We start from the raw sequence: 254,454 nt of genomic DNA on the forward strand, positions 1-254,454 counted from the left end.
CCTGCCACTCCCGTAGGAATTAAATGTACTTTAAACGTATGATTTCGTGTCTCATACCCTTTCGTGCACACCTCGTACGTAATAAATGAACCACCTTTGCAATTAGCATCGTTCACAGAGATAAAAGCGAACGCTTCATCATTTAATCATTTGGTACAATATTTCGCTGTTATCATCGACGAATTAAGAAACTTAGTTCGTTTAAACAACGATGTTCGGCATCATCGGTTTTCCGTTTTGTAAAATCGTAAATAACTAACCAGCGAATCACACGGCGCCAGAATTGCTCCCACCCGGAAGCGATTCTCCACCGGAAGTTGTCACGATATGAGCTTTTGGTGCTGACTTTGCGTTTTATAAACAATGCGTGAGGTTCGACATTATTTTGATCGCAAAAGAAACTGAAGAATCGGAGTGAATTTAAAAAACAAACACACAGGTACTTTCTTGTTCGTTCTTCAGTTTAAATGTTTCGCGTTGACCGTTCCCATAATGCGTTATGTGCATCACAAAGTAGGAAGGAGATCTCGGCCGGAACCTCGATTCCCGTGTTTGAGTCTTCAGTCTCCTGTTGCTTTAGTTTCTGCGGGTTGAACCATTGGTTTCTTTTGACCAGCTTCGAGTTTGGGTTTCCTTGATATTCCCTCTGATTGTTCCGTCCGATACTCCCACGTTTGTAGGGATGTGCACACACACACACACACACACACACACACACACACACACACACACACACACACACACACACACACACGTTTCCGTCCACTTTAATTGGACTTCTTCATTCGTACATAGTACGAGGCTGCGGGATGACATCATTGTCTGAGGGTGCGGCTGTGCCGCTGATGTAGTGCCCCCTGCTGGTTCGGACAGGAATTTGTAATTTCTTCAGGATGCCGGAGATGGCTCGCCCACTCTTCGCGAAGGACACCGTGGGATCTTGAACGTCCATGGACGGGACGCCCGTTTAACGTCCATCCGAGGGACGATTCGCACATTGATGAATCACGTTGCCTGTGAAACACCAGAATGACGGTTGGTAGCCGGTTCGGCATTCGAACGCATGACGCAAGTGTGCGGAACTCGAGGCTTCACAGTTCACGAGGTTGAAGTGAAACTCCTGATCAAACATTCCTTTCGGTCAAACCGTCAACCTGTGACGTGACGCAATGACCAATCTTTCTCTTGCTTCACTTTGTCGAAACATGATAGAGTCACTATTACAGTTTGGGAACATGATGTAGTCACTATTACTATTAGTATTACAGTTTGGGAACATGATGTAGTCACTATTACTATTACAGTTTGGGAACATGATGTAGTCACTATTACTATTACAGTTTGGGAACATGATGGAGTCAGTATTGCTATTACAGTTTGGGAACATGATGGAGTCAGTATTACTATAACAGTTTGGGAACATGATGGAGTCAGTATTACTATTACAGTTTGGGAACATGATGGAGTCACTATTACTATTACAGTTTGGGAACATGATGTAGTCACTATTACTATTACAGTTTGGGAACATGATGGAGTCAGTATTACTATTACAGTTTGGGAACATGATGGAGTCACTATTACTATTACAGTTTGGGAACATGATGGAGTCAGTATTACTATTACAGTTTGGGAACATGATGGAGTCACTATTACTATTACAGTTTGGGAACATGATGGAGTCACTATTACTATTACAGTTTGGGAACATGATGTAGTCACTATTACTATTACAGTTTGCGAACATGATGGAGTCAGTATTACTATTACAGTTTGGGAACATGATGGAGTCACTATTACTATTACAGTTTGGGAACATGATGGAGTCAGTATTACCATTACAGTTTGGGAACATGATGGAGTCACTATTACTATTACAGTTTGGGAACATGATGGAGTCAGTATTACTATTACAGTTTGGGAACATGATGGAGTCAGTATTACTATTACAGTTTGGGAACATGATGGAGTCAGTATTACTATTACAGTTTGGGAACATGATGGAGTCAGTATTACTATTACAGTTTGGGAACATGATGTAGTCACTATTACTATTACAGTTTGGGAACATGATGGAGTCAGTATTACTATTACAGTTTGGGAACATGATGTAGTCACTATTACTATTACAGTTTGGGAACATGATGGAGTCACTATTACAGTTTGGGAACATGATGGAGTCACTCTTACTATTACAGTTTGGGAACATGATGTAGTCACTATTACTATTACAGTTTGGAAACATGATGGAGTCACTATTACAGTTTGGGAACATGATGGAGTCACTCTTACTATTACAGTTTGGGAACATGATGTAGTCACTATTACAGTTTGGGAACATTATGGAGTCACTATTACTATTACAGTTTGGGAACATGATGGAGTCAGTATTACTATTACAGTTTGGGAACATGATGGAGTCAGTATTACTATTACAGTTTGGGAACATGATGGAGTCACTATTACTATTACAGTTTGGGAACATGATGTAGTCACTATTACTATTACAGTTTGGGAACATGATGTAGTCACTATTACTATTACAGTTTGGGAACATGATGTAGTCACTATTACTATTACAGTTTGGGAACATGATGTAGTCACTATTACTATTACAGTTTGGGAACATGATGTAGTCACTATTACTATTACAGTTTGGGAACATGATGTAGTCACTATTACTATTACAGTTTGGGAACATGATGTAGTCACTATTACTATTACAGTTTGGGAACATGATGTAGTCACTATTACTATTACAGTTTGGGAACATGATGGAGTCAGTATTACTATTACAGTTTGGGAACATGATGGAGTCACTATTACTATTACAGTTTGGGAACATGATGTAGTCACTATTACTATTACAGTTTGGGAACATGATGTAGTCAGTATTACTATTACAGTTTGGGAACATGATGTAGTCACTATTACTATTACAGTTTGGGAACATGATGTAGTCACTATTACTATTACAGTTTGGGAACATGATGTAGTCACTATTACTATTACAGTTTGGGAACATGATGTAGTCACTATTACTATTACAGTTTGGGAACATGATGTAGTCACTATTACTATTACAGTTTGGGAACATGATGTAGTCACTATTACTATTACAGTTTGGGAACATGATGTAGTCACTATTACTATTACAGTTTGGGAACATGATGTAGTCACTATTACTATTACAGTTTGGGAACATGATGTAGTCACTATTACTATTACAGTTTGGGAACATGATGGAGTCAGTATTACTATTACAGTTTGGGAACATGATGGAGTCAGTATTACTATTACAGTTTGGGAACATGATGGAGTCACTATTACTATTACAGTTTGGGAACATGATGGAGTCAGTATTACTATTACAGTTTGGGAACATGATGGAGTCACTATTACTATTACAGTTTGGGAACATGATGGAGTCACTATTACTATTACAGTTTGGGAACATGATGGAGTCACTATTACTATTACAGTTTGGGAACATGATGGAGTCAGTATTACTATTACAGTTTGGGAACATGATGTAGTCACTATTACTATTACAGTTTGGGAACATGATGGAGTCACTATTACTATTACAGTTTGGGAACATGATGGAGTCAGTATTCCTATTACAGTTTGGGAACATGATGTAGTCACTATTACTATTACAGTTTGGGAACATGATGGAGTCAGTATTACTATTACAGTTTGGGAACATGATGTAGTCACTATTACTATTACAGTTTGGGAACATGATGGAGTCACTATTACTATTACAGTTTGGGAACATGATGGAGTCACTATTACTATTACAGTTTGGGAACATGATGTAGTCACTATTACTATTACAGTTTGGGAACATGATATAGTCAGTATTACTATTACAGTTTGGGAACATGATGTAGTCATTATTACTATTACAGTTTGGGAACATGATGGAGTCACTATTACTATTACAGTTTGGGAACATGATGGAGTCAGTATTACTATTACAGTTTGGGAACATGATGGAGTCAGTATTACTATTACAGTTTGGGAACATGATGTAGTCACTATTACTATTACAGTTTGGGAACATGATGTAGTCAGTATTACTATTACAGTTTGGGAACATGATGGAGTCACTATTACTATTACAGTTTGGGAACATGATGTAGTCACCATTACTATTACAGTTTGGGAACATGATGTAGTCACTATTACTATTACAGTTTGGGAACATGATGTAGTCACTATTACTATTACAGTTTGGGAACATGATGGAGTCACTATTACGATTACAGTTTGGCAACATGATGTAGTCAGTATTACTATTACAGTTTGGGAACATGATGTAGTCACTATTACTATTACAGTTTGGGAACATGATGGAGTCAGTATTACTATTACAGTTTGGGAACATGATGTAGTCACTATTACTATTACAGTTTGGGAACATGATGGAGTCACTATTACTATAACAGTTTGGGAACATGATGTGGTCAGTATCACCATTACAGTTTGGGAACATGATGTAGTCACTGTTACTATAACAGTTTGGGAACATGATGGAGTCACTATTACTATAACAGTTTGGGAACATGATGTAGTCACTGTTACTATTACAGTTTCGGAACATGATGTAGTCACTGTTACTATTACAGTTTCGGAACATGATGTAGTCACTGTTACTATAACAGTTTGGGAACATGATGGAGTCACTATTACTATTACAGTTTGGGAACATGATGTAGTCAGTATTACTATTACAGTTTGGGAACATGATGTAGTCACTATTACTATTACAGTTTGGGAACATGATGTAGTCAGTATTACTATTACAGTTTGGGAACATGATGTAGTCACTATTACTATTACAGTTTGGGAACATGATGGAGTCAGTATAACTATTACAGTTTGGGAACATGATGGAGTCAGTATTACTATTACAGTTTGGGAACATGATGGAGTCAGTATTACTATTCCAGTTTGGGAACATGATGTAATCAGTATTACTATTACAGTTTGGGAACATGATGTAGTCACTATTACTATTACAGTTTGGGAACATGATGGAGTCACTATTACTATAACAGTTTGGGAACATGATGGAGTCACTATTACTATTACAGTTTGGGAACATGATGTAGTCAGTATTACTATTACAGTTTCGGAACATGATGTAGTCACTGTTACTATAACAGTTTGGGAACATGATGTAGTCAGTATTACTATTACAGTTTGGGAACATGATGTAGTCACTATTACTATTACAGTTTGGGAACATGATGGAGTCAGTATAACTATTACAGTTTGGGAACATGATGGAGTCAGTATTACCATTACTGTTTGGGAACATGATGTGCTCGGTATTACCATTACAGTTTGGGAACATAATGTGGTCAGTATTGCCATTACAGTTTGTGAACATGATGTAATCAGTATTACCATTACAGTTTGGGAACATGATGTGGTCAGTATTGCCATTACAGTTTGGGAACATGATGGAGTCAGTATTACCATTACTGTTTGGGAACATGATGTGCTCGGTATTACCATTACAGTTTGGGAACATAATGTGGTCAGTATTGCCATTACAGTTTGGGAACATGATGGAGTCAGTATTACCATTACAGTTTGGGAACATGATGTAGTCAGTATTACCATTACAGTTTGGGAACATGTAGTCAGTATTACCATTACAGTTTGGGAACATGATGGAGTCAGTATTACCATTACAGTTTGGGAACATGTAGTCAGTATTACCATTACAGTTTGGGAACATGATGTAGTCAGTATTACCATTACAGTTTTGGAACATGATGTAGTCAGTATTACCATTACAGTTTGGGAACATGTAGTCGGTATTACCTTTACAGTTTGGGAACATGTAGTTGGTATTACCATTACAGTTTGGGAACATGTAGTCAGTATTACCATTACAGTTTGGGAACATAATGTGGTCAGTATTGCCATTACAGTTTGGGAACATGACGGAGTCACTATTACTATTACAGTTTGGGAACATGATGTAGTCACTATTACTATTACCGTTTGGGAACATGATGGAGTCAGTATTACTATTGCAGTTTGGGAACATGATGGAGTCACTATTACTGTTACAGTTTGGGAACATGATGTAATCACTATTACCATTACAGTTTGGGAACATGATGGAGTCACTATTACTATTACAGTTTGGGAACATGATGTAATCAGTATTACCATTGCAGTTTGGGAACATGATGTAGTCACTATTACTATTACAGTTTGGGAACATGATGTAATCAGTATTACCATTACAGTTTGGGAGCATGATGTAATCAGTATTACCATTACAGTTTGGGAACATGTAGTCGGTATTACAATTACAGTTTGGGAACATGTAATCAGTATTACCATTACAGTTTGGGAGCATGATGTAATCAGTATTACCATTACAGTTTGGGAACATGATGTAATCAGTATTACCATTACAGTTTGGGAACATGATGTAGTCACTATTACTATTACAGTTTGGGAACATGATGTAATCAGTATTACCATTACAGTTTGGGAACATGATGTAGTCAGTATTACCATTACAGTTTGGGAGCATGATGTAATCAGTATTACCATTACAGTTTGGGAACATGTAATCAGTATTACCATTACAGTTTGGGAACATGATGTAATCAGTATTACCATTACAGTTTGGGAACATGTAATCAGTATTACCATTACAGTTTGGGAACATGATGTAATCAGTATTACAATTACAGTTTGGGAACATGTAATCAGTATTACCATTACAGTTTGGGAACATGATGTAATCAGTATTACCATTACAGTTTGGGAGCATGATGTAATCAGTATTACCATTACAGTTTGGGAACATGATGTCGGTATTACCATTACAGTTTGGGAACATGTAGTCGGTATTACCATTACAGTTTGGGAACATGATGTAATCAGTATTACCATTACAGTTTGGGAACATGTAGTCGGTATTACCATTACAGTTTGGGAACATGATGCAATCAGTATTACCATTACAGTTTGTGAACATGATGTAGTCAGTATTACCATTACAGTTTGGGAACATGATGTAGTCACTATTACTATTACAGTTTGGGAACATGATGTAATCAGTATTACCATTACAGTTTGGGAACATGATGTAGTCACTATTACCATTACAGTTTGGGAACATGATGGAGTCAGTATTACCATTACAGTTTGGGAACATGATGTAATCAGTATTACCATTACAGTTTGGGAACATGTAGTCGGTATTACCATTACAGTTTGGGAACATGATATGGTCAGTATTACCATTACAGTTTGGGAACATGATGTGGTCAGTATTACCATTACAGTTTGGGAACATGTAGTCGGTATTACCATTACAGTTTGGGAACATGATGCAATCAGTATTACCATTACAGTTTGTGAACATGATGTAGTCAGTATTACCATTACAGTTTGGGAACATGATATGGTCAGTATTACCATTACAGTTTGGGAACATGATGTGGTCAGTATTACCATTACAGTTTGGGAACATGTAGTCGGTATTACCATTACAGTTTGGGAACATGATGCAATCAGTATTACCATTACAGTTTGGGAACATGATATGGTCAGTATTACCATTACAGTTTCGGAACATGTAGTCGGTATTACCATGACAGTTTGGGAACATGATGTAGTCAGTATTACCATTACAGTTTGGGAACATGATATGGTCAGTATTACCATTACAGTTTCGGAACATGTAGTCGGTATTACCATTACAGTTTGGGAACATGATGTAGTCAGTATTACCATTACAGTTTGGGAACATGATGTAATCAGTATTACCATTACAGTTTGGGAACATGATGTAATCAGTATTACCATTACAGTTTGGGAACATGATGTAATCAGTATTACCATTACAGTTTGGGAACATGATGTCGGTATTACCATTACAGTTTGGGAACATGTAGTCGGTATTACCATTACAGTTTGGGAACATGTAGTCGGTATTACCATTACAGTTTGGGAACATGATGCAATCAGTATTACCATTACAGTTTGTGAACATGATGTAATCAGTATTACCATTACAGTTTGGGAACATGATGTAATCAGTATTACCATTACAGTTTGGGAACATGATGTAATCAGTATTACCATTACAGTTTGGGAACATGTAGTCGGTATTACCATTACAGTTTGGGAACATGATGCAATCAGTATTACCATTACAGTTTGTGAACATGATGTAGTCAGTATTACCATTACAGTTTGGGAACATGTAGTCGGTATTACCATTACAGTTTGGGAACATGATGCAATCAGTATTACCATTACAGTTTGTGAACATGATGTAATCAGTATTACCATTACAGTTTGGGAACATGATATGGTCAGTATTACCATTACAGTTTGGGAACATGATGTGGTCAGTATTACCATTGTAGTTTGGGAACATGATGTAATCAGTATTACCATTACAGTTTGGGAACATGATGTAATCAGTATTACCATTACAGTTTGGGAACATGATGTAATCAGTATTACCATTACAGTTTGGGAACATGATGGAGTCAGTATTAGCATTACAGTTTGGGAACATGATGGAGTCAGTATTACCATTACAGTTTGGGAACATGATGTAATCAGTATTACCATTACAGTTTGGGAACATGATGGAGTCAGTATTACCATTACAGTTTGGGAACATGATGGAGTCAGTATTACCATTACAGTTTGGGAACATGATATGGTCAGTATTACCATTACAGTTTGGGAACATGATGTGGTCAGTATTACCATTGTAGTTTGGGAACATGATGTAATCAGTATTACCATTACAGTTTGGGAACATGATGTAGTCAGTATTACCATTACAGTTTGGGAACATGATGTAATCAGTATTACCATTACAGTTTGGGAACATGATGTAGTCACTATTACCATTACAGTTTGGGAACATGATGGAGTCAGTATTACCATTACAGTTTGGGAACATGATGTAATCAGTATTACCATTACAGTTTGGGAACATGATGTAGTCACTATTACTATTACAGTTTGGGAACATGATGTAATCAGTATTACCATTACAGTTTGGGAACATGATGTAGTCACTATTACCATTACAGTTTGGGAACATGATGGAGTCAGTATTACCATTACAGTTTGGGAACATGATGTAATCAGTATTACCATTACAGTTTGGGAACATGATGTAGTCACTATTACCATTACAGTTTGGGAACATGATGTAATCAGTATTACCATTACAGTTTGGGAACATGATGTGGTCAGTATTACCATTACAGTTTGGGAACATGATGTGTAGTCAGTATTACCATTACAGTTTGGGAACATGATGTAATCAGTATTACCATTACAGTTTGGGAACATGATGTAATCAGTATTACCATTACAGTTTGGGAACATGATGTAATCAGTATTACCATTACAGTTTGGGAACATGATGTAGTCACTATTACCATTACAGTTTGGGAACATGATATGGTCAGTATTACCATTACAGTTTGGGAACATGATGGAGTCAGTATTACTATTACAGTTTGGGAACATGATGTAGTCAGTATTACCATTACAGTTTGGGAACATGATATGGTCAGTATTACTATTACAGTTTGGGAACATGATGTAGTCAGTATTACCATTACAGTTTCGGAACATGTAGTCGGTATTACCATTACAGTTTGGGAACATGATGCAATCAGTATTACCATTACAGTTTGTGAACATGATGTAATCAGTATTACCATTACAGTTTGGGAACATGATGCAATCAGTATTACCATTACAGTTTGTGAACATGATGTAATCAGTATTACCATTACAGTTTAGGAACATGTAGTCGGTATTACCATTACAGTTTGGGAACATGATGCAATCAGTATTACCATTACAGTTTGTGAACATGATGTAATCAGTATTACCATTACAGTTTGGGAACATGTAGTCGGTATTACCATTACAGTTTGGGAACATGATGTAGTCAGTATTACCATTACAGTTTGGGAACATGATGTAGTCAGTATTACCATTACAGTTTGTGAACATGATGTAATCAGTATTACCATTACAGTTTGGGAACATGTAGTCGGTATTACCATTACAGTTTGGGAACATGATGTAGTCAGTATTACCATTACAGTTTGGGAACATGATGTAGTCAGTATTACCATTACAGTTTGGGAACATGATGTAATCAGTATTACCATTACAGTTTGGGAACATGATGTAATCAGTATTACCATTACAGTTTGGGAACATGATGTAGTCAGTATTACCATTACAGTTTGGGAACATGATGTAGTCTCTATTACCATTACAGTTTGGGAACATGATGTAATCAGTATTACCATTACCGTTTGGGAACATGATGTAGTCAGTATTACCATTACAGTTTGGGAACATGATGTAGTCAGTATTACCATTACAGTTTGGGAACATGATGTAATCAGTATTACCATTACAGTTTCGGAACATGTAGTCGGTATTACCATTACAGTTTGGGAACATGATGTAGTCAGTATTACCATTACAGTTTGGGAACATGATGTAGTCTCTATTACCATTACAGTTTGGGAACATGATGTAATCAGTATTACCATTACCGTTTGGGAACATGATGTAGTCGGTATTACCATTACAGTTTGGGAACATGATGTAATCAGTATTACCATTACAGTTTGGGAACATGTAGTCGGTATTACCATTACAGTTTGGGAACATGATGTAATCAGTATTACCATTACAGTTTGTGAACATGATGTAATCAGTATTACCATTACAGTTTGGGAACATGATGTAATCAGTATTACCATGACAGTTTGGGAACATGATGTTGTCAGTATTACCATTACAGTTTGGGAACATGATGTAATCAGTATTACCATTACAGTTTGGGAACATGATGTGGTCAGTATTACCATTACAGTTTGGGAACATGATGTGGTCAGTATTACCATTGCAGTTTGGGTACATGATGTAATCAGTATTACCATTACAGTTTGGGAACATGATGTAATCAGTATTACCATTACAGTTTGGGAACATGATGTAGTCAGCATTACCATTACAGTTTGTTTGTTTTCTTCTTGTTTTTTTTTTGTATACAAGATCGAGGCTCGTGAAAGAGCGAACATTAATCACACAGAAAGACAAACCGACACATAACACATATAAAATGGGGAGCGGTAGACAAGATGCGGCGAGAGGGGGAGGAACACAAACACAACATCTGAGAGCAGGGACATCGAGAGATCTGTGGGAGGGAGAGGGCTTTGGGGGGGGGGAGGCATGGGAAGGGGGGGGTGGGAGAGGTATAAAACATATGGACACTGCCGGGACTTCCAGGAAAGAAGTTGGAATTTCAAACAAGGTGGATCTGGGGTGAATTAGTGGTGGTAGAAAAGATCAATCTTTTGGATGGGGAAAGATAAGAGATGGTGGTGAACAGCTGTTTTAAAGACCTGGAGGGAGGAGTGGGATTGAAGGGAGTGTGGGAGTTTGTTCCAGAGGCGGGAGAAAAGAGGAATGAAAGAGTGAAGGTGAGCAGAGAGCCGAGATTTCGGCAGTTTAACCATCAGAGGGTTGCTGGCAGATCTTGTGCGACCTGTAGGAATATTTGGGGGACAAAGCACAGAGAGACTGGAGGAGCAAGGCCAGAGAGGAGTCGGTAGAAGACAGAAAGACCACCTACCTGTCTGCGGTGCGTGAGTGAAAGGCCCTCGGAGATAGCTTCATCACGGGAGATTCCAATGATTCTGAAAGCTTTGGTTTCAACAGCGTGAAGCCGAGCGAGGTGTGAGGCAGGAACACCGGCCCATAGGGGCGAACAATATTCCATTGAGCTGCAGATGAAAGCCTTGTATGTGGTGAGGAGCTCAGGTGTGCCGAGGAAGGACTTCGCACGACGGAGGATGCCCAGTCGGCGACTGGCTTTGGAGGCCAGCTTGGAAATGTGGTTTTCCCAAGAAAGATCATGGCAGATAGTGAGACCCAAAAGCTTGAGCGACAGAACTTCTTGGAGAGGATTGTTGAGAAAGTAGATGGGAGGGTTGTCCAGTCGATCTTTTTGGAGAGACATAGTAAGAGTGTGAGATTTGTCAGGATTGAAAGACATTTTCCACTTGTTTGACCAGTCTGTGATTTTGTCCAGGTCTTCAGAGAGTGAGGAGGCTGCAGACTGCCGATCTGAGGGAAGAGGAATGGAGCGGCAGAGAGTGGAGTCATAAGCAAAGAGATAGAGAGGATTTTACAGAGAGTCGGAGACATCATTGATAAAGACCAGAAAAAGCATAGGGCCCAGAACACTGCCTTGGGGAACTCCAGCCTGAACAGGAAGGGGAGATGAGAGAAATCCATTCAGGGCCACACGTTGTCTACGACCAGAGAGGAAGTCCGCAAGCCATGCATGGAGATTTCCATGGATACCATAGGAGGAGAGTTTGGTGAGCAGAGCTGGGTGCCAGACCGTATCGAAGGCACGTGATATGTCAAGGGAGACGGCTCTGATTTCCTGTTTGGCATTGAGGACCTCCATCCATTGTTGAGACAGCAGAAGCAGCATGTCCAGAGTAGAATGACCTGGTATGAATCCAAATTGATGATCGGAGATCAAGCCATTGGAGAAGAGGAAGGATTTGATATCCGAAGCAATGATGGATTCCATGACTTTGCTGATAATTGGGAGCAGGCTGATTGGTCTGTAGTTGCAAGGATCTGTTTTTGCACCTTTTTTGTGTAAAGCGGTAATGTTAGCTGATATCCAGGATGCTGGCAGATGACCTTGAGCAAAAGAGAGGGTGAAAATAAAAGAGAGAGGGTGAGATAGAGCGGCAGAGCAGGATTTTAGGACACGTGGGCTGATGCCGTCTGGTCCATTTGCAGAATCAGAGTCGAGGTTTGACAAAAACTCCTCCACCTTGTCAGGAGAGAAGGACACAGAGTCCAGGAGCAGTTGGGTTCGACTGGGTAAGGTGGGAACAGAGAGAGATGGGTTTGGGACTAAAGATTTTGAGGCAAACACAGTTGAGGCATTCGGCTTTGTCATGTGCGGTGTCAACTGTGTCGCCATTTGAGGTAAGGGAGGGGATGGAGGGGGAACAAACACCAGAAACGGATTTGACCAGACGCCACCAGGATTTGGAGGAAGGAGACAGGTTTGAGAGTTCATTCTTGAGTGTGGAGAGATTGTGCTTCCTGGCACTCCTGAGGGTAGACACATACTTGTTCCGAGCGTGGTGGAAGGAACTGAGATTGCCTTCAGTTGGATTTGCCTTCCAAGAGGCAAAGGCAAGTTGTTTCAGGGCAACTGCCTCACCACAAGATTCAGTGTACCATGGACGGGAGGAAGAGTAAGACAACTGAAGACGAGATTGGATAAATCTGTGCATGAGAGAGAGCAGTTTGCTTTGTAAGAATTCCCAGGAAGAATTTATGTCAGAGGCAGTGGAGATGGGAGACCAGTCCAGATGATTGATGGCTGCTTGAAGACCGTGCCAGTCGGCCTGAGTGAAATGCCAGACTCGGCGACGCTGAGGAGGCTTTCTGAGAATGGCTAGAGAGATGTCCACTTCAACAAGCCCATGATCAGAAGAACCGATTGGGGCAGAAGAAGAGCTGCAGACATTAGCAGGGAAGTTTGTCATAACCAAGTCTAGAAGAGAAGATACTCCATTGGCTAAAATCCGGGTCGGGAAATTGACAGATTGTGTCAACATGTAGTTTTGGAACATGTAGTCACTATTACTATTACAGTTTGGGAACATGATATAGTCAGTATTACTATTACAGTTTGGGAACATGATGTAATCAGTATTACCATTACAGTTTGGGAACATGATGTGGTCAGTATCACCATTACAGTTTGGGAACATGATGTAATCAGTATTACCATTACAGTTTGGGAACATGTAGTCGGTATTACAATTACAGTTTGGGAACATGTAATCAGTATTACCATTACCGTTTGGGAACATGTAATCAGTATTACCATTACAGTTTGGGAAGATGATGTAATCAGTATTACCATTACCGTTTGGGAACATGATGTAATCAGTATTACCATTACAGTTTAGGAACATGATGTAATCAGTATTACCATTACAGTTTGGGAACATGATGTAGTCAGTATTACCATTACAGTTTGGGAACATGATGTGGTCAGTATCACCATTACAGTTTGGGAACATGATGTAGTCAGTATTACCATTACAGTTTGGGAACATGATGTAATCAGTATTACCATCACAGTTTGGGAACATGATGTAATCAGTATTACCATCACAGTTTGGGAACATGATGTAATCAGTATTACCATCACAGTTTGGGAACATGATGTAATCAGTATTACCATCACAGTTTGGGAACATGATGTAATCAGTATTACCATCACAGTTTGGGAACATGATGTGGTCAGTATCACCATTACAGTTTGGGAACATGATGTAGTCAGTATTACCATTACAGTTTGGGAACATGATGTAATCAGTATTACCATTACAGTTTGGGAACATGATGTGGTCAGTATCACCATTACAGTTTGGGAACATGATGTAGTCAGTATTACCATTACAGTTTGGGAACATGATGTAATCAGTATTACCATCACAGTTTGGGAACATGATGTAATCAGTATTACCATCACAGTTTGGGAACATGATGTAATCAGTATTACCATCACAGTTTGGGAACATGATGTAGTCAGTATTACCATTACAGTTTGGGAACATGATGTGGTCAGTATTACCATTACAGTTTGGGAACATGATGTAATCAGTATTACCATTACAGTTTGGGAACATGATGTCATCAGTATTACCATTACAGTTTGGGAACATGATGTGGTCAGTATTACCATTACAGTTTGGGAACATGATGTGGTCAGTATTACCATTACAGTTTGGGAACATGATGTAGTCAGTATTACCATTACAGTTTGGGAACATGATGTGGTCAGTATTACCATTACAGTTTGGGAACATGATGTAATCAGTATTACCATTACAGTTTGGGAACATGATGTGGTCAGTATTACCATTACAGTTTGGGAACATGATGTGGTCAGTATTACCATTACAGTTTGGGAACATGATGTAATCAGTATTACCATTACAGTTTGGGAACATGATGTGGTCAGTATTACCATTACAGTTTGGGAACATGATGTAATCAGTATTACCATTACAGTTTGGGAACATGATGTGGTCAGTATTACCATTACAGTTTGGGAACATGATGTCGTCAGTATTACCATTACAGTTTGGGAACATGATGTGGTCAGTATTACCATTACAGTTTGGGAACATGATGTCGTCAGTATTACCATTACCGTTTGGGAACATGATGTGGTCAGTATTACCATTACAGTTTGGGAACATGATGTCGTCAGTATTACCATTACCGTTTGGGAACATGATGTGGTCAGTATTACCATTACAGTTTGGGAACATGATGTAATCAGTATTACCATTACAGTTTGGGAACATGATGTGGTCAGTATTACCATTACAGTTTGGGAACATGATGTGGTCAGTATTACCATTACAGTTTGGGAACATGATGTAATCAGTATTACCATTACAGTTTGGGAACATGATGTGGTCAGTATTACCATTACAGTTTGGGAACATGATGTCGTCAGTATTACCATTACAGTTTGGGAACATGATGTGGTCAGTATTACCATTACAGTTTGGGAACATGATGTCGTCAGTATTACCATTACAGTTTGGGAACATGATGTCGTCAGTATTACCATTACCGTTTGGGAACATGATGTGGTCAGTATTACCATTACAGTTTGGGAACATGATGTAATCAGTATTACCATTACAGTTTGGGAACATGATGTGGTCAGTATTACCATTACAGTTTGGGAACATGATGTGGTCAGTATTACCATTACAGTTTGGGAACATGATGTCGTCAGTATTACCATTGTCGTCAGTATTACCATTACAGTTTGGGAACATGATGCAGTCAGTATTACCATTACAGTTTGGGAACATGATGTCGTCAGTATTACCATTACAGTTTGGGAACATGATGGAGTCACTATCATTATTACCATTACAGTTTGGGAACATGTTGGAGTCACTATCATTATTACCATCACAGTTTAGGAACATGATGGAGTCACTATCATTATTACCACTAGGGCATGCCCGTACTATATCTATATCTAAAATTATATCCCCCCCCTCTATTTACATGAAATGGTTTGGTCCAAAGCGAACGGCTTGCGAGTGGTGACAATCCCCCCCCTCTATTTACATGCAATGGTTTGGTCCAAAGCGAACGGCTTCCGGAGTTTGGTAAAGAAATCGCCATCGCGTGCACAAACGCGCAGGAAAGCGAATGAATCGCAAATTCGTTTTTATTAGTTTTAAAACTTTATTAAAACATAGTTTAACGCCAACATAGTTTGCAAACGTGAAATAAATGAATACGCTGTCAAATGTGCCATCCGAGGCAGAGTGTGTCCTCCACGTTCGGCACACGCGATCGTTCGCTGCTCTCTGATTGGTTGAATCGTTTTTTGGACATAGCTCGGTAAGTAATTGTCCGATTAATATGAAACCTTGAAAAGGCACATCCTCGGGTCCCCAGCAATATACCTGGCAAGTTTCAAGTATATCGGACCGGTAGTTGTCGAGAAACAGCGGTCACAGACAAACAAACAAACGTACAGACAGACAGACAGAGATTACTGGAATTATAGATAGATTACAGTTTGGGAACATGATGGAGTCACTATCATTATTACCATTACAGTTTGGGAACATGATGGAGTCACTATCATTATTACCATTACAGTTTAGGAACATGTTGGAGTCAGTATTAAGGGCCTGTCTGATTAAGGGCCAGAACCGATTGGCTCTCTGACCGTGACCGCGCTACCTTGACAAATCCGGGCAGCAGGGAATAATGGGGAGGATTTGCCCTCCCCAACTTGTGTTGGGAGGTACAACCACTGCAAAGAGGCGTCCCCGATAGTTGTCCTCCAGGTGTTGTTGTGTTGCCCCAGTCAGTTCTGGTGGAACAGACCAGCAAGACGGAGATGGCCAATCGATCTCCCAGGAGCGACCCAGAGATCCCTCACATCCAGGATGTTGTGCTCTTGCCTACGTGAAGCCAGGATATGTTTTATTGTGTGGAGAGGCCTGGCGGTGGTGGCAGGTGTCATAGAGTCTGTTTGTTCTGTAAAAGTTGTGGGTGATATCCGCAGCGAAGGTGTGAAAGGTGAACACAATCAGACCTGGGGAGTCGTTTCTCTGTGTCATCGATGGGTGGGGGTTTTGTACCCAAGATACTGCTTCGGCCCACCTTGTTTATTGCGTTTATGGTGATGTTGGTGTGAATGTGTTTCTTGTCGTTGCTGTTGTTTGGTGGGGGAATGTTATTTGATTTATTACATTATTTGATGCAATATTTATATAGATTGTGACTCTTAAAATCATCTTTTCTCCATTAAATTTGGAAAAATGGTTTTTCTTGTTAATTTGGTTGTCGACGCCTTGCCTGGACTCGCATATAAGCTGTCCAGCCTGGGTTCGAATCCTGATCCAGCTATAACCAGTCATCCCAGTGTTCACGGGCAGGGTGATCCATCGGTATGTGCCGCCTCTCGGGTGGACGTTAAACTGAGCTTCCTGTTGGTGGACATTCGATGGTGGACATTAAATGTCCCACAGTGTCCTTTATGAGAGGTAAGGGATGTATTAAAAGTAAGGGAGGTCAGGGAGGGAGGTAAGGGAGGCATTAAAAGAGAGGCTAAGTAGGGTAGAGGATGATGTGGTTGAGCTTGAACGTGGTTGGATGTCAATGAAAGATAGTCTGTTGGGAGCCGTTGGTGAGGTATGTGGATGGACAAAAGGACAACCGAGGCACTCGGAAACATGGTGGTGGGATGATGAAGTTGGAAAGAGGATTGACGAGAAGAGGAAGAAGTTCAAGGAGTGGCAGAAGGCGAAGGGTACGGGAGCAGAAAAAGCAGAGCATGAAAGTTATAAGGCTGCCAAGAAGGCTGCAAAGAAAGAGGTAGCAAAGGCGCAGGAGGCATGTAGGAAAATGTTCGGAGAACGCTTGGATTTGGAAGAGGGTCAGAGAGCGGTATTCAGGATTGCAAAGCAGATAGCGAAAGAGAGGTGTGATATGATGGGGGTGAGTTGCTTGAAGGATGAAGTGGGACAAATCATTGTGGACCCAGATGAAATTAAAGGAAGATGGAAAAGATATATGGAAATGCTGTTGAATACAGAGAATGAATGGGATGGCAACATCGAGAGTAACCCAGTTTTAGGACCGGCAGAGAAGATAACTGAGAAGGAAGTTGAGGAAGCGATAAAAGCAATGAAGAGTAGAAAAGCGGGAGGGCCGACGGGAGTTGTCGGAGATATGTTGAAGGCAGCAGGAAGTTGGGGTGTGAAGAGAATGACAGAGATCTGTAATCTGGTGGTGAAAGAAGGCCGCATTCCAGTGGATTGGGAACCGAGTACCCTCGTCCCTCTATACAAGGGGAGAGGTGACCCTCTGGAGTGTGGCTCGTACCGAGCGATAAAGTTATTGGAGCATGCAATGAAGGTATTGGAAAGGGTGATGGAGAGGAGGATAAGGAAGAAAGTGAAGATCGACAAAATGCAGTTTGGATTTATGCCAGGAAGAGGAACGACAGACGCGCTCTTTATTGTGAGGCAGTTGCAGGAGAAGTACATGGAGAAGAGGAAGAAGTTGTTTCTTGGGTTTGTTGATCTGGAGAAAGCATTCGATAGGGTTCCACGCAAAGTATTGACATGGGCATTGAGGAAGTTAGGAGTGGAGGAATGGTTGATCAGAGTAGTGATGGCAATGTACAAAAGAGTGCGCACAGCTGTAAGGACGAAGGACGGGAACAGTGGTGAGTTTGAGCTGAAGGTGGGAGTGCATCAGGGGTCGGTATTAAGTCCACTACTATTTGTAGCAGTGATGGAGGTGCTGGCTCAGAACGTAAAGGAGGGTTTACTGTGGGAGTTGTTGTATGCAGATGATCTGGTGTTGATTGCAGAAAGTATGGATGGACTGAAGGAAAAGATGAACAAGTGGAAGGAATGTATGGAGACAAAAGGTCTGAAGGTGAATATAGGAAAGACGAAGGTGATGGCAAGTGGTAAAGCATGTGGTGAGGTGGAAAGAACTGGGAAGTGGCCATGTGCTGTGTGCAGGAAGGGTGTCAGAGTGAACTCCATTCAATGTACAATGTGCGCTGAGTGGGTTTATCAAAAATGTAGTGGTCTGAGAGGGTCATTAACCAGTGTGGCAGCTACATTCAAATGTAAGGTGTGCACAGAGGGAGCTGCAGATGGAGGAAATGTTGAGTTGGATCTTGGAGACGGCGTGAAGCTGGAAGGTGTGAAAACATTTTGCTACCTCGGAGACATGCTGAATGGAGAAGGTGGATCACACACGGCAACGGTTGCTCGAGTGAGATGTGCATGGAAGTAGTTTCGGGAACTGAGTGGCGTGCTGATGAGGAGGGGAGTGTCGTTGAAGCTGAAGGGAAAGGTGTATGCTGCATGTGTGAGAAGTGTTATGATTTATGGGAGCGAGACATGGGTCATGAATGTAGAGCAGCAACGGAGGCTGGAAAGGGTGGAAATGCGAATGGTTCGGTGGATGTGCGGAGTATCGTTGAGAGAGAGGAAGACAAATGATGAATTGCGAAAGATGATGTGAATAGAGCCTGTGATTGATGCTGTGAAGAGGAACAGGTTGAGATGGTTTGGTCATGTGTTGAGGAAGGATGAAAGTGACTGGTTGAGAAGAGTGATGGAAATGAATGTAGAAGGAAGTAGAGGACGGGGAAGACCGAGAAAGACTTGGCTAAAGATGGTGGAAGAAGAAATGCGGGCAAGGGGGTTAACAAGGAGATGCAGAAAATAGGGCAAATGGAGAAGATTGTCATGGGGACCGCAAGGCTAACCCCCGCTCTGGCAGGGAAAATCGCCTTAAAATGCATGTTGTTGTTTTTTTTTTTTTTTTTGTCGTGTCCTTTATGAAGTCGGTGAGCTATCGGCGGCACCATGGCCAATTTACAAATCCCTACCCTAACCAGCAGAAGGCGTTGCATCAGTGGCACAGCTGTGCCCTCAGCCAATGATGTTGCCCTGTGCTGCATATGAGACAAGAAGATTCCCTTACTTCGTGTCACTGTTTCCCCACTGTCGGTTCTTTGCCTTTTTACCGTCCGTCATATTGCTCTTACCTGAGCCTCGATCTTTTATTTTTTTTTAATAAGAAAAAAATGGCAGTTGTCGTGGAATTCCTACTTGCTGCTGTGTTATTTATTGATGCAATTGTTGTGGAGATTATTTGCACCACTCTTTACTCCCCTGTACCTTGTACCCACAGAATGTGGCTGTTGCCGTTTGCGTTGGCATTATGCATCTGCACGCCAGGCCGGGCAGACAGCCTGGAAGCTGCGGTTCCCTGGCTTGGCCGAAAGATCCGTGGTCTCCGTGAGGAGATACGCAAGTTCGACGACTACCTGGTTATAGCCATGGATTGTTTGGGTGGGGAAGATGGGATCTGCCAATTCCGCTGCGCCTCTGGTCAGACTTGACTGCTGGTTCCTGAAATATCTTATGTAAAGGGTACTGGCAGCTGTTTTCTTGTCCTGCTAATCCCCAATACAACAACAACAACAACAACAACAGGCATTTTAAGGCCATTTTCCCTGCTGGAGCGGGGGTTAGCCTTGCGGTCCCCATGACAATCTTCTCCATTTTGCCCTATTTTCTGCATCTCTCCTTGTTAATCCCCTTGCCCGCATTTCTTCTTCCATCATCTTTAGCCAAGTCTTTCATAGTCTTCCCCGTCCTCTACTTCCTTCCACATTCATTTCCATCACTCTTCTCAACCAGTCACTTTCGTCCTTCCTCAACACATGACCAAACCATCTCAACCTGTTCCTCTTCACAGCATTAATCACAGGCTCTATTCCCATCATCTTTCGCAATTCATCATTTGTCTTCCTCTCTCTCAACGATACTCCGCACATCCACCGAACCATTAGCATTTCCACCCTTTCCAGCCTTCGTTGCTGCTCTACGTTCATTACCCATGTCTCGCTCCCATAAATCATAACACTTCTCACACATGCAGCATACATACACCTTGCTAATCCCCAATGGGCCTCATATATAAATGTTGTCACAGCGACCGAGTTTGTTCACCATCTCGAATGGCAAAAGGGAGTTGTTGAGTGAGCAAGGTGTGATTACGCGTATCTTGACATGAATATTTGGTTTTCATGCAGAAAGGGTCGATTCAGATCCATAAAGTATACCTAAGAATCGTGGTCAACTGGGAAATTCATGGCCCTCTCCCAACTGTCCAACCTGCTCTCCCTCAGTGTGATAACTACAGTTTAGTAGAAACACGAGGACCCGAGGAGAAGCATCACCATATTTGATTGTCGATTTCATCAAGAATTAAATAAAAACGAAGTCCCAATGTTATTTTTGTTTGCAATAAGATTATTTTAAACTACCTTTTACATCTGCTTTGTGTTTTGGGTTGCATTGTTGTTTGATCATTTAATTGTTGTGAGTAAGGTAATTTACATTCTCTTTTATATCCAAAGTCAAGGCTCATAGAAGAGCACAGTGATTACAGGGTAGTGAGGAACAGGCAGACAGAACAAGCAGTGGGATGAATGAATAAGAAACTTGAACAACACTAAGTGGAGCGCAAAACTCCGCCAGGCTGAACACTTTACGTTTTGGTACCACACTGGTAGTGATAGGCCGGATCTGGATTCAAACCTGAGCCAAAATCTAATCGGCTTGTTCTTGTCACCTACCCAACCCATCTGCCAAGTGTCGGCCGAATCCATCCAAATCTTTTTGAGACCGTGCTATACTGCATGTCGTTTTTGGGCCCATCTCTCAATGGTGAAGAAGAATGGTGGAATTTATATTTTAATTTTTTTAATCCGTTCATGTCATTTTGTGATAGTCACAATAGAACTATGTGACTTCTGACTTAACCAGCACTTCACAGCAGCATTGACATCATTGTCGGAAGAAAAATGATCCACAGAGAGGTGTTCCTTACGTTTAGGGAAGAGATGAAAATCTTATGGAGCCAAGTCCGGGCTGGCGATCCTTTGTGGTGGTACTCCATTGACCATCTCTTACTCCCAGGATCGTAACGGTGCACTCAACTCTCATCTCCAGTCAGTCAGTCATCCCAACTCTCATCTCCAGTCAGTCAGTCATCCCAACTCTCATCTCCAGTCAGTCAGTCATCCCAACTCTCATCTCCAGTCAGTCAGTCATCCCAACTCTCATCTCCAGTCAGTCAGTCATCCCAACTCTCATCTCCAGTCAGTCAGTCATCCCAACTCTCACCTCCAGTCAGTCAGTCATCCCACCTCTCACCTCCAGTCAGTCAGTCATCCCAACTCTCATCTCCAGTCAGTCAGTCATCCCAACTCTCATCTCCAGTCAGTCAGTCATCCCAACTCTCATCTCCAGTCAGTCAGTCATCCCAACTCTCATCTCCAGTCAGTCAGTCATCCCAACTCTCATCTCCAGTCAGTCAGTCATCCCAACTCTCATCTCATCAGTCAGTCATCCCAACTCTCATCTCCAGTCAGGCAGTCATCCCAACTCTCATCTCCAGTCAGTCAGTCATCCCAACTCTCATCTCCAGTCAGTCAGTCATCCCCACTCTCACCTTCAGTAAGTCAGTCATCCCAACTCATCTTCAGTAAGTCAGTCATCCGAACTCATCTTCAGTAAGTCAGTCATCCCAACTCATCTTCAGTAAGTCGGTCATCCCAACTCTCATCTCTAGTCAGTCGGTCTTCCCAACTCTCATCTCCAGTCAGTCAGTCATCCCAACTCTAATCTCCAGTCAGTCAGTCATCCCAACTCTCATCTCCAGTCAGTCAGTCATCCCAACTCTCAACTCCAGTCAGTCATCCCACCTCTCATCTCTAGTCAGTCGGTCTTCCCACCTCTCATCTCCAGTCAGTCATCCCAACTCTCATCTCCAGTCAGTCAGTCATCCCACCTCTCACCTCCAGTCAGTCAGTCATCCGAGCTCTCATCTGCGGCGCTTCACAGCACTGACATCTTGCTGCCTTCTGCCATCAATGCAGAGGTAGCACGCTTACCTCTAGGTTGTCCAGTTTGAGTTTTATTCCCAACCCCACTCTGTTGGATCGACGCTTTGCAGGCAAGGTGTTGCATCACAAAGACAGGGTGTCCCTTGGATGGACGTTAAGGCAGGTGTCTCATATGTTAAAGATCTCACCGTGTCCTTTGATCAAGAGTAGGCAGATTAAGAACCGTATCCTGAACAGACTACAAAAATTCTGACCCTAACTCACAGGGGGCACTGCATCAAACCTCACAAGCAAGATGCTACCAGCACCTACCGCACACATGAGACGATTTGTGATATTTTGTTTAATTATAAAAAAACAGTTTATAGTTTGGAGAATCCATAAACACTTTGCTCTTCCAGGAGCCTTGATCTTGAACAGGAAAAATAACTTTAAAACTTTACAAATGCCTTCTCTTGTTCCAAGGTGCCACCCCTCAAAGACGCTTTGGCTTTCGCCCACCACCTGTAAACGGTTGTGGATCTCCGGCATTCGGTCTCCACGTGAGTGTTCATGTTGACTGACAAACTGGCATCCCTGTTGTATCCGTTCTATCAGCCCGTCCGCCCGTGCAGCAGATGAGGTTTTCCAATTGCTCGTGTGCGTCTTTCTGTTTCTCTCGTGCATAACTTGTTTTTACTATTTGAGGTTTTGTCATCAAATTGTCAACAAACCTTTATGATGAGAATATGGAGAACAATAATTAATAAATGAATGTGGCCCTGAATGGGTTTCTCTCATCTCCTCTTCCTGTTCAGGCTTGAGTTCCCCAAGGCAGTGTTCTGGGCCCTGTGCTTGTTCTGGTCTTCATCAATGATCTCTCCGACTCTCTGGGAAATCCTCTCTATCTCTTTGCTGTTGACCACTCTCTGCCCCTCCATATCCCCAACCCTCAGATCGGCAGTCTGCAGCCTCCTCACTCTCTGCAGACCTGGACAATATCACAAACTGGTCAAACAAGTGGAACATGTCTTTCAATCCTGACAAATCTCAAACTCTCACGATGTCTCTCCGAAAAGACCGACTGGACAACCCTCCCATCTACTTTCTCAACAATCCTCTCCAATAAGTTCTGTCACTCAAGCTTTTGGGTCTCACTATCTGCCATGATCCTTCCTGGGAAAACCACATTTCCAAGCTGGCCTCCAAAGGCATTCGCCGACTGGGCATCCTCCGCCGTGCAAAGTCCTTTCTGGGCACATCTGAGCTCCTCACCACATACAAGGCTTTCATCCGCAGCTCAATGGAAGACTGCTCTCCCCTCTGGGCTGGTGCTCCTGCCTCACACCTAGCTCGGCTTCACACGGTTGAAACCAAAGCATTCGGAATCACTGGAATCTCCCGAGATGAAGCCGATTCTGAAGGCCTTTCTCTCTCTCACCGCAGGCAGGTAGGTGGTCCTTCTGTCTTCTACCGACTCCTCTCTGGCCTAGCTCCCCCTGCTCTGTCTGTGCTCTGTCCCCCAAATATTCCTGCAGGACACACAAGATCTACCCACAACCCTCTTCTGGTGAAACTGCCAAAATCAAGACTCTCTGCTCACCTTCACTCTTTTATCCCTCTTTTCTCCTGCCTCTGGAACAAACTCCCTCACTCCCTTCAATCCCTCTCCTCCCTCCAGGTCTTTAAAACAGCTGTTCACCACCATCTCTTATCTTCCCCCATCCAAAACCTTGATCTTTTCTACCCCCGCCAATTCACCCCAGATCCACTTTTTTGAAATATCGACTTCTTTCCTGGAAGTCCGAGCAGTGTCAGTGTTTTATACTCTCCCACTTCCCCCCCCCCCCCCCTTCCCATGCCTCCTCCCACCAAGCCCTCTCCCTCCCACAGATCTCCCGATGTCCCTGCTCTCCATCTTGTTCTCCCGCTCCCTTTATCATATGTTTTATGTGTCAGTTTTTATTTATTTATCAATGTTGCCTCTTACACGAGCCTCGATGTTGTATACAAAACAAAATAAAAAAATATTAAAAATGTACAATTAGAATGTGAGTACGTCTATAACGTACGTGCAATTAGAATGCGAGTACGTCTATAAAGTACGTGCAATTAGAATGTGTGTCCATAAAATATGTACAATTGGAATGTGAGCGTATATAAAATACGTACTTTAAAACCACACAAAACAAGTCTGGGTGAGGTTATGCAATTCTTGATTGCTCGTAGTTTTTGATGAAAACCTTCCCTACACACGACTTCATTTCAACGTCAACGTACATTCATAATGTGCATGCACACAACATGGTGCACCAATTTTTGCCTGCCATAATTATCAACATTTTTTTTTTTTTTTTACGAGTGGTCACTTTCCAAGGATTTCGAGAGATAGACGTCTCACATTATGTGTACCTGCAATGATCCCGATTTAGAAATCTTTCTCAGAAACCTTTGGCATTCTCAGTTTAACCCGAACGCCCTATGTTACCTCTTTCACATGTTTTGGCTAACGCATCTTCCTTTTCCCAGTTGGACGTTCGTATTCCGGCGATGACCCGCTGCTGCAACCATCACGATGCATGTTACGACTCGTGTGGAGTCAACAAAGCAAAATGCGATGCAGAATTCCTTCAGTGCCTGAACCACATTTGCTCTGACGTTCGCCAAGCCATTGGTCTGACTTCTTCACTGTCAGGTACTCGATTTGAGGCTAACTCCATCACCGACATATTAACACATTAAAAGCTTCGTTTCCTTTAAAGATTGAGCAAAACTTTCAAATCTATTGTATGAATCAAAATCCTGTTTGGTTTTGGCCGATACTTCTTCAGAATGGCAAAAAAATCCTTTTGTAAAATACTAGCCGAAAGCACCCGGCGTTACCCGAATTCTTTTTGAATTAATTTACTACTATAACTCAGCTTTTACTCGTGGCCGTAGAAGATTGACTACGATAATTCAGCTCAGCTTTTAATTGCGAAATGGGCCCAGTTTGGCCGAGGCGGCCTCGACCGGCCTATAACCTTCCTGGGACCCGTCCTGACATTTTTTTGTTTCAGAGGTTTCCTCCTATCTTTAACCGTTCAGGAGATTAGCGCATGCAAATAAACAAACAAACAACCAAACAAAAACGTTCTTTTATACATATAGAATAACAAGTTTTTTGGGGTTTTTTTGGAAACAGAATCGAGGCTCGTATGAGAGCTAACATATTGAATATGAAAACATGCACAGACACATAAAACATGCAATGAAGGGAAAGGGAGACAAGAGGGGGAGAGAGGGAAGCACACAAGCACAAGAACAGAACAGGGACGTCGGTAGATCTGTGGAAGTGGAAGGGCTGGGGGAGGAGGGTGGGGTACACGGTATAAAGCAAATGAACACTTCTAGGAATTTCAGGAAATAAATTGGGGATTTAAAGAGATGGATTTGGGGTGTTTTCATGGGGGTAGAAAAGATCAAGGTTTTGGATGGGGGAAGATAAGAAATGGTGGTGAACAGCTGTTTTAAAGACCTGGAGGGAGGAGAGGGATTGAAGAGAGTGTGGGAGTTTGTTCCAGAGGCGGGAGAAAAGAGGAGTGAAGGTGAGCAGAGAGTCTTGATTTTGGCAATTTCACCAGAAGAGGGTTGCAGGCAGATCTTGTGCGTCTTGTAGGAATATTTGGGGGCAGAGCACAGACAGAACAGGGGGAGCAAGGCCGGAGAGGAGTCGGTAGAAGACAAAGACCACCTATCTGCTTGTGTTGAGAGAGAGAAAGGCCCTCGGAGTGAGCTTCATCGCGGGAGATTCCAATGATTCTGAAAGCTTTGGTTTCTACAGCGTGAGGCCGAGCTAGGTGCGAGGCAGGAGCACCAGCCCAGAGGGGAGAACAGTATTCCATTGAGCTGCAGATGAAAGCCTTGTATGTGGTGAGGAGCTCAGGTGTGCCAAGGAAGGACTTCGCACGACGGAGGATGCCCAGCGGACTGGCTTTGGAGTCCAGCTTGGAAATGTGTTTTTCCCAGGAAAGATCATGGCAGATAGTGAGACCCAAAAGCTTGAGTGACAGAACCTCTTGGAGAGGATTGTTCAGCTTGTTCAATTGAGCTTGAATTAAGTTCAGCTTGATTCAATGCAATTGAGGATTGTTCAGTTTAACATGAAACTGAAATAAAACTGGAGGAATCCCGCCGTCGAGGCCATTATCTGCTTATTGCGTCCACCACGGACTAACGGACCAGAGCCTAGATCTACAGTAATCTATGTACCCCAAGTAAGACAACATGACCCTTCCTGCTGCTCCCATTGGGAGAGAGTGTACTTGCCCTAATAAATCCGCTATTCTGGTGCACGGCCTACGTTGCATCTCAAAACCATGCAGTCCTTCAGATCAGGATGTAAAGGTAGCTTGTTTATTTTCTCAGGTGACCTGTGAAGTGTGTTCGACATTATTGTGAAAGGTGTGTATAGAAATACTTTTACACCTCTTGTAAGCAAGATTGAAGGTTCTTGGCATTTACGGGTACAAAATGGAGAAATATTGAAAACTTGCGGATGTACCTGTCAGAGAGGTGATGGAATGGCATGGGGTTTAATACGACAGTACAGGAGGGCCATCGAGGAAACTATCCCGTGACTGTTGTACACCGCTCCTTTCCTATGCCATCTCCAGGCGCTGCATAACGTCATTGCCGGGTACCGAAGGGGCTCGGCAATGACGCACGCTGAAAGGGAGTACTCAGTTTTCACTCTGATTTCTTGTTTGTTTGTCCGGACGATATCTCAGCCATCCTTTGAGCTAGGAAGCTGAAATTTCAGCACAATAGTGAGCAAGTCCTTTGTCAACAACTGTATTTTTTGTTTTTTGATTAATCAATTAATTGATGAGTTACTTAATTATTATCGATTTATTATATTTATTACTTATACATTTCCTTTCTCATCTGGGCAATATCTCAGGCACCTTTTGACCTAGGAAGCTGATATTTGGACATGACGATGACCAAGTGATTTGGCTGTAACGGGTATTTTTGATTTATTGATTAATCAATTAATCGATCAATTTATTTATTGATTAATAAATTTATTTATTTATTTTTTTATTGACTTATTTCATTTATAAAAGTTACATCTTCGGATGAAGCACGAGTGGTTTAGTTATGCTATTAGCCAATTGATTAAGAAAATATTTTATGATAATCTTTTATTGATTTTAATTATGCAATTAATCGATCAATTATTGTACACCTCTCCCTCCCAATACAGTCTCGATGAGCTGCACGGCGGTATTCCCGGGCGCCAAAGGTGCCCTGGCAGTGCCGCACTGGAGGATATTTAATTATTTGGCATGGGGGTGGTGTAATTTGAATGTATCTGTGCTTGTTTTGTTTTCATCCACATTAACCGAAGAAAAAGGAGGCACAATAGGCTAGTGGCCAAATGAGGTTTTGGGTGGCATACCCCTACCCACGGTAGAACAAGTCACAACCTATTTTTTCTTGAAGAGGGATGTTTGGGGAGTTAGAAAATCATGGTTGTGAACCTGAGATCATTGCACAACATTTTGAAAATCACGTTTACATATGTACCACTGCAGACTGCAAAAATGGATTTAATCGCCACAGATTTTGGCTCATATTGGCTCATATATTTGTTAATACTGGTGCTACAAACACAAATTTGGTACCAAAATGTGCGGAATGATGACATATATATCTGTAAAAACCATTTGTGATGTAACAAAGGCTTTTGTGTGACCTACAGGCAAAAATAGTGGAATTTTACTCAACAAATCAGCTTCGGGTTTACCAATAAATATCAAGAAAAACATTAATTACTTCAAAAATATTGGACTTGCAGTCATACTTGTTACATCAACATAATCCAAGTTTATTTACCCTTTGAAAAATATATCTAATGATATAATTGTCACTGAAATGATATCGTTATAACTGAAATCATATGTCGCCCCACTGATGCTGACCGATAGAAATCCCGAAGCAGATATGCAACATGAAGAATTGACTTGAGATTCTGACACAATTGTGAAAGTGACTTTTATAGACATCATGTTGATATAAGCTATTTCACATATGACGATAATGAATTCATAACATGCACTGTAACTTATGTACATCTATTACATGAAGTAATACATGTAATACATTTAAAAGTTCAGTCACGCTCTTCATCAGTGCCGTCGTCAAAGACAACAGAATCATCAACATTTGGACAATCGTCTGCACTACACGAGCAGAATTCAGTGCAGGTCAGTCCTGCAGAGATACAATGACATGTTCTGCTCTGCCTACAGTCATCGTCGGTGCAGTAGAGATGCGTGAGATCTCGAACCTCCCTTGGGGTTGCATCCTTTTGGAACATGACAGGCTCAAGTTTGTTGTCTCTGACCTGCCATCCATTACCATCGGGGTTCCAAAGTACAGGCTTCGCTACATGGCTGTGGGTCCATATTGCCACCTGGTAATTTGCTCGCTTCAGATGTTGTTCGAAAGCATCGTCTGTTGGTGGGAAGAGAGATGCTGGTTTGTCACTTGTGCAGGCATAAACATAACGAAGTTGGTCGAGTGTGTGACTTGACTTTGAACCATACAACGACAGAGCATATTTTGTGGCAGTGCTGCCGACATTGGTTGTATCTCTGGTTTGGCCTAACCGTGACAGTGGTGCCAAGTGTGCAATGTTTTGCTTGAGTTTCGAATATGCAGTGCGTTTCCCGACTTTGAACAGCGAGGAGGTTGTGTCACAGCCACTTATAGCATGTGATGCTGGCAAGCAACTTGACGTATCCTGACCGATGTCGTCCGTTATTCTGTTGACAGGAATGAATCTCTGACGATTCGTTGTTTTTGTACAGTAACCTGCATTCATGTACACTTTGGTGTCCCCAAACATGCCTTTCCCACAGTAATAGATGAGTAGGACCAACACGTCAGTGTCATCACATCGTACAATGACCCTTGAGTGTGCTCTGGCGAGATGGATAGCATGTAGCAGGAGCCGTGTGTCAGCCTCCTCATGTGTGCTGAACAATTCAGGTAGTTCCCGGATGCCTCTATGATCCACAACTTTAACTAGCAGGCCATCGTTAAAGCCTCCTGCCAGTGTGACAGATTGGTTTTCCTCAAGCTGCAATTGGGCGGCTACTGTCAAGTAACTGCAGAGGAAATCGGCAAGCGCTTATTTGTTTGTGGTGTTCTTCAGGAACTTCCTGTAGTTTGGAACTGTGCGTTGTCCATCGATGACATATCTGGGTGTTGACTCTCCACCAGTGCGACGTTCTCTTTCCAGCTGCTTGATAGAGAGTGGTACATCATACCTGTCAAAAACCAATGTAACTGATGTCACACCTTGGTTACTAGCAAGCAGTGACTGAATCTTCTGCATTATGGTACGTCCGAGATCGTCAAATGTGTCAAACTGGGCTTCATCAAGTGCCTGAAGTAGTGCCATCCCATCAATGACATAAGCAGTATCATGTTGGTCAGAGGGTTCGAGCACCTGGACTTCCTCGCAATTAGCTTCTAACTTCTTTGCCAGATCCTCCTTGTTGGTTTTTCGCATTGTCCCATCATTGTTGAAGAGGGACGGTGGCACAGGAGCCAGTTCATGTGTCAGGACTTGTTCCAAACTGACATCGCGTTTCTTTGAGACAGCAAGCAGCCGCCGGAAAAGTACTTCTGAATCCACCATCAATTTATCTCGTTTGTTGGTTTTCATGGGTTTTGACATGTAAATACCCTCCGAGGCAGTTTGATCAACAGCCACAGACGTGAGGAAACGTCTCACCTCATCCTAGGACACACAGTGTCCTAATTAATGAAGCATGTCAATGAGATGCTTGCTTCCCAATTCATGATGCACCTGCAAGGCTAAACCAAGCGTTATTGTGGAGTACACTCGACGGCTCTGTGATATTATATTGTGACAAATGGCGATCGTCCTCAGGTTGTTCTTCATAACACCTTCATCACTACAGCTGGTTACATTCGTGTGTGATTTCTCACTGGTGCACCACTGAATAAAGTCGTAGAGTGTATTAGGAACGAATTCTGCACAGTGCTGAATATCTGTTTCCTCGACAGGTGCATACATATTTCCAACATGCTCGATATCAGCCATGTGCTTCCTCAGGATACCAGCTGCAGCATGCAAAGTATGTATTTCACTATCTATGGCTGATGGTACATCAGACGGGATGTCTTCATATTCTGGTTCATCAGTCATGCTCTGCAGAATCGTGGCTTTTCTCAGGGCATCACCTAAGGTCACAGAAGAAGAGCATATGATGTCAGTGTGGCCATCAAATGTTACACAGACTATTTGGTCACCATAATATTTAGTTAATCGCTCCTTCAACTTCCAAGTTTTATACTGTTCTGCATTCGTGGTACCCAGTGAAACCAAATATCCAACGTATTCATCTTTCAGGTGAACGAGGGGTGTCACTGTCTTAGTTTTGGAGAACACAGTTTGTTCCAGATAACATTTCAGATCATCAAAAGCTTCATCATGTAATGTGCCCATTGTTTCCTCTCCTGATTTACGAATTGCAGCAGTGATGTTCCGTTCTGAAATATAGTGTGAATAGCATAACCTGTGGTACTTGGCATCATAGGCGAACAAATCTGGAAAGGCAAGCATGCGCATGTGTATTTTATTGTCTTGTCTTTTGTCAGCTGCTGCCAGAACTTTTTCTCTGGTGGACTGTCCAGTTCCTGTAGATACCGGTGTAAGCTTGTTTCTGGAAGTGTTGGATTTTCCACAAATGAAGCAGTTAGTCCTGATGTCAGACCCAGCTGTTTCATTTCTGCTGATTCTTGTGTGTTCTGTTGCCGCAGACGCGCATGGTTGCTGGTCACTCTCACTGGGGTTGGATGTGGAGATATTTGACTTGCTGGTATACTTGGCCCGACACGATTTGTGGAATGATACTTTCAAATCAAGACTCAATATGTCTTGTTGCAAAGGCCAGATACTTTCATAAACGTCATCTTTTCTGATTTGACTTGCTTTGAAGATTGCACTCAAACCATTAAATGTTGGGTTCTTTACAACTTCTTGCTTTTTAGGGTTGAGGGGTTTAAAGCATATGATGCAGTGGTCAGTGTCAATTTTACGACGCTTCACAACAGGTGGTTCCAGATCCATAATTGCAGATCAATTGTCAGCACAAGCATCTGAAATGAAATAATTAAAGATAAGTATATATCAGTAGTTTTAGAAAAAGGCAATCAAGCTCAAAATTGATTTTCTGCAACTGGATTTAAAATCATTCTTGTTTGGTTAATGCATATACATGTATTATAAATTAATCAATGTCGGTTACTTTTAGGGTGGGTGACATATGGTTTCGGTAATAACTCTATTAATTCAACGGATTTATCTTTGAGTTATATTTCTAAAAAGGAGAATGATAGAGGGTTATTTTGATGTAATATGTAGTAATACAACTCAAATACTTATGAAGAAATTAATTGTTTAGTTGATATTTATTGGTAAACCCGAAGCTGATTTATTGCGCAAAATTCCACTATTTTTGCCTGTAGGTCACACAAAAGCCTTTGTTACATCACAAATGGTTTTTACACATATATATGTCATCATTCCGCACATTTTGGTACCAAATTTGTGTTTGTAGCACCAGTATTAACAAATATATGAGCCAATATGAGCCAATATCTGTGGCGATTAAATCCATTTTTGCAGTCTGCAGTGGTACATATGTAAACGTGATTTTCAAAATGTTGTGCAATGATCTCAGGTTCACAACCATGATTTTCTAACTCCCCAAACATCCCTCTTCAAGAAAAAATAGGTTGTGACTTGTTCTACCGTGGGTAGGGGTTTCTCACATTTTAGGCCACTTTTTTAATTTGGCCACTAGCCTACAAGTCTGACATGTTTTTGTTATTTTTTTTTTTTTTTTTTTTTTAGCATGCGAGTCGGGCGTGCAGTTGGTACGACAAGCTGTGCTACGCCTGGGGTGTAAACCCTACCTGGACAGCCAGCGCGCAGCATGCAGCTGTCCTGGAGAAGAAAGGGACGAGCTCTAGTACAATCGGCTTTTTCAGCAAAGGCTGCTCTATTTGCCAGTAGTCTTCACTTCATGATCACAACACAAATTATGCACAATTTAAAATGGACCATCAAGCACACAAATGCAAATTTTGTTTGTATTTATTTTCAATGCCAACAGACCGGCTCGGTTGACGATAGCTAAACGTCGCGAATGTGGAAGTGGAGGCGAAACATAAACAAGCTCCCACATCTTTTACAATCTTATCTTCATCACAAGATGGATCATCCTATGACGAATACTTTACTCCGGAGCAAATGTGCATCGTCGTATTCACAGGTCGTGGCCGCCTGGCCTAGTGGTGACTTTCACCGTGGCTTTCTGTTGGTGGCAAATCTGGCAGTACCTCCCCGGTCTCTGCGATTGTATCGCCCTGCAATGAAGGTTGTAAAAATCAGGCCTGACAAAAGCAGAAGTCAGAACCAGTGAAGACCGAGGGCAGAGGATAGTATCGATACTCACAGGTAGAAGTGCCCACCTCCGCGCCACAACTGCAAGTGGGTAATTCTGAAACGAAGTAAAATTTCCTCAAACAAAACTCGTATCATTTGATCTGAAAAGTCGAGAGAGTTTACGCAATCAGCAATTTGCACAGACTTGGTTGAACCTTTACTGTGACAGGCCACAAATGCAGGTTACAGAATGACTGGAAGAAAGACTGCATTGCACGTTGGTGCATCAAACCATTCCACGGAGGGATTCGAATCCATTGAACTCGGTCTCCCAATGTTTGTTGCATGCAAGTCATGTGATGGGAAATGTGAATGAAACACAAACTTCAAGGACCTTGTGGTAAAATATTCTTTTGATATTTCAGAAATGTGTCCTCTCAACGTAAATGCTTAAAGCAATATGTGATAATAAAAAAAAGACTTGGGCATTGAAAACGTTGATTAGGTGAATGTGAATAATGGTGGAATGATGGTGTTTTGGATTCCGACCCACAACCCACAACCCACAGCCCTCTCCCCCCCCCCCCCCCCCTTGAATAAAAACCTACATTATCAGATTTATGTCTGCTCACCTACATTTGTCTGCCAAAATCTAGGCTCTCTGCTCACCTTCACTCTTTCATTCCCCATTTCTCCCGCCTCTGGAACAAACTCCCCCACTCCCTTCAATCCCACTCCTCCCTCCAGGTCTTTAAAACAGCTGTTCACCACCATCTCTTATCTTCCCCCATCCAAAACCTTGATCTTTTCTACCCCCGCTAATTCACCCCAGATACACTTTTTTTGGGAAATTCCAACTTCTTTCCTGGAAGTCCTTGCAGTGTCCATATGTTTTATACCTCTCCCACCTCCCCCCAAGCCCTCCCTCTCCCACATTTCTCCCAAAGTCCCTGCTCTCAAATGTTGTTTGTGTCCTTCCCCCTCTCTCCCCATCTTGTCTGCCACTCCCCTTGTTTTTTGTGTTTTATGTGTCGGTTTGACTTTTTGTGTGATTGTTAGCTCTTTCACGAGCCTCGATCTTGTATACAAAAAAAAAAAAAAAAATGTCTGCACATCGGTGCTCACTGGTCGTTTTGTCTCGAGATTCGCTCGCATTTATTAAATCCCCTCTTTGTTGAAAAATAGTTGTGCTACAGATTCCGTTACCTCCGCCACCTGAGGCGGAGAGGTCGTTTTCACCCCCTGCCTGTTCGGCCGTGAGTAGGATATCTCAACACAAAAACTCGTGGACTGATTTGGAGTAAACTAGGTGGAGGGGTTGTGTGAGACAAGGACTAATCGATTTGATTTTGGTGAAGATCTCAATATGGATTCGGATATGAGAATTATTTCATAATTTAAAGTGATTCTTCACCATTGAGTGATTGGGCTAAAACGGATACATACCGGGATATTTCAAAAAGTTATGGACGGATTTGGACGACACTTTGTGGATGAGTTGGGTCGGTGACGAGAACAAGCCGATTAGATTGTGGTTTAGGTCCGAATCCGGATCCGGCCTATCAGTGGGATGCAAAACGTAAGCCGTTCAGCCCGGTGGAGGTACGCGCTCTACCGAGTACCGTTCTAGTTCGTAGTTAAGCTTCCGCTCAGTCTGGTAGTTGGGTGGTTTGCCTCCAATCTTGGCCAAATTATACCAAAGACTTAAATGGAACCTGTTGCTTCCTTGCTTGACACTCAGCATTAGAGGATAGAGTAAAGACTAACCCTGTGGGTCCATTGGGAGAAATGTATCTGTGGTGGTATTCCATTGACTATCTGTTAATCCCAGGGTCGTAATGGTGCACCCACCTCCATCTCCAGTCAGTAATACAAACTAATCTGTGGCACCTCAAGCTTAATATGGTATGAAATGACAGTGGGGTAATAGTGGAACATTAAGGAATGCTGGTCTCATCTTGTCCACCCCCGTGTCCTCCCCTAACCCTCAATCTTCTCCACATCCCTAATTCCTCCAAGTCTCCCTCTATTTTGTCCCTCAACCCGACCGATGATTTCCCAGTCTCTTGTTCTGTTACATCCTTATTCGTTCCATGTTCTAGTTCTAAAAAAAAAAAAAAAAGTGAAAAAAAAATTACCTCCATGAGCCTCGACATTGTATACAAAAAAAACAACCTCTATGACGGTGATTATATAAATAAATAACTCGCCTGAAGTGTATCATAACCATTTATAAACATCCGATTAATAAAATACCCCTCACCCTCACCATGGACTGGTATTTGACGAGGTAGAACAAGGTCCAGGTCGGCAACAAACCGAACATGACCACGTTCCCAATCATCCTACAGCTTCGGTAAGTCTGCAAAGCAGAAAAAGTTGGTAAATCTGAGAACTCGCAAATAAATTTGCACAAATATACAATCGCTCGTTGTACACTGGACGTACACACAGAAGGAAGAAGAAGAAGACCAAGGCCGCTCACGTAGAATCTCCAAGCGGTCTGCGGCGTCAGGAATCTTTGCCAGAACCGCGCCACGGGGCCGCGACTTCCTGGAACCTCGACCGGCTCTCTGGGACTCAACTCCTGGTCCCGAAGCCATTGGCGCCTCAAAGCGCGAATCTGCTTCGTCCGAAGCTGCTCGTCCGACGTCGCTGACATGCCTGTGGTAAATCTCGCGAGACGTCGTAGTCATATTTAAGGTTTTCATAATCTCGCGATATTTCCTATGTTGGTGAAGGTTATTTTGATTTCCTTATCTCAATTGTTTTTTTTTTTCAGTTAAAACGCGTCATTTTTGCAATTATATAATTATGTTTGAATACCACAACCTAATAAATTTAGGCAGTAACTGCAATTTAATCGAAATAAAAAGATGTCTGAAGGTGACCGACGAGTTATGGGAGAAACGGAACATTTATAAATGTTTTATATGATATTAAACTGTATTTGCTCCAAAATTCTTCATTTTGCACTCCATAGAAGGAGTGCTTCAAAAAAGGAGGGTGAAAGCAGCTCCCACATTTTTGCGTACGTAATAAACGTATGGCGTCGTGGGAAAGGTTTGACGTTCTGCCATTTTTGATGCAAACACGCTATTCGTGTTGTCACTTGTTGCTGTTATCGGTGGATATTTATCGATTTTGTTTTCTATAACCTTCAAACGTTTTCTGCATTTTAATGCCGACAAACTTTAGATTAGATATCGAGGACTGGTGTCAGTTTCGACTTATAGGGCATTTATTTATTACGTACACCGAAGAAGGACTGAATGGAGCAGGTGGGGTGTCGGGTTGCTCCGTACACCTTATGAACATGTTATGCACACAGAGGAGGAGGAGGCGTGAAAAGAAGGGAGGGAGGTGAGGTAGAACGAGGCGAATGAGAAAAGTAAATTGATGTGCAGAGAGAGGAGAAACATGAAAGGGATCTAAGAGACTAAGAGTGAAGAGACGAGAGAAGTGGAGGAGGGTGATCAGGATAAATGGGTAAGATGTGAAGGGGATGGAAAGAGGAGGAGAGAATGGGACATAAAGGGGAGGGGAGAAAGAGATGGAAAGGGGAGGAGAGAAAGTGATGGAAAGGGGAGGAGAGAAAGGGATAAAAAGGGAGGAGAGAAAGTGATGGAAAGGGGAGGAGAGAAAGTGATGGAAAGGGGAGGAGAGAAAGTGATGGAAAGGGGAGGAGAGAATGGGGTAGAAAGGGGAGGAGAGAAAGTGATGAAAAGGGGAGGAGAGAATGGGATAGAAAGGGGAGGAGAGAAAGTGATGGAATGGGGAGGAGAGAAAGGGATAGAAAGGGGAGGAATGAATGGGATAGAAAGGGGAGGAGAGAATGGGATAGAAAGGGGAGAGAAAGTGATGGAATGGGGAGGAGAGAAAGGGATAGAAAGTGGAGGTGAGAATGGGAAAGAAAGGGAAGGAGAGAATGGGATAGAAAGGCGAGGTGAGAATGGGATAGAAAGGGGAGGTTGAAGGAGCTGGGGCTCCCACGTCGATCGGAAGAATGGACGCGACAAAAAGCTGGAATTCATCCGAGTTGCTTTAATCAAACCAAACACTCAGGCACTCTCAAAAGCCCGTTTATCGGGCAGCAATATATATACATATTATCCCGGAGCGTTTGCCCAGGAAAGGCGAGAGGGGGCATGCCCGGGCGTCCCGACCGAGGCCTGGCAAGTTGAGCGCGGGCCTGCCCGGGCGTCCTGGACGAGCCCGGCATGGTGATCGCTCCGCGTCCTTGATAGGTGCAAGGCGATTGTGAAAACCCAGCGGTAGCCGCTACACACGTCCCCCCAGAATCGACTTGCACCGGCAGGGTCAATTTGAGGGGGGTCCTGATGACCCGGCCGAAGCGACCCCTGGCGGGTCGTGGGAGGGGGTCCGGTGTGGTGGTGGGCGGTCGAGTGGGGGGCACCATGGACGGGGGGCGGCCTCGCCGCGGCGGAAGGGCCACCGGTGGTGGGTGGTCGACGTCCACGTGCGCCGGCTTGAGGCGGTCCACCGCAATCCGGTCCGACCTGCCGCCGATGTCGATGACGAACGACTTGTCGTCCCATCGCAGCACCCGGAAGGGCCCGTCGTACGGCGGCCGGAGTGGCCCCCGATGTGCATCGTGACGCACAAAAACATACTCCGCTGTGCGAAGTGCTGGGGGGACGTAGGACTGGGGGTCACCGTGGTGGGATGTTGGCACGGGGGCAAACCGTCGGGCGGCCTCCTGGAGGTCCGAGCGCTGGTGAGCTGCGGACCAGGGACTGGTAGCGTCGGGCACGAATTCGCCCGGGACGCGTAGCGCCTGGCCATAGACAAGCTCGGCGGTGGATGCCTGGAGGTCCTCCTTGGGGGCCGTGCGGAGGCCCAAAAGGACCCACGGCAGCCGGTCGGCCCAACCGCCGTCTTGAAGGCCGGCCATGAGCGCGGCCTTCATGGAGCGGTGGAATCGCTCGCACAACCAGTTTGCTTGGGGGTGGTAGGCCGTAGTACGGTGGAGCTTGACCCCCAGGTTGCGGGCGACCGCGCCCCACAGCTCGGAGGTGAACTGTGGTCCGCGGTCTGACGAGATGTCCGCCGGTGCGCCGAAGCGGGCGACCCAGGTGGCGATGAAAGCCTGCGCCACGTCGGCGGTGGTGGTGGAGACGAGGGGAACGGCCTCCGGCCACCTGGTGGTCCTGTCCACCATGGTGAGCAGGTGTGTGAACCCCCGTGACGGGGGGAGGGGGCCCACCAGATCCACGTTGACGTGGTCGAAACGTTCGGGCATGGTGAAAGGTGCCAGCGGGGCCTGGGTGTGTCGGTGGACCTGGGCCCGTTGGCAGGCCGTGCAGGTGCTGGTCCAATCGCGGATGTCCCGACGAAGGCCGTGCCAGACGAATCGCGCCGACACCAGCTTCTGGGAAGCTTTCCGGCCCGGGTGGGAAAGGCCGTGGAGGGAGGCGAAGATGCGGCGTTGCCAGGTGACGGGCACGATGGGGCGAGGCTGGCCTTGGGAGACGTCGCAGAGCAGGACAGTGTCCGCGAAGGGGATGTCGGCCAGGTGGAGGCCCGTGTCCGCCGCCCGGAGGGCTTGCACCGTGGTGTCGGTGGTTTGGTCCGCCGCCATAAGCGCAAAGTCCACGCCCAGGTGGACCGCGTTCGCGCTGGCCCGGGAAAGACAGTCGGCCACGGCGTTGTTTTTGCCGGCGACGTGCCGGATGTCCGTGGTAAACTCCGACACGGCGGAGAGGTGGCGCTGTTGGCGGGCCGACCACGGCTCCGTGACCTTGGCCATGGCGTAAACCAACGGCTTGTGGTCGACGAACGCCGTGAAAGGTCGGCCCTCCAGGAGGTGGCGGAAATGGCGGACGGCCAGGTGTAGACCGAGGAGCTCCCGGTCAAACGTGCTGTATTTGAGCTCGTTCGGCCGGAGCTGCCGGCTGAAAAAAGCGAGTAGCTGCCAAACCCCGTTCACCCATTGCTCATGTACGGCGCCCACCGCGTAGACGGAGGCATCCGTGGTGAGGGCGATGGGAGCGTTGAGCACCGGGTGAGCGAGCAGTGTTGCGTCGGCGAGGGCCGCGGTGGCCGAACCGAGCGCTGCTACCACATGGTGGAAGCGGGTGTCGTCGGCCGTGATGCCTCGCAGGGCGAACAGGGAATCCGCCTGTGCGAACCAAACCGCCGCGTGAGCCTCCCAGAAGGTAGGCAGTTTAAGGGCGACTGCCGTGTCCATGTCGGTAGGTCACCAATGAAGGAGCTGGGGCTCCCACGTCGATCGGAAGAATGGACGCGACAAAAAGCTGGAATTCATCCGAGTTGCTTTAATCAAACCAAACACTCAGGCACTCTGAAAAGCCCGTTTATCGGGCAGCAATATATATACATATTATCCCGGAGCGTTTGCCCAGGAAAGGCGAGAGGGGGCGTGGCCCAGCGTCCTGGCTGCGGCCTGGCAAGTTGAGGGCGAGCCTGCCCGGGCGTCCTGGACGAGCCCGGCATGGTGATCGCTCCGCGTCCTTGATAGGTGCAAGGCGATTGTGAAAACCCAGCGGTAGCCGCTACAAGGTGAGATATAGATGGAAAGCGGAGGAGAGAATGAGATAGAAAGGGGAGGAGAGAATGGGATAGAAAGGGGAGGAGAGAAGGGGATAGAAAGGGGAGGAGAGAAAGAGATGGAAAGTGGAGGAGAGAAATAGATGGAAAGGGGAGGAGAGAATGGGATAGAAAGAGGTGAGGGGAGTGGGTTTAAGGAGTGAGGAGAGGATATTCAGGTTGGTATGTAAATGTACATGTGTACATGGAGGAGGGAGAGGAGAGAAGAATGAATGAATGAATGATCGTTTTACGGCCATTTTCCCCGCTGGAGCGGGGGTTAGCCTTGCGGGCCTCATGACAATCATGGTTCTGTGGTGCTGTGCACACACAACTCGTTTGCCAAAAAGGTAGGCCACAACGCGTGGTACAAACGAAAGCACTTTATTACAAGCTCGCACATCAGCACTGGGCGGGCTCGAAGGTCGAGCCCGCATATATGTCCCGAGGCCACGCCTTGCCCCCGGGCGTGGTCGATCGGCCGAAAGGCGGGGCATGTATCTCAGTTCCACGCCCGGACGCTCGCGCCACCCACTGGTGCGTGGAATTATTGATCATTGTGCCCGCCACACGTGCCCCCCCAGAATTCCCGCGCACCTGAAGGGTGGGTTTGCGGGGAAGCCGGATGACCCGGCCGAAACGCCCTCTGGCGATGCATGCAGGGCTGGGGGGTAGCGGGACGGTGGGGCTGGGGGGTGCCGGGGGCCTGACCGCTGGGGGGCGGCCTCGACGCGGAGGCAGAGCTGCTCGCAGGGGGTGGTCCAGATCGAGGTGGGCCGGCTTGAGGCGGTCCACGGAGATACGATCTGGAGCACCGCCGACGTCCACGGTGAAATGTTTGTCCCCGGTCTCCAGCACGTGGAAGGGCCCGTCATACGTGGGCCGCAGCGGTGCCCGGTGGGCGTTGTGCCAGACGAAAACGTACTCCGCCGTGCGAAGCTCCGGGGCGACGTGGGAGGACGGGCAACCGTGGTGTGCCGTCGGCACCGGGGCGAACCTCCTGGCGGTCTCCTGCAGGGTGGAGCGCTGTTGCGCCACGGACCAAGGAGCCGTGGAGTCGGGGATAAATTCGCCCGGCACCCGCAGCGGTTGTCCGAAGACCAGCTCCGCCGAGGACGCGCGCAGGTCGTCCTTGGGTGCCGTCCTGCGGCCCAGCAGGACCCAGGGGAGCCTGTCGGCCCAGCTGCCGTCGCGGAGACTGGCCCAGAGCGCGGCCTTCATTGAGCGATGAAAGCGCTCGCACAGGCCGTTGGCCTGGGGGTGGTAGGCCGTGGTGCGGTGCAGTTTGATGCTGAGCCCTTGCGCCACCGCTCCCCAGAGCTCCGAGGTGAACTGGGGGCCGCGGTCGGACGAGATGTCCGAGGGGGCACCGAACCGGGTAACCCACGTGGCGATGAAGGCTTGCGCGACGTCAGCCGCAGCCGTCGCCGCCAATGGCACGGCCTCCGGCCACCGGGTGGTGCAGTCCACCATGGTGAGGAGGTGGGTGAACCCCCGCGAGGGGGGCAGAGGTCCCACCAAGTCGACGTGGACGTGGTCGAACCGACGCTCTGGCACCGTAAACGGGGCCAACGGGGCCTGGGTGTGGCGGTGGACCTTTGCGCGCTGGCATGCGAGGCATGTCCTCGCCCAGTCGCGGACGTTCTTCCTGAGGCCATGCCAGACGAACTTCGCCGCGACGAGCTTCTGGGAGGCCTTCGTGCCCGGGTGGGACAGGCGGTGGATGGCGTCAAAAACCGGGCTGGCACGATGGGGCGAGGCCGGCCGAGGGAGACGTCGCACAAGAGGGCCGTGCCCGCGACGTCGAAAGGCACCTCAGTGACGCGGAGGCCCGTGACGGCGGTCCGCAAGGCCTGGACGTCAGGGTCGGCGGTCTGGTCCTCCGCCATCCGGGCATAGTCGATCCCAAGGTGGACCGCGTGTGTGACAGACCGGGAAAGGTAATCCGCCACCGGGTTGTCTTTACCCGCAACGTGACAGATGTCCGTCGTGTACTCGGACACGGCAGAGAGGTGACGTTGCTGCCGGGCCGACCATGGCTCGGCGACCTTGGCCATCGCGAACACAAGGGGCTTGTGATCGACGAAAGCCATGAACGGGCGGCCCTCGAGCAGATGGCGGAAGTGTCGGACCGCCAGGTGGAGCCCGAGCAGCTCGCTGTCGAAGGTGCTGTAGCGGCGTTCGTGCGGGCGAAGCTGCCAGCTAAAAAACGCCAGCGGCTGCCAAGCACCACTCACCCACTGCTCGTGCACCGCGCCCACCGCGTAGTCCGACGCATCGGTGGTGAGGGCGATCGGTGCATCGGGCGCCGTGTGCGCCAGCATGGTGGCGTTGGCCAGGGCCAGCTTTGCGCTCGCAAATGCCGCGGCCATCGGCTCTGTCCAGGCGATGTCACCTTTGCCCGGCTTGCCCCGGAGGGCCTCATGCAGGGGGCGGAGGAGCTGGGCGACGTGGGGCACGAAGCGGTGATAGAAATTCACCATGCCCAGGAATTCCTGGAGCCCCTTGATCGTGCGGGGGCGCGGGAAACTCTTGACCGCCTCCACCTTGGCCGGCAAAGGGATGGCCCTGTGCCTGGTGATGCGGTGCCCAAAGACGTCGATGGCGGTGACGCCGAAACGGCACTTCGTGGGGTTGATTTATCAGGCCGTGCTGGCCCAGGCGTTCGAAGAGCGTGCAGAGGTGGAGCAGGTGCTCCTCCCGGGACGCGCTCGCGACTAGGATGTCGTCCAGGTAGACGTAGATGAAAGGTAAGTCGCGCAAGACGCTGTCCATGAGCCGCTGGAACGCCTGGGCCGCATTTTTCAACCCAAAAGGCATCCGCAGGAACTCAAAGAGGCCGAAAGGGGTGGTGACGGCCGTCTTTGGTACATCGTCCGGTCGTACGGGGACCTGGTGGTAGCCCCGGATGAGGTCCACCTTGGAGAAAACGGTCGTGTTTGCCAACCGGGCGGAAAAGTCTTGAATATGCAGGACCGGGTAGCGGTCGGGGGTGGTGGCATCGTTGAGCCGGCGGTAGTCACCGCACGGCCGCCATCCGCCGCCAGGCTTGGGCACAATGTGCAGAGGAGAGGCCCATGCGCTGTTGGAGCGCCGTATGATGCCGAGCCGCTCCAGCGTGGCGAACTCCGCTTTCGCCACGCCGAGCTTCGTGGGGTCGAGGCGGCGCGCCCGGGCGTAGACCGGTGGGCCGAAGGTGGGGATATGGTGCTCCACCCCGTGTTTGACGGCCACCGCTGAAAAGGTGGGCCGCGTGAGTGCCAGGAAACTGGCGAGGAGGCGGGTAAACTCGTCTGCTGCCGGAAGCGTACAGACTAACCTCGCCGGGACGGAACCACTCAGCAAGCCGCTTGGCAAGCCACTCGGTGAGCCGCTCAGCGAGCTGCTCAGCGAACAAGCGAGCGAGCTGAAGGTTTCGGCCTGGACGAGACGTCGACACTTAACGTCCACCAACAGCCCATGCGCACAAAGGAAGTCCGCACCGAGCAGGGCCATTGGCACGCTGGCGGTGACGAATGACCATTGGAAGCGCTGCCCTCCGAACCGCAGTGAGAGGCAACGCTTCCCGAATGTGCGGATGGGTGTTCCGTTGGCGGCAAGCAAAGCGGGGCCCCGGCCCACGGCTTGCTTGTCGGACGCGGAGGCAGGGAGGACGCTTACCTGCGCTCCCGTGTCGCACAGAAAACGACGACCAGACGAGGTGTCTGTGATGAACAGGAGGCTGCCGGAATGGCCGACGCTCATGGCCGCAAGTGAGCGCCGGCCCGGTCGTTTCCCGACCCATCAAAAGAACACCGCGGCGGCACGTTCTAGCCTTGCGGCCGAACCTGGCATGATAGTAGCACCAGGTTTGCGGCGGTGGCGGCCGCGTCGGCCGTGCCGGCGGCGGTGGTGGTGGCGGCAGCGGTAGTGGGCGGGGCGTAGCAGCGGCCACGAGGGAAGCAGGGGGCACTGTAGCCTCCGCACCGGGATCCACTACGGCAGCACCGTACACCGACCGCGTGTCGCAGGCCACGAAAAACCTGTCGGCCTCTCCGGCCAGGGCGCGGGGTTCCGTTATTTTTGAACCGGCCAGCGCGAGGCGCACCTGTACAGGTAGCTGGCGGAGGAAAAGTGCTCGGAACAGGAAATCCGGGCGCTGGTCTCCAAGCAGGGACAGCATAAAATCCATCTGAACAGACGGTCGTGTGTTGCCGAGGGCGGGAAGGTCCAGGAGGCGGTCGGCGCGTTCGACCTCCGTGAACCCGAACGTGGCGAGGAGGAGACGTTTGAGCACCGCGTACTTGTGGTCGCCCGGCGGGCGCCGAGGGATGGACACGACGCGGGCGGCAGTGCCGGGCCTGAGGGCGGCGACCACGTGGTAGTACATGGTCTCGTCCGCCGTGATGCTTCGGAGTTGGAATTGAGCTTCGGCCTGCACAAACCAAACGTCGGCTTGCGCTTCCCAGAACTCCGGGAGTTTGATGGCGATGGTGTTGGTAGCCATGGCGCGTTCGGGTGTCAGCTACGGCTGAATCACGTCGGGGTCACCAGTGTGGTGCTGTGCACACACAACTCGTTTGCCAAAAAGGTAGGCCACAACGCGTGGTACAAACGAAAGCACTTTATTACAAGCTCGCACATCAGCACTGGGCGGGCTCGACCTTCGAGCCCGCATATATGTCCCGAGGCCACGCCTTGCCCCCGGGCGTGGTCGATCGGCCGAAAGGCGGGGCATGTATCTCAGTTCCACACCCGGACGCTCGCGCCACCCACTGGTGCGCGGAATTATTGATCATTGTTCCCGCCACAGTTCCCTGTTTGAGGCATTGTTTTTATGGCCAGATGCCCTTCCTGACGCCAACCCTTGGTCACGCTCTTACGATGCGCAGGGATACGGTGTACCTATTCTAAATCGGGGTACACACCATGATCATTCATCCCAGGAAGCTGGTACTCAATTTGCCGACCTCGGAAGGATGACAGGCTGAGTGAACCCGCCTGGCGTTAATTCAGCGATCGATCGGGATTCGAACCCAGGATCCTAGGATCCCAAGCCGGCACCCTAACCGCTAAGCCAACACCAGGGGAGAGAAGGAGGTGAGGAAAAGGTATGTATGGTAGGGTGTGTTTTGGTGGATACCGGTATGTACATACAAGGTTGTTGTTAGTATTCAACACGTGACTGCAGGTTTGTGTGAGTTATGTGCAGGATGCCGGCAATAACTCACCTACTCCTGATGAAAGACACCACAGCCTATTTCAGGTTTAACATCCATCCTATGGATAGTGCACACTTTGATACCTGCCCTGCGTACCAATCACCAGGATGGCAATTTATAGCTAGGCTGACATTGGAACCCTTACCCTGAAAAAAAAGAAAGAAAAAAAAAGATTAGAGGCAATGTAGGTACAAATGAAGTAAGGAGAGAAGGAGATGGTGGCGGGAGGAGTTCCGGTGATGTGTACATATTTTGTACAATGAGGAAGAGGGATGATTCAAGGGTTTTGTTTGTCCGAATACAATCTATTACTGATATTTCACTTAAATGTTGACTCTATAGTACGGTATTTAAGAAACTGTTATAATTTACTTCCAATTACGATGTAGTTTGTTATTAATTACTATGCAATTACTGTGCAATTACTATGTAATTACTATGCAATTAATAATTGTATAAAATATATGTAACCACTTAACAACTGTGGTGCCTTGGTTGGTCATTGTCATTGGTCTGTGAGAGGTGGCGTATAATTGTTCTTCTGTTTAATGTCATTTTGATCACACCAGAACCGCATGCCTTCAGAAGTCTAGTGCAGGAAATGAGCGAAGCTATAGTCACGTGCTTGTTGTGCGTCACCAAAGCTCCGCCCCTTTTGCACTGATGAAGGGAGTGCCATTTTGTTTGTTTGCCAAGCCAGTCATCTGTGCGGCGTATTTATGTCCTGGAGTATTAGGATCAATCATATTTAGAGTTAGGAGACAGAATCTTCCTAGAAATGGCATTCCTGACAACAGATGGAGAACTAGAGTGAGTGAAGCATCAGAGAAGCTCTGTAGGGTTAGATTGGCAAGTAAAAAGACAGTTTTGGTACCAGCTTGGTCGATGCAGGTAATAGAGGGATCTGCGTGACCATCTGGTGGAAACCAGTTCAGAGTGCTTGTGGAGGAAATTGGTGTTGCCATCCGTACCCACGTTAGAAACTGGTCTTCGATTGGGAAAATCATTAGTAACTGTAAGTTGTTGCGGTCAATTTCCGGTACAAGTTACAAATTTCAAGTACAAGACAGGGATGTTTACATAAAGGCCGGAACGCCTATAGAAATTATTTGACCTGCGAAGATGGAGACAGATGTTGACGTTGTGCTACTTGGATCAACTGAGGCCGTCATTGTGAACAGTTATGACGCAGACTCAAACGAAAGCGGTCAGCAGCTGTTTTTGAAAATGGATGTTGGTGCAGAGCTGTACGCTGATCAGCAGATTCTAACATCTTCTAACCAAACACAGTGACATATTCGCCAAAACAGAAAACGACATCAGTTTTTGTGATGCCATCGAACACAGAATCATTAGGGAAGATAACATTCCTGTAAGGATAACTCACAAATGCGTGCCACCACACCAATGGCAGGAGGTAAGTGACTATTTTATATCATCGCTGGATGCAGGTATAATCTGGGAGTCTTCTTGACTGGACACATCACCAGTGGTATTTGTACGCAAGGATGGGAAGCTCAGAATATGTTGCGACTATCGAACTTTGAAGGCCAAAACTCCAAAGGATGCTTATCCTCTACCAGGAATAGAGGAGACCTTTGCTGTCTTGAAAGGTGCAGCATAATTTTTGCAGTCTTGATTTGGCCCATGGTTTTAACCAAAGTCCGGCGAGATAAAAGGACATTGAAAAGACCACTTTTCGGGTTGGTGCAGGAGGCTTGTGCAAGTATATGCGTATGCCTCTTGAATTAACCGGAGCTTCAGGTACGTTCATGAGACTGATGGACAGGATCTTTGGAGATCAGAATTAGCCCAGTTTGACTTGAAAATTAGGCACTGGTCCAGAATATCTAACAGAAATACAGACTCTCTTCGTCGGAAGGTTGAGCACACACTGGCGACTCATAGACTCGAAGAGGCAACAACAGTCACCAGTGTCGAGCGGAAGGAATCGTCCTCTCCTCTACCAAGGGAGCTCTTAACCAAAATCCCTGAACTGGTGGAGGAAGTTTGGCTTGAGGACACGCTTGCAAGACTTCATGGAATATCTCCCGAGCCAGTGGTGTCAGCAAAGTTACCCATTGTTCCCACAACAGATTTTTTTTTTTTTTTTTTTTTTTTGGATACATGATCGAGGCCCGTGTAAGAGCTAACATTAATGACAAAAAAAAACAAAACAAAAAATAAACGGACACATAAGACGAAATAAAACGAGCGGGAGACAAGATAGGGAGAGAGGGGGAAGCACAAAAGTACAACATTTGAGAGCAGGGACATCGAGACATCTGTGGGAGGTAAATGGCTTGGGGGGTGCAGGCGTAGGAATGGAGGTGGGGAGGTAAAAAATGGGAGAGGTAAAAAAAAAACACATGGACTCTGCTAGGACTTACAGGAAAGAAGTCGGTATTTCAGAAAAGTGGATCTGGGGTGAATTAACAGGGGTAGAAAAGATCAAGGTTTTGGATGGGGGAAGATAAGAGATGGTGTTAAACAGCTGGTTTATAGACCTGGAGGGATGAGTGGGATTGAAGAGAGTGAGGGAGTTTGTTCCAGAGGTGGGAGAAAAGAGGAATGAAAGAGTGAAGGTGAGCAGAGAGTCTTGATTTTGGCAGTTTCACCAGAAGAGGGTTGCAGGCTGATCTTGTGCGACCTGTAGGAGTATTTGGGGGCACAGAGCACAGACAGGGCTGGGTGGGGGGGGGGGGGGGGTGGCTAGGCCAGAGAGGAGTCGGTAGAAGACAGAAAGACCACCAACCTGCCTGCGTTGAGTAAGTGAAAGGCCCTAGCAATCGGCTTCATCTCGGGAGATTCCAATGATTCTGAAAGCTTTGGTTTCAACAGCGTGAAGCCGAGCGAGGTGTGAGGCAGGAGCACCAGCCCAGAGGGGAGAGCAGTATTCCATTGAGCTGCGGATGAAAGCCTTGTATGTGGTGAGGAGCTCAGGTGTGCCAAGGAAGGACTTCGCACAACGGAGGATGCCCAGTCGGCGACTGGCTTTGGAGGCCAGCTTGGAAATGTGGTTTTCCCAAGAAAGATCATGGCAGATAGTGAGACCCAAAAGCTTGAGCGACAGAACTTCTTGGAGAGGATTGTTGAGAAAGTGGATGGGAGGGTTTTCCAGTCGGTCTTTTCGGAGAGACATTGTAAGAGTGTGAGATTTGTCAGGATTGAAAGACATGTTCCACTTGTAGGACCAGTCTGTGATTTTGTCCAGGTCTGCAGAGAGTGAGGAGTCTGCAGACTTCCGATCTGAGGGATGAGGAATGGAGCAGCAGAGAGTGGAGTCATCAGCAAAGCGATAGAGGGGATTTTCCAGAGAGTTGGAGAGATCATTGATACAACAACAACAACAACAACAGGCATTTTAGGGCCATTTTCCCTGCAAGAGAGGGGGCTAGCCTTGCGGTCCCCATGACAATCTTCTCCATTTTGCCCTATTTTCTGCATCTCTCCTTGTTAACCCCCTTGCCCACATTTCTTCTTCGACCATCTTTAGCCAAGTCTTTCTCGGTCTTCCCCGTCCTCTACTTCCTCTGACATTCATTTCCATCACTCTTCTCAACCAGTCACTTTCATCCTTCCTCAACACATGACCAAACCATCTCAAACTGTTTCTCTTCACAGCATTCATCACAGGCTCTATTCCCATCATCTTTCGCAATTCATTATTTGTCCTCCTCTCTCTTAACGATACTCCGCACATCCACCGAACCATTCGCATTTCCACCCTTTCCAGCCTTCGTTGCTGCTCTACGTTCATTACCCATGTCTCGCTCCCATAAATCATAACACTTCTCACACATGCAGCATACACCTTTCCCTTCAGCTTCAACGACACTCCCCTCCTCATCGGCACGCCACTCAGTTCCCGAAACTTCTTCCATGCACATCTCACTCCAGCAACCGTTGCCGAGTCTGATCCACCTTCTCCATTCAGCATGTCTCCTCGGTAACAAAATGTTTTCACACCTTCCAGCTTCACGCCGTCTCCAAGATCCAACTCAACATTTCCTCCATCTGCAGCTCCCTCTGTGCACACCTTACACTTGAATGTAGCTGCCACACTGGTTAATGACCCTCTCAAACCACTACATTTTTGATGAACCCACTCAGCGCACATTGTACATTGAATGGAATTCACTCCGACACCCTTCCTGCACACAGCACACTACCACTTCCCCAGTTCTATCCACCTCACCACATGCTTTACCACTTGCCATCATTTTCGTTTTTCCGAAATTCACCTTCAGACCTTTTGTCTCCATACATTCCTTCCACTTGTTCATCTTCTCCTTCAGTCCACCCATACTTTCTGCAATCAACACCAGATCATCTGCATACAACAACTCCCACGGTAAACCCTCCTTTACGTTCCGACCCAGCGCCTCCATCACAGCTACAAATAGTAGTGAACTTAGTACCGACCCCTGATGCACTCCCACCTTCACCTCAAATTCACACCTGTTCCAGTCCTTCGTCCTTACAGCTGTGCTCGCTCTTTTGTACATTGCCATCACTACTCTGATCATCTCTGATCAACCGGAGAGATCATTGATGAAGACCAGAAATAGCACAGGGCCCAGAACACTACCTTGGGGAACTCCAGCCAAAACAGGGAGGGGAGATGAGAGAAATCCATTCAGGGCCACACGTTGACTACGACCAGAAAGGAAGTCCGCAAGCCATGCGAGGAGATTTCCACGGATACCATAGGAGGAGAGTTTGGTGAGCAGAGCTGGGTGCCAGAGCGTATCGAAGGGACACGATATGGCAAGGGAGACAGCTCTAATTTCCTGTTTGGCATTGAGGACCTCCCTCCATTGTTGAGACTGCAGAAGCAACATATCCAGAGTAGAATGACCTGGTCTGAAGCCAAATTGATGATCGGAGATCAAGCCATTGGAGAAGAGGAAGGATTTGATATCCGAAGCAATGATGGATTCCATGACTTTGCTGATAATTGGGAGCAGGCTGATTGGTCTGTTGTTGAAAGGATCTGTTTTTGCACCTTTTTGTGTAAAGCGGTAATGTTTGCTGATTTCCAAGATGCTGGCAGATGACCTTGAGCAAAAGAGAGGGTGAAAAGAACAGAGAGAGGGTGAGATAGAGCGGAAGAGCAGGATTTTAGGACCTGTGGGCTGATGCCGTCTGGTCCAGTTGCGGAATCAGAGTCGAGGTTTGACAAAAACTTCTCCACCTTGTCAGGAGTGAAGGACACAGAGTCCAGGAGCAGTTGGGTTTGACTGGGTAAGGTGGGAACAGAGAGAGATGGGTTTGGGACACAAGATTTTGAGGCAAACACAGAGTTGAGGCATTCGGCTTTGTCACGTGCGGTGTCAATTGTGTAGCCATTTGAGGTAAGGGAGGGGGTGGAGGGGGAACAAACACCAGAAACGGATTTGACCAGATGCCACCAGGATTTGGAAGAACAAGACAGGTTTGAGAGTTCATTCTTGAGTGTGGAGAGATAGTGCTTCCTGGCACACCTGAGGGTAGACACACACTTGTTCCGAGCTTGGTGGAAGGAACTGAGATTGCCTTCAGTTGGATTTGCCTTCCAAGAGGCAAAGGCAAGTTGTGTCATGGCAACTGCCTCACCACAAGATTCAGTGTACCATGGACGGGAGGAAGGGTAAGACAACTGAAGACGAGATGGGATACATCTGTGCATGAGAGAGAGAGAGCAGTTTGCTTTGGAAGAATTCCCAGGAAGAATTGATGTCAGAGGCAGTGGAGATGGAAGACCATTCCAGATGATTGATGGCTGCTTGCAGACCGTGCCAGTCAGCTGAGTCAAATGCCAGACTCTTCGGCGCTGAGGAGGCTCTCTGAGAATGGCCAGAGAGATGTCTACTTTGACAAGCACATGATCAGAAGAACCGATTGGAGCAGAAGAAGAGCAGCAGACATTTGCAGGGAAGTTTGTCATAACCAAGTCTCGAAGAGAAGATACTCCATTGACTGAGATCCGGGTCGGGAAATTGACAGACTGTGTCAGTCCCAATGAGTCGCAGAAGTCCTTTGCTGAGTTTCCGTGGCTGGTGATAGAGGAACCCACACCCAGCCAGCAGGCATGGTGACAGTTATACTTGAAAAATCTTAGATTTTGCAAGTAACAAGAAGACGTCATGCAGACCACGATACTTGCAAAATCCACCCCCTGTTCCATCCCCCGATAAAAAGGTTACAGTTATTGATCCAGCAAATTGTCCATTTCATCAAGATCAAAATTGACGATCTTGATCAACGCTCGAATTATGTTATTCCCTAAAATAGAACATTGTAGCGGTTGCCGCTGAACATACACAATCGCCTTACACCTGCCGAGGACGCAACCACGGAGTGATCGCTGTGCCGGGCTCGCCCAGACCGCCCGGAGACGCTCAGTCTCGCCTTTCCCAGGCATGTCCAGGCACGTCCGGCCCATCCGGCGACACCCAGTCTCGCCGTTCCCGGGCATGTCCAGACTCACCCAGGTCTCCCGGACACGCCCAGTCGCACCTTTTAAGGGCAAACGCTCCGGCATGAGATATTCGAGTGCTTGTATATAATGCTGCCCGATAAACGGGCTTTTCAGAGTACCCGAGTTGATTTGATGCAATAAAGAAACTCGGACGAATTCCAGCTATTTGTCGCGTCCATTCTTTCGATTCGAGTTGGAGCACAGCTCCTTCATTGGTGACCTACCGACATGGACACGGCAGTTGCCCTCAAACTGCCTACCTTCTGGGAGGCTCACGCGGCGGTTTGGTTCGCCCAGGCGGACTCCCAGTTCGCTCTGCGAGGCATCACCGCCGACGACACCCGCTTCCATCACGTGGTAGCAGCACTCGGCTCAGACACCGCGGCCCGCACCCTCAGCCTCCTCCAGCACCCGCCAGCCGCTGACAAGTACGGCGCGATCAAGAAGCTCCTCCTCGACGCTTTCGCCCTCTCATCGGCGGAACGTGCACGGCGCCTGCTCGACCTGCCCGAGCTCGGCGACACGCGCCCCTCCGAGCGAATGGATTACATGCTCTCGTTGCTCGGGGAGCATGCCCCGGATTTTCTTTTTCAAGAGCTGTTCCTCCGTCAGCTGCCTAGCCAGGTACGCCTCGCCCTGGCAAGCACGCAGATCACGGATCCCCGCGCCCACGCCAGGGAAGCCGACAAAATCTCCTCGGCAGGCCAACGCATCGGGGCAGCGACCCGGAGCCCGCCGCCGTCCGAAGCAACGTCCATGGCGCCCGAGCACCCGGCACGGTCGGCGGCCGAACTGCCGGCGCAATTGGCGGCCGCTACGCCACGCCGACCGCCTCCAACACGACGACCGGGGCCTACACCTGACCAGGCGTGGTGTTACTACCATGCCAGTTTCGGACAAAAGGCCCGGACATGCCAACCCCCGTGCACTTTCGGCAAGTCGGGAAACGGCCGGGCTGGCGTTCATTACGAGCCATGAGCGCCGGCCACATGGGCAACTTACTTTTTATCAGGGACAAAGCGTCCGGACGGCGCTTCCTGTGTGACACCGGCGCCCAACTGAGCGTCATACCCGCCTCCGATCAGGACAGGCAGTCCGCGGTTTGCGGCCCCTCCTTGGTGGCGGCCAACGGATCGGCCATCCGCACCTTCGGCCCGCGCAACGTCACCCTCTGCTTTGGCAGCCAGCGCTTTCATTGGACTTTTGTGACCGCAAGCGTGCCCATGGCTCTGCTGGGCGCCGACTTCCTCTGCGCACACGGGCTGCTGGTTGACGTCAAACGGCGTCGCCTCATCAACGCCGAGACCTTCAGCTCCCTGGCATGCACGTTGAGCAGCTCCGCGCCGACCGAGCTAGCATGCGCCCTCCCGGCGGCGAACGAGTTTGCTCGCCTGCTCGCGGAGTTCCCGGCCCTCACGCGGCCGACGTTTTCGGCCGTCGCGGTACGACATGGTATCGAGCACCACATACCCACTACGGGCCCGCCGGTCTACGCCAGAGCCCGCCGCCTCGACCCAGCCAAGCTCGCCGTGGCCAAAGCCGAGTTTGATGCTTTGGAACACCTCGGCATCGTGCGGCGCTCCGATAGCGCGTGGGCTTCGCCACTACACATCGTACCGAAGCCGGGGGGCGGCTGGCGCCCATGTGGCGACTACCGCCGCCTTAACGACGTTACCACCCCCGACAGGTATCCGATCCCGTACATTCAAGACTTCTCCGCCCGTTTGGCAGGACGGGTCATTTTTTGAAGATCGATTTGATACGGGGATACCACCAGGTACCTGTCAGGCCGGCCGACGTCCCAAAAACGGCCGTCATCACGCCGTTCAGCTTATTCGAATTCCTTCGAATGCCATTTGGCCTCAAGAACGCGGCTCAGGCGTTCCAGCGCTTGATGGACGGCGTGCTGCGCGACCTGCCATTACTCTTCGTCTACCTGGATGACATCCTCGTCGCCAGCGCGTCCTGGGCCGAGCACCTCCTCCACCTCCGAACACTGTTCGGGCGCCTCAGCGAGCACGGCCTAATTGTCAACCCGGCCAAATGCCACTTCGGCACGACAGCCGTTGATTTTTTGGGCCACCACATCACCAGGAACGGGGCCGTGCCGCTGCCTACAAAGGTCGAGGCCATCACCGCGTTTCTGCGTCCCCGCTCCATCAAGGCCCTGCAGGAGTTCCACGGAATGGTGAATTTCTATCACCGCTTCGTGCCCCGTGCTGCTCAGCTCATGCGGCCCCTCTACGAAGCCCTCCAGGGCAAGCCGGCCAAACACGACGTCGTCTGGTCCGCAGCCATGGACGCGGCATTTACAAGCTCAAAGCGGGCCCTCGCCGACGCAACACTGCTCGCTCACCCGGTGCTCAACGCTCCCATCGCCCTCACCACGGATGCCTCCGACTACGCGGTGGGCGCCGTACATGAGCAATGGGTGAATGGGGTTTGGCAGCCACTCGCTTTTTTCAGCTGGCAACTCCGGCCGAACGAGCTCAAATATAGCACGTTTGACCGCGAGCTCCTCGGTCTACACCTGGCCGTTCGCCATTTCCGCCACCTCCTGGAGGGCCGACCCTTCACGGCTTTCGTCGAACACAAGCCGTTGGTTTACGCAATGGCCAAAGTCACAGAGCCGTGGTCGGCCCGCCAGCAGCGCCACCTCTCCGCCGTGTCGGAGTTTACCACGGACATCCGGCACGTCGCCGGCAAAGACAACGCCGTGGCCGACTGTCTTTCTCAGGCCAGCGCGAACGCGGTCCACCTCGGCGTGGACTTCGCGCTTATGGCGGCTGACCAGACCACCGACACCACGGTGCAAGCCCTCCGGGCGGCGGACACGGGCCTCCGCCTGGCCGACGTCCCCTTCGCGGACACTGTCCTGCTCTGCGACGTCTCCCAAGGCCAGCCTCGCCCCATCCTGCCCGTTACCTGGCAACGCCGCATCTTCGCCTCCCTCCACGGCCTTTCCGACCCAGGCCGGAAAGCTTCCCAGAAGCTGGTGTCGGCGCGATTCGTCTGGCACGGCCTTCGACGGGATGTCCGTGATTGGACCAGCACCTGCACGGCCTGCCAACAGGCCAAGGTCCACCGACACACCCAGGCCCCGCTGGCACCTTTCTCCGTGCCCGAACGGCGTTTCGACCACGTCAACGTGGACCTGGTGGGCCCCCTCCCCCCATCACGGGGTTTCACACACCTGCTCACCATGGTGGACAGGACCACCAGGTGGCCGGAGGCCGTTCCCCTCGTCTCCGACACCACCGCCGATGTGGCGCAGGCTTTCATCGCCACCTGGGTCGCCCGCTTCGGCGCACCGGCGGACATCTCGTCGGACCGCGGGCCGCAGTTCACCTCCGAGCTGTGGGGCGCGGTCGCCCGCAACCTGGGGGTCTGGCTCCACCGTACCACGGCCAACCACCCCCAAGCCAACGGGTTGTGCAAGCGGTTCCACCGTTCCATGAAGGCCGCGCTCATGGCCGGCCTTCAGGACGGCGGCTGGACCGACCGGCTACCGTGGGTCCTTTTGGGCCTCCGCACAGCCCCCAAGGAGGACCTCCGGGCGTCCACCGCCAAGCTGGTCTACGGCCAGCCGCTACGCGTCCCGGGCGAATTCGTGCCCGACGCTACCAGTCCCTGGTCCGCAGCTTGCCAGCGCTCGGACCTCCAGGAGACCGCCCGACAGTTTGCCCCCGTGCCAACGTCCCACCACGGTGACCCCCAGGCCTACGTCCCCCCAGCGCTTCGCACAGCGGAGTACGTTTTTGTGCGTCATGACGCACACCTGGGGCCACTTAGGCCGCCGTACGACGGACTCTTCCGGGTCCTGAGACGGGACGACAAGTCCTTCGTCATCGACGTCGGCGGCAGGTCGGACCAGATTTCGGTGGACCGCCTCAAGCCGGCGAACGTGGGACATCGACCAACCACCTCGGTTGGCCCTTCCTCCATGGCGAGGCCGCCCCCCGTCCACGGTGCCTCCCGCTCGACCACCCACCCCCACACCGGACCCCCCCCCCCCACGACCCTCCAGGGGTCGCTTCGGCCGGGTCATCAGGACCCCCCTTAAATTGACCCTGCCGGTGCAAGTCGATTCTGGGGGGGCGTGTGTAGCGGTTGCCGCTGAACATACACAATCGCCTTACACCTGCCGAGGACGCAACCACGGAGCGATCGCTGTGCCGGGCTCGCCCAGACCGCCCGGAGACGCTCAGTCTCGCCTTTCCCGGGCATGCCCGGACTCGCCTTTCCCGGGCTCGCCCGGCCCGTCCGGCGATACCACTGAACTATAACACTACGTGGAACGGACAGTCTGCGAACACACACACAAAAGGCCCATAGGCAGTGAGTTTTACATGAAGCCACGGGATCGCAATGCATTATGGGATTTAGTCACGCAAAAAGCGTATTGCTTTTGTATCGCTGTGATTGAACGACGTACACATCTTGCAAGATTTATATAGAGATTTCTTTCATAATTGCACATTTGTTCTTAGTTGTTTCACTTCGGTGACATGATACTAGAGTAAAACAGAATGCCATCCTGTTCTGCAATCAACTGCACGAATCGAGATGTTCGTGAAAATCGCGAGAAAGGGTTGACATTTCACAGGTAAGGAAACGCCAATTTTTTTCCATTTTTTTCCCTTGTCACCCTTTTGTCACTTACATGTAATCACTTTTTTTTTCAGGTTTCCACGATGCAACCCAGATCGGTTGAGGCAATGGCTGATAAACATGCGGAGGGACAGATGGATGCCAACAGCCAGGTCTGTGCTATGCTCCAAGCACTTCACAGCACAAAGCTTCCACACGTTTGGACTGCGTGTAAAGCTCCGTGATTCTGCTGTGCCAACAATATTTGACCTCCCTCGTCATCTCCAAAAGGTATGTTGTATTCACATCTGTACATTTAAATCCAAGTTGCTCTGAGTGTACACTGTTCTATTATTAATAATTATATCAAACTTAGACTAAGAAATACAGGTAGAGTACATTGTGACATGTACAGTATATATGTCACATGTGATTCCATCTTTGATATTGTGTGTCTTGATCAGGTTTTGAGGTACTAAGACAATCCTTCACATCAGAAATAATTGATGCAATTGGTGAGGTGTAAAACAAAATTAAATTTCATAATGAATTTTAGTAACACTTTGGAATAAAGCCATTGTTTAAGGGATGACAATTTTCACCAAAAGAGGCACCTGTCATTAGACGGCTGCAATAAAATAGTTTTAAAGAATTTATCTTTATATCTGATGACATTGTCTATTTGATTGTCTTAGTCTCTTAGACAACTAATGTATTGAAAGAGATCACATTTTGGGAACATTTATGTTACCTGCTAATGCACACTGGCAGAAATTCTGATTTTGTTTGTGTGCACACAAATGGGCAACCAATGTAAGACCTTCTGGTACTTTGTGATTAAAATACTAATTTATGAAATTTACTAGTTCCTATAGTGATTACAGCAATTTTAATTATTAGCTTCTGCAATGTACATCACTGTTTGCATGGAATTACCCTTTGAAATTTTGTTTTTTGTTTTTTGTTTCAGAAAGTGAACAACCGGAAATGCCCAGCAGTCCGCATTTCTACACCACCTTTAAGGGAACCAGATCTTCATTCTTGCCCATTGCCACAGCAAAATGCCCCTGTTGACCCGCTGGCTGAGCACAATTATGCTACAATGGACTCTCCGAGGAAATTGAAGCACAAGTTAGATAAGTCCATAGAGAGACTGGAAATATGTCAAAAGAAAATGAAAGTAGTGCATCAACGAACACGCCGTTTTAAGCGGAAGGTAGAGACCCTGAGAGGTGTCATCAATGAGCTACGGAATGAAAACCTGATTTCCACCAATTGCGCGGACTTGCTTGATGGCACCATTGATGGCATACCTAAAGATTTGATGACAAGAATCGTTGAATGCAAAAAGGGAAAGGGATCATCTGCTTATCCTGAGGAGCTGAAGTCCTTTGCACTCACACTACAATTCTACTCGGCAAAGGCTTATGAATATGTCAGAAAAACTTTTGACTTGAGCATACCCCACCCACGCCAACTTCGGAGATGGTACAGTAGGATTGATGGTGATCCAGGTTTCACGAAACAGGCATTCTCCTCACTAGCAGGAAAAGTGACCAGAAACAGAGAAACTGGAAAGGAGACTATCATCGCCTTGATGTTGGACGAGATGTCTATTCACAAGCATGTGGAATTTGCTGAAGGCAAATATCATGGCTATGTAGATGTTGGAAATGGTGCAACAGATGATGCCACCCCATTAGCTAAAGATGCCCTTGTTCTCATGGCAGTCTCAGTGAATGAATCTTGGAAAATACCATTAGCATATTTCCTCATAGATGGAATGACGGGAGCAGAAAGGGCAAATTTGGTTCTGGAATGTCTGTTGCGACTGAATAACATTGGTGTACGTGCTGTGTCATTAACGTGCGATGGGCCATCCTGCCATATTGCAATGATGAAGGTACTAGGAGCAAACGTGAACATCAATGGAATGGATCCTTCATTTCCACACCCAGCTGACCCTTCCGTGCGCGTATATGTGATACTTGACGTCTGCCATATGCTGAAACTACTTCGCAATTCATTTGCAGATGGTGGGATTTTTAGAACGCAGGATGGTCAAAGTGTGAAATGGACATACATTGAAGAGCTTCACAAACTTCAAGGATCTGAAGGACTCCGACTTGGGAACAAGGTAAAAAATGCCCACATTCAGTGGAGAACGCAGAAAATGAAAGTGAACCTGGCAGCACAAATATTCAGTGCCAGTGTTGCTGATGCTCTGCAATATTGCGAAGAAAAACTTCAACTTCCACAATTCCAGGGCTGCAGTGCAACTATAGAGTTTCTTCGGCATGTTGATTCAGCCTTCGATGCTTTAAACAGCAGAAATCCGTTTGGAAGGGGGCTGAAAGCACCATTGAAAGGGGACAACCATGCATCCATTCAACAACGATTGCATGATGCTGAAGTCTTCCTTCTCGGTCTCAAAGATGGATCTGGTAGGAAAATGTGTGAAGGACCAAGAAAGACTGGTTTTGTTGGCTTCGTTGTTAGCATCAGAAGCATTTTAAACATGTATCAAGAACTTGTCGCACCAACCGATGCCCCACTCAAATACCTACTAACGTATAAATTCTCTCAGGATCACATTGAATTGTTCTTTTCCGCCCTCAGAGCACGTGGAGGATTCAACAACAACCCCACTGCAAGACAGTTCAAAGCTGCATACAAACGCCTGTTGATGAGACATCACATAAAAAATGGCACTGGGAACTGTATTCTTCGTGATGACACAGCCATTCTTCACACTGAGAGCGTCAATGATGTCACAACTATGAACATTACTCGAAAGTATGATCTCATTCCCAGACAACCCAGCAAGACAGATCATGACTACAGTGACATGCCACATATTGAGCCCTTATCAGAATATAAGGATGCGGCTGTCAACTACATCAGTGGATACATTGTGAAATCTCTTAGGCTGCATATGGACTGTATGGAATGTGCCAATGCAATGTCATCTTCTGATGGCAATGCTCATGACTTTGTCACCATGAAAGATCGCGGGAGGCTGCAGAGGCCATCAGCTAGCGTAGTATCTGTATGTAGAGAAACAGAGAAATGTTTCCAGCGACTTCTAAGAATAACTCAAGGAAAGCTTCCTCAAGGCCGTGGAGTGACATCTGCTATCTCTTCCTCAGTTCTGGAGAACACAAGCCACATGAACTTATTTCCTCAGTTGCACCGTCACCAGTTTGATACTACAATTGACAACAACCACATTCACAGCCTGATCAAGAAAATTGCATCACGGTATGGACAGATCAAGCTCTACCACTTAGGAAGGGTAAAAACAGATGCTGCTACCGGGCCCAAAGTAAGGAAGCTCCTAGCCAAAACAATTTTGTTTCGTCATCAGTAGACATGGACTTTATATTATGTAGAAAATGATAATAAATTGGATTTTTTTTTTTATTAGCATACAACATCCAGATATTTCAAAGACATGTATGATCTTAATGATAGTGAAAATTATTGTCACTGGTAATTTTTTTAATAGTATGAAGCTTTGACACCTGACTGTGTACAGTAATTTGCCTTGTTATTTGTATAACTACAGTTGAAAGTTCTTGCCTCACTCTCATCAGCTCATTTCTGAAATGCAACATATTTGTTACTGTATACACTGTACAGAAAATGTTCATGTACCTATCATGGACATTTATGCATGTTTACTCACTATTATATCTATGTATGTGTACATGTATGAAGTATATGATGCAATTTAAGCGCTTTGTTGTGCTACACTTCCTTTAATTTTTTTTGACATGTTTATTGTAATTTGCTTTGTGTGTGAATTATGGACAGTATGCCACAAAATTACCTAAACTCGACCTTGATAGCCATGTTTTGCCTTGTATTTTGTGCAAGTACAGTGTACATTACAGTATTAGTCATGTGTGTAACATTGATAATCATGGATTCAATATTTTTAGTACGTTCTTGCGATGAAAATAATGGCAAAATTTATCTTGGAAAACTTACACCTACCCACAAAGGCTATGGGGGCATTCATTTTTCTGGGTGCATACGATAGGGGGCGCCATACATGTCGGTGGCTTCAGCGGATCACGGGCACCGTCCGTTCCACGTAGTGTTATAGTTCAGTGGGCGATACCCAGTCTCGCCGTTCCCGGGCATGTCCAGACTCGCCCAGGTCTCCCGGACACGCCCAGTCGCGCCTTTTAAGGGCAAACGCTCCGGCATGAGATATTCGAGTGCTTGTATATAATGCTGCCCGATAAACGGGCTTTTCAGAGTACCCGAGTTGATTTGATGCAATAAAGAAACTCGGACGAATTCCAGCTTTTTGTCGCGTCCATTCTTTCGATTCGAGTTGGGGCACAGCTCCTTCAACATAAACCATTATTTGTTGGCTCTATATGAGTTCAAAGAAAATATCGGGTGTGTTGAGGACTTAACCTTTGTTAATGGTTTCGATGGGAAAGGGAGAAATAGACGGATGTTTTGGGGTTATTTGGTGGGTTGTCCATAAGTTCCAATGCACTTTCCCCATTCACTTACATGTAAAATTAGGTATGTTTTGGAACCCCCATTCTCCCCCTACTAACGTTAAAGAACCCACGGTGTCCTTCGTGAAGAGTAGGTGAGCCATCGCCAGCACCCTGAACAAACTCCAAATTCCTGCCCCAACTACCGCCGCAAAGGCAATGGCAACCCACCCGGTAATACCAGTATAGATAGCCCTTGGCCATGAGGAAGCTGCTTTGGAGCGACAGACGATCTCTGTAGCAGAGATTGGAATATCAGAAACAGAATCGAAACCGCCCAGGATCTGATGTCGGGGCTACCTGTTTATATTACGAAGGTAAATACTGCAGGTTGGAATTGTTGTCAATGTTGACACTTCCCCTCCACCTTCCCTCCCTCTCCCCTGCAGTGTACTCCCGAACTTTTATCTTCTCTCCACACTCAAGTAAAACCGAGCACACTCGATCATGACACACACACACACACACACACACACACACACACACACACACACACACACACACACACACACACACACACACACACACACACGATCATGACACATCCTCCCAATGAGTGACGTGGCCTTTAATTTAATTTTGTCATTTATTTGTATATTTACGTCACGTGCCGACACCTATTGTTTCTTGTGGCCGATTAGATGTTTAACGAGATGGACTGAACGCAGAATTTCAATGATTTATTAGTAAAACATTTCGAGGTGTATATTACCCTAATATACGCTCGTGTGGTTTACTGACGTGACGTGTTCTTTCCAAATATGGAAGAAGTGCGGAGGTAAAGTGAATTAAACTTGTATCGGGAATTATTATCCGTGGCACTTGTTGGTATACAGTAAATATATGTACATATATGTATATTTTGATATTCGCGGATTAAGAACGATGTTATTCGAAGTGCGGCGATACCTGGATACCTGGGAACCAATTCGAATTGCAGGCACACCCACGGGGCTGGACGGGCTGTCAGGTAAGCTTTCCTCGCATGTTTCCCTTCAAAACACCTTTATTCGGATCCTCCAACATGCTTTGAGACCCCGGGTTGAGTAAGTGTTCGACTTTATCTTTAACGACCTTTAAAATGTCTATTATTGTTATTAGAGGGAAGAGTTTACTGGGTTTGAAAACTTTACCTTTATGATCCGATCCAATGCTGCGTTCTTTGGGTCGATTCATCATCATGTTTGGGGTTTTATTTTAAACTCTCATTGTGTGGAAAAGAAAGTTTATAACTCTTTGAAATATTTCACTTTTTCTTTTAAACGAAACTGTTTTCTTCATTCGGGAGATCAAAAGTGGTTTGTCGTGTTTGTGTGCGAGTGTCAAAAAGGAAGCGATGAACAATTCCTGGTTGTAAACAGAGTTAATTTTAACAATAAGTCATTTGGCATCATCCAATGATGACTCTTGGACACTTCAAAACAATGATATCCTGGAGGATATGACTGGCCCAGGTAGAGGAGGTTCTCTGGTGTATGTATCGGTTGGCAGAGCCTTGCAGGTATGTGTATGTATCGGCTGGCAGAGCCTTGCAGGTATGTGTATGTATCGGCTGGCAGGGCCCTGCAGGTGTGTGTATTGTTACGCTTGTGGGGGTAGAGGATACAATCGTACAGATAGGATTGTATAGGTGTAGCATGGACCGTGGACGCATAGGAGACATCTCGATGTATTAAGTAGGTAAACTGGAGCTTAAGGTTGTTTATGTCTTCACACGGGCAGGGGTGTGGGGGGGGGGGGGGGGGGGGTGGAGCGGTGTTATCAAGATAGGTGTTAAGTTAGTTTTTCCCCAGTTTGTGATTGCCTCCTGTGGCTTTTCCCTACGTTTTTTTTAACGACAACAACAACAATAACAACAACCTTCCATTAACCAACAATAACCAACATAACTGCCGACAGAAGCCAAACGTTTTCAATCAGCAAGTAAACCCCGCCCACCAACCGAGTAAGGGAATAGGCCATGCCCCGAAGTTCATCATTGGTCAAGCGAGGACGTGGGGTGTTTCGAGAGAGCTCAGCCGTTGGTTGGCGTGACGTCAGACTGCGAGAAGGTTCGAGCTTGGAGCGAAAAGAAGAAGAATCGCCGACTCGCACTCGCTCTCGGTGTGGCTTTTGTCCCTGGCGGTCGCTTTTTGGTCTCGTGTGCGCCTGTGAGGAGACTTTCCGGAGCTTTTGTGGAACTTTTGCGATTGTGAAGAGGAGCAATAAGGCGGTGGTTCGCGTGGCTCTTGGCGCTGCAGACGGAGAGAGACGGCAAAAAAAAAAGAAAAAAAGAAGGCCGTATTCACAGCTCGCTCAACGGTTCTGTGCACGTCGCCATTGTCGGCTCGGCGCCATATTGGGTGCTCAGGCGCGGGAAGAATTGGACTTCGCCAACCTGTACTGCCGACTTCATTCAACGATCTTGTTGAGCAAGCTGAGTGCCGGCCGACTAAAACTAAAAGAAACCATTTATTTTATTTTATCATTCCCCTGTTGTGTAATTGTGTCTGCGGCGTGTCAAATTAGGATTTAGTTTTACCTCACCTTTCATTTTCACCACTTTTTTATTGCATTTATTTTCATTAAACTCTTGTGTTGCATTTTATTGTGTCGCATTTCTCTGTTCGTGGGTCCGATAATAAACCTGTGTGGCTTCCCTCTGAGGTAAGCGCTTTGGTTCCTTCGCCCGCGCACGACGGACCAACCGCCATAATTTCAGCTATGCTCCTCGGAATTAAAGACCATTATGGCTTTTCGTCATCCAGGAGTGTTAACCGCAGGGTTGACTTGACAGTATGTGTCAGCTGGCAGGGCCCTGCAGGTGTGTGTATGTTTCGGCTGGCAAGGCCCTGCAGGTGTGTATATCGGCTGACAGGGCCGTGTGTGTGTGTGTGTGTGTGTGTGTGTGTGTTGTGTTGTGTTGTGTTGTGTTGTGTTGTGTTGTGTTGTGTTGTGTTGTGTTGTGTTGTGTTGTGTTGTGTTGTGTTGTGTTGTGTTGTGTTTTTTTTTGTTTGTTTGTTTTTTCATTTTTATTTATTTATTTTTGGTATACAAGATCGAGGATCGTGTAAGAGCTAACATTAACCAAAAAAGAACATAAACGGACACATCAAACGTATAATAAAGGCAGCGGGAGACAAGATGGGGAGAGAGAGGGAAGCATACAAGCACAACAACAGTAGAGAACAGGAACATCGGGAGATCTGTGGAAGGGAGAGGGCTGGGGGTGTGAGGGGGCTAGGTGTGTGAGGGGGATGGGGGTGGGGTACACAGTATAAAACAAATTGGCACTACTAGGAAATTCAGGAATGAAGTCAGAGATAGGAAGAGGTGGATCTGGGGTGTATTAACGGGGGTAGAGAAGATCAAGGTTTTGGATGGGGGAAGATAAGAGATGGTGGTGAACAGCTGTTTTAAAGACCTGGAGGGGGGAGTGGGATTGGAGAGAGTGAGGGAGTTTGTTCCAGAGGCGGGAGTAGAGAGGAATGAAGGAGTGAAGGTGAGCAGAGAGTCTTGATTTTGGCAGTTTCACCAGAAGAGGGTTGACAGCAGATCTTCTGTGTCGTGAAGGAATATTTGTGGGACAGAGCACAGACAGAGCTGGGAGAGCAAGGCCGGAGAGGAGTCGGTAGAAGACAGAAAGACCACCAACCTACCTGCGGTGAGTGAGTGAAAGGCCCTCGGAGTTAGCTTCATCGCGGGAGATTCCAATGATTCTGAATGCTTTGGTTTCAACAACGTGAAGACGAGTTAGGTGTGAGGCAGGAGCACCAGCCCAGAGGGGAGAGCAGTATTCCATTGAGCTGCGGATGAAAGCCTTGTATGTGGTGAGGAGCTCAGGTGTGCCAAGGAAGGACTTCGCACGACGGAGGATGCCGAGTCGCCGACTGGCTTTGGAGGCCAGCTTGGAAATGTGGTTTTCCCAAGAAAGATCATGGCAGATAGTGAGACCCAAAAGCTTGAGTGACAGAACTTCTTGGAGAGGATTGTTGTGTGTGTGTGTGTGTGTGTGTGTGTGTGTGTGTGTGTGTGTGTGTGTGTGTGTGTGTGTGTGTGTGTGTGTGTGTGTGTGTGTGTGTGTGTGTGTGTGTGTGTGTGTGTGTGCGTGCGCATCGTCTGGCAGGGCCCTGCATATTTACATGTCGAAGACTCACCAGGTGTAGAACATTTTGAAAGCCTACTCTTCATCTGCGTAACCCTGTGAATATTAAGTTCAAATTTAACATGAGGAAGTGATCTTTGGTTACGTTGTGGTCGTTTTACGTGTGCACTTCCCTTTATCGAAGTTAATGTGAGCATACGAGTGAGTGAGTATGAGTTAATGTGAGCAGTTTAACATGAGGAAGTGATCTTTGGTTACGTTGTGGTCGTATTACGTGTGCACTTCCCTTTATCGAAGTTAATGTGAGCATACGTCACAAACATCCATATCAATGTGGAGCAGAATCTGCATGAAAGCAGAATTGTAAGGTGGGGATTGGAGGACAACGGTATGTGAGATAAAAGGTCCCTGTGGCTTTTTCAATTTACCTGAACTGAAAGAAGAAATCCCCTGTGTTTGATTCTCATTAACATTTAACTTGAGTTCATTAAGGTGCTTGCAGGATGACAGGTGAGTCAACCCCACCTGGTAGTAATTCAACAGCCGACCGGGATTTGAACTCTGGGGCCTAGTATCCCAGGCCAGCCACCCCTAAACGTTAAGCCAACACCAAGTTTAGTGAATTATTTTAAATGGAAGGTACCACCAAGTACCTTCGTATTTCGGTTGGCAAGGCTCTGATCTGATTTTAGACCTCTGGGTGGTCTTCATCCAGACTGCGGATGCACCATATCACATTCCCATTGACTTGAGTATCATTCCAAGGAGGAGGGGACAACATGGGACTGCAGAAACAGATGTTGAGAACTACCGTTGTTGACATATAATTTCCAGTGCCCTCAAATTATTCACAGCCCTTGACTTTATTCACATTTTGTTGTTACTGTCTGAATTTAAAATGGATTAAAGTGAGATTATTTTTTTTGTCACTGATCTACACATAATACCTCATAATGTCAAAGTGGAATTATTTTTAGGAAACTTTTACAAAATAATTAAAAATGAAAAGCTGAAATGGCTTGTGTCAATAAGTATTCAACCCCTTTGCTATGACAATCCAAATTGAGCTCGAGCGCATCCAATTTCCTTTGATCATCCTGGACATTTCTCTACAACTTGGTTGGAGTCCACCTGTGGCCAATTCAATTGATTGGACATCTATCTATAATTCCAGTAATCTCTGTGTGAATGTCTGTGTGTCTGTGTGTTTGTCTGTGACCGCTGTTTCTCGACAACTACCGGTCCGATATACTTGAAACTTGCCAGGTATATTGCTGGGGACCCGAGGATGTGCCTTTTCAAGGTTTCATATTAATCGGACAAGTAGTTACCGAGCTATGTCCAAAAAACGATTCAACCAATCAGAGCAGCGAGCTATCACGTGTGCCGAACGTGCCGAACAGACTCTGCCTCGGACGGCACATTTGAGAGCGTATTCATTTATTTCACGTTGGCAAACTATGTTGCCGCTATGTTGGCGTTAAACTATGTTTTAAAACTAATTAAAACTAATTTGCGATTCTTTCGCTTTCCTGCGCGTTTGTGCACGCTATGGCGATTTCTTTACCAAACTCCGCAAGCCGTTCGCTTTGGACCAAACCATTTCATGTAAATAGAGGGGGGGGATTGTCACCGTACTCGCAAGCCGTTCGCTTTGGACCAAACCATTTCATGTAAATAGAGGGGGGGGATTGTCACCGTACTCGCAAGCCGTTCGCTTTGGACCAAACCATTTCATGTAAATAGAGGGGGGGGGGGATTGTCACCGTACTCGCAAGCCGTTCGCTTTAGCTTTGCGAATGGACCAAACCATTTCATGTAAATAGAGGGGGGGGATATAATTTTACATATATATATAGTACGGGCATGCCCTAGTGATTTAGAAAGAAAGAAACCTTTCTATATAAGGTACAATGGTTGACAGTGCATGTCAGAGCAGAAGCTCTCCCATGAAGTCCAAGGAAATGTCCGTACAATGCCGAGATATAATTGTGAGGAGGCATAGATCTGAGGGAAAGGTGTAAAACAATTTCTAGATTGTTGAAAGTTCCCAAGAGCAAAGTGAGCGCCATCATTAGGAAATGGAAAGAATATGGAACGAACCAGACTCTTTTGTCCGTGGTCTGATGAGACGAAAATGGAACACTTTGACCTGAATGCAGAGTGCTATGTCTGGTGGAAACTGAGTGGAAGGACCCAACTAACACCATCACTACCATGAAGCATGGTGGTGGCAGCATCATGATATGGGGATGCTTACCAGCAGCAGGGACTGGGATACTTTCAAGGATAGAGGGAACAATGAATGGAGCCAAAAACAGGCAAATCCTTGAGGAGAACCTGCTTCAGAGTGCAAAAGACCCTAGACTGCAGTGAAGATTTATGTTCCAACGGGACAATAACCCCAATCATACAGCCAAAGCAACACTGGAATGGCTTCAGAACAAGAACGTGAAACTCCTTGAGTGGCCCAGCCAAAACCCAGACTTGAATCCCGTTGAGAATCTGTAGAAAGATTTGAAGATTGCTGTTCTTCAAGCCCACAGAATCTTGTTTCTCACAGTCTGTGAGTCCTTTAGGTGCTTTTTTGCAAACTCCAAGCGGGCTTTCATGTGTCTTTCACTGAGGAGAGGCTTCCGTCTGGCCACTCGGCCATAAAGCCCAGATCGGTGGAGTGTTGCAGTGATGGTTGTCCTTCTGGAAGTTTCTCCCATCTCCACACAGGATCTCTGGAGCTCAACCAGAGTGACCATCGGGTTCTTGGTCACCTCTCTTACCAAGGCCCTTCTCCCCCGATTGCTCGGTTTGGCCGGCGGCCAGCTCTAGGAAGAGTCCTGGTTGTTCCAAACTTCTTCCATTTAAGAATTATGGAGGCCACTGTGCTCTTGGGAACCTTCAATGCAGCAGAAATTTTTTTGTAAGCTTCTCCAGATCTGTGCCTCGACACAATCCTGTCTCTGAGCTCTGCAGGCAGTTCCTTCGACCTCATGGCTTGGTTTTTGCTCTGATATGCATTGTCAGCTGTGAGACCTTATATAGACAGGTGTGTGTCTTTCCAAATCATGTCCAATCAATTGAATTTACCACAGGTGGACTCCAATCAAGGTGTAGAAACATCTCAAAGATGATGAAGAGAAATGGGAGGCACCTGAGCTAAATTTCAAGTGTTTTCGCAAAGGGTATGAATACTTATGTAAATGTGATATTTCAGTTTTTTCTTTTTAATAAATTTGCAAAACTTTTTAAAATCCTGTTTTCTCTTTGTCATTATGGGGTATTGAGTGCAGATTGATGAGGGAAAAAATGAATTTAAACGATTTCAGCATAAGGCTGCAACATAACAAAATGTGAAAAAAGTGAAGGGGTCTGAATACTTTCTGAATGCACTGTATGCGCTCTACTGAGTGCCTTCTGTTCTAGTTACTTTCTGCCATCAGAGTGGTATCGTCAGCATTCCTTAGATTGTTGCTAGATCTTCGTCCAATCCTGACTGCAGCTTGTACGTCATCCAAGTTTGATTTCCTCATGACGTACTCGCTGTAGCCTACAGATTTAATAAGTAAGATGATTTAATAAGTAAGCATGTGCTCTGTCTGACTCCTTTTCCAATTCCAAAGCATTCTCTCTCTATACGCTGTTCTTACGACAGCTTCTTATTTAGTGTACAGGCTTCTTATCGGATATATCCGGTGCTCTGACATCCCCATTTCTCTCATCATAATCCACATCAGTTCATTGTCAACACAAGTCTTCGATTTGCTCTAATCTATAAACTAGAGAGCCGCCTTCCTTTGATGTTCCCCTTGATTTTTTCCTTGATCCACTGATATATTAACCTATCATTGACTGGGTTGTATCCCCGTACTGACCCCGCCGTCTTCTTATTACATACAATTCACTGCCACTCCATTTATTTCCCAAGTTTCCTGACCAGAAAAGAACACCTTATAATCGTCAGATTGAAACTGCCCCAAACCAGTCCATTTGAGTTTACTTATCCCCAAAATGTCAGTTCTTGTCCTCTACATCTTCATTGACCTTGCATTCCATGTCCCAATTTTGAGAAGTTTAGTTTGACTTTCAGCTCTGGCGACTTGAGAGACTGGATTTCCTTGTGGGTTTGAACCAGTCCTGTCATCCCGGCCAATCCTACTCGTAAAAAGACTTTGATCATCCTCGGTAACCATTTTGATGCTTCCAAACTGGAGGTGGGCGGCGGTGGAGGGGACGCGTCATCCGGCATTCCAGCTTTATCTCTTAGATTACTGATCATGATTGATTTATTGGCATGTACGGAAGTGGTTGGGCAATGTCTATATGAGATGGGTGATGCTCGTCATTGCTCTCCATAAGAGAGTCCTCTGCCTAGCTGGCATCAAGCTCAAGCAGCCTTTACTGGCAATAGGTGCCAGCTGCCTGGATGGCCATCTGGAACCACCTGCTCCCATGGCTTCATGTATCGGGAAGCTAAACTGGAGTAGTACACCTTGCCCAAGGGTTGGCCATGGGTTAATGAATGCAAATGCCGCCTCCTTTAAAAAGGATTGTTGCCTTTCCCCGTTTAACCCTCAGTCTTTGGTTTAAAAACCTGAGCAGCAAGGCAGCGGTGGATTTGGATTCAGTTTCCTTCGAGGTGAGCTGTAAACCAAAGCCAATGAGCCCCGTCTGCCCAAATCAGCTGATTTTAAGGCACTATTGATTCACCTTTCATCTATGTAACTTTTTTTTTTTTTCCCGGTCATCTCGTCTTGATTATCGAAGGGATGAACTTATAAAATGGGTCATGATGTCTGGATGTCTGATCGATCATCTGTCTGCCAACTTTTTGCTATTTGTGCTCCTCCACCCTGTTATCACCCAGCTAATTGTTCTGAAACCTGACACATGGATACAACACGGTAACCCACACAAACACTCGGGCTTCAATTTTTATGATTTCGGTTTATGGGGGGCCTCCGGGGGGATTTGAAGGGGTGGGGGTACCCCCAAATCAGCAGAGGTCTTATCTACAACCTCAATTGCTGAATGTTTGCCCACTCAGGGCTATTTTTTTGGATACAAAAGTCGAGCCTTGTGGAAGAGTGAGAACACTGAACGGATCAGGATGCAACAGAACAAAAGGAATCGGTAGAAAGAGGGGGGGGGGGTGGTTGGGGGAGTAGAAAGTTTGGGTTTGGGGATGTGGGAAGGGGTCAATTATGATTTAAAAAAAGATCATGGCTTTGGGTGGGGGATCATCTGAGATGGTGGTGAACAACTTTCTTGAAGATCCGCAATGAAGAATGACATTGATGAGGTGTGGAAGTTGATTCCAAGGCTGGGAGAGAGAGGAACAAGTGGGTGGAGGCGAGCAGTTATTCTGGATCTTAGGAGATGTTTTGTATCCCGTGGAGCTGTAGGAGATTCACGAGATACAAAATTGCCTTGATCAACATCCTTGTGAACAGAGCTCGGAGGATTTGCTCACCTTGTAATCTACCTGCTGAAATGGACAAAATCATGAATTTACTCTGTGACGATGGTTATCCGTAGTTTATAATCAAGAGATATGTGCCCAAGTTTCTCAATGCGACAAAGGAACACAAGATCGGTCCTGACAAATGTCCGGTATATATCAGGATGCTGTAGGAGCTGTGCTCCAACGTAAATCGGAAGAATGGACGCGACAAAATGCTGGAATTCGTCCGAGTTTCTTTATTAACTCAAATCAACTCGGGTACTCTGAAAAGCCCGTTTATCGGGCAGCAATATATATACACATTATCCCGGAGCGTTTGCCCGGGAAAGGCGAGAGGGGGCGTGCCCGGGCGTCCTGGACGAGGCCTGGCAAGTCGAGAGCGGGCATGCCCGGGCGTGCCTGGGCGTCCCGGACGAGGCCTGGCAAGTCGAGAGCGGGCATGCTCGGGCGTCCTGGACGAGCCCGGCATGGTGATCGCTCCACGTCCTCGGTAGGTGCAAGGTGATTGTGTATACCCAGCGGTAGCCGCTACACACATCCCCCCAGAATCGACTTGCACCGGCAGGGTCAATTTAAGGGGGGTCCTGATGACCCGGCCGAAGCGACCCCTGGCGGGTCGGGGGGGGGGGGGTCCGGTGTGGTGGTGAGCGGTCGAGTGGGGGGCACCGTGGACGGGGGGCGGCCTCGCCACGGCGGAAGGGCCAACCGTGGCGTTGGTCGATGTCCACGTGCGCCGGCTTGAGGCGATCCACCACAATCCGGTCCGACCTGCCGCCGATGTCGATGACGAACGACTTGTCGTCCCGTCGCAGGACCCGGAAGGGCCCGTCGTACGGCGGCCGGAGTGGCCCCCGATGTGCGTCATGATGCACAAAAACGTACTCCGCTGTGCGAAGCGCTGGGGGGGACATAGGACGGGGGGTCACCGTGGTGGGACGTTGGCACGGGGGCAAACCGTCGGGCGGTCTCCTGGAGGTCCGAGCGCTGGTGAGCCGCGGACCAGGGACTGGTAGCGTCGGGCACGAATTTGCTCGGGACGCGTAGCGCCTGGCCGTAGACAAGCTCGGCGGTGGACGCCCGGAGGTCCTCCTTGGGGGCCATGCGGAGGCACAAAAGGACCCACGGCAGCCGGTCGGCCCAACCGCCGTCCTGAAGGCCGGCCATGAGCGCGGCCTTCATGGAGCGGTGGAATCGCTCGCACAACCCGTTGGCTTGGGGGTGGTAGGCCGTAGTACGGTGGAGCTTGACCCCCAGGTTGTGGGCGACCGCGCCCCACAGCTCGGAGGTGAACTGCGGTCCGCGGTCCGACGAGATGTCCGCCGGTGCGCCGAAGCGGGCGACCCAGGTGCGATGAAAGCCTGCGCACACGTCGGCGGTGGTGGTGGAGACGAGGGGAACGGCCTCCGGCCACCTGGTGGTCCTGTCCACCATGGTGAGCAGGTGTGTGAAACCCTGGTGATGGGGGGAGGGGGCCCCACCAGGTCCACGTTGATGTGGTCGAAACGTCGTTCTGGAGCACGGTGAAAGGTGCCAGCGGGGCCTGGGTGTGTCGGTGGACCTTGGCCTGTTGGCAGGCTGTGCAGGTGCTGGTCCAATCGCGGACGTCCCGTCGAAGGCCGTGCCAGACGAATCGCGCCGGACACCAGCTTCTGGGAAGCTTTCCGGCCCGGGTGGGAAAGGCCGTGGAGGGAGGCGAAGATGCGGCGTTGCCAGGTAACGGGCACGATGGGGCGAGGCTGGCCTTGGGAGATGTCGCAGAGCAGGACAGTGTCCGCGAAGGGGATGTCGGCCAGGCGGAGGCCCGTGTCCGACGCCCGGAGGGGCTTGCACCGTGGTGTCGGTGGTTTGGTCTGCCGCCATAAGCGCGAAGTCCACGCCGAGGTGGACCGCGTTCGCGCTGGCCCGAGAAAGACAGTCGGCCACACGGCGTTGTCTTTGCCGGCGACGTGCCGGATGTCCGTGGTAAACTCCGACACGGCGGAGAGGTGGCGCTGTTGGCGGGCCGACCACGGCTCCGTGACCTTGGCCATTGCGTAAACCAATGGCTTGTGGTCGACGAAACGCCGTGAAGGGTCGGCCCTCCAGGAGGTGGCGGAAATGGCGAACGGCCAGGTGTAGACCGAGGAGCTCACGGTCAAACGTGCTATATTTGAGCTCGTTCGGCCGGAGTTGCCGGCTGAAAAAAGGGAGTGGCTGACAAACCCCGTTCACCCATTGCTCATGTACGGCGCCCACCGCGTAGTCGGTGGTATCTGTGGTGAGGGCGATGGGAGCGTTGAGCACCGGGTGAGCGAGCAGTGTTGCGTCGGCGAGGGCCCCGCTTTGAGCTTTTAAAAGGCCGCGTTCATTGCTGCGGACTAGACGACGTCGTGCTTGGCCGGCTTGCCCCGGAGGGCTTCGTAGAGGGGCCGCATGAGTTGAGCAGCGCGGGGCACGAAGCGGTGATAGAAATTCACCATTCCCAGGAATTCCTGCAGGGCCTTTATGGAGCGGGGACGCGGAAACGTGGTGATGGCCTCGACCTTGGTTGGCAGCGGCACGGCCCCGTTCTTGGTGATGTGGTGGCCCAAAAAATCAACGCCCGTCGTGCCGAAGTGGCATTTGGCCGGGTTGACGATGAGGCCGTGCTCGCTGAGGCGCCCGATACAGTGTTCGGAGGTGGAGGAGGTGCTCGGGCCCGGGACGTGCTGGCGACGAGGATGTCGTCCAGGTAAACGAAGAGGAACGGCAGGTCGCGCAGCACGCCGTCCATCAAGCGCTGGAACGCCTGAGCCGCGTTATTGAGGCCAAAGGGCATTCACAGGAATTCGAATAAGCCGAACGGCGTGATGACGGCCGGTTTATGGGACGTCGGCCGACCTGACAGGTACCTGGTGGTATCCCCGTATTAAATCGATCTTTGAAAAAATGACCCGTCCTGCCAACGGGCGGAGAAGTCTTGGATGTGCGGGATCGGATACCTGTCGGGGGTGGTAGCGTCGTTAAGGCGGCGGTAGTCGCCACATGGGCGCCAGCCGCCCCCTGGTTTTGGGACGATGTGTAGTGGCGAAGCCCACGCGCTATCGGAGCGCCGCACGATGCCGAGGTGTTCCAAAGCGTCGAACTCGGCTTTGGACACGGCGAGCTTGGCTGGGTCGAGGCGGCGGGCTCTGGCGTAGACCGGCGGGCCCGTGGTTGGTATGTGGTGCTCGATCCCATGTCGTACTGCGACGGTCGAAAACGATCGGCCCCTTGAGGGCCGGGAACTCCGTGAGCAGGCGAGCAAACTCGTTCGCTGCCGGGAGGGCGCCTGCCAGCTCGGTCGGAGCGGAGCTGGTCAATGTGCATGCCAGGGAGCTGAACGTCTCGGCGTTGATGAGGCGACGCCGTTGGACGTCCACCAGCAGTCCGTGTGCGCAGAGGAAGTCGGCGCCTAGCAGAGCCATGGGCACGCTTGCGGTTACAAAAGTCCACTTAAAGCGTTGGCTGCCGAAGCAGAGGGTGACGTTGCATGGGCCGAAGGTGCGGATGGCCGATCCGTTGGCCGCAACCAAGGAGGGGCCGCAAACCGCGGACTGCCTGTCCTGGTCGGAGGCGGGTGTGACGCTCAGTTGGACGCCGGTGTCACACAGGAAGCGCTGTCCGGACGCTTTGTCCCTGATGAAAAGTAAGTTGCCCGTGTGGCCGGCGCTCATGGCTGGTAATGAACGCCGGCCCGGCCGTTTCCCGGCTTGCCGAAGGTGCACGGGGGTTGGCATGTCCGGGCCTTCTGTCCAAACCTGGCATGATAATAACACCACGCCTGGTCAGGTGGAGGCCCCGGTCGTCGTGCTGGAGGTGGTCGGCGGGGCGTAGCGGCCACCAATTGCGTCGGCAGTTCGGTCGTCGACCTTGCCGGGTGCTCGGGCGCCATGGGTGTTGCTTCGGACGGCGGTGGGCTCCAGGTCGCTGCTCCAATGCGTTGGCCTGCCGCGGAGATCTTGTCGGCTTCCCTGGCGAGGGCGCGGGGATCCGTGATCGTCGTGCTTGCCAGGGCGAGGCGTACCTGGCTGGGCAGCTGACGGAGGAAAAGCTCCCGGAACAGGAATGCCGGAGAGTGCTCGCCGAGCAGCGAAAGCATGTAGTCCATTCGCTCGGACGGGCGCGTGTCGCCGAGCTCGGGCAGGTCGAGCAGGCGCCGTGCGCGTTCCGCCGATGAGAGGGCGAAAGCGTCGAGGAGGAGCTTTTTAATCGCGTCGTATTTGTCAGCGGCTGGCGGGCTCTCGAGGAGGCTCAGGGCGCGGGCCGCGGTGGCGGAGCCGAGCGCTGCTACCACATGGTGGAAGCGGGTGTCGTCGGCCGTGATGCCTCGCAGGGCGAACAGGGAGTCCGCCTGGGCGAACCAAACCGCCGCGTGAGCCTCCCAGAAGGTAGGCAGTTTGAGGGTAACTGCCGTGTCCATGTCGGGTCACCAATGTAGGAGCTGTGCTCCAACGTAAATCGGAAGAATGGACGCGACAAAAAGCTGGAATTCGTCCGAGTTTCTTTATTAACTCAAATCGACTCGGGTACTCTGAAAAGCCCGTTTATCGGGCAGCAATATATATACACGTTATCCCGGAGCGTTTGCCCGGGAAAGGCGAGAGGGGGCGTGCCCGGGCGTCCTGGACGAGGCCTGGCAAGTCAAGAGCGGGCATGCCCGGGCGTCCTGGACGAGCCCGGCATGGTGATCGCTCCGCGTCCTCGGTAGGTTGCAAGGCGATTGTGTATACCCAGCGGTAGCCGCTACAATGCCATGGAAAGGACAATCGTCACGTAGTTTGAAGAACAAATCAAACACACGGTATCAAACACGTACCTGGCTGTGCAACCTCGAGTGATCTTCACCTGTCGCCGTCTGCTCACGTCGGTCAATAAGGATGTTCTGCCGACCTCACAAATCAGCAATGTTATCTATGAGTTTAAAGTGCCGATGTGAAGGTCGGCTGATCGTATCAAACAGCATGACCCCATGGTGATTCAAGTAAATAATTTGGGAGTCAGGCCACAACCAGTGCGAGCCTGTCGTAACGTTCAAGGACCGTCGACCATTTCTACTTCTTCCTCCTCTTCTTCTTCTTCTTCTTCTTCTGCCATTTCACGGAACTTGGATGCCAACCCCGATATGTGCAGAACAGTACAATGCAGATATGTTTAAGATATTGAACCGAGGTCGGAGTACGTTATATCTACGTATGTTAGAAGCAACCTTTATCCATTCCACGGACCCCACATTGTGTCGTCAAAAGGAATTTGGTACATTCTCTCTTTCTCTTTCAAAATGGAAATATGAAAGGCGTTGCTCCGACCCCTCTCCATGGTATGTATGCAAACGGTGAGTCATTGGCTTTGGGTGAACCCTATCCCCCCCTCCCTCCAAGTTGTTGGTGCAAATGGTGAGTCATCGTTGTCGATGTAAATTATACTCCGCTCCAGCCAAAGAAAGCCAGAGATAGTGATGACTAAGAGTCAACCAATGGGTGTTCAGATTACCATTTAGGTCGTGATTGATGAACCAATCAGTGTCGCTCTTACATAGACATGCTTATATATGCATGTTGTTTCATTCTCTTTTTTCTCTTGCTGTGATTTACCTTCAGAAGTACAGTACGAAAAGCTTCGGTTAATCATAGTGTGTGTGCGTGTGTATATATATATATATATACTATATATATATATCAGTCACTATGCGACCTTCATATCATCAGTGGAGAACCGCCAGCAAGGTGTCCCATACAGCTGCTGCTGCACCTTGCTGGGAGCGATAAGCACCGCCTGCCACGCGGTGACGTTATCTCTGGTATCCACTCATCATATGGAGTCGACCTGGTTGCGGTTGGGAGTTACTAATAATGGTATCTGTAATCTGGTTCTCCAACCTAATGAGCGGACAACATGACGTCATCGCCATGCACCTCCGCCTTGCCTGCAAAGTTCCAGAGGAACCATCTAGCAGTGCGTCATTACGGATTATAACGTCATGTTGTCCGCTCATTAGGTTGGAGAACCAGATTACAGATACCATTATATATATATATATATATATACAGTATATATATATATATATATATATATATACTATATATATATATATATATATATATATATATATATATATATATATATATATATATATATATATATATATATATATATATATAGACTTAAAATCCTGAAGACCTTTCCACATTTTAGACAGCTAAGACCCATTTACACCTCTTAAACCCATTTACACCTCTTAAACCCTTTCAACCCCACCCTTTAGACCTTGTAAGACCCCTTGGGCCCTTTTACAGTGTCTCACCATAAGCCCTTTCGACTGCTTGGACCCCTTGATCCCTAGAGCTGTGAGACCCTCTTCAAACACATTAGGTTCCTTTAACCCTTTAGGCTCTTTAGACCCTTATAGAGCTCTATAGGTGCTTTGAAACACTTGGACCCTGTAGTGTAGACCCTTTATATTTTTTACACAGACTATACTTTTTCAGCAAGTAATGCGCAGTCTCCACCCACCCAAAGGCTCGGTACTCTGCAAACTTGAACAAAATGTACATATTGGGTCACTGAATTGGTTCAGCAATAAGAAACCTCGAAGCACATCGTTTATTTGGATTTGGTGTCTTGTGATGCACGACATCTTTCTTGTTTATTCATTCATTTATTTTGTCAACAAAAATGTTCATACGTGGATTGAAGGGCAACACAGACAATTGCACATCGCATGTGAGTGGCATAACGGAGAGGGGCAAGAGCAGTTGGCGGTCGGTGATGGTAGAAACAAGTTTTGGAACCTCTAATTCTTCTGTACAGTATTCAAGTAGATTTAAACCCATGAACGTATGGGATGCCAGTCATGTGCCTCCAATGCAGGACCCATATCATCTACCACAAACATCGCAGGTATATACTGGTCCTTGTGGAGATGGACGTTAGCAGGTTATCCTCGTCTCCGCTGTCTCTCGATAGCGAGTCTTCCACATTCAAAGCGGTCCAGGGTTTGCGGAAAATGTTACGCCAAGCTGATCTGTTTGTGGCCTGATGTTCCCAGGTGACGACTAGGATGGCACAATACTCAAGTATAGCCTTGAGGACATCCTTATAGCGCTTTTTTTTTGTCCACATGTCTCACCATAAGGCCATATAAGAATAAGCATTTAAATCGACAATCTTCAACTGTACAACTCCATCTCCTTGATTTCTTCCTGCTTCGCTTTTTCACTTGTTGACCACCAATGGGGTATAGACCATACCCGAAATTACGTTTAAACCCCAATATTTTTGTCGACGGTTGTCCGAAGATGGACATCGGCCATTGCTTGGTTCGATGCCGCTATGACCTTTTGGATATATTTTGCCAAAAATGAGATCCAAAACTTTATTTGGAGCAATTCCTCGACTGTCAGAGGTTTTTGATATTCCTTATTGACGCAACAACTTCGTCCCTGCTGAGCAATTTGACATTTTACTACAGGAAGCGGAAAACCTCAACCTGATCAGCAGTCTTGCCAACCAGCTGTTGAAGCAGAGATATCATTTTTTGTGGTGAATGAAGTTGGAATATTCCCACATTGACATGGGTCGCCGCACCCTTTGGGCAATGGGCACCTGCCTTAAGTGAAGCTAATTCGACGCGAAATCATCTCGTAAGTCCGGACTACGTCTAAACATCTTGCGTCCACCAGGTATGTGCTTTTTTCTTCTTATTATTCTTCTCCTGCAATGTCTCAAGGTTCCTCTTGCATTTTACAATAATTAATATATGAAGGACAAACATGATTGCACTGAAAATTCATTTAAACTTTTGTTGAATCCCTTCGTAGTACTGTACTAGACCTTGTGTGGTGAAACGCTGTTTCAGTTGTCAAGTATACGGCATAGTTGTCATAAGACAAATAAATCAGTATCTTATTTTGGCGTAAGTCAATATTCATGCTACCTGTACAAAGGTGAGAGATTTTCTTAGCTGTTGTCCTGAACCGCACCCACCTCCCCCAATCCCACATTGGCTCTTGCATTGGCATTGGCATTGGCATCTTGCATTGGCATTGGCATTGGCATTGGCATTGGCGTTCCACATTGGAACATGCCGAAGAACCGCACCCACATTTCTTTTTTTCCCCCCCTTCTATACTCCCCTCACCACCGCCCTCATTGTGTTCTTTCATATACATTTTGTGGGTGCATGATCTTTATATGGTTTCTTCATGATTGTTGTAAAAGGGCTATGGGATGACACAATCTTGGGTCCTATTAATATTTGTAATGATAACTCATTTATTAACTCCGCCACCAAAGCTGGATGGAGGTTGTTTTCACCCCTGTCTGTTTGTCCGTTTGTTACTTGGCAATTTTTTTTCTTTTTTGGACAAGTATGTTGATCACTTTGGTTTGTTTGTTTGTTTGTGTGTGTGTGTGTGTGTGTGTGTGTGTGTGTGTGTGTGTGTGTGTGTGTGTGTGTGTGTGTGTGTGTGTGTGTGTGTGTGTGTGTGTGTGTGTGTGTGTGTGTGTGTGTGTGTGTTTGTCTGTCCGCTCACTTATACTTGACTTTAGGCCACAATTTTAAACCGATCTTCACCAAACTTCACCAAATGTTGGGAGTTCGTGGTCCGACAAAATCCTATATATTTTTGTTGTCAAAAGGTCAACATAGGCCAAAGGTCAACAACTTTTTCAAATATCTAAAATTCTCAATTTTCATCCAATCGACTTGAAATTTGAACAGGATTAACATGTCAGCGAACTGAATTCAACCACCAACTATTTTTGAGATCAGCATAGGTCACACGGTCAACCACTTTTTTCAAATTTCTAAAATCTTCAATTTTCATCCGATTGACTTGAAATTTGAATAGGATTTTCACATCAACTAACTGAATTCAACCACCAACTACTTTTGACATCAGCGTAGGCCAAAAGGTCAACATAGACCAAAGCTCAACAATTTCGAATTACTAAAATGTTCAATTTTCATCTGATTGACTTGAAAACGGAATAGGATTTGCATATCAGCTTACTGAAACCAGCCACCAACTATTTTTGAGGTCAACATAGGCCAAAAGGTCAACAAAGGCCAAATTTCTAAAATTGTCAATTTTCATTTGATTAACTTAAAGTTTGAAGACGATTTGCATATCCGGTCACTGAATTCAACCACGAATTATTTTTAAGGTCAAAAGTATGCTCCACTGAGAGCCATGCCACTTTGTTCTGTTTTGCCAAGTGTCACTCTATGAGTGATTTTTCAGCTGTTTGTTTGTTGTGAACAAAATATCTCAAAAAGTTGTGGACTGATTCTGACGAAATTTGGCAGGGATGTAGAGTATGTGACACCGAAGAAATGATTAGATTTTCGTGAAGATCAGGATTCTGATCCGACTACTATAATTTTTTAATTGATTCTTCACCATTGGGAGATGGGCCAAAAACGATACATAGCAGGATATCTCAAAAAGTTGTGGATGGATTTGGACGAAACTTGTTGAACAGGTTGGTTGTGTGTGACAAGGAAGAATTGATTCAATTTTGGTGAAGATCCGGCTCCGGATCCAGCTCGTAGAATTTTTAAGTGATTCTTCACCATTGAGTGATATGGCCACCCAGGCGGAGGTATATGCTCTCTACTGAGCGCCGTTGTAGTTTGTCAATGCGATGAAGAAGAAGAGGAAGAAGAGGAAATATTGAGCAATGACAGTAGTCTGATAGTTGAGGTCATTGGCTGGCTAGAATGGCCTACAGGTACATGTGCTCATTTCTGGGCTGCCGAGCCTGGGGTTGAATCTCCGTCCGAGCTATAAACTGCCACCCTGGTGTTTCGCAGGCAGGGTGAGGCATTAGTGTTTGCCATCCCTCCGATGGACGTTAAACATGTTGTCTCGTCTGGTAGCGTTACTTGGTGGCTGTAAGATCCCATGGTGTCCTTTCTAAAGAGAAGGTGAGTTGTCACTGGCATTTTGGCTAAATTCACAATTCCCGGCATCTTCACCCAACAGCAGTCCTGGTTAGCCGGTTGGAGGAAGACTTGGGCCAAATAGTTCACCTGCCGGCCCCGCAAGAAGCTGGGAATAATTGGGGATGTACAAGTAGTAATCGGTAGTAGTGAGTTCAGACATTTCTTTGGAACCTATAAACACCCATTGGAATGTTCTTTCGAAAGCTTCGAGCTCTGCCCAGCAAGCCGATGGGTCAGATGGAGGGACGGAGGAAAGTTTGACTCATTTGATGCCTACGTTCACTGGAAGGGTGAGCTCATGAAATTATTGGGATACTGTTGCACCATCAGTTATGAGTACCTTCTATTTTTGAAATGCTTCTGAACAGGTATATTGGGTCATCCAAAAAACCCTTGTCGCCCCACCTATGTAATGGACACGGCACCATTCACGAACTCTATTTCTGTCACATCATTCAAATCATCTTCATCCTCTTCAGTGCACTTTGTGCAGCAGTCGATTCGTTTTTTTGTGTCGATAGAAGTTTCTTGACCTCTTTTCGGAAGATGCACGTCCTCTTCCCCCAAAATTCCTTTTATCATTTTGGGGAGTCTGGGGACTCGTTACCCTCGCCAGAGGAGAGGCTATTGCATTTGAGTCCGTTTGTTTGTCTGTTTGTCTGTTTGTTTGTTTGTCCGCACAGAATAAATATGATTTTCTCTGCAACCGTTGGTACGATCGACAGGAAATTTTCACCATATGTGCAACTCCACCTGGAGAATTTTTTTAAATGATAATTATGACGTCATAGATCACGTGATTCGGCCGCCATCTTGGAAAAGCCGAAAAATTTTGCACCTCCATATCTCCGAAAGTGCCGAATAGAAAAAATTGAGACATGGCTCAATGTAAAGAACTCTCCATGGGGAATAAAATTTGTTAATGATGATGGCATAGGTGCCTCCATTATGACGTCATAATTCGACAAGTACAAAACTTCATCCGATCAAGATGAAATTTCTTGAGCATAATCTAGGAATAAATTAGTTTGGAAAACAAATAATGATGACGTCATCGGTCACGTGGTTCGGCTGCCATATTGGAAAAACAGAAAAACTTTGCACCTCCATATCTCCGAAAGTGCCGAATAGAAAAAATTGAGATATGGCTCATTGTAAAGAACTGTCCATGGGGAATAAAATATGTTAATGATGATGGCATAGGTGCCTCCATTATGACGTCATAATTCGACAAGTACAAAACTTCATTTGATCAAGATGAAATTTATTGAGCATAATCTAGGAATAAATTAGTTTAGAAAAAAAAAAAATGACGTCATCGGTCACGTGGTTCGGCCGCCATATTTGTTTTAACACAAAAGCCTTAAAAACCACAACTACATCCTGGCGAGGGTCTGCAATCTCTGATTGCTCTTTCTTGTTTTATCATTGTCATGGAGAGGATGTGTCGTTTAGAGCTTCTTCCACAATGCAGGTCTAGTGATCCCGCAACACTATATGGTAGTAATTTCCATTTACCGTGACACACTGAGACTGGAAAGTTTAGCAAATTTTCAGTGTTGTCATGAATCTAACGTAAAGCACCTTGAAGCTACCTTTTGGTGGTGCTGGGCCTTTTCTAGACATGGACAGGTGGGCCCTTTCCGCTCTGCTGAACATTCATTTCTGACTCATCTTGGTGGCACCAGATTTATTTATTGTCCAACAAGAAAGTGCAATCAGATTTTAACATGTTTGATTCTGTCTTCTGTTGGTTTACACCTGACAGAAGGCACTTGGAGGTGCATCTGTTATTTATTTATTTATTGCTCGCTCGTATTCCCGAAACGTTTATATCGCAATCGCAGACAAAATTGCTTTGCATGACCAGGAGATGAACGAACTCTTTATTCCCGTCATTGTTAATCCGTTTGTACCGTTTTGATTATAAAATAGTTCATAACCCTCCACAAATGGAAGCTGTCTGATTTCAACCTCATTACCTCGGTCACCGAAGGTGGACGGACAGAGGTAATGTTTTCATCCGTCTGTCTGCTTGTCTTTTTATGCAGGATATCTCAAAAAGTTCTGGATTGATTTGGACAAATTTGGTGAACAGGTTGGGCATGTGACAAGGACTAATTGATTAGATTTGGTTGAAGTCTGGATACAGATCCGGCCTATCAGTGGGATACAAAACAAACGGTTCAGCCAGGTGGAGGTATGCTCTCTACCAAGCGCCATTCTCGTTAATTTAGCATTCATTCCTGTGTTCATTCATTCTATTTTTATTTGTCTATATTAATTCATTCGTCTTTTATTTCTTATTAGCAAAGATGCCCGGCATATCCTGGGAATTCAGAGTCGTTTCGCTGACGGGAATATAAAGAGGAGGGGACGGGAGAGCGAGAAGAGAGGAGTGGAAGAGAAAGAGAGGAGGAGACGGGTGGGAGAGGAGAGGAGAGGAGAGAGGAGGGGAAGGGGGAGAGAGGAGAGAAGGAGGAGGAGGAGAGAGGAGAGAGGAGAGGATTGGAGAGGGAAGAGATAAAGAGAGGGGAGAGAGGAGGGGAAGGGGAAGAGATAAAGAGAGAGGAGAAGAGGGAGAGGAAGGAGAGGAGGAGAAGGAGGAGGGGTGGGCAGGAGGAGGGGTGGAAATGGTAGTTGGAGGAGGGGTGAGACTGGAGGAGGAGGAGGGGTGAGACTGCAGAGACGGGAGGAGGAGGAGGAGGGGGTGGGGTGAGACGGGAGCAGGATTAAAGTAATAGGGGAGCATGACTAGGGGTGAGACGGGAGCAGGATTAAAGTGAAAGGCGAGGAGGAGGAGAGTATGTCACATGATTGCTTTTGCCTACACACAGCGTACAGAACGATGTGATTTCATTTTGAAACATTCGTTTTTCACCGGATTTGTTTTTGTTTCATGTGGAGCACCTCGGGGGAGCTCTAAAAATGTAAATACAAGAGGAGTAAACCCCGGAGTGGGCAGTTCCTGATTGGGACAGAGCGCGAGGCCTGGTGGTAGAATGCATTGCACCCCTTTAAAAAGCGATTCATCGCCTCGTTGAGGTTATTGGCCCCAAAACGGGGCTTATGGGTTTGGTCTCGTCAGTCCGTTCATGCGTCCACAACCATATCTTGGAGATGTAGGGACCAACCAATAATTGGCACAAAGACAATACATGATGTGTTATGGATTCGTCACTTCCGTCATTGTGGTTTTCATCCACTGTAAGCATTTTTGGTTCTATGTACTATTATTTATTGTTATCGTTTAAGTGAAATGGAGATAACCGTTTTCAAAAGGTAAAAAATTAGTGTTTTAAAAGAAACCGGAAACCGGATCGGGAAAAACCGGAAGAAGAAGAGGAGGAAGAAAAAAAAAGGCGGAGCAAGTGATGTCGGGAAGAAAAGCCGAGCTGCTTTGAGGTCTCGAGGAGACGCTGGCGAATGGGGGTCACGAGCGAACTTTGGGTTTCCTGGGAAAGGGATTCCTGTGACAGAGTGGTTATCGCTGTGACAGATAAACCTGCGTGTCGGGTTTTGCGGTTGATTCCGAAGAGAATCGTTGGAGAGCAGGTACGCCTCCAGTACGGGCCCGCCCGCCATTTCGCCTCGTTCCCGCCGTTTCGCATCGCTCCAGCCTTTTCACCTCGCTCCAGCCATTTCACCGCACCCAGCCGTTAGCCTGGTTTGCGAGTGTAACGTGGATTTCGATTGGGAATTTGTGGTTCTCCGTTTGGGAGCCGCTGAACGTTAATACCCGAAGGTGTGATTTCCCAGTCGCCTTTTGGGTGCACCTTTGCGCCTCTTTGGCAGCGTTGACTGTCAGCCGACTTGGATTCTGGTCTCGATTCGACATTTTTCTTGCGATCACCGGAGCGTGGATCGACTTTGGCTTGGTGCCGGGACAGTGACTTTGGGAATGTTCTTTTCGCTCACTTGGAGCACAGTGAGTTATTGAATAAGAAACTGATCATAGGAATTGATCTGATCGATCTGAAACTGATCAATTCCATCATAGGAATTATATGGTATTTTTGTGGTGCAATTGAAACATATTGTATTTGTGCTGTTATACTTGTGTGACCTCTGGTGTTGGGCTAGCGGCTAGGGTGCCAGCTTAGGATCCTAGGATCCTGGGTTCGAATCCCGGTCAATCGCTGAATTAACGCCAGGGGGGTTGACTCAGCCTGTCATCCTTCCGAGGTCGGCAAATTGAGTACCAGTTCACTGGTAATTCCCTGCTTGTCGTTAAAGGCGGCAAAAAGGGTTGGCGTCAGGAAAGGCATCCGGCCGTAAAACATTGCTTCAAAAAGGGGACCGAAAAACAACAACAACCACAGTTCCCGAAAAAGGCCAACCCCTGCTTGCGGGGAAAAATGGCCTCTAAAGGTGGTTTTTATTTTATTTTATACTTGTGTGACCTTAATACAATACTTGTTTTTGCTAACAATTGGTTGGTGTGGTTTCACCATTGGTCATTGACACACATTATAACACATCTTTCTGCCGTGACTCCTTTCGGGGCTCGGAGGTACACCGTGATCGGGGTTTGGGGAGGAGCACGTAACAGAAATTGGGGGCCTCGTCCGGGATAGAATTCCCTAACATTCCCAAAATTCCCAAATTTGGAATTTTCTAACATTCCCAAATTTTTCAAATTTTTTTTTTAAATTTTTGTGTGAAGGTTAACAGGTGCTAACTAATAGTCACCATGGTGTTTGATGCAGAAGAGTTTGCGACGTTCCCTAATGAGGCACAGTTCCAGGCGTTAAAAAGATCGGAACTCATGATATTGGCCAAATATTGTAACTTGGAGGTCCGATTTAGTATGAAGAAAGCAGAGATTCAGACATTGGTGGTAGAATCTCTGGTGGGACAAGGAACATGGGAAGAGGTAGCCTTGGATTGGTTACCAGAGGAAAAAGGAAATGTGGAGCTCGGGAGGAGATGCAACTGCAGAGCCAGGAAAGGTTAAAAGAGTTGGAATGGAAAGCCGAGGAAAGAGCAGAGGAAAGGAGAGCCGAAAAGGAAAGAGCAGAATGGGAACGAGAACTCGAAGAGAGACGAGCAGCGGAAAGAGCATAGGAAAGAAAAGCAGAAAAGGAAAGAGCAGAACAGGAACGAGACCTCGAGGAGAGAAGAGCAGAGGAAAGGAGAGCTGAAGAGGAAAGAAGAGCAGAGGAAAGAGCAGAGGAAAGGATAGCCGAAAGGGAGTTAAAGGAATGGGACATGGATTTCTAGAGGGAACTTAATTCAAGTCAAGGAGACTGGGAGAACGGAGAGAAGTAGTATCCATGCCGGCTAGTTTGACAACTAGCCAGAACTCTTGGGATGATGGTAGGCATGTGAGGCTGGTTCCACCCTTCAATGAAAAGGAGGTAGCCAAGTTTTTTTACACTTTGAGAAGGTGGCTCAAATGTTAAAATAGCCTGTGGGGTCCTGGACTATGTTAGTGCAAAGTGTTCTGGTGGGTAAAGCTCAAGATATCTATTCGGCTTCCAATGTGCAGATTATGAGATCGTGAAGAAAGCCATTCTCAAAGCCTATGAATTGGTCCCTGATGCTTACCGACAAAAAATCAGAAATGCCAGGAAGAGGGAGAGTGAGACCCATGTGGTGTTTGCCAGAATGAAGGAAACTATGTTTGATAGGTGGTGTGACTCGAAAGAGATTGTGAAAGACTTCAACCGTTTACGACAATTGATCTTGGTGGAGGAATTCAAACAGTGTGTCCACGTGGACATTAAAGTACATCTGGATGAAAAAAAGGTGCCGGAGTTGTATGAGGCAGCAACAGTGGCAGATGACTATGCCTTGACACACAGGATGGGGTTCCACAAACCTAACTTCCCACCTAGAGTTAGCCAGGGGAGTTATGGTAAATCAGGATCGGAGAACAAATTTTCATGGAGGCGGCCGAGAGAGGACTATGGGGACAAATCTGACACCGCGACTTTTAGGGATCAGAAGACTGCAGTTCCAAGGCATACCTATCTTCCGGGGGGCCCGACGCAGACCACGAGTTTTTCCTCCGGGCCGACTCGCGCTTTTTGCAAGAAACCTGGGCATTTGATGTCCCAATGTTACACCCTGAAAAGGAAAAATCAGGAGCGGAGTCAGACTAGTGCAACTCCGAATGCGTTGGCCAATGCGAGAAATCGTCCTTGGAGGACAGTGCCTTGTGAAGGTTCCCGTGCCAAAGTTACAGCATCACAGAACGACCTTGTCCAAGAGGGTTACAAACCTTTTATTTCCGAGGGGTTTGTGTCACTGGATGGAGACTTAACTAACCAGAGACCTGTTAGGGTATTGAGGGACACAGGAGCACATCAATCTTTGATGCTTGAGGGCATTTTGCCATTGTCGGAGAAGACGGCAACAGGGGTTAGTGTTCTTTTACAGGGGGTTGGTGGCTATGTTAAAGCTCCTCTTCATGTCATCCATTTAAAGTCTGATTTGGTGTCAGGACCGGTCACTGTGGGGTTACAAGCCACTCTTCCTGTAGAGGGAATCTCTTTTATTATCGGGAATGATTTGGCCGGGGGTCGAGTTTCTGGTAATCCGATGTTGGTTGAAAAGCCCAGTATGGAAAATAACACAGCACAGTTAGAGCAGGAGAATCCTGGTATCTTTCCATCCTGTGCAGTGACTTGTGCTTTGGGTAGGAAGTGCTCTGAAGAGAAGGAGAAGGAAGGCGATGTGGATTTGGGATCCAGAGAGATATTGGAGGAAAAGTCTGGAAGAGATACTAGGAAAGGGAGTGACATCAAGGAACCTAAGGAAAAGGTGGCATCTGGACCAAAAGAGGACATGGAGTGTCCGTCGGAGACATCTGGGAACGAGGCTGAACAAACGGTGCTGGTCCGAAAGAGACTTGTTGAAGAACAACACAGAGATTCGGAGCTCCGGAGTTTGATTGATAAAGCCATTACAGAGGAAGAGGCTATGAAGATACCTGTTGGTTACTTCATGAAAGGGGAAATACTCATCAGGAAATGGAGACCACCGGAGGTGCCAGCAAATGATGAGTGGAAAGTTCATTACCAAATTGTGGTGCCACCGCCGTACCGGAAGGAGATATTGAGTTTGGTGCATGAGACACCTTTGGCCGGGCACCTTGGAGTGAACAAGACATGTGACAGAATATTGGTACATTTTTTCTGGCCAGGATTGTGACGTGATGTGGCGGAGTTCTGTAAATCTTGCCATTCTTGCCAGCTGGCGGGAAAACCTAATCAGAAAGTCCCATCCGCACCTTTAAAACCAATTCCAGCTTTTGAAGAGCCATTCAGCCGAGTCATTATTGACTGTGTCGGCCCTTTACCTAAAACTAAGGCTGGAAATCAGTATTTGTTGACCATCATGTGCGCTTCCACGAGGTTCCCAGAAGCAGTGCCTCTTAGAAAAATTACTGCGGCAGTTATTGCGAAGGCCTTGATTAAATTTTTCACTTTGGTTGGCCTACCTAAGGTCATCCAGTCTGATCAGGGTTCCAATTTCATGTCAACGCTTTTTCAGCAAGTGGGACACCTGTTGGGAGTGGAGCAAGTAAGATCAAGTACTTACCATCCCGAGAGCCAAGGGGCCTTGGAAAGGTTTCAGCAGACATTGAAGAATATGATCAGAACGTATTGTTTTGAATGTGACAAGGATTGGGATGAGGGAATACCCTTATTGTTGTTTGCTACGAGGGAATCTGTTCAGGAGTCATTGGGATTCAGTCCTTTTGAACTTGTGTTTGGACACGCAGTTCGAGGACCATTGAAATTGGTGAAAGAACAGTGGCTACAGGAGGAGTCGCATTCGACAGTGGTAGAGTATGTGTCAACGGTTAGGCACAGATTGGCAAAGGCTTTTGAAGTTGTGAGAGAAAACTTGAAAGTGACACAGGACAAAATGAAGTGAGGCATGACAAGAAATCTCAGATAAGAAATTTCAGTCCTGAGGACCGAGTGTTGGTGTTGCTTCCTGTTCCAGGTCAGCCACTACATGCTAGGTATTTTGGTCCCTATGCAATCGAAAGGAGGGTTAATGAAACAGATTACATGGTGACAACTCCCGACCGACGGAAAAAGCTGTGTCATGTCAACCGACTGAAGAAATATTCTGAGAGGAAGCCTGTGGAAAAAATGGTTCCTGTCTCACCTGTCGTGCCTGTAGTCGGGGTGCAAGATAATCCAGAGTTAAAACTTCACTGATCACAACCCCTTAACCTTCATTCAAAAATGAAAAATAAAAATCAGACGTTGATGAGATGGAGTTTGGCTTTGCAGGAGTTCAACTTGGAAATTGAGCATGTAAAGGGCATGGACAATGTCGTTGCTGATGCTTTATCCAGAGTAAACCAACTTTTAAAATTCCTGTAGGTTGTTTGGAAGTTTTGTTGCTTTCTTCTGGGGAATATTAATTATTGTTGCTCACGCGAGTTGATCATTTGGGTGTGAGTTTTACTTTTGTTTGTTAAAAAGGGTTTTTGCATGAAAAGAAAGTTTTCACTATGTTCAAACTTTCTTTCTTGAGGGTGGGGAGTGTTACGGATTCGTCACTTCCGTCGTTGTGGTTTTCATCTACTGTAAGCATTTTTGGTTCCATGTATTATTATTGTTATCGTTTAAGTGAAATGGAGATAACTGTTTGCAAAAGGTAAAAAATTAGTGTTTTAAAAGAAACCGGAACCGGATCCGGAGAAACCAGAAGAAGAAGAGGAGGAAGAAAAAAAAAAGGCGGGGCAAGTGAGGTCGGGAAGAAAAGCTGAGCTGCTTTGAGGTCTCGAGGATACGCTGGCAAACGGGGGTCACGAGCGAACTTTGGGTTTCCTGGGAAAGGGATTCCTGTGACAGAGTGGTTATCGCTGTGACAGATATACCTGCGTGTCGGGTTTTGCGGTTGATTCCGAAGAGAATCGTTGGAGAGCAGGTACGCCTCCAGTACGGGGCCGCCCGCCATTTCTCATCGCTCCCGCCATTTCGCATCGCTCCAGCCTTTTCACCTCGCTCCAGCCATTTCACCGCACCCAGCCGTTAGCCTGGTTTGCGAGTGTAACGTGGATTTCGATTGGGAATTTGTGGTTCTCCGTTAGGGAGCCGCTGAACGTTCATACCCGAAGGTGTGATTTCCCAGTCGCCTTTTGGGTGCAGCTTTGCGCCTCTTTGGCAGCGTTGACTGTCAGCCGACTTGGATTCTGGTCTCGATTTGGCATTTTTCTTGTGATCACTGGAGCGACTTTGGCTTGGTGCCGGGACAGTGACTTTGGGAATGTTCTTTTCGCTCACTTGGAGCACAGTGCGTTATTGAATAAGAAACTGATGGTGCCATCATAGGAATTATATGGTATTTTTGTGGTGCAATTGAAACATATTGTACTTGTGCTGTTGCACTTGTGTGACCTTAATACAATACTTGTTTTTGGTAACAATTGGTTGGTGTGGTTTCACCATTGGTCATTGACACACATTATAACACATCTTTCTGCCGTGACTCCTTTCGGGGCTCGGAGGTACACCGTGACCGGGGTTTGGGGAGGAGCACGTAACAGATGGTATACATATACACACCATTTTGTTTCACGATGCGATCAAAGATGGCCAACTGGCGGCCATTTTAGTTGTGAAAAAAACCCGTTATTATTATTATTATTATTATTATTATTTTGTATACAGAATCGAGGCTCTTGTAAGAGTTAACACATTGTACCTGAAAACTTGCACAGACACATAAAACATGCAATGAAGGGAGCGGGAGACAAGAGGGAGAGAGAGGGAAGCATACAAGCACAACAACAGAAGAGAACAGGGACGTCGGTAGATCTGTGGAGGGGGGAGGGCTGGGGGAGGAGGGTGGCGTCCACGGTTTAAAGCAAATTCTAAGTCTTAGAATTTCTAAGAATTCTTCTTCACACTTCTAAGAATTTCAGGGAAAAAGTTGGGGATTTAAAGAGGTGGATTTGGGGTGTTTTAACGGGGGTAGAAAAGATCAAGGTTTTGGATGGGGGAAGATAAGCGATGGTGGTGAACAGCTGTTTTAAAGACCTGGAGTAAGGAGAGGGATTGAAGAGAGTGTGGAAATTGTTCCAGAGGTGGGAGAAAAGAGGAATGAAGGAGTGAAGGTGAGCATAGAGCCTAGATTTTGGCAGTTTCACCAGAAGAGGGTTACTGGCAGATCTTGTGCGTCCTGCAGGAACCTGAACACAGGAGGAGGCCATTAGGCCCACCAAGCCAGCACAATCCTGCCAAAATTCACATACCCCTCTATCCCCACGACTCTGAGGTACCCATCCAATTGAATTCTAATGTCAATCCATCCATTGTCTCTGCTGCCACCACCTTTAATGCCACCACCTTGACGGAGTTTACCTGCCGATCTTGGAGACAAAGTCGAAGTTAACAACTCGATGTCAATATTCACAATTTAAAAATACAGTGATGTTCACTATCTGATTACTCTGAGCAGTGAGGGTTTTCTAGAAATGTCGCAACATGTATCGGCCATTTATAGTTACTAGGGCGTGCCCGTACGTGGGTGCAAAAAAACATGCGTGCAAACAACAACAACAAAAAAAAACTTTGAAACCACGTGGCAGTAACGACCACAGAACCCCCCCCCTCTATTTACATGAAATGGTTTGGTCCATTCGCAAAGCCAAAGCGAACGGCTTGCGAGTACGGTAGAACCCCCCCCCCCCTCTATTTACATGAAATGGTTTGGTCCATTCGCAAAGCCAAAGCGAACGGCTTGCGAGTACGGTGACCATACCTTGGGAACCACTTGTCCGATTAATTTCAAACCTTGAAAAGGCACATCCTCAGGTCCCCAGCAATATACCTGGCAAGTTGCAAGTATATCGGACCCGTGGTTGTCGAGAAACAGGTGTCACAGACAAACACACAGACACACACACATACACACAGAGATTACTGGAATTATAGATAGACTAGGGCGTGCCCGCACGTACGTGCTTGCCCGTACGTGCTTGCCCGTACGTGCGTGCAAAAAAACATGCGTGCAAACAACAACAACAACAAAAAACTTTGAAACCACGTGGCAGTAACGACCACAGAACCCCCCCCCCTCTATTTACATGAAATGGTTTGGTCCATTCGCAACGACCACAGAACCCCCCCCCCCCCCCCCTCTATTTACATGAAATGGTTTGGTCCATTCGCAAAGCCAAAGCGAACGGCTTGCGAGTACGGTGACCATACCTTGGGAACCACTTGTCCGATTAATTTCAAACCTTGAAAAGGCACATCCTCGGGTCCCCAGCAATATACCTGGCAAGTTTCAATTAGATCGGACCCGTGGTTGTCGAGAAACAGCGGTCACAGAAAAACACACACACACACACACAGACACACACACATACACACAGAGATTACTGGAATTATAGATAGACTAGGGCATGCCCGTACTATATATATATCTAAAATTATATCCCCCCCCCTCTATTTACATGAAATGGTTTGGTCCATTCGCAAAGCCAAAGCGAACGGCTTGCGAGTACGGTGACAACCCCCCCCCCTCTATTTACATGAAATGGTTTGGTCCATTCGCAAAGCCAAAGCGAACGGCTTGCGAGTACGGTGACAATCCCCCCCCTCTATTTACATGAAATGGTTTGGTCCAAAGCGAACGGCTTGCGGAGTTTGGTAAAGAAATCGCCATAGCTCGGTAACTACTTCTCCGATTAATATGAAACCTTGAAAAGGCACATCCTCGGGTCCCCAGCAATATACCTGGCAAGTTTCAAGTATATCGGACCCGTGGTTGTCGAGAAACAGCGGTCACAGACAAACACACAGACACACAGACACACACACAGACACACACACAGAGATTACTGGAATTATAGATAGACTAGGACGTGCCCGTACGTGGGTGCCCGTGCCCGTGGGTACGTGGGTTACCCGTGGGAGGTAACTGTGATTAGTTTGGTAAATAAATCGCCATAGCTCGGTAACTACTTCTCCGATTACGTGCTTGCCCGTACGTGCGTGCAAAAAAACATGCGTTTACATGCAGTAACGACCACAGAACCCCCCCCCTCTATTTACATGAAATGGTTTGGTCCATTCGCAAAGCCAAAGCGAACGACCACAGAACCCCCCCCTCTATTTACATGAAATGGTTCGGTCCATTCGCAAAGCCAAAGCGAACGGCGAACGGCTAAATCGCCATAGCTCGGTAACTACTTCTCCGATTAATATGAAACCTTGAAAAGGCACATCCGCGGGTCCCCAGCAATATACCTGGCAAGTTTCAAGTATATCGGACCCGTGGGTGTCGAGAAACAGCGGTCACAGACAAACACACACACACACACACACACACACACACACACACACACACACACACACACACACACACACACACACACACACAGACACACACAGAGATTACTGGAATTATAGATAGACTAGGACGTGCCCGTACGTGGGTGCCCGTTCCTTGCCAAAAAAAAAAAAAAAAAAAAATTTGTGTAGGGGTGTGTGTGTGTAAACATCCTAGGGCCTGCCCGTACGTGGGTGCAAAAAAACATGCGTGCAAACAACAACAACAAAAAAAAAACTTTGAAACCACGTGGCAGTAACGACCACAGAACCCCCCCCCCCTCTATTTACATGAATGGTTTGGTCCATTCGCAACGACCACAGAACCCCCCCCCTCTATTTACATGAAATGGTTTGGTCCAAAGCGAACGGCTTGCGGTGTTTGGTAAAGAAATCGCCATAGCTCGATAACTACTTGTCCGATTAATTTCAAACCTTGAAAAGGCACATCCTCGGGTCCCCAGCAATATACCTGGCAAGTTTCAAGTATATCGGACCCGTGGTTGTCGAGAAACAGCGGTCACAGACAAACACACAGACATACACACATACACACAGAGATTACTGGAATTATAGATAGACTAGGGCATGCCCGTACTATATATATATCTAAAATTATATCCCCCCCCTCTATTTACATGAAATGGTTTGGTCCATGTGCGAAATGGTTTGGTCCAAAGCGAACGGCTTGCGAGTACGGTGACAATCCCCCCCCCTCTATTTACATGAAATGGTTTGGTCCAAAGCGAACGGCTTGCGAGTACGGTGACAATCCCCCCCCCTCTATTTACATGCAATGGTTTGGTCCAAAGCGAACGGCTTGCGGAGTTTGGTAAAGAAATCGCCATAGCTCGGTAACTACTTGTCCGATTAATATGAAACGTTGAAAAGGCACATCCTCGGGTCCCCAGCAATATACCTGGCAAGTTGCAAGTATATCGGACCCGTGGTTGTCGAGAAACAGCGGTCACAGACAAACACACAGACACACACACAGACACACAGAGATTACTGGAATTATAGATAGACTAGGGCATGCCCGTACTATATATATATCTAAAATTATATCCCCCCCCTCTATTTACATGAAATGGTTTGGTCCAAAGCGAACGGCTTGCGAGTACGGTGACAATCCCCCCCCCCCCCTCTATTTACATGAAATGGTTTGGTCCAAAGCGAACGGCTTGCGAGTACGGTGACAATCCCCCCCTCTATTTACATGAAATGGTTTGGTCCAAAGTGAACGGCTTGCGAGTACGGTGACAATCCCCCCCCTCTATTTATATGCAATGGTTTGGTCCAAAGCGAACGGCTTGCGGAGTTTGGTAAAGAAATCGCCATAGCTCGCTAACTACTTGTCCGATTAATATGAAACCTTGAAAAGGCACATCCTCGGGTCCCCAGCAATATACCTGGCAAGTTGCAAGTATATCGGACCGGTAGTTGTCGCGAAACAGCGGTCACAGACAAACACACAGACACACACACAGACACACAGAGATTACTGGAATTATAGATAGACTAGGACGTGCCCGTACGTGGCGTACCCGTAACCGTACCGTACCCGGAACCGTACCCGGAACCGTACCCGTACCGTACCCGTACCCGTGACGTGCCCGTAATGAATATGTACAAAATATAAATATGTATGTACTACAATCGATCGTACCTTACAACAATCAACACAGATTGCAACGTCAAATAAATGAATACGCTCTCAAATGTGCCGTCCGAGGCAGCGTCTGCTCGCCACGTTCAGCGTCACTATGACTATCCGTAAGTCCGGAAGTGACGTCCTCATTTGACTGTCCGGAAGGTCGCATATCGCAGTTACGATGAATCGCAAATTAGTTTTAATTAGTTTTAAAACATAGTTTAACGCCAACATAGTTTGCCAACGTGAAATAAATGAATACGCTCTCAAATGTGCCGTCCGAGGCAGAGTCTGTTCGCCACGTTCGGCACACGTGATAGCTCGCTGCTCTCTGATTGGTTGAATCGTTTTTTGGACATAGCTCGCTAACTACTTGTCCGATTAATATGAAACGTTGAAAAGGCACATCCTCGGGTCCCCAGCAATATACCTGGCAAGTTTCAAGTATATCGGACCGGTAGTTGTCGCGAAACAGCGGTCACAGACAAACACACAGACACACACACAGACACACAGACACACAGAGATTACTGGAATTATAGATAGACGAGGGCATGCCCGTACTATATATATATCTAAAATTATATCCCCCCCCCTCTATTTACATGAAATGGTTTGGTCCAAAGCGAACGGCTTGCGAGTACGGTGACAATCCCCCCCCTCTATTTACATGAAATGGTTTGGTCCAAAGCGAACGGCTTGCGAGTACGGTGACAATCCCCCCCCTCTATTTACATGAAATGGTTTGGTCCAAAGCGAACGGCTTGCGAGTACGGTGACAATCCCCCCCCTCTATTTACATGAAATGGTTTGGTCCAAAGCGAACGGCTTGCGGAGTTTGGTAAAGAAATCGCCATAGCTCGGTAACTACTTGTCCGATTAATATGAAACCTTGAAAAGGCACATCCTCAGGTCCCCAGCAACATACCTGGCAAGTTTCAAGTATATCGGACCCGTGGTTGTCGAGAAACAGCGGTCACAGACAAACATACAAACATACAAACATACAAACATACACACAGAGATTGCTGGAATTATAGATAGACTAGGGCATGCCCGTACTATATATATGCCCGTACTATATATCTATCTAAAATTATATCCCCCCCCCTCTATTTACATGAAATGGTTTGGTCCATTCGCAACGCCAAAGCGAACGGCGAACGGCTTGCGAGTACAGTGACAATCCCCCCCCTCTATTTACATGAAATGGTTTCGTCCATTCGCAACGACCACAGAACCCCCCCCTCTATTTACATGGAATGGTTTGGTCCATTCGCAACGCCGGCACACGCGATCGTTCGCTGCTCTCTGATTGGTTGAATCGTTTTTTGTACATAGCTCGGTAAGTAATTGTCCGATTAATATGAAACCTTGAAAAGGCACATCCTCGGGTCCCCAGCAATATACCTGGCAAGTTAAAAGTATATCGGACCCGTGGTTGTCGAGAAACAGCGGTCACAGACAGACAAACGTACAAACGTACAAACGTACAGAGATTACTGGAATTATAGATAGATAATGCCCAATTATTCAATTAGCGCCAATGTATTTTGGCTGTTTGCAATTTAAGCGCAAGGAATCAATCAATTCAATAAAAAAAAAGAAAAGGAAAAACACGCAACAACGTGTCCCGTGATTGGCTACGGGAAGTGAGGTCTTTGGCTGATGGGTGATTGGCTGCCGGAGGAAGGTCGTATATCGCAGTTACGATGAATCGCAAATTCGTTTTTATTAGTTTTAAAACATCGTTTAACGCCAACATAGCGCCAACATAGTTTGCAAACGTGAAATAAATGAATACGCTCTCAAATGTGCCATCCGAGGCAGAGTGTGTCCTCCACGTTCGGCACACGCGATCGTTCGCTGCTCTCTGATTGGTTGAATCGTTTTTTGGACATAGCTCGGTAAGTAATTGTCCGATTAATATGAAACCTTGAAAAGGCACATCCTCGGGTCCCCAGCAATATACCTGGCAAGTTTCAAGTATATCGGACCGGTAGTTGTCGAGAAACAGCGGTCACAGACAAACAAACAAACGTACAGACGTACAGACAGACAGACAGAGATTACTGGAATTATAGATAGATGAGTCGAGGTGCCAACTTTTGTGGATGTGATTGATGCACATTTACCCTGCGTGCATGATATTACCCGCTCAGGTAAAGACCCATGTGTGCTTTCAGCCTTCCCAAAACATTCATCCAATCATTACTTGCAAAATCGAAGATTTTTCAAGTATATTGGTCGGTTGCGTTTGTGGTTCTGTCTGTTTGGCTTTGTTTGTCAAAGGGCCTACAGGTCACAATTCTAAACCGATCGTCACGAAACTTCATCAAGTTGAATAGGTCGTCACAATTGAGAAGCCTATTGTTTTTGGGGTCAAAAGGTCAAAAGGTCAACATAGGCCAAAGGTCATCAACTTTGCCAAATTTCTAAAATCCTCAATTTTCATCCGATTGATTTGAAATTTGAAGAGGACTTGCATATCTGGTCACTGAATTCAACCACCAAGTATATTTGAGGTCAACATAGACCAAAAGGTCAACATTGGCCAAATTTCTAAAATCCTCAATTTTCATCCAATTGACTTGAAATTTGAAGACTTGCATATCTGGTCACTGAACCCAACCACAAATTATATTTTAGGTGAACATAGGCCAAAAGGTCAACATAGGCCGAATTTCTAAAATCACCAATTTTCATTTGATTGACTTGAAATTCTAAGAGGATTTACATATCTGGTCACTGAATTCAACTACCAACTATTTTTGTGGTCAACATAAGCCAAAAGGTCAACATAGGCCAAGTTTTTTAAATCCTCAATTTTCATCCGATTGACTTGGAAGTTGAACAGCATTTGCACATTGAGTCACTAAATAGGGAAACTAACTATTATTGAGGTCAAAAGGTCAAAGGTCAACTCAAGGTCAACCTTCCAAAATCATCATTTTTCATCCTGTTGACCCGAACTTTTTTTTCTTTCTTTTTTGAATACAGAATCGAGGCTCGTGAAAGAGCTAACATTTATTTCACAAACAAATCAAACAGACAAACAAAATATATAAAAAGAGGGAGCGGTAGACAAGATGGGGAGAGAAGGGGAAGCACGCAAACACAACATTTGAGAGCAGGGACATCGGAAGATGTGTGGGAGGGAGAGGGCTTGGGGGGAGGAGGCGTGGGAAGGGGGGGGGGGGGGGGATGGGAGAAGTATTAAAACACAAGGACACCAAGGACTTCCAGGACAGAAGTTGGTATTTCAAAAAAGTGGATTTGGGGTGAAATTAGCGAGGGTAGAAAAGATCAAGGTTTTGGATGGGGGAAGATAAGAGATGGTGGTGAACAGCTGTTTTAAAGACCTGAAGGGAGGAGTGGGATTGAACAGAGTGAGGGAGTTTGTTCCAGAGGCGGGAGAAAAGAGGAATGAAGGAGTGAAGGTGAGCAGAGAGTCTTGATTTTGGCAGTTTAATCATAAGAGGGTTGCAGGCAGATCTTGTGCGACCTGTAGGAGTATTTGAGGGACAGAGCCCAGAGAGAGCTGGGGGGGGGGGGGGGGGCAAGGCCGGAGAGGAGTCGGTAGAAGACGGAAAGACCACCAACCTGCCTGCGGTGAGTGAGTGAAAGGCCCTTGGATTTAGCTTCATCGCGGGAGAATCCAATGATTCTGAACGCTTTGGTTTCAACAGCGTGAAGACGAGCTAGGTGTGAAGCAGGAGCACCAGCCTAGAGGGGAGAGCAGTATTCCATTGAGCTGCGGATGAAAGCCTTGTATGTGGTGAGGAGCTCAGGTGTGCCAAGGAAGGACTTCGCACGACGGAGGATGCCCAGTCGGCGATTGGCTTTGGAGGCCAGATTTGAAATGTGGTTTTCCCAGGAAAGATCATGGCAGATAGTGAGACCCAAAAGCTTGAGTGACAGAACTTCTTGGAGAGGATTATTCAGAAAGTGGATGGGAGGGTTGACCAGTCGGTCTTTTCGGAGAGACATCGTAAGAGTGTGAGATTTGTCAGGTTTGAAAGACATGTTCCACTTGTTTGCCCGGTCTGTGATTTTGTCCAGGTCTGCAGAGAGTGAGGAGGCTGCAGACTGCCGATCTGAGGGATGAGGAATGGAGCGACAGAGAGTAGAGTCATCAGCAAAGAGATAGAGAGGATTTTCAAGAGAGTCAGAGAGATCACTGATGAAGACCAGAAAAAGCACAGGGCCCAGAACACTGCCTTGGGGAACTCCAGCCTGAACAGGAAGAGGAGAGGAGAGAAACCCATTCAGGGCCACACGTTGACTACGACTAGAGAGGAAGTCCGCCAGCCATGCGTGGAGATTTCCATGGATACCAAAGGAGGAGAGTTTGGTGAGCAGAGCGGGGTGCCAGACTGTATCGAAGGCACGTGATATGTCAAGGGAGACAGCTCTAATTTCCTGTTTGGCATTGAGGACCTCCATCCATTGTTGAGAAAGCAGAAGCAGCATGTCCAGAGTGGAGTGACCAGGTCTGAAACCAAGTTGATGATCAGAGATCAAGCCATTGGAGAAGATGAAAGATTTCATGTCCGAAGCAATGATGGATTCCATGACTTTGCTGATAACTGGGAGAAGGCTGATTGGTCTGTAGTTGCTAGGATCTGTTTTTGCACCTTTTTTGTGCAAAGCGGTGATGTTGGCTGATTTCCAAGCAGATGGCAGATGACCTTGAGCAAAAGAGAGGGTGAAGAGAACAGAGAGAGGGAGTGAAAGAGCGGAAGAACAGGATTTTAGGACCCGTGGGCTGATGCCGTCAGATCCAGTTGCAGAATCAGGGTCAAGGGTTGACAGAAACTTTTCCACCTTGTCAGGAGGAAAAGGACACAGAGTTCAGAAGCAGCTGGGTACGACTGGGTACGGTGGATACAGAGAGGGATGGGTTTGGGACACAAGATTTAGAGGCAAACACAGAGTTGAGGCATTCAGCTTTTTCACGTGCGGAGTCAGCCGTGTAGCCGTTTGAGGTGAGGGAGGGGATGGAGGGGGAACAAACACCAGAAACAGATTTGACCAGACGCCACCAGGATTTGGAAGAGGGAGACAGAAAAGAGAGTTCTGTCTTGAGAATGGAGAGATATTGTTTCCTGGCTCTCCTGAGGGTGGACACACACTAGTTTCGGGCTTTGTGAAAGGAAATGAGATTTCCTTCCGTTGGATTTGCCTTCCAGGAGACGAAGGCAAGTTGTTTCTGGGCAACAGCCTCACCATAAGATTCCGTGTACCCTGGACGGGAGGAAGGGTATGACAACTGAAGACGAGATGGGATAAATCTGTGCATGAGAGAGAGCAATTTACTTTGGAAGAATTCCCAGGATGAGTTGATGTCAGAGGCGGTAGAGATGGGAGACCAGTCCAGATGATTGATGGCTGCTTGAAGACCGTGCCAGTTGGCCTGTGTGAGATGCCAGACTCGTCGATGCTGAGGAGGCTCTCTGAGAATGGTCAGAGAGATGTCCACTTTAACAAGCACATGATCAGATGAGCCGATTGGAGCAGAAGAAGAGCAGCAGAGATTTTCAGGGAAGTTAGTCATAACCAAGTCCAGAAGAGAAGATGCTCCGTTGACTGAGATCCGGGTCGGGAAATTGACAGATTGTGTCAGTCCCAGTGAGTCGCAGAAGTCCTTCGCTGAGGAGCCATGGCTGGTGAGAGAGGTACCCACACCCAGCCAACTGGCATGGTGACAATTGAAATCACCACATATGAGGAAGAGAGAGTTGGGATGGGTAGATAGAAGTTGGTCCATATTATCAGACAGCAAGATGTAGATGGAGTCATCACTGTTTGGTCAAACATCACTGTTTGATCAAGATTGTCAATTTTAATCTTGATGAAATGGACCATTTGCTGTATCAATGGAATTTTTTTTCTTGGGGGTGGGGGGAGGATTTTGCAAGTATCGTGCTCCACATGACGTCTTCTTGTTTAGATAGTTTGTCAGACACACCCTGTTCTTCCCCTCCATTCTTGGCCTCCTGTGTCTATAGCAACTGCTCATGATGATCACCCAATGACATGCTTTGTTTTCTGCACCCAGAAACCACTGTCGTACAATCATTGTGCTGCTTACAAGATGTATGCTCTGGTTCTTTTCACCGAATGTAACGCTCGTGCACTGAAATGCACATTGAAATTGTAAAAGTGTTGGGCCTTGATAGAAAGCAAAGTAGGCCAATTTATGATTAGGCACAGCAGCCTTTTTTGTGTCGTAGCAGGCAAGTCAGAAGGAGCCCAATTGTGCGCCTAAGGCGCGGTGTTTGCAACACTGTTCACAAATTTCACAGAATTAGTTTTCACCACCGAGTCTCAATTCCTTTGAATAGGTGAGAGGAGAGAGAGGGGAGCGGGAGGGTAGAGGGAGAGGGGCGGGGAGAGGGGAGTGGGAGGGGAGGGGAGGGAAGAGGGAGAGAGAGAGAGGGAGGTGAGAGGAGGAGGAGAGTGGGAGAGAGGAGGAGGAGAGTGGGAGAGAGGAGGAGGAGAGGGGGAGAGAGAGGAGGAGGAGGAGAGGGGGAGAGAGAGAGGAGGAGGAGGAGGAGAGGGGGAGAGAGAGAGGAGGAGGAGGAGAGGGGGAGGCGAGGAAAAGCAGAGGGGGAGGTGAGGAAAAGCAGAGGAGGAGCAGAGGGTTGAGGGGAGGGGAGGGGAGAGGGAGAGAGAGAGAGAGGGAGGTGAGAGGAGGAGGAGAGTGGGAGAGAGGAGGAGGAGGAGGAGAGGGGGAGAGAGAGAGGAGGAGGAGGAGAGGGGGAGAGAGAGAGAGGAGGAGGAGGAGAGGGGGAGAGAGAGAGGAGGAAGAGGAGAGGAGGAGAGAAAGGAGGGGTCAAGGAGTCGAGGGGGAGGCGAGGAAAAGCAGAGGGGAGGTGAGGAAAAGCAGAGGAGGAGCAGAGGGTTGAGGGGAGGAGAGGTGGAGGAGGAGATGGAGTGGAGAGGGAGGTGAGGGGGGAGAGAGGAGGATCAGAGGGGGGAGAGAGAGGAGAGAGGGGGGGAAGAGAGGAGGAGAGAGAGAGAGGAGAGGAGGAGGAGGAGAGTAGGAGGCGAGGGGGACAAGAAGAGGAGGAGGAAGGGGGAAGAGAAAAGGAGTGGGGAGGAGAGGAGGGGTGACAATGAAGAAATGTTTCGTTCTCTACTTCAGTGACAACCCAAAATGAAAACAGAATTTGAAACGGAGTGAAAATAAGGATGTGGGGCCATCGGGAAGCATACATTTCAAAAAAGAGAAGAAAAGGAGTGGTTTACTGTATCGCCATGGCTTGCAAAAGCAGCCTGCAGCATGCATTCCTGTTAATTGTATTCAAAAGTGTGTTTGCATTTCCCCAAACATCTAGTTCTCATCCATGCACTCCCTTGGAGTTCTCTTCCTGTGCATGCAAAGTTTGGGGCCGCGAGGTTTCATGGCTTTGGACTTGTGGAGGACACACCTAGGACTCGCACACACACTGAGACACTCACACACACCTTTATGATGTACCTTTTATGATTATCGATTTCGGAATTAATTATTTGCTCTTTTCCTGAGTTCAGCAACTATATTCCAAATGTATTTTGTGTAGAGATTTGAAAGCTTGCCATTGTTGTGTATTTTATTGTATTTTATTGATTTATTAATAATTGCTGCAAGTGGCAGTTTATAGTCATGTTTTTTGACTTTCAAGACACACTAGTGCTGACGTTCACCTGTTACAGATGTTGTGGTTCCTCCAGGAATTCTGTCGCCACAATGCAATTCTCCAGATTAGTTGTTGGGCACATAAGGAACAATGTTATCGTACGTACCAACTAACCATAATTATTTGCGGTTTGTTGCGCCAGTTTTTTGGCATTGCCTTGACTGATGTTTTGAATTGTCTTGTTTTCTTTTCTAAAACTTTTGATTGTTTTTGCCTTTTTTTTTTGCAGGTGCAAATTCCATACCATGGATGCATGTCATTACCATGAAAACATCAGTTATTTTTATGATCAAGTTGGCAAACATCTGGCTTCAACGTGGGAACCACTATATGTGGCGTTGCTGATTATTGGTATTCCATTATCTTTGTTCATTAGTTTCGCCAATTTCCTCGTCGTGGTGGCAGTGCATCTCAACCAGCGATTTCACATGCCAATTTACTACCTTATTGCCAACCTGGCTGCGGCTGACTGCTTTGCAGGAATATCGTACCTGTTCAGTCTTGCAAACACTGGTCCCAACACACGGTTGATGTCTAAGGCAACATGGTTTCTGCGCCAAAGTCTGATTGACATAAGCCTTTCTGCCTCGGTTGCCAATCTACTTGCCATCGCCTGGGAGAGGCACTTCACGATATCTGGTATGCAGCTGCAGTCACAGATGAGCACTCGACGGGTGGTAGTCGTCATCATCATCATCTGGATCATTGCGATCTTCATGGGCACTTTGCCAATATACTGGAACTGCATATGTGACCTGAAGACCTGTTCTAACATGGCTCCGATGTACAGCAACAACTACATTCTGTTTTGGGCAATCTCCAACTTGCTGACTATGCTTTTCATGGTGGTTCTGTACATGCGGATCTTCTTGCATGTGCAGGGGCACGTACACCGGATGTCTCGCCATACAGTTTCGTCCAATATCCAACAGAGCATCATCATCATCGTCAAAACGGTCACAATGGTGCTTGGTGAGTAACATAAGATTTTGTGGTGTGTGCAAAGCTACATTATGAACAGGAAAGCATTTTAGATATTGGGTGTGCATCATGACATTTTCGATTATGGGTGTGCATCATGACATTTTAGATATTGGGTGTGCATCATGACATTTTAGATATTGGGTGTGCATCATGACATTTTCGACATTGGGTGTGCATCATGCATGACATTTTAGATAATGGGTGTGCATCATGACATTTTAGATAATGGTGTGCATCATGACATTTAGGATATTGGGTGTGCATCATGACATTTTCGATATTGGGTGTGCATCATGACATTTTAGATAATGGGTGTGCATCATGACATTTTAGATAATGGGTGTGCATCATGACATTTCAGATATTGGGTGTGCATCATGACATTTTAGATGTTGGGTGTGCATCATGCATGATATTTTAGATATTGGGTGTGCATCATGCATGACATTTTAGATATTGGGTGTGCATCATGCATGACATTTGAGATATTAGGTGTGCATCACAACTTTTTAGATATTGGGGGTGCATCACGACATTTTAAATATTGGGGGTGCATCATGACATTTTAGATATTGGGTGTGCATCATGACATTGTGCATCACGAAATTTTAGATATTGGGTGTGCATCACGACATTTTAGATATTGGGGGTGCATCATGACATTGTGCATCATGACTTTTTAGATATTGGGGGTGCATCACGACATTTTAGATGTTGGGTGTGCATCATGCATGACATTTTAGATATTGGGTGTGCATCATGCATGACATTTTAGATATTGGGTGTGCATCATGACATTTTAGATATTGGGTGGACATCACGACATTTTAGACATTGGGTGTGCATCATGCATGACATTTTAGATATTGGGTGTGCATCGTGACATTTTAGATGTTGGGTGTGCATCACGACATTGTACATCATGACATTTTAGATATTGGGTGTGCATCATGACATTTTAGATGTTGGGGGTGCATCACGACATTTTAGATATTGGGTGTGCATCATGACATTGTGCATCACGACATTTTAGATATTGGGTGTGCATCATGACATTTTAGATATTGGGTGTGCATCATGCATGACATTTCAGATATTGGGTGTGCATCATGACATTTTAGACATTGAGTGTGCATCATGCATGACATTTCAGATATTGGGTGTGCATCATGACATTTTAGACATTGAGTGTGCATCATGCATGACATTTCAGATATTGGGTGTGCATCATGACATTTTAGATGTTGGGTGTGCATCATGCATGACATTTTAGATCGTGGGTGTGCATCATGCATGACATTTTAGATATTGCGTGTGCATCATGCATGACATTTTAGATGTTGGGTGTGCATCATGCTTGACATTTTAGATTTTGGGTGTGCATCATGCATGACATTTTAGAAATTGGGTGTGCAACATGCGTGAGATTTTAGATATTGGGTGTGCATCATGCATGACATTTTAGATATTGGGTGTGCATCGTGACATTTTAGATGTTGGGTGTGCATCATGCATGACATTTTAGATGTTGGGTGTGCATCATGACATTTTAGATATTAGGTGTGCATCACAACATTTTAGATATTGGGGGTGCATCACGACATTTTAAATATCGGGGGTGCATCATGACAATGTGCATCACAAAATTTTAGATATTGGGTGTGCATCACGACATTTTAGATATTGGGGGTGCATCATGACATTTTAGATATTGGGGGTGCATCATGCATGACATTTTAGATATTGGGTGTGCATCATGCATGACATTTTAGATATTGGGTGTGCATCATGACATTTTAGATATTGGGTGGGCATCACGACATTTTAGACATTGGGTGTGCATCATGCATGACATTTTAGATATTGGGTGTGCATCATGACATTTTAGATGTTGGGTGTGCATCGTGACATTTTAAATGTTGGGTGTGCATCATGCATGACATTTTCGATGTTGGGTGTGCCTCATACATGACATTTTAGATATTGGGTGTGCATCATGCATGACATTTTCGATATTGGGTGTGCATCGTGACATTTTAGATGTTGGGTGTGCATCATGCATGACATTTTAGATATTGAGTGTGCATCATGCATGACATTTCAGATATTGGGTGTGCATCATGACATTTTAGATATTGAGTGTGCATCATGCATGACATTTCAGATATTGGGTGTGCATCATGACATTTTAGATGTTGGGCGTGCATCATGCATGACATTTTAGATATTGGGTGTGCATCATGCATGACATTTTAGATATTGGGTGTGCATCATGCATGACATTTTAGATGTTGGGTGTTGGGTATGATTGGGTGTTGGGTGTTGGGTATGGTATGATATTGGGTATGATTTTTACATTTTATTTACATTATAATATTTTACATTATTTATATTGGGTGTGTACCCCGGTTTAGAATAGGTACACCGTATCCCTGCGTGTCGTAAGAGGCGACTCAAAGGGTTGGCGTCAGGAAGGGCATCCGGCCATAAAAACATTGCCTCAAAAATAGAACCATGACAATTTGGAGAAGATTGTCATGGGGATCGCAGGGCTAACCCCCGCTCTTGCAGGGAAAATGGCCTTAAAATGTCTGTTGTTGTTGTTGTTGTTGTTGTTGTATTGTGACATTTTAGATGTTGGGTGTGCATCATGCATGACATTTTAGATATTGAGTGTGCATCATGCATGACATTTCAGATATTGGGTGTGCATCATGACATTTTAGATATTGAGTGTGCATCATGCATGACATTTCAGATATTGGGTGTGCATCATGACATTTTAGATGTTGGGTGTGCATCATGCATGACATTTTAGATATTGCGTGTGCATCATGCATGACATTTTAGATATTGGGTGTGCATCATGCATGACATTTTAGACATTGGGTGTGCATCATGCATGACATTTTAGATATTGGGTGTGCATTATGCATGACATTTTAGATATTGGGTGTGCATCATGCATGAAATTTTAGATATTGGGTGTGCATTATGCATGACATTTTAGATATTGGGTGTGCATCATGCATGAAATTTTAGATATTGGGTGTGCATCATGCATGACATTTTCGATGTTGGGTGTGCATCATGCATGACATTTTAGATGTTCGGGGATGCATCATGCATGACATTTTAGATGTTGGGTGTGCATCATGACATTTTAGATATTGGGTGTGCATCGTGACATTTTAGATATTGAGTGTGCATCATGACATTTTCGATATTGGGTGTGCATCATGACATTTTAGATATTTGGTGTGCATTACGACATTTGAGATATTGGGTGTGCATCATGACATTTTAGATATTGGGTGTGCATCGTGACATTTTAGATATTGGGTGTGCATCGTGACATTTTAGATATTGAGTGTGCATCGTGACATTTTAGATATTGGGTGTGCATCATGACATTTTAGATATTGGGTGTGCATCATGACATTTTAGATATTGGGTGTGCATCGTGACATTTTAGATATTGGGTGTGCATCATGACATTTTAGATATTTGGTGTGCATTACGACATTTGAGATATTGGGTGTGCATCATGACATTTTAGATATTGGGTGTGCATCGTGACATTTTAGATATTGAGTGTGCATCATGACATTTTCGATATTGGGTGTGCATCATGACATTTTAAATATTTGGTGTGCATTACGACATTTGAGATATTGGGTGTGCATCATGACATTTTAGATATTGGGTGTGCATCACGATATTTTAGATATTGGGTGTGCATCGTGACATTTTAGATATTGGGTGTGCATCATGACATTTTAGATATTGGGTGTGCATCACGATATTTTAGATATTGGGTGTGCATCGTGACATTTGAGATATTGGGTGGGCATCGTGACATTTGAGATATTGGGTGGGCATCATGACATTTTAGATATTGGGTGTGCATCACGATATTTTAGATATTGGGTGTGCATCGGGACATTTTAGATATTGGGTGTGCATCATGCATGACATTTCAGATTTTGAGTGTGCATCATGACATTTTAGATATTGGGTGTGCATCGTGACATTTTATATATTAGGTGTGCATCATGACATTTTCGATATTGGGCATGCATCACGACATTTTCGATATTGGGTGTGCATCACGACATTTTAGATATTGAGTGTGCATCATGACATTTTAGATATTGGGTGTGCATCACGACATTTTAGATATTGGGTGTGCATCATGACATTTTCGATATTGGGTGTGCATCATGACATTTTCGATATTGGGTGTGCATCACGACATTTTAGATATTGGGTGTGCATCATGACATTTTAGATATTGGGTGTGCATCATGACATTTTAGATATTGGGTGTGCATCACGACATTTTAGATATTGGGTGTGCATCATGACATTTTAGATATTGGGTGTGCATCACGACATTTTAGATATTGGGTGTGCATCATGACATTTTCGATATTGGGTGTGCATCATGACATTTTCGATATTGGGTGTGCATCATGACATTTTCGATATTGGGTGTGCATCACGACATTTTAGATATTGGGTGTGCATCATGACATTTTAGATATTGGGTGTGCATCACGACATTTTCGATATTGGGGGTGCATCATGACATTTAAGACTTTAGTGTACTATTTTCTATTTGTTTTGTTTTTACAAATCGTACCTAGGGGTGATCGTAGTGGTGCTAATAATAGGTACAAATGCTCATGGGCATCAATCCATCTCTCAGAGAAGTTGGTTTCCAGCTGCATCAAAATAGTCTTACCTTGGTAACAAGTCGTGCACAAAATGGCCTCGCCGTTAGAACTTGAATAATTTCTAACATGGTTTTCTTCTGTACAAAGTTCTCTACCTCAAGCGATTTGATCTTTAAAATGGCTCTTCAGCATTTTCACCCTCTCCTTGCCATCATTGACCCTGACATTCAGCTCCTGGTAATGGTGAAGAGATGCTTCTTTCTTACAATTCAGTTTTGATGCGCACAATTTTGAAGATTTAAACTATTCATATTTGTTACAACATGGAAAACATTTCGCAGATTCTCAGTCCTGTGTGTTCATATATGTAAGCATGATATTAGGTATGCTATGTGTCTCAAAAGACGTCCACCCTCCCTTTCTGTATGTCGAAAAAAATCTAGAACAATGCGACTGTGTCGCCAATATGCCTCCGCAAAGTCCCACAACAGGTAGATGCCCTGGTTCACTGTCCTAAAAATAAACAAGTTTGATTTGAATCCCTTTAGCTGTTTTCAAGTATCACATTTTCACCAGCCATGACAGGTTTCACATCGATCGGTGAAGCAGTTTCAGAGAAGGGAATTTTTTAAATATCGGCTTTCAAAATAATATGGCTGCCATACCACATGACATGACCTTAAAAAATGTACACTCTGCATATGTATTGGTCGGGGATCATGTTTGTGAAGTTTCGTGTTGATCGGATAAGGTTCGTTTTTCTGTCCAAGATGGCTGCCAAACCACGTGACCTCGACATCATGATTTTCAAACTATATGCAACAGTGCCGTTAGATTATATTTGTAAAATTTCGCATCAATAGGGTAAGCGGTTTCAGAGAAATAATTATTTAATATTTCCTTAAATCCAACATGGCTGCCACACCATGTGACCAATGATGTTTTTGTGATAATCTTTTAATCGCCATGCCTAGATGCTGAGGCGAGAGGATGTTCCCAGAGAGGATGTTCAGGATAGAAGGTGTGCTGAGAGGGAACAGAGAGAGAGGATTATAATATGGCTGACAAACCACGTGACTGATGATGTCATAATTTTCAAGAAATTTTCCTCATGGGTCGTTGATCCTATCTGTAAATTTTAATATCGATTGGTTGAGCGGTTTCAAAGATGCTTTTTTAAGGTTTTAGGTTAATTCCAATGTGACCTATGATATCATAAATTTAATATTTCAATACAAATGGTCATCGATCATGTGCATGCAATTTCAGATTTTTAGGATAAGGAAATCGATTGTAACATTTTTGGCTTGTATACCACTTCACCTATGATGGCATCATTATCCTGCTTTTGTTCCCCATTGGGAGGACTTGACAATGTGGCAAGTTTCAAATTTTTCCATTCAGCGGTTTCCGAGGAAGAATTTTTTAATTATTTGCGTTTAATCCAAGATGGCTGCCATACCACGTGACCGATGACATCACAATTATCATAACATTCTGCATGGGTGTCACTCCTACCCTGAAAGTTTTGTCTCAATCGGACACATGGTTGCTGAGAAAAACGAGGTTTAGCCCGTACGGACGGAAGGACGGAAGGACGGACGGACAACCCAAAAACAGAATGCTTCCAGCGACCTTTGGGGACGGAGGCATTAAAAAAAAACGTCAACCCTGTGAGCCTTTTACTTAACGTTTTACCCTTTGGAATCTGTCCTTAAATGTCCTTTTTAGTGTCAGGGCAGGCCATCAGCCTTCGGCTTAGGTGGGAAGGCGATGCCTCGGACGTCTTAAGGAGGGACCAAGGAGGGAAGAGGGGAAGGACCAATCGGGTGACGGATGCATTCACCCATGGCTAAGATTTCTTAATTTTTTCAGCTTTTTTGTTTTATTCCACTGCAAACCAAAGAAATACATATGTGGATACCAAAATATATTTTAATTTCAACTTTTCTGGAAGAAATGGTGCATTATTTGAAAAAGGTGCAAGGGTGCCAATATTTTTGGCCACGACTGTGTATCGGAGCCATACTGGTGCTGCTTCGATCATGGTTTCTGTGTTTGGTTGGTGGGGTGTTGAGGAGTTGTGGAGAGTGGGATTGAATGTTTGGATTGGGGAGGGGGATATTGAGGACTTGCGTTTTGGGAGGAGGGGTTGATGGCTTGGGATTTGTGGGGAGAGGGGAAGGAGAGGAGTTGAGCACTTGAAGTCACATTTTACTTTGCGGTTAATGTGACAAAGATCTCAAAGCTCAAGGTCAAACTTCTAATCTTACTATAATTCACCAAATGTCCGTCCGTCTGTCTGTCCGTTCGAAGGTACCGCAAAAACGGCTGAACCGATCGCAACGATATTTTGGGTGGGTAATTCTGGGACCCCCTGGAGTAAAATAGGCTATATTGTTTTCCCAATTTTTCCAAATTTTCCAGTTTTTCCAAACACTATGGAATAATATTTACCGATATGAACAGTGATGTGGCTTTTGTTGAAATTCTACGTACCAGGAGAGAGTAGATCGACTCCTGACGAACTCTTCCTATATAAATAAACGTGTGGCTCCGAAGTAACACGGCAGCGTGTGCAAAGTGACTGAGAAACAGGTGTAGCGGCCGCTTCCGTGTTACAGATTCGGCGCGCACTCTTCACACAAACGTGCGACGGAGAAAGACGTGTAGCGGCCGCTTCCGTTTTGCAGAATTCAATCTTTTTTCAAAATGGGCGCCATGTACTGTTTAGATTTTGATGATTTGCGTGTGATATGATTCAACGGATGTTTATATGAATTGTTTGAAATAAAAAAAACCTTCAATTTCTGATATATTGCCTTTTCATTTGGGCCTCCCAATTGAAGCCCTGCCCATAGGGCGGGTACCGGTGCTAGCATCATTAATTTTCATCTGAAAGATTATCAATTTTAATCCGATTGACCCATGCTTTGATTGAGATCGTGAATTTTAATCTTAATGAAATGGATTTTGCCAGAATCACGCTCTGCATAACGTCTTCTTGTTTATTTATTAATTTTGTTTTCTTTTCTTTTTGTTCGCAGGTGCTTTTGTGTTGTGCTGGATGCCAGGCATGGTAATTTTGTTGATCGACGTCTTGTGTCCCAAGCAGATATGCAACCTGCATTATGCTGAAAAAATCTGCCTAATGCTCGCCTTGTCAAACTCTGCCATAAACCCCATAATTTATTCCTGCCGAGACCGCGAGCTGCTCACCACCTTAGGCCGACTACTGTGCTGCAGAAAGCACAAACCTATAGACCAAATAGTTGGGACACGATGCACTCGGCAGAACACCGAATTGCTCGTTCTGAAGAACGAATTCTCTGCTTGATATTTGAACTGCGTCATCTGTTGAAACGTTTGATTTCATTTTTTTGTTGCAGTAGTTGTTGTTGTTTATAATATCACTTGGCTTTGTCAGCAAGTACTGTATACCAATTTGAGTGTGGCCTTTTAAAAAATCGACTCTTAACCATTCTCAACCTTATTTTTGTTCCGGGTAACTTTTAAGTAGTTTGAAGCAAGTCAACGCCTCAAATTGCCGAACGCATGTATGGATTCATGCATACCTGGCAATGTGCTTTCATTTTTGGCAGAATTTTATTTAGAAAATTTTATTTGTTTTGTAGTGGAAACGACTTGCATTGCAGTGTTATGACCAATTTACATTTTTCTCTTCTTTTACCCAGGCAGCACTGTGGAGGTATTTAATATAATATTTCTGGTTGAGTTTCTTTTTGCGTGTTTGATGTTTTTATCAGGAGAGATCATAACCTTTTTTTTTTTTTAATCATGGAATTTAAATTACTCTTTGGAATTGTTGATCCACTGTGCATACACATATGATATGTGATGATGCCAATACATGTAAATATCATTCTCATTGTATTATTTTGCATTCAGATTTTCCTGTTCCTCATGTGGTGCTTTGTTTTCCTTAAATTCATTTTCTTGGCATATTTTTGGTGCATTTTTCGGTTATAGGGAAAGGAAAGCATCACGTGGAACTGGTGATCAAGGTGGTTGGTCTAAGTTGCACCAAGCTGGCACAGAGACATTGCAGTATTTGCCCAGGCCGTGTCATGTTGCAAAATACATTTTAATTTAATTCAATTCCCATTTGTCGGTGGGTTGTTTTGGAGAATAATCTGATGTCCAAAGATTTGGATTTCATCTTTTGGCAACAAATTTGTGGTGGATTGATAAGGAGAGCAAATGTGATGTGTTGCTATTTAACATGCTTTTTCTTTGTACGTGCCTTGTCTTGGTGAGTGACTACTTAAATAGCTCGTATGTCTGAGAAAGGAAGTATGTGATGTCGTCAAAATCTTGCTTTAGTATTTCCATATGAATTTTCTCAAGTTAAATTTTTTTTATGAACGCACATTTGTTTACAAAGGTCAATGCAATCCATGACGGACAACAAACCTCAACCTATCGATGTGCAGTCACGTTATTCTGGAGAAATACAACAACAACATGCATTTTAAAAGGCCATTTTCCCTACAAGAGTGGAGGTTAGCCTTGCGGTCCCCATGACAATCTTCTCCATTTTGCCCTATTTTCTGCATCTCCCCATGTTCACCCCCTTGCCCGAATTTCTTCTTCGACCATCTTTAGCCAAGTCTTTCTTGGTCTTCCCCATCCTATATTTCCTTCTCCATTCATTTCCATCACTCTTCTCAACCAGTCACTTTCATCCTTCCTCAACACATGACCAAACCATCTCAAAGTGTTTCTCTTCACAGCATCCTTCAAAGGCTCTATTCCCATCATCTTTCGCAATTCATCATTTGTCTTCCTCTCTTTCAACGATACTCCACACATCCACCGAACCATTCGCATTTCCACCCTTTCCAGCCTTCATTGCTGCTCTATGTTCATTACCCATGTCTCGCTCCCATAAATCATAACATTTCTCACACATGCAGCATACACCTTTCCCTTCAGCTTCAACGACACTCCCCTCCAGGTCAGCACGCCACTCAGTTCCCGAAACTTCTTCCATGCACATCTCACTCCAGCAACCGTTGCCGAGTCTGATCCACCTTCTCCAATCAGCATGTCTCCAAGGTAACAAAATGTTTTCACACCTTCCAGCTTCACGCCGTCTCCAAGATCCAACTCAACATTTCCTCCATCTGCAGCTCCCTTTGTGCACACCTTACACTTGAATGTAGCTGCCACACTGGTTAATGACTGTCTCAGACCACTACATTTTGATGAACCCACTCAGCGCACATTGTACATTGAATGGAGTTCACTCCGACACCCTTCCTGCACACAGCACACGGCCACTTCCCAGTTCTTTCCACCTCACCACATGCTTTACCACTTGCCATCACCTCCGTTTTTCCGATATTCACCTTCAGACCTTTTGTCTCCATACATTCCTTCCACTTTTTCATCTTCTCCTTCAGTCCATCCATACTTTCTGCAATCAACACCAGATCATCTGCATACAACAACTCCCACGGTAAACCCTCCTTTACGTTCCGAGCCAGCACCTCCATCACAGCTACAAATAGTAGTGGACTTAGTACCGACGCCTGATGCACTCCCACCTTCACCTCAAACTCACCACTGTTGTCGTCCTTCGTCCTTACAGCTGTGCGCGCTCTTTTGTACATTGCCATCACTACTCTGATCAACCATTCCTCCACTCCTGACTTCCTCAATGCCCATTTCACTACTTCACGTGGAACCCTATCAAATGCTTTCTCCAGATCAACAAACCCAAGAAACAACTTCTTCCTCTTCTCCATGTGCTTCTCCTGCAACTGCCTCACAATAAAAAGCACGTCTGTCGTTCCTCTTCCTGGCATAAATCGAAACTGCATTTCGTAAATCTTCGCTTTCTTCCTTATCCTCCTCTCCAACACCCTTTCCAATACCTTCATTCCATGCTCCAATAACTTTATCGCTCGATACGAGCCACAGTCCAGAGGGTCACTTTTCCCCTGGTATAGAGGGACGAGGGTACGCATTTCCCAATCCACTGGAATGCAGCCTTCTTTCACCACCAGATTAGAGATCTCTGTCATTCTCTTCACACCCCAATTTCCCGCTGCCTTCAACATATCTCCCACAACTCCCGTCGGCCCTCCCGCTTTTCTACTCTTCATTGCTTTTATCACTTCCTCAACTTCCTTCTCGGTTATCTTCTCTGCCGGTCCTAAAACTGGGTTACTCTCTATGTTGCCATCCCATTCATTCTCTGCATTCAACATTATTTCCATATATCTCTTCCATCTTCCTTTAATTGCATCTGGGTCGACAACGATTTGTCCCACTTCATCCTTCAAGCAACTCACCCCCATCACATCACACCTCTCTTTCGCTATCTGCTTTGCAATCCTGAAAACCGCTCTGACCCTCTTCCGAATCCAAGCTTTCTCCGGACATTTTCCTACATGCCTCCTGCGCCTTTGCTACCTCTTTCTTTGCAGCCTACCTGGCTGCCTTATAACTTTCATGCTCTGCCTTTTCTGCCCCATACCCTTCGCCTTCTGCCACTCCTTGAACTTCTTCCTGGAGAATTCTGGAGAAATGAGCAATCATATTGAGTAATTGCATCCAACGGAACCCTACACCCTTCAATCTGACAGGAAACAAACTTATTTCTGTTTTGTTTTAAATGCTGCAGGATTGGAAGTGCTGGTGGTTCCTGTGCAGCCTGTGGCTTCTGGATGTATCATTTTCTGGGGGCGCCGCTGTGCTGCAACATGCAACGCACCCATTACCAGTAAGCTGGTACTCATTTTGCCGACCTCGGAAGGATGACAGCCTGAGTCAACCCAGCTGGTGTTAATTCAACGGCATGACGGGCTCAAACCCAGGACCCTAAGATCTCAAGCCACAGCCACCTTAACCGTTAAGCAAACACCAGGCTGAAAGGATTGGAATTCGTCTCCTAATGGTTCCGGTGTGATGACTCCTTATTCCGGTCTATCTACGTATTGCACAAACAAAAAAAACGGCGGAATTCTTGATCTGCCTCTTTCCCTGTTTGCCCTCCAGATCATTTTGCCTTAGTCTTCATCCTCCAAACCTTTTTCCCATATTCCCTTTTCTCCTACCTCTTTAACTCTCATATCCTGTCTTTTCTTATTCTTTCCCCGTTATTTTTATCCTTCCCTTCCAGCCATGTATACATTGCTTTCAATTTCTGAGCAAATCTAAATAAGTAAACACATTCTGTACATACGGTACATGGGGAAAACATTTTCAGAAGTTTTTGTTTTAAATGAAATTGTGAGTTTTTAGCAAGAGCTGTCATAGTGAGCGAGGGGCATGATTGGCATCGAGTTTGTACTTTTATTATATTCAGTTGTCAGTTGGACTGTCTTACAGAGAATAACTTGAATGTCATTTGTCTCTCAGCCAGGTAGCTGTAGCCCATTATTACCTTTCGCTTCTTTACCATGGCTGGGTTTTTTTTTTCATTTGGGAATGCACATATCAAGTTGCGCATCAATATGGAGCAAAGCTGAAGTTCCTCTAAGGACTACAGAGTATCCTCAAAGCTGGATTACTTGAGGAGCTAATGTCTAAATCAGGACCTACTCTGCGGAGGATTTTACTTGATAAATGTCTCATGTACCAATACTTTTGGCTCTCCATTTTAGTCCAAACTTTAATTCTCCTTGTTTGTTCATATAATGTACTGTATATGTATATATATATATAAATATATATTTTGTATGCGAAATAAACTTTTACAGCTTTGAAAGTCTGCTTTGTTGTTCCACCGAATAATAGCTCACCAACTATCAGGCAACAAAGTACTCATGTTTGAGTAAAACAATAATTAGGGTCAAACAATGTCACTGTTGTCAACTGATAAAAATAGTATTTGAAAGAAATTCATTATTTCACATTTCAACAGTCAAAATATAATATTTTTATGAAACCACGTTCATAGACTTTAGTGTACAAAACTAAGGAATTATGGATTCACTTACATCATATTGTGAGTGGCATCAATAATGTGTTTTTTTTTGTCTTGCTCATTCACCCATTGGAAGTTGTTGGTTGTTAAATATCCCAGTGCCTTTGGAGAAGAAGAGGCAAGTATCCTAAGCAAATCCCAGCCTCCAATGGAATGCCAGGCCTGACCAGCCAGTTGGATGTGTGGTTTGGTGCAAGACTTTCCCGGTAGGACAATAAGGTGATAATAAATTGGGCCAATGTAGTAGTAGCAGTAGAACTAAGTATTAGGACATAGCCAGACACAAAAAAACGTTAATATCGTTACTGCCGTCGGGTTGTCCCAGCGATTATGGTACAATTGCCGGCGAACCGCATCAAAATGACCGACTGATTTGGTTGCCCTGGCCCGGATCACAGGTCTATTCACCCCCAATATTGTGATGAGTGGGACAGTCGAGACAGTCGATACGTTGTGCTGATCGGTATGGTGCGTCTGATTCCAATTAACAGCCGAGCGGAGCCAGTGAACTTGGTATAAGAACTGCACCATCTGATGCAGCTGTTTGATTTCTTATTTTTGTTGTTGTTGGTGTTGTTTATAATATCCCTTGGTCTTTCCAAGAAGTATTTTTGAATAGCCTCTGGGTATTATCCTGCACACCATCAAATACTTTGAAATATATGCAATCTGGGTCCGTCATATTGTTACTGATCCGTCACTTCCGCCTTTGTTGTTATTCTATACTTGTAGAATATTTTTAGTTTCAGGTAATATTGTTAAAATTTTTGTGTGAAATGGAGATGACTTTAGTAAAAGGTAAAAATAAATGTTTGTGAAGGAAAAAGGAAAACCCAGCAAAGGAAGAGAAGGGAGAGGAAGAGACGCTCATGAGAGAGATACAGCCGTGAATTGCATCGAGGCTGCGAGCGGACTTTTTTGATATTGGTCGCGAATGAGTTGAGCTTCCCGGGGGAGGGATTTCCCACGACATCGTCCTATATTGTAAATGTAATTAAACCTGCGTCTCAGGTTTTATCACCATGGGTGAGTTATTGTTGGAGGGAGCCAGCGCCTCCATTCTAGGCCGATACGCCATTTTGTCCTCGACGAGGTTGTCCGCTTGGTGCATCTTGTTTTGTCGTTGGGATTCCCATACCGACATCATTGTATTGATCACCGTTGGTTTCCATATCGGCTCAATTCCCATAGCGACCTCTCACCTCGTAACTCCTCATCCGCCGTCGTGCCAATACCTGCCTGTTCTCGTCGTTCTGCACGGCTTCAACCAGCGTGGGGATCCATGCCACGGACATTGGAGAATGTTACATTCCACTCACGTTTGGGTATCGTGAGTTTATTGCTTTGAGAGCATTGGGGAATGATGGCACCATCAAATGTATGGCTTACTTGATGCATGTGACATTTTCATTGTACTTTCTTTCATAGTGTTATTATGGTGTATGTGAGAGTTCTTAATACAATTACTTATTTTGTTCTACAATTGCATTGGTGTGGTTTTACCATTGTTTATTAGAACACTCAAAATAACAAATCTTTCTGCCGTGTTCCCACTCCAGACTCTGAGGTGCACCGTAACTGGGGTTTGGGGAGGTAATATGTAACAGAAATTGGGGCCTCGTCCGGGATTGAATTCCCTAACATCGTCATCCGGGATTGAATTCCATAACATTCCCAAATTTGACATTCCCTAACATTCCCAAATTTGACAATTTTTGTGTGAAGGTTAACAGGCATGCTAACTAATAGTCACAATGGTGTTTGACATGGAACATTTTGTGACGTCACCTAACGAGGCACAGTTCCAGGCGTTAAAAAGATCAGAACTCATGATATTGGCCAAATACTGTAACTTGGAGGTCTGAGTTAGTATGAAGAAGGCAGAGATTCAGACGTTGGTGGTTGAATATTTAGTGGGAGAGAGAAAATGGGAAGAGGAAGCATTGGATTGGTTACCAGAGGAAAAAGGAAATGCGGAGCTCCGGAAAATGGAGATGCAACTGCAGCGCCAGGAAAGATTAAAAGAGTTGGAATTGGAAGAGAAGAGGCAGCAACTAGAGGAAAGGAAAGCAGAAAAAGAACTCGAGGAGAAAAGAGCAGAAAAGGAACGAGAACTCGAGGAGAAAAGAGCAGTGGAAAGGAGAGCCGAAAGGGACTTAAAGGAACGGGACATGGAGTATCAGAAGGTCTTAAAGGAACAGGACATGGAGTATCAGAAGGAAATTAAACCCAAGGAGCTTGAATTACTGGGAGGACAGAGAGAAATTTTATCCGTGCCAGATAGTTCGACAACAAGTCAGAACTCTTGGGATATTGGTAGGCATCTAAGATTGGTTCCACCCTTTAATGAAAAGGAGGTAGGCACATTCTTCTTACACTTTGAGAAGTTGGCTCAGATGTTAAAATGGCCTGTGGGGTCCTGGACTATGTTAGTGCAAAGTGTTCTGGTGGGTAAAGCTCAAGATATCTATTCGGCTTTACCGATTGACCAGTGTGCAGATTATGAGATAGTGAAGAAAGCCATTCTCAAAGCCTATGAATTGGTCCCTGAAGCTTAACGACAAAAAATTAGGAATGCCAGGAAGAGGGAGAGTGAGACCCATGTGGAGTTTGCCAGAGAAAAGGAAACTATATTTGATAGGTGGTGTACACGGTATAAGGGGTACACAAGGAGGGAGGAGTACACGATATAAAGCAAATGAACACTTCTAGGAATTTCAAGAAAAAAGTTGGGGATTTAAAGAGGCGGATTTAGGGTGTTTTAACGGGGGTAGGAGAGATCAAGATTTTGGATGGGGGAAGACAGATGGTGGTGAACAGCTGTTTTAAAGACGTGGAGGGAGGAGTGGGATTGAAGAGAGTGAGGGAGTTTGTTCCAGAGGTGGGAGAAAAGAGGAATGAAGGAGTGAGGGTGAGCAGAGAGTCTTGATTTTGGTAGTTTAACCAGAAGAGGGCTGCTGGCAGATCTTGTGTGTTCTGCAGGAATATTTGGGGATAAAGCACAGGGGGAGCAAGGCCGGAGAGGAGTCGGAAGAAGACTCCCTCTGATCTCCCCTCTGGGCTGGTGCTCCTGCCTCACACCTAGCTCGTCTTCACGCTGTTGAAACCAAAGCGTTCAGAATCATTGGAATCTCCCGCGATGAAGCTAACTCCAAGGGCCTTTCACTCACTCACCGCAGGCAGGTTGGTGGTCTTTCCGTCTTCTACCGACTCCTCTCCGGCCTTGCCCCCCCCCCCCAGCTCTCTCTGGGCTCTGTCCCCCAAATATTCCTACAGGTCGCACAAGATCTGCCTGCAACCCTCTTATGGTTAAACTGCCAAAATCAAGACTCTGCTCACCTTCACTCCTTCATTCCTCTGTTCTCCTGCCTCTGGAATAAACGCCCTCACCCTCTTCAATCCCACTCCTCCCTCCAGGTCTTTAAAACAGCTGTTCACCACCATCTCTTATCTTCCCCCATCCAAAACCTTGATCTTTTCTACCCCTGCTAATTTCACCCCAAATCCACTTTTTTGAAATACCAACTTCTTTCCTGGAAGTCCTTGGTGTCCTTGTGTTTTATACTTCCCCCCCTTCCCACGCCTCCTCCCCCCAAGCCCTCTCCCTCCCACACATCTCCCAATGTGCCTGCTCTCAAATGTTGTGTTTGTGTGCTTCCCCTTCTCTCCCCATCTTGTCTACCGCTCCCTTTAAAAAAATATATATTTTTTGTCTGTTTGATTTGTTTGTGTGATAAATGTTAGCTCTTTCACGGGCCTCGATTCTGTATACAAAAAACAAACAAAAAAAAAAAACAGAAAGACCACCAACCTGCCTGTGGTGAGAGAGAGAAAGACCCTCAGAATCAGCTTCATCGTGGGAGATTCCAATGATTCTGAATGTTCGGGTCTTAGAAAATTGTCTTCGAAAAGGTATTAGAAAAATTGGGTTATTAGGAGGTATATGGGGTTGGGGGAGGAGGGCTTTCCCCCCAAAATAGGTATTTTTTTGTTTTGATTTGTTTAAAGTCTTATGATTATGTTACGATGATTGTACATGTTTCCCTGTCTTCTAGCAACCATTGAAATTGGTTTAAAATACCCTCGGTCGGTGCATTATACTGTTTATTCTACCAGGTGAGTGCCAGGGGTATTGCCCCAATGTTTCAGATATCCTATTGACAGACAGACAGACAGACATGGTTGAATTTTTTTTTTCCCCATAGAGATTTGTTTCCTGAGTTTTGTTTATTTCTGTCTAGTTTTATTTCCAGAGAGATTTGATTCCTGAGTTTTGCAAAATTATTCCAGATGAAGTTTTGTGTCCGAGTCTACCAGGCAACATATGTAAAGCCCTGTCTCCTTCAGCCGCTCGTCATAGCTGAGTCTATAGCTAGGCCCGGAATCAATCTAGTAGCCCTGCACTGAACCCGCTCTCTGGCAGCGATGTTCTTCCTAAGCTGTGGTCACCAAAACTGCACACAATATTGTAGATGAGGCCTCATCCTATACAATACAATGTTAAAACCACCTCTTTTGATTTATAATTGATCCCCCTACAAATACAACCTAAAACCTAGTTTACTTTATCTTTAGCTACCTGCCATTGTCCTCTCTGCTTACCTCCTGTATCGATGAGCACCCTCAGAACCTTCTCCTGTGTGACACTCCAAGATTGCCCCTTCCATCATGTAATCTCTATTTTCATTATTCTTACCCATCCCCAGCACCTTACACTTATTCAGGTTACATTTTATCTGCCAATCTTTTGCCCAATCTGTGCAAATATCAATACTTTCCTGAATCTGATCACTACGCCCTCTGTTACCTACTTTACCTCCAAGATTTGTGCCATCTGCAAATATAGAAAACCTACTCTTCACCGCACTCTCCAAATCGTTGATGTAAATTATGAATAACAAGCGTTACGCCTAGGTCCCCCGTCGTTGAAGTGATGTGAGTTGACAAAGTAGGAAGACGCAAGGCGGCCATCTTGGATTTTGACGTGGCGACCGAATTTTCAATGGCGTTCTACCTTATGCGTAGATACACCCACACACCAGATTAGAAGTTAGTAGTTCGTTTATTTTTCAAGATATTTGTCTCACAAGGTTCAGACATACATATGGTGGCGGCCATCTTGGATTTTGACGTGGTGACCCAATTTTCAAGAGCGTTCTCCCTTATGCATAGATACACCCACACACCAGATTAGAAGTTAGTAGTTCGTTCATTCTTCAAGATATTTGTCTCACAATGTTCAGACATATATATAGGGTGGCGGCCATCTTGGATTTTGACGTCGTGACCCAATTTTCAATAGCGTTCTTTCTTATGCCTAGATACACCCACACACCAGATTAGAAGTTGGTACTTCGCTTATTTTTAGATATTCCGCTCACAAGGTTCAGACATACATAGCGTCAGATATACATGGCGGCGGCCATCTTGGATTTTGACGTGGCGACCTAATTTTCAATAGGGTTCTTCCATATGCCTAGTTGCACCCACACACCAAATTAGAATTCGGTCCTTCGCTTTCGCACGCATGCACGCACGTCCGCGCACGGACGCACGCACGCAGGGACGAAGGGGAAAACCATAGTCCCCCTTTCGCTCCGCGGTGCGACGGGGGACAATAATGGTCCCAGTACTGATCCCTGAGCTACCCCACTATTTACATCCTCCCAGCAAGACACCCTCCCACTCACATCCACTCTTTGCTTCCTTTCACTCATCCAGGTAGATACCTGACAGCTGCTCCACAAGCTCTCACCTTGACGAACAACCTCCAATGTGGTACCCCAACTTATCATCTGCATTCTTAAAGCCCAGACATACTACAGACACTGATGTCATTCCCTCATCAGGTACCTCAGATACCGTACTTCACTGATACCTCAGATAAACACCATTCCCTCATCAGGTACCTCAGATACCGTACTTCACTGATACCTCAAATAAACACCATTCCCTCATCCACACAATCATAAACTGCTTCATCGAACTCTAAAAGATTTGTCAGACAAGACCTACCTTAGGTAAACCTGTGTTGCCTGCCTTTAATTAGTTTTTATTTATTTAAATGGTTCCTCATCTCGTCCCTAATTAACATCTCCAACACCTTAAGTCAAACTAACAGATCTATAGTTCCTCAATTCTTCTATGGATCCCTTAATTAAATAATACATACCTGAATAAATTTTAATAGCGATGACTACCTGACCGGTAACTGGACACACCCCTGAAGTAAAAAAAACAAAAAAAACAACAACAACAACAACCAAACGTCATCAATCTTACCTGACCTACCTGTTCGACTGGGGAAGCAAAGCGTGGGGTGGAGTTCACGAAGGTGTGTTCACACTGAGTGAGTTTAGTGAAAGTGAGCGCGGTGAGCTCTGAGGTAAAGTGAATTTAGATGAGAGAAGTTTAGGCGCGAAGTCGACTTACATCCAAAAGGTGTTCAATGGACTGGGGTGCGGAACTTTGGGTAAGTTTGTATTTCGTCAGGACGTCTGTTTTTTTTTTGTTTTTTTGCTTTCTCGTATACATGGTGATGTCTACCTGTAGTACACCTGTTGGTGATTTCGAGAATCGCATCGGTAAACGAAACCTATTTTGAGTTGCTCGGGTCAAGTGGTACCGGCTTGGGCCATTTTCTGTGGCGTGAAGACCCGTGAGTATAATTTACAGGCAGGAGATGGGCTACACACCTGTAATTGGGGCTAATCTCAGAGGATTATTAAGAAGGAAGTGCATCGCCCTCCAGGAAGCCATTTTTGATCCATTTTGTTTTATTTATCAAAAAGCTATTTTGATCCATTTTTTGATGGCTTTGATGATCCACGTTTTGGATCAAAAAACCATTTTCATGCATTTTTTGGATCAAAAAGCTATTTTGATCCATTTTTTGATGGCTTTGATGATCCACGTTTTGGATAAAAAAAACCATTTTCATGCATTTTTTGGATCAAAAAGCTATTTTGATCCATTTTTTGATGGCTTTGATGATCCACGTTTTGGATCAAAAAACCATTTTCATGCATTTTTTGGATCAAAAAGCTATTTTGATCTATTTTTTGATGGCTTTGATGATCCACGTTTTGGATCAAAAAACCATTTTCATGCATTTTTTGGATCAAAAAGCTATTTTGATCCATTTTTTGATGGCTTTGATGATCCACGTTTTAGATCAAAAAACCATTTTCATGCATTTTTTCATGGCTTTGATGATCCACGTTTTGGATCAAAAAACCATTTTCATGCATTTTTTGGATCAAAAAGCTATTTTGATCTATTTTTTGATGGCTTTGATGATCCACGTTTTGGATCAAAAAACCATTTTCATGCATTTTTTGGATCAAAAAGCTATTTTGATCCATTTTTTGATGGCTTTGATGATCCACGTTTTGGATCAAAAAGCCATTTTAATCCATTTTTTCATGGCTTTGATGATCCACGTTTTGAATCAAAAAACCATTTTCATGCATTTTTTGGATCAAAAAGCTATTTTGATCCATTTTTTGATGGCTTTGGTGATCCACGATTTGGATCAAAAAACCATTTTCATGCATTTTTTTGGATCAAAAAGCTATTTTGATCCATTTTTTGATGGCTTTGGTGATCCACGTTTTGGATCAAAAAACCATTTTCATGCATTTTTTTGGATCAAAAAGCTATTTTGATCCATTTTTTGATGGCTTTGGTGATCCACGTTTTGGATCAAAAAACCATTTGATCCATTTTTGGATCAAAAAGCCATTTTCATCCATTTTTTGGATAAAAAGCCATTTGATCCATTTTTTGGATCAAAATGCAATTTTGTTCCATTTTTTGGGATCAAAAAGCAGTTTTATCCATTTTTTGGATAAAAAAGCTATTTTTATCCATTTTTTGGATCAAAAAGCCATTTTGATCCCTTTTTTTGGATGAAAAAGCCATTTTGATCCTTTTTTTGGATTGAAAAAGCTATTTTGATCCTTTTTGGATAAAATTTTGATCTTTTTTTTGTTTGGATGAAAAAGCCATTTTTGATCCTTTTTTGGATCAAAAAGCCATTTTGATCATTTTTTGGATAAAAAAACTATTATTATCATTTTTTTGGATCAAAAATCCATTGTTGTCCATTTTTTGGATCAAAAAGCCATTATGATCCCTTTTTTTTTGGATAAAAAAGCCTTTTCTGATCCATGTTTTGGATCAAAAGCCATTTTGATCCTTTTTTTTGGATCAAAAAGCCATTTCTGATCCATTTTTTGGATAAAAAAGCAGTTTTTGATCCAAACAACAGCATGGATAACAGTTTTATGAATTGTGAGTGTAAATATTGAGGATTAGTTTGGCATGCATTATGATATCTTAATAGGAGATACAATAAAGATAGCTTGAATGTTAATGGTGGGAAAATGCCCAAAATTTACAATATGTTTTAAAATGTTAATTTACTAATTCAAAATCCAGTACCCAGACTCGTATTGTGCTTTCTGGGTGAAACACCATTTCCATACTTTGGAATTACTTTCAACGTTATTCGTCTTATAATTTCTCATCTGTTAAATTGCATACAATATGATGTTCTGCCCTGAGGGCGATTCAATGTTATAAACAACCTACTGCTGGTGTAAGATGTAATTACTCAACAATTTTTTGGGAATATTTTCAATTTCTCCCACCAAAATTATGTTTTCTCACCTGCCTGTCTGTGAGCAGGATATCTCAAAAAGTTGTGGACAGATTCACCGATTCGGACGAAACTGGAGGGACAGGTTGGGTGTGACAAGGAAGAATGATCTATTCCGTTTTGGTGAAGATTTGGATCCGGATCCAGATACGAGAATTTTTTATTATTTTCTTTTAAGTGGTTCTTCATCATTGAGAGATAGGGCCAAAACGATATACAGCATAACATTTCAAAAAGTTATGGATGGATTTGGATGAAACCTGGTGGATGAGTTGGGGAGGTGACAAGAACGAATTGATTCCATTTTGGTGAAGATCCGGATAAGAGAATATTTTCAATTTTTTCATTGATTCTTCACCATGGAGATATGGGCCAAAAAATAAATAATGTATATATATATATATATATATATATATATATATATATCACGACATTTAAAAAGGTTATAAACGGATTTGGATGAAACTTGGTGAACAAGTTGGGTAGGTGACAGCAACAAGCCAATTCGATTTTGGTTCATGTCCAAATCCAGATCTGGCCTATCAGTGGGATACAAAAGGTGAAATGTTCAGCCTCACGGAGGTATGCGCTCTACCGAATGTTTGCCCTGATTGAATTGCACTTGCTATCTGGGGTTGTATTTCCATTCATGTTTTATTTTGTTTCGTCCATCTTTGAATAAGGATTTATTTGGTATACGCAGTGCCTATTGAAAGTCCGGAAAGTCCCACTTTCAAATTTTTTACCTTTTGTTGTCTTATAGCCTGAAATTAAATTGCATTAAATAAGACTTTTTCCACCTTTATTTTCACATCGTAACCCACAACTTCGAAGGGAAAAACAAATTTTACATATTTCGGAAAATTATTTTAAAATAAAAAAAACTGGAATATCTTCGTTGGATAAATGTCCACCATCCTTATAATAGCAATTGTAAATTAGCTCAGGTATAACCAATCACCTTCAAAATCACACACCATGTTAATTGGCCTCCACATGTGTTAAATTGTAGTGATTCTGATTATTTCAGAATAAAGTTAGCTGTTCCTGCAGGTTTCCTCTGCTGGGTAGCGCATTTCACAGCAAAGACTCAACCATGAGCACCAAGGACCTTTCAAAAGACCTCTGGGATAAAGTTTTGGAAAGGCACAGATCAGGGTATGGGTGTACAAATATTTAAAAGGTCTTGAATATCCCTTGGAGCACAGTCAAGACAATAATTAAGAAGTGGAAGGTGTATGGTACCACCAAGACCCTGCTGAGATCAGGCCGTCCTCCAAACTGGATGACCCAGCAAGGAGGGAACTGATGAGAGAAGCCACCAAGTGGACAATGTCAACTTTGAAAGAGCTACAGGCCTTTATGGCAAATACTGATCACAGTGTGTATGTGACAAAAATATCCCAAGCACTCCACAAGTCTGGCCTGTATGGTAGGGTGGCAAGAAGGAAGCCATTACGCAAAAAAGCCCACCTTGAGTCCCACTTGAGGTATGCAAAAAACCATTGCAGAAATTCTGAAGCCATGTGACAAAAAGTTTTGTGGTCTGACGAAACGAAGATATAACTTTTTGGTCTATATGCAAAATATTACGTTTGGCGCAAACCCAACACAGCACATCACCCAAAGAACACCATCCCTACTGTGTAGCATGGTGGTGGCAGAATCATCTTATGGGGATGTTTCTCATCAGCAGGGACTGGGGCACTTGTCAGGATAGAAGGGAAAATGGATGGAGCAAAATACAGAAAGATTGTAGAGGAAAACATGCTGCCCTCTGCAAGAAAGCTGAAATTGGGATGGAAGTTTATCTTTCACCATGACAACAACCTGAAGGACTCGGCCAAAGCTACATTGGAGCGGCTAAAGAAACAAAAATATAAATGTCATTGAGTGGCCCAGTCAGAGCCCCGACCTAAATCCAATGGAAAATCTGTGGCATGACTTGAAGATTGCCATCCATCAACGCTCCCCATACAACTTGACAGCTTGAACAGTTTTGTTCAGAAGAATGGGCAAATATTGCCCAATCAAGGTGCGCAAAGTTGGTAGAGACCTATCCCAACAGACTCACAGCTGTAATTGCTCTCAAAGGTGTTCCCACCAAGTATTAACTCAGGGGGTGGACACTTATCCAACCAAGATTATCTAATTTAAAATTTTAATTCATTTTCTGAAACTTTTAGAATTTGTTTAATCACTTAGAAGTTGTAGGGTTTGATGTGTAAATAAAGGTAGAAAAGTCTGATTTAATGCAATTTAATTCCAGGCTATAAGGCAACTAAAGGTGAACATTTTGAAAGGGGGTGTAGACTTTCTATAGGCACTGTATAGGTTGGATCAGAAATTAGGAAATGGTATCAAAATTCATTGTACGCAATAAGCATTTCATATTACGGGTGCATTGAACAGTCAGCACTATTTGAACACCATGAAAGACGTTATCACGATACAACACTGTGATTCAGACAGAAGGCTTGCACTGTGCTGTAATTGTTTTCCCAAGGATGTTTGTTTGAAGACGATGAGTCAAAATGGACCTGAAAAGGAGACGGTTTTTATCAAATCAAGATTTAATCCCTTCTTTGAAAAGCATAAAACTCTTAACTCTGCTCAGGTGGGCTGGTACACCTGATGGTGCAACAGGCCATCACACCAAGTTCGATATCTTACACCTTTGTGCAAAGATAATTCCACAAACCAACTAGAACGGCACTCGGTAGAGCACCTATCTCCGCCAGGCTGAACAGTTTGCATTTTGTATTCGATTGATAGGTTGGATCTGGATCCTCAACCTCAAACAAAATCGAATCGGCTTGTTCTTGAGACATGTTCACCAATCTGGCCACAACGTTTTGAGATACCCTGCGTACAGACAGATAAACGTACAGACGGACACGTTCATGGGTGAAAACATAACCTCCATCCACCTTCAGTGGTGGAGGTAAATATCCCTCAAAATCCAACTACTACAACCCAGTTATTCCCACCTTCTTGTCTGGGGAACGTTTTTGGCCCAAGTCTTTCACAAACTGGCTGTCCATGCCTGACATTCGAATGAAGGTGGCAGGAATTTGTAATTTGTTCAGTGTGCAGGTGAAAACTCATCTACTCTTAGCAAAGGACACTGTGTCATCTTTAACATCCACAAAGTAATTCTAGCAGGTGTCCACACTTTTTTAAAAGTCCATCAAAGGGTGGCACACACCGATGTATTATCCTGCCTGCTAAACACCAGGATGATAGCTTAGAGTTGGTTTGAGATTCAAACCCAGGTGAGACAGCTCAGAGGTGGGTGAGTGTGCATGCTTCTAGATTCTGCTGCCAGCCCCTCCATCCTTGCAAACCTGCTATACTGTACGTTGGATCAATAATGGCTCCATCCAATGCCTGTGAGGCCAAAATGCCCAACCATGAGCTCAACAGCAAGGTTCCAAGTTTTACTGAACTCTCCTCGTGGAGCGTTTTGCTCCCTATAGATGGATCTGGTAAATCTGGGTTCAATCCCTGAATGCAGTCGGATTTCACTGAAATGGCCATTCTCGATGCAGGTCCATCAAGGTGTGATGCTTTGAGACCACGGTATTCTTCGGGATGGGATGTTGAGCTCGCTCTTCTGTCGACATTTAGGTTGTGAGGGTAAAGATGCCAAATTATCATTCGAAAAGAGTAGGCTATTGTGTGCCAATTCCTTGGCAAAATAACCCGCATATGGTTGGCTATGACCCGGTGTGTACCACGGTTTAGAATAGGTATACCGTATCCCTGCGTGTCGGAAGAGGTGACTAAAAACGGTTGGCGTCAGGAAGGGCATCCAGCCATAAAAACATTACTTCAAAAAGAGAACTATGACGATTACAACTACATATGGGCAGGGTACAGCCCGAAGTACCCAGTGGGGGACCCCACTCCCTCTCGTCAAAACTCAAGGTGGGGAACGCGATCGAAGCAAGGGTGGAAATCACTCCATTTATGACGCTGAAACGTCTGATGCCCGACGTGGAGATCGGTTTCTAAGGTTTGGGACATGGAATGTAGGGACAATGACAGGGAGATCAGGAGAAGTGGTGGAAGTATTGGTCAGAAGAAGAGTGGACACATGTTGTGTGCAGGAGAAGAGATGGGAGGGAAGTGGTGTGAGAATGGTGAAGGGTAGGCAGGGACAGAAATACAAGTTTGTAGGGCAAGGGTACCTGGAGGGCATGAATGGTGTTGGTGTCCTGTTTTCTGAGGAGTTTGTAGACAGTGTGGTGAGTGTGACTAGAGTGAGTGAAAGGTTGATGATGGTGAAAATGATGATTGGAAAGCTCTTGGTGAACGTCATCTCGGGATATGCTCCGCAGGTTGGTCGGAGCGATGAAGAGAAGGACAAGTTCTGGTGTGCGACAGAGAAGCTGATGGAAAACGTGAAAGATGAGGAAGTTGTTGTGGTAGGAGGAGACCTAAATGGACATGTGGGAAGGAGTATGGACGGTTTTGAGGGAGTTCATGGGGGTTACGGATATGGTATGAGAAATGGAGAAGGTGAAAGGATTTTGGAGTTTGCTGATGGAGCTGATTTGTTGATTTGTAATACTCATTTCCAGAAAGGGGATAATAAGCTTGTTACATATACGTCAGGTGGTTCGACGACAACCGTTTACGACCTGCTGGTGTGTAGGCGAGATAGGGGGCACCTTCGGGACACAAAGGTGATCCCAGGGGAGGAGGCTGTTTCACAGCACCACTTGGTTGTCTGCGACATAAGGGTGAAAGGTGCGAGGAGAGCTCGGCGGGTGAAGTACCAACCGAGAATGAAGGTGTGGAGGTTGAAAGAGGTGACAGTGAGGGAGGCATTAAAAGAGAGGCTGAGTATGGTAGAGGATGATGTGGTTGAGCTTGAAAGTGTTTGGATGTCAATGAAAGATAGTCTGTTGGGAGCCGTTGGTGAGGTATGTGATGGACAAAATGACCACCGAGGCACTCGGAAACATGGTGGTGGGATGATGAAGTTGGAAAGAAGATTGACGAGAAGAGGAAGAAGTTCAAGGAGTGGCAGAAGGTGAAGGGTATGGGGGCAGAAAAGGCAGAGCATGAAAGTTATAAGGCAGCCAAGAAGGCTGCAAAGAAAGAGGTAGCAAAGGCGCAGGAGGCATGTAGGAAAATGTTCGGAGAACGCTTGGATTTGGAAGAGGGTCAGACAGCAGTATAAAGGATTGCAAAGCAGATAGCGTAAGAGAGGGGTGATGTGATGGGGATGAGTTGCTTGAAGGATGAAGTGGGACAAATCGTTGTGGACCCAGATGGAGTTAAAGGAAGATGGAAGAGATATATGGAAATACTGTTGAATGCAGAGAATGAATGGGATGGCAACATAGAGAGTAACCCAGTTTTAGGACCGGCAGAGAAGATAACCGAGAAGGAAGTTGAGGAAGCGATAAAAGCAATGAAGACTAGAAAAGCGGGAGGGCCGACGGGAGTTGTGGGAGATATGTTGAAGGCAGCGGGAAATTGGGGTGTGAAGAGAATGACAGAGATCTCCAATCTGGTGGTGAAAGAAGGCCGCATTCCAGTGGATTGGGAACTGCGTACCCTCATCCCTCTATACAAGGGGAAAGGTGACCCTCTGGACTGTGGCTCATATCGAGCGATAAAGTTATTGGAGCATGGAATGAAGGTATTGGAAAGGGTGTTAGAGAGGAGGATAAGGAAGAAAGTGAAGATTGACGAAATGCAGTTTGGATTTATGCCCGGAAGAGGAACGACAGACGCGCTTTTTATTGTAAGGCAGTTGCAGTAGAAGTACATGGAGAAGAGGAAGAAGTTGTTTCTTGGGTTTGTTGATCTGGAGAAAGCATTCGATAGGGTTCCACGTGAAGTAGTGACATGGGCATTGAGGAAGTTATGAGTGGAGGAATGGTTGATCAGAGTAGTGATGGCAATGCACAAAAGAGTGCGCACAGCTGTAAGGACGAAGGACGGGAACAGTGGTGAGTTTGAGGAGAAGGTGGGAGTGCATCAGGGGACGGTACTAAGTCCACTACTATTTGTAGCGGTGATGGAGGTGCTGGCTCGGAACGTAAAGGAGGGTTTACCGTGGGAGTTGTTGTATGCAGATGATCTGATGTTGATTGCAGAAAGTATGGATGGACTGAAGGAGAAGATGAACAAGTGGAAGGAATGTATGGAGACAAAAGGTCTGAAGGTGAATATCGGAAAAACGAAGGTGATGGTAAGTGGTAAAGCATGTGGTGAGGTGGGAAGAACTGGGAAGTGGCCGTGTGCTGTGTGCAGGAAGGGTGTCGGAGTGAATTCCATCCAATGTACAATGTGCGCTGAGTTGGTTCATCAAAAATGTAGTGGTTTGAAAAGGTCATTAACCAGTGTGGCAGCTGCATTCAAGTGTAAGGTTTGCACCGAGGGAGCTGCAGATGGAGGAAATGTTGAGTTGGATCTTGGAGACGGCGTGAAGCTGGAAGGTGTGAAAACCTTTTGTTACCTAGGAGACATGCTGAATGGAGAAGGTGGATCAGACTCGGCAACGGTTGCTCGAGTGAGATGTGCAGGGAAGTGTTTCGGGAACTGAGTGACGTGCTGACGAGGAGGGGAGTGTCGTTGAAGCTGAAGGGAAAGGTGTATGCTGCATGTGTGAGAAGTGTTATGATTTATGGGAGCGAGACATGGGTAATGAACGTTGAGCAGCAGAAAGGTGTATGCTGCATGTGTGAGAAGTGATATGATTTATGGGAGCGAGACATGGGTAATGAACGTTGAGCAGCAACTGAGGCTGGAAAGGGTGGAAATGCGAATGGTTCGGTGGATGTGTGGTGTATCGTTGAGAGAAGTATGAATGAATGAATGATCGTTTTAAGGCCATTTTCCCCGCTAGAGCGGGGGTTAGCCTTGCGGGCGCCTTGACAATCATGGTTCCCTGTTTGAGGCAATGTTTTTATGGCCGGATGCCCTTCCTGACGCTAACCCTTGGTCACCTCTTACGATGCGCAGGGATACGGTGCACCTATTATAAACTGGGGTACACACCGTGATCATTCATCCCAGCAAGCTGGTACTCAATTTGCCGACCTCGGGAGGATGACAGGCTGAGTCAACCCCCTGGCGTTAATTCAGCGATCGACCGGGATTCGAACCGAGGATCCTAGGATTCCAAGCCGGCACCCTAACCGCTAAGCCAACACCAGGCTTAGAGGCTTCCTGAGAGAGAGGAAGACAAATGATGAAATGCGAAAGATGATGGGAATAGAGCCTGTGATTGATGCTATGAAGAGAAACAGGTTGAGATGGTTTGGTCATGTGTTGAAGAAGGATGAAAGTGACTGGTTGAGAAGAGTGATGGAAATGAATGTTGAAGGAAGTAGAGGACGGGGAAGACCGAGAAAGACTTGGCTAAAGATGGTCGAAGAAGAAATGCGGGCAAGGGGGTTAACAAGGGGAGATGCAGAAAATAGGGCAAAATGGAGAGGATTTTCATGGGGACCGCAAGGCTAATCCCCGCTGTAGCAGGGAAAATGGCCTTAAAATGCCTGTTGTATGGTTGACTATGGCATGTTGGGGTCTGAATATGGAACACACATGAATGCCCAAATGGAGTCGTCATGTTTATAATACTAGCAACGGTACCCGCCCTACGGGCGGGGCTTCAATTGGGAGGCCCAAATTAAAAGGCAAAATATCAGAATTTTAAGGCTTTTTTATTTTAAACGATTTATATAAACATCCGTTAAATCATATCACACGCAAATCATCAAAATCTAAACAGTATTTGTAGAATTTAAACAAAAGCCACATCACTGTTCATATCGGTAAATATTATTCCATAGTGTTTGGAAAAAGTGGAAAATTGGAAAAATTGGAAAATTGGGAAAAAAATGGAAAAACAATATCGCCTATTTTACTCCAGGGGGGTCCCAGGATTACCCACCCAAAATTTCGTTGCGATCGGTTCAGCCGTTTTTGTGGTACCTGGGAACTGACAGACAGACATTTGGTGAATTATTGTAAGATTCCTTGCACGTCTTGATCATTTGTACAATAATATAGACCGTACAACAGATTGAGATTCCATCTTGTTTTGCTGCATACTCCGGAATGCAACAACATTCCCACACAGCATCAGAACTGGGAATTGTAATTACGTTCGTTCGCAGTAAATTCATTACTTGGTGCTGGACCCACTTAGATTATGGACCAAATAATGTGAATAAATGTTGAGGTTTCTGTTTGAAAACGATCTTTGTACCATCTACAAGTAACTTCAAACAGGAGAAGCAGGTTTTTTGTTTTGTTTGTTTTGTATGCAAAGTCAGTGCTGGTGGAAAAGCTAGAACACAGAATGGATTAGGACGCAACAGAACAAAAGGAACAGTATAAAGAGGGGGCAGCACCGACAGCAGGATTGAGGAACATAATAGAGGGAAACTTTGACAAATAATGCATTTCGGGAGGAATGAGGGGAAGGAGATGCAAGGGATGTAGATGAATACAGAAGCAAACTCTCAGGAAGGAAAAACTGGAAATTTGGAAGGAAGTGGGGTTGTGGTGGTGGAGTGGCAGGTTAATGGTGGCATAAAATATCATGGTTTTGGATTGGGGATGATCTGAGATGGTAGTGAACATCTGTCTTGAAGACCTTGAGGGAAGAATGAGATTGAAGAGGATGTGGAAGTTGGTTCCACAGGTGGGAAAAGAGAGGAGTGAATGAGTGGAGGTGAGCTGTGGTTCTGGATTTTGAGAGTTTCACCATGGGAGGGTTTCTGTTGGACCATGTGTGTCCTTGCTAAAACCTGTGGGGAGGGAAGGGAACAAATTGTGTAAAGGATAGAGGGTGCAAGGACAGAAAGGAGGTGGGAGAAGACAGAGAGACCACCGACCTGTCTGCGATGGGAAAGTGATAGGTCCCTAGACCGAACTTAATCATAGGGGATATTGAACGCCTTGGTTTCTATGGCGTCAATCTGAGCAAGGTGTGAGGCAAGGGCAGCAGCCCAGATGGGAGAGCAGTACTATAAGTTGTGGATGAATGCCTTTTAGGTGGTTATGAGTTCAGGTTTGCCAAGGAAGGACTTTGTATGACCGAGGATGCCCAGTCGGCGGCTGGCTTTAGAGGCCAATTTTGAAATGTGGTTTGCCCAAGGAAGATCGTGGCTGACTGATAGTGAGACCCAGGAGTTTGACTGACTCAACGTCTTCTAGAGGATTGTTAAGAAAGTAGATGGGGTGGGTGGCGGGGGAGGAGGGAGTGTGGGCAGGCGGGGGTTGCCAGATGGGCCTTTCAGAGAGAGATAGTGTGAGATTTATCAGGAATTAAAGACATATTCTGAGTGTTTGACCAGCTTGTAATTTTATCAAGGTCTGAAGAGAGGGAATAGGCCACTGCCGCAGGCCTATCTGAATGTCAAGGGATATCATGGCAGAGGGCGGAGTCATCAGCAAATAGATAAATAACATTTTTCAGAGATTCAGGGAGATAGTTGATGAAGATCAGGAACAGGACTGGGCTGAGAACACTGCCTTGGGGCACTTTAGCCCTAACAGGGAGAGGAGTTAAAAGGATTCTGTTGAGAGCCACATGCCGGCTACAGGAGTAGAGGAAGTAGGCAGAGAGTTTGGAGAGTAAGGCAGGATGCCACACTATCGAAAGCTTGAGATATGTCTAGACTCTAGAGATACTGCCCTGATCTCATGTCTGACATTAAGGGCCTCCAGACCTCCATCCATTGTTGGGAGAGTAGAAGCAGCGTGTCCAATGTAGAGTGACCTGGTCTGAATCTGAATTGATGATTTCAGATGAGGATGTTGGAGAAAAGGAAGGATTTTATGTCATTCGCACATTCCAAGCACTTCGGCTTCCTTATTGATATAATCGATGACATGTATGGGAAGCAGTACAGATATTTGCTGGTGTAATGGAGGGTGAAAATTGATTTTACCTCTTACCATTCCTGACTATATGTGTATAAAAAATGCTTATGTAGGCCTATACATCCGGATTGCAGCTTGGCCAAATTGCAGAGCTGATGTTTGTTCTTAAATGAAACACGATGACTTGCTTTTTATTTTTTATTTTTACAAACTCCCAGACATGAGAGTGTAAGAGATTAAATTATCCTGTAAATCCCACTTGGTTCACATTGCAATACTTAAAGTGCTCAATAAGGAAGAATCAGACTCGAGGTGCAGCGGAGGGCACAAAGCACTCAGTTCAATGTAATTCAATTCACAATATTTATTCGTCCAATAATGGGAATTCTTCTTTGCTTATGGATTTATTTGGATATTACTTTGCTCAAATCATCTTTAGATTTATTAGATTTAGGATCTAGTGGTTTGGTGAGTTTTCTCAAAGCAGGACTCTTCGAGGGGGTTGGAGCAGAGGACTGACAGACCACATTGAAGAGTCCCACCTTGTTAGTCCAAAGGTGTTTCACAGAAAGTAAGGCAGCCATTATATGAGAGTCGAAAGCACTCTTCAGCACAGCCAATGTCATCGGTGATAGTGACGGCTGTTGTGTACAAAGGGCAGGGACACATTCATCACACGCCGGTGACTTTGCACTTACTTGGAATTTCTCTTTCATGAAGAAATTTAAACAAGTCTCGAGACATAAGTGAAAGGCATCCATATACTGTTTATCATAATACTGTATATTCATTCAAATAACCACCGTATGATTGTTTCGAGGTAGAGATGTAATGTGATGTCTGTATTGTTGCATGTAAAGGGGAGTGCGGTGGTCCATAACTTGATTGTACTAAGACTTCAGTATGACCGTATGATTTGTGGAGCTTAGATTTCCCTTGTAACAGGAAGTTTGTCAGAAGTAAGTCGTCTTGTAAAATGTGCACTGCGGAGGCAGTGAGTGTAAACTTCAAAGCAGTTAGAGGAAGAATGTATTGTGTAAAACTTCCTGTTTATATATATGTGATGCCAGGTCGATGACGACGACTTAACACCAAAGGCATAAAGAAAGCACTATGCATTTAAAGGGAAACATCGTTACGGACTATTTCGCTGCTGCAAGAGAATCTTTGATAAAAATCCATGGCAGTGAGGTGAGCTGTGGGTGAATTTGAGGGTGAACACATTTTGCTGAGGGGCTGTTCCACCCACAGATGATTGTGACGCCCACAGACTGGGGGCGATCAATAGCGGGATGCGTCACCCACAAAGGCTGTCCCAGAGTTTGAGGGCTGTAGCGACCCTTGCACCCGCCAGTTGAACACTGGGCTTCAGGAGAACAACATCTGTCTCCTCGCTCTCTTTTTGCTTTTGACGCTGCCCGAGGAGGACGTGTCAGAGAGATCCTTCCCTTTGCTTGTTCATCAACTTCTCACGATTGTCCCCTCATCGTCTTTGCTCCTAATCACCATTCTTCGTGCCTTGAGCCGAACTTCGTCTTGTGCCACGTTAGCCATGACCATCATCATCCTGCAGCCACAACCAGATCATGCCAGTCTAAAGCCCTCACCTGTCACCCTCTCCTTCCCCCCTTCATTGTGTGAATCCGGTATTGTGGTGCCATTAGTGGATAAGGTGTTATTTAACCGTATGCAATGTTATCAGCAAGCTTAAGGCCCATGGCACTGCAGCCAACCTCCCTGGATGAGGCCGCAAGAGAAAACTTGATCAAAGATTGCAGCAAAGGATTGTTTGAATGGTGGAGGAAGCACCTCCATCAACCGCCAAACAGATTCAAGCTGGCCTTCAGACACAAGGTACGACAGTTTCAACTCGCACCATCCGTCGCCAACTCAATGAAAGGGGGTTCTATAGTATGAGACCCAAGAGGACCCCACTGCTGAGAAAGCCCAACTGGAGTTTGCCAAAACACACCTGAACAAGCCAAAATCCTTCTGGGAGAATGTCCTGTGGACAGATGAGACCAAATTAGAGCCTTTTGGTGAAGCACATCATGTCTATGTTTGCATAAAACAAAATGAAGCCTTCAAAGAAAAGAACATCTTCCCGACAGTCAATCATGGAGGGAGGTTCAGTGATGTTTTGGGGTTGCTGTGCTGCCTCTGGCACTGGGTACCTTGAATGTGTGCATGGCATCATGAAATCAGGAGATTACCACGGTATTTTGGAGCGCAATGTTTAACCCAGTGTCAGAAATCTGGGTCTCCGTCGAAGGTCATGGGTCTTGCAGCAGGACCATGACCCCAAACACACTTCATAAAGCACCAGGAATGGTTCAAGACAAAATGCTGGACTGGTCTGAAGTGGCTGGCAATGAGTCCAGATCTAAATCCCATTGAACACCTGTGGGGAGATCTAAAAACAGCAGTTGGGAGAGGCACCCTTCAAATCTGGGAGAACTGGAGCAGTTTGCACAAGAAGGGTGGGACAATCTGCCAGTGGAGAGGTGTAGGAAGCTAATTCATGGCTATAGGAAGCGCTTGACTGCAGTTATTTTGTCCAAAGTCTGTGCTACCAAATATTAATGTCAATAATTTTGTCAATGCTATTTCTTTTTATTTTCTGATTTAAAAGGATACATTCAGTTCTGAATCAAAAACAAAGGTTCTGTAATATTAACAGTGAAATAAGGAATTGTGGAGACCAAATACTTTTGTCAATTTCAACTTATTTTTTAGAGAAAATTGTGTTATTTTCTTGAAAAGAGTTATTTGAAAAAAGTGTACGGGTGCCAATATTTTTGGCCACGACTGTGTATATATATATATATATATATACACACACACACACACGTTTGTGTCATCGAAGGTTCATAATGGTTCACGAAGGTCATCGAAGGTCATCGAAGTTCACATAAGCTTCTATATGTATCAAATACAATCTGAGTTTGTATGACTTTGTACGTGTATCAAAAACATTTCTGTACTCTTACAAACATTCCAAGGGCATTCGTACACAATACACAAACACCTGGTATATGGAATTTGCACCTGGGAATTCCTTGCGTCATCAACAGCCGTTGAGACGAGAATTTGAACAAACCAAACTGATCTTTTCAGGTTCAAGCTTGTGGAATGTCAATTTACAAGTTAGAGACTACTTTGGCAGCACATTTTCATTAAAAGCAAGTACAATGTGTCGTGATGCTGCAGGTATTTTGTTTGGATTTTATTTTTATTTAGTTTATATTTTTCTTGCAGGACCAGTTGGACAATTTGGAACGACACACGCAATGGAAAATTGACTTCTTGGAACGGTTCAACAAGTTCTCAAAGGAGCGAATTGAAGTCGAGGAAAACTATGCAAAACATATGAGGTGTGCACTGATGACATTTGGTTTAATGTAATCGTATGATAATATATATAATTACCTCGATCACCGAAGGTATACAGAGGTTATGTTTTCTCCCCCGTTTGTTTGTTTGCCTGTCTATCTATTTGTGAGCAGGATATCTCAAAAAGTCATTGGCGGATTTGGAAGAAATGTGGTGGACAGTTTGGGTGTGTGACAAGGAAGAATTGATTAGATTTTGGTGAAGATCCGAATTGTAGACTTTTTAAGTGATTTATGCCCCATTAAGAGATAGTGTAAATAATGATATACAACACGATATCGAAAAAATTTATGTACGGATTGAGATTAATCTTGGTGGTCAGGTTGGGTGTGTGACAAGGACGAATTGATTAGATTTTGGTGAAGATCCGGATCCAGATCTGATCTGAGAATTTTTTTAAATTCTCAACTGACTCTTCACCATTGAGAGATGGGACAAACAACGATATACAGTCTGAACGCGCTATTCGCAAGGGGATACGTTCCTGGAAAATGCTGCGAATTGCGAAACCGTGAATGACGGGGCATTGTTTCCAATGGAAAAAGGGGGGATTGGTTCCCGAATTGCGAAAATCCGCGAATGTATGCCATGCCATTGTTTCAGTGGTGAAAGGGAGATAACTAATTGCACTAATAGATACTGTGGAGTGTTTTCATTCTGCACAGTAACTTGTGGGGATGACGTGTTATGCATCTGGTGGAATATCCCACGAAACATTGTTTACAATTGTGAAACATTGTGAACGCCTGCAGGATATCACATGAAGCTGCTGAAAGTGCGAATTGTGGAATATCCTGCGAAGCTGTTCCTAGTGTGAATGGTGGGATATCCCATGAAACAATGTTTACCTGAGAATGATGGGATATCCCGCAAAAGCCATGAAAATGTGCAGCACAGCACTGCGAATGTAGAAACAAGTCATGCTTGCTGCTCGAAGAAGATGTTTTTTTGCGTATGTCCAGCTGCTTTGTGCATTGCTGGTGAAAGATGAGTTTTATAAATGTCAGGCTTGCGGCTCGTGAATTTTTTTTCTTGCGCCCGAGAAAAACTGCGAATTCGCGGGACTCGGCCGTGAATTGAAAAAAAAAAACCGTGAATTTGTGGGACACTTTTCCACGAATAGAGAAACAGGTCGCATTTTATCAACAGCTAGTAGCGGAACCGTGAAAAGCGGGGTCCGACTGTATAACAAATATCGGAAAAACTTGTGGATTGGTTATGACAAAACTTGATGGATGAGTTGGTTAGGTGACGAGAACAAGCCAATTGGATAAGAACAAGACCAATGAGTTGCCAATGGCCACACAATAATCATGAGATGTAGTGGCTTGTCGAGTATTCCGTTGTCTCGCTAATGGTGGAGGTACACAAGCAGCAAGTTCTTGGGAGCAGAAATGTCTGTGGAAAAGAGAAAGAGAGGCCAACTTTGCGGAGTAAATTGAGCGGGTCGAGTTTTAAGGTCAGATTTGGAGAGTTGATAAGTCGGATTACTTTGGATTCAGTTCCGTCCAGTAAGTATGTGGAGCTGGAACCCCCCCAGATGTGAGAGCAGTACTCTATACAAGGACGAATCAATCCTTTATATAGTTGAAGCAACTGTTGAGAGGAGAAGATTCTTCGACATCTGAATAGGACTCCCAGTTTCTTCGAGACAGACTTAGCTATTTGTGTAATGTGTGGATTCCAGGATAAATTTGAAGTTAGGGTAATACCTAGTAGGTGTATTGAATCACGTGGTGTAATTGTGGAGCTTTCAAGGAGATTGGAGAGTTGAGAAGAGTTTTAGAGAGAGATGGGAAGAAATTGAGCTTTAGAAGTATTAAACTTAACCTGGTTACATTTGCCCCATTGGGAAATTTTGTCCAAATCCGAATTTAAAGTGATGACTGATCAAATGAGATATAAATTGAGTGAGGAAAGATGGGGCAGATGGGAAAAACATGGAGGAATGTAATGTCGAGTCATCAGCATATGAGTGCATTTTTTTTTTTTTTGTATACTGAATCGAGGCTCGTGAAAGAGCTAACATTTACTTCACAAACAAATCAACCAGACAAACAAAATATATAAAAAGAGGGAGCGGAAGACAAGAGAAGGGAAAGCACACAAACACTTGAGTTATTTGTAGGTTATTTGGTTATTTTGTAGTAGTATTTAGTATTTTGTAGTCGTAGTATTTGTAGTATTGTAGTAGTAGTAGTATTTTAGTAGTATATTGTATTGTAGTAGTATTGTATTGTAGTAGTATATTGTAGTAGTATTTGTAGGTTATTTGGTTATTTGTAGAAGAAAGAAAGTCATTGATAAAAAGAAGGAAGAGTGTTGGAGACAGGACAGAACTCTGAGGGACACCGCTGTTGATAAGGAAGGAGGAAGATATTGAACCATCACCAATTACGGAGATAGAGTGGTCAGAGAGAAAGCTTTATATGAGAGAGCAGAGTGAAGGAGGAAAACCGAAAGATGGAAGCTTGGATATCAGATCCCGATGCCAAACTCTGTCGAAGGCTTTTGAGATATCAAGGCGTACAAACAAGGATTCCCCAAAGTCTCTCAGAGAGACTGTATAATTTTGAAGTTTATGATTCATTATGATTCTCGGAGGGAACCATCAAGTGTTTCCTCTTAGTGTCTGTGGTGTCCCACTTTTTTGAAGAAAAAAAAACCGTTTGTTTTCATTATGAGGAAGAACTTCAAGTGCCACCAATTGGGTAATATTATGAGTTGGCTATGCCAGGAACGGAAACCATCAGCGATCTCCAATCGCAGCCGCCATGTTCGTTTTCGTTGTTCTGTTCAAATGAAAACTAAGATTTCAAAACTTTATTTTTGACCTTTAATGATCAAAAAGCTTTAAAATATTGAGACTGGTATTGATATGTTTTTCATTTCCTTAATCAATACACAAAGCAGAGCTTGTTTGTATATCCTGATTCAGTTACATTAAACAATAATACCTCATACTTTGGCAAATTATCGAATGTCTTTTCAAACTCATTTCTCCCCTTTGTTGCCTAACATGTGTATTTCCCTAAAAAAAAAAATGTTAATTTCTAAATGTGAAAAATTTTCTTAAATTTTAGTTTTAACCATAACCTTAAACCATTTATTGAATCTGAATGTTTTTCTGTGTTTTTTTTTGTGCAATGACGTAGTTGTGACAATAGAAGGGTTTGCTTGAAGGTGCTTAGCGTAGTCTGGAAGTTTCAGATTGTGGGTAAATTACTCCCTTTGCTTGTGCAATCATAATCCATCTTTTATGATAAATGCAGAATAACTTGTTCTGATGTATGAGTTTTCAGAGAGACCTATCATTTTGATCTGAATCCTAATGTATTGTGCAGGCAACTTGTGAAGCGCTATCAAATCAAGAAAGGCTCCAAAGAAGATGATGAATGCCAGTAAGAACTTGCAAATCTATCTTTAATTGGTCTTTTCTGAACACCATGAATGTTGATTGTGGAAGAAAAGACTCCAGTTAGAATTAGTACCTTTTAGAAATGCTTTTCATGCTTAATATAGCACTAAGGTTTAGCGTAGGAATGGCGTGAATTATAAATAGTTGGGATGGGGGGGGGGGTGGAGGTGGGTGGGGGAGGAGGAGGAGGAGGAGATGTGTGTGTGTGTGTGTGCGTGTGTGCGTGTGTGTGTATATATACATTATATATACTAGGGCATGCCCGTACTATATATATATCTAAAATTATATCCCCCCCCTCTATTTACATGAAATGGTTTGGTCCAAAGCGAACGGCTTGCGAGTGGTGACAATCCCCCCCCTCTATTTACATGCAATGGTTCGGTCCAAAGCGAACGGCTTCCGGAGTTTGGTAAAGAAATCGCCATCGCGTACACAAACGCGCAGGAAAGCGAATGAATCGCAAATTCGTTTTTATTAGTTGTAAAACATAGTTTAACGCCAACATAGTTTGCAAACGTGAAATAAATGAATACGCTCTCAAATGTGCCATCCGAGGCAGAGTGTGCCCGCCACGTTCGGCACACGCGATCGTTCGCTGCTCTCTGATTGGTTGAATCGTTTTTTGGACATAGCTCGGTAAGTAATTGTCCGATTAATATGAAACCTTGAAAAGGCACATCCTCGGGTCCCCAGCAATATACCTGGCAAGTTTCAAGTATATCGGACCCGTGGTTGTCGAGAAACAGCGGTCACAGACAAACAAACGTACAGACGTACAAACGTACAGACGTACAGAGATTACTGGAATTATAGATAGATACAGTCACGTGAAAAAGTAGGTACACCCCATGTAAAGTTTTGACTTTTTCAACATATTTCAACATACAGCTATTTGATCTACATTTCAACAATATTGAAAGATAAAGGTGATATAATATAACAAATATCATGAAACATTTACATTTTGTAGTCCATTGTATAATTTAAATAAACATGAATGCAAATTTCGCATGTGGGAAAAGTAAGTACACCCCGACATTTATCACTACTTCAAAAACCTAAAATTAGAATCAGGTGCACCAGCTCAGGTGCAAATGATTAGAACATCGTGAGAGAGGATCTTGGAGGAACCTGTCTTATTTAAACCTCAGACATTTCGTTTGGTTTGCTCTTTGTTGTTGAATTGTGTGGCGTCACCATGCCTATATCAAAAGAGCTCTCTGGGGCCTTCAGAAAGAAGGTTATAGATGCCTACGAGTCTGGGAAGGGATTTAAATAGATCTCCAAACAATTTGACATCAATCATTCGACTGTTCGGAAGATCATCTACGAGTGGAGAAGATTCCAAACAACTGCCAACTTGTTCAGGCCAGGCCATCCCAGCAAGTTCAGACCGAAAGATGTTGAAAGAAGTCTCTAAGAACCCCAGAATGTCAACACGGGACCTACAGGTAGCTCTTGCCACTGTTGATGTCAAAGTGCATGAGTCTACCATTAGAAAGAGGCTGCACAAATTTTATCTACATGGGAGGTGTGCCAGGAGGAAACCTTTGCTGTCCAGAAAGAACATCAGGGCAAGACTAAAGTTTGCCAATGAACACCGAGGCAAAGACCAGCACTTCTGGAACAATGTGCTCTGGACAGATGAGTCAAAGGTAGAGCTATTTGGCCACAGTACCAGAAGACATGTTTGGCGAAAACCAAAGACAGCATTTGACCACAAGAACCTGATACCAACTGTAAAGCATGGTGGTGGAAATATTATGGTTTGGAGCAGCTGTGCTGCATCAGGGCCTGGGCAGCTCACCATCATATAATCCACTATGAATTCTTCATTGTACCAGAGGGTGCTTGAGGATAATGTGAGGCCATCTGTCGGAAAGTTGAGGCTCAACTGAAGGTGGACCTTGCAACATGACAATGTCCCTAAACATACCAGTAAATCCACCAAGAAATGGCTGAAAAGAAAGAAATGGAGGGTTCTGGAATGGCCAAGTCAAAGCCTGGATCTAAATCCCATCGAGATGTTGTGGGGGGATTTGAAACGAGCTGTGCATGCATGAAACCCCTCAAACATCGCACAGCTGAAATAATTCTGCATGGAGGAGTGGGCAAAAATTTCTCCCAGTCGATGTCAGAGACTGGTAGACAGTTATAAGAAACGCCTACTTGAGGTTGTTTCTGCCAAAGGGGGCAATACCACCTATTAGAGCCAAGGGTGTACTTACTTTTTCCACAGAAGGAAATGGCATCTTTGTTAATTTTTTGTTGAATAAATTATTGCAAAGTCAATTTTTCATTGTTTTTTGTTCAATTAGATCACCTTTATCTATAGATACTGTTTAAATGAAGATCAAATATTGATATGTCCACATATGTTAAAAAGATTTTTAAAAACATTTCATGGGGTGTACTTACTTTTTCCACATGCGAAATTTGCATTTATGTTTATTTAAATTATACAATGGACTACAAAATGTAAATGTTTCATGATATTTGTTATATTATATCACCTCTATCTATCAATATTGTTTAAATGAAGATCAAATAGCTGTATGTTGAAATATGTTGAAAAAGTCAAAACTTTACATGGGGTGTACTGACTTTTTCACGTGACTGTGTGTGTGTGTGTATATATATATATATATATATATATATATATATATATATATATATATATATATATATATATATATATATATATATATGTATATATGTATATGTATATATATATATATATGTATATATATGTATATATGTATATGTATATATATATATATGTATATATATATATATATGTATATATGTATATATATATATGTATATATATATATATGTATATATGTATATATATATATATATATATATATATATATATATATACATATATATATATATATATAAGAATTAACCTTGGAAAGATAGAACAGGAGGGTAAAGCCAGGGAGAGGGAGGAGGGATGTGTCCTCTTCCTGCAACAGGTGAGTCCTAAGTTATTAGTAACCTGAAGTATCATTTGAGGTGAATATACTTACTATTTTAAAATGTAGGATTTGATTGAAAACTTGATTCCTGCAATTATTATTTTTAGCCCTACCAATTCCCGAAGTGATAGGTGAGGAGGTATTGTAGTATAGTATGTGTTTCTCTGAGTCTGCATACATACTAATTTTGGTGTTGCTCCCCACTCGGACTTAACCTAAGTTTGCCAAAGTTATCAAAGGTAACTATAAAATTTTTGCATCAAATTTAACCACAAGTTGATTTTGCACCTTCAATGTGGATTGTTGTTATCCTCGCCTGCTTTGGAGTGTGTGTTTGCTAGCACCTGCTGGGTGAGGTGTGTAGCAAGGCCCACAGGGTTGACTTGCGCACCTTCCCGACCTGAGGTACTGCTCAACCAAGTTATCGGGTTTTACGAGAACCTTTTAATGTTGTTTTTTTTTGTTTGTTTTTTTTGCATACAAAATCGAGGCTCGTGAAAGAGCTAACATTTATTTCACAAACAAATCAAACAGACAAACAAAATATATAAAAAGAGGGAGCGGAAGACACGATGGGCAGAGAAGGGGAAGCACACAAACACAACATTTGAGAGCAGGGAGATGTGTGGGAGGGAGAGGGCTTTGCGGGAGGAGGCGTGGGAAGGGGGGGGGGGGGGGTGGGAGAAGTATAAAACAGAAGGACACCAAGGATTTCCAGGACAGAAGTTGGTATTTCAAAAAAGTGGATTTGGGGTGAAATTAGCGGGGGTAGAAAAGATCAAGGTTTGGGATGGGGGAAGATAAGAGATGGTGGTGAACAGCTGTTTTAAAGACATGGAGGGTGGAGTGGGATTGAAGAGAGTGAGGGAGTTTGTTCCAGAGGTGGGAGAAAAGAGGAATGAAGGAGTGAACGTGAGCAGAGAGTCTTGATTTTGGCAGTTTAACCATAAGAGGGGTGCAGGCAGATCTTGTGCGACCTGTCGGAATATTTGGGGGACAGAGCCCAGAGAGAGCTGGGGGGGGGGGGGCAAGGCCAGAGAGGAGTCGGTAGAAGACGGAAAGACCACCAACCTGCCTGCGGTGAGTGAGTGAAAGGCCCTTGGAGTTAGCTTCATCGCAGGAGATTCCAATGATTCTGAACGCTTTGGTTTCAACAGCGTGAAGACGAGCTAGGTGTGAGGCAGGAGCACCAGCCCCACAGGGGAGAGCAGAATTCCATTGAGCTGCGGATGAAAGCCTTGTATGTGGTGAGGAGCTCAGGTGTGCCAAGGAAGGACTTCGCACGACGGAGGATGCCCAGTCGGTGACTGGCTTTGCAGGCCAGATTTGAAATGTGGTTTTCCCAGGAAAGATCATGGCAGATAGTGAGACCCAAAAGGTTGAGTGACAGAACTTCTTGGAGAGGATTATTCAGAGAGTGGATGGGAGGATTGTCCAGTCGGTCTTTTCGGAGAGACATCGTAAGAGTGTGAGATTTGTCAGGATTGAAAGACATGTTCCACTTGTTTGCCCAGTCTGTGATTTTGTCCAGGTCTGCAGAGAGTGAGGAGGCTGCAGACTGCCGATCTTGTCCAGGTCTGCAGAGAGTGAGGAGGCTGCAGACTGCCGATCTGAGGGATGAGGAATGAAGCGACAGAGAGTAGAGTCATCACTGTAGACTACGGATTTTTATGTTAAGAAAATAGGCCTTTTATGTTTTGAAAAGCGGAAATTTTTTTTTTTATGTGAAAAAATCCCGAAATATTTTTTCCCCCCGTTTTATTCATTTTTTTTTTATTACCAAGTTTTTCAGAAATCAGTCAAAAAAAGAACAAAAAATGGTAAGCTTTTTCCTGCACAACATTAAGCACTCTGGGCTAGTAAACAGGTAAAAAATGACGTTCAGGTACCTTTATTGCAACCGCATTGTTTGATAAGTAGAGGACTAGAAGAAATTGACAAGACCCTTTTAGGAACGGTTAAAGTAGGTGTTTGAAATCATTATCTTGGTAATGTTCTCCTTGGTGAGGCAGTGTCGGCGGTCGGTGAGGACGTTTCTGTAGACGGAGAAGGACCTTTCCACGTCGACGCTGACGATGGGGCAGTCCCTCAAGAGGGGGATGTCAGCAAGCTTGACTCCAGCCGGCACACCAACCTCAGATCCGTGCTGATCTCCATCCAGGATCAAAGCCACTGTCCTCAGCACACCAATGTCGGGATTGCGCTGCAGCACCGCCTTGAACTTGGTGAGCAGGATCTCCTTACGGCAGCCTCGGATCTTTTCGAGCTCCTCCTTGGCCTGATCAAGGAGCTGGAAGGCCTTGGCCAGCTCCATGCCGGCCACCTCCAGCTGCTTAAGGATCTTCGGGATGAACGACACGTGGGCATTTAAGAAGACCAAACTGAGCTTGATGTCCGCCTTTCCGAACAGGTCCTTGGCACTCCGGATTGCCATCGCGTCGTCATCGTTCAGCTGGTCCACAATGTCCTTGACGGCCTCGAAGTGCTCGGCGTAAAACACCGCGGCGTCGATCCACGTCCCCCACCGAGTCAGAATGGGCTCCGGGGGGAGAGAAAGATTGGGCTGCTGCTCCTTCCAAAGACAACACGCGACGGGGCTTTGACGAACACCTTCTTCGTCGTGGCAATCAGGTCGTTGACGTCCTTGAACATTTCTCGGACTGTCTCGCAGACACGGTGGAGCGCGTGGGCAACGCAAGTCACATGCAGCAAGTCCGGGAAGAGTTCCTTCAGGGCATGGCCGGCCTTGATCATATAGGCCGCGGCGTCGCTGACGAGGACCTTGAGGCACTCCGGCTTGAAATCAGGCCAAAGATAGCGCAGCGTGTCATTGACTGCACGCACGATCTCCCCGGAGTTGGTCTTCTCCAGAAACATGCACTGGACAAGGTGGGGACGAAAGTACCCCTCCTTGGACAAGCGTCCCGCGATGATGTTGGCCACATATCGACCTGCCGAATCGGTCATCTCGTCGACGGACAGCCAGATGGGCTGCTGTCCGAGGTCGGCACGGATCCCCGCCAAGGCCTCGTCGTAGCACTTGTCGAGGTAGTGCTTTCGAATCCAGCTTTCATCGGGGATCTGGAGAGTGATGTGCTTCTCCAGGAACGACCGGAGGGCAGGGTTTTCCAATTTCGACCATGGGATGCCAGCGGCCAGCATGGCCTGGCACAGCTCATGAGCCACGACGTCGCACTTGTGCCTCTTTCCGCCACCAAAGTCCTCCATGGTGGCTTGCGTGACCGTCCTCTTCTTCTTCAAGGCCAAGTTGCTCTTGTGGCGGTCTCCTCGGACATGTTGGGCCAGCTCAGACTTCTGCTTCGCCCGGAAAGTCTTTTCACAAGCTCAACAGAAAGCCGTGTCACTCGACACGTACTTGAAGGTGGCCCCATCGCCGCCAGCGTTGAATTCCTTCAGCCACTTGTCACGAAGAGCAGCACTCATCTTGATAGGAGACTTGTTCACACTTTGTGTACACTCTCTCACTGTAGTACACCGCCTCACTGCTGTACACGCTGGGGACGCAACGCATGCAAGTGGACGCAACATTTTGTTTTTGAGATCGATCGCAGTTAAAAATGTCGATCGCAGTTAAAAATTTCGAAAAATTCCCTAATTTTTTTTAGCGTTGCCAGACATTTTCGAACAAAAAGGGCATTTTATTTTATTTTTCCCGAAAAAGGGCGAAATTCTTTTTTTCTCCGAAAATAGAAAAATAATTTTTTTGCGCGCAAAAAAGCCGTTTTATGTGAAAAAATATTTTTTGTTTTTTCACATAAAAATCCGATGTGCAGTCATCAGCAAAGAGATAGAGAGGATTTTCAAGAGAGTCAGAGAGATCATTGATGAAGACTAGAAAAAGCACAGGGCCCAGAACACTGCCTTGGGGAACTCCAGCCTGAACAGGAAGAGGAGATGAGAGAAACCCATTCAGGGCCACACGTTGACTACGACGAGAGAGGAAGTCCGCCAGCCATGCATGGAGATTTCCATGGATACCAAAGGAGGAGAGTTTGGTGAGCAGAGCACAGTGCAAGCCCGTATCGAAGGCACGTGATATGTCAAGGGAGACAGCTCTAATTTCCTGTTTGGTATTGAGGACCTCCATCCATTGTTGAGAAAGCAGAAGCAGCATGTCCAGAGTAGAGTGACCAGGTCTGAAACCAAATTGATGATCAGAGATCAAGCCATTGGAGAAGAGGAAAGATTTCATATCCGAAGCAATGAAGGATTCCATGACTTTGCTGATAATTGGTAGAAGGCTGATTGGTCTGTAGTTGCTAGGATCTGTTTTTGCACCTTTTTGTGCAAAGCGGTGATGTTGGCTGATTTCCAAGCAGATGGCAGATGACCTTGAGCAAAAGAGAGGGTGAAAAGAACAGAGAGAGGGAGTGAAAGAGCGGAAGAACAGGATTTTAGGACCCGTGGGCTGATGCCGTCAGGTCCAGTTGCAGAATCGGAGACGAGGGTTGACAGAAAGTTTTCCACCTTGTCAGGAGGAAAGGACACAGAGTCCAGGAGCAGCTGGGTACGACTGGGTATGGTGGGTACAGAGAGGGATGGGTTTGGGACACAAGATTTAGAGGCAAACACAGAGTTAAGGCATTCAGCTTTTTCACGTGCGGAGTCAGCCGTGTAGCTGTTTGAGGTGAGGGAGGGGGTGGAGGGGGAACAAACACCAGAAACAGATTTGACCAGATGCCACCAGGATTTGGAAGAGGGAGACAGATAAGAGAGTTCGGTCTTGAGAATGGAGAGATATTGTTTCCTGGCTCTCCTGAGGGTGGACACACACTTGTTTCGGGCTTTGTGAAAGGAAATGAGATTTCCTTCCGTTGGATTTGCTTTCCAGGAGACGAAAGCAAGTTGTTTCTGGGCAACAGCCTCACCACAAGATTCCGTGTACCATGGACGGGAGGAAGGGTATGACAACTGAAGACGAGATGGGATAAATCTGTGCATGAGAGAGAGCAATTTACTTTGGAAGAATTCCCAGGATGAGTTGATGTCAGAGGCGGTAAAGATGGGAGACCAGTTCAGATGATTGATGGCTACTTGAAGACCTTGCCAGTTGGCCTGAGTGAAATGCCAGACTCGTCGATGCTGAGGAGGCTCTCTGAGAATGGTCAGAGAGATGTCCACTTTAACAAGCACATGATCAGATGAGCCGATTGAAGCAGAAGAAGAGCAGCAGACATTTTCAGGGAAGTTAGTCATAACCAAGTCCAGAAGAGAAGATGCTCCGTTGACTGAGATCTGGGTCGGGAAATTGACAGATTGTGTCAGTCCCAGTGAGTCGCAGAAGTCCTTTGCTGAAGAGCCATGGCTGGTGAGAGAGGTACCCACACCCAGCCAACTGGCATGGTGACAATTTAAATCACCACATATGAGGAAGAGAGAGTTGGGATGGGTAGATAGAAGTTGGTCCATATTATCAGACAGCGAGATGTAGATGGAGTCATCACTGTTTGGTGGACGGTACAATACACATATGAACAAAAGGTGGGAGTGAAGGGGAAGCCGTAGCCAAAGGTATTCCTGGGGGTGAGGTGGAGAGAGTGCAGTGCAGGGCGAGTGAGGAAGAGAGTTTTTTTTATAAAGATAGCAACCCCACCTCCAGGACGAGGCTCAGGTCTATCAACGTTTCAGGTCTATGTTTTAATCATAAGTTGATATTTTACCTTGAATGTGCCTTAGTTTCAAGTTATAATTGATTAATCGTAATTGTGTAGTCTCTTCACCCTGTTTCTGTCTATGCATTTGAATGTTGTTGTCAAGAGCCGTACTTTTCTTTTCTCTCCTCCATGTAGAGGAGGTTTGTCTGTACGTTACAGGTATCCTGCTGGACTAAATATAAATTAATTAACAGTAATGTTTGGACACGTTAACATGTTCAATATACGAGCCATTACGGATGTATTTTCCATCTGGCGGACTTCCTCTCTAGTCGTCGTCAACGTGTGGCCCTGAATGGGTTTCTCTCATCTCCTCTTCCTGTTCAGGCTGGAGTTCCCCAAGGCAGTGTTCTGGGCCCCGTGCTTTTTCTGGTCTTCATCAATGATCTCTCTGACTCTCTTGAAAATCCTCTCTATCTCTTTGCTGATGACTCCACTCTATGCCGCTCCATTCCTCTTCCCTCAGATCGGCAGTCTGCAGCCTCCTCACTCTCTGAAGACTTGGACAAAATCACAGACTGGTCAAACAAGTGGAACATGTCTTTCAATCCTGACAAATCTCACACTCTTACTATGTCTCTCCGAAAAGATCGACTGGACAACCCTCCCATCTACTTTCTCAACAATCCTCTCCAAGAAGTTCTGTTGCTCAAGCTTTTGGGTCTCACTATCTGCCATGATCTTTCTTGGGAAAACCACATTTCCAAGCTGGCCTCCAAAGCCAGTCGCCGACTGGGCATCCTCCGTAGTGCAAAGTCCTTCCTTGGCACACCTGAGCTCCTCACCACATACAAGGCTTTCATCTGCAGCTCAATGGAATAGTTCTCCCCTATGGGCCGGTGCTCCTGCCTCACACCTAGCTCGGCTTCACGCTGTTGAAACCAAAGCTTTCAGAATTATTGGAATCTTCCGCGATGAAGCTATCTCTGAGGGCCTTTCACTCACTCACCGCAGGCAGGTAGGTGGTCTTTCTGTCTTTTACCGACTCCTCTCCGGCCTTGCACCCCCAGCTCTCTCTGTGCTCTGTCCCCCAAATATTCCTACAGGTCGCACAAGATCTGCCAGCAACCCTCTGATGGTTAAACTGCCGAAATCTCGGCTCTCTGCTCACCTTCACTCTTTCATTCCTCTTTTCTCCCGCCTCTGGAACAAACTCCCTCACTCCCTTCAATCCCACTCCTCCCTCAAGGTCTTTAAAACAGCTGTTCACCACCATCTCTTATCTTCCCCCATCCAAAACCTTGATCTTTTCTACCCCCGCTAATTCACCCCAGATCCACCTTGTTTGAAATTCCAACTTCTTTCCTGGAAGTCCTGGCAGTGTCCATATGTTTTATACCTCTCCCACCGCCCCCTTCCCATGCCCCCCCCCCCAAAGCCCTCGCCCTCTCTCAGATCTCTCGATGTCTCCATGTCTCTCGGTCCCTGCTCTCAAATGTTGTGTTTGTGTCCTTCCCCCTCTCTCCCCATCTTGTCTACTGCTCCCGATGTTATATGTTTTATGTGTCGGTTTGTCTTTTTGTGTGATTAATGTTCGCTCTTTCACGAGCCTCGATCTTGTATACAAAAAAAATTAAAAAAATAAAAATAAATCTGTATTAATAAAAGGCAGTGTCCATCCATCCATCCGTCTGTCTCCTCCATAACTCCAAAACCATGAAACCTAGCAGCCCCAAACTTAGCATGCATACACCTGGACCTCCAACAGATTGCAAGGATGAAAACTGGGTGTTTTGGGTATGTCATAACACCCTTTTTACACTTTTATTTACCTTCATCAGAACTTTGTTTGTTTGTCCCATTTCAAATCTTTGAGCCGTTCCTTTTCTAGGTACCATACGTCTTAGAGAGCTGAAATTTGCCCCATGGTCCTTTTTTCTGGTACATTTTCATATATCAAAATTTTTATTTTAAAAAGAAGAAGAAAAAAAGGTTTAAAACGTAAAAAATAAAAATAAAAGTGTGTAGCCCGAAAACATGTTTTTTCATTTACTTGTTGAAGATGATTAACGAGATGCTCATAAGGAAAAAAAACCCCCAAAAAACACTTACCAATATGGCGGCCCACCATCTTGGTCAGCCCACTGCACTTCACTGTGTTCTTAAGCCGCCATTTTGTTTCGACCTACTCAAACGTGCCTTGCCTTGGAAACACAATCGATTAATCATTACATAATTGAATCATATCATCAATATCTGGATTCGGGTATGAGGATTGGATGCTGTCGACTTAATAAATGTACAAACTTGGAGTGAAATCTGACAAAATTTACCATATCTAGCGATTTTATGACTAAGTGTGTATAGGCATATATTCAAGTGAGGCTGTGATTCTCATTCTGGGGTTAGTTTTTTTATTTAACTTTGTCAGATAAAACGCATCTCGCTATTTGAAATCAGTGCCTGTGAGAGATATACAGTGGTTTATAGATATAGTGCTACGACATCTATATAGTCATATCAATATGGACATCTACAGTGGTATATAGTGATATACAGTGGTACTACATCTTATCGAGTCGTTACTGTGCTTTCATCACATTTTGTTGATTGATCGTTTTGTCACACACAGCCTCTATGTGAGAAAACGATCAATCGACAAAATGTGACCAAAGCACAGGAACGACTTGATAGGATGTAGTTAGGTATAAGGTAGATGGATCGTTTACCGCAGTCCTGTAAACTGTGTCGATCGCCGAAATGGACGCGTGATTGTTGCCTACGTGGCGTCGTTGGTTCGGTTAAGAAAATGGTTTCATTCGTACTATCGGATGCCAGGCTGAGGGAAGTGGGGCATGGGCGGTGATCCCGAGAGGGACGGGAGGAATGTATCCCCCCCCCAATATTGATGGGGTGGGGGACGCTAATGGCAATATCCCCCCAATATTTTAGCCGTTTTCCCTTCACAATCTTGTTTACGGTACAAGTACAAATGGGCCTTGTTTACGGCCTGTCCTCTACACAGAGCGAGACGCCCGGGTTTTTTAAAATCGCTTCTGTGTTTATTTATTTATTTTGTCTGCTTGCATTTTGAGATACTTTCCACTTTACCATTTGAGCTTTTGTCATAAAAATTTTAACTAACCTTTATTATGAGAAGATGTAGAACACTGGTTCATAAATTTGACATTTTTTAAATAAAAAAAAATGTTTTCGTCATGTTTAGTATAGGTAAGGAGAATGAGAAGAAGAAGAAGAGTAACAGAAGAGAAAGGAAAGGAAAGTCCGAGTACAAAGCGGACGTGGACGGCCAAACAATGAAATTTCTCCATATGTAGATTTTCCCAATTAAAAAGCCACAAAGTTACCCCAATTAAATTTACCACAAAGGAAATAAATAGGTGACATACACGGTGAGAAACCTTTTATTACCTCCACCACCAAAGGTGGATGGAGGTTATGTTTTCACCCCTGTCTGTCTGTTTGTCCGTTTGTGAACAAAATATCTCAAAATGTTGTGGACGGATCCGGACGAAATTTGCCAGAGATGTAGCGTATGTGACAAGGACGAAATGATTAGATTTTGGTGAAGTCCGAATCCAGATCCGGCCTATCAGTGGGATACAAAACGTAAACTGTTCAGCCTGGCGGAGTTATGCGCTCTACCGAGTGCCGTTCTAGTTTAATTATGTCGTCATTCATCGGCTGAAATTCGTTTTTTTTTTTTTTTTCCAATTCTCCTTTTCATTCCAGAGGGTGTCCACTGAACTGTTCATTCCCAAACAATATATATAGGAACTAGAACGCCACTCAGTAGAGCGCATACTCCCGCCGTGGGTCAAGTTGGAATAGTACGATTTCACAAAAGTTTGAGGGAGTAGTTCATTGACAACACAAAACAAGACAACACAAGACAGACACTGCACAGATATATATTAAGAATATATAGAAGATAATGTAAAGAAAAACAAGGCAATTTCACTTACATTTTCGGATTCAGCGTTCAATTCTATATAAGTGAGTGTATTGTGAGGCATGTGTGACTTCAAATAAAATTGTAAGCCAGAAAAAACGTTCGTTTCATTCCTTAGGGATATAACATGTAAAACTGGCCCAAACGTCAAAACAAAACTCGCTCATTTTAAGTCGTACAAGCTAATGCGACCACTCATTCTTCTGGGAAGAATCCCGTGCACATGCTGGTCACACTTATAACTCACCTGTCTTTATAAGTTCATCAAATACCGACACCGCGATTGACATTCGCTGAGGTCAATGTTGATAATGATATCTCTTCTGAGGTAAAAAACAAAACAAAACAAAAAACAGTTTTAAAGCATTATACGTATCAAACGATACATTTTATGAAACTGGGAAACCTAATACACACTTTGGTGGTTTTAAAATGACAGAATATGTCTTTATTAGAAAAAAAAAGAACCTTGAAGACGACGCTGCTAACAAAATACACCGCTCTAACGCATAACCACGAGTTTAAACTACATTTACAACAAATATGAAAACTATTTTCATATCATAATGTTAAATATAGAATATATAGAAGATAATGTTAAAAAAAATGAGCCCTATCTTCCAATGGTAAAAAATCCTTCAAAAACTTCCTGGATCGGGAATAATATCCTGAGCTTCACCAAAAACTAATCAATTCTTCCTTATCCCAAAGTCAATCATCCCACCAACTTTCATCCAAATCCGTTCAGAACTTTTCCAGATATCTTGTTCACAAACACGTACACGTGCGTGCGCGCGCACACACACACACACACACACACACACACACACACACACACACACACACACACACACACACACACACACACGGACATGATCGAATGCATTACTCCCTGGCGGGAGTAATTATATTTGAATACTAAAAGTTCAGAATGTAGAGTGCTGGATTTATCCAGTACCGTAATAAAAAAATAATTGACCAACACATAAAAGACACGACAAAGACATTTTAAACATTTGTTGTGAAGGTTGCATAAAATTGTCAAAGTTACATTGTTAGCATTACCTTCGAGTCGAAGATCAGGCATGAAAATGTCTCCTTTTTCATAATTTTTGTATCATGCTGTTTTATTGTAAGCACACAATTTGATGTAATCACATAACCTATTAGTTTGGTCACCCTAACACCACATCATCTTACTCCCTGATCATTGTTTGCTTTAATTTGCAGGTTCACCATATGTGAGGCATTTCAAAGGCTGTTGAGTGAGTTGGGCGACTATGCAGGGCAGAGAGAGGTGTTGGCAGAAGGTCAGAAGGAGAATGTTTTACAAACTCTCACACAGTGTGTTGCTGAGTCTCGACAGCAACGGAGGAAGGTATTTCATCTTTATGCTCCATTGATCATGACGCAATCCAAATGTTGTCTGACAGGATGATGCAGAGGTAGCAGCCTCACTTTTGAGCTGTCTCATCTGGGTCCTATTTTTCGTTCATACTATAAACTGTCAGATTTGTTCTTCACAGGCCTTGGATGGACATTAGGGTGGGTATCCTGTCTGCTAACATTACTTGGTGAATGTTAAAGATACCACGGTGTCTTTTAGTGCAGGAACCACATTGGAAAAAGTGCCTTATTTAGTGATTCCGTTCACGCATCAGTGTATATACCTGAAACCTATATAGTTTGGTGGAGGGGTCCTATGGGCAGTAGATATGCCCGGTTTTAATTCTAGATAGGTGTGCATTACCGATTTATAAGCATTTTGCTGATTCATTTGTGTACATCATTTCCACCACTTACTGAATTTGGTATAACGTATCTACATGGACAAATATACAGCATGGGTAGCTTTGTATGGTATCAAATTGACCGGAAAGACATACTGCACACATAGAGTTCCACCATATGGCCTTATCTTAACTTTTCATTCTTCAAGCCACCAAAAACTTCAAAATTTTGTCAAAATTCCGTTTCAGTTTAGGTTCTAGTCCCCCATCATTTTGTTCATAACCCCAAAAGTATATGACCGATTTATATGTTTGAAACACCAAAATCATCCCCATTTATTACCCTTCAAAATAAGATCACATAATCAAGAAATGTATACCATTAATAAACTCTCAGTGAAGCAAAACTAAGGCTACCCTCTTATTTTTCATGAAAATGAAAATGTCCATATGGCATATGGCATATGGCATACATATATCATGTATATACATATGTTTTCAGATCTGATGCCCGGTTCATTCCAGACTATCACATACTAACCTGTGTATTCATTTTACTTATTCTTTAGAATCTAGTTACATTTTTTATCAGCGGCAAAAGGTGAATAAATTTTCGTTTAATTGTAAATCGATGACCGAGATATGTTTATTATTATACTTTTCGTTTGTATTGCAGTATGTTGAAACCGGTGTCCTGCTGCTCTGCTGCTGATGAATCCTACTCCCTAGTAACCATGGCGTCTAACACAGAACAGGAGGAGATTATTGAGCCTACAGCGGTGATGCCTGTTAAAAGGCGCAAGTTGCAGACGAATTGGTTAAAATGCCTATTCTGCCAAGGTACTGACGGTTTGTCTAACGCTAGTCATCAGGGCGTTGCGAAAGTATGTTCAGCCCTTCAAGATAGAATTCAGATTGAAACCACTGACATTACAGAACGACTGCAATCAGAAGCAACAACAACAAATCTCAGTGATAAACAGGCAAAATGGCACAAAAATTGTTATGCTTCATTCACAAACCAAACCAACATTGACCTTGTCAAGAAACGCTACATGGAAGCCACTGCTGCAGTAGATGCGGGTGATGCGAGTTCAAGCACAAAACCACTGACACGCACAGTAATACGTAAGGTTGACTGGAAGCAGTGTATTTATTGCCAGAGTCGTAAGCGTGAAAAAGTACACCAAGTCCAGTCAGATGAAGTAGCTGCAAGCATCCACAGTCAGGCAAAGAATGATCAAAACCTCAAATGCAAAATTGGGGAAAATGATTTGATAGCATACGAAGCACATTACCATTCCTCTTGCAAACACAAAGCAGACAAAATCAGCCGTTCTATTCACCCCAGTGAAATCACTGGGATTACAACTGACCCCACTCTAGAAGATCTGATACAGATACTAGGCAATGGCTTTCAGAGTGGCCACATCTATAGCATGGACATTGTGACCGATAAATACATTTATCTTATGACACGATCTGGAATTCTCAATCCATCATGCCGGACACACGTCTTGAAACACAAACTACAGAAGCACTATGGTAACCAAATTCTATTCCGCAAACAGCGACTAGCCAACTAACCTCTGCTTCTGATTCCTGCAGCCACTACCACTGAATATGCTATTGGGGCGATGATTGCAAAACAACAGATATCTACATGTAAAGAAAGCTGTACAAGTGATGAGATTAGTCATGAATCCTATTTCCTGCATGCTTTGCATACAGTAGCAACTAAGCTGAAATCAGATTTGAAAGAAGCTGCAGGTCATCGCGGTTATGAGAATTTGAATCAAGAGGCGGCAGAACAATGCGTACCAACAAGTCTTTACTTACTTATCAAATGGATTCTACAAGATGAGACTGATCTAAAAGACACTTCAGACCAAGGTTCAAACGATGAGGACATTGCGCCCGCCTTGCATCAACGAATCCTGAACATTGGCCAAAACATTGTCTATAACGTCTCGATGGGGAGAAAGAATACGCCAAAACATTCTGATGATTCATCATGATGTTGCCCAAGACGTATGGGTAAGTAGTGGGACCACCAAAGAAAAACATTACATTCCAGTGAGCCTTGTACGTGCAAGTCTGGAGCAGGAAGTAATCAGAAATATTCTGGGATTTCATGCTCTGACAGGATCAGACTCAACCAGTCAGTTCTGCGGCCATGGAAAACGCACTGCATGGAAAACATACTTGAAGAATCCAAAACTACTCAAGAATCTTGGCCGCAACCCCAATGTTGACACGACCGATATCGAGCTCTTTGTCATCAAGTTGTACAGTTCAACTACAACTGCGACTTCTATCAATGATCTTCGCGTCGAACTGTTCCATCGAATTAATGACCCAGAAAAGTTACCTCCCACTCATGATTCTCTGTTGCTGCACATTCAAAGATGCAATTACCAAGCCATGGTGTGGTACAGTGCAGTTGTGTCCAAACCTGATCTACCCCAACCAGAGGAATGTGGATGGGAATTAGACGAAACAGGATTATCACCAAAACTGATGACCCTGCCACCTGTTCCTTCAGCGTGCACAGAACCGTTGACATGTGGGTGCAAAACAAAATGTACATCCCTTCGTTGTACATGCCGGAAGTTCAATCTGTTATGTAGTGCTGGTTGTGGATGCCGACAAGAGTGCCTCAATAGTCATCACTTGTCAGACGAGGACAATTCCGATGAAGACCGAGTACAATTAAGTGGCTTTTATATCACGCATTATTTGACTACATTAGATAAATGTGTTTATTTTCTTGTTTTGGTTAATGATATAACGAGACTACTGGGAGTGAAATTTGGTTTTAATCTGACGTGTCATACCACATAATCAAAGCTAAGCAAATAACATGTCTATTTCATAATCGAGATTAAAATATACTAGTGTAAAGCTAAGTAAGCTCTATAATGGCAGTACTTTTGTTTCATGTATTTATCTTCTTAGCTAAACATATAAAGTTTAAATGTGTGGGATTCAAGTTACTATGGTATTGTGTAATATTTAGTTACAATCACTGTCACAAATCAAGTACATGACCCTCTACCTTTGGATATCAGTTTATTAGAAAATTGTTTGTTACATAATCGAGATTAATATAATATTGTAAGGCTAGGTAAGCCTTATAGTTGCATTTATTTAATATTCTATTGTAAGGCTATGTAAGTCTTTTAGTTACATTAAATCAGTTTAGTATAGGAGTGTTAAATTTGCTCCATAATATACTTTACAGTTACAAGATTAATAATTTTACTACTGTAAAGCCATGTAAGCCTTATAATTACATTATAACAGTTTATTATAACATAGTTGTTCCTCATGGTGGGGCGGAAGTATCTCACCTTCGAATCATACTTGTTAAATAAGGATTGTTTGAGAGTATTAAATGTCATTTTATGGCCTGCAACAACAACAATCTGTTTTGTTTAATTATTGCAATAAGTCTTTGGTTTATTTCTTGTTTTCATGATTCAGACAAGCTCCAGTATCCTTCCTAATTTAATGTTAGCAACCGACATAAATATTAATACACATTTTTGGACATTTTTGTTTCCATGAAAATGAAGGGGGGAGCCTTAGTTTTGCTTCACTGAAAGTTTATTAATGGTATACATTTCTTGATTATGTGATCTTATTTTGAAGGGTAATAAATGGGGATGATTTTGGTGTATTAAACATATAAATCGGTCATATACTTTTGGGGTAATGAACAAAATGGTGGGGGACTAGAACCTAAACTGAAACGGAACTTTGACAAAATTTTGAAGTTTTTGGTGGCTTGAAGAATCAACAGCTAGGATAAGGCCTTATGGTGGAACTCTATGTGTGCAGTATGTCTTTCCGGTTAATTTGATACCATACAAAGCTACCCATGCTGTATATTTGTCCATGTAGATACGTTATACCAAATTCAGTAAGTGGTGGAAATGGTGTACACAAATTAATCAGCAAAATGCTTATAAATCGATAATGCACACCTATCTAGAATTAAAACCGGGCATATCTACTGCCCATAGGACCCCTCTACCAAACTATATAGGTTTCAGGTATATATATACACTGATGCGTGAACGGAACTCACAAAATGGATATCTGGTTCCTGCACTATTTTGCAATGAGTATGGAAGTTTTTTATTTATTTATTATTATTATATATATTTTTGTATACAAGATCGAGGCTCGTGAAAGAGCTAACATTAATCACACAAAAAGTCAAACCGACACACAAAACACAAAATAAGGGGAGAGGTAGACAAGATGGGGAGAGAGGGGGAAGGACACAAACAAAACATTTGAGAGCAGGGACATCGAGAGAAATGTGGGAGGGGGAGGGCTTGGGGGGAGGTGGGAGAGGTATAAAACATATGAACACTGCAAGGACTTCCAGGAAAGAAGTTGGAATTTTAAAAAAAAAAGTGCATCTGGGGTGAATTAGCGGGGGTAGAAAAGATCAAGGTTTGGATGGGGGAAGATAAGAGATGGTGGTGAACAGCTGTTTTAAAGACCTGGAGGGAGGAGAGGGATTGAAGGGAGTGGGGGAGTTTGTTCCAGAGGTGGGAGAAAAGGGGAATGAAAGAGTGAAGGTGAGCAGAGAGCCTAGATTTTGGCAGTTTAACCATAAGAGGATTGCTGGCAGATCTTGTGCGACCTGTAGGAATATTAGGGGGACAGAGCCCAGAGAGAGCTGGGGGAGTATCTCACAAAAAGGATCGAAGTTATCACCGGCATCCTCAACAAATTAAAATTTTCTGCGTTGAATACCATTGGGAAGGCTAAGACAAACCACCTTGCAGTATATTCCTTTTTGTGAGATACTCAAGCAGCACTGACCTGACTTCTTGCACAAAAAAAAAAATCCTCTAACATTGGGATGATTGGGATTATATATTTTCAAAGCAAAAAGGCACATCCAACCACAAAGTAACGAGATCTACTCTGATAAATCGAGTAATAACCAAGCAAGAACAGATCCGGTATCAGGCAATGTTTCATCCACTTCCCAGCAAGCTTCCTCTGGCCAATAGACCCCTAGCCTAGGCACACGTCCACTTTTATTCCCGAGGTGACGATTCGTTTCTGGTTACGTGCCTGGCCGAGAGGTGCTTTTATTTTCTCAAGTCTTAAGCAACAAACGCCAATCACATCATCCATGGTCTGCTCTGCTCTTTTTATTATTCACTCGTGATCTAGTATTGTTTGTGTGTGTGCTAGTTCTTGTTTTAGTGTTTCCGGGGCATGGACATGGCTGGGGTCACGTTCGGGTTGGACATTGTGACGTGTGGATTGCGTTATTGGTGGAGTTTCCTTTGGGTGTTGTTACCCTCATGGGTATGGTGTTGGGGATTGAGTGTTGTTGCTTTTTGCTCACCTTGTCCAGCTGTCTGTATGACCCAGTTTTTGTCATTGTACACAAATTGTACAATGCCAAAAACTGGATATAATCACTGGTACAATTTCAGTGCTCTTCAGCTTCTAGGATCTTTCCACTTCATTTTTGAGGGCTTGTTATTTGGTCATTTTCTTGATTTCTGCATTGTTTAGGCGAAAATAGCTGGGGACTGACAACTCAATTAGCAATGCCTTCTTTTCCTTTTTTGTAACTCAGTACCATATCCAGTTGCAATGCTTTGTGTTCTATGTTCATATTTGATGGGATAGTTAGGTCATATGTGAGCATTATTTCCTTGTTTTCAGTGATTACTTTTGGTTCATGTTTCCACGAGTTTTCTGGAACAGGGATATTGAGACTTTTGCAGATGCGCCAGTGGATTACTCCACATACTTTGTTGTGCCTTTGCGTGTACAGCTGTTCTGACATGTTTTTTTTAACGTCCTGAAAGGAGGTGGCTTATTCTTTCTGTTTCTACCTTGCAGAACCTACACTTGTCCGATTGACTCAGTTCCACCATTTTCTTAAATCCATTGGTGTAGTGTCCTTGATCTTGGGCATTTATAATGATTTGTTTTCCATCTCAGTTGGGCTGACCTCTTCTTAGCCATTCCAAAGTTATTTCTTTGTCTACTCCCAATCTGTCCAACTCTTTTTAGCCGCGTCGCAGACGCTGCTAATAGAGTGCCCTCTGCTGTTGTTGTTGTTGTTCTTCTTCTTCTTGTTCTTGCAGAGAAGACAAAACCTCAAAGCTCCACCCATTCTGGGAACCATAGCTCCACCCATTGTGGGAGAGGCTTCATATAAACAAATATCCACCATTTTATTAACTCGCATAGCTTTGAGGCCTGTTTTGTCGGCCCGTGGTGTCTTCCTCTCTCACACAGTTTTATTTCAAATCAAATTCGAAATATCATTTCATTTTTCACAGTCGCTAACAGCTTTAGACTCGGTTGAAAAAAAACAGGAAGAAAATCCGATGAAAGTTGCCCTTTATAGAACGAAATGAATTCTCAAAGGCCTGTAACTTCAAGTCCATTGAGATTTTTTTTTTTTAAATCGCGGCATGGTCAGTCATACACCGCCCAAAATAACAGATGGGAAAATGCCGAGATATATATATATTTTGTTTAAATCGCGGCATGGTCAGTCATACACCGCCCGAAATAATAGACGGGAAAATGCCGAGATATATTAAAAATTCGTCCATTTGATGACAATCATCACGATGAAATATTTAATTTATACGTCGTCACAATAATGTGGAGAGAGGAGCATAGCTTCGTTCACGTGTCGCCACATACGGGAAATTGCCGAGATATATATATTTTAAATCGCGGCATGGTCAGTCATACACCGCCTGAAATAACAGATGGGAAAATGCCGAGATATATTAAAAATTCGTCCATTTGATGACAATCGTCACGATGAAATATTTAATTTATACGTCGTCACAATAATGTGGAGAGAGGAGCATAGCTTCGTTCACGTGTCGCCACACACGGGAAATTGCTGAGATTTTTTTTTTTTATCGCGGCATGGTCAGTCATACACCGCCTGAAATAACAGATGGGAAAATGCCGAGATATATTAAAAATTCGTCGCCACACACGGGAAATTGCCGAGATATATTTTCACTTTGCACAAAAATAACATCAAGTAATCGAATCAATAGGAATGTCCTGTGCCTATAACATCGACGTTATAGGCACAGCTGCATCTAGGCATTGTGTAACATCGACGCGGGTTTTGTTTTAATTAAAACTTTTTGTACTTGTTTTTTTATACCTTCCTGTTCTTTTATCGTTTTCCCAGTTGGCAGAGTATAAATGTTGAAATTAATTTTTTATATTTTTCTTTCTTTATTTTTTGCAATTGTTGGGGCTGTACTCATTTCGGTTTCTTGTTTGACATCTTCCATTCACACCTGTCTGGAGGAATTTTTTTTGCTAGATGTGTCAGGGATACCTTCTCTGGTTTGTTATCTTTATGTTTGCTTACAAATTGGATTCAGTAGTTTGTTGCACTTTTTACATAAAATGCCAAACCTACAGTTGTCATTCTGTGCACTTGGTGGGGCTCCATCAGGCCGCTACTGGTACTACCTCCTTCTCGTCTCGGCAGGTACATTCTCGGGATGCATTGATTTTTGTAAAACATTTTGTGGATGGTGAGGAGTTTCCTTCTTTTGATATCCAGTTTATTGATTTCTGATTGTGACAAGTTTATTATTCTGCAGCTGTACTGGAATACTGGTATTGCGAGTTGGTTTTGATTTTGTTCCTTGAAGATATGTATGTTTTCAGCATCAGCCTCATTCTCCCCATGCATTCTTTGGTAATTGTTTTGCACATTTGTTTGTGACATATTTGGTGGCCCTCTTCTACTCCAAAGTATTTGTATGATGCTTCGTTGTCGAGCTCTTGTATTATTGTTTGTGTCATTTTTTATGTTGTCCTTTTTTGTTGGTTTACCTTGTATGAATGTGCACTTGGCACACTCATCCGTGCCAAATTCCATTTGAATGTCGTCGGAGTACTGTTTCACTAATTTGAGCTGTTCTGCCAATTTTTGTTGTTTGATGCAAATAATTTTAAATCATCCATGTAAAGTAGATGTGTCACCTTTTTTGTGTCTTTGGATGTTCTCTTGTTTGATGTCAGCATGTATCCATGCCCTTGCTCATTAATGTGGTTGCTCAGTGGGTCCAGGGCCAGGCATAACAGGAGGGGTGAAAGGCCGCCTCCCTGGAAGATTCCTCCATGTATCTTCACTCCTGGTATTTCGATCTTTCCTTCCAAGTGCTGCAATATCAATGTGGTATTCCAAAGCTCCATTGATTTCTCTATCAGTTTGATTATTTGGGTGTTGATCTTGTACAATTGCATGCATTGTATCTTCCATAAATATAGGACACTCTCAAAAGCTTTATTGTCGTGTGTCCATGTTGTGGATAATTATTGTTCTTGTATTACAATTTTTGAGTACGGCCTTGTTTAGTAAGAGGTAGTCTATCGTTCCATAGCATCCTCTTTTACATCCTTTCTGTTCTGCCTCTAGGCCTCCTTCTTGTGTTAGCTATATAATTTATGTGATGATTTCCATAAGGAGTTTGTATGTTATTGGCCTATACGTGTGATGTAGTTGTGTCTCTTCAGACTTTGGGATGAGGAAGGTGTTACCTGCTGTGAGCCACTCATCAAAGGTGTCCTCTCTTTAGATAAGTTTGTTGAATGCTCAAGCGTAGTGATTGTGGAGAGCATCTCGTTGTTTTAACCAGAAGTTTGGAATTCCATCTGGGCCTGGGCATAAGTTGGGCTTTTTTGCTAGTTGTTGTTTTATTTTTAACTCAACTGGACTACTGTCCAGTTGAGTTCATAACATACTGAACCCTCCGGCGTCTGTCGTCTGTCGTCGTCGTCTGTCATCTGTCGTCCATTAACTTTTCGATGTTAACACTCCAGTGTCCACAAATATCAACCGATTCTGATCAAACTTGACAGGCAGCATCCTTACACCAAGGACCAGGTTGGTATTACATTTCAGCCAGATCCGTTGAAAAATGGCGGACGTAGGCGACCATTTTGTTTTTGGTCATGAAAACGACGTTAACACTCTAGCATCCACAAATATTAACAGATTTTGATCAAACTTAGAATATTTAACCCTTACCCCACAAGGTAGGTTGCTATTGCATTCCAACCCGATCCATCGCAAGGTGGCCGCCATAGGCCGCCATATTGTTTTCAGCTCCGAAACGACGTTAAGACTTTAACGTCCACAAATATTTATGGATTTTGATCAAACTTGGTGTGTGAGACTCTTACCACACAAGGTAGGTTGCTATCGCATGTCAACCCGATCTGTCACAAAATGGCCGCCATAGGCCTGCATATTTTTTCAGCTCTGAAACGACGTTAACAATCTAGCATCCACATATATTGACGAATTTTCATCAAACTTGGCATGTGAGACCCGACCTACTTTAAAGTTGTCCAGTCAGTTCAGTTGAGTTCTGCTTCCCTGGAAGCTCTAGTTTTCTTAAATATCCCTGGAGGCATTTCCTTTAGATGTTGTTTTTTTATTCCAAGTTCTGGATCCAATCCACCTCTTTGTTGTGTTATGTTGGGTCCTCATAGATTCCTTTCCAGATATTTTCAAGTTTATCTTTCTCAGGGGGATTTGATGCGTTCTTTCCCGAGGTTGCCTTAGAAGCCTCTTGGGTTATTTTCAAACATGCGGTTTTGTTTTCTCCCTTTGTTGACTTCATCATCGTTTTTTTAAATTTTATTTCTTGCAATCATCTCCATTTGGAGTTTGCTTTCAGCAGCTATTACCGATCAGTCTTTATTTCAAATTGTGTATTTGTTTTATTATTTTTTGGTTTCTCATTAGCTTTGGGCTTCGATGGCCTTTTATAAATTACTTTATTTGTCACGTTTATTTTCTCAGTTGCTCCCTCTTTGCCTCCAGCCTCCGTTTCCAAGGTGGTGCCAGGTCTCTGGCTGAATGGGCTGATTTGCACTTCTTGCGGTGTTGTTTTCTTGTATGAGCAGTGCCGCTGCAAAGCTCACGATGTTGAGTTGCTTTAATAGGGATGATTTTGTTACCAATCTCTTGAGTGCTTTGTTGTTCCTCCCAACCGGCATTTTTGTCCGTCGGTTTTTTTCTATCTTGTACAGTTGTGGTCTTTCCCCGAATGGTGTCGCTCTCATCTCCATTATTTTGTTTGCCAGCCCTTCTTCCAGTCTTCACTGGTCCTCATCATCCTCATCCTCCTTCTCTCCTTCACCTTTCTTTTCCCCTCCATCCTTCTGCCTGTTTTCATCCACCATTCTTGTTTTCATCCCCTCTAACTGTGTAGGTATTTTTTACTCTGTCCACGACTGGAAGTCGGGTCTGTTCCCCCTGCCCATTCTGATGGTTCTGTCTCTCCTTCTTCTCTCTGTCATCTCGCCTTCTCCGCTAGGTTCCCAGGGACATTCCGCATTCGAAACCCTTGCTTTATTGCACAGCCCTTCCCTGTGATTCATTGCTGCAATCCATTGTGGCCTCTTTTCCACCATCCCTCTGTCAACCCCTTGGCAAGTGCTCGGCTCCCATTCTACTCGTGTCTTCTGCTTATGTTCTGGACTTCACTGTTAACTCTTTTATTTATCTTTATTTTGGAATTGATGTGCCGTTGACGCAATCCTTTCAAATTTGTTGTATGGCACCGTTTGCTCTGGTGGTCAATCTGGTCTTGTTCAGCTGGTCCATTAATCTTGCTCCTCTACTGGCCATCCCCCACCATTCATGTCTTGAATAGACTTCACAGTAGTAAATGGCTTCCTTCTCCTCTATGCTCCAATGTTCCTTTTTTTAGCTCACCTGGAACGAAGTTCAGGGGAGCTTATGCGATGGTGCGTCGTCAGTCCGTCACCCCGTCAGTCTGTCCGTAAACATTTGAAACTTCTTCTCCGAAACCGCTGATGGGATTGCGACCAAATTTGGCACAAATTATATTGTGTTGTGACTAAAGTTTGTTCCCGATTTTTTAAATTCCATGGTCTAAGGGGTCTACCGGGGGTCCAAGTGGATCCAGGTTTGACCCCCCAAAATAGGAATTGGCTTTTTCCTCTGAAACTACACACACTATTTTCATGAAACTTTACCACAACCTTCATCACCCGTGATGTACCAAAGTTTTTTCACGGCATTAAAAAAAATCTGCCGATTTGTGGGTGTAAGGGGGTCAAAGTGGGTCTAGGTTTGACCCCCCCAAAATAGGTATTTGCTTTCTTCTCAAAAACGACATATGCAATTCTGATTAAACTTGACCACAACCTTAATCACCTGTGTTGTACCAAAATTTGTTCCTGGCATTTAAAAAATCGGGGTCTAAGGTGGTCCACGGGTGGGCTTGCCCCCCAAAATAGGTATTTGCTTTTTTCTCAGAACCTACACACACAATTTTGATGAAACTTCACCACAACCTTCATCATCCGAGATGTACCAATGTTTGTTCAAGGCATTCGAAAAATTGGGGTCTAAGGAGGTACAAGGGTGGGTTGCCCCCCAAAATAGGTATTTTTGTGTTTGTTTATTTAAAGTCCTATGATTATGTTACTATGATTCTACATGCTGCCCTGTCTTCTAGCAACCATTGAAATTGGTTTAAAATACCTTTAGTCCGTGCAGTATACTGTTTATTCTACCAGGTGAGTGCCAGGGGTATTGCCCCTATGGTTAGGTTCCTTTTGTTGAGCTTTGTTTTTGAGACAGGTTGCACCTCCACAGCCTCTTAGCTTGGTGCAAATCCCTTCCCCTTGTAAGTTGGACTTTCTTCTCATGAGAGGAGGTGTAGGCTTCATTCTTTGCGTACAAGGTGTGTGTGTGTGTGTGTGTGTGTGTGTGTGTGTGTGTGTGTGTGTGTGTGTGTGTGTGTGTGTGTGTGTGTGTGTGTGTGTGTGTGTGTGTGTGTGTGTGTGTGTGTGCGCGTCGGTGTGTGTCAGCATTAGCGTTTATATATTCTCGCTTTAAAAATGTTTTTCTGTGCAATGTGAAATTTCAATGACAAAAAAAATGTCCAATATATGTGAAACTATCAACATAGGAGAGACTCCCCATGGATAATATTTTATTGATAATCCTATTGTCATAGGTCACATGGTATGGCAGCCATATTAGATTAAGGAAAAACATTTGGACATCATTTTCTCCAAAACTGCTCAATAAAAAAATTGAAACTTGGCATTTGCCATCAACTCCCCATGGGTTATATCGGGTGATAACGATGACATAATCTGTGAAGTGGCATTCCACCCATAATTGGTTGAATTGAAATCCTTATCCAAAAATCTGACACTTCATATGACAATAGGATCGATGACCCGTTGAGTGAAGAATTAAATTTATGACGTCATAGGTTGCACAGTATTGCAGTCATATTGGATTAAAGGAAGAAAGTTGGACATCATTTTCTCCAAAACCGCTCAACGAAAAAAAATGGACACTTGGCATGTTATTAACTCCCCAAGGGGTACATATGGTGATAACGATAACATCAACGGTGAAGTGGTATTCCAGCCATAATTGGTTTAATTGAAATATTTTCTGAAAAATCTGAATGACCAAATGTGAGGGAAGAATTAAATTTTTGATGTTCATAACCCATGCCAAGGAACTATTTGACATAATAGGGTGCATGCATGGGTGATACGGGTATATGGGCCATAATAGCAGTGGGCCATGAGAGTTGCGGGTTCATTTAACGATGGTGTTTTTGTTCAGAATGAATGCGCGAGGCAGCGAGACCATGCGCTCCACGACTGCCGTTCTATTCCATCATTAACATCGTATTCCACCTTATCCTTCATGTCTCTTTAATACCTTGAGTTAATGATCCAAAGCCTATGAGAATCTCGGCTATTAATTTAATCACCGCATCATATTCCAACCTGCCCCTCCCTTTTCACTTCTTTATTTTCCTGTCATTTAAAGAGCCTGGTGTTGGCTTAGCGGTTAGGGTGCCGGCTTGGGATCCTAGGATCCTGGATTCGAATCCCGGTCGATCGCTGAATTAATGCCAGGGGGGTTGACTCCGCCTGTCATCCTTCCGATGTCGGCAAATTGAGCACCAGTTCACTGTTAATTCCCTGCATCCGGCCGTGAAACATTGCTTCAAAAAGGGGACCACGGTGCCCGAAAAAGGCCAGCCCCTGCTCTGCGGGGAAAAATGGCCTCAAAAGGTGGTTCATTTTCCTATCATTTAAAAAAGAGCTTAAGAGTTGTGCTGTGATTTTGAGCTCTGAGTCAAGTTTTGATTGTTGTGTTTTTGTTGCAGTTACTGCAAGAAGGTCGGAAGCTTCAGAATCAACTTGACAACTCTGCCAAGCAACTCGACATGGTATGGGAAAATTATTCCATTTGTTTGATCTTTAATGATGGACATCATGTGGTCAGCTAAATATTCCAAAAAAGTTTAACGTTTGAGGAACAATTTTGATGTTACAATGCATTGCACGCTTATCCCCAGGCGAAACGGCGGTATGAGCGGGACCATCGAGAAAGCGAGAAGGTGCAGCTGCATACAGAGAAGGTCGAGCAGGAAAGTGCAGGGAACAAGCAAGATTTGGACAAGGTAACATTTGAGTCAAGTTGATATGTGAAGTTATTCCAGACGATCTCAACTAGATCAATGTAAAAGCAACTTTCATTTCAGTTTGGGACACACATGAAGAGCATTTTGATTGGGCTAGCCGGATACCGTAGACCTAGAGGGATGTGCACTCATCTTTGAGTGCTTTAGCCTGGGTTTGAATCCTGATCCAGCTAATATCCTGTCATCCTTGTGTTTCACGTGCAGGGTGATTCATTAACATGTGTCGTCCCTTGCATGGACGGTAAAATTGGTGTCCAATTTGCTAGGATTAGTTGGTAGATATTAAGGATCTCATGGTGGCTGGCACCCTGAACAAAGCCATTAGCAACAACAACAAAGCCCTTAGACAGTGAAAGAAAATGACCCTGGATGCCATTTGTGGACAGCTTCTTGACAGAGATGAATGCTAGACAGTGGAAGCACTTGGAAAATGCCCATGGAGGTCATCCTGACCTCTTGCTTGAACTTTCTATGCATCCATCCATGTTTGGGTTCACAAGAGGACTATGTCTATGGTCGAATTTTGGGAAAGGAAACCAAGCAGGAAGTCATGAATCGATAGATGGATGGAGAAGGGGCAAGTCTGCAAATTGTTGACGAAGCTTACAATAATTTAACCCAAATCTTAATCATTGCTTGACCAGAAATCTTCAAACAGCATGGCCCTGTGTTCACAACCATGGCATATTAAATGAGGGTCTAGTAAGGACTGGGGTCTAAAGAGAACATTTTCTTTAATTGCTCATAGCGTGAAAAATATTACTTGTTGGTACAAAGCACGTTTTATATTTTTCATTGCAGATAAATCATTGAAAGTGCTTTAAATCTCAGGAATCCTTTTAAGGAAGGGAAGTATTTTAGTTTTGCAAATGAGAGTACTTGAAAAGTTTGAAACGGTCTTTGATGAAGATGGTCAGTGTTAATCAAGACGTGTTGAACTAGAACGGCACTCTGTAAGTAGAGAGCATACCTCCGCCTGGTTGGTCATATCACTCAATGGTGAAGAATCACTTTATAAATTCTACTAGCCGGATCCGGATCTTCACCAAAATTGAATCTATTCTTCCTTGTCAGACACCCAACCTGTCCAACATGTTTCGTCCAAATCCGTCCACAACTTTTTGAGATATCCTGCTATGTATCGTTTTTGGCCCTATCTCCCAAGGGTGAATAATCACTTAAAAAATTAAATAATTCTCATATCCGAATCCATATTCAGATCTTCACCAAAATATAATCGAATCGTCCGTGTCAGACACCCAACCAGTCCAACTTGTTTCGTCCAAATTCATCCATAACTTTTTGAGATATCCTGTTATGTATCGTTTTTGGCCATATCTCCCAATGGTGAAGAATCACTTAAAAAATTTTTGTAGCCGGATCCGAATCCTGATCTTCACCAAAATCTAATCATTTCGTTCTTGTCACATACTCTACATCTCTGCTAAATTTCGTCCGAATCCGTGCACAACGTTTCGAGATATTCTGTTCACAAACAAACAAACGGACAAACAGACAAACGGACGGACAGACAGACAGGGGTGAAAACATAACCTCCATCCACCTTTGGTGGCGGAGGTAACAAGATTACTTGTGAAAAGTGGGGTTAAGCAATTGCAATTGGGCTTTAAGCAATTGCAATTGGGCTTTAAGCAATTGGGTCATGTCCGTTCGTCAGTCTGTACGCAATCGTCAGTTTATGATCGAAGAACAACTTAGTTAAATTGAATGTTGTATTTTCAACATGAATCTGAAAACAAACCTGCCTTTGAACAGTTCTTTTCCTCTGAATTTGTCCCTGTCACACATTCTCAAAAAGGCGTGAGATAATGATTTTACTTACAAGTGAAGGTGAATATGGATGTGGTAGGCGTGCTGGAATTAGCTCAAGAGAAGAGGAGAGGAACAGAGCAGTTTGCTGAACATGCATTGAGAATCTTCAAGGACAGATGCAATCCTCTGGAGGAGTAGAAAGAAAAAAGAACCACCTTTAGAGGCCATTTTTCCCCGCAGAGCAGGGGTCGTCCTTTTTTGGGCACCGTGGTCCCCTTTTTGGAGGAATGTTTTCCGGCCGGATGCCCTTCCTGCCACCAACGCTGTTCGTCACCTATTGTGACACAGGGAAATACCAGTGAACTGGTACTCAATTTGCCGACCTCGGAAGGATGACAGGCTGAGTCAACACCCCTGGCGTTAATTCAGTGATCGACCGGGATTCGAACCCAGGATCCTAGGATCCCAAGCCGGCACCCTAACTGCTAAGCCAACACCAGGCTAATCCTCTGGAGGAGTATGACTGTCAAATTTGTCCTGCATTAAAGCATCATCATCCATGTCATTATGTACTTGATCTAAGTCTCCAGCTATGATAGTCAATATCACAACAATTTCTTCGCACCGTTCACCGATCACAGCCTGCACCGTTTACCCCACCTCGGGAGGATGACATGTCGATTTTCTTGCATGTCTTGCATGTCGTTTCCTGTTTCTTGCATGTCGATTTTCTTGCATGTCTTGCATGTCGTTTCCTGTTTCTTGCATGTCGATTTTCTTCTCACGAGCCAGTGCCTTTGCTTTCGTCTTCAACCTCCTCCAGGATTATTGAAGGTCCCTGGCAAAGGATTTTTAGCACTCTAGGAAATGGGCCAACATCCTTTTTGGAATATATTCCCATGCGAACTGCTTTTTAGCTCACCTGGAACGAATTTCAGGGGAGTTTATACGATGGTGCGTCGTCCGTCCTTCCGTCAGTCCGTCAGTCCGTCCGTAAACACTTGCAACTTCCTCTCCGAAACCGCTGATGGGATTGTGACCAAACTTGGCATAAATGACAATTGGTATGTTGTGACTAAAGTTTGTTTATGCCATTAAAGGCGTCGGAGTTTAAGGGGGTCTAGCGGGAGTCGACGTAGATCCAGGTTTGACCCCCAAAATAGGTATTTGCCTTTTCCTCTGAAATTGCAAACACCATTTCTATGAAACTTGACCATAACATTCCGTTCATCACCCACGATGCACCAATGTTTGACCCCGGCATTTAAACAATCGGGGTTTAAGGGCGTCTATGGGGGGAGGGGGAGTTGCCCCCCAAAATAGGTATTTGCTTTTTTCTCAGAAACTATACATGCAATTCTGATAAAACTGGACCACAACCTTAATCTCCTGTGTTGTACCAAAGTTTGTTCACAGCATTAAAAAAAATCGGGCCCTAAAGGGGTGTAAGGGAGGGTTCCCCCCAAAATAGGTATTTTTCTGTTTGTTTAAAGTAGTTGTTCTTAACCTTTTTGGCCCCACGACCCCATCAGACATTCTTGGTCAGTACCGTGACCCCCGAAACAAGAATTTATTAAATTTATTAAAACATGTCTTAAAACATGTGTCAATGGTTCATAGCAAGCCCGATTTATTAAAACATGTCTGCCAATACTCAGTCAATGGGATGGCTGAAATTGCTTCGCAGCCATCAGGCGATCAAAGCGAGGACGAATGCTCGACAGGCAGCACCTCATGTCAGTGTCGATCATAAGCTTATTGCGTGCCTTCGTTTTCAGAGTACCATGGTTGAGAATCCAGCCTCGCAGCGATAGGTTGAGGAGGACTGGACCAATAGGGTCAGGGCCCTCTTCGAAAGAACAGGACAGTCCTTCACTTTCAGCCAAAACGTGGCGAGCTCTTGTTACATGAAGTCACTCTTGAGCTGCGCGTCTTCACAAATTCGGTAAAATTCAACCTTCGCAGCCACGTCGGTATCACTGATGGCACCGTCTTCAACGGAAAAGAGTCGGATGATGCACTCATCACGAGAGCGGTTATCCAGTCCGGGGAAGTAACGTTCAATGGCTTCACTAATTGCCAGAAGGTGGGTTGAGATCTCCTCGTGGAAGTGGCATTCAGCATCTGACGTAGCATCCAGCAGAGTCGTCATCTCAGGGAAGATAGTCGTGTCACCGTCCTGGATTCTTCTCTGGTAAAGGTGAATCTTCCTCCTGAATGCTGCCACTTTGTCACGAGCCATGTGTAGCATTGGGAGGTTTCCTTGAAGTGACAGATTCAAGTAATTCACCTCGGCGAAGAAGTCAGCCAAGTAAGCAACCTTCATCACAAACAGTTCATCCTGCATCTTTCCATGAAGCTGATTCTCCTTCTCGGTACACCCTCTCTCCAAGAACAGCGCTATTTCCTCTCGAAGTTGAATCACACGATTGAGAACTTTACCACGCGAAAGCCAGTGCACCTCTGTGTGGAATATCAGAACAGTGAAATCGACACCCATTTCTTCACACATCGCTTTGAAGATTCTTGAGTTTGTTGCGCTCCCTTGGATGTGGTTCACAATCTTCACCACATCTGAAAGCACTTCTCGAAGACCAGGAGGGAGAGTCTTCATTGCTAAAGCATGGCGATGTATCATGCAGTGGGTGAAGGAGGTGTAGGGGAAGTATTTGGGGGAGACTCAAGACTCCAATGACCGGACACAGGTTTTACAAAAGGTCTGGTTTATTAACTGGTTATTCACTTCATTCCAATTACCAAATGATACCATAAATTCAATGGACCAGGTTAACTCTTTTCGCATGGTCCTTCTCGTTCGACCGATGTTCCTCCGCCACTCCCGTCGGTCAGAGCTCCTGGTGACAAGTCCTCTCGACTCAATGTTTGCTCTGGTTTATATGGACAAAACTGGAGTTAATCCCCTGTCCGCTGAATCTTAATCCTTTCTCCGCTAATGCCCCGAGGTCATGCATGCACCAAGTCCTGGCATCAGCTCGCTCCCCTCCTGCTGCGAGGGGTGCTCCAGCCTGGGGCTGTGACCAGGTGGACAAGAGATTATCATGTTCGGGCACATTCCTGACACTCATTTACGAACTGTCTTTCACAGAGTTTGCAGGTAAAATGTATCTGCTTCGTTACCAGTGTTAATTAATAAGTTACCAGTGCCAATTAATAAGTTACACTGAGTTACACTTCCACAATTCCCTCATCTTTTTGTTTTTGTTTATATTAACCATTAATCTAAACATCAATATAAGTAAACAATCAATCACTACAAGTAAACATCATTACAAGTATAAGTAAATAATCAATCACTTTGGTAATCAAATTCCCTTGGGCATACACCGTCATCCTGCAAGAATCACAAAACATTTCGTTGGTCATTGACTCCTTCCATATCGTTCAATCTATTGCATTTGCATCACAAATATATTTTCAAAACAACACTTCACCATCACCAAGATACAACAATTTCACTTCATTTTCAAGTTTTGTAAAGCATCTGCACCATCTGGCAAAAACGTTTGCCTCCACACAAATGTTGACTTTGTTTGAAAGGAAGGGCTGATCACTTGTGTTTGAATCCTGGTATGAAACATTTTCTCCTAATGTCTTCATAGCTCCTGCACTACTTCGTGTAGGATTTCGCTGTTGTGGTAACATTGCGGAGTCATAGACTGACCCTGCTCTCCTTGTAGCATTCTTGCCACTTTTTGCTGTAAACCATAGTAATTCCTGAACAAGGCCTTCACCCAGTTGTAGTCGACTTGCCTCCTCCCTCATTGTGAGTGGGCAGCAAGTATTGGTGTGACGTTGATTGGCCAGCAAGATGTGGAACAGGGATGCCGGATGCATCCACAATGATGTTGGGACCATGGTGTTCAGGTCATTCATGGTCCTTACCAGGAGCAACCAGCAGAATCGTGCACAGCTGTTGTGACAAGGGCACAGCCGTTTTTTGCAGCTCCATGCTGGTTCCCCGGACGTTGGTGAAGTAATAACATATGTCCCCGCATTTCACAGAGGTTGCAGGTAAAATGTCGTTGTCCTGCAACTTCTGATGTGGTGAATGTTCGAAGCCTTCGAACAAGAGTAAGTGATCGCCTTTCTTTCATATGTTGCAGTGTGATCCAGGCAAATGGTCACATAAATTTCCTTGGTGAAGGTAAGCATTCATCTCCAAGTTACACGGGAGAATGTCTTCATCATTCTTTGAGAAAGAGGGTGTATGCCACGATTAACTTCATTTTTAGCCACAAATTTTCTTTCTCGAACTTCTTCCCAATTCCGTTAGCAATCCCTCCAAAATGTGATCTCGTCTTATCCTTATGCTCAGTCACATCTGAATCTGCTTTCCGCACACACTGAATCAGATAGGGTACATCTTACCATGAAATCAGCATAATCATGTGTATCTTCCGACAGTTTCACATTCAACAATTTGTTGTTTTTCCTTAACACAATAGTTATATTCATTTATATGCGTCACACAAATACCAATTCTCGACCTGCCTTATAGCTTCGGCACCATAACGGTCGTACATATGATGTGTACAAGTACCTTTTTGTGGAATCTCTGGTTGTCCTTGTGTATTCTTGCAGGCTCCATTTCCCATTCTGCCTTTTATCAAAGTAGCGTTGGATGTGTTGTAGTTTATTCCTCTAAAGCTTCACTCGTACCTCCAGGAAGGGTCTCTCCACCTGTTCACACGGTGATTTCCAGAGAATCTCCCTCAGCTGTGGCTTTTGCACAATCCAATCTCACAGATCAGTATTTGCAGATGAGCCGGAGGGTCAGTATGAAATGGGTGAATCCTCAGGTGTCCGCTCTGTTGACGGGGAAATCACACAATGGTAACCGCACATATATATCTGTATATAAACTCACCACCTTGCTCAATTTTCCCAGGTTGTCTCCACATTGTTAATATCTCGCAAAGATATCAAAGCTTCTTTCTTGAGACCGCATTTTCATCAATCAAACAATCAATATATTCAATTCAATTTATTCAGTTCAATTTATTCAGTTAAATTTATTCAATTAAATTCAATCAATTAGATTCAATCAATTAACAATTCAATCAATTATTCAATTTCAATTAATTCATCAATATTCATCAATAAATCAAATTAATCATTTTGGATGACTCCTTGCATAAGCCCTTTCCCCAATGATGTCAGGACAGGTCCATCCATTGACTGAGATCGAATCTCATCGGTCGTCACCTCTGGTTCGTACCTCATGTTAATTGATGAATCACCGTCCTGTCCTAGGGTCATATCTGACATATTTCCCCATTTTGCCTGGTCTCCACAAATTTTCTTTGCAACCACTAAAGGCAACTCATCCTTCATTCGTGAGACAGCCAAAATGGATGGCAGATATTAAAGTTCTTTGGGAAAAATATCTCATCATTTTTCTTTTAATAGTACCCAAATCTCTTGGCAATATAAATTTCGTAAAACTCCTGAAATAAGACTGTAAAATTCCTTCAATCATGCTAAATTTTAAAACTCCATCGCTTGTAACACCCAATTTATCCCATAGGGCTTGAAAGTTCTTTCCCAAGTTCATGCAGCATTCTGCATTTGAACCCTATGATATCATTCATAATAATCATCATGATTTTATAGTCATGGTCCTATCATAATCATCTATTTAAAACGAACATTTCCTTTATCACCACAGCTATGTGGTATAATCAACAATAGAATAAAACTGTACATAGCAACAGGCTACCTCATGGCCACTTAGTATACCTATTGACAATAAGTCATAACAATATCGAATAATCATTGAACAATTCAAAAATCGCTTCCACTGCTCCAGCCGCAGCATTCGATATTTTGTTTGCTCATTCACTATTCCTGATTCGTCATCAAGGATCTCCATCATCACACAGCGTACTTAATTCCGCATTTTAATGAGAATTCAACAGGAATTTACGACTCAAAGGAAAAAGAACGAGCAGACCTTTTGCAGGATGATCGTTACAAAAATCGTTACATATATTAAAGTATTTATAATGTCGACAAATCATATCTTAATTCTTACAAAATTTGGTTCTTTGAATAAATCACAGCACCGGGAGAACCAGCTCCAAAAATGGATCTTTGTGTTTATTCAGCACCCTAGTAATTGGTTCTTTGTGTACTAATTACACAGCACCCAGGCCCCGCTCATATGGATCTTTGTGCAGCGCTGTACAGCACCTGAGCAAAAGGGGTTTCATCTACATTTTCCTTATCCGGTGTACCATCCGTGATATTTGTTTGCTCATTCACTATTCCTGATTCATCATCAAGGATCTCCATCATCACACAGCGTACTTAATTCCGCATTTTAATGAGAATTCAACAGGAATTTACGACTCAAAGGAAAAAGAACGAGCAGACATTTTGCAGGACGATAACTGGAATTAGTCGTGAAAATATATCCAAAATACACAAAAATACACACCCACACAAATAAACAACATTTATTCCGTTTAACAGAACAAACATTTCCTCTATCATGACATGCATGTCTTCAAAATTATATGACCAAGAGAAAAAGTAAAACTAATTAAAACTGCGGGCAGTGATAATCCGGGGACTATACCGCTCCATCCTGATTGGACGAGTGCGTGCTAGAGTCGTTAACAACGACAGTCCAGATCCGATTGTTCAAAATTTCAACTCAATCGATCGAAAAATGAACGCAGGGATGCATTTTAAAGGTGCAGTGGCACTAACTGAGTTGCCACGAATATGGCCACGAAATTGCCAATATGGCCATCACAAAATATTTTCCTTAATCAATTGGCTCATAGCATAACCAATCTGTAAGTATTTCATCCGAAGATGTATCTCTGAGGACTTTTAATTAAATAAGTCATTTATAAATCAACGAGTTAATTTATTAAATGATTAATCAATAAATCAATATTTTCCTTGACAGCCACATCACTTGGTCAGTGTCATGTCCAAATATCAGCTTCCTTACTCAAAAGGTGCCTGAGTTAATGTAATGTAATTACTGTAATAAGATTACTGCAATTACTGTAATGATTACTGTAATTACTGTAATTACCGGAACTGTAATTACTGTAATTACCTCAGGTAATTACTGTAATGTAATTACTGTAATTTAATAAGAAATGTAATTAATTAAATAAGTACTTCATTAATCGCTCATAATTAAATAACTCGTGAATTCTTATCCGATTTACTTAACATTTGAGTGTCCCCAAAACGTTGGAGCAAAACGTTGCAACAACGAAAGTGAAACGTTGTAGCGACGTTGTGGAAACGTTAGCAAAACTCAACATTTGAATGTTCCCAAAACGTTGGAGCAAAACGTTGCAACAACGAAAGTGAAACGTTGTGGCGACGTTGTGGAAACGTCAGCAAAACCCAACATTTAAATGTTCACAAAACGTTGGAGCAAAACGTTGCAACAACGAAAGTGAAACGTTGTGGCGACGTTGTGGAAACGTCAGCAAAACCCAACATTTAAATGTTCACAAAACGTTGGAGCAAAACGTTGCAACAACGAAAGTGAAACGTTGTAGCGACGTTGTGGAAACGTTAGCAAAACTCAACATTTGAATGTTCCCAAAACGTTGGAGCAAAACGTTGCAACAACGAAAGTGAAACGTTGTGGCGACGTTGTGGAAACGTCAGCAAAACCCAACATTTAAATGTTCACAAAACGTTGGAGCAAAACGTTGCAACAACGAAAGTGAAACGTTGTGGCGACGTTGTGGAAACGTCAGCAAAACCCAACATTTAAATGTTCACAAAACGTTGGAGCAAAACGTTGCAACAACGAAAGTGAAACGTTGTAGCGACGTTGTGGAAACGTTAGCACAACCCAACATTTGAATGTTCCCAAAACGTTGGAGCAAAACGTTGCAACAACAAATGATCACAAGTAATTATCACATTGCAATGACCTCTAAACATTCCTAAACCAATATCCCATTAAAATCCCATTAAAATCCCATTAAAATCCCATTAAAATCCCATATCTTGTCACCCTTTGCATTGTTGAAAGCAATTAATTCCATAACTCAATATTACCTCAATTTATATATACTAGGGCGTGCCCGCACGTACGTGCTTGCAAAGAACATGCGTGCGAACAACAACAACAAAAAACTTTGAAACCACGTGGCAGTAACGACCACAGAACCCCCCCCCCCTCTATTTACATGAAATGGTTTGGTCCATTCGCAAAGCCAAAGCGAACGACCACAGAACCCCCCCCCCCCCTCTATTTACATGAAATGGTTTGGTCCATTCGCAAAGCCAAAGCGAACCGCTTGCGAGTACGGTGACCATACCTTGGGACCCACTTGTCCGATTAATTTCAAACCTTGAAAAGGCACATCCTCGGGTCCCCAGCAATATACCTGGCAAGTTTCAAGTATATCGGACCGGTAGTTTGTCGAGAAACAGCGGTCGCATACAGACAGACCGACACACACACCGAGATTACTGGAATTATAGATAGATAAAATCCGATCCCATTAAAACCTTCAGACAAACCACTAGCAATATTATTTCTAGGACTAAAATTACCAGGACCATTATCAAACATTTATCAAAATATTAGGACCATCATCACACCAATGAATGACTCAATCCTTTAATGACTACATCCAAACCCAGACATTTTGAGTTCCGTAACTTTAATACTTCAAATTTTCCATTCCTTCCCTTCCTGATCCTTCAATGTAGGGATGGGTTCTTTTTAGGATCATGTTGCATCGAGCATTATTTTCCAAAACAGTGTGAACATTAAACCACACCAACCTCTGACATCCCACCATTAACACCTATTGTAAGCGTGCCGAATCAGTAAGCATCACCCCTCCTATGAGCCTCGACCAGAGGGTGGTTGTTACTCACAAACACTCGTCGCTAGCTGTTCCATTGTCTGCCGATTCCCACTCTGCTGCCGATTTCCACTAGCTGTTTTATTTCTCTGAGCTCATGAAAGTGGTGACAATGGGTGGTCTGCCATTGCTCTTCCACAAAAGAGTCGTTCCAAAGATATAAGCCGTTTTGTCGCAATACCATAAATTGGAATGAGGTAAAAATATATATATATAAATATAATTCCATTTCCCGGTTCCCTGTCGCACGCTGAGCAAGTCGCGTGCTTTGAACAAGTGCAAAAAAAAAAAAAAACTACTTTACACGTGTACGGGTGGGTAAACGAGTGTACCGGCCTTACACGTCTTGGAAGCAAATGGTCGCATGGTGCACGCATGCTCCGTTTGCTCCCAGGTCACAGTAAGGCCTTTAATGACCAGCGCCGACCTTGTGCATTTTATTTTTTTTAGCGCAAAAAATACGTATTTACAGAAATCATTTAGGAAAACACGAATAATAACTACAGTCGTTTATCGAAGTACCATTCGTGATGGGTCACGCCACCTATCGCGGCATCGGTGCGCACGGAACCCCCAGAACCACCTCCTTCCCCATGTATGTACAAAACTATTTCCAAATTCGTAAATCATATTGGACAAAAACAAGCCACACTCACCTTTTAAAGACTTGTTTGTACAATTGATGCCAGCGGTGCCTCCAAATTGTAGGGGAAGTATTTGGGGGAGACTCAAGACTCCAATGACCGGACACAGGTTTTACAAAAGGTCTGGTTTATTAACTGGTTATTCACTTCATTCCAATTACCAAATGATACCATAAATTCAATGGACCAGGTTAACTCTTTTCGCATGGTCCTTCTCGTTCGACCGATGTTCCTCCGCCACTCCCGTCGGTCAGAGCTCCTGGTGACAAGTCCTCTCGACTCAATGTTTGCTCTGGTTTATATGGACAAAACTGGAGTTAATCCCCTGTCCGCTGAATCTTAATCCTTTCTCCGCTAATGCCCCGAGGTCATGCATGCACCAAGTCCTGGCATCAGCTCGCTCCCCTCCTGCTGCGAGGGGTGCTCCAGCCTGGGGCTGTGACCAGGTGGACAAGAGATTATCATGTTCGGGCACATTCCTGACTCATTTACGAACTGTCTTTCACAGAGTTTGCAGGTAAAATGTATCTGCTTCGTTACCAGTGTTAATTAATAAGTTACCAGTGCCAATTAATAAGTTACACTGAGTTACACTTCCACAGAGGCATGGGGAGCGACATCCTTCACGAAGGCTTTGAAGCCGGATCTGCATCCGACCATGGAAGGTGCCCCATCTGTACACACCCCGACAAGTCGTTCCCAGCCAAGCTCATGTTTGATGAGGAAGGTTTCCAGCATTCTGAACACATCTTCTCGTAGTCTAGCAGTTGGGAACATGAGGCAACATCTGTTGACTCATCCAGTTGCAGTGAATACACTGGACTGCTCTTCACAGTGCTCACTACTTGCAGCAGAATATCATTACTCATATCCGAGATTCGACTTTTGACTGTGTCATTCGAAAGGGAAATCTGCCTGAACTTGTTTGACTGCTGTTCCCCCAGCACCAACTTCGCTGCTTCGAGAAGGCATGGCTTGATAAGCTCTTCACCGATGGTGTGAGGTTTCTTAGTCTGTGCGATTTGATAAGCAATCCGGTATGAAGCCTTCAGCGCTGCTTCATTTTGACGAGCGCAGTGACCCGTCGAATCGATGCAGGAACCCTTGAGTGCGGCTTCTTTTCGTTTGAAATAGTCCACGCCCTTCCCCGCCAGGTCACTGTGACAAGACTCCAAATGGATGTTCATTTTGCTGGGCTTCATGCTCTCGTGGCTCAAAACCTTGGCACAGATAACACATTGCAGCTTGACCACGGATTTTTGAACAATGCTTGTGAAGCCGAACTTGGGAAATGCTTCACTATACGTGCGCTGCTTGGCAGACATGGTTCACAACCTGTGAAGCAAAATAAGGCATGAGAAAGGTGATGAGAATGTGACGGAATGCACAAACAAAAGGCAAAATCACAGTGAAATTATAGTGAAAATGGGTAAATGTAAGGCCTACTCTACTCACAGTTTGGCCATGCACGAACACTAACACAGTAACACATGGCAGTTGACAAGCATGAGCCTCGATTGCACATGATCCAGGCCACACACAGTTCGTGTGCGTATACGTACGCGCATACGCGAACAAAACACTGTGTGTGGTATGTACCTTTGTTAGGTTCTAGGTTCCTAAAAATGGGCTCAACAAATTGATATGTTATTTACGACCCCTTCATGACCCCCGGAAAACCCCCAAACGACCCCCAGGTTTCTAGCCGCTGGTTTTAATGTCTTATGAATACATTATTATGATTGTACCTGCTGCCCTGTCTTCTAGCAACCATTGAAATTGGTTTAAACTACTGTGATACTGTTTAAATATGCCATTACTCAGTGCAGTATGCTGCTTCATTCTCCCAGGTAAGCACCATGGCGTATTGCCCCTATTTTTCTTATTTGCACCCATGTGACTTCTCCTTCTCTTTCTTCATTGGTGAACCTTGATTACCTCGATTAAACCCATCCGCTGCTCTCATGAAAAATTGGCCCCTCTTTTCTTTCCTGACATGCCGTCGTTGAAACACACAAACTAAAAATTGACGTGAGTGATGCCAATGCAGAGTCATTTAGGTGAATTGGTTAGGTAACCTCTTCTATGGTGCGCTGAACAAAATAAATGCTTTTAAAGGCATCGAATCATAACTTAGGGACGCACAACTAATTGGCTGTTGATCTCCCTTCGTAAATTGCAATCGAGATGGGTGATTAGCCTTGCACATACAACAATGTCTTTGTGACCGTTTAAGCGTTAAGCATATGCTTGCAAGACAAGACTTGCAAGGCTAAGCGCCTTTCGTAAATTGGCCCATACTGTTTATAAGAACGTCATAAAGGACACAAACATCAGGCACGAATGACGAATTTAACATGTTAGATAGGGTGGTGTAATTGACACTGCTTAAGCGGTGGTAAACGGCGGTAAATTCCGGAATTAATTTATTTATACGACCTTTGCAATCTTTGTTTTGTTTAAATTGAATTATATACTTGAATACGGTAGAACACAAATCGTCTTCTTATCACTTCCAAGAACCTCCAGTTTTGCAGTACTTGGACATGTTAAATAAAGGTGGTGTATAAGACTGCTTCAATAGTGACAAGCTTCCGTAATTTTTAAACTATTTTAAAAATCATTATATAATTCAAATTGAATTATATACTTCAACACTGCATGGGGTAACATGTTCTATGATCTCTCTAGTTACCCTCGCATGAGGAGAAGGTATTGCATTTGAGTCCGTTTGTTTGTCTGTCTGTCTGTCTGTCTATTTGTTTGTCCGCACAGAATAAATATGATTTTCGCTGCAACCGTTGGTTCGATTGACAGGAAATTTTCACCATAGGTGCATCTCCACCTGTATAATTTTAAAATAATTATGACGTCATAGGTCACGTGGTTTGACCGCCATCTTGGAAAAACCGAAAACATTTGCACCTCTATATCTCTGCAAGCGCTGCATCAAAAAATTGAGACATAGCTCATTGTAAAGAACTCTGCATGTGGAATAACATCTGTTAGTGATGATGTCATAGGTGCCTCTATTATGACATCATAATTTGACAAGTACAAAACTTCATCCGATCAAGATGAAATTTCTTGAGCATAGTCTAGGAATAAATTAGTGTTGAATTTTTTTTAATGATGACGTCATCGGTCACGTGGTTCGGCCGCCATATTTGTTTTAACACAAAACCCTTAAAACCACTGAAAATATATCCTGGCGAGGGTTTGCAATCTCTGATTGCTCTTTCTTGTTGTACTTGTACAAGACACAATAGATCCTGAAATGGTAGATGTGGTGTTTATGTTTATTTATTTATTACATACTTTGCCAAGGCTCGTATAAGAGCTGACACACAGAATATATAATAAAGGGAGTGGGAGACAATAATTGGAGAGAGAGGGAATCACAACAACAGTAGGGAGCAGGGACATCTGGAGATCTGTGGAAGAGAGAGGGCTGGGATAAAGATGGTACACGGGATATAGATGGACACTACAGGGGATTTCAAGAAAGAAAACGGGGAATTTGAAGGAGGTGGGTTTGCAGTGGATTAACGGAGGTAGAAAAGATCGAGGTTTTGGATGGGGGAAGATATGAGATGGTGGTGAACAGCTATTTTGAAGACCTGGAGGGAGGAGTGGGATTGAAGAGATTGTGGGAGTTTGTTCCAGAGGCGAGAAAAAAGAGGAATAAAAGAGTGAAGGTGAGCAGAGAGTCTTGATTTTGGCAGTTTTAACTCAGATGGTTACTGACAGATCTTGTGCGTCGTGCAGGAATATTTGGGGGACAGAGCACAGACAGAGCTGGGGGAGCTAGGCCGGAGAAGAGTCGGTAGAAGACAGAAAGGCCACCAACCTGCCTGCGGTGAGGGAATGAAAGGCCCTCAGAATCAGATTCATCGTGAAAGATTGCAATGATTCTCAAATCTTTGGTTTCTACAGCATGAAGCCGAGCTAGGTGTGAGGCAGGAGGACCAGCCCAGAGAGGAGAACAATATTCCATCAAACTGTGGATGAAAGCTTTGTATGTGGTGAGCAGCTTCGAAGTGTCAAGGAAAAATATAATCTGCAATCAGAAATCAAAAAAAATCAAAAAAATGTAAAAAAACGTAATCAGAATAAATATCGTCATTTACACAGGTGAAGCAGCAGTCACAGCAGAAACAACATCTTGAAGAGGAAAGCAAGCGTGATTATGCATCTCAGCTGGAATTATTCAACGAGGCTCAGCGTAATCACTACTTCCATACCTTTCCCAGCACATTGCAGGTGAGGATCAGAATTGTATAATAGTGTGTTGATTTGTGTAGTTGAATGATGGATTGATGTTTGACCTTTTCTCTTTTGGTGGTGAATGTTTCGTGCAACAGAAATTGCAGCAAAACGAGGAGCAGGCCACGCTTGTTCTGCAACAGTGCGTGATGGGTCCGGCCACTCAAGAAAAAGCCGTGATGCCCATTATAGATAAATGCCTTGATGGCATTATTGGTGCTGCCAATATCATTTCACCTGCAAAGGTTTGTTCGGTATTTGCCTTCAGATTTCCAAAATAAAATTCATATTTGTTTTTTTAACAAATCTCTCGCTTTTGGTTTGAGTTGTAATGTTATGTATTCAATAAATGTTGTGTTGTGTTAATCTGCCCTGTGAATATGCCAAGTTGCTTATCCTGCTGAATGACTTAGTGGAGGTGAGCAGGATATTTTAGTGCATATTTTTCCAACACCGTCCAGCCAAGGTGCTTTGTAAAGGTATGGGTCAGGTATTGAAACTCAGTTATAATGGAGATACTACGAGGAAAAGAACTGAGTGACCTTCAAAGCAAAATGGTAATTGGGTGCCAGAGGTTTGTGACACATTTCCATCACATTGGACATTCCAAATTAAATTGTGGTTGATGTTCTTAAAGTTAGGATTACACCTGGTGTTTTTATTAGTCCCCTACCGGTGTACACCGGAGGGGACTATAGGTTTGCACGCCGTCCCACCGTCTGTCCGTCTGTCAGTCTGTCAGTCCGTCACGCAAAGAACAGCTTTCCGGACTTTTCTCCTAAACCCTTAATGCTAATGATTTCAAACTTGGCACATGGGTTCCTCATGATAAGTTACAGATCAAGTTCGAACTTCACGACGTTTCGATAATTTTTGACAAAGTTATGGCACTTTGAACTTTGGTAATATCCCCAACAGTTTTCCAGACTATAATTTGGAGTGCGGTAAGTCAAAGCTGTTAATATTCCTTGTTTTAACTCCAATTTACATTCTGTTTCCACTTTTAGTGAGAAGTAGGGGCCTGTGCAACCATTCATAAACTTTATTTGGTGCAAATCGGATAATGTTTAGTCGAGTTACCTCAGACTGTGAGTTGGTAATTATATAATTCACACAGTGCAATGCGTGCTGGCTACTCCACGGAGCGACCTTGCGGGCTTATTTTAACTCCAATTTACATTCTGTTTCCACTTTTAGTGAGAAGTAGGGGTCTATGCAACCATTCAGGAACTTTATTTGGTGCAAATCGGATAATTTTTAGCCGAGTTACCTCAGACCGTGAGTTGGTAATTATATAATTCACACAGTGCAATACGTGCAGGCTACTCCACGGAGCGACATTGCGGGCTTATTTTAACTCCGATTTACATTCTTTTTCCCCTTTTAGTGAGAAGTAGGGGTCTGTGCAACCATTCATGAACTTTATTTGGTGCAAATCGGATAATTTTTAGCCGAGTTACCTCAGACCGTGAGTTGGTAATTATATAATTCACACAGTGCAATACGTGCAGGCTACTCCACGGAGCGACATTGCGGGCTTATTTTAACTCCGATTTACATTCTTTTTCCCCTTTTAGTGAGAAGTAGGGGTCTGTGCAACCATTCATGAACTTTATTTGGTGCAAATCGGATAATTTTTAGCCGAGTTACCTCAGACCGTGAGTTGGTAATTATATAATTCACACAGTGCAATACGTGCAGGCTACTCCACGGAGCGACATTGCGGGCTTATTTTAACTCCGATTTACATTCTTTTTCCCCTTTTAGTGAGAAGTAGGGGTCTGTGCAACCATTCATGAACTTTATTTGGTGCAAATCGGATAATTTTTAGCCGAGTTACCTCAGACCGTGAGTTGGTAATTATATAATTCACACAGTTTTCCGGACGACAGACTGCCGGTAGGGGACATGTATTGCAGCGCAATACTCAGAATGCTTGTTTTATTTATTTATTTTGGATACAAGATCGAGGCTCGTGTAAGAGCTAACATCAATCACAAAAAAAAACCGACACACAAAACATACAATAAAGGGAGCGGGATACAAGATGTGGAGAGAGGGGGAAGCACACAAGCACAACATTTGAGAACAGGGACATCGGAAGATCCGTGGGAGGGAGAGGGCTTGGGGGGAGGAGGCATGGGAAGGTGGTCTGGAGGAGGGGGGGGGGGGGGGAGAAGCATAAAACACAAGGACTTTTGAGACGTCCTGCTCACAAACAGACAGACAGGGGTAAAAACATAACCGCCATCCACCCTCAGTGGTAATGAAGATATCCTTTATATATTAATATTTTAAATTTTTGGTGTTCTCCACAAAATGTATTTTTAAATGCCATTAGAATAAAAAATGATAATGTAATATTCCAATTTTTGTTTCATATTTGTTTCCTTTCAAACTGTTGACTGGATCCAACTTGTCTGAACTCAAATATATATTGGAATGTTTTAATTCATCATGAAATGAAGAAAAATGAATGCTGTTGTTCATTTGTCTTGGTGGTTGACTCACTTTTCAATTACTAGGATGTGGATCTTGCAGTGAAGATGTACAAGTCTGGCTTTAAACCACCAGAAAACGTTGTCTTCGAGAATTTGAGTTGTCAAACACTCAATGGGGCATCTTCTGAAAACAGCATCTACCGGCAACGACAGAAAATGTGGCCTTGGCGTAAAAGCAAGGTTGGTGTTCGATATAAAATAATTTCCAAAGCAATTTAAAAAGCAAGTGTATGCACTTGTAAAGTATGACACTTGTTCCGGGTTCAAAGACGCTACTGTGGAAAAAATATATAAAGGGAATCAGAGATGCACAATGGATGCATTCCATGACCACCCTCCCACCCACAGGTGGATCCGAAGTGGGGGGGGGGAGGGGGAAATAGGGTGGTGGTGGAATGTGCCCCCCCCCTTTGAATTTTCGATGTTGAATTTTATGCGGTGGTATTGCATGAAGTCCAATGGCAGATACAGTGTTGTGCACCATTCAAGTTTCTCTTTATGTGCGAATCAATTATGCGTTTGTTTACAGGATACACATGTGATGGGAGGTGTCACGTTAATCTTCTAATAGCGCATAAAATGTGTGTTTCCCAATCGTGCTGTTCATCTTTTAAGAGTGCTTTAAATGCGCGTTTCCCAATTGGCACGTCAGAACCCACGATAATGAAACATTACATTACATTACGTAATGAAGTGCTATGTTACGCAAGTTACCGAAAGAATAGCGTTACATAATTTTTGAACGGCTCCATTTTGGGGTTAAACTATCCGTGACCGCGTGATGAATCGGCTCGTTCTGATATAACCATGGCGTAGGGTAACATGGATGAGAGGTATCAAGCTAATCCTTTAACAGCGCATTTCCCAATCGTGCTGTTCATCTTCTAAGAATGTTTTTAATTGCACGTTACTGGATTTTGTCGCAGGTTGTGACCATATTGCAGTCATTCTTGTTTTGACTAAGGAATGGCTGGGCAAGTCAGCTCTCTAGTTCGCCATTAGTCATTGCGAATCTGCTGAACTGTTGGGCCAGGGAAGAATGTAAGGAACTGCAGAAACTTCCAACAATGCAGGGAATGCTGTTTCCAACGATCCATTTTTCAAAATTTCCTGGGGGAAGACCCCCAGAAACTCCCTCCACCTTTTTGGCATTTACCCCCCATCTTGAAATTCCTGGATCTACCCCTGCCACCCCTCTTAATCCATGACACATTGAACTAATAGGTTTTGATCTGATCACAAACTACCAGTTTGGAATTCATCCAGCTCAACTCAGTGTATGCTGCTATGCTTGTTCGTTAACATCTTCTTCTCCTACTCATGGAACATCCTTCCTTTGTCTGTCCAATACTACTCTTTCCTCCAGGATTTTAAATCTGCCAGACACCATATCAGGCCCTCCTCAATTCCTTATTAACCATCCCCAATTATTTCCAGGTTGCTGCTTCCTTTTTCCACTTTTTTTTCCTCCATCTCACTGTTCGTTCATCCCCTTGTTGTATCCTTGTGTTTCCCCACTGCCCCCATTGTCAGTATGTTGCTATCTATCTTATCACCTCGTTCTTCCATGAGTCTGTGTTTTGTATGCAAAAGCATGGATGGTTGGCCCAGAACCTGAAACGGGCTCACGGCAGTGACTCGTGATGAATCGTGACCTTTGACACTTGTCGGCATCCCGCTATGATTGAAATTTGAGGACTTCTCTATGCCTGGCTTTTAGATGAAAGCAGTACAAATGTTCCTGATGGTATCTTCTCTTTCACTTTGCTAGTGTTAGTTACTGTGCACCAATACAGATGGATGGTGGTCTAGGCCTTAGAGCTATCGCCGGCCGATATCTAAATGGCATTTGAAAATCTGGAAAATTATCTAACATTCTGTTGATAATGCCTGAGCCTGGTGTTGGCTTAGCGGTTAGGGTGCCGGCTTGGGATCCTATGATCCTCGGTTTGAATCCCGGTCGATCGCTGAATTAACGCCAGGGGGGTTGACTCAGCCTGTCATCCTTCCGAGGTCAGCAAATTGAGTACCAGTTCACTGGTAATTCCCTGTGTGTCGCACAAGGTGACTAACAGGGTTGGTGGCAGGAAGGGCACCGGCCATAAAACATTGCTTCAAAAAGGGGACCACGGTGCCCCAAAAAGGCCAACCCCTGCTCTGTGGGGAAAAATGGCCTCTAAAGGTGTTTTTTTATTCTGTTGATAATGACCCCTTGCTCTTATTGGTTATTCATCCTGATGATAGACGAGCAACAGCTGACTGTGCCTTGTATATCAACTGACCGAGGAAAAAAAATAATCAGAAGTGTCGTTGATACCTGGTACATGACCTCCAATGCAAGTAAGTCTCACATCCTAACCTTCTGCCTCAAAGACAGCTATGTCAGCTCTTGTATCCACTTCTGCAATCAAACTTTCAAAACAGTTCAGTCCCTCAAATGTATAAGCCTTGCTGTTGGTCATGACCTCTCTTTGGTCAGACATTTCCAAACTGCCCTCCAAGGCCAGTTGCAGTCTGGGCATTCAGCATTTAGTCCAATTGGTTTTCACCACCTCTAGAATTATTCAATCAGACTGCATTTGTATTTTGCACCGCGCCCCGCCCCTCCCGAGGTTTACTTTGGGCGCACCCAGTTTACCAGCAACCCCCTTCTGATGAAACTCCCAAAGTCCAGAATCGATGCCCGCCTCCACTAATTCGTTCCTGTTTTTCCCCACCTGTGAACCAACTTCCACGGTCTCTTCAATAAGATTCTTCCTTCCAGGGCTTCAACACAGCTGTTCACAACCATCACATATCCCCTATCCAAAGCCATGATCCTTCCTATGTCCGCTAACCCTCCCCAAGCCAAACTCCTTCCAAGTTTCCAGTTTTTCCTTCCTGAGAGATTGCAGCTGTATCCATCTTTGTCTTCTGTGTCTCCACCAAACCCTCATTCTTCCTCACATTCCTTATTTCTCCAAGTCTCCGTCCATTTTGTCACTCATCCCTGTTGCTGGTGCAGTGATGAGTACATTCTGTCTCGTCCTGATCTGCTCCATGTTTTGTTCCTCCACGAACCCCGACATTGTATACAAACAAAAACACAATCATCTTCCTCTGTGTCAGTTTTTGCTCATAACTTGGAACGTTGGCCTTTTGGTTCCCATTGAACTTAATTTTGCTCGGGCTCCTTGGTGTCCGTTCATTGAATGCTGCGTTGATGGCAAGATCAGTAACTCTCAATTCTCTGTTTTTCTGTCCATGTTTTTCATTGGAGTTTCACATCCAGTGCAGTGATTCTCATGTAACCTGAGCTGAGACTCTGTGAGCACGTGGTTTGTTTTCATGACTTTACTGAAAATCTTCCTCCACACACCTTTCATGCATACCTGAGTAACTTCAGCCCAGGACCCACCGATGTTTCCATCAGTTTAACATATAAACACGTGGTAGTGAGTCAGGTGGATCACTACTTGTCAAACAACTGAGATCGGAGAGGGTGATGCCACTACCGATGTTATCGATGCACAGCTCAGGGTATATAAGGCCATATATAAGGGATATAGCGTATGTACTATGGGTGGGCTTATCGACCGGTATTCACGGTATGGTTTATACTGAACCATTAGTTACCCTGCGCTCGTGAAGTGAAAATGAGGTTAAGCATTCATGTGCGTACGTACGTATGCCGTACATGTCTGCATTTTAAAAACTAATTTTCTCGGCAACCGTTGGTCCGATTGACATGAAATTTTCACCATAGGAGCGCCTCCTCCTATAGAATATTTCAATGATTATTATGACGTCGTAGGTCACGTAGTACAGGCGCCATCTTGAAAAAACTTCGCACCTCTATATCTCTGAAACCACTCCATGGAAAAAATTGAATACATGGCTCATTGTCAACTACTCCCCATGGGGAATAAGATGTGTTAATGATGATGTCATCGGTGCCTTCGTTATGACGTCATAATTCGACAAATACAACACTTATACATCCTATTATTAAGAATTTTTTTTCAGCAACTGTTGTTCTGATGGACACGAAATTTTCACCATAAGAGTGCCTCCGCCTGTAGAATATTTTAATGATAATCATGACGTCATAATGTCTTGTGGTACACACGCGATCTTGGAAAAACCGAAAAATGTTGCACCTCAATATCTCCAAAACCGCTGCATGGAAAAAATTGAAACATGGCTCATTGTAAAGAACTCCATATGGGGAATCGGTGTTGTTAACGACGACGTCATTGGTGCCATAATTATGACGTCATAATTCGACAGGGACAACGCTTAGTCTGATCAGTTTGAAATGTATTGAGTGTGATCTATGCAACAAGTATATGAGAATATAAATTTATGATGTCATCACTCACATGGTCTGGCAGCCATATTGGGATCATAGAAAAAACATGTTCAAAAACAGAAGAGTTGGCTCGCAACAAGTTGACTGCGCAGGGTAAGTATTCAATGTTTGGCAATTCTAGTTTGGCGCCATCTAGTTTGGCAATAAATTAAAGTTGTTGAGGCGTTTTGATGCAGACAAGCTTGCGGGAGTTATCTACTATACCCGAAACGTTAACCGAGACGATGTTGGGCTAGGACTTACTGTACATACATCTATTTTCAGTTTTGTATTTTGTTGACACAATAATTAACGAATGGAATCTTTGGAGGAATGTTTGTTATTGTTATTGTTATTATTATTATTATTATTATTATTATTATTATTAAGTTGATCTTCATTAACTTAAGTTTTTTCATTCTTTTTGAAGTACAGGAAATGCTTCGAGGTAGCTCGCATTACTCCTCGATCTCTTTAGGCCACCAGCCCAGCGGAGGACTTCTCACATCTTCCCCCCGAACAGTGCCGGAGGAGACTGCAGGAGCGCATAGACGAATTGCAGAAGAACATTTCCAAGGAAGTTGAACAAAAGTAAGGAGTTTGTTTGCACACTGGGCTCAGTTACCATTCCTTTTGAATTTCATTTATTGGGGTTTTATTTATTTTTGTTCAATTGCAGAAAAGGCCTTATGAAGATGAAAGATGTTTACATCAAAAATAGTAAGCTGGGAAACCCATCAAGCTTGGAGCCACAACTTGTTGAAGTGGCAGGCCGGATTTCAAGGCTTGAGGATGAATTGAAGAAGTACCAGGTACCTTGAGGAATACTTTACAGTTTTAGTTGGAGGTTGGTCTTTTATAAAAAAGTTTTTCAAAATCGAACTGTTGTAGAGATGTTTGTACTTCTAAAAAGGTATGTGTCCTTTTGCAACTGTTGTTTTGAGCTGAATGTGGAAATTTCATTTGGTGGTTGAGGACATTTCGCTTGAGAATTTAGTTGAAAAACTACGTGGAATAGTTTGTATTATCTTACGTTATTCAAAATAACATGCTTATACACAGGGGCGTCGAGAGGCAGCATGGGCCCCGTGGCAAACAACCTCGGGCCCCCCCACCCCCATCCTTTCTCTCTTCTATAACTTTTAAAGAAACTTTCTTCAATGAAGATCCTAAATTGGAGTAGCAACGAGCTCATAAATAAAGCAAGATCACAGCAGAGGCCTCTTTAGCTCACAGTTCAAGTGTTGAAAAGTAAATAAATAAAGTATTAACAAATCTATTATACAAGTAGAAGTTGGTGCACCTCATACGTGTTGCAGAGTACGGAACATACAGTGCGGTCCAATTGTCCAAAGCGTCTTGGAATGCCCCAGACAAACGGCCTGAAATAGTATGTAATAAAATGCACACAAGGACAAAATTATTATTGGCGCTGAGGAAGCGCCTCTAGCGAATGACTTCCAGCCAGTGTAACGCTAATTCCTGTCACAGGAATTCTGAGATCATATAAGTGGGCGTGGCAGTTCCTGATTGGTTCGTGTTGGGGAACGCCTTCTCGCTGCCGACGTGACGTAAATTCGCGCACGCGCACTGGTGATTGGCGCTGAGGAAGCGCCTCTAGCGAATGACTTCCAGCCAGTGTAACGCTAATTCCTGTCACAGGAATTCTGAGATCATATAAGTGGGCGTGGCAGTTCCTGATTGGTTCGTGTTGGGGAACGCCTTCTCGCTGCCGACGTGACGTAAATTCGCGCACGCGCACTGGTGAAGCTTACTCGATCTTACTCGATCCCATATTACATGTACTTTCATTGCATACAAATTATACTTCCTCCTAGAAATTCCATGCCTGAACCTCAGCGCAATCCAAGAGGATTCACTTGTTTGTCCGTGTCATTTACCTGAATATTTTACCGAGAAAAACAAATCGTCACTCTTATTTAGCCGCATGATCGAAAATAAAGGAGATAGCGGGACGTTTGGACCGATCGAGTCAATTCGCACCCTCGACTCTTGAATGTTATTTCTCCGTAAGATTGGCAAAAAAATACGTGAGAAGATGGTTAAGAATTTTTTTTTTTGGACAAAGACGATACAAACCCATTTCTTTGTAACGCACATTTCTGGTTAATAACCATTTTCTGTAAAGTTCGAAACTACCCTTAACAGCAGTAAATGTTGTTTCGTTTCTGGCAACAAAGCCAGCAAGGAAAGCAAAAATCAGCTTCTGGGTTTAAAATGTAAAGATGAGGAAATGAGGATGAGCCGATGAGGGGGTTCACTATAGTGTTTAAAAAAATTACAGAAGAAGCTCGGGTCTAGGCAGCGACCCTCCCCCTCCCCTTACCCCTCCTCTCGACGCCCCTGGTTATTCATTGGGCTTGTTTATAAGTAAGTTTTTGGCTCGGCATAAACATCAATGACTGTCTTTAACGAAACACGTATTTATGAATTCCTTGTTTGTATACAAATCATTGGCTCGCAGAAGAACGAGATGGTTGAGGGCAGAAGGGTAACATTACTGGTAAAGGGGAACCAGAAAAGCACACCATGTAAGGAAATGAAGGAACAGAGACAGATATATATTATATATGTATATATGTGTATGTATGTATTTGGTAAACTGCATGTTAGAAGGCTAGATTTGGATGGGGTTAATAGGGGTTAGAAAGGATTATAGGTGGGGATGAAAATAAGTAGCGAGAGTTGATTTTGAAAAATGTTCTGGTGGAGACAGCTGGTGGAGACGAGGTTGGAGGTGCAAGGTGAAATGGCATTGGGATTTGTGGATATGGAGATGGCCTACGACACTGTCCCGAGAGATATGGTGATGGCGACACTGAGATGGATGGGAGTTCTGGAAGCAGAAGTTAGGTTGGTGGAAGGGATGTACAAGGGAATGCAGGGAAGAGTTTTTGGTTTGTCCTGGGATGTCGGTTCAGCGTGAACATTGGTTTGAGTCAAAGAAGCGCTCTCAGCCCACACCTGTTTATAATGGAGATGGACCTGGTAAGCAGGAAGATAAACATGACAGGTATTCTGGGGAGGGTATTGTATGCAGATGATCTGGCTGTTGTGGAGAGTAAGTGGAAGAGGCAGGAGGTACCGGGGGAGTGGAATGAGGCATTGGGGAAGTATGGACTGGAGATGATTATGGAGAAAACGGTGGTGATGTGGATCGGGCAGCAGACAAAATAAATTAATACCAGAATAGATGGGAAGGAGATTATACAGGGAAATAGGTTTGAGTATCTAGGGGGAACAGTGACCGGGGATGGTAATTTAGAAGCAGAGGTGCTGAAGAGGATTCAGATGAGTGCAAATGCATGGATGAGATCAGAGGGATTGATGGCAGACAGAAAGATACCAAGGAAATTGGAAGGGAAAGTTCTGATGTCGTGTGTAACGCTGGCCTACCTTTATAGTCTGGAGATGATGGCATTACCAGAGAGACAACAGTGGTTGCAGGTCTGCGAGAACAACTTAGTCAATAGGATTGTGAGAGTGAAGAGGGTGGATGGCCTGAGGGAGGAATTTGGTTTGGTGTGCATATGAGCTCGATGGGGAAATTGGTAAGAAGCCTCCTGAAGTGGGTTGGTATGTTGTGGGTGAGAAGAGAGAATCATAAGGAGAGTGGATAGGTTGAGGGAGCATGGTAGGATGCAGGAGGCCACGTTTGAGATAGAAAGATTGTGTGAGGAGTGTTATCAGCAAGTTGGGTGTGTGATTGGAGAGTGGAGAAAGTTGGCTGGGGATGGAGGGAAGTGGAGGAGTATCATGGTCAAGGAAGGGCAGAAGATTGGTACCATTGGACCTCATTGCTTATAAAAGGAAGAGAACGATAAGAAGAAGAGGACGGTGTGGGCAGGGATAGATGGCTAAAAGAGCAGAAGGCCAAAGACTACAAGAGATGTGGTAGACAACAGGCCAGCATACTTTATATGATGAGTGAGCAGCAGGCCTTGTTGTTCTGGTTTTGAGAAAATGCCATTGATAGTGGGTGCTTCGTGTGCAGCCACCCGGCTGCTGGTTGCATCATTTTCAGTGGGCGCATCTGCCGCTGATGCAATGCCTCTCTGTAACCAGTTATCTGGTACTCATTTTGCCGACCTCGGAAGGTTGACAGGCTGAGTCAACCACACCTGGTGTTAATTCAACGGGATTCAAACTCAGGACCTTTGGATCCCAAGCCCGCCGCCCTAACCATTAGGCCAACACCAGATATGCCATTGATAGTGAAAGATTCTAATTCAACAGCATTCAGGACTGAAAGGAGTGAACATGAGAACCAACCGATGTCAAGAGAGTGCTGCTCCAGGAAACCACATCAAGAGCCAAATAGGCCATGACAAAATCGTATTTTTCAAGGAAGGAAGAATTTGGCATGTCTGAGGATACTCGGCATGTGGCTATTTTTGGAGACCAGCTTTTTAATATATGGTTTACCCAGGAGAGGTGGCTGATGGTGAAGCCAAGATGTTTGAGGAACTGAACCTTTTTCCAGTGAATGATCAAGGAAGTTTACAGGTAGGTTTGCTATGTGATCCTTCCAGAGAGACAACAGAGGACTGTAGGATTTGTTTGGACTTAATGATGTATTCCATGTATGAGATGAGCATCTGATACCGTCCACATCTGCAGAGAGGGAAAGGGAGAGACAGAGACAGAGCGAGAGACAGAGCGAGAGACAGAGCGAGAGACAGAGCGAGAGACAGAGCGAGAGACAGAGCGAGAGAAGAGCGAGAGACAGAGCGAGAGACAGAGCGAGAGACAGAGCGAGAGACAGAGCGAGAGAGAGAGAGAGAGAGAGAGAGAGAGAGAGAGAGAGAGAGAGAGAGAGAGAGAGAGAGAGAGATAGATATAGATATAGATAGATATAGATATATAGAGATAGAGATATAGAGACACACACACAGAGAGAGAGAGCACGAGAGAGCACGAGAGAGAGACTTTTGTATCTTCTTTTTATAAAAATAGAAAAGAAAACCCCCAAATAGGGGTCACATTCTCATTTCAAGGAGAAAAACAGAGACAAAAAAATTAATACAGTAAAATTATGCACAAAACATTTCACAAAACAATAAACGTTTCTCCAGGATTTTACAAATGACTTCTTTCACACACCATTTGGCCTCAAACTGTGGCAGCCTTCCTGTTATTGAAAAAAAAGCTAAGTCTAACTTTACACGGCTCGTCACAAGATTTTAAAACAAGAACAAGGCATTTTCCTCATTAGCTCCAAGATCATCAACTTTTCTTTTTCTTGATTTATACACTGCCATTTTTGCCTGTGCAAGCAGGAAATTACCTAACACATCATTCATATTCTTGTGTGAGATGTCTAAGCCATAAATGAAAACACAAGTGTTGAAAACCAAACCAATCCTGCCAAAACAATTCTTAAGAAAAATAAATAAAGGAGCCAACCATTGACATTCAACATAGACATGGAAGAGATTTTCAGGCCTTTTACAAAAAGGACATTCATCTGCCAGGAGATTTGAGAAGCGGTGCAGAAAGTGGTTAGAAGGGAGGATCCAGTGTGCAAGTCTCCATTGGAGGTCACCATGTCGTGGCGGCACAGGAGCTGAGGATGATGGAATCCTTTCCAATTAGGAAAATATGGGGGGGGGGGGGGGGGGGAGGGACAAGGTAAGAGGTCTCTCCATTGAACCCTCCGCTGTGTCATTTTACCTTGCAAAAGAAAACTTACGCAACCCAAATAGAAGTCTTTTTGTTTAGGAAAACCACTGAATCCTATGCTGAAAGAGGTACAGGGAGGAGAGTTGGCAAGAGAAAACTTGCAAATGAGTTCAGGAAAGGTAGCAGGAGAAGCACCTTGTTCATTGTCTGCTTGGACTTGCTCCCAATTAGGTACAAGCTGTGCATAGGTATGAAGCACACAGCGTAACATGCGTGCCACAACTCTGGAGGACCGCACGCCAACCAGGCTTGCCAGTGCATCAGCTCCAATCCAACTGCCATTTGGGCTTAAAAGATCGGCGACCGATTTTATGTTCTTCGCGACAAAGCATTGAACGAGACACCGATCAGCAGGCATATCATGGAAAATTGAATTGTAAAACAAAGGCTCCATCAGGAACATTTTATTTGTGTACGAATGCGTGGCTCTTGTTGTCGTTAGGGCTCGCCATGCGTTTAGTACACTCTGATAAAACCTAGAGAGGGGAGACATATCAAGATGCGAAAGATCCATCAAGAATAGAGCATGGTCATAGCCTAGTCTCCCTGCCTGCTGCATCCACCGAAGAGGTTAACACCATTGCATTTCAGACATTTCAGAAGGAAGGCCTCCATACTGGAATTAAAAGGTTGTTTGACACCTGGAGGAAATGCATTGAATAGGTTGGAAATTATTTGAGACTTGAGAATGAAGGTTTTGTGTGTGAAAGTTGGTGATGTAACTCTTTAACATCAAGTTGCATCATCAATTTTACTGATTTGCTTCACTTTTCCTTAAGATGTGGATGTCCAGTGCTGAAAACAAGATTCAGAATCGACACAGCGATGGGGACTTACTGCAGTCTTCCTTCATAAACCAGCCCAGGTGTGCACTTCTTGCGCAGATGGATCACACAATCGGTCGTGATTGAAATCGACACGAGATACAGCATTGACATGTTATACTGGACAACGTGCACAACATAATTTATAGGGCCCAACCTATATGGCTGGGCATTGTGCTCCGCCTCCAATGTGCCTGCGGAAAACTATCCACAGTATTTAATCATTCTAAAACCTCTTTTATGGGAATTTCCACGATAATTGCCTAATTGCCCCCCACGTTTCTAAACAAATTAATCCCCCCCCAAGCCCTCTCCCTCCCACAGATCTCCCGATGTCCCTGCTCTCAAATGTTGTACTTGTGTGCTTCCCTCTCTCTCCCCATCTTGTCTCCTGCTCCCTTTATCATATGTTTTATGTTTTATGTGTCAGTTTGTCTTTTTGTGATCAATGTTAACTCTTACACGAGCCTCGATCTTGTATACAAAAATAATAATAATAATAATAATAATAATAATAATAAATGGGTAATTGACATCGATGTTGATGTATGTAACCAAGTTGCAATGTACAGGACATTTTCTCACACAATTGCTGTTCAAGGATGGGTTTGTGGGGAGGGAAGGTAACCTTTGACCTTCAGGCTGACCTTGTCCATTCATTTTGCAGTGCACCATCACACATTGTGCAACGCCACTTTTCAGTGGATGAATTTGATGATTTTGATGATGATGATGATGATAAAGACATCCTCTGGTGTCATGTCCTCTACGACTTCAAGGGTAAGTTAATCAATCGGCAATCTTACAATATAGTTCACCAAATGTCTGTCTGTCCGTCCGTTTCCAGGTACCGCAAAAACAGCTGAACCGATCGCAACGAAATTTTGGGTGGATAATCCTGGGACCCCCTGGAGTAAAATAGGCTATATTGTTTTCCCAATTTTCCAATTTTCAATTTTTCCAATTTTCCAGTTTTTCCAATTTTCCAGTTTTTCCAAACACGATGGAATAATATTTACTGATATGAACAGTGATGTGGCTTTTATTGAAATTCTACAAATACTGTTTAGATTTTGATGATTTGCGTGTGATATGATTTAACGGATATTTATATAAATCGTTTAAAAAAAAGAAAAAAAGAAGCCTTCAATTTCTGATATTTTGCCTTTTCATTTGGGCCTCCCAATTTAAGCCCCGCCCATAGGACCGGTTCCGTTGCTTGTTTGAATAACTCGTGAAATGAAAAATCTGTCAGGTTGATATTTTTCATTCAATTGAAAGTAACTTTGTTAGCCTACCTGCCTTGTCGGCTTTGATTCTCTATTTAAACAAAAATTTAACCAAAGAATACACGTTTTTGGTGTATATTTTATTTGGTGTATATTATTTAACTCCACCACCAAAGGTGGGCAGAGGTTATGCTTTCACACCTGTCTGTTTGTTCGTCGCTCTGTCTTTGAACAGGATATCTCAAACGGTTATGGACGAATTTGGATGAAATTTGGTGGACCGGTTGGGTGTGTGCCAAGGAATAATTTATTAGATTTTGGTGAAGATCTGGATCCGATTCCTGATACTAGAATGTTTAAGTGATTCTTCACTATGGAGAAATAGGGCCAAAAACGATATGTTGCACAATATCTGAAGTTTTGAACGAATTTAGACAAAACTTGGTGGACAGGTGAGTGGGTGTGTAACAAGGAAGCACTGATTCGATTTTGTTGAAGATCTGGATCCGATAATTTTTAAGTGATTAATCACCAATGAGAGATGGATCCAAAAACGATACATGGCACGAAATTTCCAAAAGTTGTGGACTGGTTCTGACAAAACTTGATGGATGAGTTGGTTAGGTGACCAGAACAAGCCAATTCGATTTTGGTTCAGGTCCGAATCCAGATCCCGACCTATCAGTGCGATACAAAACATAGATTGTTCAGCATGGTGTAGGTATGTGCTCTATCGAGGGCCTTTCTAGTTGCCTCCACCTCCAAAGGTGGATGGAGGTTATGTTTTCACCCCTGTCTCTTTGTTTGTCTGTGAACAAGATATCTCAAAAAGTTATGAACGGATTTTGACGAAACTTGGCAGAGAGGTCGGGTGTGTGACAAGGACGAAATGATGAGATTTTGGTGAAGATCCGGATATAGATTCGGATATGAGAATTATTTAATTTTAAAGTGATTCTTCACCATTGAGAGATCGGGTGAAAAGCGATTATATAACATGATATTTAAAAAAAAGTTATGGACGAGTTATTACAAAACTTGGTGGATGAGTTGGTTAGGTGACAAGAACAAGCCGATTTGATTTCGGTTCAGGTCCAAATCCAGATCCGGCCTATCAGTGGGATGCAAAATATAAACTGTTCAGCCTGGCGGAGGTGTGCGCTCTTCCGAGTGCCCTTCTAATTTGTACATGTGATGAAATCTCAAACAGGGAAACTGAAGGAAGCAGCAGTTGTGATTGTGTCATTATGATGGAAAACGTTTCTACACAAAGTATTATTATCGACCATGTGCTAATTATAAGGCTTTTGGAGAAATGTTCATGTAAAACGAGAATGAAATTGAACTCCTACTCCGCCTTAGCCCTTACGGCATGGCAGCTTTTAAAGAAGTACATCGTCATGCCTCCACATGCCTTGGTTAAGGCGGCGGTAGCTAAATGCATGTCCAGTAACACAAGCGAGTGTGCTGCTTCTGTAAGCAACAATGGTATTTCAAAACCAAATGATATAATCGATAATACCGATACACGTTGGTATTGGGAATGACTATGCCATGAAACGCAGTTTGAGAAGTCTTGGAATTTAATAATTGATGGGAAGTTACAGACTGCGGTTGCTACAGAGCCTTTAATTCAGCAAGTTTCCTGCCAATGTGTCTTCGCTGTATCAAGTGGCTTCGCGGCATGGTGGCTCCTTCACAGAAAAAAAAAATCACGAGAGGGGGGGGGGAGGCGTAGAAAAGGGGGGAGGGAGGAAAGAAGGGGGGTTAGGGGAGCATTGGGTGGGAAGGGGAAAGGGGAGGAGAAGAGGGAGGGGGAGGGGGGGAAACTGTGTAAAACAAATGGGCACTACGAGGAGTTTTTCTGGAAAGAAAAACGGAATTTGAAAGAGGTGGATTTGGGATGTATTAACAGGGGTAGAAATAATCAAGGTTTTGGATGGGGGGAGATAAGAGATGGTGGTGAACAGCTGTTTTAAAGACCTGGAGGGAGGAGTGGGATTGAAGAGACTGAGGGAGTTTGTTCCAGAGGCGGGAGAAAAGAGGAATGAAGGAGTGAAGGTGAGCAGAGAGTCTTGATTTTGGCAATTTCACCAGAAAAGGGTTTCTGGCAGATCTTGTGTGTCCTGCAGGAATATTTGGGGGGGGGGGGGGGGCAGAGCACAGACAGAGCTGGAGGAGCTCGGCCGGAGAGGAGTCGGTAGAAGACAGAAAGACCACCAACCTGCCTGCGGTGAGTGAGTGAAAGGTCCTCAGAGGTAGCTTCATCTTGGGAGATTCCAATGATTCTGAAAGCTTTGGTTTCAACAGCGTGAAGACGAGCTAGGTGTAGGGCAGGAGCACCGGCCCATAGGGGAGAGCAGTATTCCATCAAACTGCAGATGAAAGCTTTGTATGTGGTGAGGATCTCAGAAGTGTCAAAGAAGGACTTCGCATGATGGAGGATGCGCAGTCGTCAACTGGCTTTGGAGGCCAGCTTGGAAATGTGGTTAAACATGGATTAGATATGGGTGCCTCCAAAGAAAGTGCTGGAAAATTTCCTGAAGTTTAATTTACTGTAATAATACTCTTTTCAAAATCACACAAGGATGTTTGAAAAATATTGTGATCATATCTGTTTTTGAAACTAGTTTCACTTGAACAAATATGGTATCTTGTGCTGGCACTCATGCCTAGCGGGCTTGGTGTGTAACTTGGTGTGTGACCGTATTTGCAGCCCAGGGAACCGACACCGTGTCTGTGAATAAAGGTGACAAGCTCCGTGTGGTGGAGAGGGATCGTGGCGATGGTTGGACGCGGGTGCAGCTTCGTGTGGGTGGTGAAGGCTATGTTCCCACCACTTACATAAAAACTATATGAGCCTGGTGTTTGGCCTGATAATGTTGGAGTACAGTATATGGCAAGAGAAATGTAAATTTGTTTGCAACAACCAAGATATTTCATTTATTGTGTTTTGGGTTTGTGAACCATTTCCAAACTCGAATCGGTGGCTGGACTACGAAATGTGCCCGGAGTATTTCACAAAAGGTGGGCATTACCTCCGGCCCTCAACAAAACCCACTCTTACTTGGAGTGAATATTCGCATAATGTTACCAACCGAAGCCTAAAATGTTCCTATTATCTTTATATTGAGCTATTAGTTAATAAATAATGAAACATGTCTGTATAGTTTGTTCAGCTTTTCAACAGGGTGAGTGTTTGTGTGTTTTTAACGTTTTTTCTTTCTTTTATAGTGTAGTTAGAATCTGATGCTCGGCCTGAGGATTGTTGCATGTGGAATTGATGATTAAATATTGAATCTCATATACTCCAAAGCTGAGAACATTTGGTGAATGAGATTAGTCTCTCTGTGGGAACAGTTTTACCCTCTGCTGCAAAATCTTTTTTAAACAATGGAATGGACATGTTGTTCATTTACTTAGACATTTATAACACAACTTTTCATGGAGAATAACAATAAATGACAAATAAATGCAAACAAATTACTGAAGTAAGCATTCCAGATGTGCTATATGCAGCAGGGATCCAGAAGCAAGCGTCAGCCCACGAAGCGACCATACCAACCATGTCAAGCGGACCACCCATGCCAACGTGGTGTATGCTTTTTTTTTTTTGAATACAAGATCGAGGCTCGTGTAAGAGCTCACGTCAATCACAAAAAAACAACAACGAACGGACACACAAAACATACGAAAAAGGGAGCGAGAGAGAAGATGGGGAGTGAGAGTGGGAAGCACACAAGCACAACAGCAGAGAACTGGGACATCGGGAGATCTGTGGGGGGGGGGGGGGCTTGGGGGAAGGAGGCATGGCAAGGCGGGGGGGGGGGGTGGGGTGGGAAAGTATATAACACATGGACACTGCTGGAACTTCCAGGAAAGAAAAAAGTCGTGTTATAAAGTCCCCTGTGCTGTCTTTCCCTTGTGGTCCCCCTGTGCTGTCTTTCCCTCGTGGTCCCCCTGTGCTGTCTTTCCCTCGCAGTCCCTCTGTGCTGTCTTTCCCTCGCGGTCCCTCTGTGCTGTCTTTCCCTCGCGGTCCCCCTGTGCTGTCTTTCCCTCATGGTCCCCCTGTGCTGTCATTCCCTCGCGGTCCCTCCCTCGCGGTCCCACTGTGCTGTCTTTCCCTCGCGGTCCCCCTGTGCTGTCTTTCCCTCGCGGTCCCTCTGTGCTGTCTTTCCCTCGCGGTCCCTCTGTGCTGTCTTTCCCTCGCGGTCCCTCTGTGCTGTCTTTCCCTCATGGTCCCTCTGTGCTGTCTTTCCCTCACGGTCCCTCTGTGCTGTCTTTCCCTCATGGTCCCTCTGTGCTGTCTTTCCCTCATGGTCCCTCTGTGCTGTCTTTCCCTCGCGGTCCCCCTGTGCTGTCTTTCCCTCGCGGTCCCCCTGTGCTGTCTTTCCCTCGCGGTCCCTCTGTGCTGTCTTTCCCTCGCGGTCCCACTGTGCTGTCTTTCTCTCGCGGTCCCCCTGTACTGTCTTTCCCTCGCGGTCCCTCTGTGCTGTCTTTCCCTCGCGGTCCCTCTGTGCTGTCTTTCCCTCGCGGTCCCCCTGTGCTGTCTTTCCCTCGCGATCCCCCTGTACTGTCTTTCCCTCGCGGTTGTCAGCTCTTTCACGAGCCTCGATTCAGTATTTAAAAAAAAAAAAAAAAAAAAAACACAAGTCGGTATTTCAAAAAAAAAAGTGGATTTGGGGTTAAATTAGCGGGGGTAGAAGAGATCAAGGTTTTGGATGGGGGAAGATAAGAGATGGTGGTGAACAGCTATTTCAAAGACCTGGAGGGAGGAGTGAGATTGAAGAGAGTGAGGGAGTTTGTTCCAGGGGTGGGAGTAAAGAGGAATGAAGGAGTGCAGATGAGCAGAGAGTCTTCATTTTGGCAGTTTAACCATAAGAGGGTTGCTGGCAGATCTTGTGCGACCTGCAGGAATATTTGGGGGACATAGCACAGATAGAGCTGGGGAAACAAGGCCAGAGAGGAGTCGGTAGAAGACAGAAAGACCACCAACCTACCTGCGGTGAGTGAGTGAAAGGCCCTCGGAGTTAACTTCATCGCAGGAGATTCCAATGATTCTGAAAGCTTTGGTTTCAACAGCGTGAAGCCGAGCTAGGTGTGAGGCAGGAGCACGAGCCCAGAGGGGAGAACAGTACTCCATTGAGCTGTGGATGAAAGCCTTGTATGTGGTGAGAAGCTCAGGTGTGCCAAGAAGGACCTCGCACGATGGATGATGCCCAGTCGGCGACTGGCTTTGGAGGCCAGCTTGGAAATGTGGTTTTCCCAGGAAAGGTCATGGCAGATAGTGAGACCCAAAAGATTGAGTGACGGAACTTCTTGGAGAGGATTGTTGATAAAGTAGATGGGAGGGTTGTCCAGTCGGTCTTATCGGAGAGACATACAGTGCAATTCAGAAAGTATTCAGACCCCTGTAGCGGTTGCCGGAAGCATGACACAATTACCGTGCACCGGCCGATGACGCAACCGGCGAGCGGTCACGTGTCCGGACTCGCCTGGGCGTGTCCAGACTTGCCCTTCTCGGGCGAACACTTGCCTTGCATACCATGCCCCGTCGAGAGGCGTGACTTACCTATTTTGCATACCACGCCCCGCCTGAGAGGCGTGGCTTTTGTGTGTTCAGTTTGCGATATAAATTGCCGCCCGTTCGAGGGACGGATTCAGTGTGCTTTTGAGTTCTTTGGTTTTGAGCTAAATAAATAGCTCAGTGAAACTTCGCTCCGGTGTCGTCCATTTTGTCTGGCTTTATCGTGCGAGCACAGCTCCCACAATTGGTGACCCCTTTTTAAGAACACGGCGATGGAGTCAGCTGCAGCTTTGAAGCTCCCGGGCTTCTGGGAATCGCATGCGGCCGTTTGGTTTGCTCAAGCAGATTCTCAATTCGCCCTGCGGAAAATTACAAAGGACACGACGCGCTACCATCATGTGGTTTCCGCGCTCACCGCCTCCTCCGCTGCCCGGGTCCTGAGCTTCCTCCAGCACCCGCCGAACGCCGACAAATACGGCGTGCTCAAAAGCCTACTCCTCGATCCGTTTGGACTCACGGAGACCGAACGCGCACGACAACTACTACACCTCCCGGAGCTGGGCGAGGCCCGTCCATCCGAAAGCATGGACCACATGCTTGCTCTTCTCGGTGACCACAGCCTTCCTTCGGTGACCACAGCCTTCCACAGCCTTCTCGGTGACCACACCACCTCGGTGACCACAGACCACAGCCTTCCTCTTCCGCGAGCTGTTCCTCCAGCGGCTGCCCGGGCAGGTACGGTTAGCTTTGGCTAATTCGCCCATCACGGACCCTCGCGCCCTGGCCAAGGAGGCCGATAAATTTTTCTCGGCCAGGCGACATGTCAGAGCGGCCGCCTGGAACCCTGGGCTGACCGAGGCAACGCCCGCGCCGCGACCGGGGACACCACCGGCCGAGTCCGCGCCACTGACGGCCGCCGCAACGCCCCGTCGACCGAACCAGACGCGACCGCCGGAGCCTCCACCAGAGCGGACGATGTGCTATTACCATGCCAGGTTCGGGCAGAAGGCCAGAACGTGCCGCCCACCGTGTACTTTCGGCGGGTCGGGAAACGACCAGGCCGGCGCTCACTGCCTGCCATGAGCGTCGTCCATTCAGGCAGCCTTCTGTTTATCACGGACACAGAGTCCGGGCGGCGTTTTTTGTGCGACACCGGCGCGCAGCTGAGCGTGATACCCGCCTCCGTGCAGGAAAAACAGGCCGCGCTATGCAGCCCCGCCTTGGTCGCTGCAAACGGCTCCTCCATCCGCACCTTCGGTTCGCGCAGCGTCGCATTCTGCTTCGGGGGCCAGCGCTTCAGGTGGGACTTCATCACGGTGAACGTGCCCATGGCCTTGCTGGGTGCAGATTTTATTTGTGCGCATGGGCTTTTGGTCGACGTCAAACGGCGTCGGCTCATCAACGCGGAGACCTTCAGCTCGCTCGCTTGCTCATTGAGCGGCTCCGCTCCGACCAAGCTAGCAAGCAGTCACAAGTTTCCCGCGCCCCCGCTCCATCAAGGCCCTACAGGAATTTTTGGGGATAGTAAATTTCTACCACCGGTTTGTGCCTCGCGCCGCCCAACTCATGCGCCCCCTGTACGACGCCCTCTGGGGCAAGCCGGCCAAGCACGACGTCGCCTGGACCACAGAGATGGACGCGGCATTCACGGGCGCTAAGCTGGCCCTCACCAACGCGACCATGCTGCCACACCCTGCGCTCAACGCACCCATCGCCCTCACCACGGACGCTTCCGACTATGCGGTGGGCGCCATGCATGAACAGTGGGTGAACGGGGCTCATCAACCGCTGGCCTTCTTCAGCCGGCAGCTTCGCCCTAATGAGCGCAAGTATAGCGCTTTCGACCGCGAGCTCCTCAGCCTTTACCTGGCTGTTCGCCATTTCCGCCATCTTTTGGAGGGCCGCCTGTTCACGGCGTTTGTGGACCACAAACCCCTGGTCTTCACTATGGCCAAGGTTACGGAGCCGTGGTCGGCCCGCCAGCAGCGCCACCTCTCCGCCGTGTCCGAATTTACGACGGACATCCGACACGTCTCAGGCAAGGACAATGCTGTAGCCGATTGCCTCTCCCGGTCCGGCGCGAACGCCGTCCACCTGGGTGTGGACTTTGCCCGCATGGCGGCCGACCAGACCGCTGATCCCGCGGTGCAAGCCCTCCGGACAGCGGACACAGGCCTGCCGTTGGCCGACGTCCCCTTCGAGGACACAGGTACAGTTCTCCTGTGCGACGTTTCCCTGGGCCAACCTCGCCCCATCGTGCCCACTGGATGGTAGCGGCACATTTTTTATGCCCTCCACGGCCTTTCCCACCCGGGCCGGAAAGCATCACAGAAGCTTGTGGCAGCAAAGTTTCGTCTGGCACGGGCTCCGTAAGGACATCCGCGACTGGGCCAATGCCTGTGTCGCCTGCCAGCGCGCGAAGGTCCACCGGCACACCCAGGCCCCATTGGCACCATTCGACGTGCCCGCGCGGCGCTTCGACCACGTCAATGTGGACCTGGCGGGACCCCTTCCCTCCTCGCGGGGCTTCACCCACCTCCTCACGATGGTGGACAGGACCACCAGGTGGCCGGAGGCCGTCCCGCTGGCATCAACAACATCCGCCGACGTGGCGCAGGCCTTCATTAGCACTTGGATTGCCCGTTTCGGCGCGCCCTCGGACATCTCCTCCGACAGAGGCCCGCAATTCACCTCCGGGCTTTGGGGCGCGGTCACCCAGGCCTTGGGGGTCAAGCTTCACCGCACCACGGCCTACCACCCCCAAGCCAACAGCTTGTGCGAGCGGTTCTACAGCTCGATGAAGGCTGCTCTCAGAGCCAGCCTCCAGGACGACGGTTGGGCCGACAGGCTCCCGTGGGTCCTATTGGGCCTCCGAACGGCCCCTAAAGAGGACCTCCAGGCTTCCACCACCGAGCTGGTCTACGGCCAGCCACTGCGCATCTCGGGCGAATTCATCCCTGACGCCACCGGCCCCAACGCTCGGACCTCCAGGAGGCCGCCAGGAGATTTGCCCCCGTGCCCACGTCCCACCACGGCTGCCCCCAACCCACGTCCCCCCAGCACTTCGCACTGCGGAGTACGTTTTTATCCGGCACGACACACACCGGGGACCGCTCCGGCCGCCTTACGATGGACGTTTCCGGGTCCTGCAGAGGGACGACAAGTCATTCATCGTCGACATCGGCGGCAAGCCGGACCGCATCTCCGTGGACCGCCTCAAGCCGGCCCATTTGGACCTCGACCAACCTCCACGGTTGGCCCTTCCTCCATGACGGGGCCGCCCCCCGTCAACCACCCCCTCCCCCCCCCCCGACCATCCACCGCCATGCCGTCTACCACCCCCACACGAATCGCCAGGGGTCGTTTCGGCCGGGTCATCAAGACCCCCCTCAAACTGACTCTCCCGGTGCAGGTTAATTCTGGGGGGGGGGGGGGCGCATGTAGCGGTTGCCGGAAGCATGACACAATTCCCGTGCACCGGCCGATGACGCAACCAGCGAGCGGTCACGTGTCCGGACTCGCCCGGGCGTGTCCAGACTTGCCCTTCTCGGGCGAACACTTGCCTTGCACACCACGCCCCGTCGAGAGGCGTGACTTACCTATTTTGCATACCACGCCCCGCCTGAGAGGCGTGGCTTTTGTGTGTTCAGTTTGCGATATAAATTGCCGCCCGTTCGAGGGACGGATTCAGTGTGCTTTTGAGTTCTTTGGTTTTGAGCTAAATAAATAGCTCGGTGAAACTTCGCTCCGGTGTCGTCCATTTTGTCTGGCTTTATCGTGCGAGCACAGATCCCACACCCCTTCACTTTTTTCACATTTTGTTATGTTGCAGCCTTATGCTGAAATCGTTTAAATTCATTTTTCCCTCATCAATCTACACTCAATACCCCATAATGACAAAGAGAAAACAGGATTTTAGAAAGTTTTGCAAATTTATGAAAAAGAAAAAACTGAAATATCACATTGACATAAGTATTCAGACCCTTTGCTATGACACTTGAAATTTAGCTCAGGTGCCTCCCATTTCTCTTGATCATCTTTGAGATGTTTCTCCACCTTGATTGGAGTCCACCTGTGGTAAATTCAATTGATTGGACATGATTTGGAAAGGCACACACCAGGACTCTTCCTAGAGCTGGCTGTCCGGCCAAACTGAGCAATCGGGGGAGAAGGGCCTTGGTAATAGAGGTGACCAAGAACCCGATGGTCACTCGGGCTGAGCTCTAGAGATCTTGTGTGGAGATGGGTGAAACTTCCAGAAGGACAACCATCACTGCAACACTCCACCGATCTGGTCTTTTTGGCAGAGTGGCCAGACGGAAGCCAAACAGTTCAATATTGGTTTCATCAGACCACAGAATCTTGTTTCTCACAGTCTGAGAGTCCTTTAGGTGCTTTTTTGCAATCTCCAAGCGGGCTTTCAGGTGTCTTTCATGAAGGAGAGGCTTCCGTCTGTCCACTCTGCCATAAAGCCCAGATCGGTGGAGTGTTGCAGTGATGGTTGTCCTTCTGGAAGTTTCTCCCATCTCTACACAGGATCTCTGGAGCTCAGCCCGAGTGACCATCGGGTTATTGGTCACCTCTATTACCAAGGCCCTTCTCCCCAGATTGCTCAGTTTGGCCGGGCGGCCACCTCGATGAAGATTCCTGGTTGTTCCAAACTTCTTCCATTTAAGAATTGTGGAGGCCTCTGTGCTCTTGGGAACATTCAATGCAGTAGAAATTGTATTTGTAGGCTTCCCCAAATCTGTGCCTCGACACAATCCTGTCTCTGAGCTCTGCAGGCAGTTCCTTCGACCTCATGGCTTGGTTTTTGCTCTGATATGCATTGTCAGCTGTGAGACCTTACATGGACAGGTGTGTGCCTCTCCAAATCATCTCCAATCAATTGAATTTACCACAGGTGGACTCCAATCAAGGTGTAGAAACATCTCAAAGATGATCAAGAGAAATGGGAGGCACCTGAGCTAAATTTCAAGTGTCATAGCAAAGGGTCTGAATACTGATGTCAACGTGATATTTCAGTTTTTTCTTTTTAATAAATTTGCAAAACTTTCCAAAATCCTGTTTTCTCTTTGTCATTATGGGGTATTGAGTGTAGATTGATGAGGGAAAAAATGAATTTAAACGATTTCAGCATAAGCCTGCAACATAACAAAATGTGAAAAAGTGAAGGGGTCTGAATACTTTCTGAATGCACTGTTGTAAGTGTGAGATTTGTCAAGATTGAAAGGCATGTTCCACTTGTTTGACCAGTCTGTGATTTTGTCCAGGTCTGCAGAGAGTGAGGAGGCTGCAGACTTTTTTTTTTTTTTTTTTTTTTTTTTTTGTATACAAGATCGAGGCTCGTGAAAGAGCGAACATTAATCACACAGAAAGACAAACAGACACATAAAACAAATAACATCGGGAGCGGTAGACAAGATGGGGAGAGAGGGGGAAGGACACAAACACAACATTTGAGAGCAGGGACCGAGAGACATGGAGACATCGAGAGATCTGTGGGAGGGAGAGGGCTTTGGGGGGGAGGCATGTGAAGGGGGGGAGGCATGTGAAGGGGGGGAGGCATGTGAATGGGGGGGGGGGGGTGGGAGAGGTATAAACATATGGACACTGCCAGGATTTCCAGGAAATAAGTTGGAATTTCAAACAAGGTGGATCTGGGGTGAATTAGTGGGGGTGGAAAAGATCAAGGTTATGGATGGGGGAAGATAAGAGATGGTGGTGAACAGCTGTTTTAAAGACCTGGAGGGAGGAGAGGGATTGAAGGGAGTGTGGGAGTTTGTTCCACAGGCGGGAGAAAAGAGGAATGAAAGAGTGAAGGTGAGCAGAGAGCCGAGATTTCGGCAGTTTAACCATCAGAGGGTTGCTGGCAGATCTTGTGCGACCTGTAGGAATATTTGGGGGACAGAGCACAGAGAGAGCTGGGGGAGCAAGGCCGGAGAGGAGTCGGTAGAAGACAGAAAGACCACCTACCTGCCTGCGGTGAGTGAGTGAAAGGCCCTCAGAGATAGCTTCATCGCGGGAGATTCCAATGATTTTGAAAGCTTTGGATTCAACAGCGTGAAGCCGAGCCAGGTGTGAGGCAGGAGCACCAGCCCATAGGGGAGAACAGTATTCCATTGAGCTGCGGATGAAAGCCTTGTATGTGGTGAGGAGCTCAGGTGTGCCGAGGAAGGACTTCGCACGACGGAGGATGCCCAGTCGGCGACTGGCTTTGGAGGCCAGCTTGGAAATGTGGTTTTCCCAAGAAAGATCATGGCAGATAGTGAGACCCAAAAGCTTGAGTGACAGAACTTCTTGGAGAGGATTGTTGAGAAAGTAGATGGGAGGGTTGTCCAGTCGATCTTTTCGGAGAGACATAGTAAGAGAGTGAGATTTGGCAGGATTGAAAGACATGTTCCACTTGTTTGACCAGTCTGTGATTTTGTCCAGGTCTTCAGAGAGTGAGGAGGCTGCAGACTGCCGATCTGAGGGAAGAGGAATGGAGCGGCAGAGAGTGGAGTCATCAGCAAAGAGATAGAGAGGATTTTCCAGAGAGTCAGAGAGATCATTGATAAAGACCAGAAAAAGCACAGGGCCCAGCACACTTCCTTGGGGAACTCCAGCCTGAACAGGAAGGGGACATGAGAGAAATCCATTCAGGGCCACACGTTGACTACGACCAGAGAGGAAGTCCGCAAGCCATGCATGGAGATTTCCATGGATACCATAGGAGGAGAGTTTGGTGAGCAGAGCTGGGTGCCAGACCGTATCAAAGGCCCTTGATATGTCAAGGGAGACAGCTCTGATTTCCTGTTTGGCATTGAGGACCTCCATCCATTGTTGAGACAGCAGAAGCAGCATGTCCAGAGTAGAGTGACCTGGTCTGAAACCAAATTGATGATCAGAGATCAAGCCATTGGAGAAGAGGAAAGATTTCATATCCGAAGCAATGATGGATTCCATGACTTTGCTGATAATTGGGAGCAGGCTGATTGGTCTGTAGTTGCAAGGATCTGTTTTTGCACCTTTTTTGTGTAAAGCGGTAATGTTAGCTGATTTCCAGGATGCTGGCAGATGACCTTGAGCAAAAGATAGGGTGAAAAGAACAGAGAGAGGTTGAGATAGAGCGGCAGGGCAGGATTTTAGGACCCGTGGGCTGATGCCGTCTGGTCCAGTTGCAGAATCAGAGTCGAGGTTTGACAAAAACTCCTCCACCTTGTCAGGAGAGAAGGACACAGAGTCCAGGAGCAGTTGGGTTCGACTGGGAAAGGTGGGAACAGAGAGAGATGGGTTTGGGACTAAGGATTTCGAGGCGAACACAGAGTTGAGGCATTTGGCTTTGTCACGTGCGATGTCAACTGTGTGTCCATTTGAGGTAAGGGAGGGGATGGAGGGGGAACAAACACCAGAAACGGATTTGACCAGACGCCACCAGGATTTGGAGGAAGGAGACAGGTTTGAGAGTTCATTCTTGAGTGAGGAGAGATAGTGCTTCCTGGCACTCCTGAGGGTAGACACACACTTGTTCCGAGCTTGGTGGAAGGAACTGAGATTTCCTTCAGTTGGATTAGCCTTCCAAGAGGCAAAGGCAAGTTGTTTCAGGGCAACTGCCTCACCACAAGATTCAGTGTACCATGGACGGGAGGAAGGGTAAGACAATTGAAGGCGAGATGGGATAAATCTGTGCATGAGAGAGATCAGTTTGCTTTGGAAGAATTCCCAGGAAGAATTGATGTAAATTGACTGCCAATCTGAGGGATGAGGAATGGAGCGGCAGAGAGTGGAGTCATCAGCAAAGAGATAGAGAGGATTTTCAAGAGAGTCAGAGAGATCACTGATGAAGCCCAGAAAAAGCACAGGGCCCAGAACACTGCCTTGGGGAACTCCAGCCTGAACAGGAAGAGGAGATAAGCGAAACCCATTCAGGGCCACACGTTGACTATGACCAAAGAGGAAGTCCGCAAGCCATGCGTGGAGATTTCCATGGATCCCATAGGAGGAGAGTTTGGTGAGCAGAGCGGGGTGCCAGACCGTATCGAAGGCACGTGATATGTCAAGAGAGACAGCTCTAATTTTCTGTTTGGCATTGAGGACGTCCATCCATTGTTGAGACAGCAGAAGCAGCATGTCCAGAGTAGAGTGACCTGGTCTGAAACCAAATTGATGATCAGAGATCAAGCCATTGGAGAAGAGGAAAGATTTCATATCCGAAGCAATGATGGATTCCATGACTTTGCTGATAATTGGGAGAGGGCTGATTGGTCTGTAGTTGCAAGGATCTGTTTTTGCACATTTTTTGTGTAAAGCGGAAATGTTGGCTGATTTCCAAGCTGATGACAGATGACCTTGAGCAAAAGAGAGGGTGAAGAGAAAAGAGAGAGGGTGAGATAGAGCGGCATCGCAGGATTTTCGGACCCATTGGCTGATGCCATCTGGTCCAGTTACAGAATTGTTTTTTTTAATCTCAACTGGAACAGATTTCTGGAGAACATGTTTAATGGCACGTCATCAGACCGTAAACACTTGCAACTTCTTCTCTGAAACCGCTAATGGGATTGTGACCAAACTTGCCACAAATTATATTTGGTATGTTGCAACTCAAGTTTGTTCATGAAAAACATTGGGGTTTAAGGCGGTCTACGGGGGGTCAACGTGGGTCCAGGTTTGACCCCCCCCCCACCCCAAAATAGGGATTTGCTTTTTCATCTGAAACTACTCACACTATTTCGATGAAACTTGACCAGAATCTTCATCACCCATGATGTACCAATGTTGTTTGTTTATTTAAAGTCTTATGATTACGTTAGTATGATTCTTCATGCTTCCCTGTCTTCTAGGAACCATTGAAATTTGTTTAACATACCTTGAGTTGTTGTGGTATACTGCTTTATTCTACCAAGTGAGCGCCAGTAGGCCGGCAGCCCAGAGCATTTTGGTCAAACGAACAAGGTACCAATATCCGAGTACAGAAACATTTATTGTGTAACCTAACATATTCAGATATGGATGTCTGCCGGGGACCCCCTGCTGCGTGGGGCCCCTGGGGCCCAAAGAGGGGGGCCAAATAATGGGCTGGATCAAACATTGGGGGTACCACATGAAACCAAATGGAAATCAACAGGTACATCTCACAGAGCACAGAGTGACCACCGCCAGACAAATTTGCCTCTGCATAGGCCTCCCCAGACCCCCCTCAAAAGGTCCCAAAATTTGGGCTGGATTAAACATAGGAGGTACCACATGAAACCAAGTTAAAATGAATAAGTACACTCTACTAAGTATAAAAAACCCATCGCCAGACAGATTGTCTGCTGCATAAGGTCCGCCAGACACACCCCAAAAGTTGACCCTAGGGGCACTGTGGTAGAATCGGCCTAGAACATATATCAAAAGTACCACATGAAACCAAGTGGAAATCAACAGGTACATCTCACAGAGCACAGAGTGACCACCGCCAGACAAATTTGCCTCTGCATAGGCCCCCCCAGACTCCCCTCAAAGGGTCCCAAAATTTGGGCTGGATTAAACATAGGAGGTACCACATGAAACCAAGTTACAATGAACAATTAGACTCTACTAAGTATAAAAAACCCATCGCCAGACAGATTGTCTGCTGCATAAGGCCCGCCAGACACCCCCAAAAGTTGATCCCGTGGACACTATGGTATGGTATAATTGCAAGTAAGTTTAAATAAACAGGTACATCTCACAGAGTACAGAATGACCACTACCAGACAAATTTTCCTCTGCATAGAGAGTACCAGACAATCTGAGTCTGCATAAGGCCTGCCAGACACCTCCAAAAAGTTGACCCCGTGGACACTTTGGTAGAGTTGGCCTGGAACATGTATTAAAAGTACCACATGAAACCAAATGGAAATCAACAGGTACATCTCACAGAGCACAGAATGACCACTGCAAGAGACCCCCTAAAAAGGGTCCACAAATTTGGGATGGATTAAACATTGGAGCTACCACATAATATACAACCAAGTTAAAATGATCAATTACAATCTACTATTAAGTACAATATATTTATCGATTGTCTGCCACATAAGGCCCGCTGGATCCCCCCCCCCCCCCAAAAAGGGTCCCAAAATTTGGGCTAGATTAAACATACCACGTGAAATCTATTTTACATGACATCCAACAGAATTTACAATATATATGCTTAATGCATCCATTGAGTAGATCACTATCAGAAAATCCTTATGATTCTTGAGAGGGTTAGATCTCTGTTTCACTTTCCAAGTCATCACTCCAAGCATTTTCGGAATTTGAATCATCGTCAGACACATTAGCAATATCTTGTTGGTCACTCTCGAGATTCTCTATACTGTCCTCCTCTTGTTCCCCTTCCTGGAAAAGATAATCTGGCAGGGCAGGTCCCAAGAACCAGTCTGGGGTATAGCACCCGTTCTTTTCCTTCCATCCGTAGTTCACAGGATCCAAACCATGTTCTGGATGTGCCGAGTCAGCATTTCCCCAAAGGATGCTAATGAAGTGTCCCCGTTGCAATTTGTTGTGTTCAGTCTTTGCACAAGGTGGAAGAAGTGCGCAGTCAACCTTCTTCACATTTGACATCGGGTTTTCCTGAAACAAGATATGTATGGATTCAAATTTAGTTATCCACAATCAATTTCAATTCATGCTGAACTATTTGTATTCAAGATGCCCTTTCGTTTTTTAAAGTCAGTGTTTCCTCAAGTCACCACTTGGATAACACTTAGCTATTTTCTGAAAATTTACTCTCTTCAAAAAGCTCCCTTTGTGGGCATATCTGCTGTCGGGTGCATAGAAAAGATTTCACCAAAATGCTAAAATATAGCCCCAGAACAAATTAGTGATGAAATAATATACTAGTTTAGTTTTCTGAAGTTGTGTCGATTCATTCCCCTTCCCTCAATTAAATTATTTCTTGGTGAAAGACTACTTAAACAATAGAAATAGCATAGGTATACTAGTACCTTATCCATTTTCCCAGTCATCTGACACAGTTTTACGTGTCTGGCCTCTTTGACATCCTTCACGTCACCCTTCATGCCATACAAGGAACAGACAAACTTCTGCTCTACTCTGGTCTGGTTGATCTTCAGAAGCTAGTCTGCCGAAGAACTGGATGAGTGTTCCTTCTATGTCTTTCTCAAGAACTTCTAGAGGCTTCTTTTTACCATTCCTGTAGAATGCAGTGGTGAAGTCAGAGCCGGTAAATGCATGAAGACCTGGCATGGCTGCAGCTGGCAAGCAGAATAAAAGAGTGTTGTGTTCCTGGAATATTTTGTCCAAGACTGGTTAAACAACCGATGTCGATCAGGTAGCTTAATTGTGCAAAAGTGCACATGCCTAGCTGAGCATAGCCTAGCCTAGGCCTATATTATATAGTAGACCTGCTTTCATTATCTGATCAGATACATTTAGTCACAAGAAACAGTTCCATGCCATTTTCATGACTTTTTAACAGTAGGCCTAATCTATTATGCCATTATTCTATTTTACATGTAAGCTCATAAGCCTCAATTTACTTACATTCATCTCGAAGAAGATCCTTCTATCATTAACAACAAGACATGACCTTGACCATTGTTGACTCTCAAAGCAGACGTTTAAAGCTCTGCTGCCACCTATGTTTCATTACACATGCTGTGGCGCCCTCTTTGGAAGTGCAAACTCAGATTGTCTGGTACTCTCTATGCAGAGGAAAATTTGTCTGGTAGTGGTCATTCTGAACTCTGTGAGATGTACCTGTTTATTTAAACTTACTTGCAATTATACCATACCATAGTGTCCACGGGATCAACTTTTGGGGGTGTCTGGCGGGCCTTACGCAGCAGACAATCTGTCTGGCGATGGGTTGTTTATACTTAGTAGAGTGTAATTGTTCATTTTAACTTGGTTTCATGTGGTACCTCCTATGTTTAATTCAGCCCAAATTTTTGGACCCTTTGAGGGGGTCTGGGGGGGCCTATGCAGAGGCAAATTTGTCTGGCGGTGGTCACTCTGTGCTCTGTGAGATGTCCCTGATGATTTCCACTTGGTTTCATGTGGTACCCTCAATGTTTGATCCAGCCCATTATTTGGCCCCCCTCTTTGGGCCCCAGGGGCCCCACGCAGCAGGGGGAGTAGTGTATATATGTTGCTTCTGGGACACTCTCATTTTCCCATTGACTTACATGTTAATTTTTCCCCTCCCTCATTGCCCCTAAACACCTCTATTTCTCTCACCCTGTTCTTTACGAATCTTCTAACCTTTTGACATGTTATCCTTATTCATTAGACCACTTAAACAATGGTCCTTCTGTGTGAACCTGTGATCCTTCTGACCTTATGGACCTTTTAACCTTTTACTCTTAATATCATCTGGTGAATCATCTTTGACCCACTCAAACAACGACCCTACAAATATTTGTTTATGCGTGGGAAATAATTTAATTCTCTTGCCACTCCCTTCACCATCTAATATATTAACAAAAAAGATGTTTGAGTTTGGTTCTTTATTAAGATATTTTAACTGAGCTAAGATAAAATGGTAAACCTCCCTCAATGTTCTTGTTTGAGCACCTCCAGTGCCACATACCATTTTTAAATTAAAGTATATATTTTCCTGGCAACCATCAAAGTTTTCCGTCCACTCAAAAATATTTCCATCTTTTTTACCCAATTCACCGGTATTTAAATTAATTCTCTTATTTGTTTTGTAAATTTTTTTACCAGTTGACTTTTCAATTATACCTATTTGATATTTTTCACATTCGTTATGTTTACCATTTATATACCAAGGTTGATTACACCTCCACTCTTTAGTCTGGTTGGTACTTGGTTCTATCATTTATATAATAGTAAAAAGGCGGCGGTAGCCCGTTAAAATCCCTAACCCCCCTTTTTAACTTATCACTTATATACTTATATAACCATAAGGGAGACTATCAATTCCATTTTCTAAAATAAACCTCTTATCATCAAAAGCCCCCAATGCTTTCTTATTCACCTCTTCTGAATATAATTTATGTTTATAACTTCTTATACCATTAATCTTTCTAAACTCTTCTTTCTTTGTTGTTAAACAGTTATAATAATCCTTAAAGTTTATTGTTTTTTTAATGACATTTTTCTTTATGCCTTTTAACTTCTTATCAGTTTTTTCAACGTTATTCACAATGTATTTATAAGCATAAGCCTTAGACCTCAATCCCACAAATTCACTCATTACATTTCCTCCTAATTCATCCTTAAACTTTCCAATCACCTTTTTATTTTTAGAAGAGAACAACTCACTCTCTGGACTGTAATTACTAGTGTCATAGATATTAATGTCCTTTTTCATGTCTGAATAAACATCATCAGTATTAATTTGCAAAATAAAACTATCTGTATCCATATAAAGTAGATTAACATCATTTTGATATTTCTTCCTCAAGTTATTATAAAAGTAATCATACATTAATGACTTTGATAAATCAAGAATTGATGTTCCAATATAAATAGGTTTGTTCATTTCAATACTCTCTTTAATCAAATGGATCGCACAAAAGTTCTCAGTAAAGACCTCAGCTCTAGTAAAACTCGGTCTATTAATTAATTTTGATGCTTGTTTCCAAGATGTTGATAGTCTGATATTTTGTCTTTTTCTCACATTTTCCATGGTCTTACCAAAGACCGCATTATTCATCAATTTATAAAAGTCTTTCTCAAAATCTGTTTTTGACTCTGTTCTTCTTTGTGTATTAAAATCAATGTACCCCTTCAACCAATGACTTTGATTGAACTTTAGAACCCTATGGATCTTCTCTACTCTTAGACCTTTTGATAAATATTGTCGCAAATTTCTTTGGTGTAGAACATAATTTTTCTTGTTATATAATGTAGTAAGTAATTTTTCTGTTGATTCACCTATATTAAATGATTGTTGATAATCACTTAACCACTCCTTCTTTGGACTTTCCTTTTCACAAGCAAATGGGAGATCTTTGTGTAGGTTATGAAGTTCCTCTGGATATTTCAAATCGACCTCAAAATAATAACCAACCTTTGAATCATCCAATTCTTTTTGTGTAGAGATACATACATCTTGTAAAACCTTTTTGTAATCTTTTTCCTTTACCCATCTAAGTTTTCCATAAGGAAGAGCCTGAGACATTGCCCAGCCATACAGGTTGTTTGCATCATAATACATCAAGTAGGAGCTCTCTACCGATGGATCATAATTTGGAATGTACTTGTTATTTGCTTTAGCATATCTCTTTGAACAGACTTGTGAAATTCCTCCTCTCTTTGCCTTTTCAATCATCAAAAGCATATCAACATCGGTTATCAAATCCAAAGCTTGTTTTGTCATTTTTAACATCGCGCTCCAAGCCAATCCAGGAGCAGTGTAATAGTGAGCAGGATCCAATCCATATCCAGAATGACAGATTGTTCTGAAAGCCTCAAACACATCAGCCAACAAAAGCACATCAGTTTTGAGGTACAAATCGTGATACTCACCAAGATTCTTAATGTTATATTTTTTCCAAACATTTTGTGCGTGTACATAATCTTTATCAGATATATGACTATTATTTAATTTGTTATAGAAATTTTCTTTTAAAGGAAGTTGTGTTTCATTGAATCTCTCAAATGAGTCCATATAGTCATAGGGGTAAATTCCCTTTTGTGTTAGAAAATCTTTATCTAAAAAATACTCTGAAAGACATGGAAACTCTTTTAGATTTTGAACCAAGTTAGCCAATGGACTTGCCATGAATTTAAATGTATCAAGAAATCTGATATGAGTAATAGGAGATGTGTGAATTGTTTTTGTGAATGAAATGTATTTCTGATCCGTGTTTGGAATTGCTGAGATACTTCCAGAAGTCTTTGAGAGTTCCTTGATAAATAGATGTGTATCATAATGAGCGTTGTTATGAAGAAAGACAGGAATGAAAGAGGGGAGTTGATAATTAATATTACAACTTTGATGAGCCGGACCTCTATATTTACCAGTGAGATGACAATGGTCTCTAACCTTTAGACCTTTACCAATTTTCTCCTCACAAATATGACAGACATTGTTTTTTATAAATTCCCTTTTTTCTTTACTTGTTAAGGACATTGGTTTATTGGTTTCTCTCATTATCTTGGTTAATCGAACACAGTCTTTTTCTAGTCGTTTCACAAACTCCTCTGGGGTATTTGAGCCTCTATACATCTCTAACTTGTTATATTTATCACCAACGGATGATTTGATATAATAACAAAAACCACAAGGAGTATGTTTTTGATATTTATTTGTGTATGATTCTTTTGGATCTGGAGAAGCAGTATCAATTTTTTCTAAAATACTTTCAAAATCAGCATATATAACAAATGGATGTTTTATTGTTTTCTTTTCATCTTTGAATGTGATCTTTGAGTCTTTTTTAGGCATGTTGATTACCGTTGATTTATGTTCACCACAATAATTTGAATGTTTATCTAATCTTTCTTGTGTATCGAAGAAGTTAAGACAACGCATACAAATATATATTTTATTTGTTCTTTTACATACTTGTGGTTTTATTAATTTTGTAATATCTTTGATGTATGTATAATGTGAATTTTCGTCTGAATTAAAATATAGAAGATTAATATGAGTTTGTTTACAATTGTCAGAAAGCTTTAAAACCTGAATGTTGTTTGTTTCTGTTAGACCATAAACATTAACTGAGAAATTATTCAACTTTTCAAATTTAGGAATATCATTTAAAGTCATCGGAAACTTTAGATCTTTCGTATTTAATGTATTCTCATATTTTTTATAATGAGATACTCTTTCATCATGAAAATGTGGAGGATGTAAGTGTGCTAGAATAGACCAGAGAAAACATTTATTGTCTTTATTTTTGATATTGATAACTGCTTTTCTATTTTTGATAACACTGGGTAAATCAATGTAAGAAGAAGCTTTTAGAGGATCTGATTTAAGGATATGAATGTCTATGTAAATAATTTTTCCTATATTGAATCCACTTCCTACGATTGAATTATCCACATCTTGCTCTTGTTTAATAAGTTCATCATAGACTCCTGATGTTTTAAAATCTTGATATGAAGATATAAAGTGTGGCTCAGTTCTCATGTATGGTGTATCTATAACTCCTTCGTCCTTTGTCATTTCTAATTTTACTCCCATATAAAATTTAAGTGGTTTCATTTCTTTAAGTGTTTTTTCAATCAACGTTTGAACAGCAGGTTTAACTATTTCTACAGCATCAACTATAGACTCTGGTTCAGGAGGTTTGAAGTTAAAGACTCTTATTTTAATATGTCCTTTGAATGCACCATCAGAGTTTTTAATAGTAAACAATTTTGACAAGTGTTTGTTAGTTTTAAGATGGGCTTTAAACCCCTTCTTGAGGATGGTTGTTTTACAGACCTTACAATGTTTTGTTTTAGGTGGAAGAGGGGAAAGTTTGTTAAGAATGTTGTATGTATGTTTTGCGGTGAGAATATGTTGTTTATAATATTTTACTTCCTTCTCGCAAGTATCACAATAAACCATATTTATAGCGTGAGAAAACGTGGTGTTTTATATATATCACTGTGCTTAAAATAAAACACTTTTGAGCTTTACAGCTCCGTTTTATATATATCGCTGTGCTTAAACTAAAACACTTTTTCACTCAGAATCATCGAAGTCATAACTATCACATGAATACTCAGAATCATACTCAGAGTCATCAATAAAGCTACTCTCATAACTATCATTTGAGCACAAACTATTAGTATCATAACTATCATCTGTGTTCAATGAAATACCTATCATCACCATCGTCCGAGTTCAATGAAATACTATCATCACTATCGTCCGAGTTCAATGAAATAGTAAAATCTTCACTGCTGTAATGACTCATATTTAATTAGCAGAAAAAAACCTTTCCATCTATACCAATATACTTTCTTTCATTAACGGATTCAATCTCTACATTTTTAATATCAAAAGTTATCTTTAAATAATCTCTAACTATCATAGAACGAAATGACATTTCACCAGAAATATTAACATCATTCATTTTACTTAGATCTACACCCTTTGGATTATTAAAGTAAATACAAATTTCTCCACGAGTATTGTTGATGGTCTTATCATTCTTTTTCAAAGTATCGTGGTCAATCACTTTTTCAAGCTTTGAATAAATTGCCAGGAGTAGAGGAGAAACTTTTGTTAGATTTACTTTAATGGATGTCTTTCCAGGTATAGTTAGAGCTCTTCCTTTAAATGAAATAGAGGGGCTCATGTTATTTTCCATAACTGGTTTTACCCAAAAATGTCCATATTTATCTTTGTTCAATTTAACATCTTTGACATATTTTTCTATATCTTTCACCAAAGTAGAGATTGATTGAAATTTGTCTTTTGTGCTTTGAAACATTGTATTTATTAATGAATAAACTTGCGTTTAGTTTAAGTACAAAACTTAAGGTAAGTAAGGTGCAACTACAGACCAATCCAAGTAAGGTGCAAAAACAGATCCTTGCAACTACAGACCAATCAGCCTGCTCCCAATTATCAGCAAAGTCATGGAATCCATCATTGCTTCAGATATGAAATCTTTCCTCTTCTCCAATGGCTTGATCTCTGATCATCAATTTGGTTTCAGACCAGGTCACTCTACTCTGGACATGCTGCTTCTGCTGTCTCAACAATGGATGGAGGTCCTCAATGCCAAACAGGAAATCAGAGCTGTCTCCCTTGACATATCACATGCCTTCGATATGGTCTGGCACCCAGCTCTGCTCACCAAACTCTCCTCCTATGGTATCCATGGAAATCTCCATGCATGGCTTGCGGACTTCCTCTCTGGTCGTAGTCAATGTGTGGCCCTGAATGGATTTCTCTCATCTCCCCTTCCCGTCCAGGCTGGAGTTCCCCAAGGCAGTGTGCTGGGCCCTGTGCTTTTTCTGGTCTTTATCAATGATCTCTCCGACTCTCTGGAAAATCCTCTGTATCTCTTTGCTGATGACTCCACTCTCTGCCGTTCCATTCCTCTTCCCTCAGATCGGCAGTCTGCAGCCTCCTCACTCTCTGAAGACCTGGACAAAATCACAGACTGGTCAAACATGTGGAACATGTCTTTCAATCCTGACAAATCTCACACTCTTACTATGTCTCTCCGAAAAGATCGACTGGACAACCCTCCCATCTACTTTCTCAACAATCCTCTCCAAGAAGTTCTGTCGCTCAAGCTTTTGGGTCTCACCATCTGCCATGATCTTTCTTGGGAAAACCACATTTCCAAGCTGGCCTCCAAAGCCAGTCGCCGACTGGGCATCCTCCGTCGTGCGAAGTCCTTCCTAGGCACACCTGAGCTCCTCACCACATACAAGGCTTTCATCCGCAGCTCAATGGAATACTGTTCTCCCCTATGGGCTGGTGCTCCTGCCTCACACCTGGCTCGGCTTCACGCTGTTGAATCCAAAGCTTTCAGAATCATTGGAATCTCCCGCGATGAAGCTATCTCTGAGGGCCTTTCACTCACTCACCGCAGGCAGGTAGGTGGTCTTTCTGTCTTCTACCGACTCCTCTCCGGCCTCGCTCCCCCAGCTCTCTCTGTGCTCTGTCCCCCAAATATTCCTACAGGTCGCACAAGATCTGCCAGCCACCCTCTGATGGTTAAACTGCCGAAATCTCGGCTCTCTGCTCACCTTCACTCTTTCATTCCTCTTTTCTCCCGCCTCTGGAACAAACTCCCACACTCACTTCAATCGCACTCCTCCCTCCAGGTCTTCAAAACAGCTGTTCACCACCATCTCTTATCTTCCCCCATCCAAAACCTTGATCTTTTCTACCCCCACTAATTCACCCCAGATCCACCTTGTTTGAAATTCCAACTTCTTTCCTGGAAGTCTTGGCAGTGTCCATATGTTTTATACCTCTCCCACCCCCCCCCCCCCTTCCCATGCCTTCCCCCCAAAGCCCTCTCCCTCCCACAGTTCTCTCGATGTCTCCATGTCTCTCGGTCCCTGCTCTCAAATGTTGTTTGTGTCCTTCCCCCTCTCTCCCCATCTTGTCTACCGCTCCCGATGTTATTTGTTTTGTGTGTCTGTTTGTCTTTCTGTGTGATTAATGTTCGCTCTTTCACGAGCCTCGATCTTGTATACAAAAAAAAAAAAAAAAAAAAAAAAAAGAAGTAAAAATTTACCATATAAATATGATAAGTTCTGAAGGATATTTAGAATTTCCAGACTCTCCATATGATAAATTAGAGAATTGTCCGGCTTGTGATAGAATAGGGCTTAATAATGAGGGTTCATATAAACACTGTATTTTCTGTGATTTAATTTTAATTAATGATAATAAAAAATATAAAAAAATATATAACTCTTTTAAATTAGAACCAAAAATGAATTACTTTACAAGATTAATAAGAGAGATGAATGTTAAGTATTGTGATGATAATACACCATTTCTTTCAAGGGAAGAGACTATTTGTATTGAGGAAATGTATAAGGGTTTAATGATATTTATTATTCAAAATAATTTTAATGGAAATGTTAATACAAGATACTATATAAATAAAATAATGAATAATTTTGAAATTAAACCCAAACTCAGGATAAAATATAGAGTTTCTAAAATAGCTCAAAAAAAGTTAGATGACTTGTTTTCCAAATATATAAATGAATGATTTTTTGCCCGTTTGGGAAAATAAGATAAAATTTAATAACCATAAAAACATTCCAAATTCATTGAGATGTCTAATAGTTGGTTCAAGCAGATGTGGAAAAACCTGTTTACTTTTAAAGATGCTCCTTGGTCCTAATTTGTTAGATTATGATAATTTAATAATTTTTACAAAGTCTAGTTTTCAACCCGAGTATCAACTACTCTCACAGGGTTTTAATGCAGGTCTTAAAAAGGAAGACATTATCGGTTTATTTAAACTTCAAAACAAACTAAATGATTATAATATTGAAGATATAATACAATTATTTTGTGATACACAGAAATCAAAATCGAAACCAAAACCCATAACTTGTATTCTCAGTGATAATACGGATGATATACCTTCACCTCAAGATTTAGATAAAGCAAAAAAGAACCGCGTCATCTTTGATGATTGTGTTAATGAGAGAAACCAAATAGTAATGGATAGCTACTATACAAGAGGGAGACATTCTTCTTGTAATTGTATATATCTTAGTCAATCATATTTTCAACTCCCTCGACGCTCAATAAGAAACAATGCCAATACTTTTATTTTATTTAAGTTAAATTCAATAGATGTAAATAATTTTTGGAGAGATAATTGCTCTACGTTATGTAGTAAAAAAGAATTTGAAAATTATATGAAACACACGATTGGAAAATATAAATATATTGTTGTGAAACAAGATGAGATATTAAAGGATGTATTTTTATTTTAAACATAATTACATATATAAATGATAACTATTATTATTAATCTTGTGGGTAAATCTGCTTCAGGAAAGAACTTTCATAAATCTAAACTCTTGAATAGTAAAAATGAAAAGATTGTAAGTTTTTTTTAAAAACACCCTATGATTCGTTTTGTGAGTACTACAACCAGAGCAAAGCGACCAGGAGAAGTAGAAGGGAAAGATTATTACTACATTTCAATGGAGGAACATATGCGATTGAGGAACGAAGGTCAAATATTTGAGGAGGTCTCTCTTGGTTCTACAAAATATTCACATTGTAAGAGTGAGTTAAATAAAGTAAAATCTAATGGTCTTGGGATTTTAGAAACGAATCCTGAAGGAATGAGACAAATTATTAAACAATTGTGTGGTGATGGAGTTAAGATTTTATCATTCGGTTTTGATATCGATGAGGAGACTCAACGCAAACGTATGAAAAGCAGAGATACAAGTATTAGTGAAGAAGAAATAACAACTCGTATTAATACCAATAAAGAATTTGATGAAATATTTAAAGAAAAGGATTTATTTCAACACATTTACTATAATGACAAAGAAAAGGAAAATTTTCCCATTGACCTTTACAATTCATTAAATGATATTTTTCAATAAATAAATACAGAAAATGAATACCGAAGAAAGAGCAAGAAAGTTTAAAGAACATCAAGAGTTGGTTTCAAAAGTTGTAAAGCAACAGGAAGAGATAAAGAAGAAACGGAGACAGAAACTAACTGGTGAAGAAGCCTTTGAAAGAAAACAAGAGAAATTTTTTAAACCGCTTTTAAAAACTCAACACCCTACAGTTCCCACGGTAGAATTTACTCCGAAAAATCTTCAAATGCTCAAAGATTTTAGTCAGATAACAAAACAAGAACTTGGAAAATTAGAATATAATGATGAAGAATTATTTCAGAAACTTGAGGAGGTAAATCAACCCCCTAATTATGTAGTGGAAGCTCTTCAAAACAATGAATATTTGGCAGATTCAAAAACCAGAGCAAGTCTCATTCCAACAGAAGAACCAGCAGTGTTCCATCTTGTGAAAGAAAAGGTATTGATATTTAATGATGAATTGATGTTCTTGAGTTCTACTCAACCAAATGTTAAATTAACTCCAAGATTAATGTTTCTTCTAACAAACCCCGGATTCAGCGGTTCAAAATATTTTGAGGAACCACTTGATATGGAAAGAGAGGAAGATAGGGTATATATTGAGTTGCTAAATGCACTTGATTATGGAGTTTCTGTTGCTGGTAAAAGTAAGAAGAATGAGAAGGAGAAACATATTATTGATGCTTTAAGTAAGCTTGGTTCGGGTGTTAGTTTTCTTCCAAATGACCCATCACAATTAGTTAATAGGCTATTATTGTTGTTAGGTAGTAAGAAGGCTGGAAACAACAATTGTTTTAATGAATCCTCAGCCATTTTAGATCAGTTGATGAATATGAAAATAATTAATAAATGTCAATACAAAGATATTTTATTAGATATTAAATAAGATGAGAAGCACAATTCTTAGTTTTAATTTCACAACGAGCGATTACACAGCTTCATTCCCTTACCCACTACAACTTGACCCCCTTACCTCATATGAGGCATCTTTATTGTCGATGGAAACTTATAATACCTTGTTTAATATCACAGAGAAAAACAACAAGTTTAGTTATAATCCAGGAAGTGGATATAAAACTATAACCGTTTCACCTGGAGCTTACGAGATTTCTCAAATATCTTCAGAAGTCTCTCGCCTTATGAAAGAAAAAGGTGATGAACCAAAAAATATTGTAATAGATATTCAAAAACACACTTCAAAATCAACTATTAAACTTTAAAATAATTATAAAGTTGATTTCACGATTGAAAATTCGTTTAGAGAGCTATTGGGTTTCTCTTCAAAAAAGATTGAAAATAACGGGACGTTTTACAGTGATAATGTTATCCAAATATCCTCCGGTATAAATTCAGTATTAATTCATTGTGATTTGATTGATGGTGCTTATAACGATGGAATAAGAACAAATACAATATTTTCATTCAGTGCATACTCAACCCCGATTGGTTATAAATTTAATATGGAACCAAAAAATCTTGTCTATTTACCTGTGTCAGGAAAAACCATATACAGAGTAAATTTTAGGATAACCGACCAAGATAATCGTATGATATCCTTTAATGATGAAATTATATCCATCAGAATTCACCTACGTGAAGTTTTTCAATAAATAAATAATGGTTATTGTGAGAAAACACGAGTTGGGAAAATATAAAATAATTACAGGGGAGGGCATGTACCTTTCACCATACTATACAAGGTATGTGGGTAGAGGATACTATAAACCAAAGAGACAACGGGGTGTAGGTCATCAATTTCGAAATAAAGGAGATGGGATAATTGATACTCTAATGGGTATTGGTTCAACCATCCTTAAACATAAAGACCTAATTGGTTCAACTGCTTCTGCCGTGGGTTCAGTTGCGGGTGCTATAAAGAGTATAAAAGATGCTCAAAAGGAGTCTCATAAATTACAAGCAATCAAAGAAATGAAAAAAGGTAAAACTCAACTATCTTCACAAGAACGACAAAAAATCATTAAAATACTTGGGTCAGGGTTTCAACAATTTTAATGCTATATAAATACAAGTATGGAAGCGATTGATAGTATCTATGATTTGGATGATACGATTATCATTTCAAACTCCACTAAAAAGGAAGACTATTTTAAGGTAAATGCTATAACAGGAACAGACTGGAATTCAAACGGAACAAAAAGTTTTGAAATAAATAATCAACAAACTTACTTGAATATAGCTGATAGTTTCTTGCTGTGTAAATTTAAATTCACTAAGGCTGCGAATAATACTAATGCTACACTCGTAAATGATTTCTTCTGGAAAACGTTTGACAGTGTCCGCCTGTATATTGGAACACAAGAGGTTGAAGCGGTTGATTATGTCTCTGCTACATCTGAAATGATGAAATTTACACTATATTCGTTTAGTGATAGAATGGGTAAGGGAGCTGTTGAAGGTTTTATTCCTGATATGTCAACGGGAACAAATGCTGACCCCGGTTATAGTCAAAGGAAGTCAATGTATAATGATGAAACAAAAGCAGAGAATAGTTTTACCGTAGCAGTACCTCTTAAAGGTATATTTGGATTTTGTGATTATGATAAAGTTTTGTATGGGCTTAAAATTAGATTTTTTTTTTTTTTTTTTTTTTTGTATACAATATCGAGGCTCGTGAAAGAGCGAACATTTATCACACAGAAAGACAAACCGACACATAAAACATATAACATAGGGAGCGGTAGACAAGATGGGGAGAGAGGGGGAAGGACACAAACACAACATTTGAGAGCAGGGACCGAGAGACATGGAGACATCGAGAGATCTGAGAGAGGGCGAGGGCTTTGGGGGGGGGGGCGTGGGAAGGGGGCAGTGGGAGAGGTATAAAACATATGGACACTGCCAGGACTTCCAGGAAAGAAGTTGGAATTTCAAACAAGGTGGATCTGGGGTGAATTAGCGGGGGTAGAAAAGATCAAGGTTTTGGATGGGGGAAGATAAGAGATGGTGGTGAACAGCTGTTTTAAAGACCTGGAGGGAGGAGTGGGATTGAAGGGAGTGAGGGAGTTTGTTCCAGAGGCGGGAGAAAAGAGGAATGAAAGAGTGAAGGTGAGCGGAGAGCCGAGATTTCGGCAGTTTAACCATCAGAGGGTTGCTGGCAGATCTTGTGCGACCTGTAGGAATATTTGGGGGACAGAGCACAGAGAGAGCTGGGGGTGCAAGGCCGGAGAGGAGTCGGTAGAAGACAGAAAGACCACCTACCTGCCTGCGGTGAGTGAGTGAAAGGCCCTCAGAGATAGCTTCATCGCGGGAGATTCCAATAATTCTGAAAGCTTTGGTTTCAACAGCGTGAAGCCGAGCTAGGTGTGAGGCAGGAGCACCGGCCCATAGGGGAGAACAGTATTCCATTGAGCTGCGGATGAAAGCCTTGTATGTGGTGAGGAGCTCAGGTGTGCCGAGGAAGGACTTCGCACGACGGAGGATGCCCAGTCGGCGACTGGCTTTGGAGGCCAGCTTGGAAATGTGGTTTTCCCAAGAAAGATCATGGCAGATAGTGAGACCCAAAATCTTGAGCGACAGAACTTCTTGGAGAGGATTGTTGAGAAAGTAGATGGGAGGGTTGTCCAGTCGATCTTTTCGGAGAGACATAGTAAGAGTGTGAGATTTGTCAGGATTGAAAGACATGTTCCACTTGTTTGACCAGTCTGTGATTTTGTCCAGGTCTTCAGAGAGTGAGGAGGCAGCAGACTGCCGATCTGAGGGAAGAGGAATGGAGCGGCAGAGAGTGGAGTCATCAGCAAAGAGATAGAGAGGATTTTCGAGAGAGTCAGAGAGATCATTGATGAAGACCAGAAAAAGCACGGGGCCCAGAACACTGCCTTGGGGAACTCCAGCCTGAACAGGAAGAGGAGATGAGAGAAACCCATTCAGGGCCACACGTTGACGACGACTAGAGAGGAAGTCCGCCAGCCATGCGTGGAGATTTCCATGGATACCAAAGGAGGAGAGTTTGGTGAGCAGAGCGGGGTGCCAGACTGTGTCGAAGGCACGTGATATGTCGAGGGAGACAGCTCTAATTTCCTGTTTGGCATTGAGGACCTCCATCCATTGTTGAGACAGCAGAAGCAGCATGTCCAGAGTAGAGTGACCTGGTCTGAAACCAAATTGATGATCAGAGATCAAGCCATTGGAGAAGAGGAAAGATTTCATATCAGAAGCAATGATGGATTCCATGACTTTGCTGATAATTGGGAGAAGGCTGATTGGTCTGTAGTTGCTAGGATCTGTTTTTGCACCTTTTTTGTGCAAAGCGGTGATGTTGGCTGATTTCCAAGCAGATGGCAGTTGACCTTGAGCAAAAGAGAGGGTGAAGAGAACAGAGAGAGGGTGAGATAGAGCAGCAGAGCAGGATTTTAGGACCCGTGGGCTGATGCCGTCGGGTCCAGTTGCAGAATCAGAGTCGAGGGTTGACAGAAACTTTTCCACCTTGTCAGGAGGAAAGGACACGGAGTCCAGGAGCAGCAGGGTACGACTGGGTATGGTGGGTACAGAGAGGGATGGGTTTGGGACACAAGATTTAGAGGCAAACACAGAGTTGAGGCATTCAGCTTTTTCACGTGCGGAGTCAGCTGTGTAGCCGTTTGAGGTAAGGGAGGGGATGGAGGGGGAACAAACACCAGAAACGGATTTGACCAGACGCCACCAGGATTTGGAAGAGGGAGACAGATAAGAGAGTTCGGTCTTGAGAACGGAGAGATATTGTTTCCTGGCTCTCCTGAGGGTGGACACACACTTGTTTCGGGCTTTGTGAAAGGAAATGAGATTTCCTTCCGTTGGATTTGCTTTCCAGGAGACGAAGGCAAGTTGTTTCTGGGCAACAGCCTCACCACAAGATTCCGTGTACCATGGACGGGAGGAAGGGTATGACAACTGAAGACGAGATGGGATAAATCTGTGCATGAGAGAGAGCAATTTACTTTGGAAGAATTCCCAGGATGAGTTGATGTCAGAGGTGGTAGAGATGGGAGACCAGTCCAGATGATTGATGGCTGCTTGAAGACCGTGCCAGTTGGCCTGAGTGAAATGCCAGACTCGTCGACGCTGAGCAGGCTCCCTGAGGATGGTCAGAGAGATGTCCACTTTAACAAGGACATGATCAGATGATCCGATCGGAGCAGAAGAAGAGCAGCAGACATTTTCAGGGAAGTTAGTCATAACCAAGTCCAGAAGAGAAGATGTTCCGTTGACTGAGATCCGGGTCGGGAAATTGACAGATTGTGTCAGTCCCAGTGAGTCGCAGAAGTCCTTTGCTGAGGAGCCATGGCTGGTGAGAGAGGTACCCACACCCAGCCAACTGGCATGATGACAGTTGAAATCACCACATATGAGGAAGAGAGAGTTGGGATGAGTAGATAGAAGTTGGTCCATATCATCAGACAGCGAGATGTAGATGGAGTCATCACTGTTTGGTGGACGGTACAACACACATATGAACAAGAGGTGGGAGCGAAGGGGAAGCCGTAGCCAGAGGTATTCCTGGGGGTGAGGTGGAGAGAGTGCAGTGCAGGGCGAGTGAGGAAGAGAGTTTTTGATAAAGATAGCAACCCCGCCTCCAGGACGAGGCTCAGGTCTATCATACCGGAGGAGGGAGTAGCCCGGGAGAGATACTATGGAATCAGAGACATCATAAAGGAGGAAAGTTTCTGTTAAGCAGATCACGTCTGGTTTGACAGAAGCAACCTGTATGGAGAGATCAGTTAAGTTTGAACGAAGGCCCCGGATGTTTGAGGTCCATACCGTTAATGAAGAGGAAGGGGGAGCATCAGATACAGAACAGGGGGGAGGAGGGGTAGGGTTAGATGTGGAAGAGGTGGAAGAGGTAGGGAGAGCTGTTGAAGGTGTGTCAGAGATTTCAGAATAGCTCGGAGAAAGGGAAGGATGGGGCGGACAAAAGGTTTGATGGTGATTGGGTGAGCCACAATGAGGTGTTATTTGAGGAGGGGGAAGAGCGAGGCAGAAGGTTGGGGGAGATGGAGGTGAGAGTTTGAAGGGGGAAGAAGCGGGGAGGACGCTTTGAGGAGGGGGAGTGAGCGGGGGGAAATTGAGAAGCAATGAGGGTGGGGAGATTTGAAGGGGAGGGGTGAGGGGGGAGTTTGGGAGGGAAGGGACAAGGGGAGGGATTTGAAAGGGATGGGATATGGGGGAGATTTGGAGGGGAGGGGTGAGGCAGGAGTCTAGGAGGGGAGGGGTGAGGGGGCGTCTTGGCGGGGAGGGGTGAGGGAGTAGTTTAGGAGGGAGGGGGCAAGGGGGGAGATTTGAAAGGGATGGGTGATGGGGAAGGTTTGGAGGGGAGGGGTGATGGGGAAGATTTGGAGGGGAGGGGTTATGGGGAAGATTTGGAGGGGAGGGGTGAGATTGGATTTTTGAAAGTGTACGATTTATGGGAAACGAACATTTATTGCAAAATGAGGTAATTTCAACTACTACACAAAAGATTTCAACTACAAAGGAATGATAATGTAAATAGATTGCTTTTTGGGGCTCAAAATGCTTTTGGTGATAATAATAAATTTGTTATTAATGATTTGTGTTGGTATATTAGTGAATATACTCCTAATCTTAAAACGGAAGAGATGTTAAATAGAAGACTTAACTCAAAGAAACCACTAAATGTATCATACCTTAAAAGAAGATGTCAACACGTTAAACTGGAACACACTACCTACACTTGGAATTTAGGTGTTCTTCAAGGAAAGCCACGATACCTATGGCTCATTTTTAAGAAACCAGATGGAGATGAAGGCACTGATAAGAATAATGCGCTGAGTGATAATGCTAAGGTGAAACAACTTCGGGTTTCTCTTGATGGCACATTTTATCCGCAAGATAGATTGGAAATTGATTGGGAAAAAAATGATTATGCGGAAGCCTACAAGTCCTACCAAAAGGTGTGTGAAAGTAATGGTAATAATGATCCTATTTTGGATATGGCTGCGTTTCAAAAACTTTATACAATCTACGCAATTGACCTGAGTTCTCAAAAGGAAACTATAAAGTCTAATCGAGTGGATACTTCTCTATACATTGAAAGAGGGGAGAGTGAAGAGGTTAATGCATATTGTTTGCTTTTGGAGGAAACAGAATTACAGATTAATACAGATAATGGTGTTATGATTAATATCACATAGGTTTTTTCTCATAAATAAATGGTTGGGGTATATGTTAATCAAATCAATCTTAATAAATTAACATCTTGTATTCAAAATCAAAAGCCTTGTATTATTAATGTTAATACAATTCAAAGAAAAGGAGCTGTAAGAATTGATGTTTTACTCACACACACACAAGTAAAAACACTAAATGATGTTGGATCTCTTAAAATTAAAATGACGAAACCTATGTTAAAGAAATATTCAATAGACGAGTCAAGAGGAGGATTTCTCCCGTTTCTAATTCCTTTATTTGCTGGTTTAAGTGCGGCGGGAGCATTGACTGGTGGTATTTCAGCAGCGGTAAAAACTGCTAACGAAAGGAAGGCACAACTAAAAGCTCAAAAAGAATTGGAAAGACATAACAAGGAGTTGGAGAAACAAATTAGTGGAAATGGTGTAATTGTAGATTTTGCTCAAAAACTTGAAAGTCTACCTGATAAAGCTAGATTGTTGGTTGGAGATATGCTTTCCTCTATCGCTCAAGCGGGTGTTAAACTAACTAAACGGGGTAATGGATTGTATCTTTCTCATAAATAAATGGATAAATGGTTTAAACAATTTGGAAAGAATACAACGTCAAATATAGAACTAGCTAAGTATTGTAAAACACTAAAAATTGATAATGTGGTTATTTGTATGAGAGATGAATTAATACATATAAATAAGAATACAAAGAATATTATTATGAATTTAGACACACAGAATGGTTCTCATTGGGTTTGTATTCATAATAGTCAGGATAAATATTATTTTGATAGTTATGGTATGCCACCACCTGTTGAAGTAATACAATTCTTACAGAATGGTGTTTATCAAACATTTCAAGTTCAAGAAATTAATTCTAAATGTTGTGGTCAATTATGTTTATATGTATTATTTCAACTCAACAATAATGAAAATTTTTATGATATCATTTTTAATCTAATATAAATGACTTATGTTGGAAAAGATGGTTCTATCTTTGGAAAATCCTCTCAGGATATTGATTTATCAAATTATTACACAAAGGCACAGGCTGAACGACAAAAATATAGTGTAAGTAAAAATATTAATATGAAGAATACTTATAAATTAATCAATTATCCAAACCCTACAGATGCGAATGACTTAATTAGATTAAGTGATTTATCACAATATATATTTTTAAAGAAAACAGCACGTTTTGTTAAACAAGTAAAATTTACAACCACAACACCTGGTTATACTGACCATACACCTTTCCTCATTGAATTTAACTACCTGCTTACAATTGAATTTTATAAAGAAGGACATATAGTTAATATGCGAATTAATAAATGGGGGTATGATATGCCTGATTTAGGGTATAATTGGTCTTTTTCAATAAACATAGAAGACCTACATGATTTTAATCAGTCTCGTAAAGAAGAATATTATCCACTTGGTGAGGATAAGGATTTATGTGGAAGTACAATTAATAAACAACAAATACATGGTTTTAAGAAAAGAAAAATATATGATAGTATAGCGATGGTTAGCATGACAAAGAAGGAAGGTCATGAGATAAGGATAGAAAGCCAAGGAATACAAACCAATTTGGTAGTGGGAAGATGGGGTGGTATTACCTGTCATAATATTAATCTCACATATATTTCTGATACATAAATGGCAGGAAGAAGACTACAAGAGAATTATAATTTTTGTATTCAAGGATACCTACAAGAAAAGGGTGCTCGGTATTACATACCTTATGATTTGGAGCATATACATGGGAATTTTGTCATTAAAAACTGGCCTTATACTGATATTGTTAAACCCACAAATAGAGACTTGTTTAAAATATTAAATAAAAATGAACTTCTCAAAGTTATGAAATATAAAACTCTTTTAGAAATCGTCAACAAATCTTATTGGTATCCTATTATGAGAAAAATAATTATAGATACAAGAATATCTCAAAATCCAAATGAGTATATGTATAATATTCTTTGGGGTTCAAACTCAAGGGTAGCAAGGGATGAGGAAGGAGTTGAAGAAGAGAAGGAGGAAAGAGAGAAAAAGAAGAAGGAGGAAAGGGAGAGGGAGGAGAAGGAGGAGAGGGAGAAAAAGGAGGAGGAGAGGGAGAAAAAGGAGAAGGAGGAAGGAGAGAAAAGGGAGAAGGAGGAAAGAGAGAAAAAGAAGAAGGAGGAGAGGGAGAAAAAGGAGAAGGAGGAGAGGGAGGAAAGGGAGCAAAGAGAGAGGGAGGAAAAATATAAAAAGATGGAAATCAGTGAGATTCGTAAAAGATTGAGTGTATTACAGCAAATAAATCAATCTCAATGCACCGAAGAGGAAATTAAAGAATTAACAACTCTTATGAAGATAATGGTTTCAAAAATAACAACGTCAATGTCTTCAATTTCAGGGAGGAGATTTAAACGAGAAAGTGGTGAAGAAGAAGAAGAAGAAGAAGAAGAAGAAAGAAAAGATTATGTGATTGATGATGTTGGTGTCATTGACTTTAGTTAGTTTTTATTTGTAAATAAATGGAGGAGAGAGTGAAGGCATTCCTTAGGATTCTTTATGTTTTAAAAATTAAGATAGAAATGTATATGTTAAAAACCAAAAAGGTTTTGATACTCTGTCGGAATTTTTCTGATAAATAAATATGAGTTATTGTCTCAAATGTAAAAAGAAAACTAAATCTAAAAATATCTCTTATGTTAAAGCTAAAAATAATAGAGTTTATCAAAAAGGAATATGTCAAGTGTGTGGCTCTAAAAAGTGCCAATTCATCTCACCTAAAAGAGGAGGAGATATACAAAAGTTTCTGTCAGGAAGTAAATTTACAACAACTGGAATTCCAGGGGAATTACACCTTCCAGGGTATTCTTTCTGTGGTCCAGGAACAAACCTGGATAAAAGATTAGATGAGGCTGACAATCCTAAACCTTGGTCTAAACCTACAAATAGGGTTGACGAAGTGTGTATGAAGCATGATATTGCTTATGGGAAAACCACTACGTTGACTGAAAAACATAAAGCCGACAGCGAAATGTTGTATAATTTGTCTTTGATACAAAATCCAACGTTGAGAGAGAAAGTTGATAGGTTTATTGTGAGAAATTTGATAAATGCTAAATTGAAACTTGGTCTTGGTTATTCCTCAAAAAACTATTAGGCTCTAATGATGTCATCAAGACTGAGGAGCTTTTGGCTGAAGAATTACACAAACCTATAATCACAAAGTTTAAAAGAAGGAAGGTTTATTCTAAATACACCGACCACATATGGTCCGCTGATTTAATTGAATTGAATAATGACAGGGGATACAGGTATGCTTTAACCGTTATTGATTTGAGGAGTAGATTTGCCTGGGTTGTCCCTTTAAAAAATAAAAGGGGTGATACTTTAATGTTAGCCTTTAAGCTAATATTTGATCGGGATAAAAGGAAACCAAAGAAGTTATGGACTGATGAGGGAACAGAGTTGTATAACAAAATATTCATGAAATTTCTTAAGGGGAAGGGTATTAAATTATACAGCACCTTTAATGAAGGAAAGGCAGTTGTTATTGAGTGTTTTAATCGTACTTTAAAAGAGAAATTATATAAAAAATTCACACAACTCGGTTCTCAAAAATGGGTGTATTTAATTCAGGATATTGTAGATAATTACAATAATACAGTTCATTCATCAACAAAATCAAAACCATCAGAAACATTTACAAAATTAGAATATGAAAAGGAGATTAATTTGAGAAAGCCCAAGTTTAAAGTTGGTGATATTGTAAGAATATACAAATGGAAAAGTCATTTTGAGAAAGGTTATACACAAAAATGGACTCGTGAATTATTTAAAATCATTGATGTAATGGATACAGTCCCTTGGACCTACAAATTATATGATTTAAATGGAGAAGAAATCTTGGGTTCATTTTACTCGCAAGAATTACAAAAAACACAAGTAAGCAGATAATACCCTTGAAAATAATAAATAAATAAATAAAATGTAATGGGGATACGTTTTTAAATCTGTGAACCCCAAACACAGAATCCCACAACTTTTTAGTTGGGGCTTAACTTTTGTGTGTATATAAATGGGATACATTTTTAAATCTGTGAACCCCAAACACAGAATCCCACAACTTTTTAGTTGGGGCTTAACTTTTGTGTGTGTATAATGGGGATACGTTTTTAAATCTGTGAACCCCAAACACAGAATCCCACAACTTTTCAGTTGGGGCTTAACTTTTGTGTGTGTGTGTATGTGTGAGTGAGTCATAATAATATACAAACCCTAACCCAACCCCATCCCTAACCCAACCCCATCCCTAACCCAAACCCATCCCTAACCCAAACCCATCCCTAACCCAACCCCATCCCTAACCCAACCCATCCCTAACCCAACCCCATCCCTAACCATACCCCATCCCTAACCCAACCCCATCCCTAACCCAATCCCATCCCTAACCCAATCCCATCCCTAACCCAACCCCATCCCTAACCCAACCCTAACCCAACCCCATCCCTAACCCAACCCCAACCCTAACCCTCACATTCAAAATCCCAACCCTAACCCAACCCCATCCCTAACCCAACCCCAACCCTAACCCTCACATTCAAAATCCCAACCCTAACCCAACCCCATCCCTAACCCAACCCCATCCCTAACCCTCACATTCAAAATCCCACCCAAACCCTAACATAATCTTTTTTTTCTTCTTTTTAAAAAATATGTATTTCTTTTTTTTGTTTTTTCCTCTTCTTCCAATTCTGTCTTTCAAGGCTTTCAAGTTTGAAGAAGTAGAAATGGGAAGAAAGAATTTTCCAGCATTTTCTTCCTCGAACTTTCTTGATATTGCTTAAATCAAGCATCATTAAACAAAGAACATTGTTCATTGCTTTAGAATCCAAAGAGTCTCCAAGATGGACCCCACAGGTAGAGTCTCCAAAATAAACCAACTTTCCAAGTTCCCAAGGTATAACCACATTCCTGTTGAGCCTCCAAGATAGGTATCACATTCTGAGTCATCAAAACAAAACCCCCATTCCGAGTCTCCAAAAATATAACCATCTTTCCAAGTCCCCAAGGTAGAACCACAATTTTCAGAAATATTGGGGGTTTCCGTGATAAGTCTCACATAGTATAACTGCGGACCATCAGGGAAAACTTCCCTTTCCCAATTTTTTAGGGTTTCTATGATGTGTCTCACATAGTCTAACTGCGGACCATCAGGGAGAACTCTCCTTGCCCAATTTTTTAGGGTTTCTATGATGTGTCTCACATAGTATAACTGCGGACCATCAGGGAGAACTCCCCTTTCCCAATTTTCAGAAATTTGTGGGTCTCCAATGTATGACTTGTATTCTGGCTCATCAAGGTAGAACTTGTTCAGTGGGTTTTGTTTTGATAACTCACAACAAGTATCATCATGATAAAACTCTTTTTCAGGATTTTGTGGATCTCCAAGGTATAACTCTTTGGCTGGGTCATCAAGGTAGAACTCGTTCTGGGGGTCTTGGTTGTTCAAAATGTCTTCAAACAAAAAAATAACTTCATCCCAAGTTGTGTTAAAAGCAGAATTTTCATTTCGTATCTCAGATACAATTTTCTGTGAAAGAAAATAACAATGTATTAATTTAATACAATCTTTTTATTTGTATAAATCAAGCTCTATGAATATTAAAATAAACTTTGTTAACTCTTACACGAGTCTCATCTAAAAAAAAAAAAAAAAAAAAAAAAATTAAATAAATAAATAAATAAATAAACAAACTTACCTCCATTGATAAGAGGTTCGAGTCCAGTTCATCAATCTGAAGGTTGAGTTCTACACAGGTAGTAGGACTCCAAGGAATAGCAAAGTTATCCCATTCCATTTCGGCATAGTAGTCCATTCTCAAGTGAAGCAGAAAGCGTGTTTGAAAAAGCCTGTGTGGTCGGTGCCTTTTATAAGAAGGGCTGAGTGTGTGTCATTTCCTGTGGAAATTCCCTGGGCAAACCTGGGCGTGTCTTAACTGGAAATGATGTGATGGAAATTCCCTGAAAATGATGTAATGTATTACCTGGAAATGATACAATGCTGAAGAGTTTATAAAGTGGGTGGGACTTAGCAAAAGTGGGCGGAGCTTAGCAAAGTGGGCGTGGCTTAACAAAAAGTGGGCGGGGCTTACCAAAAAGTGGACGGAGCTTAACAAAAGGTGGGCAGAGCCTACCAAAAAGTGTGTGGCACTGGAGGCGCTCAAACAAGAACATTGAGGGAGGTTTACCATTTTATCTTAGCTCAGTTAAAATATCTTAATAAAGAACCAAACTCAAACATCTTTTTTGTTAATATATTAAATGGTGAAGGGAGTGGCAAGAGAATTAAATTATTTCCCACGCATAAACAAATATTTGTAGGGTCGTTGTTTGAGTGGGTCAAAGATGATTCACCAGATGATATTAAGAGTAAAAGGTTAAAAGGTCCATAAGGTCAGAAGGATCACAGGTTCACACAGAAGGACCATTGTTTAAGTGGTCTAATGAATAAGGATAACATGTCAAAAGGTTAGAAGGTTCGTAAAGAACAGGGTGAGAGAAATAGAGGTGTTTAGGGGCAATGAGGGAGGGGAAAAATTAACATGTAAGTCAATGGGAAAATGAGAGTGTCCCAGAAGCAACATATATACACTACTAGGGGGTCCCCGGCAGACATCCATATCTGAATATGTTAGGTTACACAATAAATGTTTCTGTACTCGGATATTGGTACCTTGTTCGTTTGACCAAAATGCTCTGGGCTGCCGGCATACAGGGGTATTGCTCCTTTGTTTATAATGTCCCACGGGTTATCGAATTGGCTGCCATGCATACTAGATCAGATTTTACCCCCAAGACCAGATCCGTAACACTGCCCCCCTCTGGAAGACTTATCCCTGAGTCCATGGTAAGGACAGTGTTCGGCTGACTATGTGTGATAGCAACACACAACCCCCCTCCGAATCTATCCCCTATGCGATACATCAAAACATTAATTTCCCTCGGCTAAGTATCGATAAGCTTTCCTATCCATCCTTGCACGATACATAGCACTTGTACTATATCCACAACATATTCAACTAGAACGGCACTCAGTAGAGGGCACAACTCCACCACGCTGAACAGTTTGTTTTCTATCGCACTGATAGGCCGAATCTGGATTCGGACCTGAACTGAAATCTAATCGCTTCTTCTTCTCACCTAACCAACTCATCCTCCAAGTTTTGTCATAACTCGTCCACAACATTTAAAAATACCATACTATATATCGGCTTTGGCCCCATCTCTCAATGGTGGTCACTTAAATGTTTTTTTGAACATTCGTGTATCCGGATTCGGATCTTCATCACTCTCAAATTTATCTACTCCCCTCCTGGGAAGAAGCACAACTACATGTGGGGCCTAAAAGGCTGGAGTGATGTGATCTCACTGGGCTCGCTGGTGGAGTGGGCCCAATGGGGGTGTACTTACTCCTAACTAACAAATTTCGACTCAGCGCGTTCTTGCAAAATCCATTTGCCTACTCCTCTTCTTCGCATTGAATAGTATGAAGGTGAGGCGTTTTTATTACAACCGAGTACAGTAATACCCCGGTTTACGCGAAGGATGGGTTCCTGAGTGATTCATACAATGGCAATTTTATGCTCAACGGGACTCATAAAGCATTGTGTTAATGAGGAAACGTGGACTGGACGTGTTTATTCTGGGGATATAAGAATGATATATATTTACTAATAATCTGAAAACATTAATATACACGATTAAACGAATAAATGTCTACCATATAAAACACAACGTCAGTTTGTGTGTTTGAACAGATGTCTATCCCCCTTCATAAGGGTAGGTTTAAAGGCCAATATTTTAGCACAAATGTGTGTTCACAACGGCCTATTTTTGAGGATAGAACAAACTCGAAAAACATTTTCCATAATTTCGTAATTGTCTCTTCTCTTGGAAATGTAGACGGCGGCTTGCAAACCAAGCCTCAAGGGCGGTGTACAGAAGGGTTTTAAAATAATAATAAATACAAGGCGCAGGGAGGTGAAATTTGCTGCATGTGATGGGCAACGCATGCAGAGAATAACGAGTGTTCATTTACGTCCGTAAGATGTGTAATCATTAAAGAAGATATAAGCACACCTGACGCTAGGCCGAGGCTTCAGACTTTGGCACGCTCACAAGGCTGCACCGTCAAACTGTTCCAACCCATCATTTTTGATGGGCTTTTTACTGGTTAGTAATAAATAATTTTAAAAATGTAAATTTTGTGCATGTACCAATGAGGTGTCTTGGAGCTAACGCTTTTCCCACCGACTAACCTCGCTGCATTGATGCATACACGTAGAATCCTCAGGCAGATATTTGTGAGGGTGCAGTGGGAGGAACTACTCTCTGGGAGAGCCCACAAGAACTGGATCATCAAGATCCTTCTAACTTCATGATGGCCTGGTTGTCACTTCTAAGAAGGAAAAGAAGGCCTACTGAAAAAGGCATCAATGGTGACTGCCTCTCCGTCTTTGTCGCAAAGGATTTTCTGATAGCTGGATATATCATGAAGTACCATTCTCCTTGCAACACTGCTGCACTCCCAATCATTGAGTTGTTGCAGGAGGTCTAGTCCTACGTTAAAGTGGTCCATTACCTCACCAAGGACCATCACAGGTGGAGTCTCTTCTGCAGCATAGCTGTCTTGTTCTGTGGTGCGCTGCTCATAAATCCTGCAGCTTCTTGTTATTTAAGGGCTCTCTAGGGCTGCAGCAGCTCCTCTACATCTTCCAGGTCGACTCTGTTAAATCCTATACTCATTTGGCCATCTCTGTGATGTCGTTTTTGACCACTGGCACATCTTCGAATCCTACAAAGTCGTTGATGACATCTGGCCATACGTTCAACCAAATACTCTTCAAACAGTTCTCAGTAACTTCCTACTATTAAAGACTCATCAATGTTATATTGATGGCCTTCATTATATGATAAACTCTCCACCAGCCCCTCGTGGATTGCTTGTCCTGCCCATTGTTTCCAGTGACCACCTGACCAAAGTTGTGCCGTAGATAATACACCTTGAAAGCGGCGATAGCACCCTGCTCCATGGGCTGCAGCAGGGAATTCGTGTTTGTTGGCAGGAACCCAAATTCAACTGGTAGCAATGTCCGGAGTTTGTTGAGGGTCTGTGGGTGGCCTGGGGCATTGTCCAGGAGTAACAACCCTCTTAGCTCATATAGCCATTCCTGTCGCAATGTCTTTAGCGCAGGGACCAATTCTTGAAAATATCGTCACCCAGGCCTTTAGCTTAGATTTCCAGACAGGCAGATGATTTTTCGTAAAACCCTTCATAGGCCGTGATGTCTAGGAATGGTACGCAAGAAAGGGCCTTAACTTCAAGTCTCCTGTAATGTTGCCACCAAGGAGGAGTGTCAGGTGGTATTTTGCTGCCTTCGAGCACAGGCATGCCGTTCTTCGTTGGAAATAAACTTGCGGGATGGCATCCTCTTCCAAAAATGCCCCATTTCGTTCTCATTAAAACTAGCTGGGGAGGGTAAACTTCCAGAAGACATTTTAATTTGCCGGTAACTTAGCAGCATTGCCCATCAATCTATTGAACCACTTTTGACTGCCCATAGACGTCCCTCGCCTTCCTGCTCTTCCAGAAATCTTGAAGGCCTGCTCTTTTACTTCATCATATAAACTCAGCGCCTAGGCCATAATTACAGCCTGCCTGAGAGGCATGGCGCGCTGATGCTTGTCCTCAATCCAGGTGGATAAAAGTATCTCCATCTTCTTTATTAAGTTGCTCCTAGATCTCATTAATTTTGTTGCATTTATTGGAGTTGCGGACTGTTTAGGTGGATTTTTTTTATTTGTTCTTTATAATTGTCCTTACAGATGATGCCCTCAAATCAAATTCACACCCAAAAGCAGTGGCACCAATATCTGATTCAATCTGCCTTAACACTTTTAATTTCAGCTCCAGACTGATGCTTTTCTTGATACTTTTGGCAAAATTACCAAGGTTTAGGTACAATTACCAATATGGCGTCGCACAGAGCAGGAAGACAATAACATGCGTGCTGTTTTTTTTTTTTGTTGTTTTTTTGTACACAGAATCGAGGCTCGTGAAAGAGCATTTATCACACAAACAAATCAAACAGACAAACAAAGTATATAAGAAGGGGAGCGGTAGACAAGATGGGGAGAGAAGGGGAAGCACACAAATACAACATTTGAGAGCAGGGACATCGGGAGATGTGTTGGAGGGAGAGGGCTTGGGGGGAGGAGGCGTGGGAAGGGGGGGGGGGGGGGTGGAAGAAGTATAAAACACAAGGACACCAAGGACTTCCGGGAAGGAAGTTGGTATTTCAAAAAAGTGGATTTGGGGTGAAATTAGCGGCGGTAGAAAAGATCAAGGTTTTGGATGGGGGAAGATAAGAGATGGTGGTGAACAGCTGTTTTAAAGACCTGGAGGGAGGAGTGGAATTGAAGAGAGTGAGAAAGTTTGTTCCAGAGGCGGGAGAAAAGAGGAATGAAGGTGAGCAGAGAGTCTTGATTTTGGCTGTTTAACCACAAGAGGGTTACTGGCAGATCTTGTGCGACCTGTAGGAATATTTGGGGGACAGATCCCAGAGAGAGCTGGGGGAGCAAGGCCGGAGAGGAGTCGGTAGAAGACAGAAAGACCAACAACCTGCCTGCGGTGAGTAAGTGAAAGGCCCTCGGAGATCGCTTCATCGCGGGAGATTCGAATGATTCTGAACGCTTTGGTTTCAACAGCATGAAGACGAGCTAGGTGTGAGGCAGGAGCACCAGCCCAGAGGGGAGAACAGTATTCCATTGAGCTTCGGATGAAAGCCTTGTATGTGGTGAGGAGCTCAGGTGTTCCAAGGAAGGACTTCGCACGACGGAGGATGCCCAGTCGGTGACTGGCTTTGGAGGCCAGATTTGAAATGTGGTTTTCCCAGGAAAGATCATGGCAGATAGTGAGACCCAAAAGCTTGAGTGACAGAACTTCTTGGAGAGGATTATTCAGAAAGTGGATGGGAGGGGTTGTCCAGTCGGTCTTTTCGGAGAGACATCGTAAGAGTGTGAGATTTGTCAGGATTGAAAGACATGTTCCACTTGTTTGACCAGTCTGTGATTTTGTCCAGGTCTGCAGAGCGTGAGGAGGCTGCAGACTGCTGATCCATGGGATGAGGAATGGAGCGGCAGAGAGTGGAGTCATCAGCAAAGAGATAGAGAGGATTTTCAAGAGAGTCAGAGAGATCATTGATGAAGACCAGAAAAAGCACAGGGCCCAGAACACTGCCTTGGGGAACTCCAGCCTGAACAGGAAGAGGAGATGAGAGAAACCTATTCAGGGCCACACGTTGACTACAACTAGAGAGGAAGTCCACCAGCCATGAGTGGAGATTTCCATGGATACCATAGGAGGAGAGATTGTGAGCAGAGCTGGGTGCCAGACCGTATCGAAGGCACGTGATATGTCAAGGGAGACGGCTCTAATTTCCTTTTTGGCATTGAGGACCTCCATCCATTGTTGAGAAAGCAGAAGCAGCATGTCCAGAGTAGAGTGACCTGGTCTGAAACCAAGTTGATGATCAGAGATCAAGCCATTGGAGAAGAGGAAAGATTTCATGTCTGAAGCAATGATGGAAATCCATGATTTTGCTGATAATTGGGAGAAGGCTGATTGGTTTGTCGTTGCTAGGATCTGTTTTTGCACCTTTTTTGTGTAAAGCGTTGATGTTGGCTGATTTCCAAGCAGATGGCAGATGACCTTGAGCAAAATAGAGGGTGAAGAGAACAGAGAGTGGAGTGAAAGAGCGGAAGAACAGGATTTTAGGACCCGTGGGCTGATGCCGTCAGGTCCAGTTGTGGAATCAGAGTCGAGGGTTGACAGAAACTTTTCCACTTTGTCAGGAGGAAAGGACACAGAGTCCAGGAGCAGCTGGGGACGACTGGGTACGGTGGATACAGAGAGGGATGGGTTTGGGACACAAGATTTAGAGGCAAACACAGAGTTGAGGCATTCAGCTTTTTCACGTGCAGTCAGCTGTGTAGCCATTTGAGGTAAGGGAGGGGATGGAGGGGGAACAAACACCAGAAACATTTGACCAGATGCCACCAGGATTTGGAAGAGGGAGACAGATAAGAGAGTTCGGTCTTGAGAATGGAGAGATATTGTTTCCTGGCTCTCCTGAGGATGGACACACACTTGTTTCGGGCTTTGTGAAAGGAAATGAGATTCCCTTCCGTTGTATTTGCTTTCCAGGATACGAAGGCAAGTTGTTTCTGGGCAACAGCATCACCACAAGATTCCGTGTACCATGGACGGGAGGAAGGGTATGACAACTGAAGATGAGATAGGATAAATCTGTGCATGAGAGAGAGCAATTTACTTTGGAATAATTCTCAGGATGAGTTGATGTCAGAGGCGGTAGAGATGGGACACCAGTCCAGATGATTGATGGCTGCTTGAAGACCATGCCAGTTGGCCTGAGTGAAATGCCAGACTCATCCACGCTGAGGCTCTCTGAGAATGGTCAGAGAGATGTCCACTTTAACAAGCACATGATCAGATGAGCCGATTGGAGCAGAAGAAGAGCAGCAGACATTTTCAGGGAAGTTAGTCATAACCAAGTCCAGAAGAGAAGATGCTCTGTTGACTGAGATCCGGGTTGGGAAATTGACAGATTGTGTCAGTCCCAGTGAGTCACAGAAGTCCTTTGCTGAGGAGCCATGGCTGGTAAGAGAGGTACCCACACCCAGCCAACTGTCATGGTGACAATCGAAATCACCACATATGAGGAGGAGAGAGTTGGGATGAGTGGATAGAAGTTGGTCCATATTATCAGACAGCGAGATGTAGATGGAGTCATCACTGTTTGGTGGGCGGTACAACACACATATGAACAAAAGGTGGGAGTGAATGGGAAGCCGTAGCCAGAGGTATTCCTGGGGGTGAGGTGGAGTGAGGGCAGTGCAGGGCGAGTGAGGAAGAGAGTTTTTGATAAAGATAGCAATCCTCCCTCCAGGACGAGGCTCAGGTCTATCATACCGGAGGAGGGAGTAACCCGGGAGAGATACGAAGGAATCAGAGACATCAACTGGTACGGTGTACAGAAGACAAAGAGACAAATAGGTTGAGAGAATAAGTAGTCAGATGCACTCTGATTGGCTATCAGTGATTTTAACACTTTACAGTCTCATTTACGGTCAATGTGGTTGACATTTATGTCAATATGGTGTGTTTAAACGTGTAACTTTTGACTCGCTCGATGGATTAATTTTTTTTTACACATTCCTATAAACTTGGTCCACACACTCCAAATTGCACTCATTCCCGACAGTGCATTCTCCTTAATTCCTCTATTCATCCCTAATTACATCATTTGTAATACTCAGTTCCAGAAAGAGGATAATAAGCTTGTTACATACACATCAGGTGGGTCGACGACAACCGTTGACTACCTGCTGGTGCGTCGGCGAGAAAGGCCGCCTTTGATCCCGGATCGGGATCAAAGGGGGCGACAAGAAAGGGGGCGACACAAAGGTGATCCCGGAGGAGGAGGCTGTTTCACAGCACCACTTGGTTGTCTGCGACATAAGGGTGAAAGGTGCGAGGAGAGCTCGGCGGGTGAAGTACCAACCGAGAATGAAAGTGTGGAGGTTGAAAGAGGTGGCAGTGAGGGAGGCATTAAAAGAGAGGCTGAATAGGGTAGAGGATGATGTGGTTGAGCTTGAAAGTGGTTGGATGTCAATGAAAGATAGTCTGTTGGGAGCCGTTGGTGAGGTATGTGGATGGACAAAATGACCACCGAGGCACTCGGAAACATGGTGGTGGGATGATGAAGTTGGGAAGAGGATTGACGAGAAGAGGAAGAAGTTCAAAGAGTGGCAGAAGGCGAAGGATATGGGGGCAGAAAAGACAGAGCATGAAAGTTATAAGGCAGCCAAGAAGGCTGCAAAGAAAGAGGTTGCAGAGGCACAGGAGGCATGTAGGAAAATGTTCGGAGAACGCTTGGATTTGGAAGAGGGTCAGAGAGTGGTATTCAGGATTGCAAAGCAGATAGCAAAAGAGAAGTGTGACGTGATGGGGGTGAGTTGCTTGAAGGATGAAGTGGGACAAATCGTTGTGGACCCAGATGGAGTTAAAGGAAGATGGAAAAGATATATGGAAAAGATATATGGAAATGATGTTGAATACAGAGAATGAATGGGATGGCAACAGAGAGAGTAACCCAGTTTTAGGACCGGCAGAGAAGATAACCGAGAAGGAAGTTGAGGAAGCGATAAAAGCAATGAAGAGTAGAAAAGCGGGAGGGCCGACGGGAGTTGTGGGAGATATGTTGAAGGCAGCGGGAAATTGGGGTGTGAAGAGAATGACAGAGATCTGTAATCTGGTGGTGAAAGAAGGCCGCATTCCAGTGGATTGGGAACTGAGTACCCTCGTTCTTCCATACAAGGGGAAAGGTGACTCTCTGCACTGTGGCTCGTATCGAGCGATAAAGTTATTGGAGCATGGAATGAAGGTATTGGAAAGGGTGTTGGAGAGGAGGATAAGGAAGAAAGTGAAGATCGACGAAATGCAGTTTGGATTTATGCCAGGAAGAGGAACGACAGACGCGCTCTTTATTGTGAGGCAGTTGCAGGAGAAGTACATGGAGAAGAGGAAGAAGTTGTTTCTTGGGTTTGTTGATCTGGAGAAAGCATTCGATAGGGTTCCACGTGAAGTAGTGGCATGGGCATTGAGGAAGTTATGAGTGGAGGAATGGTTGATCAGAGTAGTGATGGCAATGTACAAAAGGGCGTGCACAGCTGTAAGGACGAAGGACGGGAACAGTGGTGAGTTTGAGGTGAAGGCGGGAGTGCATCAGGGGTCGGTACTCAGTCCACTGCTATTTGTAGCTGTGATGGAGGTGCTGGCTCAGAACGTAAAGGAGGGTTTACCGTGGGAGTTGTTGTATGCAGATGATCTGGTGTTGATTGCAGAAAGTATGGATGGACTGAAGGAGAAGATGAACAAGTGGGATGAATGTATGGAGACAAAAGGTCTGAAGGTGAATATCGGAAAAACGAAGGTGATGGCAAGTGGTAAAGCATGTGGTGAGGTGGAAAGAACTGGGAAGTGGCCATGTGCTGTGTGCAGGAAGGGTGTCGGAGTGAACTCCATTCAATGTACAATGTGTGCTGAGTGGGTTGATCAAAAATGTAGTGGTTTGAAAGGGTCATTAACCAGTGTGGCAGCTACATTCAAGTTTAAGTTGTGCACAGAGGGAGCTGCAGATGGAGGAAATGTTGAGTTGGATCTTGGAGGCGGCGTGAAGCTGGAAGGTGTGAAAACATTTTGTTACCTAGGAGACATGCTGAATGGAGAAGGTGGATCAGACTCGGCAACGGTTGCTCGAGTGAGATGTGCATGGAAGAAGTTTCGGGAACTGAGTGGCGTGCTGATGAGGAGGGGAGTGTCGTTGAAGCTGAAGGGAAAGGTGAATGCTGCATGTGTGAGAAGTGTTATGATTTATGGGAGCGAGACATGGGTAATGAACCTAGAGCAGCAACGAAGGCTGGAAAGGTGGAAATGCGAATGGTTCGGTGGATGTGTGGAGTATCGTTGAGAGAGAGGAAGACAAATGATGAATTGCGAAAGATGATGGGAATAGAGCCTGTGATGGATGCTGTGAAGAGAAACAGTTTGAGATGGTTTGGTCATGTGTTGAGGAAGGATGAAAGTGACTGGTTGAGAAGAGTGATGGAAATGAATGTAGAAGGAAGTAGAGGACGGGGAAGACCGAGAAAGACTTGGCTAAAGATGGTCAAAGAAGAAATGCGGGCAAAGGGAGATGCAGAAAATCGGGCAAAATGGAGAACATTGTAATGGGGACCGCAAGGCTAACCCCTGCTCTTGCAGGGAAAATGGCCTTAAAATGCCTGTTGTTATTGTTGTTGTTGTATCCCTAATCTTGTTGGGACAAGAGAAGGATGGAGGGGGAAGGCATCCTAACCTCTGTCATCAAATTTCAGCCAATCGATGAATGTAAAATTTCAGCTTTAAAACAAGTCCAAAATTTATTTTGGGCTGCTCGTCTTAAATCTTAAATCTTCCGCAGCCTTGGGCCGCCACTCCCAATGTATTGGTGGGTGGGCTCTACACGGGACCTAAACAGGGCCACTCACTAACAGTCTGTATGCCCACACCTTTGCGGCAATACTCGTGGGTGGCACCAGTACAATTTACAGTGCCCATAGAAAGTCTACACCCCCTTTCAAAATTTTCACCTTTTGTTGCCTTATATCCTGGAATTAAAATGCATTAAATCAGACTTTTTCCTCCTTTATTTTCACATTGTAACCGACAACTTCAAACTGAAAAACAAATTCTACAAATTTCCGAAATTTAATTTAAAATACTCTTGCTTCTCTTGGTTGAATAAGTGTTCACCCCCCCCCCCCCACCGCCCCCCTCCCCCCGAGTTAATACTTGGTGGTAACACCTTTGAGAGCAATTACAGCTGTGAGTCTGTTGGGATAGGTCTCTACCAACTTTGCACACCTTGATTGGCAATATTTGCCCATTCTTCTGAACAAAACTGTTCAAGCTCAGTCAAGTTGCGTGGGAATCGTTGATGGACAGCAATCTTCAAGTCATGTCACAGATTTTCCATTGGATTTAGGTCGGGGCTCTGACTGGGCCACTCAATGACATTTATCTTTTTATTACACACTTTTATTTAACTTTATCTGAACTTTGTTTGTTTGTCTCGTTTCAAATCTTTGAGCTGTTCGTTTTCTAGGTTCCATACGTCCTAGAGAGCTGAAATTTGGCACACCGTCGTCTTTTCTGGTACATTTTCATCTATCAAAATTTTATTTTAAAAATACATTTTTTTCCCAAAATTAAAAAGGTTTAAAACTCTTTAAAATTAAAATAAAAGTGTGTAGCCCTGAAACATGTTTTTTCGTTTAATTGTTGTTCCTTAGCTACTCCAGTGTAGCTTTGGCTGTGTGCTTCGGGTCTTTGTCATGCTGAAAGGTGAGCTTCCGTCCCAATTTCAGTTTTCTTGCAGAAGGCAGGTTTTCCTCGAGGATATTTCTGTATTTTGCTCCATCCATTTTACCTTCTATCCTGACAAGTGCACCAGTCCCTGCTGATGAGAAACATCCCCATAACATGATGCTGTCACCACCATGCTTCACTGTAGGAATGGTGTTCTTTGGGTGAAGTTCTGTGTTGGGTTTGCGTCAAACGTAACGTTTTGCATTTCAACCAACAAGTTCCATCTTGGTTTCGTCAGACCACAACACTTTTTGCCACATGGCTTCAGAATCTCCAGAGTATTTTTTTGCATACCTCAAACGGGACTCAAGGTGGGCTTCTTTTGAGTAATGGCTTCCTTCTTGCCACCCCACTGTACATGCCAGTCTTGTGGAAGTGCTTGGGATATTGTTGTCACATGCACAGTGACCAGTCTTTGCCATAAAGTCCTGGAGCTCTTTCAAAGTTGCCATTGGCCTCTCTGATCGGTCTCCTCATTGCTTGGTCATCCAGTTTGGAGGGATGGTCTGATCTAGGCAGAGTCTTGTGGTACCGTACACCTTCCACTCCTTAATGATTGTCTGGAATGCACTCCAAGGGATATTCAAGGCCTTTGAAATATGTTTATACCCATCCCCTGATCTGTGCCTTTCCACAACTTTATCCCAGAGGTCTTTTGAAAGCTCCTTGGTGCTCATGGTTGAGTCTTTGCTGTGAAATGCATGACTCAGCAGAGGAAACCTACAAGAACAGCTGATTTTATTTTTAAATAATCAGAATCATGACAATTTAACACAGGTGGAGGCCAATTGACTTGATGTGTCTTTTGAAGGTGATTGCTTGCACCTGAGATAATTAGGCTTCCAGTGAGGTTCCCACTGGAAGCCTATTGTTATTTTAAGGATTACTAGAATACAAGACCCGTCGCTTTGCTGACAGAAATACCAATCTTTTCTGCAATGGCTAATCCATGGGGAAAGAAAAAAAAAGAAGGAATTCTGGGAGATCCTGCTCTCCGTGCAGGGATAACCTTCTTCACGTGTTGGCATTTTCAGTTTTGACCTGCAACCATGTACCCATAAAAATAAAAAAAATTTGGGTCACAAACACTCCCGGGAGTTACCCGAAGTTACTTGGAAGTTATGGGTTAAAGTCTGATTTCATGCAATTTAATTCCAGGATATAAGGCAACAAAAGGTGAAATTTTTGAAAGGGTGTGTAGACTTTCTATAGGCACTGTATACACCTACTAGCAGGGACTACCTGGCGGGACGGGAGGGCGGTGGGGTGGAGGGAAGACTACACAAAGAAACACACGAACGCTTGAAAATATTTATAACATATATTAAATATACAGTACATTACATTGATTTTCTCTTTTTGCAGCTGGTCCGTGAATAGCTGGTCCAATTACACAGGTGTGGTCCTCTGCGCTTGTAATGGACAGAATTAGAATGAACCCAAAATACGTTTTTACTTGGGAAAATTTTTTGGAATCTGATGAGGATAGAGACACTGTCTGTTACTTATTGTCACTTATTGTCATATTGGAATCTGATGAGGTTTTATGAATTTACTTATTGCCACCTTTGTATTTGTATTGTTAAGTCGGTTGGGTAAGCATATCTAGATCTAGGTAGATCTGCATAGGTATTCTAATTCTTCGTCTGTCGTGGGTAGCTAGAACCATCTCAATGTAAACAAGCATTTTGAGTATTGCGCTGCAATACATGTCCCCTACCGGCATTGGGTAGCACTGTCATAGAAGACAGTATTATGACTTACCGCACTCCAAATTATAGTCCGGAAAACTGTTGGGGAAATTCCCAAAGTTCAAAGTGCCATAACTTTGTCAAAAATGATCGAAACGTCGTGAAGTTCGAACTTGATCTGTAACTTATCATGACGAAACCATGTACCAAGTTTGAAATCATTAGCATTAAGAGTTTAGGAAAAACGTCCGGAAAGCTGGCCGCTTCTGTCTTCCCTTTGCCTCTTGCTCTGGACTGTCCCTTCGTGCTGGACCTGTTCCTGCCTTTGGACTTTGGTGGGGAGACCAGCGCCGACGATTCTCTTTCCCTGCATTTGCATACAAACGACGAGCGAGGCTTGCGGTTGGAGCGCTGCCGAGTGATCGCGTAGGCACGCCGAGGGCCGCTCCGCGCCAATAACCAGGCAGTTTGCGCCAACCGGAGCCGCGTTGGACGACGGAGCTGCACAACCAGACGATTCCTGATGGACACCACATCCAGGCAGATAAGCACAGATGCGCAAACAACGATTAATTTTATTCATTCTCCCATTGTTTTGCATATGAAGTCTGTGAGTGGGATCCCAACCTAGGTCTTAGTTCTATCGTCGCGTCCTTTGTTATCGGGTCCGTAATAAATATTCCTGTTGTACATTTTATATCCGTTTTCGTTTGATTTATTGATTTTCATGTTGAAGACATCGGACCGTGAAGGTAAGCGGCATTCTTCATTCCGTCTCGCATATGATCCGCCATCAATTGGGAAATGCCTCATTGAGCTCGATTCCATCCCTGGACGCTCTGCTTTAACTGAGAGCGTCCACACGACAGTATGGATTATATTCCTTAAAATCTCTTTTGTTTAAATTTTTATTTTAACCCATATGGGAGACAGCCCGACTGGATGATTATATTTTGTGTGTTGTTAGTCCGTCCGTCCGTACTGAGCCGTTACTCGAAAATGACTGAACACATTTCTTTCTTATTCGAAACATCTGCACATGCATGTAATAATATGTGGGAATTGGGCTTATCGAATGATTTTGGGATTGGAACCAACGGAACCAATTTTTATAGGAGAGAATAGTACAGGATTATATATGCTTTTGGGAATTATTATCAAGGGAAGTGCAAAGCATCCCTTCCTTTATATGGGATAGTTTCTCTGTATGCAACTTTAACATGGGGACTGACAATTCTTTCTCGGCTTCTACTGGACGAAATTCGCTGCAAATTTCAGAAGTAAAGGCTTTGTACATCGAGGTAATATGTTCCAAATTTCAGCAACGTCCGTTTCCGCATTCTTGAGTTTTATGAAGAAAACCATCGAAATCACGTTGTCTGTCCATCCCTCCGTCCGTCCGCCCAAAATTTGTTGGCACTCATATCTCAAAGGCTATGTATTGAAACAAGCTGAAACTTGGAATATACATCAGCCAATGCGTCCAATCACTGGTTTTCAAAACAAATTCAAAATCTACGCTCATTAAGGGAGTGTACGGGTTTTTTTTGCTCTCCCCCCCCCCCCCCTCCCCGAAATAGGTATTTCCTCTCTTCTCTGAAACTACACATACGATTTTGATGAAACGTTGCTACAAGCTTCATATCTGATGCATAGCAAAGGCGTATTGACGGCATCAAAATCTGCGCTCAATAGGGGAGTCTACAAGGGTGTTTTGACCCCCCCCCCCCCAAATAGTTATTTGCTCTCTTCTCTGAAACTACACAAACAATTTTGATTAAATTTGGCCACAAGCTGCATATTTGATCCCTTACAAAGGTGTATTGACCGCATCAAATTCCTGGCTCATTAAGGAGGTCTACGATGGGGGCAGGTTTTGACCCCTCCCCGCCCCCCCCCCCCAATATAGGTATTTGCTCTCTTCTCCGAAACTACACACACGATTTTGATTAAATTTGGCCACAAGCTGCACATCTGATGCCTAACGAAGGTGTATTGACCGCATCAAAATCTGAGCACATTAAAAGGGTTTAGGGGGAGGGAGGGTTTGACCCCACCCTCTCAAACAGGTATTTGCTCTCTTCTCTGAAACTACACTCACAATTTTGATTAAACTTGGCCAAAAGCTGCATATATGATCCCTTACGAAGGTGTATTGACCGCATCAAAATCTGCGCTCATTAAGGAGATCTACTAGGGGGGCAGGTTTTGACCCCCCTCCCCCCCCCAAGATAGATATTTTCTCTCTTCTCCGAAACTACACACACGATTTTGATTAAATTTGGCCACAAGCTGCGCATCTGATCCTCAATGAAGGTCTATTGACCGCACCATAATCTGCGCTCATTAAGGGTGTCTCGGGGGGGGGGGGGGCGAGGGGGTGACACTCCCCCCCCCCCAAAAAAATGGGTATATGTTCTCTTCTCTAAAACTACACACAATATTTTGACGAAACTTGGCCAAAAGCTGCATATCTGATGTGTAATGAAGGTGTTTTGACCGCATCAAAATCTACGTTCATGAAAGGGGTTTATAGGGGATGGAGGGTTTGATCATTCAAAATCGGTATTTGCTCTCTTTCCCGAAACTACACACACGATTTTGATGAAACTTGGCCAAAAGCTGCAGATGTAATGCCGAACGTAGGTGTATTGACGGCATCAAAATCTGCGCTTATTGTGGGGGTTTACTTGTGATTTTGACCCTCCCCGCCTCCCCAAAAAAATAAAACAGGTATTTGCTCGCCACCTATTTTGGGAGGGGGAGGGAGGGTCTTTACTTTTACATACCTTAATTAACTACACCACCAACATAAAACTTTGAATTATTTATTTACTTTTACATACCTTAATTAACTACACCACCAACATAAAACTTTGAATTATTTATTTACTTTTACATACCTCATTAACTCCACTACCAACATAAAACTGAATTATTTATTTACTTTTACATACCTCATTAACTCCACGAGCAACATAAAACTGAATTATTTATTTACTTTTACATACCTCATTAACTCCACTACCAACATAAAACTGAATTATTTATTTAATTTTACATACCTTATTAACTCCACT

General features: G+C 44.2%; 4 protein-coding genes across 12 annotated transcripts; 3 read left to right on the top strand and 1 right to left on the bottom strand.

Moving 5' to 3' along the window:
* Positions 1-285: 285 nt before the first annotated feature.
* On the top strand, positions 286-34,168 carry LOC137421718 (group XIIA secretory phospholipase A2). 2 transcript variants are annotated; one of them, XM_068108039.2, is made up of 5 exons: positions 286-439; positions 20,377-20,576; positions 23,567-23,643; positions 25,610-25,775; positions 33,018-34,168. In XM_068108039.2, exons 2-5 carry the CDS (start codon positions 20,378-20,380, stop codon positions 33,134-33,136), a joined length of 561 nt encoding a protein of 186 aa, XP_067964140.2. In that variant the 5' UTR covers positions 286-439; position 20,377; the 3' UTR covers positions 33,137-34,168. The 2 variants fall into 2 exon arrangements, with proteins under 2 accessions (XP_067964140.2, XP_067964148.2); XM_068108047.2 differs by having other exon boundaries at positions 301-372.
* On the bottom strand, positions 33,245-36,234 carry NDUFB6 (NADH:ubiquinone oxidoreductase subunit B6). Of its 2 annotated transcripts, XM_068108059.2 has the most exons (4): positions 36,037-36,234; positions 35,821-35,913; positions 33,622-33,666; positions 33,245-33,532 (listed from the first exon to the last, which is right to left on the bottom strand). In XM_068108059.2, exons 1-4 carry the CDS (start codon positions 36,211-36,213, stop codon positions 33,455-33,457), a joined length of 393 nt encoding a protein of 130 aa, XP_067964160.2. In that variant the 5' UTR covers positions 36,214-36,234; the 3' UTR covers positions 33,245-33,454. The 2 variants fall into 2 exon arrangements, with proteins under 2 accessions (XP_067964160.2, XP_078622582.1); XM_078766456.1 differs by having other exon boundaries at positions 33,245-33,666.
* A 24,879-nt stretch (positions 36,235-61,113) lies between these two features.
* LOC137421763 (lysophosphatidic acid receptor 1-A) lies at positions 61,114-115,420 on the top strand. Of its 5 annotated transcripts, none has more exons than XM_068108155.2 (4): positions 61,883-61,941; positions 77,906-78,116; positions 102,260-103,002; positions 110,741-115,420. In XM_068108155.2, exons 3-4 carry the CDS (start codon positions 102,276-102,278, stop codon positions 111,028-111,030), a joined length of 1,017 nt encoding a protein of 338 aa, XP_067964256.1. In that variant the 5' UTR covers positions 61,883-61,941; positions 77,906-78,116; positions 102,260-102,275; the 3' UTR covers positions 111,031-115,420. The 5 variants fall into 5 exon arrangements, 4 of the variants coding, with proteins under 4 accessions (XP_067964266.1, XP_067964247.1, XP_067964256.1 ...); XR_010983401.2 differs by lacking the exon at positions 77,906-78,116 and having other exon boundaries at positions 61,885-61,941; positions 110,741-112,216; positions 114,346-115,420; XM_068108165.2 differs by lacking the exons at positions 61,883-61,941; positions 77,906-78,116 and adding an exon at positions 61,114-61,212.
* A 6,504-nt stretch (positions 115,421-121,924) lies between these two features.
* LOC137421736 (formin-binding protein 1-like) lies at positions 121,925-202,473 on the top strand. 3 transcript variants are annotated; one of them, XM_068108072.2, is made up of 14 exons: positions 121,925-122,122; positions 137,429-137,544; positions 140,908-140,964; positions 154,787-154,934; positions 168,513-168,575; positions 168,705-168,809; positions 184,264-184,392; positions 184,494-184,640; positions 186,921-187,076; positions 191,705-191,817; positions 191,906-192,038; positions 197,709-197,794; positions 198,421-198,533; positions 201,699-202,473. In XM_068108072.2, exons 1-14 carry the CDS (start codon positions 122,099-122,101, stop codon positions 201,839-201,841), a joined length of 1,533 nt encoding a protein of 510 aa, XP_067964173.1. In that variant the 5' UTR covers positions 121,925-122,098; the 3' UTR covers positions 201,842-202,473. The 3 variants fall into 3 exon arrangements, with proteins under 3 accessions (XP_067964173.1, XP_067964190.1, XP_067964181.1); XM_068108080.2 differs by lacking the exon at positions 121,925-122,122 and adding an exon at positions 124,341-124,435; XM_068108089.2 differs by lacking the exon at positions 140,908-140,964 and having other exon boundaries at positions 121,942-122,122.
* The last annotated feature ends 51,981 nt before the right edge of the window (positions 202,474-254,454 follow it).

This window comes from Myxine glutinosa, chromosome 1, assembly GCF_964187855.1.
Source record: "Myxine glutinosa chromosome 1, kmMyxGlut1.1, whole genome shotgun sequence".
NCBI classification, from domain to species: domain Eukaryota; kingdom Metazoa; phylum Chordata; class Myxini; order Myxiniformes; family Myxinidae; genus Myxine; species Myxine glutinosa.

What these genes read in the sequence shown, in the direction of transcription:
- LOC137421718 (XM_068108039.2), top strand. Translation starts at nt 20,378, where the DNA reads ATGTGGCTGTTGCCGTTTGCGTTGGCATTATGCATCTGCACGCCAGGC. An exon ending in CCAATTCCGCTGCGCCTCTG is followed by an intron (nt 20,577 to 23,566) that starts GTCAGACTTGAC and finishes TCTTGTTCCAAG; the next exon opens with GTGCCACCCCTCAAAGACGC. An exon ending in TCTGACTTCTTCACTGTCAG is followed by an intron (nt 25,776 to 33,017) that starts GTACTCGATTTG and finishes TTTTTTTTTTAG; the next exon opens with CATGCGAGTCGGGCGTGCAG.
- NDUFB6 (XM_078766456.1), bottom strand. Translation starts at nt 36,213, where the DNA reads ATGTCAGCGACGTCGGACGAGCAGCTTCGGACGAAGCAGATTCGCGCT. An exon ending in AGACCGCTTGGAGATTCTAC is followed by an intron (nt 35,914 to 36,036) that starts GTGAGCGGCCTT and finishes TCTGCTTTGCAG; the next exon opens with ACTTACCGAAGCTGTAGGAT. An exon ending in TCGTCAAATACCAGTCCATG is followed by an intron (nt 33,667 to 35,820) that starts GTGAGGGTGAGG and finishes ACTTCGTTTCAG; the next exon opens with AATTACCCACTTGCAGTTGT.
- LOC137421763 (XM_068108165.2), top strand. Translation starts at nt 102,276, where the DNA reads ATGGATGCATGTCATTACCATGAAAACATCAGTTATTTTTATGATCAA. An exon ending in AACGGTCACAATGGTGCTTG is followed by an intron (nt 103,003 to 110,740) that starts GTGAGTAACATA and finishes TTTTGTTCGCAG; the next exon opens with GTGCTTTTGTGTTGTGCTGG.
- LOC137421736 (XM_068108072.2), top strand. Translation starts at nt 122,099, where the DNA reads ATGGACTGGGGTGCGGAACTTTGG. An exon ending in ACAAGCAAGATTTGGACAAG is followed by an intron (nt 168,810 to 184,263) that starts GTAACATTTGAG and finishes TCATTTACACAG; the next exon opens with GTGAAGCAGCAGTCACAGCA. An exon ending in TCCTTCATAAACCAGCCCAG is followed by an intron (nt 197,795 to 198,420) that starts GTGTGCACTTCT and finishes TTCATTTTGCAG; the next exon opens with TGCACCATCACACATTGTGC.